We start from the raw sequence: 282,930 nt of genomic DNA on the forward strand, positions 1-282,930 counted from the left end.
TGCACGGATGCCACCAGCAAGCACTAAGCAAGCAAGCATGCGGAGGCCAGCGAACTTGCCAGCATCCCAGCACCGGCCCAGGGGGATGTCTAGGCTGGTTGGACATCCTGGCTGACCCCACGGGCAACCACGGGGATAGGTGGTACCCTCCACGGGGGATCAGGATGTCACAGTGGTGGGGACCGATCCCCTGCTCAGCCCTCGGCATCCCATCCCTGGCTGCGTGGCAGGTGCGTGTCCCTGTGGGGCTGCCAGCCCCCAGTACAAGGGTCCCCCAAGGCCTTGTGTCCCCCTCCAAAGCCCCTGCCAGCTGTAGTAATGCATTTTGCCACAGGGTGCCACTATGGCAAAGCTGTAAGGCCGGCCAGGCCCTGCAGCCCTGTTGTGTAAGGATACCTGGTGTTACCCAGTAAGTCGTGTTTTCCTTTTTACCCTCCACTCTCAACTCCCCCCATGCCTCCCCGCAAGGCAACTGCAGTAAAAGCACCCCAGATATTCATCGAAAGAGGATGGCCAGGTGACCCCTGCACTGCATGGCAGAGGAGAGGGTGCTGTGGTCCCCTGTGGGGTGTCCTGAGAGTGACACAGGGGATGGTGGGGACCAGCATGCCACTGGTACGATGGCATCACTCTGTCTCTGCCAGACCTGGCAGGGAGGAGAGATCCTGGGGGCTCTGCAGGACCACGTGCCATGCCGGCGAGCGAGGGGGATGCTGCATAACCCAGGCGTCCATGAACAATGTGCCAACCCCGCTCCTCTCCTGCATTTGGGGTGCCAGGCTTTGGGCACACAGCTCCCCAATAAAGGGGGTCTGCTTCCACTGCTGGGGGGCAAGCAAGGGTGCGGTGATGCTGTGATCAGGGCCTTGCAGGTGGCACCCGTAGCTGTTAGCTTGATCCAGCCTTTCCCCAAGGGTGGATCTGGCCAGCCCTGTCCTCCCACCTCTGGGCCCACAATCTGCCTGCAGGAAAGGGGATGCTGCAGCTGGGGCACCACATCCCATCCTGTCCCATCCCGGGGAGACGGCACCGTAGGAGCAAGTAGGCTGTGTCCCACACCCTGAGTTTCTCATCGCCCTATACCCTCCAGCCCCTTCCCAGCCTCTTTCCAAAGGGGTGGAGGTGCCCTGGGGTGGCTCAGCCCTGTGCCCGCAGCAGCACCCATGTAAGGGTGACAGCACAGCTCAGCCTAGGAAGCCAAATGAACAAGAGCTACACAGGATCAGGCCTCATAAACATGAGATATTTTAGGGTGAAAAAAGTGCTCTGCAAATGGCAGGTGGTGGGATCCTGTGTGCTGCATCCGCTGCAGGCGGAGAGAGAAAGAAGATTCGCTTCTTCCCTCGCTAATAAAGTCTGGCTGAAATGACACAGTATAATCAGTGTTTACCTGGGAGTTTACATACGGTTTGTTGTAATTATAGTTTCAATTCCTGCTTTTGCATTTTTTTTTTTATTTTTTTTTTCCCAACATCTATTTTTCAATCAGTAAAAGTAAATACTATTTTCAGCCCAATGTAATTCTTCCACTCCCGTGGCCACAAACACAGTGAGGAGAGCGATTCCATTTGTGCACTGTGCAATTGAGCAGAGAGAAGAGCCCGGCGGCTGCAGGGCATCAGCAAAGCCACGGCCAGGTGGGGACCTGGGGACACAAGGACAAGCCTCCCCTTCCCACCACAAATTCCCTGGGACTTCCACCCCACCCGGCAGAGCTACCTTTGCCGGTAAAAATCAGCATCAGGCCCAGACACTGCTTCCCATTGCATCAGCATCGTTAAAACCCTAAAGCTGCCTGGTCGGAGGCAGTGGGGAAGGGATAAGAACCATTCGGTGCAGCATCATTTATCTCAGGGCTGGCAAAGCTTTGTTCTAGCTTGGGGATTGAGTTGGCACTAAAAGCACTGCGATCCCCTGGATTTAATATTTCCCCCCCCCCCCCGTTTTTACGGGTGTGATTTATAACAAATCAAGGATGCCAATGTCAGGTCCCCTTCTTCACCCAACTATTGTCACACACACACAAACACACATGCTGATTAAAACCACCCGGCCCCCACCGGTTCCTCCTCGTCCATCCATCAGCTGCTCCGGGGACAAACTTGGACATCCCGCTTCCAGCCCACACTTCCATTCATTTGTGTTCTGGTGCTGTGGGTTTTAAGCCAATATTGGGTATTAATTTGATATGCAAATACACACAATAAATATAAATATATATATATGCATATTTGTTTATGTCGTGCCCCTAAATCCTTGTAAAAATAATAATTGGGAGCTCTGTCTCAAGGAGGAATCGGTCATTATTGGGATGCAGAATAAAAATGTTGCCCTAGAGACATGCAGAGGGTTTCCACCTCGGCTACTCTGGCTGAACATTTGCCGGTTACGGCCCCAAATCAGGCACCGTTTGAACCCAGTGCCAAGGCAGAGCCGCTGCCTGAGGCCAGCGGGCAGGCACAGGATGGGAGGCTGGGTGATGCTGTTGAGAAGGGGACCCTTCTGCCCAGAGGTTCTCAGCCCCTCAGGGAATCAAGCACCTGCCAGCCTGCCAGCGGCGCCCCACCACACCCCAGCATCCTCACCATCCTTATTTTGGGGTTAAAAAATAGGTGATAAGCATGTTTCTCCCAGAGCCGTGTCCTCGGCCTCCACTCACTGACATGCCCAGCTCCCCACAAGGAACATTTTTTTTTTTACCATCACCACACCCCAAAAGGGATGCTTTCTCCCCGAGTGCACACATCACCCCTCTGAGTATCTTGGGGACCAAAGGGGAAAAATTCAGTGAGGGATTTTGGAGGGCCCCCTCGCCCCCAAGGCCCCGGCGCGGCAGGCGGGGGAGCTGGGGCTGTGGCCGGTGCCGGGAGTGGAGCAGCCCCGCAGCAGTCGGGGCTCCCCGGGCATTTGAAGTTTGGCTGCACTGATAAATGCCTGTCCCGAAGCACAGGCGGCTTCGGCTGATGCATCCCAGGGGGGTGAGTTTGGGTTTTCCTAAGGTGGGATGAAGGAGGGTGAATATTGGCCAGGTGGGGAGAAGCATCCTTCTCCCACTGCTGCCTGGCACTGAAGAGAAAATTAAAAACCAAGCAGTTTTTAAAAAAATAAAATAAAATAAAATAAAATTGTTTTCTCTCTCGCTTTCACATGAAAAAACTCTTCTCACCAATCCCAAGCATGACTATATTTTCCTACTATATTTCTTCAAAGCCTCCCCCACTCAGCCTTTTTCCCCCCAAATGAAGAATTAGCTGGTTTAAACTCTCACCCAAAATATTTATCGCGAGGAACAAAGATATTGGAATCGTCTCCGGGGTTGGATTTCAATTCTCCCTTTCAGGCTTTTATCTTTTCAATCCAAATTTCAGTGACAATAATCCAATTTTGATTGACATTAAAATTATTTATTGTCACATTGTAGCTGTTTAATAAATTGTGCCTGCTTTATTTTTTGGCTTATAAATGCTGTATCTTTACTACCTTGGTGCTTAATTCAAGGGAAGGAGCCACTTCTGAAGGCAGGCAGCAATAGTCTTAGCCCAGACAAGATGTAAAAATGCTTTTTTACACATACGACCCTGAGGAAAGAGCCAGTTCCACCTTTTAATAATTTTTATATTTTAAATCACTCTGTTTTATAAAATTTTGCTTTATTTTCTAATGGCAAAATATGCTCCTGCAAGCTGCATGTAAGACAAAGAGGATTTTAATCTCCATCTTGATATAGAACAATTAATTTGTCAGGAGTATTTAAAAAATCAGGAAAACAATTCAGGACATTTCATGGTCCAGATTTGAGAGATTTTTCACCATTTGGGGAGTGAGACCATTAAAAAAAAAAAAAAAAACCAAAACAAAAAAAAACCCCAAAGCCCAGAGACATCCATTTCAGAGTGCCATTAAAATCTGGGTCGCGTTGCAAATTATTTTCTTTAGTTTTTTTTTAATTTCTACAATTTACTGAAAGTTAAAAGAACCATCAGCCCATTTTACTATTTTAAAAAAGGAGAAAAATTAAACAATAACATAGAAAAATGTAGCCCATTTTAGAATAAACCAAAAGCAGTCCCTCCATGCCTCGGCAGAAATATTTTCCTGGGTGGAAAATTTCAAGTCTGGGTCCCACAGATGCCTTTTGCTGGGGGGCCCTGCCTTTTCGCCCTGGGTACTGGAGGGGTGCTGGGGGATGCCAGTGTTCCAGGAATGGTCTGGGGCTGCAGCGTCTCACCCACCTGCCTGCAATGGGCAGAGGACAGTGTTTGTAGGATGCCCTTAAAATTCTTTTTTGGGGGAGCCTGGGGTGGGAGATACTTTTTCCGTTGGCAGACAAAGGAGATTTCTGCTGCGGAAAAGCAGGTTTGATCCCCGTGCCCGCAGTTGCACAAGCCAGGGTGGACGTGCTAGGGCCCCGGGTGGGCTCGTGGGACATGGGGGGATGCAGGGCAAGGCGGAGAGCAAGGATGCTCTGGCAGGGCTCAACCCCAGGCACCCCTTGCACCCACTCCCCCATGCACAGCCCTGCTGCCCCCTTTACCCTGCCGCACATGCCCCGCAAAACTGCGCCAAAACCCAGACTGCATCTTACATCTACACAGGTTCGTCCCTGGTTCCTTTGTTGGTGCCACTATTTGGGGGGTGGCGTTATGGTCCCATGGGAGAGCCCCCAGGTATTTGGGGCAAGGCCTCTCCCGCAGGGACATGGGGTTGCTGTGGGGACGCGGATCCTCGGCCAGTGCCAGGAGGGATAATGGGGCTGCCCTGGGTCTCCCTGTTAATCTCCTGCGCTACCTCTCCCAGCACTGGGCAGCCACAACGGCTCTGGCAGCCACGTTTACTTACGGACTGAATTTGTATTAAAACGGTTCATTATTTTCCTGACTGGCAGGTTTCCAGTGTCCGTGCTAGTTAATAATTGCAGCCAATTAAACCTTCACAAAATATGCATTGCAGGGACAGGGCGCGGGGAATACAACACACAAGGATTTCTCACAAGCCCACGGGTGGCTCGTGCCGCCGCGGAGGAGCCCCACGGTGGGCTTGAGGACGTGGCGTGGCATCACTGCCAGCTGCGGGGACTTCACGGGGGTAGGGTGGCTCAGCCCCTGGGGATGGGGAAGCTTGCGGGGCTGTCACTGCAAAGGGGGTTTGGCCCTCTACGGGGGCAAAATTTGAAGTTGGTGGGTGAAACATCAGCAGGATCCATCCCAGCCCTGTGGATTTGCTGCCCCCTTGACCTTGCGGGTGCCAATACTGCCCACCCCAAGCCCCATCTGCCTGCAGATGGATGTCCACAGGGTGGGCAGGCAGGACTTGGGCTTAGCCAGGGCATCGCCCTGACACCGGGCATCCCACCACAGCTGCGAGGAGGTTTCTTTTCAAAGCGCAGCTCCCTCTTTTCCTGCCTTTCTGCTCATTCCCTTCCTCCGCTGGAACACCCTCTGCCTCCACAGGCCAGCAGAGCATTGCCTCCGAATCCCACTCTGATCCCCCTCCAACCAAGGCACGGCCTGGGAATAAAACATCTCTCAGGGCCAAAAACCAAGCACACCTCCACGGTCCAAAACCCAGCCAGGGCTGAGACTGCCCAGCTCCTTCCACCTGTGACCTCGAGTGCCTTTTTCAAGTTGTAATGCTGCAAGCACGTTTCTCAACCACCACTTGAAAAGCAGCCAAAGGACAGGAATAAAGAGACATTATTTAGCGAACGCTCGCCCCACTCTTTGAAGCTGGGAAGCTCAGCAGAAAGGCTGGGTGTTCAGGCAGGCTGTGGGTACGGGAAGGCTGGGGGGGATGTTTCTCAGATGCTAAAATCGCTCAGAGAGATGCGGGAGCAGGAGCGTGTTCGTGGGGAGGACGGCTGATGGGGAACTGCCGTCTTTCAGAAAGGCAAATAATCGCAGCCTAGGTTAGCTTTCTGTCGAGAGAATAATTGTGCTTCTAAAGGCCCTGATATGATGAGCAGCACTGCTTTGAAATCGAAATAAATACATAAATAAATCAGGGATCTTGGACTGATTAAGGCAATTGCTTCCCTTGCTTTTGCAACCCCTTTGGGTCCTGGTTCCCAGAGCCAATTACATATTTAAAAAGTTTCTCTCTGAAAAAAAAAAGGACTTGCAACTCTAAAATAAAGTTTCTTTGTGGTTGCCTAATGAACAGGGAGGGCTGGGGCAGTTTACAGCTTATTAATTGGTTTTAAATGGCTCCAGCTCTGTCTTAGAGCATCTTTATGAGCTGGCCACAATGTGGCTGTGCCCTCCCGGCTGCCCCACGCAGGGTCAGGGCACGACAGGCACTGCTGGCCCGGGCCCCTTTGTGCAGGCAAGCGGCCAGCTCACCTTCCCCGTGGCCTCTCCTCCTCCTCCACCCCATGGTCAGCCCTTCAAAAGCCCCCTGGGACACGCCAAGCTCCTGCCGCCTCGGCTGGGGTATGGATGCAGCCAGTGGGGAGAGGAGCTGGGGAGATGCTGAGGATGCTCAGCCATTAATTTTCCAAATATATTAACAATTTCTCCAGCTTTCTGCTCCCTTCTGTATGACTATAGGAGAGATTTGCTTTGCCGCCCACTCCCCACTTTGCCCCCACCTTGGCACACTGCAAAAACCTCCTTGCCACCCAAACCTTGGCTTATTTTTAGGCTCCACATGGTCACGACACACGGGAGCTCGGCAGCCAGCACCAGCGCAGGGGCTGCCTGAGCATCACTGGGCACATCACAACTAACACCACCGTGCACCTCAAGGCACCCAGCAGGCAGAGAAAACCTCCACTCCTCACCCAAAAAACACCAGGAGGGATTAATTCAGCAGTTTCCTTGCCATGAGGGTGGAGGCAAACATATCTCTCTCCCAACCCAGGGCAGTGCAGAAACCTCACCCCTATGGGAAGGCAGGGCTTGAGGCATGGGCCTCCTCGTATGTCTTCTCCCCATAAATGTGCATTATTGACAGCAGAAATTATGTCAAATTGGGTTTGGGATGTAAGGAAATGCTGGTGATTATCGATATTTTCCAGAGTTGCTTCCAAACCTATTCTTGGGCTTGAACATGTGTGTGTCATCTCCAATGAACGGTTTTAAGCTTTAATTCAAAAAATAGCATTCTGTTTAGAATACTATATAAGGTTTTCTACTGACTGTATGCACGGGATTATATATGTATCTGCGTGTGGGTGTGTGTGCAGGGATGCAATGAGACAAACAACTCAGTCTGGAGCTGGTGGGGAGGAATAGCCGCACATGCAGCCCTGAGAAGCGGCTGGTTCCCTTTGGTACCAGTTCAGTTTCTTTTTCACCAGCCAGTGGAGTTGTCTGAATAAACATGTTATAGTTTGGACCGATCTATAGATAAACAGGCGGTGATGTTGTAGGTGCAGGTATACATCTGGGGGTGCATAGAGGGGTGTATTCACCAGCTGTTGAATGGTGGAGAAGGGCTGGTGCGTGACAAGATGCCAGACTCTTTTCAGCACATCAAATCTGTATCTCAGTACTTCTCATGGCATGGAAAGGAAACCGTAATTAAGCAACAGGAGTTACACTGCTTCTGCGCCGGAGTCACGCTGCATCCCTTTCAGCCCTGCGCACGTGTGTGCCTGCACACCCCACCACGCCAAGGGGAGCCTCACCCCTTTTTAAACAGAATCCTAATTTTTTTTTTAATGGTAAAATGGATAAATTATTCAGCAGAAAGAGTGTTTCCTCCATTCTGGGAGTTTCCCGGTAACACCTTACTGGTCATTTCTGTTGGTCTTTGCCCAGCTCTGCTGGTTTTATAGACTAAACCAGAATAATACTGGGAATAGCAGCGTGTGGGAAGGATGAGGAAGGTTTTAACTGCATGGGGTCTTCCATCTCCAGCTCTGTTTCTATGGATATCTGAATGGAGTTTATATTTATCCCTCCCGTTTGAGCCATGTGTGCAACTTTGGAGGAGGAGGAGGAGGCCACGAGCAATGCAGTTCTGTCAGAACTGCTGGCTCTGCTGAGCCCTGACCCCTTTGGGTCAGCAGTGAGAGCATCAACCCGATGGGCAACATCAGCCTCCTCGTCCTTTCTCCCAAGCAAAATGTCACTGCAAGGGGGGAAAACAGCAGAAATACTTGGGCTAGAGCTTAACACAGCAGCAAGTGCCATGTCCAGCAGGGAAATGGTTCTGTCTGCAACCCCCAGCTGCCATCCAGAAATGTCAGGGCAGAAGCTTCACTCCTGGTCCACGGTCCACAGTCCCTCATGCAGCTTCCCTGTAAACTGCCAAATTTCCTGGGAGCAAAGGATTTTCCATCCGTCACATTGTCCTTTGCTGTCAGGAGAGGAGTCTGAGCAGCCCCGGTGCCGGGGGGAGCGTGCTGGGGCGCCGGAGCAGGTAGGAGTGGGAAGGCGAGCGCGTGACTCGGCCTGGCCCTGGCGCACCGGCTGCCGGAGCATTACAGTGATGGCTCCATCATTAATTGATCAATCACAGGATGACAGTTAATTAAGTAGAAAATAAAGCTACTCTGCCCAGCCTGGCATTAGTAGGCAGCAGCATTAAGATTTCTGGAGTACAAGGGGGGAAATTAAAAAACAAAGGCACAGCTGGAGGAATAACCCCATCACCGGTGGCTGGGGGTGGCAGCCTGGCACAATGGTCCCCAGGCTGGGATGTGCGGGCAGCCCCTGCACAGTGGTGATGGCCAGTTCCTGGCTTGTCCCCTTCCTGAGAAGCCAGATCCCACCCATTGCCTTCCAGGAATATCCCCTGTTATCTGTGTGGCCCCTTCCCTGCCGGCCACGGCACCCTCGCCAGCCTCCAGATCCGCAAAGGGGTTTTTCCCTTCAACCCCATTTTCCCAGCTCCCAGTCCTGCCCTGCGGGCTAACCTGCAGCCAGGGTGGGGAAAGAGAGAAAGCCAGAAAGAAAGCGTCCTTCTCCCCCACACCTCGTGTGCCAGGGATTGTCTTGATATGAAAAATTATGGGTTTTGTTAAAAACTATTACTAATGAGGCGTCTTTCCTGCCCTTAATTGTTGCCAAGGCGATGACCCCAGCCAGCCATCTTTAATTAACTTAGACTAGATCTCCTGAAATGAGTTCCTCGGGTAAATTGCTCACCACAGCTTTCAGGCACGGAGCCGTGTTTGCCAAGCCCACCCACTCCAGCGTGCCACCACAGCCACCAGCAGAGGTGATGGCACAGGCTGGCATTCCCCCCTCCGCCTCCCCCTGCCACAGCCAGGCCAGGTAACCCTGAAGCCAACGGGTAGACACTCAGAGCAATACAGGGGTAAGGATGAAGGAACGACCGATACCTGACCGCAGGGAATGGGACAAATGTGAATTTCGCTGTAAAAAGGGAGTTCACCCTGGCTGCCGGCTTCTCCCAGGACCAGAGCATGACAGGGGCCATGGGACCGGCCACGCAGCGGCTGGCGCCTCTCCAAGCGAAAATCACATTTCCTGCCTGACAGATAACACCGGTCAAGAGAATGCCAGGACGATTCCTGAAAATGCCATAATTGTTTTAATCTGATGGCGGATAAAAGATAATGATGCTAACAATATTTAAACGTAATTATAGTTTCCTGTGGCTGTTGGGCTCTCTGAATCCTCTCCACTCAAGTGGCTTTGTTTACGAGCAGCTTCAGTAAGGCAGGGCCCGTTTTCCTCTTCTATCACCTTCACACCTGCACCTCCATCGAGGCAGGGGGGTGGACACGTGCCAAGGGGATGGCTCTCCTCAGGGATTGGAGCTGGCTGGCTTTGTGGTCCCCTGGGCTCTTCTGCCCTTGTCCCACCATTGCCCATCCTCTGCCTTCTGGGATGTGATGCCTGCATTAGGAGAGGGGCTGGGATGTGGTGCTTGGACCCTGGCAGCACCCAAATAGTAGGAATCTGTTTAGGGACAGGTGGTAGGGGTAAATCCCCTGCATTGGGATGGAGTAGGCATAAGGTGGCTGATTTATACTGGCCACCTGCGTCAGAGCTGTGACCCTCCCTATAGTCCCCAAATCCCATCCTCAGCTCCCCTCCAAGGTGAACTCGTTGACATCGATATAAAACAGCAAAGTAGCATGAAGGGATTTTTCAGGAATGATTTGCTAATGGCAAACAAATAAAAAGCCCTGGAGGTGGATGTCTGGGGGCTCAGCATCCGCAGGAGAAGAAAATGGAGGAACGAGAAAATGGGATGAAACCCTGCATTGGAGACTGCTAGCATGATCTTAAAGATATTCCCCCAAAAGCAGCTTTCTTTCTGGGGGGCTGGATGCAGTGATGGCCCAGGTAACGGTAGGAAAGGTTGCAAAACAGCCCAGTTGAGTGCGCAGAAACAAATAGTGAGAAAAGACGGGATTTAGGCAAGGCTTTTAGAAGAACTTAAATATGAAATGGCTATTTCAGTAGCTGGAGTTTAGCCTCCTGTGTGAATCAGTCTTTGTAAATAGGAATGGAGGATAGCCAACTTCCCCAAAAGGGCTCTACAGGGGGTCCGGAAAATCACAACGTCCTGAGTTTAATGGGGAAAACAGATAGAAATGGTAACAAAGAATGGGGAGAAACAGCAATAAACCTGATTGTTTGGTAAATAAGGCCAAGCCTGTTGCTGAGAAGTGAGGTTTGAAAAGCAGCTGGGGAATGAATAACCGGTGAAAAGTTAGGAGACAGAGTGGCATAACAAACCCGGGGGGTTCCCAGCGCGGAGGGGTCAGTGCCGGAGCCCCCACAGCAGGCGGGAGCGTGGGCCTTCAGAAGTGCCAGGGAGGAGGGAGGAAGCAGCAACAGGACAGTATCCACTGCTGCTCCAACAGGATAAAATCTGACTCTGTATAGAGGGGAATGGAAGGTTCTCACTGTGCTGATGAACTTGGCCTTAAAATGAGGGAGGAATTGTGTTGAGCACAGAGAAAGCAAATCCGTTGCCTACACGGACATGAAACTGCTACATACAGTGAGGAAGAGTGCTCTGAGCCATGGATATGACTCTGGAAAGATTGTCTTGGTCACTGGCAGGGGGCAAAAGGTGCATAGCAAGTCAGGAATGACTCAGGACAGACCAGAGGAGAGGGCAGGCATGGGCTCACTCAGTGCTCCCTGCCTCACCAGGGGGATCTCACAGGGCCAGGGAGGCAGCGGGGAAGGACAAGGTGGGTTGGAGATGTGTGATAGCTGCCATCCAAGGAGGGATTAAATAGAGTAGGCCTGCAGCCTGCAGAAATAGGAGACTAAGGAGGAGAAGAGAGAGGACTGTGGAAGCATGAATGGCAGGGAGAAGGTGAATGGGCGCTTACTACTCACTGCTTGTCTCAGCAAAAGATGCAGAGGGCATCAGATGCGCCAGCTGAATGCCCAGCACAGGGAGCTGCTTTGGCAGTCACCTGGGGGGCTGCAGGGACCAAAAGTTTGGAGAGGCTGGAAAAGTAATTGGGAAATCGAGAGCAGAGAAGTACCAGGCTGCTGGAAGGGCTGGGAGCCAGCTGGGGCTAGGGGCCCTACAGGACGCTGGGCAGGAGAGTGCGCCCCTCCCTGCCACCATCCCGTGCCCTGCCCTGGGTTGGGATGCTCTGGGGAGGGGGTGGCTCATCCCTGGAGCTGCCATGAGCTTGAGGGTGGCCCAGGGTCCTCTGCTCATCCCCGGAGCATCTCTGACCCCCAGAACCAGGGATGCTCCTCAGGAGGGGACCTCTTTCCTAAAGCACTGGGCAGGACCCACTCCTCCCTCCCAAAATGTGCCTCCAGGTTTCCCGGCAGCTTGCCCCCAAGCCGCCGGGAGGGGGGATCTCACCAATTACCCCGTGTCTCTGGGGAAATCCACGAGACGCTCAGGGACAGCTCTTTACACAACACACATCCACAACCGTGCTCGCCCACCTTGCTCGCCCACGCAGGGTCAAGAAGCGGGTGGGGGAGCAGAGGCTTTACCGGGGAAGCCCGGCCCCTGCCCTCCCCGGCCCCACAGCCCACGGTCCCAGCTAGCGGCCCACGGCCACGCGTGGCCGGCGCGGCACATCTCCACGGGCTCGGCGCAGCCCCGACGGGGCGCGCTGACATCTGTAACCAACACGGCGGCTCCGGCAAAGGCAGGGCTGCCCGGCCAGGCGGAAAATTAACACTGACATTGAGTTTAATTAAACAAAACAACCAGGCTGCGAGCTGGAGCGGGGACGTGGCGGCAGCTGGAGAAGCCGGGCTGGCCGCGGTTTGGGGGCGACACCCGTGGGACAAGCCCACCCCGGCCGGCTGGAGTCACGCCGGCCCGGGAGGCCGAAGCCGGTCGGGGGTCCCGGCTTCCCTCCCACCCCGCCGCCCAGGGCCGGGAAACGCCTTTTCCCCTCCCCTTTTGTCCCGTCTCTTTAAAAACAAAACAAAACAAAACAAAAACAAACGCGCGGGGTGCAGCACGGCGGGGGAGGCTCACGCGTGTCCGTGCCCTGGCGTGAAGCGGGGGGGCTGCCCGGCGGGGGGCGGTGCGGGAGGGGGGAGGTCGGGGGCGCTCCCGGGGGCGGATTTCGTTGAAGGGGGTTTGGGGAGTTGCTGCTCCGGCGAGCCTGGGCAGGGTCCGGCGCACACCCTCCCCTCCCACCGTCACCGGCTGCGGCCCCGCTCCCACCCCGGCCCCAAATAAAAGAGGTGGGACGGGCCCGATCCGGGCTGGGAAACCCCAGCAGAGCATCTCCCGGCCGACTGCTGACCGCCGGGCACCAGTAGCACCAGTAGCACCAGTGGCGCTTGCACTTGCCCAGTGCGCGGGAAGCGGAGCGCAGACAGCGCGGGCAGAGGGGGAGCCCTGCCCGCACGGGAACCGCCCGGCTCCGCCGTCCTGCGGGCGAGGCAGAGCTGCCCGCTGCCTTCTGCCTGCTGCCCGCTGCCCGCTGCCCGCTGTCCCTGCCCGCTGCCCGCTGTTCCTGCCCGCTGCCCGCTGTTCCTGCCCGATGCCAGATGCCCGATGCCAGATGTCCGATACCCGATGCCCCTGCCCGATGACCCTGCCACTGCCGGCTGCCCCTGTCCGCCGCTCGCACAGCAATTCCTCTGCGGAAGAGCTGAAAATAGCGCGCAGCCCCGCGCAATCCGAGCGGGAGCAGCCCGCGGGCAGCCGCAGCGCGGGTGTCCGGCCTTCGGGGCCGGGCGATCGCCGCTGCTTCTGCCTGACCCCCGCGCCCAGCCCCATGGCCCCACCCCGGGGCCTCCATCCAGCATCAAGGACCCCTCTCTTCCACCCAGCCCCCCTGCGCCCGGCTCCTGGAGGCGAGGGTGATCCCTCCACCGCCAGGTTCACCAACCTCCTCCCAGTCCATGGCTTTGGGGCTTTTAGTCTGGTCGTTTTATTTTATTTTATTTTATTTCATGTCTTCCTTTTTTTTTTGGGGGGGGGGGGGGCACGTGAAATGTCGGCTTTGAAGGATATTTGTAATAACATAACCAGCAAAATGAATGTCATATTTTTGCTCCAATGAATTGGATTTCCTGAAATATTGTCTCCGTAATGATGCCTTTAGGCTCCTCTGGATTAGATAACTCTCCAACCACATCAAGTAGGCTAATTATCCCAAAGCCACTTTCCCCGCATTTCCACATTGGTTTCGCGTACACCTGGGTGTGCACACGCACGATATTGTTGCGACATAGCGGGGCTGCCGCGCGGCGGGGACACGCACCAGGAGGGGAATAGAGGGCCCATCACCGTGGTGACCCCCGCCCGGGCCGGCGGAGCAGCGCGGGGTGGGGGGAGGGGGTGGGGGGAGGGGGGGATGGGGGGCCCCGTCGAGCTGCCATGACGCCATCAAGCCCGACTCCCCTGCCAGCCAATCAACAAGGTCCAGCCGTATGTCGTCAGACCACGCTGCCCAATGAGGGGCGAGCGGCGCGGCCCCGGCGGGATCCCCTCGAGGGCTCGAGTCGCACGTGGGGAGGTTGGGGACCCCCCCCCCGCCCCCTGGGGACCCCCGGGGCCGCTACACCCGGCATGGGGGTGGGGGTGGAGAGGGCTGGGACAGCGCCGGGGGTGGCAGGGGGCTTGAGCCACACTGCCCCCGAGGTCACGCGTGGTGGGAGGGGGTGAGGCCCTCGCAGGGGTGTGTGGGGGTGCTCAGAGCTGAGCCCCAACCAAGAGTGAAGGGGCTGCCCTGGCCCCACCAAAACCCCAACTGGGCGGGGTGTGGGCAAGGCCACCCCTGCACATGCGTGGGCGGGGCCATGATGGCCCACGCGTGGGTGCCCCTGCCGCTCCCCCTCCCCCCCAGCGCGGCCTTCTGTCCCGGCCCTTTGCCTGGGCCGGGGAGTTCGTACTTGGGGATTATTCATCTCCTGCGAGCTTTTTGTTAGACGGCCCTGAAAGGCCTCAAAGGCTGGGAACACCATTCTAATTACGGGGAAGCACAGCTTATTTAGGAGATAAAAAGAGACTTGTAGTCTCATAACAGCTTCTTATATCCGTCAAATAAGGATCTCTAATGACGGGGTGAGAGCCAGTGAATGCCTAAAACAAACTAAAAAAAAGGGAGCGAAAATAAAGCAGCCAGGGGCTTAAGATATATTAAATTACCCTGATTAGGAATTTAGGCCGTGGCTCGAGTCTGCTGGAGAGGCTGGCGAGGGGGGGGACGGGGACGGAAAGTGCTGCTATTCATTTCTGGGGAGAGGGGTCAGTAGGTCGGAGGAGTTCACAGGGCCTGGCTCTATTCTTATGCTAACAGAGAATACGAGCGCTGGCCTGGAAAATAGAAATGAATTTGCAATAATCCGAGCCCCTCTGTTTGCAAGGCGAGCGGCTCTATAGCTAATTGCAGCCCGGCCTCCCCCGCCTCATCGCGGGCCGCTGTAACGATGCATGGGAGATTAGAGTCCAAGGGGCTGGGGGCGGGGGGACGGGGGGAGACGGGGGTGATTTCAGCTGTCTCACCCCCTAGTTCCCGACCCTTCCCTCGGCCCGACGGTGAAATATTCCGGGGCGGGCGCTGGTGTTTGGGTGTCTCCGCTCGCAGCGAGCGGGGCCAGCCAACTTCCTGAACTCCCCTGGAGCCGCGCAGGGGAGCGGGGCGGCGTGCCGGGGGAAGTGGGGCCGGGGGGAGGCAGAGTAGGTCCCGGAGAAGGGGGGGGGGAGGACGGACGGACACGGGGACCCCCACTGAGCTGCCGGTGACAGGCAGTAAATCGAGGAAGAATAGCGCCTGGAAACGCGCCGTCGGGGCGGCTCGCCGGCCCTACAGCTGCCGCCCCGTCTCGCCGCCATCCCGGCTGCCCGGCGGGATGCCTGGCTCCCTCCCGGCACCCGAAGGGTTCCTCCCCGCTCCCGAGGGTCCCTCCCAGCCCCCGAGGGGTGACCCCCCGCCCCCCGCGGGGTCCCACCGCCCCCCGCCCGGTCCTGGTCCCTCCCCCTCGGCGGCCGCGGGCGGTTTCAGGACCCTGGACAGGGGCGGGACCCCGCGCGTCCCCCGCCACGTCCCGTCGCCCCGAGAGGGGTCCCTCCCCGGTCGGGACCCGTCCCGACCCTTCTCCCCCTTTTCCCTACGCTACCCGGCTGGGATCAATACCCGCAGGGGGCCGCCGAGCCCCGGTGCCGTGCCGTGGGCGCGGGCCAAGGTTTGGCAGTGGGTCCGAGCCCAGCCCAAGCCAAACGCACCCGTCTGTGCGGGGAAACCGCGTACAGGGAACGAAAAATGCAGCTGCGGAGCTGTTCGAATGACTATGGAGCGACTCGGCCAGCCTGCGCTGCCCTCGCCGGCATGCGGGGCTGCTGCGGTGCTGGGGACGGTGCGGACGCCCCGCCGTGCCCCGACGGCGGACCGGGGTGGCAAAACCCCGGGGTCGCCCTGCCCGGTCCCGGCGACAAAAAGCCGGACCTGCTGCCAGAAATACAGCCCTCTTTCGTTAACGGCCGCTTCCCCCTCCTCCTCCTCGCCTGCCGCTGGCCCCAAAGCCGGAGCCGGAGCCGCTCGGGGTGAGGGCTGTGCCTGGGGCCGAGGGACAAGGCTGTACCAGCCCCGGAGCCAGAGCCCGGCACCGGCTCCGCAGAGCCGGGCCGAACCCCGCGTCCCACATCGCCCTTGCAGTAATTCTGCCGAGCGCTGTAAACTTTGCCCGGCACCCCAGGGCTGTCCCCGCCGCCCCGATCCCACCGGCCGCCCGGGGGAACCGGGCACAGGGGGACGGGGAGCAGCACCGGGCACTGGTGCGGGGCCGCTGCGGTGGCCGAGGGTCTCAGGGTCTCCGTAAACCTCTTTTTCCGACACTATGAATTTTCTCACTCGAGACTGAAATTAAAAGGACGGTTCCCGTAAGTGGCACACGCCGGACAGATTCCTCCCCGCTCGGCTTTGTCCGTACCACGGCGCTTCTCCCGGAGCCTTCACCACACACTTTTGTCGTTTGAAAAGGCAGAACCCCCGGATTTTTCCCCAGAGGGCTGTTCTGAAGGGCTGCCTAAGCTTAAGAAAATTATATTTCAGGTACATTAAAAAATCCCAACCAACTAACAACAACAACAAAAAAAACCCCAAACACACAGACGTTAAAAAATCCCAACAAAACAACGGTGTTTCTAATTTCCAATCGTCTATCGAGTCGCTGAGAAAAGAGGCGGCATTATTTGTAATAACAATCTATGAACTGGATTTAGGAGGAATTTTCAGCAGAAAACAAAAAATTCATTACTGGGCTGCTCTGTGAATTTTCGCTCTCCCGAGGAAATACGGGAAAAGAAAAAAAAAAAAAGAGAGAGAGAGAACAACAAAAAAAAGACATACGGGAGCTTTTAAAATTTGTTTTGGAAAACAAATTCGCCGGCGCTTTTATCTCCCCCGCGGTGGGACACAGAGATGAGCCGCTGCGAGTTTATTTCTTAACGCTCGCCGGGGTCTGGGTTTCCCCCTCCCCAAAATAACGCCCGGCCCGGCCCCGGCGCCTCTCCCCGCCCTGTCCTTCCCGACCAGAATTAAACCGCCGAGGCGCAGAAAAGCGGGTTTCTTTACTGGAATAAAATCGGGTTTATTTGCAAGAAAAAAAAGGGGGGAAATCGTGTTTATTTGCAAGAATGAAAAGTGTATTTCATTGCAAGAATAAAAACCGGGTTTATTTGCGAGACTAAAAGCCGGTTTCCTTGCAAGAGCGGGGACCTGCTGCTTTGGGAGCTGTGGGACGGAGCGGGGTACTGCGGCCCGAGGGAGGCAGGGAAAGGGGGTGATTTCCCCGCTGAGAGCCCCCCGACGGGGGCTGGGGTTTGTCCCCCTGCGGGTGCCCCCGAGCTGCGGAGCGGCCGCTGCGGGGGACGCCGGGGGCCGGCACCCAGCCCCGCACCCGGGCGCTTCCCCCCCCTCCCCCCCCCCCCGCGTCCCAACGCAGCCGTGCGGGGATTTGGGGGGGGGGTGGCAGGTGCCCGGGGGAAGTGTCCACCCCACATACCCCCACCCGCGGAGGGTGGGTTCCCCTGCGGATGCTTTCCCCGCGGCCCGTTGCGGGCTGCCCCGCCTGCCTTCCTCGCAGGGACGGGAGAGCGGTTCCCCCTTCAACGAAAACGCGGTGGGGTGAGGGCAGGCCCCGCTGCGGGGCCCCCCCCGCCGCACGGCGGCCGGCGCGGAGGGGAAGCCCGGCCGGAGGGGGGTCCCTGGCCTCGGCTGCGAGCGGGGGGCGGCGGCCTTCCCCGCACCCCCCAGCCGTGGTTGCGGTGCTCGCGCCCGCGGTGGGATGCACCCTACGGGTGCCCGGGGAGAGGGTGCACCCGGTGTGTGCGGGCACACCCAGCTCATGCACACACACGCGTGTGCGGGGGGACACACACAGATCCACCCACACACACCTCCCAGGTCGGATACCCGCCGGTGTGACACACCCACCCGAGTGGGTACGGGGCGGGAGGGATGCCACACGCGTGTGCGGACACGCACGGGTCGGCACATGCGGAGGTCGCGGACACACTCGTGTCTACACACGGACACCAGATACACCCCCGCCGTCTGCAAACGCCCCCCACGCTGGCTGCGCCCCTGCTGCCACCCAGCTTCACGGGGACCTCCCGGGCCAGGCCGTGCTCCCCCCGCCCACAACTTCCCTCCCCAGAATCACCAGCTTCCTCGCCCCCTTTCCCCACTCCACCACCCCACGCAATTAAGGGAGGTGGCGGAGCGGGGCTGCAAGAGGCGGCGACTCAACGGTAAAGCCCCCCCCCCGGCCCGCTCCCTTGCCTTGCACGAGGTGAAAGAATACAGAAATAGGTGAAAACACAGAAATAGCCCCAAAATAGCGCTGCACGAGGTTTTGCTTTATTTATTCCTGCAGCCCCGGGCCGGGCGGGACGAGCCGGGTACCTGGCGGGGCAGCCCCGCCGGCGGCTCGGCGGGCCCGGGTGATGCGGGGAAGGGGCGATGGGGGTCCCACCGCCCGCAGCGGGGGGCCCGGGGAGCCGCAGGTGCCGTGGCGGGAGACACCAGCAATGGCTGTTTGGGTGTTGCATTAAAGCACGCTGCAGTGCGCACACAGGCGGCCCCTCCCCCCGCAATCTGCCTGTATGCTAATGACATGCAAAGCGACTCATTTGCATGTTTATCTCTGTCAATGGGCGAGCGTGGAAGGCGAGGTAATACGTTTCCCACCGTGGCATGGAGGCCTCTCTCCACCCCCCCCTCCGCGCCCCTCACCGCCCCGCCGGGCCGGGGAGGGCAGGGCGCACCTCCGCCCCCCCCCCCCGCCCAGCCCTGGCACGACGGCAGGCACTGCCACAAAATGGCTGCCGGGGGGGGCCCTGCCAGCGCCCACCTCTGCCCCCAGCAGTCCCGGGCCCACCCGCGCCCCCTCCTCTCAAACCTAGCGCCGGATTTTGTGCTTAAGCAGCCAATCGGGGGGGGGCGGCACCCTTCCCCCTCCCTCCCTCCTTCTCCCCCACCATCCCTTCTCTTCCACCCTCCAACCCTCTTTATCCCACCTCCATCCCTCCTTTCCTACCCTTCATGCCTCCTTTTCCAACCCATATCCTTCTTTCTCCCCCTCCACCCTTCCTTCTCCCACCTCCATCCCTCCTTTTCTCCCCTTCCAACCCTCCATCCTCTCCCCCAAGTCTCCTTCCCCCGCTTCCATCCCTTTCTCACCCAAATCCCTCCTTTTCCACCGTCCATCCCGCCTTCCCCACGCCCAGAGCCAAGTCCTCTCTGTTTCCACGCGTGGGGGGATTCCTGGTTTCCCACCGCCCGGGGGGAAAAGTCCCTTCCCTCCTTCTGAGGGCTCCGACCCCGGCGTCGCCGCTGAGACCCCGGCAACTCGTGACCGCTGTGGGTCTGCCAGCACTGTCTGTGGCCCCCGGTGGGCGCGGACACGCGAGTGGGCGGCCCGGGAGGGGGCCGGCGGTCAGTTCCTCTGCTGAGGGGTATCCACGGGCACTAGTGGAGAGGAGCCGTGTGTACACTCACGCGTGTGGGCCCACGGATGGGACGGGCATTGGAGGCTCCTGGGCCGATGTGGGTTTCCTAAATAGTCACCAAAGTAATAGTAGTACTAGTAGTAATAATATTAATAAATCCTGAAGAAGCCGCTCCCGCCGCCCCGAGGTGCGCCCACACTGCTGCTTTCAAAGAGGCCCGTTGGAGGGCAGGGGTCTGGTTTTGGGGAGCGGGGGAGGGGATCCCCGCCTGCGTGGGGATGCGGCGACCCCCATGGACTCTCGGCGGAGGCACGGCACGGCGCAACCCCCACCCGCACCACGGGGCGTGGGGGCCAGCGGGACCCCCCGGGGTCGGCGCACGGCTGTAACAGTGTTACGTACCCTCCGTACTCCATATATACATAAACCACGTATATGATGTGTTAGGCTGCCCTTCAGGAGGCTGCGATGTGGCAGCAGGGCACCCGCGGCACGGCCCCCCCGAGGTCCCCGGGCCGGCAGCACACACCCGGCACGGCACTGCCCCGCCCCGAGGCGCCGGTGACGGGCGCCCGCCTCGGTGCGCTGGGCTTGGGGACGGTTTTCGGGGGAGCCCCTCCTGCCTCCCCACCCGCTGTCCCACCCCTTCCTCGGCCCCTCTCAGCCTCTTACACCCCTCCTTTTTTCCCCGCCAAGTCTTGCTCCTCTTCCCCTGTCAAGGTGGTTTCGCTCCCTCCGTCCCTCAGCTCTACATTAACCGCGGGGGAAAGGTTTATTCTCCCTCCTTCACCCGAAAATGTCTTAGAAAAGAATAAAATAACCTAAAAACCCCAAATCTGCCAGTCTGTGCCCGAAGCCTCCGAGCAGGCGCGGCCCCCCGACCCGCCCTGTCCCGACCAGTTTATCCCAGCAGCGCCCAGAGGCAGGTACCGGGAGGAGATTTATGTGGGGCATCAGCCAGCCCCCGCCGCCCCCCCCGGACACCCTATTACCACACCACCCCCATTATCGCACCTATGGCGAGGGACGTGTGCCTCCAGCAGGCATGCTGCCGCTGACCCCCCCCGGGGGTGGGGTTTGCCCCCCAGCCGCGGGGGGCAGCGGGTCTCGGGGTGCCGGTGCCCGGGAGCCCCGGGGGTGCCGGCCTGCCGGGGTCCACCCCAGCCCCCCGGCCTGCTGCCGGGTGGGTGTTCCCCTCCCGCGGGGGGCGGAGAGAAGCAGGCCGGGGCAGAGGCAGGTTTGGGAAGGCCCCCTTCCCTGGCTTTCCGGCTGCCCCCGCCAGGCAGTGCCGTCCCCCCCGCACCCCCGCCGGGGGGGGGTCCCGCACCCCCGGGGCAGGCCGGCCCGGGGCTCCGCATCACTGTACCGGGGGCAGGGCTGGTTTTGAGGGACCCACTGCAGACAGACACCTCCCCTCCATCACCCCCCAACACCTGCCGTGCCATCGCGCCCCGCAGCAGAGGCAGCCTCCCAAAAGCGAATGGGTGGGGTTCTTCCCTTACCTGAGCGCTGGCCCGGGGGAGCCCCGGGGAGGGGGGGGTGCTGGATCCGGCTCGTTTTCTCCCGCCGTGTCCCGCAGCAGAAACTTCCTGCGGCCGGGGCCGGGGCCGGGGCCGAGGCGGGGGAGCCGGGCTGCGCCGGGGGGACCCCGCGGCCGGGGAGAGCCGCACACCCCGGGCTGTGTTTATATGTAGAAAGAAGGGTAATTTGAGTGCTTATACCAAGAACGGGGGTTGTTAAGTTTGCAGGCAGGCAGCTAAACGGTGCCAAGTGCGGGCAGGGAGGGGGGGGGGTGCGGGGGGGAGGCTGGGGGTGTGTAAGAAATAAAGAGCAATTGTCAGAGGCGAACAAAAGGCGGAGGATGGAAAGGAGCTGGGAATCCCGGGGCAGAGCCCCTCGGCGTGGACTTGAACTTGGGCTTTGACACCGTCTGCGAGGCGGAGAGCGGCTCCGGGCCGGGCGAGGCGGGCTGCGGGGGGGGACAACAGCCTCGGTGGCGGAGAGAGGGGGCTTTACCCCTTTCCCCTCCCCAAACACCCGCCTTTGCGGGAGGGGTCGGTGCACTTTGCTTCACGATGCGAGTGATCCGGGGAATAACCCAGACGGGCTGAGACCCGACGGGCTCAGCGTACCTCCCGGGGTGGAGAGGGGCGGCGGCGGGGGGACCCCGTCGGGGCTGGCCGGGGCCAGACGGCCGGGGGGGCCACTCGGTTCTCACAGTCTGCGCCCTAGCCTGGATTCTCTGCACGTCCCGGCCGGTCCCCCCTTTGCTGCTATTCAGCACTTAATTGAACATTAATGGCAGCTGGGGATGAGGTCATTGGAGCCGGCTTTTCTCACACATTTTTCATGCAAATCCGCTAAACTCTAAACAAATTTGAATAAAACCCCCTTTGTGCGGGCCCTCCATGGTGTTTTTCCACGGGCCGCTCCGCCTGTCTCCGCACACTTCATCCAGGAAGGGGGGAGATGTGCTGTGCCGGGGGAGAGAAGCGGGAAGACGAGGGGGTGTGAGGGGGTGCCCGGGCTTGGAGCACAGGGCAGAGACATGTGTAACACCCAGAGAGGCTGCATCCTCTGCGGGGCTCCTAAACCCAGACACCGCCCACCCCCAGATGCACATTGCACAAGTGGGGCCCCAGCACTGTGCCATCACCTCCCATTGCATCTCCCCATGGCACCGGTTCCCCCAGTAATATCCACCAGTAACACCAGTTCCCCCATAACACCTCACTAGCACCAATCCACCCCAACACCATCAGTCCTCCTGCAAGTAACAACAATCCCCACAGTAACACTAGCTGCCCTAATAGCATCAGTCCCCCCAGCAACCCAAATCCCTCCCAGTACCACCAGTGCCCGCAGCACCCCTTGCTGCATTGGGCAGTCAAGCCTCGTCGCCTATCCATAAGGTGGTTTTTGAGTGCTCATGGCCGCACAGGATAATGGCACGCAGAGCCCCAGACACCCCTGCTCCGTGCCTCCGCAGCCCCTGCGCAGCCCCCATTAGCATCCCTGTGCACCCGGCCCCCTGCCCAGCCTTGAACTTGGCCATGCCGGACTGCGCTCCTTCTGCCTGCCTGGGCTTGCACAATGCCGGCCTTGACCCATTGTTTGGTTTTTCGGGTTTCAGCTGGGAAAGCGGCCACCTCGCGCAGCCTGCCCCAAGCACGCCGGGAACCGGGCACAATGGGGAACCCTGCTCTGCAGGCAGAAGGGCTCCAAATCATTTGAGAGACATATTCATTATATTCTTTCACGGGGGTCTGTTTGCATTGGATTTAGCGGTTACTTCCCACACAGGGTTCAGACCAAATAAAGATCATTTAGCGGCGAGGGATTCACTTGGGCTTTCAGGGAAATGTGCCTGATGTGGGGCATGGCGCAGCCCGGCTGCTTGGCTTTCAGCTGCTCCCTCTTCCCTGCTGATTTGCCTGGGTTTATTTTGTGCCCATTGCCTCCTCCATCCCGAGACGGCACCAAATCACACGGCTCACTTTTGCAAAAGGGAGAGTTTATTTTCAACAGTGCATGGGGTGGGGGTTGGGGATTTTAATGGGAGAGAATTACAGCCAGTACATTTCTCTTACAGGAACAGAGAGGGTGAAATAAAACAGCAGCAGGGCCGCCTGGCCCAGACAGACTCACAGTTCTTTGGGCCTTGAGCACAACGCTGTTGGGACGGTTGTGTTCCACACACCCAGGGATGAAAAGCAGCAAGGGCCGAGCTCTGCTCCATGAGCAAAGCCCGGTGCTAAAAGCTCCCTCCAATGTTCACGCACCCAGTGTTTTGCCAGGTGAGGCAGTGGCTTGCTCAGATCCCTCTGCCTAAGCACCGTGGTCCTGCTCTGGGGTATTTAGGGCACCAAAGACAACGTACAGGAGTGATGTGGGATGGTCCCCTGGCTCCCTGTGTTGCCCTGGTTCACTCCCCATGGCTGGACCAGCGTGATTCGAAGCGATGCAGAAACCCTCTGTGTTCATGAGCCAAAGCTGCCTCCTCTCTGGTGCCATCGGAGAAGCAGGTTGAGACGCTCCTGCAGAAACCTGGAGACATCAGATGGCAAGTCTGGACAGGTGGTAGCCAACTGCAAAAGGGAACTCACAGGCTTGAAATGTCCCTTCTCCACTCACTGGGATCTAGGAAGCAAAGGAAAAAATGGAGCAGTTATGATCTCCGGCAGGGAAATGGTCCAGCAGTTCTTGGCTGAGAACAGACCAACTCAGCTCACTGATGGAGTGAAACTCCAACCCTCTTTCCCTCCTCACCACACGTTTCCCACAGCTCCAGGTCACTTTACCGCCTTCCCAACTGGAAAAGCTGTGGTCGCCAAGACATGGAGCTCTCCCTGTGCCTGCCTCAATCCCCTACCTCCGCCTGCCCCACACACCACCAGCCAGGGGAGGGCTTGCCGCTTGTCCTTCCTCCCTAGGCTTTGGGGCATGGGATTACTCTGCATGTCAGAGCCACTAAAGGCACAGCCCTCTGATGTTTTAATCTTCGTGTTAACTTTCCCTGCCCTCGGAGCCCTTGCCTGGCTGGAGAAAGTGATACTGAGCCACGGAGCTGGAGCCAAAGCTGTGACACTCAGGGAAAGTCCCCTCCTCGGCTTTTTCTGCACCTCCTGGGTTTGCCACACACATCCTGCACCTTGCATCAGGTTCTCCTCCCTTTTTCCCCAATTTTTTTCTCTATTTCCTTTGCACTTTCCCCACGGCGAGTGTGGATCCCCTAGCACAGCCTCCAAACCCAGTCTCATCCCTTTGCTGTCCTCCCTTTGCTTTGCCTATAAATTGTTGTGCTGGAAGAAGTAGACTCGTGTAACTAATTCTTGAATACACTTGGATCCAGAGTGCAAAAGGAACCATCAGCTGGCTAATTTATTCTTTTTATTACACCAAATTGTAATTTTATAAAATATTGCAAATTTTATAAAATATTTGCAAGCCCATTTTAAGAGATAAATCTTCTGTGTGGCTCTCTAATGAGCCGCCCTGGGAGTAGCTGGCATGTGATCTGCTGTAGGTCGCACCGCGACGTTGCTGGGCTGCGACTGGATGAACCACCGTAACTCTTTGAACTGTGCAAATACTCTGTACTCTGGGGTCCAGGCTGCAATTTTCATGGGTATTTTTTCTCTCTCTTAAAAATAGATCTTCTGTAACCCCTTTATTGCAATATTCATAAAGCACTTGATGGAAATCCGAGGAAAATCCCTTCCCGTCCGCAACTTTGAAGCAAGCCTAAAACTTAAGAGAGGCAGAAGGAAAACCCACCCTACGTGCATGGATTTGGGGAAGGACCACAGCCTGTCTCTGGAGGATGAGGGTGCCGAGAGGACAGACCCCTTGCTGGGGTGTGTGTTTAGGGAGACTCGGGCTGCAAGAAGGCAAGGCTCAGCACTGCTTTATCCTATGTGACATTAGAAGCCACCTGCAATGCTTCCCCAAGGCTGTTGAGCTTATGGCAGATGAGATCTGAAGGGTGGTGGGTACTTTCCCTAGCCCAGGAGAGGAAGAGGAGGCTGAGCCCTTGTGCTCACCAGAGAAAAACCCTTGCAGGGAAAAACCCCCTGCCCTGGGCAGTGACAGCCCCTGCCCTCCACCTGGGCAGGCTGAGCTTGCTGCGACCTACAGAGAAACTCACCTATGGTGCAGATAGAGAGGATGCTTGTTGGCACAAGACATCAACCCACCCTGGAAATGATGCCCTGCCTCCCTGGTGGGTTTGCACCTTCCAGCATTTAGTAACTGGGGGCAGAAGGGGCTGGACCGAGCCAGATGATCGGACATAAGCTTCAGGAAAACCCAAACCTCCTACACATACTTTGCCCATAGGCAGAGTTCAGTCTAGCATTGTGGGTGCCTGCAAACATAGGGCTGCACCAGGACCTGATCCCAGCCCAATGCTGCCTTCCCTCCCCAGTGCCCTGCACAGGGAAAGCATCCTGCAAAGTAGCATGTGGATTCATTATCCCTCTCATTTTTTTTAAAAACGATGCATAAATAATTGCAATTACAGCTCATCCTCTACGCCAGTGCTTGCTCCCATGCCTCCCCATGCCCTTACAAAGGCAGCGCTGAGGTTTGTACGCTGACAAACTCCCCTGCCACGGCTATTCTGGGCAGTGGGAAGGGCAAAAAAAACCCGCTCAAATAATGGCAAATAGATGCAGGACGCTCTGCCTAATCAGATTCCTATCCCCTATTGAGGCTGGGAAGGAGGGACCCTGCTCCTCCCCTGCCCTCAGCCCAGCCTCCGCTTCACCGGCTCAAACGGAGAAACTTTCTGGACAATTTAATCTCGCCAGGGTGTTACTTAGAAAAACCTTTTTCACTGTCAATTTTTTTCCCTCCCTTGCTTCGCTCACCCCCCCACTATTTTTTTTCTTCCCTCCCAGCCTTGATTGAATTTTGCAAGCCCCTGATATCTTTCTTTTTTGTAGGGATGCACGCTGCTTATGCAAATACCAGCCTTTCATACCGCCTCCCTGGCTCAAGCCCTCCAACTTGAATGTGACCAAAAGCTGTGCTCTCCCCTGCTAACTCCTTAGCACAATTACACCTCCATTCTGCTCCAGGGGCCCAGCAAGGGGGGGGAAAAAATCATTTTAAACTAATAACACGTGCTGTTTGCTTTGGATAATTACAAGGGAGCTTCGGCTTCTAAAAGCTATGAAATATTCTGTTCAGTGGGGCGGGAGGGAGGCTCTGTGTTACGCCTACGCTGCAAGTTTTATCTCCTTTTGGAGATGCTCGCATGGCCTCTCGAGGCCCCCTCCATCTCGTGCTCGTCCTGTGCACCTGGGCAAGCATTTACATTTCTTACGTAGGAACTTCTCGGTGCTTTGGGCTACGGGAGAGAGGAGAAGGCGGCTGACATTTTTCTTATCTCAAGTTACAATTTCCTGCAAGCATCAAGATAATAAAACATCAGCGATGGGCAAGACGAGTGAAATGAATGCGTCGGCTGGCTCTCCCGTGGCAGCACGGGGAAGACCGGGGAGAAAGGACACCCGAGGGATGCGGCTGCTCCACTGGCTCTCGTTTGCATCGTGCCCTGCTGTTATTGTCCTCCTGCCTTGTCTGATGGGGAAGTTTATGTAGAGGGCTTTTGCCGGGGCGAGGAGGAGGAGGGGAGTTTTCCCCAAAAGCACCCAGGAATCTGTCAAAAGAGGGACAGAAAAGAGAAGAAGAAGAAGAAGGGAGACAGAGAGTGGGAACGTCAAGGACCCCTGACTAATGAATAGCAAGTTTGCCCTTGAACCTCCCTGGGCTTTGCCATTCCCAGGCTCCAAACAAGGGCTGATGCATGCTTGGGCCCAGCTGCAGGGGGACCGGGCTATGGTTCATCTCAGACACTTTGACAGCCCGGGCCCTTTCCCCCGCATAGCTCAGACTCGCCTAACTACTCCCCTGGCAACAGCTCAGTGCAGGAACCTGCACTGAGGCCCTGCCTGCTGCATACAGAAGTGCGAGGAGGAGGGGAGCCGCTGGGAGAAATTAGCTGGAGACCGGCTTAACCCATCAAATGCTGGGCAGGCATCGCCAGCCCCGGCACCCTTCGCTCCATCCCCAACTCGGCTGGCTGGGTGCTCGTGAGCCAGTATCTACAGTGGAGCAGGAGAGAGGCAGTGATGGGTTAGATGTGCTGAGTCGCTGTGTATTGCAAATCCCATGACCTGCTGCTTCATCAAGACCCAGTGCCTTAGACCTGGTGGGGCTGAAGGTCCTTATGGTGCCAGGGATGTAGGAGGGGGCTGAAATAGATGGCTGGAAAAGGCTAGTGGGCACTGAGCGGGAAGGGCATGGTCTCTCCCCAGTGTGGCAGGGACAGGGCATCCCTCTCTGCCAGCGAAACGAGGGCCCAGGCTGGTTGAGAGAGGCACAAACTTGCCCTGGCCACTCTGCATTGCAGATCAAAGGCAGAGGAGAAGCTGGCCTTAGGGGTCTGCACTGAATGGCTGGAGAAAACAGGCACGAGCACCCAGCAGCTCCAAAGCGCGACCCAGAAATGTTCCCACATCCCAGCCCCATATAAATCAAGGGGGAAAAAGGAGGGGCTCTGTCCCAGCCTCTGTTTTTACAGAGCATCTTTCATGTGCAGCCCCTGAGAGAGAGGGCTTTGCTGAGCTTGTTAAGGACGGCTCCTGCGCCAGGCAGAGAGGGGGACGCACCATATGGAGAGGAGAAAAAGAAAAGGGGACACTGAAAATGGAAAATTATGCAAAGCAGGAGGAGAGCGCTGGGGGAAAGGGGGGAGGGAGGCAGCGAGGTGGTGGGGGATGGGAAGAGGGTAGGCTGGGAAGGGAGCCCTGAAGTGGGGGACACCAGTGAGCTGGCATGGGGGCAGCAGGAGAGACAGAAGTTTCTCATCACCAGGTGCAGGACAGCCCTTGGCACCCTTGGGTGTCATCACTGGAGGGCAGCTCTCCAGCCAGACCTTCCCCAAGCATGTCTGGGCACGGGGCAATGCCTGGCTGGACCGCAGTGGGTGCACCCTGCATCTGGAGCCGTGCTACGCTGGGAGATGCAGTAAAACGGGGCACGCAGTGACCTACTTCAGAGGTGTCCTCAGGACCTCTGTTACTATGGCAATGAGGTTGAGAGCAAACATTATGGGGTTTTTGGTCAAGGTTTTTGCTTTTAATCAATCACAAAACCCAGACTCATGTACCAAGGTGGCAGGGGCCTTGTAAGAAATAGCCCTGAAAAACAGCAATGACAGTAAGGGCCTGAACCACCCCCAGGTCTCAGCCGCCTGTGCAGTGATGGTGGACACTTGGGTGAGTTAAGGAGAAACCAAATGCAGCTGCCAGAGCTCTTCCCTTCCTCTTGGTCCCCAGAGGGTCCCAGTGCCACAGGGCAGGCTGCAGCCCCAGAATGGTGCAGGGATGCTGGGGATGCTGTGCAGGCACAGGAGGGAAAAAGAACTTTCCAGTCCCTTGTGTGTGTTATTGCCCAGCTGGTGCTCAACCTCCAGCATCTGGCCTAATGCAGCCTTTGGAGAAATGACTCAGCCCTTCCCAACCCAACAGCAGATCACCTTCTCCCTCTCCTGGAAACCTTGGCCACGTCTCAGCTTCTAGGATCAGCTCACCTTTGGGAAACCACCCACCCTGGCACCATGACTGCTCCTCCATCCCAAAGCCACCCTGCGCCTCTAGCCTGTGGGACTCTGTGCTGGCTCACTGTCCATGGGCCAGGACCACCTTGCACATAATTACCGGGTACCAGCCCCCTTCTCCAGCCTACCTTTCACCCCAGAATGGATAGCCATCCACTTGCTCCCCCCAAAATCCCCAAGCTTGGTTCTTGTTACTCTGCCTCCCCTGCTTGGTCCCCTCCATCCTGCTCCTGTTTCCCTCCAGCACTCCTCTTGATGGCTTTCGTTCAGAGCAGTCAGTGCTTTTCCTTCACTCTCCTTGTCATTGCCCAACACCCAGGAACACAAACTGCTCCTGGCTGCCACCTTCCCTCCCTCTTGGACCAAGCATGGCCCTTGCTCTCATACCTGTCTCAACTACACCACTCCCTTTTTTAGCTCCTTCTCCTGTGTGTTGCATCAGGAAACCTTTCCTCACCGCATCCCAAACGGATTGTTCCATTAAACCCTTCTACCTTGCTTCCCTCCATCTACTATTGGTAAATTTACCATCAGACCTCGTGGCCACCCTACACCCCCAAACCCACGTTTCAGGCAGGTATGGGGCAGATTCACATGGCACAAGTACATGCAGATGGGCTGGTACATGGGCAGGCGTGGGACAGTGTTTGCAGAGATGGGCATGCTTGCCCCAGCATGCACGTGTTCCTGCCTGCACATGCCAATCCCTGCATGTTCCTGCCCACGTTCCTGCTGCTGGATCCAAGGCTGCAGGGTCTCAAGGGGAGCTTTTGTTCTCCCCCAGGACATGGGTGTTATCTGTGCAACATGGCCGTGGGCTGCAATTTGGTTACTGTTCGGTCTTATGGTCACTAGACAAAAAAGATGCTGTGTCCATCTTCTAGTTTCTTCAAAAGCCATGCCCTGGAGTAAGGCCACATGTGTTGGCCAGATCCTCAGTAAAGCCCTGGAATAAGGTGTAGGCACTGAAAAGGATTCATCTAAGCAGCACACAAAGAAAAACAGCAAAAAATAAAGTTCATGGGGGCACAAGGAAAACAGAGCTTCCACCCACAGAGCAGCTATGTGGGGCTCTGGGGACAGGCAGGCAACATGGGAGATGTTTCAGAGCTTGCTCTCAAGGTGATTGATGCATTTGCAGCCACTTCCCTTCTGCAGCCAGTGGAGGTAAACTGAGCCTCCTGCCCATCACACACACATCTTAATGCATGTACCTTTGGGTACAGGTACATGTCCTGCGCTGCTTTAAGGCTGGCAAGCCACCATGGCAGAATGAGACAAAAAAAAGATGCCTTCATGGCAGAGGAAGAAGAGGGATCTTTTCTATCCTGACACAGGCAAGCAACTGCCCCTCCACAAACGAACTCCGGTGAAGGGGCTGCTTGGTGTTCTCACTGCAAATTCCCACTTGTGAAAAATGGCTGGTGTGGGATGTGGGGGGGAGCACATGGCATTCAGGGTGTCCTTTGGATCAAGCTGGCCTCAGTTGCCACTCTAGAAGCTGAACCATTTCCAAGGACGATATGGCAAGAACAGTGAGTCCTGCCCAAGTGACAGTCCAAAGTGTTGGCACTTTGTCCTGATTCAGCCTCGCCCCAGATTCCTGCCCCTGGCATGCATCCAGGTTTCTTTCTCCTTGACCCATCTCCATCAAAAGAAGTGCCATTATGAGCCTCTGCTCTGAGTTTTTAGTCTACAAATAGAAGCAAAGCTGCCCCTGCTCCAGAGTTTAACATTTCCACTAAATCCTATTTTGATGCCTGTCCCGGCAAAAGAAACCCTTGGGGACCGTGCCCCTTGTATGAGATGTTAAATATTTCAGCCTCCAGCAATACAAGACACCGATACGATATTAAACTATACAATTGCTGTGTGTCCCTGCATTCCTGCCCTGGCTGCTGAGCGGCACTGTGAAGGTGCTCCAGTAAACCTTCCTCTGGACGGGGCCAGGGAGCTGGCTGCCTCAAGTGCTGGGGCACAATGTGCTGATCGGGCAGCAGAGCTGGCTCTGTCACCCCACAGGGAGAAGTTGTGCCATGAGAGCTGCTAAAAGAGCATTTCATTTCCAAACAGGGCCCTGGAGACCTCTTGTGTGAGTGCCTCGATGGAATGAGCTGGGGGAGTGCAGAACAAGGAGACACAACCCCAGGCTAAAGACAAGCTGGACCCCAGGGTTGTTGGACCTTATTGCTCTACACCAGGGTTCAGGCTGGCCTGTCTCCTTGAATCAGTGCATCTCTCCTATGCCACCACTGATGGGGAAACAGAGAATTGGGATTTTTTTTGCCTCCCTCTTCCTCCCATTTCCTTCCCCTAACTCCTTTTCCGCATCATAAGCAAAGTCCTAATAAAGCTCCCATCCCCACTGCCAGCCCTGCACCATGCTCCCAGCAGAAAAGAGATGCAAAGCCACGCTTGGAATCTGATTCCCCGGCTTTAAACGCTGCTCTGCCAGCAAAGTGCGACTTGAAAGCTCCCCTGTCACAGTTACAAAGCTCCGAACAGCCCTTCCTCGGATAATCACGCTTATCTCCAGATTAAGAAAGAGAGACCTGCAGCTGAGGCTGGTCACATGGGCTGGGATGTGGGCAAATCTCTTTTAAACAATCCCCATATAGCTGTGACCTCCACCACAGCCCAAATACACCATCCCTTGGTCCCACTCAAAAACCAGCTCTGGAGACATGACGGAGCATGAGAAAGGAGACCACGCTGGAGAGTGTGGGCAGGAGGGAAACCGGGGGGAAGAGTGAGAAAGCAATGGAGAAGACGAGGATGAGAAAGACGGAAGAAGAAATAAGCAAAGGGAGGATATGTGAGAGGAATAGAACATAGTGGAGAGGGAGGAAGAGTGCGTGGATGGAGGGGGAGGATGATGGACAGGGAGGTCTCTTACTGCTGGGGATTATTTGTCCCTGCACTTTCCCCAGGTTAACTCTTCCAGCTCTGTCCCCGGCTGGCAGCCTAGCCCGATTACGTGACTCCAGCTGTGCCAAGCAGCCTTGGCAGTGTGAGCACATTACCTACTTGCTGCCACGGATTCATTAAGAGGCTTTGCTTGTGTGGGAATAGTCATCCCAACAGGGAGAGAAAAAAAAAAACCCTTCTGCACATCAACCTGGCAAGGAGCTCTGACAAAGCGGTTTCCATGGCCCTGCCTGGAGCTTGGGAGCAGAATTAAGGAGAAGCAGGGATGTGCAAATGGGAGAGGAGGGCAGAGGAGGAAGATTGGTGGGAAGGGGTCCCCAGCAAGGCTTCTGCTTGGGTATGAGGCACCAGCCAGGGAGGAAATTGCCAGCCCTTTGCAGGATGCTGGTCCCTGGTTCTTCTTCATGATCAAAGGCCACCTTGCATCTGGGTCAGGCCTGGATGACACATTCACCCCGTGAGCAAACGAAAGGTCTGAGCAACCGCAGAGTGATTTTTTCCAATGGCAGGTTTCCCTCTTACATCCATGAGGGATTAGCACAATTATTTTGCAATGGAGGAGCCCAAATGGCTCCAAAAAGGTCACAGATGCAGAACACTGGGGCTGGACCTCTCTGAGGATGCCCACGATCTGTTGGCACTGACTTGGGGTTTCCAGACGCGGGGCTTGGCCACCAGCTGCAGCTCGCTGGGAGGGACTGCAGTGCTGCCTCCCCGGCTGCTCATTATTCACCCTGCGCAATTAGGCACTGCTGATAAGTCACATGAAATTGCCTTTGTTCTCCAACTGGATGACCTGCATTTCACAGGAGTCCCTTTTTCCTACACATTACTCATGAGTTGCCCGCCGTACCTACTGCTGGAATGGCAGTGAGGATTTTGGGGCGCTCTTTGGGCTGGCCACAAGTGCTCCCTCACAGATGCCCCGTGTAGGTCAATGGGGAGATGCAGCCTCACCCTGCCTCTGTGCCTGGGCTTCTCTTAGCACAAAGGAGAGCTGTTCCTCCTGCAGCCCACCCTGCCTTGCCAGGGACATGTCAACTCTCCTCCAGGCAGGTGGCTTTGCCACTCCCTGGCTACTCTACCATCTCTTCGTGTCACCTCCCAGCTCCCCTCCCAGGACCAAAGCCCAGTGCAGCTGCAGAGCCATTGGTGAAGATGTGTCAGCCCTTGCTCAGCCCAAACCCCGCTGATGCCAATGGCCATCTCACCCTGTTCATCATGATCTTCCCTCTCCTCCCTGGCCAGCCCACCAGAAGGCATCTATCCCATGCTCTCTGGCTCCAGCCAAGCCATCTCCCACGTAGGCTCCTTGCAGGACCAGCCCTGCACCACGGTGTGTCTGCTCCTGCTTTCCATCCCTTCGCCACAACACCAGGACCCAAGTATGGAAGAGAAGGCAAAGCAGATGGGAGCCAGCATGAAGCTGGGTGCCACCAAACCCCACAGCAGACAAGCCATGCTGCAGCAAAAGTTCCCAAAATGACCTCCGCTTCAGAGCACCCTTGCACCATGTAATTCCCTGCTCTTTTGGCACCCAACAGCTCCTCAGAAGCAGATAGGAGCACAGGGTGAAAAGACATCTTGGCCCATTCTAGAGCTTCTTCCCAGTCTGCTCAAGAAATGTATGTGGGCTCTTAAATCTTGTTGATTTAAGGGAAAGGATGCAAAATTAATTTAGATGGGAAATTAATTAGATGTGAACTGGTGTTTACATCCTACACATACAACAAATTCTTGTGTGAACCTGCGGAATGCAGATGGATAGATGGATGGATGGATGGATGGATGGATGGATGGATGGATGGATGGATGGATGGATGGATGGATGGATGATAACATGCTTGGAACGACTTTATGTACGGCTGGGCCGTACACTGGGGATGTAGAAAGGCCTTTCTCTGCATTGGTAATTAGTAACTCCATCCTGAGCAAATGTTGATAAATCCTTTATAACAAATTATCTCTGAATCTGCAACTCCTGTCCTGCATTTCCATTTCCCTGTTTCTACTGCTCCACCCCTGACACCCACACGCTTCACTTCCCTCCCGTATTTTGTAACTGGCAGCAGATTGGACTCCCTTTCTGGAGAAGCAGGAGGAGGTTTTGTTGCTGGGGCTTTGTGTGAACGATTGCATGGGCATGTGTATATACAAAGATGGATGCAAGTCCATTGGAAATAAACACCTTTTAAGGGACTTGAGAGAGAGACATAGGGCAGAAGAGAAGAAAGAGCCTACAGACCCTCAGCCAGACACAGACAATCAGCAAAGACGAAGAGAAAGACCCAGTGAAACAAAAAAAGCCTCAGTTCTCTTTTAAACTCTCCATGATTTGCAATGAAAGCAGCAGATCCCATCACTGGGAAACCCAGCTCTGCCAATGCACCAGAAGTCGCAGCAACCTTCACCCCTTCTTCTCCCAGCTCCCCACAGCTCAATTACCCCAGGCTGCCAGGCTGCAGTGAGCACACCCCCACCGCCCTGCATCTCCCCCGCCGCCGAGACAGCTTTCGCCAATGGAAGGAGTACAAATATATTCATTGGCACCTTATCAGACATGCATGCAAAACTAATTAACATGGGGAGACATGCAAGCTGCCACCCAGCCACAAATACACACCCACAAGCATGCACACACACACGCACGCATGCACAAGGCAACCCTTGTCTAGGGGGGACATTCAAAAGGCTTTGTCACTAATTTAGGCATCTGTCTCAGTCTGGTCTGGTCCTCCTGGCTAGGCTGGAGTTGTGTTTTTTTTCCCACTCTGTTTGACAATGCTGGGAACATGCCCGGAGACCCCTCATTCAAATCACCCCTTGACAATGGTCTCATTGTGTGAGCATATAGAAAAGGGAAAGGATGGGGGAGAAGATGGGGAAGGGGGGTGAGGAATTTAAATGTGAGCCCAAGGAAGTGTTTACTAACACAAGCCTCGCAGCTGCCCTGTCTCTCCTCCACCCCCTTCTTCCGCCCCGGCCGCTCCAATGACCCAGCTTGTCCCCAGTGCAAGGTGGGCAGCAGGATGGCGGGGCAGCAGAGCGGGTGCAGGAGCAGGGCTGCACAGAGGTGCATGGAGAGATTGCGGACTGGAGGGATGATGTCTCAGGGCATTCAAGTCTTCAGCAGCAGCGGGGCAGGTATGGGTTTGAGGAGAGAAGATGGAGTCAGAGATGCATTGGAGAGGATTAGTGACGTAAAATGTCCTGGAAAGGACATCTTCATGGAGGAGCAAGGGATTTATTGGTACAACCACTCCAAGGCTTTCCAGGCAGGGACAAAAAGTGTTTAAATCTGGCTTCATGGATTAAAGCAAGGGAGCAGACTTGTGGTGCAGTTTGGACTGCTCTCTTTGGTGCTGCTGCCAGATACGCCACAGCATAAGAAAGGGAGGGAGCAGTGGTGTGCTGGAGCTGGGGGCTCAAGGAATAGACCATACTCCCTTCAGGACCCAACTGTCTGCCTATCACTAGTTATTAAATATCAGGAGACAAAAAATAGGAAAAAATGCTCCCAATGCCCTGACCACCCCCCAGCCATGCCTGGGGAAGTAAATAGCAACAGTGCAGATGGGGGTGTTAGCCTCCAGCCCCTCCGCGCTTGGCTGGCCTTGGCAGACACCATTCAGCTGGAAATGCTTGTAAGTCGGCAGAGCAAAGGGATTAGGAACTGGGGAGGGGGAGAGGATGATGACAATGTTTTCCATACATGCAAATGCATCCACACAAGGTACCCAGAGGGAGACAAAACAAAGAGACCTCAAAGAGGCTGGGTCCGAGACCTGCACTAAGCCAGATACCTCTGTACACCTACAGTGCTTGCATGTGAAGACCTGCACAATGCAAGATGCAATGCTGCCCAGAGGTTCCCCCATCTGAGCAGATATCAACCCAAAGAAAGCCCAGCAAAAGCTGCAAACACAAATGCCACAATCCCACGTCCTCCTACACAAACAGATGCACCTTAGAAACTATTCCTGTCCATCAGCTTAGTCAGAGAAGAGAAAAGCTGTGATGTAAACCCAAAAGAGCCCTGCCTCGATGTGGCAGAGGTAGCCAGCTCCCCTGACATCGCCCCTGCAGCCGGATCCACCACTTGGACCTTTGTTTGGTTTCTGTAAGATGAAAGCTAAGAGATTTCTGGACATCGCTATAAACAAGGCAGGGCAAAACGTCACAGAAATCCAAGAACATGTATGACAGCGAAACATTTCCTTCCCACAACCAATGCGACAAAACAAAAGTCACTTGTGTAAACATTTGTGCTTAAAAATGGGAAGCTACTGCCAAGTAAGCAAATCTGTGCTTTTTATCCAAACAAGTGGTTATGAGCAGTTTTATTGCCACATTCCTCTGCCCCAATACACAGGGATAAGCACTCGACATACAGTGACACGTAGGGACTCAGGGACAGAGCTGTGGTTTTAATAGGGCAATGCAGACACCGAATGAAATAAAACCCTACAGAGATCAGCTTGCTAGGTCTCAAGGCTGAGAAAAGCTATTTGACGGTAAAGAGAAACAAGGACACTCACGATTCTGCTCTCATTTCCATGCTGTAAATGTGGGCAGCTTTTACTGAACGCAATTAAATACTCACTTAGGATTTAACCCAGTGAAGCTGAGAGCAGACCTCGGTACAAGACCCACCTCTGGGCTCTTCCCCTTGACTTGCTCTGCAGAGGTCAGCAAGAGTTCTGAAAAAGTTGAGTGAAAAAGCAGGGGGATTCATAGCTCCCAGCCAACGTGGCCATTTTAAAGCCCCCCCCCCCCCCAGCTTCGTCTCGGCTGTTCTTTCCTTCATTGGTGATGTGCCACTTTGTTCAGGGAGCCGTGGCTGCAGGGGAAAGTGAGTACCAGCTTCATAAGCACAAAGACTCAAGGGTATTTGGGCATCTCCTTCCCTTTACCACTAACGGGAGCTGAAAACCTCAGCAATCCTTCCACACATCTATTACCTGCCTCTGGGGGCTGATCCTTCCTTTCCAATACCCCAAGGGTTCCAGTGTAGATTCTATACAAGACCCCTGCAAGAAACCAAGCAAGACCCTCTGTTATTAACACCATTTTGACTCTTCTTTAAATTTTACCTTATTCTAAGACAATGCATTTCAAAGGCTCTTCTGCTCACCAGCGCAGTTTAACACTCTGGGTTTCGCAAGCAACAAGTGATAAAACTCCTCACCGACTTGCACCACATAGGTAAGATCACCCCTGGACTGTGACCTTAAATCTATACATGCTTTTCCCCTCAGAAGCTGAGAGGTGTAAATCTCAACATCTCATTAAACAGCTCTGCAGATCACTCAGAACAGATTGCCTCACGACATAACTTCTCGGCTGGTCACTACCCACGAGCAGATGATTTTACATGACATTTATTCATGCAAATTGCAGAGGCTGTAGTCTGGTTACCCAGCAAGAACGTAAAAGATTACAGTTTGGATGCATAAATGCTGGCACCACCATAGAAGGCATGATGAGGCTGGAAACACATCCCTGGGTTTCAAATGCAGTGCAACAAAACTTAGGGTGAGTCCTTGTCAGATGGGGGTTTATCAGGAATGACCCCCTCGAAATGACCCAGGGGACGCAGAGGAGAGCACATGCAAGGCTGCAGGGGCTACGAGAAATGAACTTCTCCCGCTGCATGTGCAGAAACCTGCCATGGGGAGAGCACACGCGACATTTTACGTCACTCACAAAGCCTACTCTGTCCAATAAAGTGGGGAAGTAAAACAAAGCATGAAATCCAGGCATAAATTAGCATCCCTCTAGTCTAGCTTTATTTGTGCTGCTGCTGCTGTGGATTAGCATCTAGCTGGCTGACAGGCTGATAGGCAGACAGAAACAGGGAGAAATAAAAAAAAAATTCAGTGGGTGTCTTTTTTTCCCTATGGTTCCTGGGATGTCTGCCGTCAAAGAGCAGACAGTGTTCATCCCCTTAGGACCAGAATTTTTCCTTCTTTCTGGGAGAGCAATAGGCTCTGCAGGAAAACAAATCCCCCTGAGACATTTGTGCCTGTGCCCTGCAAAGCTGGCACCCGTCGTCTGACTGCAAGCCCAGTGCAAACCCGTCACATCCACAGCCGACATCCCTCCAGCATCCTCAGCATCACTCCAGCAGTGTTTCCAGAGAGCCCCAGAGCCCCAGGAGCAGTTACGGTGCAGGGCTGGGAGACTTGAGGATGGCACCTTGCTGCAGGCACGTGGGGGAGCAGGCACCCAGGATTAGCTCTGGATCATGTTCACCAGCGCTCAGGGCAGCTGCTTCCTTTACTGCTCACAGCCATGGACGGGTTTGGTACCTGATCCCAGATGACATGGCTGGGATCTCATGCTGGCATCTCCTCTCAGTACGTGTCAGAAATATGTCACTGCCAGCTCCCCGGGCAGGGGGACCTGCAGAAAGCATCCGTCGGGCTGTCACACAGCCTCCTACTCCTCAGGGCTGCATGGCAAAATGAGTGGCCATCACTGGAGATGTCTCCTTTCCTCAGGCTCAGTGGTCTCGCACCCACCCACCCTTTCCAAGCATAGCCGTGAAGGGACAATGCTGAAGATGTGCCAGTCCTAATGGCCACCACCCCAGTACTTCCCAAACCAGACAGCCCTGCAAATGGACATGTTGCTGCCCTAGCATCTTCAGGCAGCAGAGGTGAGCTGGAATGCTCAGGGAAGACAATATCAACATGGCACTCTCGCCCATACTGGGGGAACAACAACAGCAACCTTGACTGTGTTCAAGAAACACTGCAAAACCCATTTCCACCTTCACTGTGCCATTCACAGCCTGGCTGGGTTCTCAAGTCACAGGAGATCTCTAGTCCCTGCCTGTCACTTAAGGAGCCAAACAGAAAGCTCAGTTTTCAGGCTATGGAAAGCAAATTTTCAGTCATTTTCAAAGGTGGCCTAGAAAACACAGACTAATTCTGCATAGCCATAAAGCAAGTCTCTCAGGAGCGCAGCGCGCAGTTCAAACACCCCAGTGTCCCTCTGCCTGCCAGCATGACGCTTACTGAGTGGGTCTGATCAGAGGATGCAGGTGTGAAAATTCCCCAGGATGTAGTGAATCCCTCCTTGGCAGAGCCCACACAGTTCCTGGCCCCACAGCCAGGTGTGCTGGCCCCATTGAGCACTGGTGCCTGCAATCTCAGGCAGACCCCAGCAGCTAAGCTCTGCCTTTGCAGTGGGGAGCTGGCAAAGCCTTGCATGCAACAGGCGTCCATGGCTCGCTCTGCATGCCCCATGCCCAAATGAGTCAGCACAAGCAGCTCTTCCCCAAAGGAGGCACAAGGGCATGCTGCAGGGCTTGGGAGACAGCCACTGCTGGGAATAGCCCAAGCAGAGGGGATGTATCCCTGTTCCTCCAGCCATGCCTCCCACAGCGTGCGTGGCCCAAGGCTGGAATAAGACACATTATCACCATCCTCTTCCCACCGCACACAGCAAGACAGTCCCCTCCACACCCACACACCCACAGAGGACATCTGTGCTGATACCACATCCCATGGTATCAGCAGAGCAGCTTCTTCTAGGGGCTAGGAAGGAAGGGGAGAAGGATGAAGACAGTGCAGAAACCTGAGCCTTTGTTCCCCAGCACTCAGCCACGTTGCATGCTGTAGATTAGGTACTGGAGACCAGCCACTTCCTACCATATCCTCAAGCTCTTGCAGCAATAGCAGGCACTCCTTTAACCTCTGGTGTTTCGGGATAGAAGGAGGCAGAAGTCAGAGACTACAGAAATGGAAAGAGCTGCATGAAAGATCTCCCCTTTGCAAGGAAACAGTCCCCTAATGGGCTCCCCAGCCAGAACTTATCTACGTGAACCATGTGTTCCCCCCCAAACTCTCAGCTTGCTCTACCCCATCATCCATCCACCTGATCGTGTGCAAAATGAGTCTGATGAGCCTAGCACCCTCCCATATGCCCTCTGTATTTCTACTCTGCTCCTCAGTGCCACAGTATCAGGAAGCCCAGCCTGGGGATGGTGCAGGACCACAACTGCTTTAAATGCTTGTGCAAGTCCAGACTTGTGCATGCAGTTTGCCGTTCATTTTGGAGAGTTCCAGTACACTTCTGCATAAGATATATTAAAACTTATATTGGTTACAGCGCATTCAGGCAAGTGGCCCCCGTGGGGGGGGGCCACTGGGGGCGTTGCCTATGAAATGCATCACAAATGGACAGAAAGAGCATATTCCCCTGAAACAGCGGTCCGAGTGGCAAGTTGGGTCATGTCTGCAGCAGCCTGGGGAAATCCTGCATGGTCCCATGAGGACACCACAAACACAGCAACAGTTAAAGCAAGAACTAAATAAATTTCAAAAGGTATTTTTTTCCCCAAGTCCTGGCAGTGGGAAAGTCAAATGCTGTTTTGTGAGCTGTTCCCAGAGTGAGACAAACCTGTACATGTCCATAGGCACAGCCAGCCTGCATTCATACAGCCTTGTCTGCACCACCTCCACAAGCATGTACACAGATGTGGATCCCTCACTTGGTGTCTTACAGAATAGGGCACCAGCGACCGACATCACCAATTATTACCTTCCAGAGGCTGAAGCACACAACACAGACCTTTGCTTCGAAGTTTCTCTGTGCCCAGGACCATATGACAGTGGCTGAGACTACACCTGAGAGTCATCTCAGGTGTACATCTACTAGATGTACTAGTACATCTAGTGGCTTCAGTGGGACCCAAGCCAGCCACCATCCAACCCAATGTAATACATGATACTTTGAATTGTCAGGCTCTCTTTCACTCCCTGCTCAGTGTTACACAGCACCCTAGACTGTCAGCCTTGAGCTTTGAGTACCAGAAGTCTGGATCCCCAAAATTGCTATGCTTGACTCCAAAAAAACAAGTATTTGGAGGGATATTTTTCAGACCAGTAATGCCTAAACCCTATGAGATCTCTGACTTGTTTCCAGAGTTTTCCCCACAATCATGATGTCCCTAAATACATTCCTTGTAAGCATCATTTAATTACTTTTAAGTGAGAATCACCAAGACTTTCAAACAGCCCTTGATTACAGTTGCTGGGGGTTTGCAACAGACACTCCAAATCCCAAGCTTTGCACTAAAACCCCTGTGAGTCATTATGGTCCAGCCTTGCCAGCTGCTGTTCTACCCATAAGACACCTGCCCTTGAGAGCAGCATAGTAGAAGAAGGGAGGAAAGCTGGAAAACAGCCATTTCTGGGGCTATGAATTAAATCAGGAGGAATAGTCCCAAAGCCTCCCCTAGCCTTGGCCACCAGCAGCAGGTACTTGTGGAGCTCCCACTGAATTTGTCCAAATGAGATTCAGAAGAAAAGACACATTGCTCCTGCTTTGCTAAATTTTCTGCCAACCTTGCCAGCAAGGCATGTTCAGCTGTGGCTGCCCAGCATATGCAAACCTGGCCTGACACCCTCTCCTTTGCATGGCTTTCTGGACACCTACCTCTGCTTTTCGCTGCCCTCCCTGAACCACAAAGCCAGCAGCACTGCTTGCAAGGTGCGCCCCATGCCAGAGGCAGTGAAGGCGTGCTCATCACAGCCTCCTGGCCCCAGGCCTTCTGCCAACACCGTTCCAACATGGGGCACGCAGGCAAAAGAGCTGCCGAAGGAGTCCGCAGCAAGCGGCACTGAGCACGACCTTTCTGCTTTACAATGGTAACCTGAATCCTAACTACTGGATTTCTAGGCATGCATTAAAGCCATGAGACAATGGGGATGGTGAGGCTGGGGCTGGCTGCAAGCCAGCTCCGTGCTGGCCCCAGCAGCACCTGATGTCTCCCATTTCCCTCTTTTTTTGCCCTGGCAGATAAGCAAAGTCCCCATAAGCCAGGAGGTACATGCACAAGCTCACCCGTGACTTGGGGACTGTCCATGACTCACTACCCACAGAAGGTGGATGCCTGAGAAGACTCAGAGGGGTGGTTGTCTTCCTGTCTCACGCGTTCTCTCGTACGAGCATTGCTTCTCCTTTAATTGGTTTCATTCATGGCGGCCCTTTGCTAAATGTAATTATGCCAGGCTCTCTCCATCTGTCTGTGTTTAGAAAAAGCCATTGCTCTCAGTGTTTTTATTTTCAGCCTTTATTTCTGCATTAATCCCCCCTCTGTGGCTCACATGCACAACAATGTCCAGGACCTCCTGAGCACATACAGGCATCAAATGAAGAGCAGGATTTCTCCCTGGGTGTCTCCTGGCTGGAGGACATTTTGTCACATGGGAAGTTCCCTACCTCAGCTGCTCTCTGCAACCACCTCCATCTCTCAATACCTGCACAAGCCAGTCTTTTTGCAGAAACTCAAGAGCTGTCTGGGAGCCCAGGCAAGAGGAGATAGCTTGATTTTGTCACACCCACAGATGCAGAGGTATCTCTGCCCTGTCTTCCCAAGCCCAGTACATAAAGGTAGCAAGGAGATGTCTGCTCAAGCTGACATGGACCACTTTTCACATGAAGACAGCATTCAATCCTACACAAACTAATGTGCTAATTTTCCTACCCAGGAATGCAGACAAGGTGAACATGGCTGAGCACAGGGATTAAAAAACCTCAGCTTTGCAAGGGCAGCTCATACCTGCATGGCTGAGGCTGCAAAGCACCCAATGCACCCAGAAGCTTTTCATCCCTTGGGGTACGTCACCCAAGGTTCTTACGCCTTCCTCAGCCAGAGTAGGTAGATCTTAGGGGCAAAGACAATGCTAAAGGAGTTGTTAGTTTACCGAGAGACCAAAGCCAGCGACACAGACCCTGGGCAACCAAGCACCATCTGGTGACCGCCGGGTCTCAACACAATAGCCCACGTTGGCATGTTTATGATAGAGACCAGAGGCAGATTCCCATTATCCCCATCAGATCCTGTGATGTGGTTTCAGAAGAAGGACCATGAGAAGCAGATGGGATGGCTGGAAAGAACACAGTGAGACAGACAGACAGGAGAGATTTCTATGAAGCTAAAGCACATACCCATAAACATGGGATAAGTAAATAGCATGTAAGTATGAAATTAAATGCGGGGAATCCATGGCATCCAATAATCAGTCAAGTATCTCCTTCACCTTTTTTTCAGTTTATCATTGGCATTTTAAAATGAGATATTTATGCCAATAAGTAACCCAGTTGTATATTGTAACCCTGCAAATATTGGCGGGGATCTCAGAGATTCATCCCGACAGACAATTCATTTTACAGTTATTTTTGGACTCCCAGCTTTTGTGGAACACCGGCTCTCTGTGTTGGATTTTATGCCCCTGAAATGTATTTACAATGCATGGCATCTGTATTGTGCATTACACACTTAAATCATTGCTTTTCATTCATTGCTTATAAAAAAAAAAACCTGCAATATCCTGAAGCTCCAAATACTCAAATTCAAAATATTACTGCTGCATTTTCAGAGTAATACTATAAAATAATGTTATGTTTTTAGATAAAGGAGGGAAAACTGATCACAAGGAACAAGGATTCCCGAGATCTGGGAAGGAGGGGAGTTTGGATTTCACACCACAGTAAATCAAAAAAATAAAAATAAAAGCTGAAAAAACCCACAAAGGTTTATTTTCTAAACAAGAACATAGAAACATTTTGTCACTTAAACAAAGGGAGGAGGGCGGGGGAGGCTCCACATCCCTGGCTTGCTCTCTGCAACGGACAAATACTATCAGAAACAAAAAGCATGGCATAGTTAGCAGAAGCAGAGCTCAGCGCTTTAGATTTAATGATATGTATTTAAGTTCCTTTTAGGGGAAGCCTTCTGCAATTGTTGGGGGGAAAAATAACCCCATGGTTTTAAAGGCTTCTGTCATTGTTGCCTATGAGCCGAAGGGAAAGGCGCTTTCTTTGTCATCCGGGGGTTTATGGAAACACCTTAATGTGTCCTTTTCATAGGTGAAGCAAGGCGCACAAAGCAGCCGCGTGCCAATGCGTTCCCCCGCCACCAGCAAAATAAATAAATGGAGGAACGCGGGGACCGCGGCTGTTGTAATCCCCCGGCAAAGCGGCAGCAAGGATGGTCTGGCGGGGTAAATATCGCACGTCTCCTGCCAAACCCTGCATGGGCTATTGTCCCACCACCCCTTTTAGATGTCATTAAGAATTTTTCGCATACAACCAAACAAGCGGAGGGGACGAACATGCTTGCTCCTTCCCCACCAGTTGGAGAAGCCATGACGAGGCGGCTGGGAGCCAGTGCGGGTAAAAAGCAGGGCAAATTAGGAAGTATGTTAATTCAATTAATATCACAGAGGGGCTGGCGGGCGGGGGGGGGATGTGTGCGCGCCGATTTTCCGCCCGAGGAGGGAGGTGGCAGAGAAAGAACTGGGGCATGCCAGCTCCCGTTATTGTTCTGCCTTCATCGGTAATTAGCAAGATAAGGAGGGGATGGCGTGAGGGAGGCAGCGTGGTGAGGACGAGGCAGCGCTGCACCCCACCTCATGCCCATGCGGCCATCTTACAGGCGGTGCTCGCCTCCCGCAAAATGGCCGCCAGGGCCTACGCTGCCTCGGGCCCGCGGCTGGCATGCCCCAGCGGGCTCCCCTCTGCCCAGCCTGAGGTGGCTGGGAGCAGCAGCTGCCATCCCACAGACCCATGGGGAAAGGGGGGCCCTGGGAGCAAGGCACTTGCCATGGCGGGCCCAAGTGCATTCCTGAGGCCTGGCGAGCAGCCATCTTAGCCCGGGCCCTGCTCACGGTGCCAAGGTACTGGGCATGCAGCACTTCTACAGCTTTTACCCCAGCCCTCCTGACTGGAAAAAACATAATACACTTCTCTTTCACGAGGCAGCACACATTGCCTGGGGCCTGCTCGTGGCCATGGAGGTGGCGGCGCCCTTGCCATGGCTTCCCTCTCAGATGAGAATGGTGCAGGAGCAAAGGCAGGATTAGCCACTTTTGGGGCACAGCTACCTGCCTGAATGTGCCCCGATGAGTCCTGTAAGCTGCCAGGTTCTGGGCTGGCATCCTGACCAGGGTCTGACCCTGGAAGACATGGTCTGACCAGGTACAGTAATACAGGTTGGCAATCTGAGAGCTATGAGGGAAAACATGACCTGCCCGGCCACCAGAGAGCAAATTATGGGCAAATTCTGCCTTTCTCCTGACCAAAACAAAATAAATCCCAAACCAAAACTGCAGAGATACCAATAAAGAAGATGCAAGCTTCCTAAATCTTAATTTAACACACCTTTAAAACAAGATCAGTTAGAAAAGGAAAAGGCACGCTTACACAGACAACATGACAAAGCTACACCTGCATTTCCCACTCCACGAGAGCTTTACAGTGGAAACATCAGTGTCATTCAGTTCTGCAAATGTGCAGTACCAAACACCAACCAAGGAACCCTGATCCTTGGTCCTGGGCTATCCTGAGGACAGTTACAGCAATAACTGACATGAAAGCAATATTTGGGAAGCATTTCGCATGTCTTTAGCCACAACGGGGCTATTTCACATGGTGTGATAGGCACACAATGCACAGTGAAAATTCGGCATCTGCTCCAGTACTCTGCAGAGAACCAGAGCACGAGGGTGACTGCAACTGCACGCAGACAGGGCTGTGTTATACATCTTGGTTAGACAGTGAAACATAAGGCATGGCAGACTAGCTGCTCCACTCCAGGGTTGTCTACACAGAAAACCACACCATTATAATGACAGCACTATAGGTCAACCGCTACTGCTCCTCACCACACTGGTGCATATCTCCACTCTTAAACTGGCTTTCTCCAGTTTAGCTTAAACTGCTTCCAGCATGACATAACTGGTATACAGGGGAGTTCTGCCTTCTGCTAAAGTAAATATCCAGAGAGGTTGTACACATACAGCTCCTTGCTTTAAAATCTGCCCCCCAACCGTACGTCTGTAGACAGACCTGCCCTTCAGCTAACCTTTCTGTACTCCACACACTTCTGGGCTGTTCACAGTGCCCGTGAAACACTATTACACCCTGCTTCCCTTGGGTGCTAATCCTGCTTGTCAACCCAAAGGCAGAAGCAGACGGTGGCTTGGCATTTTGATTACGTTGTGATCTGTTTGAACCTTCCAGACTCTTTTGATGTCTGTGCAAATTTGAAAGGGGGAGCCTTCATCCTCCACAATGAAACTCCGCTATCGCACAGTAAAACATCTCGGGACTCCTATGTCCATAGCCATCACTAGATTTGAAGCAGGGAGGGGAGTTATGGCTCCTCCAGGAAGAGTCTGAATTTCAGACTAACCAGTTCTGGCCCTGAGCAGAGAACACTATGGGGACAGTGTGTTGCTCTTCAAACAAATGCATGCATAGGGGAGTGTGCGCATGCACAGAGACACCATATTTATACAAATAGACACGTTCATAGGAAAATGCAAATAGCATCCTCTCCCGTCCCAGGCTCCCTTCGAGCTCCTGACATCCCAAGGTTTCAGAGGAGTACAACTGAGCTTCAGATCAAACATTAGCCCTGCGGGGGTTCCCTCAGGGAAGCAGTCGTGCACCAGGGTCTTTTCCCCGCTTCCATGCAAGGTTTCCCGACCCGGCCTTCCTTGGGTGCTCTGTTCTGACACGCATACGACACACGCGTGCGCACGCAGAGCCTTGCTAAAAGGCGCTCTGGGAATTGAGCTCCGCTTCCTCCTTCTTCTAAATCAATTGTCATAAACCAGCTTTTGTTTTATTTTTAACAAAGCGACAGAAATAATCTCCATGCACAGTCCTTACCACTCCCACTGCCCCATCCTTTGGCACAACAAGCTGCCTAGGGCCCCCCCGAGGACACAGGCACAGGAGGACAGTGGGTAAGAAAGACTGGGAGAGGCTGCTTTCTGGTGCACAGAAATCTGCTCCTCCTCTCTTGAGCCCATTACTTGGCAGGCAGCAAGGCAGCGGGATGGGAAGGGAGCTGGATAGCAGGTAAGGCACTCCCAACCTTCCCAACCCAATCTCCAGCTGGTCTGTTCATCCCTAGCCCAGTGAGGTGCCCGCTTTCGACCTGCATTTTACCTTGTGCTCTGCAAATCACTGTTTCTCTCGCTCTTTGGTACCAGCAAGAGGTGACCTCCACAGCACCATTGCGGCAATCAGTGGGCTGACATGCAACTTGCGACAGCCTGAGCTCTGCCTGCCTGTGGCACGTCCCTCTCTCCAGCCTAGCCAAGGACCCGTCCCTCCTCCTCCTCCTCCCATCCCACTCGCCCAGGTCCAGGACTCAGATATATGGAGACATTTCTTGATGAAACCTATCAGTGAGTGAGTGGCAGCTGAGCAGGTACCGAGCAAGACATGGGGCCAGACAGCAGCCAGGGGGGAAGGCAGCGGGTGGAGGGAACGTGCCTCGGGAGGAATACTCACAAAGGGCTGCTTTCATTAATAAAACATTCCCCCCTCGGTCGCCTTTTGATTTGGGTGTAAGAATTAACCCCATCTGCCCAGCAGCATGCTACCTACCAAGTCATCTCTGCTGAGGAAGGCCGTCTGACGTGTCTGCTCAATTGCTACACTTCCCCCTGCCCATACTCCTCAGCTCTCCAGCCCCCCTCCAAACAGCTCACCAGCCTTGCTGGGTCTGCCCTATTGAAGAGATCCTCTTCTCACAACATAGATTAGACCCAGTGAAAATAGGCTTAGTGAAAATACCATTTCACTATTAATACCCTCCCCCCCCCCCCGCCTTCACACTCTCTCACACCCAGAAAGATTATAACAAATCCCGGTCACCTTTTGCCCCTGCTAACTACTGCTCCAGTCTTACCACTGCATGCCTTCTACTGTGAGTAGAGAGCCGGGCACAGGGTAGCACTTATATATATACACACATATATCTAGTCAGCATTGGAGATATTCAGCCGCAGAACACAGAACTCCCTGCACAGCATCTCGCCTTGTCACGACACACCAACCAGTCCCTCTCTGCTGTAATTGCAACGCCTGGTCCTTGGGCATCAGCAGAAAGTTGCAGCAAAACCTGCGTTGGTTTAAGCACGATCTGTCCATTCAAAACTGGTGGGGGCTTGCTTTTATGTCACTGAGATATTTCTATTCTCTTTCTGTTTCAAGTAAAAACGAGATGCAGAGATGCCTTCGAACAAACAGCCCCTTCATTTTTCCAGAGGTGTGTTTTAATGAGTGATTCGCCTTCCAAAAAGGGGCCAGCGGAGGGGAAGGACGGCAGATTCTCCACACAAATTCAATAGCTGGTAGGTTGCCATGGGCTAAAGCATTTCTTTGCACACATGAAGGGAAGGGACTCCAGAGCGCTAAGGGTTTTGCCTCCCATGAGTTATAGCTCTACCCTTCAAGAGCGGAATAAATGCTTTATCCCATTGCAGCCTGCGATGTATTCTACATAGATGGATTGATTTCCCCTATTGTTCTTAATAAATCCTGGCGCATGAAGAAACTCACTGCACAGCCATTTTTCCTGCCTTGTTCTACCTTGCAGAAGTAATAAGGGTCAGATGTGACTGCAGTGGGAAGCAAGGGCCATACGCGAGGTGGTACTTTGTTGGATGCAGTGGGTGTTCTTGCAGGGGTCCGGTGGGTGTAGACAAGCAACACCTTTTGCGTGGTTTATTCCCCCTTCTAGTCTAAGCTGAGGAAAAGGGGAACCATGGCTGGGTACCACAGCATTGGCGTGGCTCTGAGGGGAGTAACTGCTCTACAAGCTGAGCCTGCATGAGCTCCCCTGCTCTGCACAGGGACAGGCAAGGCTCCAGCCCTCTCTGACCGAAGCCCTCACAATGGTTGATAAATACAGGGCTGAGCCCTGCCCCTCCGTCAAGTCTCCCCAAGCACACCCTGCTCCCTGCTGTGCCCTCTCCATCAGACGTGCCCCTGCCTGTGTGCCAGCTGAGAGGAGCCTCCACCGCCAGCCAGGTTTCTAAAAAAAAACATAAATCCCAAAACAACAAACCAGCTCCCCTCTCAATGACCCCCAGCTGCACAATTCAGACCCCAGTTTGTTGTTGAAAGGCTCTCTCCCTCCCTACTGCCTTTTCTACTCCCAAGGTTGACATCCATCCTCTTTCCCTGCTCACAGGAGGGTCTTTGCTGGCCACAGCTTCATTGGTGCCCAGCAAGGAGGCACTGCTGGGCTCTGGGAAGCAGGTGGCTTTGCATGGACCTGCCTTGGCCACCTGCCTCCAGCTCCGTCCAGACTCCCCGGATTATCGCTGCTGGCCTCCTCTAGCAGAAGCTAACAACTGGCCCCCTTTCAAAAGCCTGGCTGAGAAATTTGGCTGCAGGAGGGAGGGAGGGATCAGGTACAAGGGCTGGTCACCCATGCATGAGTTGGACTTGATCCTTCAGCAAGACTCCCAGGGGGACTCACCTCTCCTTGCTCAGGTGGAGACGTCCCAGCCCTTCCCAAGGCATCCCACTCTGCGAACTCACAGTCGTGTCTGATTAAGGAAAAGAGAATTTGTCTCAATTAGAAAGAGGCTCCCATATACACGGATGGATGTTAAGTAGTTATCAAATGTTACTCACTGCTGGAAAAGAGACCTTAAATTTGGGACTGTGCAAACTTGGACACACAATTGCGAGTGAGTTACGGACCTTGGCATGCTTCAGAGCATACCTTGTGTGGATGCTTTCAAGACCGTCCCCTCGTCTAAAATACACACAGCCACGTAAAATACAGCGAGACACAATGCCATTCTAAACAAGGAAATAAAGCCGAGTGGACCTGTGTTGCCAGAGCCCAGAGAGCAACACTGTCTCTTTAATTTTCTCCCTGGCTATCTCATCCTTTGCACAAACTCTTTCCTCCCCGTGGCTTCTTCCAGCCTGGTGGGCAAAGTGGGAAAACATCATTAGGGAGGAAAAATAATTTAGTTTGTTAATCAGTATCCAGTGGTGGGAAACAAGAAAGACAGAGAGCAGGGCTGGCGGTTAGGGCTTAGGAAGGCCCAGCACAAAGCCCACCATTCATGACATCTGGGGCTGGGATTCTCATTGAATTAAACAGACACAAAGAGCAGAGGCATTTCATGCTCTCTTCACAAGAATTATCATATCTCCCTGGCACTAGGAAACCTTCAGCACGGGAGAGGGGGGGAGAGAGAGAGAGGGGAAAGCGGGCAGGCTGGGTAGAAATATGGGGCAGGGTAGAGGAGGCTTTGTTCCAGGGTTGGATTTATGGATGGGATGTGGCGCGTTGCTTTGCGGGGAGAGACAGGGCCCTGGCGCGCTGGGTCTAATAAGAATCAGCAAATGTGAAACAGGGGGCCCCTGTGTACCATGAAGCAGGGAAACCCGCATTTGACAAGCCAACAGAATAACCGCTCGCGTCTCAAGGCTGTGGAAGGATGCTGACGTTCGTACGAGATGTGTCGTCTTGCGTGTGTGTCAGTGAGGAGGGGGGAGAAGGGGAGCGCCGAGGAGTATAAACAAGAGACCAGGCAGCATCGTTCAGTCATGAAAATTAATTAGTTAATGTGCAAACCATGGCTGCCTCTTCCCACTGCCCTGCAAGCATTTCCCATAAAGCTATGGTGTGTGCGGAGCCTGTGACTGGGAATGACAGGGGCAGATTAGGCAGCATCTTGGGACACAAGCCTGGCAGCAAGAAACCCACAGCCCGTGCAAAAAAAGTGAGAAGGGGACAATTAGGGTCCCTGGGGAAGGAGCAGAGTGCAGGGCCAGGAGAAAGAGAAACGGGAGAGGCTGGGCACCAAGCTGAGACTGGGCATCATGTTGCTGCAGCAGCAGAAATTGGGGCGGATCTGAAAGACCAGCCATTAACAGGGTCTGGCGGAGAGCAAAATCATTTAGGGTTTAGACCGCATGCTCTCTGGGGCAGGACCTGTCATCTCCTGCAGGCTCACACCACAGAGGCCTGTCCTACTTGGTTTCTGGGCATCACCAGAAGATCTGCTTTAAATACTAATTGCTCCATGACCAAGACCTGTGAGCTGCTCGGAGCCTCCCTACAGCATCACCTGCGGGAAGAGGGGACAGATCTCTGACCTCACGTCCCCAGGGTAATTTGACCCCGTGCACTGGTGCCACAAGCGAATATTCCTACCTGGTGACAAAGATGAGAAACTCCTGACCGACTTCATGTGCCCCATCCCTCAGCTTTTGGATCCCACTACAATATCGTGTTTATTCTTTGCTGGGAGCAACCACAAGAGAATGAGGGTGCAGGTGTCAATTACCCAGGGGAAAAGGGCACAAAAAGGGAATGAGGAGATGCAGAAAGCGGTTGGCAGGGAGAAAATAAAGAGAGAAGCCTCTTCGACATGGGATGTGTGCAGAGAACAAGGAACACACTGGAAACAAAGGCATGCAAGGAAAGAGGAGAGGCTGGGATGGGCATCTCGGCAGACATGTAGGTAAAAGTTGAAAAGGAAGCACTAATTAGCACCCAGACCATCACTTTCCATTAATAGCTTGTCACCGTTTCCTTGATGTTGCTGAGAGCAGGAAAGTTGGTATGTGTGATGCTTACCTGTCTCTATCTCATTAACAGAAGTCAGAGTGAGAACAGACGTTTATTGCCTGCATCCAGATAGACAGGCCCTTTGCTGAACTGAGATGTGGGAGAGAGGGGGGAAATTATGAAAAAGATGCTCATGAAACACAAGCCTATACCCACACGATGGAAACCCAAACATAGGACACTCAGATACCTGTGCCAGTGCAGGAACAGACCCAGGCAGGCATCAGGCTCCAGGAATCCACAAGGCAAAAACGGCCAGGTCAAATAATTATAATCCAGGCAAACACACTGCTGGTCAGGGGAAAACGCTTGGGTATCAGCACAAGGTATGTGCAAGGGGCCATGGCTGCATTACACCCAAGAAAGTAAAACAAAAGACTGCTTACTTCCCCAGACAGATTTGCTCAACCAGAGTCCACTCAGCTAGAAAACACACAGCCGAATGTCTTATCACAAGCCAGAATGGAGAACCTCCCCAGTAAACAAAGAAAAAAGAAAACAAACAAAAAAAAGGCTACGTTTCAAGCAAAGATAAATCTGCATTGCATGTAATCACCTCCAAAGTAATTCTTTCAGCAGTTAAAAAAAGAGATTAGATCTCCCGTGTAATACACAAAGGCCTCTCTTTTCCCTCCAACATGCGCAACGGCTCCTGTTAGTGACCCTGGAAAGAGGGAGTGTGCAAGGCAAGGCAAGGCAAGGACGCCAAGCAGTAAGTATCTGTGAGCTGGTAGCACATGCCTGCTGGTGCGATGACAGGAGCGTGCGTGCGCGTGCACCTTCCCAGATACACCCTCGCTTTCACAAGTGCACAAATTCACTACGCAAGCCAAAGGTTCCTCAGGAGCAGGAGCCCAAACCTCCCCAGGAGTGAACGAGGCAAAACCAAAGGCAAAGAAAACATCAAGGCTGGGGCTGGAGAAACAAAGGCTCCCCCCTCTCAGCTTGGAGGCATCTTCTTGGCCATTTAGCTCAGATCAAGTGTAGGATCTGTTGACTCCCCCATCTATTCAAACGAGCACTTTCAATAATCTGCTAGGTCTTTTCTGCTCTACGGCTTCTCTACCCCTGTATTTGCCATCCCTGACCAATGCAGTTAATGCCACATGCAGAAATACTGCCCTGAAGAGCCCTTGTTTAGACTGTGTGGTCAAGCACTTCAAAGTTAGGAAGTGTCCAATTTATGGCTATCCATGCAACCTTAATTCCACCTCACTGTGCAGCCACCCTGGCCAGGGAAAGAGGGAGCGAGCTAAAAATAGGCTGTGACCGTGTCATTACAGCCTCGTAAGGGCACGGGCAGGGAGAGACTGAATTAACATCTCATGGTCAAACGGAAATCGGGTACCCCCTGACTTGCCAGCACTTGCTTTGGTGCCTTCAACCATGTACATTTTTAATATACAGAAATCACATGCATTCTAAACATACAGAAAAATGTATTATTTATAGCTAATAAATAATAGATTGTTTATATAAGCAAAAAGAAAAACAATTGTAGGCAAGTGTAACAAATTCCCCTCCCTCCACCCCGCACCCATCCCTGCCTTCGTCCTGCGTGGGCAGAGCGATTTCAAGCCCCAAGCCTCGGCACAGATTTCTGCCACTATGAAATACAGGACTAATGTTATCTGGCAGCGGCAGAAGGCTGCTCTCCCGGGGCCGGTGGGGAAGGGGAACCGCTAGGGCTGGCAGTGCCCAGGCCAGCGCACCCACACCCCCCTACACTTTTTCCTCCCAGCGCCAGGACCCCGAGGAGTTTTCTCCCAGGAGATGGATCCATGCTGGAAGAATATGAGCTAGAGGTGGAAGGGGGTCATGGAGTTGACCGCAACTGTCCTCCCACCTTCCCCAGCTGGTCCAGAGCTCTGCAATAGAGTGGTGGGAGTCCAGGGCTTCACCCTGCTCATGGTCTGTTATTATTATTCCAGGGAAACAATAAATTTTTTTTTTCCCCGCTGCAAGAGGCAACTGAAGGGAAATCGTGATTCCGAACAATTCATAATTCAGCTAAACCTGAAAGGAATTTAAGGGACAAAGAATAGGCATTTCTTAAGCCGAAGAGCTTCCCCCCGACCGAATTTCAAGGGCCTGCAGCAAACAATGGGAGTGTCAGGGGTGCTCAAAAAGAAAAAAAAAGTTCAAGAATCTTTACAATAAAAAGTGTTAGGCAACACAGAGGTCAGAGCCAGCTCCTCCTATAATAAATAGCCGACTATCCTACATTAGCTATAGGAGACATTTTAATGCAGTGCCTTGGCTTCATGCTAATTATACTTTTTCACCATATTTTGAACCTAAGAAAAAATGTCATCAGTTAATTATAACAGATGAGGGAGTGTGAAGACTTCCTCAATAAATAATGCCTTGATATCTCATATCCAACAAGCTGCGCATACTGCTCTGAAGGTGCCCAGAAATATGTCCTCTCAGGAAATATATCAAGAAATGATGGTCCCATAAGCTGGCTTTGTTTCCAAGCCTTGATTTTCGGCCCAATAATTAGGTGATTTTTATGGATTGGGTAGAGTAAAGGTCGTGGGATTGCTGGAACCGTGCCAGAGAGAGTCAATGTTTAAAAATAAATAAATTCCCAAATCCAAATGAGATACAAAAGACCTCAGCAAATTCCTCCCACAGCCGCACATGCAAACACACCGAAGCGATTTGGTATCTGGACCTGGGTCCCATCCTTCCTTCGCTCCTGGCATCTCCATGGCAGTCTGGCGTGCACAGAAAATGCCTGGTTTTAATGAAACCAGGCCATGGCCACCAGCGTGCCACTGGGAGCCAGCCACTGCCATCCACTTGGCCCTGTGAGGAGGGACCCCGTCCCCCTGCCACCGGGCCACCCTGGGCGCAGCCTGCCACTGCACCCATCCCTGCCGAGGCCAGTGGGCGCCTGTGTCCTTATGAAGGTTCCTCCACTAAACCATCTTTCTTTCAGCTCCCTTCCCCACCCGGCACCCCTCACTTCCCCCTCTGAAGAGCCAGGATTTGGCGTGGGAAAGATGTCTTTGGGCTTTTCACAAATCCAGTATCCCCTTGAACCAAAACCAATTAGCCTGGCCCAAGGTCCTGCCATTGAAGGACTGTCCCTTCTTTTCAAACCCCCGCGGGCTCAATTGCTCTAAGGAGCCTGGATGTGAATGAGCAAAGCCCACTTAAAGTGGTACTTAAGGCCAGACCAGGGTGAAGGAAAAGAGAAAGCCTCTATAGGAACAGCAAGCTGAGTTTCCAAGAGACAGCTAACTGCCGGAGATTGTGTTCTTTTGCTCCCCTCCATTTTCTTTTTTGTACCCCCACTCCTGAGCTTTCGAGGCAAACGTTCCTAACCAAACCTGAGCCCCTGAATAAATATTAGATGGCACCTGAAAACGTGAAAGCCATAGCCCCATCCTGACTCTCTGAGGATGCCGGGAGCCTGGCCGCAGGCAGCGTGATGCCTCAGCCTTGTACCAGCACAAGCTTTGGTCCCGAGCACGCGTGCCTGGAGGGATGGAGGATGAGCGGGCCGAGAGGATGCTTTTGCAGCTGGGCTCTTGGCAAACACATTCCCCAGGTGACGGGACTTGTGGGCACAAAACTCAGAACTCCCTGACCTGGAAAGGCAACTCCCAGCACCATGTGCTGGGGAAGCCAGCGCGGGCAGCCATGCAGCCATCTTACGCTCACTGCCCCTGAGGATTTCTGGAAGCTCAGGGTGACCGAGGGGCCGCGATGTGGCAGCACCGCTGGCAGGGGTGACATGTGGTACCCACGCCACAAATGGGGCGCATGCACTGCCACATGCCAGGTGCCAGCACCTCAGCGCTTACAGCTGGGAGAAAATCCCAACACCTGCAGATGCCACATTAGCACCCTCCCTCCACCGAGACATGAGAAAGCATGTTTCTGGCATTCGGCCGCGCTCCCTCCCCAGTGCATGAGCAGCACCCATCTGCAGCCGCAGGCGGGATGGACCCTCCAAGCCCCTGAGCTCTGCCCATTCTCCAGCAGCATGGACAATGCCAGGGCAGAGCAGCAGGTAAAGGGAAGCACCGTCCGCCTGCATCAAGGGTGCGGGGAAGGGGTGGGAGCCGAGAGAGAGACAAAAGAAATGGCCGAGCCTGGCTTCAGGCATCGAACCCGCCATTGCCAGGCGATCCAGCAAAAATACCCATTGATGGATTTTCATCCATAACCAAGCAGGAGGGCTCGCATGGCCCAGGTCCCAAGGCGGCTCCTTCGGATGGCAGGGATGAACAGCCCCTTCTCCATCTACCCCTGAGCCCGGGTGGGTTTGGCTTCCCCGGGTACCTGGTACAAACTGCCTTCACCTCCTGCCTCAAGCCAAACCCACTGCACAGCGGCCAAGTTTTAGGAAAAGATGGGAAATAACGTGTTGAAGCACACAGTGTCCCAGGGCATCATTTCCCTGGGGTGAAACCCACAAATTATATTTTCCATTTATCCCCCAATGGCACACGCCGATTCTTCCGTTTCTGGCTTCCTCTGCCCATCCCCAGCTCTGCCTCAAGAACAAAGACATCACGGCCCAGCTCCAGAAACCTCACCCACGTCTGGCCTACGCTGCATCCTATCGCTCCCACCGAGAAGAGGAACCCACCAGCAAGGACCATGAACACCAGGACTTGGGTTTTTCTCCCTGCACAGCCAAAAAAAGACACCTTCCCTTCTGGATTTGGGCTGTGCCGGGGAAAAGATCTGGCTGAAGCCAACTGCTATGCAAACAGGGCAAAAGGCTAAGCCGCAAAGAGACCCGCATGTAGCCAAAATCCATCCCTAGCCCAAAGACGGACCCTTGGGGACCCTCCTTCCACTGCGGCGCTTAAAAAAAAAAATGAGCAGAGGCAGTGGGCTGCTGGGGACTCTCTAAATGCAGCAGGTATTTCAGGAGCAGGGATGTACCGGGGGGGTTATCTGCCTCCTTGCCCCCCACCCATGCACACATGAGCTGGGGATGCTCGTGCCACCCATCCCTCATCACTGCCTGCCACCTCCCTGGTTAATGGGGGGGTGCCTCCAGGCTTCCCCCAGACATCCACAGGTTCAGGCTGACAACAGGGGCGAAAATTAAGAAATTAAGTGCCAGTAAAAATTCAAGCGTGGTTTCTCTCTCCTGGAAACTAAAGGCTAAATTGCTCAGTCCCTGTCAATCCCCTTTGGGGGAACCGCTCTGGGACAAGCGAGCCAAGTCCACAGCCTGAAAAATTGCCTGAAAAATCAGCTCAGAACAGGCAATTTTGGGGAGAAAAAAATTTAGGAGTCAAGGGTGGTTTCTGACCAGCTGATCGAATAGCAAGGTGAAAAAGCTTGCATCGATCCTTTGTAAGAGTTCACATGTAGACATAGACTTCCACACTTCCATTTTATTTCATAAAATTATATATATATGTATTTATATACACACACACAAAGACATTTATTATATGTGTGTATATATTTTTTTTCCTCAGATCCCCTTTTTCTATTTTCACCTTTTGCAATTACAAAAGCCAGGGACAGAAATACCTCCTGGGTTCTGCCAGTGCAGAAACACTCCCACCAAACAGATTTTCTCTAACATGCTGGTCGAATGATTCCTCCTGAATTATATTCATTAGGAATTTGAATGTTTCTTTCCTCCATCCCCCATCAAATCAGTACTCCGGAATAAATGCATTCATCAACCACCTTGCTCAGCTCCCTCCTGCTTTGTTCAGTCTAGTTTTAAAGCATCTCCACTGAAACCGTTTGCACCTGACTGGATGCTAGCGTGCAGAAGGGGGGAAAAAAAATTAATCAGTGAAGAATTGAGTGCCACTCACAATATTGTGGAAATAATTGGAAAATTATTTTTTAAAAATAGCCAACACAATAAAGGAGGGCAAGGACTACATTCCCTCCTCCCCACCTCCAATCTCTTCCACAATTTCTGGGATTGCATCGAGCATACATATTCCAGATGGGCTGGAGAGAAGGAGGTTGGATCTTAATGACACGTCTTTCGCTGCCTTTGGAATGAATGATTCATTCGGATCTCGCCGACACTTGGTGCCACAGTTGAGTTACATTTCTAGAAAATCCGTATCTTTAATTCTGGCGCTGCGTGTGGGACCCAGCAAATCATGGAATTACTGCTGTAACTTCAGATTAGTAACGCTTTCTAAATGATAGTCTAATTCCAGGCCTTCATGCTTTTCAGCGTTCACACTCACACAGCCTTTTCCCTGGGAGGCTTCCTGCGGAATTAGTGCTGGCGTCTTCGTCTTTCTCTGCCCTTTTTAATTTCTCCAATGACTTCTCATTAGAATATATAACAACAACAGCTCCCCAGAACTTTTCTTTCTCCTGGTATAGCAAAATTCAGGCTGAGATCCTTTTTCCTTACTGTGGTTATGGCGGTGCTTTGCTGGCCCTGGAAGGGTCCACAGGCATATTTAGCTTTGCGGGCCTACGTGGTGTCTGACGCCATTACCCCATGCAAGGGAAGGTGGAAAACCTGCCTCCAAGGTGCGCAGAGCTCCCACCTCTCGCCATCCCCACACACCAGTGGGCACGGGCGTCTCAGCCCTGCGATGCTACCCTCTCCCCTCCGCGAGGGGTGCCCAGCCACAGTGAAAACGATGGGGCAGGGTACCCACGCTCCACCTCTCTGAGCAGCGGGAGAGCGGCACCATCCTTCGCCCCCTGCTCCCCATCTCCCGCAGCATCTCCCGGGGGACAGAGAGCCAGCACACAGCCCACTCGCAACCCCAGCCACGGGAATCTTTTTTGCTGCAGCCTCCCCGGAGCTGTCACGGCCAGCGTGGGTTTGTGACAGTGCGGGGATCATCCCTGCGGGGTGGAAACGGCCAGCGGCGGGCGGAGGGCTGGCGGCGATGCCCCACGCCCTGCTGCAGGGCGCCGGGGGGGCCCGGGGGACCCCGGCCCCGGCCAGGGGCGCTCGCCCCACGCCAGCTGGGGAAACGTGCCGGGGAGGCTCGGCGGAGAGCGCGGTGCTTTGTGTCGCCATGGGAACGGAATGCAGATTTGCCAATTGCTTTTTCTTTCTTTTCTTTCTTTCTTTCTTTCTTTCTTTCTTTCTTTCTTTCTTTCTTTCTTTCTTTCTTTCTTTCTTTCTTTCTTTCTTTCTTTCTTTCTTTCTTTCTTTCTTTCTTTCTTTCTTTCTTTCTTTCTTTCTTTCTTCTTCCTTCCTTCCTTCCTTCCTTCCTTTTTTTCTTTTTTTCATTATTTGCCAGACATCGTAATACATTTTATCTTTCAACTTCTGGGGCTTGCGGCAGAAGCGAGGGAGGCTTTGTGCTCCCAAAGAAGCCCCGGGGCCGGCGGCTGCACGCCGGAGGGGTGCATCCAGCAGCAGGACCCCTTTCCCGGGCATCCCCCTCCCCGGAGAACACCCTCCCTCCAGCTACGGACAAAAGCAACAGCCACCGCACAAGAAAAGTGATCACGTTATCGCCAACTTGACCTTCCAAAGGGAGGCCAGGATGAAACCCAAAGCCGAAAAAATAAAAAGAGAGGAGAAAAAGGAAAACAGCCAAAAGCGGGGGTTTTTCGAGGTCTGACCCGCAGGCTGGGGCGGGGAAGGTTTATCGGGGGAGGGCACTCGCCCCCTCCATCTCCCACAAGCCGCGACCCCTCGCAGCCTGGGAGTGCATTTCGAGGTGCGTTTAACCGAGAGTTAGACCCCGGATTTCTTCGGCAATGGACGCATTCGCGTGGGGCTCGCCTCCCCCTCGCCGGTCCCCCCGCCCGCCCCCGCGAAGCCCCGGGCTGCCGGTGCCGGAGCGGCCCGACGGGGGGAGCGCGGAGCCGCGGCCCATTACCTGGAGCACCGAGGGCGGAGGGTCGGGTGGGCTCCTCACCGCCGGTCCCGCTGCGGCCGCTTCCCCCGGGCGAGCAGGTCTGGAAGTCATTTCTACTTTCGGTTATCTAGCTTTATGATGGCTCCACAACACTCATACAGCTAGATAACCAAAGACAGAAACATCCCTCCGTCGGGGATGCCGGCCATCCGTCCGTCTGTCCGTCCGCTCAGGGTGCGGGCACGGCCGGGGCAGGGCGGCTGGGAGCTGCCACCGGGAACACACACAGACAGACATAAAAAAAAAAAAAAAAAAAAAAAAAAAAAAAAAAAGGAAATAAAGAGAAGAAGATAAATAGGAGATGGAGGGGACGAGCTGCGGGCGGCACCGCCGGCTGCGGGCTGCGCCGGGGCTCGGGACGGGCTGCGGGAAGCCGGGGGGAGCCGCACCGGGCGTGCCGTGTTGTGCCGTGCCGTGCCGAGGGGCGCTGCCCCGGGCCGGTCCCGCCGCCGTCCCCTCCCGTCCCGGCCCGCCCGAGCGACACCCGCGCTCCCGCCCGCCGCCCAACTTCTGCTCCCCTCGCGGGGCGATCGCCCCCTTTGGGAAGTGACGTCACGCCGGCGCACAGCCAATCCCCGACACCGCATTTAAATCAGCGCCCCCTTTCCCGCGCTTTCCCAGCCCCGGCCCGACCGGCAAAGAGCGGCGGGTCGCGCCGCGCCCCCGCGCCTGGACGGGGCGGGCCGGCCGGCTCGGCTCGGCACGGCACGGCGCGACACCGGGCAGGACAGCGCACACCCCCGCGCCCCGCCACCGGCCTCCCTCCGCCCGCCGTGCCTGCTCTCCGGCCTGCGCGGAGGTGGCTCTGCCCCCCGCCCCCTCGCCGTGTTCTGCTGGGCCGGCAGCGGGGGGGGAGGGGGGAAGCATGCCGGCACGGCATGGCCTGGCACGGCGCGGGGGGACCCACCTGCCGCTAACTTCCCTCTCCCTGTCCTCGGCACTCCCTCCTCTCCCTTTCTTTTCTCCCCTTCCCCGGCCTTTCTTTTTCCCCTCCTTTTCCCTTTCCGTCCATTTTCTTCCCTTTTCCCGACCTTCCCTTCCGCCTTTCCCCGGTCCCCACCACGCCGTACCCCCCCCAAGCCAGCGCACCCCTCACACACCCTCTCCCCCCCAGCAGCGCCCGCCCCGTCCGGCCTCGGCCCCCGGGGGCAGCCGCAAGGGCCTCCCCACAGCCAGGCGCGGGGCCCGCCCGGTCCGAGGCGCAGCCGGGGCCGGGACGCACCCGCGATCCGGCACCCTTCCTCTCTGCTCCCCTTTCCCTCCTCATTTTAATTATTTCCTCTCCAGGTTTTGCTATTTCCCGTGCAGGTTCTTAACGCGATGTGCGTGTAAGCGACGAATCCGGCATGTACAAAAAATAAAAACAAAAATAATAATAAAATGCCAGAAGGTAAATATCTGGGTGCTTCTCTGACCTTCTCCGCATAAAATAAAATAAAATAAAATAAAATAAAATAAAATAAAATAAAATAAAATAAATAAAATAAAATAAAATGTAATCCCACGCCCCTTCCAAACATCGCCTTCTTTAAATCCGAGGCGAAGGTAAATGTGACCTGCTGCAAAACGAGGGATCCGCGAAACGGATCGATCGCGGCGGGAGCAGCCGCGGCTGAGCAATGCCCGCCGCTCCCGCCGGCTCCGGCTCCCGGCGAGCTCCGCTCGAGTATTTTTTCCTTCCTCTCCTCGCCTCCCCCTTCCCCTCCATCCCCTTAAAAAAAAAAAAAAAAAAAAAAAAAAAAGAGTAAGTTTAAAATGAAGTAAATAAATTCTACCACCTCAATTAGGCTAAAAGCTAAAGGCTGAGCGCTGCCAGCCCCGCTGCTCCCGGCGCTGCTCCTGCGAGCCCGGACGCCCTACCCGGCTCCCGGTAACCGTCGGCTCCTTTCTGCCTCCCCCCTAACGAGAAACGGGCCCGGGGGTACCCCGGCCGCCCCGACGGGGCTGCGGACTGTGGGGAGAAATCTTTGCTCCCTCCCCAGCCCCGCGGTGCCCTCCCCGGGGCCCGGAGCCGCTCGGGAGGGGGCTCGGCTGGGCTTTATTTTAATCTGCCCCGGAGAGAGGAGGGTGGGCTGGGCGGGGGAAATTGCCGTGAATCGGATCTCCTTAATTTCCGGCCCTGGATTTTTCTCCTAATTTACCGCTGTCGCTTTTTGGGTGATGGGTGCCGGTACGTTCCCCGTGCTGGGCCGGAGGAAGGCGCCCGCCCGCCCCGCCGCCTCCCAGGGGCAGCGGAAACGGGGGCACGGGGGGCTTGCCTGGGCCGCGGCCCGGCCTCAGTTTCCCCCCAGGAGGGGGGAGTCCCCGTTACTCACCACGGGGCCGGGGCGGCGGGGAGCAGCGTGGGGCGCCGCCGGCAGCTTCCCCCGCTCCCGGGGCCGTTCCGGCGGCGATGCGTCCCCGTTCCGGCCCCGCGGCAGCGGCGAGGGGGACCCGGGCGGGCAGAGCCGGGCCCGACAAGGCGCAGCTTTGCCCGGCTGCCGCCGTGCGAGGTCTCCCGCCCGCCGTGCCGAGCCCAAGGGCCGCCGTGTCGCTCGGGCAAGGATGCTGCGGGTGAGGCACCGCGCCTCGCCTGGCTGCTCGGGGCTGGGGACGGGGTCCCCCCTCCCCGCCGGGCAAAGAAGGCGATTTTCTTGGCAGAAATATATATAATACTATTACACCACCAACCCCACCCCGCTCCTTCAATGCCTCGCTCTGGTCGGAGCCCTCGCCTCAATCCACTCCGTGCGGGCAGAACCCCAGCACCTGGGAGAAAATTGCACCTTGCGCTTGGAGCATTTTGTGGTTTATTTTTTTAAGGCTTCGGGGTGGTTTTTTTTGTTGTTGTTGTTATTTTGTATTTTTTGGGGGGTTAGAGTTGGTTTGGTTTTTTGGCGCAATTTTAGCAGCATCCGTACAAAATGGCTCCTTGGCACGGCGCAAAGCGTCGGCGAGCAGCCTGGGAGGGACCGGCGGGGGCTGCCCGGGCTCCGGAGGTCCTGCCTCACCTGGGCCGCCCACGGGGGCCGTGGGAGCCTCCTTCCCCTGCACGCACCCACGAGAGAAACCGACCGGCGGCTGCGGGCGGCCCGACGGGACGGGGAGGGGCGCGAGTGCCGGCGCGGCTCTGGCCATGGTGCTGCACCGCCCGCCGGCCCCGCCGCTGCCGCTCCGCGCTCACGCGTGGGTGGCGCGGCCCCACCGGCCGCTCCCTCCCCGGGTCACCCGGCGGCGGGCGGCCCCCCCGGCCGCGCCTCGGGAGAGCCCCGCTGCCCAGCGCCCGCCCGGCCGCTCCGCGATGGTTTAACGTGGTCGCCCTGTAACGAGTCCGCTGCCTTCCCCTCTTCTACGTCCTGCACGTCTGACGTCACTTTTCTTTAATTAGGAGAAGTTATTTTTAGCCAACCTGGAGTAACCCCCAGTACCTCGCCGCCTTGAGCTGCATCTTCTCTTAACTGGTTTTCTTTTTTTTATTTTTTGTTTCTTGTTTTGGTTGGGGGTTTTTTGGGTTTGGTGGGTTTTAAAAATTTTTTTATTATTATCTTTTGCTTTTCGTCTCGCAATCGGGGCTTCGCACAGAAGCGGCAGCTCCCGACGGGCGTGAAGGAAACGCGTTTGCTTTGTTTAGCAATTAAAAGCCACCTCTGAGCAAGCCCCGGCGCTGAAAAGGCAAAGCAGCGGCGTCCCAGCCCCCGGCTGCTCTTTTTTCTCTCCTGCCGCCGGGACCCGGGGCCCGGAGCCTCCTGGCTCGGCGTAGCGAGATGCTGCCCGGCCCGGGGCCGGGGATGGCGGCACGTCGAGGGGATCCAGGCTCTCAGGCCACCTGCAGTGCTAGGATTCGGGTTTCCTTAAGGCTGAGGCCTAAAATGCATTTCACTTCCAGGTAGACACGGGGGGAAAAAACCAAAAAAACAAGCAAACCACAAAGAAATAAGCGTTCGCAGGAAGAGAAGGGCAGAAGGGAAGAATGAATGGGAGAATAAAGATGGGAAAAAAAAAACCCAAACAAAAAATGAAAGAAAACAAAAAAGAAAAATAGAAAAAAAGAAAAATAATTTTAAAAAAGGCAAAGAAAAGAGATACAGCAAATAAGAAAAAAGAAATAAATCCTCCAGCACCAGAAGCTGGTGGTGGATCGGGGCACGGGTAGCGGCGGCCCCGCTGCTGCGCCTCGGCGGTAAATCCGAGCAGGGGAGCGGGGCACCCCGGCCCCCTCCCCCCCACCCCACCGCGATAAACGAAGCCCCGCAGCAGCCCCCCGCTGCACCGGGAATAAGAACTTCCCCGGGCGGCAGGGATTTCTCCCGCGGCCTAAAGCCTGGGTGCCCCCGAGAGGCTCGGCCTCGTCGCGGCGTTCCGTCCGGTGCCGCCCCTCCGGCCGGCGAGCGGGGACGTGCGGGGGCGGCTCGGCAGCCTCCCGGCAGCGTCCGACCCCGGCTCCCGCCGCCCCGTCGGGGCACGGCACTCCCCAGGTCCCGCTGCCGAGCCGCAACGTCCCGGGCAGCTGGGGGGAGGCTGCCGGAGCAAAGGCGTCCCCGGCACCAAAAGGTCCCCCGTGCCTCCCGCTCGTCCCCCGCCACGGGTGGGCCGGGGAGCGGCGCGGGGCGGTCCCGGTCCCGGTCCCGGTCCCGGTCCCGGTCCCGGTCCCGCGTGGTGCCGGCACCTGCAGGCGCCCAGCTTCCCGACGGGACTGGCCCAACTTCGCCTCCTCCCTCCCTCCCTGCATCCCTCCTCCCCCCCGGCCGCGGTGTGCCCCCCGCCCCCCCCAGGGGAGAAGTCCCCCCGTGCCCTCCCGCCGCCCCGGGGCCGCCCCGCCAAGCGGCGTTGCCCGGCCGCGACACTCACTCTTGCAGCCGTGCCGAGGGCAGGACGCCGGTCCACGGGCGAAACGGGCGGCGGGGGCTGCTCCCCCCCGCCACTCGAGCCCCGGGCGAGCGGGCGGGGGGGGGGCGGGCAGGCCCCCCCCAACCCCGGCCGAGCAGCGGCCCCCGCGGCCCCCAGCCCAGGGCGCGGGCCGGCGGGGGCGGCTCTGCCCGGGCTCCTCGCGTCTTCCCGGCCGCTGCTGCTGCCGGTGCCGCTCTGGTCGGTGGCCGGGAGCTGCCGCCGGCGGCAGGCTCTGCCCGCACTGACGTCAGCCCGGCAGCCTCCGATTCACTCCAACCATGGCGGAGAGGAGGAGAAGGAGGGAGAGGGGGAGGGGAAGAGGCGGGGGGAGGGAGGGGGAGAGGAGGAGGACGGGAGGAAGGCGGCGGTGGCGGCGGGGGTTGGTGGCTGGCAGGCTCCGCCAAGCAGAAAGCGCAGCCCCTCCGCCTCACCCCTTAATTACCCCCCGAGGACGGGGCTGCGCGGGGAAGAGGGGCCGTGTGTGTCCCCTGTCGTCCCCCCCCCCGCGGCGAGACCCGCCGCCCCCCGCGCCCGCGGGGCCGCCGCCGCTCCCCCGGGCGCCCCGTCGCACCGCCGGACGCCCCACTCTGCCCGCCGGCCCCGGGGAGCGCTTCTCCGGGGGCAGACCCGGAGCCGGGCCCCCCACCCACCCCGCATCCCGGGAGCCCCCTCAGCGGGGTCCCCGTTCCCTCGAGGAAACCCCCCGCCACGACGAGCAGGGAAAGGGCTGCAGCCGTCCCCTGCTCCCCGCCGCCCCCGGCCCGCCGCCGCACCACTGTCCAAATGCTGAACGTTCCCGCGGCTCCCGAGCACGGCCCGGCCCGGTACGGCCCGGCCCGGCCCGGCCCGGCTCGGCCGCAGCCGTCGGCAGAGCCGGGGCACCGACCGCCCCCGGCGCCGGAGGTGGGGTCCCTCCGCTCCGGGCAGGGCCGGCCCCGCCCCGAGGGTCAGGCCGAGCCCCGGGGACCGCTTCGGCTGCGGCGAGCCGGGACCGGGGCGCAGGCACGGCAGGTACCGCCTGCGCTTCTCTCCTCCGCTCCCATTTCTCCATTCCTCTCTTCATCTTCTTTCTAGAACCGCACACACGCTGCAGCCTCTGCGGCCAGGCAAAAAATGCCCCTCAAACGCCCCCCGAGCCCCTCCTGGCACACCTTGCCTCCGCTTCCGACCTCTCCTCCTCTTCCTTCCTGCGTTTAACCTGGCTCCTATTTTTTTATCTCGGATCCACTCCACCGCTGCCCGGAGCGGCTCTGGGGAGCCTCTCGCCGCCCCGATGAATACACAGGGATCCCCGGGCGGGTTTTCTATGTAGGAAAAAATAAACCGATCGAGCCCGAGAGATCTGCAACAGCCGAACGCGCCGCCTCGCCTTTACATGCGTGTTTTTAAATTCCCCCGTTATTTTTCTTTTTGCATCTGTGACTTGCCACGGAAGGAAATACAACCCCAAATGCCACCGCCAGCAGAAACCGGAGCTCGTTGCCAAATTCCGTAGTATTTTATTTTAAAAGCAATTAAGTAATACCGTTTAAAAAAAAAAAAAAAAAGCATCTTCTCGTCTTCCCGGGGAGTGTAAGAAATCCTTTTGCTCACCCAGAGTCGAAAACCTAATGGCATTGTCGTTAAACACGAAAAGGAGAATATTAAGAAATTGCAACACTCCCTCCGAGCGCTTCCCCCCCTTCCTCCCCAGTTTATTTGCCCTAATAATTAATTCACAAGAGCTTAACTTCGGTGTAACCCTGGCGGTCTTTTCATTAAAAAATCCCCGCGTTTCCTATTGAATTAGCTCTGCTCCATTGTCGCTGAAATGAAGACGCCAAACCAACTTTTACCCTGAGCATTTTCTCACCAGCCCAAAGAAAAGTCTCTCTCCTTTTCTTTTCTCCGTTTTTTTCCCTTTTTTCTTTCTTTTTTCTTTCTTTTTCTTTCTTTTTCTTTTTTTTTTTTTTTTTTTAAATTCAAGCACCCAGGCGAAGGACGTGTCCTGCAATTTAACTACTTTCAAATTCTTTGTTCGGGTCCCACCGGGGCTCTATTGTCACCCTATTGAGAGAGCTTATTGCCAAGTCAAGCCTGAGCGAATTGAGACACGCACGGGAGGAGCCCCGGGGGCTGGGAGAGGGCTCCGTGGGCTGCCCCGCCCGGGGGGACCCGGCCCAGCCCGGGGGAGCGGGCAGGTCGCGGGGCAGGGACTGCCCGCACTCTCGGCCGGGATTACCGGCACCCGGTTCTCCGGGAGCCGCAGCCGCCGAAGCAGCCCCGGCCCCGCAGCGCCCGAAGGAGCCCGACGCGGGGGTGGGGATGGGGCAGCCCCGGGCCTGGGTACCCCCAAAATCGGGCTACTTTGCACCCCCAAAGTCCCCCCCGACCCGTGCCGGCAGCTCCCGGGCTCCAGTCCTACCGCTGCGGGCAGGAGAGGGACTTACCTCTGGTGCCCGCGGTGCCGCCAGCCTCCCTCCCTCTGCGGTTCTCCCTTAAACCCGAAAAGGAGGGTCCTCCCCACCCCAATCCCACCCCCGACCCCTCCACCCCCGAGCCGGCTCCCGCCTGCCTCCCCTCGCCCTCTCCAGCGCTCACTTTCGAGCTCCGGGGCTCGTCTCCCGAGCAGGAAGATAGGATGTAGGGGGGCTGCTTTTCTTTTTCTTCCTAACTCCCCCCACCCAGCTTGAAAACGGGGTGCGAGATGGAAAAGGGGGGTACGAGCTGCAGGGAAGTGTTATTTCAGGGGGAAAAAGAAAAAAGCTGAAAGAGTGGTGCTGGGTACGGATTCCACGTAAGCTCGTACGTCACCTATAAAAATCGCCCGTTTCTCCCGTTTTCCCGTTTTCCCGTTTTTTTGCTCCCGGGGTCCCGGGGGGGGGGGGGCGGGGGGGAGCTGAGATACCTCTGCCTGCGGAGGGGGGGGGTAAAAACCTCGTTAAAATGGGAACTCCGTTAAAACAGGCTTCCTCTAGCCAGGAGGGAAGGCAGAGCCGAGGGATGCTGGAGGGCAGGGGCCGCTTCTCGGCATCCCCTCCCCGTCGTCCCGGCGTGATGTTTAGGTGCCCCCTGCTCCCCCAAAACACCCACCCGGGGCCATCCCCAGCGCCCCGGTGCCTGGAGGCGATGAAGGTTTATGGGGGCTCACGCCGGTCGCACCGAGAGGACCGCGGCGGGGAGCGGGGGGCCGGCGGCCTCTCCGTCGTGTCCCGGGGGAAGAGGAAGCCCTTGACCCCTGGCCCCGGGGGCAACGGGGTTAAACAAAGTCCCACCGTCCCATTATCCGACCGACAGCATCGAGCCCCCGGCAGCGAGCGGGGTCTCCAAGGCGGGGGTGAGGGGGGGGAAAGTCGTGTCTTCCACCGTCCGTACCCGGCCCCGACGGGGCGCACCGGGATGGGGACGCTTCCCCGACAGACAGACAGACAGACAAAGAGCCTAGGGGGGAAAAAAAAGAGAAAGAACCTACACACCCCATCCCGACTTATGCATTGCAACAAGCCCTGCTGAAACTGCGGGTTTTGGGGTTTCTTTTCGTTTTTTTTCTCCTTTTTAAAAATTTTATACTTTACGTTGGTGATATTTTTTTTTATAGTGGTGCCGCGTCTCGTCCAACCTCTCGCCCGCAATCGAGTGAGGTACCGGCGGTCCGGGCCCGGTCCTTGTTCTCATCAACCCTCCCCACAGCGTTGCCGCCCGGGAGGGCTTCAGAAATCAATAATTTCGAGGAGGAATTCTTTTTTTCTGCTTGCGGGGAGAGGGATTTTTCTTGGTTGGATTTTTTTTTTACATTTATATTTTTGCAACCACGATAAAAATAAGTACGTAACGCAACCTCCGTGGAGCCAGATCATGCCAGGCGAAGGCACCCTGTGCCCTCCGCTGCTGGGTGACACAGGGTGAAGCTCTGCCGCCCCCCCGTCAGGTCGCACGCTGAGGGGGGGGGGCAGCAGGTATTTTGGGTGCGCCAGGGAGGTGAATCCATGTGAAATGCATTCAAAGCCGTAGAAAACAACATCGGGGGGGGGGGGGGGGGGGGGGCCTGTGCGTTCCTCACCCCTCCCATGCTAGCGCAGCAGTTTTGCACATGAGGGGGTATAGCTGCCAACCCCCTCCCAATCCTGCACCCAAGAGGGGAGGGAGCTGTCCGGCCGCACAGCTCCCTCCCCTCGTGGGTGCAGGATTTGGGGGGGTGGCACCCCGGTGCTCCGCAGGAGTCGGGGGAAGCAGCGAGGAGGGGTTCACATCGCCTGGTGCCCCGGCGGGAGCGCAGAACGGGACGGCCCCGCAGCGATACCCACGCCCCGTGGGAACCGTCCCGGCGCGATCGGTAGAGGCGGGAACGCAGCGCCACCTGGCGGTGCGGTACGGCACGGCACGGATCTGGCGTGGGTCGGCGCGGACACAGCACCCCACGGTGTCAAGGCCGGGTGGGCTCTGCAAGGAGCCACCCTGCCGGCCGAGGAGCCCGCACCCACCCGCACCTCCTCACCCCCATCCCTGCACCCTACGCCCCCTTCCCCTGCACCCTCCGGCCACCTTCGGTCTTCTAGCCACTGCTCCGTCCCCACTTGCCAAGCTGTCCCCACCCATGTCACACACCCAACAGCAGTGGGGGCTACTGGAGCCCCCCACATGCACCCCATGCCCAGCTCCCACCCGTGCAGTCACACGCCACCCACCCCAGCTGGTCTTGGGGACCCCGGACCCCACCGCTCGTTCCAAACTGCCCTCGAGGCCTTGGAGCTTTAAGGCGCGAGGTTTTGGAGCACGGGTGGGTGCCCTGGCTCCTGGTGAGCTCTGCTGGTGCGCTGTAAGGAGCCCCACAGACCACTGACGCGGGTGGCTGGGGGGAGCAGGGTGGCAGGGAGAGGGTTGGTGGCTGCTGGCCATGCCGCCTGTCCCCCCCCCCGCCCCGGGACCCCGGGAGGGGCATGGAGCGCGTGCACCCGCGGGGCCGGGGTGACACCGTGCCGGCCCCAACGCTGCCGCGCGGCTGGTCTCATGGCTGCGCCCCGGGGCTGGGACCGCCCTACCCCATTCGTGTTACAGATGCAGTCGGTCTCCGGCTGCGCTCACGCAGGTTTTTTTCGCTTCTCCGTTGATTAAAAACACGAGTAAAAACAACCCCGTGCGTTCGGTGACTCCGGCGCGGGCAGTGTCCGCCGCCCCACGGACACGGCACGAACGAGAAAAAGCGGGAGCGCTTACGAGCTACCCCCACCGACCGCGGCAGGACTCGAACCTGCAATCTTCTGATCCGAAGTCAGACGCCTTATCCATTAGGCCACGCGGCCGCCGATACCATCGTCACCCCGCCCGCCCTACTGAGTCCGCCGCCGGAGGACCGTACCATGTGCGCGGGGGGGGGGGGGGGGACGCGGGCACACGGGACGGGACGTCAGCGCGGCCGGAAGCTCCCGCGGGCGCCCCGGTTTGGGTCCGCCCTCCGGCCCAGGCCCGGGCGGCGCGCGCCGGGAGCCGCGGTGTGCGGCTGGCTAAGGGGGTGCACGGCGAGGTGAGGGGGTGCACGGCTGCCTAAGGGGGCACGTGCCGGCGAGCGGCGTGCAGGGCTGGGGGTGCACGCTGCGGGGGTCCATGCTCATGGGAGCTGTGCATGGCTGCGGGGGGGTGCATTCCTGCGGGGGGGTGTGTGTGTGTGCACAGCTGAGGGTGGGGTTGCACAGCTGCGGGGGGTGCAGCGCAGCCCGTCCTTCCCCGGCCGTGGGGTGCCGTGGGCGTCTCCGGCCGTGCGTGCCCGTAGCGGCGGTCAGGGCTGCCCCGCAGCGGGGCTGAGTGGGTGGTGCCGAGCTCGCCCCAAGCTGTTGCTCCCTCCCTGCAGCTCCGGCCGCTCGGGGAGAGCAGCCCGTGCTGGAGGTGCCTATGCAGAGGAGAGGGAGATGAGGTGCTTGCTCTGGAGGAGATCGGTGAGGGGCTGCACTGCAGCCCGCGGTGCCAAGACCCAGCGATGCACCTCCAGCTCCTCCACCAGCTGCCCGCTGCCGGAGGACCCGAGCCAGGAGCCTGCCAAGGGCCAGCGGCGCATGAACCCCCTCAACATCCAGATGCTGTCCAGGACCCTCCACGAGCAGATCTTCCGGGGGGCCCAGGTACACTACTCGGCAGCAGAGATCCAGAGGAGTGTGGAGCACCTGCAACGCCATGACCTGTGGGGCAAGGAGACTTCCACGCTCCCTGACGTGGACCTGCAGCTGCCCCGCATGTACGGGGACAATATTGACGAGCACTTTCGCCTCCTGGCACAGAAACAGAGCTTGCCTTACCTGGAGGCAGCCAACGAGCTGCTGCGGTGTGAGCTGCCCCCCATGCCTGCGCAGTGGGCATGGCAGTGTGGCTGGACCCACTATGGTCCCGATGGGCAAGTAGAAGCTGTCGACTTCCCCAAGGACCGGGCAGTGGTGTTGGACGTGGAGGTGTGCGTGGCTGATGGCCACTGCCCAACGCTGGCCGTGGCGGTCTCCCCGCATGCCTGGTGAGATGCCTGGTGGTGATGGGGTGTGGGGGGACAGCTTTGGGAAGGATGGGGGTGCTCCCAGGTGGAGCCTTTTCCTGCAAACCACTGCAGGCTTGTGGGGAAAACACAGCAAAGCCCTGAAGCGCAGCTCTGGGATGTGGGATGTATGTCCTGGTTAGCAAGCACAGCGCTCCTTGGGGTTGGCCGCCTCCCTCCCATGGATGGGATCCTGCTCAGCACCCCATGGCACAGCAGGTGCTTTTGGTCCCAGGAGCCCCTACTTTATTTTTTACAGCTGTGGGATGCCGTGTGTTGTCTGCAGGTACTCGTGGTGCAGCAAGCGGCTGCTGGAGCAGCGGTACTCCTGGTCCAGCCACCTCACCCTGGCTGACCTCATTCCCCTGGAGAGCCCAGCGGGCACCTGCTGTGCCGGAAAGCAGGACTGGCCAGAGAGAGTGGTTGTGGGGCACAATGTGGCTTTTGACCGTGCATTCATCAAGGAGCAGTACCTCATCCAGGTAATCCACAGTGCTGTTGCTTTGCACTGGCAGCTGTGGTTTTTTAACTGGATAGTCATTTGCGCTGGCTTTTCAGGGTTATTTTGCTAGGTGTCGTTCTGCACAGACACCACAGGGTTGTGGTTGCCTTGTCCTGCAGAACAGGTTGAGGTTGCATTGCTTTAGAGGGAGATATTCCTGCACCCCATAAGGTTGCTGGAGGCTGCAGGGTTACAGCTGGGGATGTGGCAGGAGCCTCTGAGCAGCTCACAGCCTGTGCTGGGCATGCTCTTGGCTCACAGAAGAGGGGTTCCGGGAGGCAAAGCTTTGCCTTGACAAAAGCAGCCTGAGCAGAGGACTTGGAGCTCTGTAGCACAGGGCAGTGCTTGCTGGCAGCTACAGGGCATTTGGGAGCACATTTCTCCTCCAGCACGTCCCAAAACACTTCTCCACTCTCCCCTGATGTGTCTCAGGGCTCCCGGGTGCGTTTCCTGGACACCATGAGCATGCACATGGCCATCTCAGGGCTAACGGGCTTCCAGCGCAGCCTCTGGATGGCTGCCAGGCACGGCAAGAGGAAGGGACTGCAGCAGGTCAAGGAACACATGAAGAAAACGCAGAGGAAAATGGAGGGGCCAGCTGTGAGTAAGGGAGCGGAGCTGCTGGCAGTGGCGTGGGTGGCAGGGGACCTTTTGCTCCTGTAGTGGGACCATCTGCTCCTGTACTGGCAGGGAGTAGGAGCTGTTGGAGCAGCCCTGCTGGGTGAAGCTCTCCCAGCACCTTCCAGTTGAGGTGGCCTCGGTTTAAAATAGAGGAGCGGCATTGTTTACCCCTCCTGATCACAGCCAATTCTTGTCCCACACTGTCTGACCCGCCGCCCCCACCGTGCTCGCAGGTCACTTCGTGGGACTGGGTGGATGTCAGCAGCATCAACAACCTGGTGGATGTGCACGCGCTGTACGTCGGGGGGGAGCCGCTGGAGAAGGAGGCGCGGGAGCTCTTTGTGAAAGGGACCATGGCCGACATCAGGAGTCACTTCCAGGTGCGGGTGGCGATCACAACATCCCAACGGGCAGCAGGAGCTGGAAATGGGAACGGGATGGGAGTGGCTGCTGGGGTTGTTTCCATTTTGCCACCCTTTCTTGCAAGGGCTTTGGGTGCATGTGGGACTGTGATGTCCCCCATCCTTGATGGGGTGATGCCTTGCCCTGTGCTGGCAGAGGGCTTTGCCTCTGCCACCTGCCTTGCCTGCGCTGCTTTGCCTGCACTCACCTGCCTCTGCCCCCAGGATCTGATGTCATACTGTGCCCGCGATGTCCAGGCGACCCATGAGGTGTTTCAGGAGCAGCTGCCGCTCTTCATGGAGAGGTGAGAGCTGCTGGTGGCCGAGGGGCTGTGGTCTTGGCCAGCAGTGGGGAGGATTGCGGTCCCTCTGGGGATGGGATGTGGCTTCTCTTGTCCTTGGGGTGGTGGCAGGAGGTTGGGGGGCCCTGAACTCCATTTCAGGAGGGACTTTATATTGCCCCTTCACATGTGAGAAGGAATAAATGGCAACACAGCGTGGCTGGTGGAGGCAAGCAGACTTAATGAGGCAGATTGGAGTGATACAGCTTTGGGGTTAGTGCACAGGGTTGCTTTTCGAGCAGTGATTTATGTGCAGGGCAGGCAGAAGATAAGGATTCCTTATGGGTTGAGGGGAAGCGCATTGAGGGCTGTGTGGGGCTGGGAAACTCTAGGTGAAGACGTGATACTGCAAGGCACGTTAATGTCCAGCATAGTCTGGTGCTTCCAGGGCTAATCCTCTCCAGCAGGCGTCTAATTCGTTGCTGCTTCGGGCTCTAGGTGCCCCCACCCTGTGACGTTTGCAGGGATGCTGGAGATGGGGGTGTCCTACCTGCCGGTCAATGGGAACTGGAAGAGGTACCTGGATGATGCTCAGGGCATCTATGAGGAGCTGCAGAAGGAGATGAAAAAGTCCCTGATGAACCTGGCCAACGATGCCTGCCAGCTGCTGCATGAGGACAGGTGCCTGTGGGCTGGGGGTGCTGGTCCTGCTGCTCACGGGACAGAGACCAGACAGCGGGTGGTCCATGGGGGCTGCAGGTGGGTGCTGGGGACAGGAGCAAAGCTGTGGTGTGAAAATGGTGTGTTGGCAGGTACAAGGATGACCCCTGGCTCTGGGATCTTGAGTGGGACATACAGGAGTTTAAGCAGAAGAAGAATCCGGGGAAGAAGAAGAAGAAGAAGGATCAGGATGGGAACAGCAAAGCCCCTGTGGAGGTGGTGGGCTCAGATGGGTCTGCACGGGAGTGGCAGGAAGGTGAGTGCAGGTGGTCCCTGGGGACGAGGGATGCTCGAGGGATGCCTTCCCACGGGTGCCCAGATGAAGGGATGTAGTTGTTTGGTGCCAGCAGGGTGAAGCATTGCTGGCCTGCCTCCCTATGCTGGGGCGAGTGTGGGGGGCTGGCTTGAGGTTCCCATCAGCGTGGCAGCATGGAGGGCTCTTTGCCAGCCAGTCCTCCTTGCCCCACCAGACCCTGGCCCCCCCAGTGAGGATGAGGACCTGAAAGCCCCCGTGAGCCGGGTCCGCCTGGAGCATCTGAAGGAGACGGTTGCGCTGCAACCCAAGAGGCTCCAGCACCTGCCGGGCCACCCAGGGTGAGTTGGGTACCCTGGGTGTCCCCTGGGGTTGCCCTGCCCTCTCTGAGCCACGCCTGCTGCTCTCTAGCTGGTACCGCAAGCTGTGCCCGCGCCTGGAGGAGGCAGGGTGGGTGCCAGGACCCAGCCTCATCAGCCTGCAGATGAGGGTGACCCCGAAGCTGATGCGCCTGGCCTGGGACGGCTTCCCACTCCATTACTCAGAGAAGCGCGGCTGGGGCTACCTGGTGCCAGGGCGGCAGGACAATTTGCCAGCAGGCGCCTCGGAGGTGGATGGCCCCCACTGCCCGCACAGGTGAGGGGGTTGTAGTGGGGTGCTGAGCTGGGGGCTGCCCCACAGAGGGGTTTGGGAGCTCCCTGGGACTCTGCCCAGGTGTTGCCCTGGAGCCTCAGTCCCCGTTGTGGGTGCGTGAACCCTGCCCTCTCTCCTGCCAGGGTGATCGAGTACCTGTACAGGCAGCACTGCCTGGAGAAAGGGAAGGAGCAGCCCCCAGGACTGGAGGCCGCCATGGAGGACGAACTGCTGGTGATGGATAGCAGCACAATGTGGGAGAAGGTGAAGGAAGGGATAGAGGGTCCCTCGGTGGGAGGGAGATGTGGGGCTGGGCTTATTCCCCACGTGTATGTGAAAACCACCCTGGTGTGTGGCTCTGGGGGCTGGAAGTAAGAAATTTCCTTTAAGTGTTAAATCACTGGAGAAGTGGTGTTAGACCCAGCTGCCCTGCGGTCCCTCTGTGCTGCAGGTGGAAGAGCTGAGCCAGCTGGAGGAGGATGTGGAGGGGAAAATGGGCAGAGCAGACCAAAGCCTGGCACAGGTAAAAAGGGTTTCCTGTGGGATGGGATGGTGGATTTGTCCCTATTTCCTTGATTTTCCCCCTCTCGCTGTGCTGGGGCGGGGGCTCCTGGCATCACCTTGTGCATCACTGGTCGCAGGAGGAGATGGATGAGCTGTGCGAGCTGGCGGAGGCGAAGAGCCAACCCTCGTATCACCACGGCAACGGTCCCTATAATGACGTCAACATCCCGGGGTGCTGGTTCTTCAAGCTGCCCCACAAGGCAAGTTGGGTGCTCCTGGGGCTCTTCCTGGGGGCTTCCTGGTTACCCTGCGTCCCGGCTCCCTTGGTCATGCTGCACAGCTGGGTCACCTTGCCTGTCGTCCTGGTGCTGCAGCACTCCTGGGACCCCTGTGATCTTGCCCCATGGGATAGGGTGGTGGAAAGGCATCTTTCTAGCTAGGGCAGGAGGATGCACAGAGCTTTACTGATGTTGAGCTATGGCACGCTGAGCCCTGGTGCCTCTTTTGCTACTAAAGGACGGGAATGATAACAATGTGGGAAGCCCTTTTGCCAAGGATTTCCTTCCCCGGATGGAGGATGGCACCCTGCGGGCTGCTGTGGGCCGCACCCATGGGACCAGAGCCCTTGAGATTAACAAAATGATCTCGTTTTGGAGGAATGCTCACAAGCGCATCAGGTGAGCAGCTGCTTTCAGCTGAATCACAACAGGCCTGCGGGTGGGCGGAGGCTGTGTTGCAGCCAGGGGAGCTCGTGCAGATGTGGGGGCTCAGTGTCTGATGTCCCCCCAGTACCCAGATGGTGGTGTGGCTGAAGAAAGGGGAGCTGCCTCGTGTGGTGACCAGGTATGGGGAGGAATGGCCCCAGCTGGGACCGTGATCCTTTCTACGCTGCTCTGGGAGGGCTCTCGCAGGATGATGCTCACCCTCACCTCTGTCCCAGGCACCCTGACTATAACGAGGAGGATGATTATGGAGCCATCCTGCCGCAGGTGGTGACCGCAGGCACCATCACCCGCCGGGCGGTGGAGCCCACGTGGCTGACGGCCAGCAATGCCCGGGTATGGCCATGGTTGGGTCCTTGTTAGGGGTGTTCTGGGGCACCCTCTGTGTATTTTGGACTGGTGGGAGCAGCCTGGGTTGGAAATAGGAGTTGGGGCTGGATGCTGGGGTTTGAGGTGGCAGGGCTGGTGCTGGGGCCCTTCCCTTGCTGATGTGCGTTGACTTTGGGAGAGGGGAGGGAGTCAGCAGAGGTTCCTGAGCTTCAAAATTTGGTGAAAGGAGAAGAAAACACGAAGCATTGGTTTATTTTCTCCTCCAAGCTCCTCCTCTTCCATGTTGGAAGACCCTGGGGGAGTAACCAAGTAGGCAACGCCCCACGTGTATTAAACCTGGTTTTGACTTTCAGAGCAAAATTTAGCGATATGGGGAGCACTGTGCTGGCACGCGTGGCTGCGGGAGGGAGGCTGTTCCTGTGCTGCAGGGCTTGCTCTGAGCTGGGCATCGTGTCCCGCAGGCCGACCGGGTGGGCAGTGAGCTGAAAGCCATGGTCCAGGTGCCACCTGGCTACTCCTTGGTGGGCGCAGACGTGGATTCCCAGGAGCTCTGGATAGCTGCTGTCCTTGGCGAGGCGCACTTTGCTGGCATGCATGGTGAGCTGGGCCTGTGCCGCGGGGAATGGCCTCGCTGGGTGGTGGGGTGACCCTCCCAATCCCTTTTGGAGTCCAACCCTTGCTCCCCTACTGGCAGGCTGCACGGCCTTTGGCTGGATGACTCTGCAGGGGAAGAAGAGCAACGCAACAGACCTGCACAGCAAGACGGCTGCCACAGTGGGCATCAGCCGGGAACACGCCAAGGTCTTCAACTATGGGCGCATCTACGGGGCTGGGCAGCCCTTCGCTGAGCGGCTGCTGATGCAGTTCAACCATCGGCTGACGCAGCAGCAGGCACGTGAGAAGGCTCAGCAGATGTACGCAGTCACCAAGGGTGTCCGGAGGTGGGTGCTGCCTGGGGAGGTGGAGGGTGAGCAGGGACAGGGATGGGCGGTGGTGTCCCACGGGACACAGGCATGGGTCACTCTCCCCTCCAGGTTTCATCTCTCCGAGGAGGGGGAGTGGCTGGTGAGGGAGCTGGACCTGGCTGTGGACAGGGCAGAGGATGGATCAGTGTCAGCCCAGGATGTCCAGCGGCTCCAGAGAGAAGCCATGAAAAGGTGAGATGCTTCGACCCCACGCGGCTCTGGTGGCATCAGGGTGTGAGGTGGAGGGAGCTGCAGCCCCTCAGGCAGCAGGCAGAGAAGGGAGAGGGGGCTAGACGGTCCCGATTCTCCCTCCCTGCTGTCACAGGGCTGATCCGTTTGATCTGGGGGCTCCCAGTCTCTCCCAGTGAGCAGTTAGCAGCAGGAGGCTGCAGGGGCTCATTCGGCTGCCCCAAACTGGGAGGGAGCATTTGAGGCTCTCAAATGGGGCCTTGCAGCCTTGTCCCACGCTTCCAGCAACTCTCCCCTCTGCCCCGCCAGGTCTCGGAGGAGGAAGAAGTGGGATGTGGTGGAGCACCGAGTGTGGGATGGAGGCACTGAGTCAGAAATGTTCAACAAGCTGGAGAGCATTGCCTTATCCCCGTCCCCGCAGACCCCGGTGCTGGGCTGTCACATCAGCAGGGCCCTGGAGCCCGCCGTGGCCAAGGGGGAGGTAAGGATGTGGCGCTGTACTGCTGAGCTCTGGGCTTTGCTGCTCTTTGAAACAGTGACCCCAGCTTCAGCCCTTCTTCAGTGCTGGAGACCCAGGAGGCTCTTGGAGCCAAGTCACAAACCTATTGCTTCTTTATCTGCATGCCGTCAAGAAAACCCAACAACCCTGAACTTAACAGGCTTCTCCCAGGAACTGTCCTGTGTCAGGACCAGGCTTGGGACCTGGATGCTCCCCTAGCATCCATCTGTGTTTCCTTCCACCAGTTTCTGACCAGCAGAGTGAACTGGGTGGTGCAGAGCTCGGCCGTTGACTACCTCCACCTCATGCTGGTTGCCATGAAGTGGCTCTTCGAGGAGTTTGACATCAATGGGCGCTTCTGCATCAGTATCCACGATGAGGTGCGCTACCTGGTCCAGCAGCAGGATCGCTACCGGGCAGCCCTGGCCCTGCAGATCACCAACCTTCTCACGCGGTGAGATGTGATGGCAGTGGGGTCTCTTGGGAACACCCCTGGGGTGGGTTGGGATGGGGCAAGCCCAAGGGACTGGGGTGACAGCAAAGGGGTTAGCTTTACCCTCAGCAAGCCGACGCAGGGCAGCTTTCTTACGCTCAAGGGAAGTTGGCAGCAAGCACTGGGGTGTTGCTGTTCCTTCACGTGTGACTCGGGTGGCTATAGACGAAGCTGAGCTTCAGGGCTGCTCTGCAGGCAAGTGGGGGGATAGCATCAGCTTTTGGGTCCTGCAGATATGGGGCCAATCGTTCCACTGTAGTGTGGGATGCGAGCGTGTCGCCTCCTGCTCCCTTTAGGGCTGTGGCCACGGCATGGCAGCAGCCCTTGGGCTTGGTTGAGCAGCCAGGAGCATGAAATTGTCCCTGTCCCTCATCTCCCCCTGCCTTCAGGGGACAGTGAGGGGCATGGCTTGTTGTCTCTGCTGCAAGCACCAGCGCTGTTGCCCCTTCTGCAGCATGAGGTGTTCCTGCTGCCTCCCTTCCCTGGGCAAGGTTAAGCTCAGCCTGGAAAGCTCCTGGACCTCCAAGGGCTCCTTTCAATCCGGCTCTGGCATGGCCAGCTTTGCCAAGTCCCCTTCCTGGCGCTGTCGGATATTTGGTTATATGGGAGCCAGCCAAAGCTGAGCTGTTTCCTGCCGCGCTGAGGCAGGGATACAGCAAACAGCCACTCTGTGCCGGTGCGGCAGGCACAGCGGGGGCAGTCGCCCCGACGCTTGTGCCTTTGTGCCGGCTGCTGCGTGCAGAGCATCCTGCTGGGAAAATCCAGCGTCTGCTCTGCCTGGGAGGATTAGCCAGCAGCGAAGGGCTGAGCTCTTCCTTTCTTCCAAGGAGGCTCAGCGTACCATTCCTCTGTTCCTCCCACAACCACTTTGGCAACACTTGACCCTCCTGCTACCATGTACTTAAAAAGCACCTTCTCTTCCAGCCACTGAGTGACATGGGTGCAAAATAACCTGTTAGTGGTGGCTGGCCCATGTTTTGCGAAGCAGTGGCTGATGGAAGGCAGGTGTGACAAGGTGTGATGTGTGGCACGACCTGACCTCTCTTGTTCTTCCAGGTGCATGTTTGCCTACAAACTGGGCCTCCAGGACCTGCCGCAGTCAGTGGCTTTCTTCAGCGCCGTGGATGTTGACCAGTGCTTAAGGAAAGAGGTGACTATGGACTGTGTGACGCCATCAAATCCAACCGGGATGGCGAAGAAATATGGCATCCCTCAAGGTGAGTGGTGTCCGGGGGCTGTGCCCTCACTGTAGTCCCCCCTGCCCAGGCCTCCCCAGTTTAGGCAGAGCGAGTAGCCTGAGCAGCCATTCCCTGAGGGCTCCTCTGTCCAGCAGAGGCACCTCCCCAGCCCCCTGCTTCTGGCCCCAGCAGCTGCCCTGCAGGGCATCAGTCCCACTGAGGGCAGAGGGGTAGAGCGGGGCTGGCACCAGATTTGTTTTCTCAGTTGTTGAATACATCAGACACTTGACCCTTAAGTAACCTTTATTAGGATCGCATCAGGGTCAGCAAAAACATCACAACCATCCTGGACAGAGGAAGATATCACCTCTCTGCAGTCAGGAGCTGTACCCAGTAACGAGCCTCAACTCTGAGGCAGAACGGCTGGTGGTTCCGGCTTCCTGCTCTGCTGGTTGCTGCGTTCACACCACCACACAAAACACAAGTTGGAATAAATTTAGGGCTTCTTGTGCTACACACTGAACCAAAGCGAATCGTGACCGTCATTCTTTTGCATGACACAGTCTCTGCGTGTACTGCAGAATGCAGGGCGCTGATTGTCCTGTTCTCTTCCAGGAGAAGCACTGGATATCTATCAGCTAATTGAAATAACCAAAGGTTCTCTGGAGAAGAAATGATGACGCTAGAGTACCAGAACGACAACTGTCCGGAGAGCGTGCTAGATTCCGGCTGTCCTCTCAGGAGGAGATCTTTTGGCAGGGACTGATCCTGGTCACTCCGTTTGCTTTTCGCTCTAACAAGGGGATGTTCCTGGGGAAGATGATTTTGACAGCAGCACATTCAAATAGCAGAGGCACTTCCGAGGGCAGCAGCCAGCTGCAAAACCTGAGACAGTAGCCCGACTTGCTGCTGGCACACCCATGGGCACAAAGAAAGAAGTCATAAGTGTTTGGCAAGAGAAACAACAAACCATTGTCTCCATACACGTAGGTCTCCAAGGCAAAGGCAAGTCTGCCACGAACAGGAGCTGTGGGAGGAGGTGGCAGCAGCAGCAGCACCCCCAGCTTTATTTTTCTCGCCGTCTCTTCTTTTTGGGTTCCTGGTTCTCATCTGTCTGCTCTGCTGTGCTGCTCTGGAGAGGGGTGGGAGAGAATAACGGTACAGAGTCTGATTCTGTTTGTGTGACTAGTGTGAGGAATGTTTATCTAAAGCGAGAAACCAGATGTGCAGAACAGGATTTAGCTTTTTTCCTCCCTAACAAAATGACCTGAATCTAGGCCGCCTCTCACCCACTGAGACATTCCCCGTTCCCACCCCGCCCAAGTTCATGCTGGAGCTTAGACCACAGGTTATCGGTGGCACAGGACAGGGGCTGCTTGTGCTGGGTTTTGGCTTGTTGAAGCACTCAGGAAACTATGGACAGAAGCACCAATAAAAATCTGGACAATCAGCAGGTAAATTGCCTTTTTTTTTTTTTTTTTTTACCCAGCACAGGTTGCGCTACCTTCACCAGCATTATCTAGTAGAGGAGATGGGTCTGAGGGGAGTGATGCCTTGCAGAGTGTGCCGTGCTGGCTGTTGATCTACAAAAGTTAACCTGGATGCAAAATCACTTTGCATCATGCTGCAAAGGTTTGATCCTGGCCAGCCGGTAGGTCCTCAGAGGTAATGCTGATAGACCTCTCTGCTTGCTGAGGCAAAGAACAAGGCCTTAAGAGCAGTCTCACTTCCCTAAGACCACAGATAGACAATTGGTGCACAGAAATAAAGGTCACTCAGGGCAGGGGGCTGGAGCGTAGGGGATGGTAGCCAGGCTAACTGTTCACTCCTTTGTATCAGCTGAGTATTAAGGCGAGAGGTAACTCAGGGAAGACAGACGGTCCTAATTTCACATACACCTGCACAGCTCAGAAATACAGATGGCCTCAAAAGAAGGGGAAACATATCGGAAAAAAGCAGCTAAATGAGTTCTGACCTGGTCATCATCTGGCTCGTTTTCAGCATCCTCTGTGTTACGCTCCTGCAGCACACTGTCTAGCATGGATGCGTTGATGCGGAAGTCTCGGGAAGTGCTTAGCTTCATATATTGCATCAAGTTCACCTGCAGCAACCAAGGTGAAACAAGGGGGAGAGGACATGCCATTAGCGTCTTCCTTTAGTTTCCTACCCCGCCTAGTCCTTTGCACAGCTCTGGGACCGAGTCCATCACAATAATAAATCAGGACTGAAGCAAAAGGCAGCTGAAAAAGCACCTGCCCCCATGCAACCCAGTGGCCCATTTATCTTCCTAAAAGTCAAGTGATTACCAGGTACTCAGGTAGCACCTCATGATACATTTCTTTCCTACTTACGAAACAGACTGGGGGAGAGGGGTGAGGAAAGCTGGCATTAGGTGCGTGGGTTTCTGCTCGATCAGAAACCAAATGTTAGGTCACAGGTGGAGCTGCCATTGATACCTGCTGGTATCAGTGTGACAGCAGTTCAGTAGGGTTGGGCCAGGAGCTTGGGCAACAGCCCCAGAGAAAGAGGTGCAAGGTCCTTACACCTTCCTAATTTGAGCATTACTAGAGACTTTGAAAGGGAGACCAGCAATAGCTCTCCACCATGCCATTGAGACCACTGTTCCACTGAGTTCAGGTCATGGAAGAGTCCTGCTTTACATTACCTTTGATTTCTTGGAGAGATGGATAAGGAACTTCTCATATTGCTCTATTGCAAAAATCAGGTTTGGGATCGGCTTGGTCTCCCGAAGCACCTTAGCCTGAAATGCAGAGAGGAGCGTGATAGGTCAGATTTGGAAGTGAACCACAACACTGTGCATGACACAGAGACTGCTGTGTTCCCCGTTTAGCTAAGTGTCTTTAGTAGCCTTACTCTGTACCAGTGCTGCCCCAGCAACCCTCACCGGCTTTGTTACTGGTTTTAAGTTGACTCCCATGACAGTTCCGCAGCAAGGCTCTCCCATGTACTGTGTTGTACTCTGCCTGCAGTCCACATCCCTGATGTGCCTGACAACCATCAGAGCAAAGCTTCCTCTGCTCCAGCTCTGCAAAGGCCTCACAAGCTTAGGCCTTCCAGGCAATGAGTACATTGCTGTTTCACCACGTTTTTCCCCTATTTGTTTACTGCCACTGAAGTTTGCTCCCCATGGTGACAGGCAAACATTTCAGCCCATTTCCATACACTCGGGGAACAGCTAGGAAGATAATGCTTGTGGCTTTTAAACCCTAAACATCACAGGCATATCTGGGACAACTGATGAGACAGGAAATGCTGGCTGGGAGCACAGAGGATGTAAAAGACCAGGAACCTGCCAGCCTGCTCACTTGCTCCCAACCAAATCATCCAGTCATTCTCAACTGCCTTACTTTAGTGGAATCCAGTACTTAATTTTTAAACACACTACTGATAAAATTAAGAAACGCTTAAACAGAGCGCAGTACTGGTTCCAATAAATTAGCCCAGTTCTGTAATTTAACAGCTTACCCTAAATGATAAAATATCAGACAAGACAGACTATCCAGACTTGACCTTTGTTTCATGTCTGTGAGCTTTTAGGCTGCCTTTAGTGAAGGTGGCTTTTTTTGGTTGTTTTTTCATAGAGTCATAGATTCATTAAGGTTGGAAAAGACCTCTAGGATCATCAAGTCCAACCGTCAACTCAGCACTAGCATGTCTCCTAAACCATGCCCTGAAGCGCCACGTCTACACGTCTTAAATACCTCCAGGGATAGTGACTCCACCACCTCTCTGGGCAGCCTGTTCCAATGCCTGACCACTCTTTCAGTGAAGAAATGTCTTGTCCTGTCACTAGTAACTTGGGAGAAGAGACCAATATCCACCTTGCTACAACTTCCTTTCAGGTAGCTGTAGAGAGCGATAAGGTCTCCCCTCAGCCTCTTCTTCTCCAGACTAAACAACCCCAGTTCCCTCAACCTCTCCTTACAAGACTTGCTTTCCAGACCCTTCATCTGTTTGGGCTTTTTAGACTTTTCTCTGAAGTTAAGGTAGATTAAATTTGATTTTTACTTAAAAACCCAAATGACAATTTGTTATTGGTGATCTTTAAGAAGCCACCAGGTAACACAAGTCTTGAGGTATGATCCCAAGTTGAAATACAGCCCATGTTCTGATAGAGAGTGAATCAGTCTTACCATGACCGTGGAGACTGCCGCAGCTTCATCCTCTTTCTTCTTCTTTTTCTTCTCTTCTGCAAAGCTTAAGCTCTCACTGTGGATGTTCTGAAGGAGGATGCCAAAAGATGTGGCATTAGAGGGTAAGGAGGGAAGAAAGGCCAGAGAAGTCTCTGCTCTGGCCAGCTAACAGCATTACCAGCTAGATGACAGAAAGGCAGTGATACAAGAACAATGGAATGGGGGGTAATCTCAAAAAAAAGAAGGAAAGAAAACCTAATTTCATAATTAATACATTCAGAAATATGTATGAGCGAGAAGTCCCCAGGAGTGGTAGCTCTGCACACAGCTACACTTTCCCCAATATGCCACGTCTGTTGTACAATTCCTGTGGTCCTCACTCAAGCACCCAATTCCTCTCCAAGCAGCTAAATCCCATCTTTGGCACCCACATTACTTTACACTGTGATGACTGCATGTTGTTGACCTTTATTTGCCACTGTGGTTAACAGCAGTATTAATCTCATCCAAAAAAAGAAACCTGCACATGAACAGAGGGGAAAAAAACAGACAACTCCCCAAACACTCATCCTTCCCTGCTCAAGCAGAAATCAGCATGCTCGGTCCCAATTGTGCTGAAATTTCTTATACTACTATTTGGCATAGTAGAGCTTGAACTATAAGAAACTCAAGTCATGTCAAGAAGATAAATAATCCCCAATGGTGCCCATGTATGGCAGCTGATACACCACTCAGCATCAGATAGACTGACTGGGATTTTGGCAGTTAATTTAGGCCTTACCTGTACGTAAGTAATGAATGAGTAACACTGTGGGGTCAAATGAGAACCCGAGAGCTTCACCTGCAAAGCAGCAGAGAGGTTGGTGTTACTCCTAAGTCAAGGCAACAAGCATTTCCTCCAGCAATTCGCTCACACTCACCAACTTTTCTAGCCTTCCTGGGATTGTATTTGAGGTGCTGCGGCAAGCTTGGATATACTGCAAGGAAAACATGAGAGAGTTTCTTCTAGGTATGCTGTTCCCATCCTGCAACCTATACTTCCAGGCAGGACTCAAAGCAGTTCATCCAATGGCACAGTGGGGAGGGCAGGATTTGCAAGAACTTTCCTCCCCTGTGGCTTGCTATATGCCAAATGCCATGTCTGCATTACAGAGCTGTGAGAGAGCTCTGGGGTATTCACCACCCTGTCCCAAACTAGCTCCACTGGCCAGTTTCCACAGCCCAGTTCCCCCAGGTCTGATGCTTCCAGCCTTAGATGGCTATGAGTGCCAAGGGCAGGAACACCGCTAGTGAGAACACTGCTAGTGCTGCTCACGGTGGCACACAGCTGTGTACAGGGGAACCTACAAGGTGCGCTGGAAAGAGACGCTCCAAGCCACACAGCCAAATTCAGCTGGAGTGCAGCTTTCCTTTATCTCCACTGGTACAACTATCACTGCTTAGAAAGGCCATGAAATTGAGGGCATAAAAGCCAACAGAATAAGAACTCAACTCTTACAGAGGATCAACAGTCCGGTCCTGAGCATAGCTGCTGCCAGGGGTCACTGTGAGCTTGCTGTAGCAGATGGGGAAAAAGTTTTTAGATCCTAACCAGCCCACTGTCAGCAGAGCAGCACTCACATGTTTGATGAGGGAAGTGAGAATTGCATATGTCTTGCTGAGGCTTCTCAGCAGCGTGTCCACACAGCTCCCTGCAGGGAGTGCTGTCTGTACCAGCTCATGATAAACTGTCAGCAGAGTTCCCAGCTGCAGAATTACACCTTTTTCCAGAGCCTGGGTTTGATATGATGCCTGAGAAGAGTCTTCTAGAATAAAGAGATGGATACCTGGTGAACGTGTGTCTAATGAAGCCAATTATGCAGGTGGGAGGCACGAAAGACTACCTTTGTGTCTGGTGCACAAAGCACCAGTATGGCACAGGGAAAATAATCCTGGCCAGGAATTTTGTGAGAACACTCTATCTTACATTGTTCATGTGGACCCAGCGCAAGGGAGAGTTTAACCTGCCCTCAGATGTTGCTACCTCAAAATCCCCAAGTACCTTTCTACTCTCTCTCTTCACCTGTTTTTGACAAAGGTGTAACAGTAAGAAGCGGAATGCTTATTACCTGATGTGTCTGATCCCAGACTGGCGAGTTTCTTGATAAGCCAATCCACCTCTTCAAGGACTTTATCTGCCTGACCCAGAACCAGCAGCTAAAACAGAAACACCAATAACAAAACAGGTTCTTGGAGGAGTTTGACACAACAGGAATCTATAAGCCACTTGTAGCAGAGTAACCCTGGACACTACAGGTTGTTCCACACACACTATTTTGACTCACACAGACAGTAGGGGCTGCAGTCTTGGCATTCACTATGGCAAAATGGGACCGACTCTCCACTTCCACATCCTGGTCGGAGGAGAGAAAACAAATTCTGGTGAATAAAACTTCAGCTGCTGTCACATAGTTTGCACCAGAGATGCACTCAATTCTGCCCTGACAGCATGAAGTGATGAAGAGTTAAACTGCTTCTGCATCATACCTGATCTATGTCTCCCAGGCAAGCGTGGATGTCTTGAGCAAGTTCACGCAGCAGACTGACAGGACTCTTGTACAGAACATGGACACTGAAGAGCAGAGACAGCAAACCTTTGCAGCAAGCGATATCCTCTGTGGGGAAGGGAAAAGAAAACACATTACTAGGTGCAGAGCTTCACTAGCTATTTAGGAATACCAGACATCCAGTAAGGGAAAGTCTCAGATTCAGTATGGATTTAACACTCTGCATTCCCAGAAATGATACACAGTAGGTAAAAATCCTATCAAAATACCACTGTTACAAAACAAGAGTTTACAACATTGGGCATCACATAGACGTCACATATAATACTGTGAGGGTAAGTACGGCACACTGGAGCCCTCAGCTCATAGGAAAATGATGACCAGAAGCACTGAGGAAGCACAATACAAACTCTGGCTGTTTCCTTCCAGAGTATAAAACCTGTTTTGAGCAACAAATCTGCTAAAAACCAAGGGAGATAATCCAAGTAAGCGGCTTCTTTTTCTTCAGCAATGCTAATATTTAGAGAGACAGAGTTTCTTCCCTGATACTTGTGCTAATAACCACAATGTCATGGCAATCTGCCACAGAACGGGACCTGAATGTATCTGTAACAAAGAGGCAATAACAGGACAGACAACAGCAGAGTATCTAAGGGTCTAATACCAGACCTGACTGCATCACACTTAAACATGCTCCCCAAAGCTTACTTACCAAGAGGATTTTCTTTGCAAATTTTGACTGTCCAAGTCAGGAATTGGAGGAACTGCATAAGGGGAGAAAAGATATAGTTTTGAAACAGAATTCAAAGCAAAAAATTAATAAACATTTAAAAAAACAAACAAACAAACAAACAAACAAACAGCAAAGGGAGACTAGCACAGTCCCCTTCTGGCAGAAAGGTACCCAGCCGTACTCTGTGAACCTCCACAAGAGACACTTAACTGACTAACAAGTGAAAAGCTTAGATCCAGGACAGTGGAATGGATGTACTTTCCCTTGGACAGAGCAACAACTCCATTTAATTTAAAGTAAATGATGACTCCAGACTTCTGGCACGCTTGGAGTGCAGGCCCTAGCTTGTAAAAATGGGGCACCTCTAGTCCACTTTAGAAAATGTCTCCTTGCGTGGAAGGGATTAGGCACTGAGCCAGATCATATTGATCATAAGTCTGCTGGCCTTTTTTGGCTCTATCCCCATGTGGAAGCCATCCCACATCTAGGCTGTCAGGAGTCCCTGCTCAGGTGAACAAATCATTCAGACTCCAGGTGCCCAAAGGCAAGATCAGAATGTGCAGTGGTGGGGTGGGAAGGCAACTTGTTCTTAACTGTACCTGACAGAAGCGTGCTTGATAATGTAACAAAACTGACAGTTTGACATGGTGTGGTCTGCAGCAGAAGGCAGAACACGCACACGTGTCAAAGCCCTCAGATGTCAACCCAGTCTGATAATCATCTTCCCACACCTATGGCTACCACACACATCCCTGTCACCCTACGAAGGTTGTGAAGTACCTGCTGAGAGCCTGGATCCAGGAGTTTGGACAAAGTGGAGAGAACTGTGATGAGTGACTGCGTTTCCTTGGAGTTGAAGTCATCTTCAGCACTGCTGAACTGGTTCACCAGGGACCTCTGATCATGGGAAGGAAAGAGTGTGCATGCTTGTTGCAGGGACGTTTTAAGAAGCAAATAACCAGAAGTTGCAGCAGATAAACGAATCAGCAACAAGAAGAATGACAAAGGATAAAAGAAGAGGACTCTTGTAAAGAGCGAGTGCTGGTTTTTGTTCTGAGTGCTTAGATAGAGGCCCACATACAATTCAGTGTGACTTTTACAATACTCAGATAAGTTTATGCTGCACTGAAGGACCTTACAGCTCTGTAAATACATGTGCACTTCCATCCAGCTCCGCACAACACCCTGAAGAAGCTTTCCTTATGGATCAGAAACTTTTCTGAGCTGACAGTGAATCAGTGTCACAGTGGCTATCGCATACTCTGGTCAAGTAACAGAGAGCTAGCAGGGTTTTCTGCCAGAATTACCACTGCTTTGGAACACTTGCAGCACACAGTGGTACTTACCTGAAACTGTCGGATCTGGAAGGCAGCTTTCTCTGTGACATTAATATCCGTTTCTTCTGCGTCACCATCAGTAATATCTGGCAGAGAGAGGTGCAGAAAAAAGGTAAATGCCAAGAGCAGAATACAGGATTTATTTCCAAAAGTGGGAAAGACTGCAACTGCTCACAGCTAGAGAAGGAATACAGACTGCAAAACCATGGTGAGAACAAAAATGTGTTAAAGGCAGACTTCAAATAGACGAATGCTATATCAGACCCCAACTATCCTCTGCTGACAGACGGAGAGCTCTATAAAAGCAGGTAAAGGTTTCTCTGGAACTTGCCTCTGGCATGAAAATCAATGCTACTAAGCCCACCTTGCTACTGAGATACACAGACCAGACCCCTCTCTCTACTTATGGATAAAGGGCAGTGGGTCCTTAACTGCCCACACATGGGCTGGAACACAAAGCCTGGAAATCAGAGCAGGATTGTACCATGTGCCTTACCCAGGGCTTGCAGAAACTGGGGTATCCTGGCAGTGTACAGCTGCTGCACCGTGTTGAAGATCCGCAGCAAACCTTCCAAGCAAAGAAGTGAAATGCTTTTGCCTTTCTTCTTCCCTGACTCTTCAATGACAGTGGGAATTGAAGTGTACCTCCAAAGCAGAACCCTAGGGGATGGGAGATGAGTTAACATCACATGCTCCAGTAAAGCTAGCTGCACAGCGCAAGAACTAGAACAGGGCTAATCAGAGATTCTGCTCTTAGGATCGTATTTTTAATATAACTACATTGGAAAGTCTTTTTCCTATAGGAAAGTGGAGGGAGAAGGGATCCATTTTTAAGACGACCTTGTTTCAATGTCAGCAAAACAGCTACTGCATTCTTCCTGCACAGCTAAATAATTTAATTCTTTCCAGGTGCCAAGGGACCTTCCAGTCCCATTTCTTTTCCTTCTGTCTCAGACTACCCAAACACTGACCACTGGTGTCAAATCTGTTAGTGACAAAAAGAGCTTTTCTCTTGGCACTTTGAACCTGTGAAACGCCAGATACCTCTGTAGGGCTCTATATAAATAAAATCAGAAAGGTAAAGGCAGGCAAAGCGAAGTGAAAAGCTTTGAGGAAAGCAAAATTGTTTGGCCCAAAGGAAACATTTCTATTTGTAGGCAAACATCTTTTTCCTGCTCCTCTAAGCCCACTTCTTCCCTTTCTTGTCCCTCTCCTTTCTTCTCATTAGTTCTGTTGCCTGCACAGATGATCTTATTCTATTTCAATGTCCAATCACACAAAACATGTAGCTCACATGTATTCCTAATGACTGCAACAAAAATAGCCTCTATTATTTGGGGTGAGACACAAACCAGGCATTATTCATGGCAGGGGTAATTTGCATTTTGTGCTCTCTGCTGACTGGGATCTGAAAAGACCCCATGCAGATATGGCCTAGATCCCAAAGAAGTTTAGATGCTTAACATTCTTGGATTTCCAAAGGATTAGATGCACGAATGTCTTCAAGCATCTTGCAAAAGTCCTAAACAAATGTTTTCTAAAGCTTGTGTTCCTCTTACCTCTGTTTCATACTGTAGCTAGAAGGGAATTTTAACATCATTGCATCCCAGAGGCCTCAAGAATCCAGCCTGTAACCATGCTACCTCCTCTGTGACAATGAGTGATGAGCCAAAAGTCAGAAAGGGGCTGAAAATGAGAGTTTGATGGTATTTGGTTCTGCCAGGCCAAGTACCATTATTAAAGCTGTATCACTCAGTCTGGCACAGAAACTGTAGTGCCTCCATTTGATTTCTCAGGAGCAAAGGCAATGATCTCAACCCAGTAATAATAACTGTTTGAAACAGTTATAGTCTGCATTCTTCTTTCAAAACCCTACCTGAGAATCAAAAATCCCCCAAATGCTTTGCTGTTTTTTAGGGCTCATATCTTCACGTGCCACAGTGACTCACCGTGTGATTTTGCAGAGGTTCTGAAACATCTTCTCAGGATTTTGTCCATCTGGTCCATCAGTTTGTCCTGTCTCCTCCAGCTGCTGCACCTTCTGCAGAGCTACACTGACAGCGTAGCGCAGGAACTCTGTGCTGGAGCGCAGAACTGCTAGGCTCTCCTCATGGCTTTGGGCATTGTCCCTGAAGAAAGAGAGCACTGTCAGAGAATTGAGGATGCACTGGAAAAGCATGCAGATGGCCTACAAGATCTGAAATCTCAATATGCACTTACAAATAAAATCACTAGCTGAATTTGGGGTGGCAAAGACCCTTTGTTTTGGTGGCTTATAGTGAACACTTGGAGAATAGAGTTCCACCAGCCTTTCCAAACACACTAACAGACATGATTTAAATTGATGTCTGGCTCTGTTCCATAGAGGACTGGAGCTCAAACACTGGAGTTTGTTGTCTGGGGAATGGCCCAGGACTGGAAGAGCGGAGACCCTCTGAGGTCTCGTAAGTCATAAGCAAGGCCCAGGAATGCTCATTTCAATACCAGGAGTTGCACAGCTGTGGTTCCTGCCTGAACTATGATGCTCGCCAGACAACAAGTGCTGTTACCACACATGCTTTGTACAGAAATGAAAATGCCTGTCTTGTGTATGCAGTGCACAAAACTGAGCATGCAGACACCACAAAAACAGCTTAAAGCTTCTCCAGATATGACAGCTTCTCACCTGAACAGAGCTGTGAGCAGAGTAGATACAAAACCCATGGACAGGAAGCTCCGTGCAGTTTTGTTGCCCAATGTAGATTTGTTCTTTCCAGCTTTCTCCTTCAGGATTTCAGAGAGTTTGTTGTAACATGTAAACAAGCCTAGGACATCCTCAAACTTGTTCTTACTGCAATAAAGTAGTAGAAAGCATTAATGGAGAAAATCTAGTTTCCCATTTGGAGCTTCAGTTGCCAAATTACAAAATGACACTTTCTATATGATAAAACCAGGACATATGACAACTCCCCACCTCCCTAGCAGTGTATACCTCCTCCATTCCTCCTTGACCTGCTCTTCTACAAAATGTCATATCCCATCTCCCACAACACAAGATATTCAAAAAGGAAGACACTCCTCAAGGTTCTGTGAACATCTGTGCCACGAGGCACACACACTCAGAAAGCATCATTCTGATTCTGTACTGGCACTATTATCCTGTGCTTGCAATGAGTCTATGTCCTGTACTCCGAAGAGCTAGGCACAGCATAGCACATCTAGTGCTGGAGGGTAAGAGTTGATGTTTTACCTGAAATTCCCTATGTTGAAATTGTACTCAATCAGGACCTCACAAATTCCCATCACCTGAATGGCATAGATGTTATTCTTGACACCAACACCAGAAGACAGAGAAAAATCTGCTGATTTATCCTAAGAGGTAAAGGAAAAAAGTGAAAAATCTTTTCAAAACCTGACAAGAACTCAGCGTCTTCTCCCACTGAGTCAAACTGAAAATCTGATTTACCAGTTCAAAGTCTTCCAACTCGCTCTTGATCATGCGTCGTGTGACAGATTCTAGCATTTCTTCAAAGTTTTGCTCAAAACCCACATCCTCCTCCTCCTCTTCTTCATCGTCATCTTCAGCTCCCTGGCATAGACGCACAGTGCTCTTATACCAGGCGAGACAGTGTTGGATACAGCAGAGCAGATGTGCCTGAAGGAAGCAGCCAAAGTCACACTCAGCCTTCTAGTCGGAGGTCATGGACATAAGTGACACAGGCCAGGCCAGGCTATTATTGTTAGATGCAAAGAGCCATAGCTGCCTTCAGAGGTTCATGTGAGTCTCAAAACTATACCTCATTCCCAGAATAAGGGGTTCTGTAATCCTACACAAAGCTACCCAGTTCCAGCTTCAGAGTGTTGCCTGCCTGAGCTGGCCTATACAGGATGTAAAGACTTAACTCCCACAGCTCCCTCAACCCAGCTACCTGAACTGCTAAAGGAAGTGGAAAGGGAATTTCCAAAAAGACTCTCATGCTAGCTGAGGTGTCTGCTCCCTTCCTGGGTGCGCTACTACAGCACAGCATGGGAACCTCCTTAAGGGAAAACAGAATGATTAATTTGAATTTGTTCCCTTGGAAATCCAGTGAATCATTGAGGTCTCATCTCCAACAGTTTCAAAGCAGCAAAACCAAAGGGCAGATTCTTCCCCCTGCTACACACAGACTGCAAGACTATTTTATGTGGAATTAAGTTGAAGGAGGGGAAAAAAAAACCAAACAGGGTGAGCTCAATAGAGGATAACAGAACTAAGCTGTTCCTAGAGCATTTTTCACACAGGTCCCCAAACCACTTTGCTAGGGAGCTCTAATAGATAGCCTGAGGCAGGGCTGAGATGCCCAGCTCTATTGTCATTAAAAGAATTGCTCCAGGCTAGAAGAGGCTGAAGAAACACAAGGTATTCAGCTCATGTATCAGCACAACTAAAATGCTAAGGAACAGGCATGCTTGCAGCTGTGGCCAGCCAGTATAGCTCTTACCAGTGGTTCCTGCAGAAAGATTTGTTCTCCTTGAGCCATAATACATCCTTCAAGTTTCAGTGGAGGCAGGAGGTCTGGCTGGGGCAAGTAATATTGCTTTATCTGTCATAGAAAACAAGAAATAAAAATAACCAGCTACTTGGTAACTGAGCCTCTTAGGTTGTTTGAAAACAGAATACGATAATCTTTGTACTCCATTCTACAAGGCGAAAACTAGCATAGGATAATAGGACCGTACATGCACATGAGCCACAACACCTGTTCTACTAATAATTAAAATCCCCTTGTGCATTGTTCACGTACCTCTCAGCGAGGATGCGTCACTGACCTAAAACATGCAACACTCACACTTCACCTGCAGTGCTACCACTCCTTTAAACAGTGAGGAAAAGTAACTGCTTCTGCTGCCCACCACCTGTACCGAATGCCTGTTCCTCTTATGGCATCTGGCTGCCTGGTCTAAGGGTGCAGGCTGTTATGGAGGCTACACTTGGCACTGAAACAAATCCATGAGACACCATGCTTCCACCAATTCCTGGCTGTTTGGCACACCACAGGAAGGATATATGCCTTGAGTACTGATTTAGGATCAGAACCGAATAGGGAAAGTTATATATATAATGATGCTATAAAATTTTATACATTTACACCAAGTTCCCATTAAGTGCCCTCTGCTACACAAAAGCTGCCTTGGCTCTGTTCGTGTTCCCGCCTCAGACCCTATACTGTCATGGGAAAGCTGGAATTAGTCAGCATGAACTCTACAGATGATTAAAGGGAAGAAAATTACTTGTCTCAAAGAAAGCACAGCCTGTCCAATGGATTGAGGAAATGTGATTGTCTTGTTGCCATGAGCAACACTGTTGGGGGATGAGTTAATCCTCCTAGATCCTACATGGACTTGGGTATTCTCCCGATGGGAGGACAGCAGTAATAATTACTTTGTCAGCACACATCCTTGGGGAAGTATGGGAGGGTAACTGCTGCACACTGCTAAGGAACAGGGAGCACACAAAGCACTTCTTTGGGCATCACACTTCTCTCAGCATCTCAGAACTGAAGGGTTGGAAAGGGCTCCAAGAGATCCTTTCTCTTCCACCCTGTGACAGGATATGAACCAGTCTCCAGATGTTTACCCAGTCTGCTCTCTCAGTATAGCTGGGATTTGAAGGCATCTTTAGAGAAGTGCTGCAGCACTTAAACATGTTTCCAGTGTAAGGGAGAACTATTTTCCCAATATTTCACCCGAATTGCTTGATATGCTGGTTGCAGTGCAGAATTCTTAGGGTCTCTGCAGCCATGCCACAGAGCAGTACTTTACCTGGGACAAAAGCGTTTCCATTATAGAGCTGGCTAGCTGGGAGTTCCTGCGAAGGACATCATAAAACCCCTGAAGACAGGAAGGAAGGACAAGTTGGCTTACACAACAAAGAAAATGAACCACACGCATAATAAGTTGGTGTCTTACGACAGCAATGTCCCTTTGGCACCACAAGGAACTGTGAGGAAGTAACAATGTGCTCACTGTAAAACCCCATACCTGGCAAAGCAAAGGCACCACAGAAAGAAGGTATGAATCAGAAAGAGTATGAATTTCCTCACGGGGGCCCTCTCACAAGCTGTATCTTCCCAGCAGTAGTGGCACCAAGCCCAGAGTGACTTTCACCGCTATTTAACACTAGCACTAGATCCAACCTCAAACTGTGAAATCCTGCTTCAAAGGCAAAACAAGCCGGTGGGGAAACTGTAGGAGGCAAAAAAAATCCTTCATAGAAAACTCAGTGGATGCATAAAGCAGGCACAAGTCTTAGAGCAACACTGACGAACACACCCAAAGCTTGCAGCTCCCCAAAGGTCAGTCCAAGTCAAGAAGGAAACAAAATCTCTGACCTGAAGAGTTTTCCTTTTCTCAAGCTAGTACCCCATGGTTAGGTCAGGAGCTAAGATATGCACCCAGGAATGGTTCTCTATATTAGGCCATTTGTCAAAACAAACCTAAGGGGCGGACAAGCCTTTACAGAAAGTTGCAAGAGGAAGAGAAAAGACAGATCCCTGATGCAGAGTCTCCAAGGAAGTTTCCCCACACTCTCCAGTCAGGGTTTTATTTGGAGTCCATGATTAATTCCCAGCAACGCTGCTTCTACCCAATGCCTGTTCTAACACTACACCCTACTGGGCATCAAACATGCTTCCCATTTCCTAGGTCACACCACAGGAAGAGCCACTGATGCATTTTTGCTTTTAAGCAATGTATGATATAAGAAAGATACATTAATCTGTCTTTGGGCTTATAATGGTCCAAAATAAAAAGCTGCAGAAGGATTTAAAAAAAATATAGTCCTTGGTACACGTGTCCCATGAAGAACATAACCAAGATGACGAGTTGTTTTCCACAATAACATGATCATTATTTACCTGGAGTTACAGGAGAACCAGACTACAGAAGAGCTAGTGGCTGTTTAAAAGGAGATTGAAGAAACCGTGTTTACCTCATATAACATGAGTCGAACATCTGCTTGCTGGCTCAAGCATCGCCTCAGGCTGCCCAGGATTTCAAGGCAGAAGGCCTCATTAGCTGCAGAATTATAGCAGGCATGAACATCTGCCTGGACCTGAGAGGGAATATTAGTCACGTTATACTGGTTACAATTCTCAAACATCACAACACAGAAGCAAGGTGATAAGGGGTCTGGCCCCTAAACAATCACTGAAGTAGTAGCGTGCTGCCAGGCTCTTTATCACCATCATGGAGCTGTGTAAATGCTCCCCAGAATACTGGTGCTGTTAAGAGAGAATGACTTTGAAAAGCAACATTCCTAGGCCAGCTTCTCTTCACACATTGCATTTCCCAAAGCTTTCCTTCCAGGGCTAATCCTTACTGAAGTTATATTTCCATTTTGGGGAAACACTCCATTCTTGAGTTGTTTCAAACAGTGCATATTAGACATGAGACGGTCTCATATGTCCACACTGGGGACTGCAGAACAGCACTTACCTGAGTGGCACCAATGGCCTGGCTGCACTGGGAAGAGGACAAGCTGCCCAGAACCTTAAAATTTCTTAACAGAAGCAAAAAGCCAGCAACTGCAGCTTTACGAGCATCGAGCTGCCTGTGAGTCAGAGGGAGATAAGAGAAGCATAAGGAAAAACAGAAGCAAGAAGCTCAGAAGTAAATACGAGATCAATTCAGCAATGAAAAAAGGTCCACAAATACAGAGTGATGGGACCCAGTGGAACTATATTCCCCAAGAGAGCAGCACAGTCCGAAGTAGTTAAGAACTTGGCAGTTTGCTGTGAGCTCCCTTGCTCTACACTCTCACAACATTCAACTTCCTTTCTGGGCTTGCGATGCTCACACTGAAGGTAAGCCCCAGGCCAGGACCCAGACATTAAATATCCCCTGGAAACTGGAATGGGAGAGTCTCACAGAGCTCAGAGTTGGAAAATTCTTTATGAAAGGCTGGTGGTGGGTTTTGCTTTGCTCACCAAAACCCAGGTCTTTTCCAAGACGTTGAATAATAATCCTAAATTATGAATTCTGTATTCATAACCAGGCAGCCATTGCCCAACAAAATCCAGTCTATGATCACAGCATTATGAAAGACAGCAGGATGGTTTGCTAAAAGCATTACCAAGACAACAAGCCTGCTTCTCTACCACCTTGAAAGGGATCAGAGGGAAGGTGGCAGCTCAGCATTCTGATCAGTGGTTCCTTCCAGACTCTCCCTAGCATCTGGATGTACTCAGCTGCGTAGACACAAGTTGCAATTTGTTTTAATTTTGCCTAGTTATTTTGGAGTTCCCAACAGCTTTCTGAATTTCCAAAGCCCATTCAGCTGGGGTTGTGCTCAGTTCAGTAGAGCTATGACTCTATTACAGCCCTAGGCAAAAGGGGTAGGAGATGTCACCACCTAGTTATGGGAACACCACAGTAAGATAACACTTAGCCAAAACAAACAAAAATACTTCTGCTCCAAAAACATAAATGAGTTGTAGAAATCTTTTCAAAGAATCCCCTTCCGAGCTTACCTGGAAAATATAGCTTTTTGGAGAACAAGTATCAGGGAGTCCCTCGCTGACATGCTGACTTTGAGCAGAGGCTGGAAAGGAAGATATACCTTGGAGAGAAAAGCACTAAGGCATGCCAAGCCCTTAGGGCATATGAGCTCATCTTCCTCAGGCCCATCTGGCCCTGCATTTCCAATATTTTCATCAGTACAGTAGGAGAACCAGAACATTTTAAAACAATATAAAATAAAACCCAGAGAGCTGTAGCAGTGAGACACCTTAGCAGGTTAGTGAGGACACAGTGCAAGGGTTTGGGAAAAGAACTATTTTCCCCAGATTGGATGAAGCAGGTGAAAGTTTAATGCCAGGGCAAAATCTCAGCCCAGGCAAAAAGAAATACTGATATGGAGCTTGGAAGGAGAAAAATCAACGTGACAGCTACAGCTGTTCAGCAAAACACTGTACACTTAGTTTTCTACAGTGTGCAGCATCTGGGCATCTTCCAGACGAAAGGTCAGCACAGAGCAGTTTTCGGTACCATGCCAGACCACACCATATGCTTTTTGCTGGAGGGCACATGCAAAGCCATGCTTGAAGAACAGTTCCATGCTGCACTGAACAACCTACAGCAGAGCATGAAGGTTTATTTTATGAGGAGGGTTATTAGATCATGCATATAATTGTGGCCTAGAGCTGTCACTGGAACTCAACTAGCAAGGATATTCATGAAGAAATGCAAAGATTTACCTGTACTGCCCGGAGCAGCCCCTGCACTGTGTCGATGGGCAGAAAGGACAAATTGTCAAAGGTCTCTGTAACTTTGGAGGAGGAAGTCTGAAGAACAAGAGGAGCAGACACAACGATATTGGACAGCAAGTCTGAAAAATAAAAGGACAAAAGGAGGAGCTGCTGCCAAGGGGTCAGAAAAGTCTGAGCAAGACATGTCTATAGAGTTAACAATTACAGAATAATCAAAAGTGTTCCATTATATGGAGAGGTCATGATAGGACAACCATCGAAAATCTGAGCTCTGCTGCAGGCAGGCACAAAGTGTAAAACATTCACAAACTGGCTGCAAGGCCTCACCCCACCAGAGGGCACTGAGGTGTAAGAGAAAAGGCTGCAGCATAGGCACCTCAGCAGCCCTAGCAACTCCCAAGCACAAGGAGGAAGGCAAGGCTGGGAATGTGTAACAAGTTACTGACTGATGGGTACCAAATTTCTGTGTGTCAGCTGTTCCACAGCAACTGCCTGCAAACATGTTTTCACCTGTGACAAATACAAGGTAATCTGATGCAGCTGACTCCTCAGTAAGAGGGGAAGGAACAACTGAGTTTCTTGGCTTCAGATCACTTCAGCACAAACTTGTTCTGAAAAGCTACATTCTGAGTGTCCACAGAGCCGGACACATTTCTCCGTCTTTCCTGTTACCTATGAAGTGGCCGACAGGAGACGCTGCTTTTGTGAGGACTCTGTTCAAGACCTGCTCAAGAATATCACTTCTGATGGGCTCATGAACCTGAAATGAGAAAGAACAATAAATAAAAATAAAGCCCTACCTAAATTTAAGATATTCCTGTACATCAGAGCACAGGCATTGTGCAGTACAAAGCAAATCCAGTGCTGAAAGGTAAGCTGGGACTGGTTGCTAGAAGTCCCCTTTCAACTAAAGTCACACAGACTGATTCAGATTTCATCCCAGTCCAATCAGAACCGGCACATCAGAGACACACAGACACAGAGTACACTCAGAACACAACGCGTCAAATGGTCTGTGGGATGCAAATTTACCACTTCAGTCAGGATGCTGATTTCAACCCCACCTCTGTCAGATTTTTTTTTTTTGTACCTCTGAATTTCTCTACTTTCTCTGCAATTTATTGGAACCTGAAAGAGGGATTACACAAGTATTGTGGTAGCTGGTACAGATTAGGCAGAAGACTTTATGAAGAGGACCTCTTGCAGCTGGACAGGGGGAAATAGGAGACTAAATGTAGTATTGTTTGTAAAACACTCATAAGGGATACAGCAGGCAATGTTTTGACACATTTACCATGAGAGAACTCGAACAGAGTGCCCTTCCCCCCCCAAAAAAAACCCTCTCCAAACCATAGACTACCTTAAATGTTTCCAGCAGGATACTTGCTCCCAGTCTGCAGGCCTGCTGGGCTGGCATTTTTGAAAGGCCATAACTGGTATCAGCAGCTTTTCCTCCAAAGGGCTTTTTTGGTTCATATGATTCCATTAGGCTGAAGCCAAGATCCACCAAGCCCTGAGTAACGTGGTCCCAGCCAAATGCACTGAAGAAAACATTAAACAGACCAGGGAAGAAACAAGTTAGTCACAGAGAAGGTTTAGATTAGAGCAGTCGAAAGTAAAATCTTCTAGTCATTCCAGGGTTCAAAGCAGCAGTGAGAGATGCTTGATCACACCAGGGAAGATACATCCCTCAGACCTCATAACTGTCTTTAGGCTGAGGGGCAGATGCTCAGCACAACACATCTTGCAGTCTTGGTTTTTAACCATCAGACTTCCTTTCCAGCCCAAAGGTTTTCTCACTATGGGGAAATGATGTGCACTCAGGTCTGATCTGAACATGACAGTAGGCTACAGTCGGGATGCACAAATATCCTACTGATCATAAGATCTTCAAGTCAGAGAGGAAGACAGACAAGGAATGCCTCGCATCAAACTAAAGGACAACTGGTGACAGATCACAGAGCTCTCCCACAGGATGTTTAAAGGACTAAGCATGTGAGGGAAGAAAACACGGAACCTATCACTCATCCCTTGATAAGAACAGAAACTACAGCCGGCAGCATGACTCATACCATCAGCTGCTTTACCAGTAAGAAACAGTTAGGGTTCTGATCAGTTCAGTCCTTTGTACCACCAGATGCCAAGATTTGAGGTAGGGATTTATATGGCTGCATTTTGTTGCCTTTTTTTTTTTTTTTTTTTAAAATTCACCAATATAAAACTGGGATAAAAACTTTGGATTTTGACACTGTTCCCTGCTGGCACCTGGTCAGCAGTATTTAGCACCCCTGAGCGTTCTAGCAAGGCTGAAACTCTCCCCCTCCCAAAGCCCATTGAGCTTTCTGCAGCACGTGACAACAACTCACCTATTTTTCACCACTTCCAGAATTACAGCAGTTACATCATACTGTTGGGGAAACAAATCCTGCAGAAACCTGGAGGTCTGAAGGAGCTGCAGGTCCTTGCAGCTTCTCATGATTGATGCTTTCAAGAAATCAAATATCTGGAACATAAAAGCATTGAGTGTGAGGAAATGATCTCTGAAATGGGACCTGTATAGTCTTGGGTATGTTCCAGTAAGAGCACCAGCCAGAGCACAAGTTCCAGTACAGCCTGCCAAAAATCTTAACTCACTTCTTTCTTAGGACAAATACACCAACCTCATTAAGTGCCTTAAGGAGGGTAACATGCTGCCAGATCCTCTTCGGCTGGCTATCACAGAGCCAAAACATTAAAAAAAGAAGACAAGGCTTTTCTTCTCATCCTACAATACCAAGCCACAGAATCACAACTCTGGAAAAACCTGACATTGCTCTGGGGTCTTTTATACTGTTCAGTAAACTACAGCGTAGCAATGATCTAACTGCCTCCCCACAAGCATCCTGAAACCATTTCAAGCCTAATTCTGATGGGACTATGACCTAACCATGCTTCCTTTCCCTTACAAGGAGTGCAGTGTAGATCCCCATGGAAGTTCTCTACAAGATTATCACCCACATACCTGCTCTTGCAACCTGTGTTTTACTGCAACTGATAGCAAAAGAGCCACGCTGAAGGGACACAGGGCTTTACCAGGGTCCTTCTGTTGCTCAGTCTAGAAAACAGCAAGCAATAGTCAGAAAGCTTGTTATCTTCAACCACAAGTTCAAGGAAGCTATCAGGCCCATAACGCACTGCTGTTGCTGTGCAGAAAGGGACACGTCTCTTCAAACATATCATAGCACTTGTTAAAGTGAACATAACTGCAATAATAAAAATTACTAAATCCCTTCTACAGATAACCAATTAAGTTTTTAAAACCCTGCTTCAACATCTTCAAGAACAGTGCCTGCTCCACCTTTGTCATACCTTTAGATGCCTGATTAGTTCCTCGCCTAGGTCCTGATCCAGGTTGATAACAGAAACAATATGGAGGATAACAGTGCCTTCCACATGGCGGAGCTGGTCTAGGGGCATTGTGGCTACCTCAAGGTCCACTGCTCTGTAAATTTTATCAGAAAAAAAAAAAAAACCATGTCATCCAAAGCCATAGATAATTTCTTATGTATTAAGGAGAATGTATTTGTACAAGGCTTAACAATTCAAATTCAAGGAGCCCTGGGCAGTACTAGGGTGACTACAAATACCCAGGCAGTAAAGAAAGGGGACAACACAAAGAACTTACTGTGGAACCCTCTGTTCTTCCTTTTGTCTCTTATCCAATTGATTGAAAAAACTGATGATTCCTTCTAAAACAGTCTTCTTACTGCCCTGCAAGGCAGGACATTACATTAAGCCACTGCAGGGTCTGCAGTATCCCAGAGAATTTTACTCTATTGCCACACTAGTTACAAATGTCATGGTATCCTTCATTTCCCTTCATAAACCACTGAGGTGGGGGAGGGCTGCTGTGCAGCTCCTTTCCAGATGAAACAGTTTTTGTATTTCCTTTCACTGCACTTATTGAAGAGCTGGAAGAAGCTGAAGCTCTCAGACTTTTTTTTTTTTAAAGTTATTATTAATTAGAAGGGATCCTTTATGTTATAATCAATTAGGGAGACTTTCAAATTCCTAACCTGAAACCTAACATTACATTTTGGCCAGACGACCCAAATGACCTCCTGTAACATACATGTAATTTGTTGACTGGATCATTTTGGCATTGACTTGGTCACTAATGGAGCAAGCAAAAGAGCCAGATTACCCTGTCAGACAGCAGAGACATCATTGGCAGCCTCATCTTGCAGGAAGAGCACAAGAGATGAGACATCCCCAGTACAAGCCAGATTACAACCCAGAAGACAGTCATACTGCACAAGCTATTATTATTGCACGCAGACCACAGAGTGAGCAAAACCACACTTAAGAACACTGAGAAAACCCAATCCTTTCTGCTGTCTGCTAGGTCTGTGCTTATCCCTTATTTCTCAAAGGTTTCTGTCTTTCCCCACAAGGAAGTCCAAGAGTGTATCTTTCTCTGAGCAGTCAGCTTCTTCAGGCTAGGAGAGAAAAAACCTACTGATGTCCTGCTCCCCACAGCACAGTTTGTGAACAACCACAACCCCTACCAAAATCCAGCCTATAGCTCAGCCTGTACATATTTTTTGTCGTGGTGTGCACTTAGGGGGAGGCCAGCTCCCATGAGCTTTTACCTTTGCAGAAAGCAGCAGCAGCTGATAAACCAGAGGGGGAATTTCCTGCAGGTCTAATGTGGAGAACATCCTAAGGACCTTTTCCACCACAAACTGCAGCTCCTCTCCTGAGAGTGGAATATCTCTGTTGAAGCAAAGATACAACCTAATCATTTTCACTAGTTTCCTTCAGAATCCACAGCAGTCAACCCATAACTACACAAAGGGTCCCAATGTACAGACAGGCAGTAAATGCTCACAAAGTCCTCACCAGGAGCAGTTGCCACAGATCCCTCAGTACCCTACCATGGTCCCAGAATATTTTTCAGCCTTCGGTGCTTAGATCTCCCTCACACTATGCTTGTTCATTAATGTATGGTGGCCTCATGCGATGGCAACCAGGAGACCAACCACCTCAAAGGTTTGCATAGCTGTAGTGGGTCCTCGTACACCCCTCTGGGAAACCTGTGTGCTCAAGCACCTTTCTGAAATGCCTGTACCCCAATACACGCAGCATGGGAAATAAACAGGAGGAACCAGAGGTCTGTGTGCAGTTGCAGGGCCATGATCTTGTTGCAGTCACAAAGACATGATGGGATAGCTCACATGACTGGAATGTGGTCATGGTTGGCTACAGGCTTTTCAGGAAAGACAGACCAGCAAGGCAAGGTGGGGGAGTTGCTCTTTATGCGAGGGAGCAATTGGAATGCATTGAGCTCTGCCTCGGAGTGGAAGGAGAACATGTTGAGAGCTTGTGGGTAAAAATTAAGGGACAGCCAAATATGGGTGACACTGTTGTGGGCGTTTGCTACAGGCCACCTGATCAAGAAAAGGAAGTTGATGAAGCCTTCTACAGAGAGCTGGAAGTAGCCTCGCAATCGCAGGCCCTGGTCCTCATGGGGGACTTCAACCACCCTGATATTTTCTGGAAAAGCAACACAGCGAGCCACGCACAATCCAGAAGGTTCCTGCAGAGCATCAAGGACAACTTTTTGATGCAAGTGGTGGAGAGATGTGCTGCTCGACCTTATCCTAACAAACAAGGAAGGGCTGGTTGAGGATGTGAGAGTTGGGGGTAGCCCTGACTGCAGTGACCATGACATGGTTGAGTTTAGGACACTGCGAGGTAGAAGCAGGGCTATGAGTCAGGTTACAACCTTGGACTTCAGGAGGGCCAACTTTGGCCTCTTCAAAGACCTCTTAGAAGGAATCTCATGGGCTAGGGCTCTGGAAGGCAGGGGGGCCCAAGAAAGCTGGGCTGGACAGTATTCAAGGACCACTTCCTCTGAGCTCAAGATCGGTGCATCCCCGGGAGGAAGAAGTCAGGCAGAGGATCCAGGAGACCCACATGGATGAGCAAAGAGCTTCTAGAGAAACTCAAACGGAAGAAGAAGAAGTTCACAGTATGTGGAAAAAGGGACTGGCCACTTGGGAGGAATATAGTGATGTTGTCAGGGTATGCAGAGATGTGACATGGGCCCCGATGGGATGCACCCACAAGTGCTGAGGGAGCTGGTGGATGTTCTTGCTGAGTCACTCTCCATCATCTTTGAAAGGTTGTGGAGGACAGGAGAGGTGCCCGAGGACTGGAGGAAAGCAAATGTCACTCCAATCTTCAAAAAGGGCAAGAAGGAGGACCTGGGGAACTACAGGCCAGTCAGTCTCACCTCCATCCCTGGAAAGGTGATGGAGCAGTTCATCTTGGAGGTCATCTCCAGGCATGTAGAGGAAAAGAAGGTTATCAGATGTAGTCAACATGGATTCACCAAGGGAAGATCATGCTTGACCAACCTGATAGCCTTCTACGATGGTGTGACTGGCTGGGTCAACGAAGGGAAAGTAGTGGATGTTGTCTATCTTGACTTCAGTAAGGCATTCGACACTGTCTCCCATAGCATCCTCACAGGCAAGCTAAGGAAGTATGGGCTGGATGAGTGGACAGTGAGGTGGATTGAGAACTGGCTGAATGGCAGAGCTCAGAGGGTCGTGATCAATGGAGCAGAGTCTGGATGGCGGCCTGTCACTAGTGGTGTTCCCCAGGGGTCTGTGCTGGGTCCAGTCCTGTTCAACGTATTCATCAATGACCTGGATGATGGGATAGAGTGCACCCTCAGCAAGTCTGCTGACGATACCAAGCTGGGAGGAGTGGCTGATACACCAGAAGGCTGTGCTGCCATCCAGCGAGATCTGGACAGGCTGGAGAGCTGGGCCGAGGGGAACCCGATGAAATTCAACAAGAGCAAGTGCAAGGTCCTGCACCTGGGGAGGAACAACCCCATGCAGTGGTACAGGCTGGGGGCTGAAGTACTGGAAAGCAGCTCTGTTGAGAAGAACCTGGGAGTGCTGGTGAACAACAAGCTGACCATGAGCCAACAATGTGTCCTTGTGGCCAAGAAGGCCAATGGTACCCTGGAATATATTAAAAGGAGTGTGGCCAGCAGATTGAGAGAGGTTATCCTCCTCCTCTACTCTGCCCTAGTGAGACCATGTTTGGAGTACTGTGTCCAGTTTTGGGCCCCGCAGTTTAAGAAGGATGTGGAACTGCTTGAGCAAGTCCAGTGGAGAGCTACCAAGATGATCAGGGGGCTGGAACATCTCCTTTATGAGGAAAGACTGAGAGGCTTGGGTTTGTTTAGCCTGGAGAAGACTGAGGGGGGATTTCATAAATACCTATAAATATCTAAAGGGTAGGTGTCAGGATGATGGGACTAGGCTCTTTCCAGTAGTGCCCAATGACAGGACAAGGGGCAATGGGCACAAGCTGGAACATAGGAAGTTCCACCTCAATATGAGAAAAAACTTCTTTCCTGTGAGGGTGCCAAAGCAGTGGAACAGGCTGCCCAGGGAGGTTGTGGAGTCCCTTCCCTGGAGACATTCAAAACCCGCCTGGATGCGTTCCTGTGCCCTCTGGTCTAGGTGTACCTGCTCAAGGAGGGGGTTGGACAAGATGATCTCCAGAGGTCCCTTCCAACCCCTGCCATTCTGTGATTCTGTACTGTTAATTTGCCAAGGTTCACTCACACATGGAATAAAACCCACAATGCCATGCCCAGTCTCTGAAGCATGCCTGCCAGCTGCTTTTTATATCCAAAGGGATCTGATGTGGATATTCATCGACTCAACCATCCACAGGGCTGTGCTTGGTATGGTCTGACCTACTATTTGTACTTGCCCCAAACTACGTGTGAATATATGTGGCCATGACTGCAGCACAAGAAAGTATTGATGTTGAAGGTAGAAGGAATTACCTGAACATGTTGGCAAGATGTATTACACTCCGAGGATCCCACCTGGTAAAAAAAAAAGTTGGAAAAATGAGAGCAAGCAGAATTATCATTTTCCCCTTCCCTCCTCATACACAATTACTCAATGTCAATATTCCCCTGTCACATTCTGATATTAAAATCAAAAGCCAAATTTCCACCAGAAGTCACCACCACCCCCTTACCACCCAGACACAGGATGCTCCAAACTGTCCCAGTCCCCATGATAACAAATGACCAAGAAAGGAATAAAAACAAGTGCTTCCTGAGACAAGTTAACGAAACGCTACTACAAGATCTGGGAACCGGGTGATCCCTTGCCTTCCCAGCCAGAGAAGACATTGTCACAGAGGGCACATATTCAAAGATGATAGAACAGGACACAGACAGTGACGTCCAGCTCATCACAATGTGTTTTTCAAAGCACATGAAACACACTGTTTTGCCATGCCACTAAGAGGATGTTGAGGCTACAGACACTTAGCAACTGCAGGTTTAGCTCCCACTGTACTTGTAGGGTATCAGAGGGAATTTTGTAAAAGGCCCAAATAGGACTAGGCACTGACTGATCTTTAAATGGTCTAAAGATGGCAGAGATGAACTTACTTGCTGGAGCAGAGGGTATTTATCAGCTGCTTCTTAAACTCTTCCCCATGCAGTTCACCTGAAAAAGCAAATGTCTTTCAGGAGCCAATTCCAGAGAATGGGAGGACAGGCTGGGAAGGAGCAGCTGAGAGGGGTTACCTTTCCCATAAGCCAGGCTCTCCTTCGAACTGGCCAATGCAGTGAGAACAGTGGAAAACAACTCCAAGGATTTCCCGTTAGACAGGGTGCCGCCTTTAATAACATCAACAAACAGGGTGGCAAGCTCAGCCAATGCATGGCCTGGCAGCTGGCGAGCCTGGGAGAAGAAACAACAACATGAAAGATCCTGAGGCAGCACACAGAATTCCACATACATGCCCAAACCATCACCAGAAACCAGCAAAGGACAACGTTTCTTACAGTGAAATGTTCCCCTAAAAGGGGAATTCACCCCCAAGACTGTCATACCATCATTTATAGAACTGAGCAGTAAAGCAAGTTGATGTAATTATATGTTTGGAGTTTTGAGTCTAAGTATAATTATCCAAAGATAACCACATTTGCGCACAGAGCAAATTCCAACGCCACCTAACTTAGTCCAGGGCAGATCCATGGAAAATACACAGCTCATTTTCCTCAATGGCCTAGTGAAGTATCACAATCTACATACGAAATGATACCCAGCAGACCCCAGGAAAGTCAGCCCAAAGGAGCTTCTACCTCCAGCATCAGCAGTCCTATGATTTCAGACACCTTGCCCAAATGCAGGTCCCCTGACTCCACTAGCGGGACACAGTGCTTGTAAACCTGAAGCCTCCTGAGCACACCGCTTCGCTGGGAACAAGGGGAGCCTTATAATGATAAAATAAAGAAAAAGAAGAGTGGAAAAAAAGTTATGCGAGTAACAACATGTTGCTAAACAAGAGGAAATTAGCATGGTTAAACTGTCACCTGACGGCAACTCTCCATTTTGTCTATCTGACAAAACAGATAAAAAAACAGAGCATAGGAAATGAGAATCTCTTGCACAAAACAGCTGAAGCACTCAACCCTGCTATCACGCCCTGTGGTTCACTCAACCTGCAGCCTGAGATAAGGAAGCATCAAAATGTTGAGAAGAATCAGCTTGGCAATTAAGCTTCAGCTGGCCAGCTCAGTTCTGCTCCAAGGTATCTAAGGGCTCCCAAAAGTAAATCCCACTTACAGCAGGTTCACTACAAATGATTAGTCCGGTTTCTGATTTGCTGTACGTATTTTGAGATGCCCCGTTTCCCTGTGACAGCCCTGACTGGCTGGTTCTTACCGAAAGTGACACTTCCCTGTGCTGCTGACCACTTACTTCGCCCAGCCAGCCCGTGACCCACCGGCTCTCAGCAGGGCCGGGGCCGGGGCCGGAGCCCCCTCCCCACTCACCCCCAAAGCGCAGCTCAGAGATCACCCACCTTTGAAGATCCCTCTTAGCAAAGCTGCCGTCTCCCTCCCCTTCAGGGCCTGCCTCGTCACCATATCGCCCAGCTGCAAAGAAAAGGGGACGCTGTGACCTGCACCTCACCCAAGGCCTCCCGTGGAGAAGCCGCCGCCGCCCCACCCCGCCGTCCACGGAGGGCCCGGCCCGCTGGACACCCGTGCACCTCGCCCTCCCCCAGGCTCTCCAGGGCCTCCTGGAGCTTCTCGGGGTCCTCGCCGGCCGCCAGCGACAGGATGCGCTGGGCCATGGGGCCACGGAAGGGCCGGGCCCGGCCCAGCCCGTCAGGGGACTCGCTGCCGACGGCCGCCGCGCCTCAGCGCCGCCGCCACGAAATTCCCGCCCGGAAGTGCCCGCCTGTCACCCGGGCAACAGCTCCCGCCCCCAGCGCGCGCTTCCCTTCCGCGCCACCGGCCGCTCCCGCCTCCACCGGAGGCTCGGGGTTCGAGTCCCGTGGGGTGTGGGCAGCGCGGGGCGCAGGCAGCCAGGGCTGCGGGGCACTACGCAGTGCGTGGCAGCATAGGGTGCAGAGCCGCGTGGGTTGTAGGCACGCGGCGCGCAGGACGGTGTGGGGTGCAGGCATATGGGGCTGCAGGTGCAGGGGTTGCAGGCCAATGTGGGGTGCAGGCACGTGGGGTGGGCAGCCGAGGGGAGCACTGGGGTGCCCGGCACAAAGTGCCCATTCAGGGCAGCGCCCAGCCCCTGCGGGTGCCACCCACATGGAGCACGAATCCCTTTGAGTAAACCCCTTAATTCCAGGGGGCACGAGGGGTGGCCTTGGGCACACGAGGAGGTTTAGCCTGCCTTTAAGTAGCGGGGTTTAGCCAGAGGATCTGGTGCCAGCACCGCATGGGAGCTTCTGCAAGCCCTGTGCTCACGAGGAGCAAGTGCTGACACTGCCAAGTGAGGGCAGGGGCCGTGGGGAGGGGGATAACTGGACGAGAGCTTCCGTAAGAGATCCAGCCACAGCACCTTGGGGTGGGTCCCTCTTGGAGGTGCCACCCCTTCTGGACACCCCTATTCCTAGGACTACACCCGCTTGGTCATGCCAGGGATTGTGCATGAGTCTGCAAAACTATTTTATCTGCGGTGAGCATGATGGCCAGGATGCCCAGGTGGCCAGGAGAGCACAGGTCCCCTATGCCACCCCGTGCAGGGCTGTTGGGTCTGTCTGGGAGCCCCCAGGCTGATGATGTCCCCCCATCACACACCGTCTTACTCGCTGGGCTGCAGACAAATGTCCAAAAAGCTCTAGGAGGGAGCTGAGACTTGCGCCGGGGCTGCCGTGGGAAGAGGACAGGAAGATTGGGAGGTCTCCGGTGGAGAGCAGCATGTGGTGCCCCAGCCCACAGCAGCATTTCTCAGTGTTTTGGCACAGGTCTGGATTTTCCCTCCCCACTCCCCCCTGCCCTTCATCTGGAGTCTTGTGCCTTCCTCGTCCTCGCTCCGTTGCAGCGGATCTCAGCTCTCTTTGCAGGGCAGCCCCGTGGAAACCAAATCCTTAAATCCCAGTAGCATTACAAAACATGCCTTGTGTAAGCCCCTTCAGTCCCGCTCCTGTGCTTAACCTGGCCCTGCCACCTCCCCAGAATCCCCATTCATGGTAAGAACCCAGCTGAGCTCCTCTCATGGGCTTGGGGAAAGGGCTGTGCACAGCCCCATCCTCACCATGTCCCCACCCAGCTCCTGTAACCCTGGGCCCAAAAAGAGTTAAGGCTGCGAGGGCTCCGTGCTCCATGCAGCTTCAGCATGCTGGGATGTCCCAAAAAAACTAATTTTGCCATCCCACTGCACCCACATGTGGTCTCAGCACAGTCCCTGCTGCATCCTGGGGCTCCCTTCCCTCACAGGTTTGTGGCATCACCTGGGGGTGGACTGGATTCCAGTTCTCAAAGCTCCAAGCAGACAACCATCACCTGGGGGCATTGTAAAAGAAAACATCTGGCTGTGGTTTTTTTATTTTAAAAGCCGAAAGTGGCCCTGTATGGATGCTGGTTTGGGTGGCCTTGTTGGGGAGGAGTAGGAGAGCCCCGAGGAGGGACCAGCCCTGGGAGCATGCTCTGCTGCGGACCTGTCCCCGCAGCTGCACCCTGCCCACATGGCCAAATTTGCAGTGGGACCTTGCCAGGCTTTTTGGGGCATAAGTCTGGCCTGCTTGTCCTGGGGGATTGGGCCGGGGTGGCAGGCTGCCCATCGCCTCCTCTGCCCCTGCCCCGCGCTAATGAGTGAGTTACACAACGAGAAGCTTTTATACTTCGTTAATCGGGCCCGGCATCCCATCCCGCCCCTCCATGCACATTCCGGCTGGCCAGCAGAGCACCAGCTCCCTCCTTCCCTCCCCTCAGCTGCCTTTTGTAATGTTTTAATGGGGTTTCTTGCCTGGGTTGTGCTGATTTAATTACAAAGCTGCAGTGAGTTGATGCCTTGTGACGGTCTAATCCCAACCTGGTGACTCTACAAAGCTTTCGCCCGGCTTTCTTCCTGCTCCACTCCGGCCTCACCATCCGTGCTTCCGTCTCTGCTCTGTGCACTGACCCTCTACAGACGGTTCAGCTTTTCCTTTCCCTGGTGAGTACCCGGGACTTTTTCCACCCCAAATAACTTTGCATCAGAGACCTTAATCCAGCCTTCCCTTAACCTGGCACCTCTGAGGCTGGGATTGCTTTTAGAGCCTGGAAAAGGGGATGCCTGTCCCTTGCCTGGGAGCTGGCATGGAAGAGGATGCCCCTGGGAAGTGGCTGAACTGGAGCCAAGCATCCCTCACACAGCCTGGGCTTGGAGCTGGTGCTATGGCCTGGCAGGGGCAGGGTCAGGTGCTGGAGGGAGGACGAAGGTAGGCTTCCTCCTCCTCATGGATGGGAACAAGGTGTTTCACCCAGACAGTGTCAGAAAGATGCTGACAGGCTTGTGGTCCAACGTTGCAGATGGCAGCGGGCTGTGGGATGCAGCAGCAGGGGCTCAAGTATTTGGGAAACACCTAGGGGATAATGGAGCAGTGGAAATAAAAGGCAGAAAAAGCATTAGCCGGCTGCCCATCTGGCCAAAGCTGGGTGCTTGCCCCTGCCCGTAAGAGGATGGTCTGACATGAAAAGGTGTTGGGTAAGGTCATGGGGGTCCCCATGAGCTGCCCCCAACCTCCAGCAGAAAGGCAGAGCCAGAAAAAAGTACGAAGGTGTCAGATGATCAATACCCACATTCTTAATCTGCTTTTGCAAACATCCCTGTTATTTCTCAAAGCTGCCCAGCCTCTGGCAGGCAGGCAGAGATGCAGGCAGTATGTGATGGAACTGAGGACAGCTGGGGTGTCCCCACCTGAGCAAGAGGGGCGGGGATGGGGCACAGGGGGGCTGCAGAGGCTGTTGAGATCCCCACCGTTGCTGATTCCTCCTTACCTCTCCCAGTGTCCTGCAGCCAACAGAGGACAGACGACAACATGTCTGCGGTTGTGAGTACTGCCCCCACACTGCCCTGTCCCCTGCGCTCTGAGCATCCCCTCCCCACAGCGCCAGGATGGGATGCACCCCATGTACCCCTTGCCCCCCACCTGCTCTCATCCCATGGCAGGGAGCCTGGGTGGCATGCAGCCCATTCCCATCCCATTGCATCCCCTCAGCTGCAGGCATGGAGGCTCTGCCCTTCCCCATGGCCCCCCATCTTAGGAGACCCATGGTGGGGCAGGGAGTTGCGGGGCTGGCTGGGGAGACCCTACATCCTCTCTTTGCCCCTAGACGGGCACCTTCCGCATCGTCTCAGAGGAGGAGCAGGCCCTGCGCACCAAGCTGGAGCGCCTCACCACCAAGGACCATGGCCCCGTCTTCGGGAGGTGCGAGAAGATCCCCTCGCACACCCTGCAGAAGGTGAGGGTGGCCGTGAGGAGCAGGGGGCAGACACAGCCTGGGGCACCTGCTCCTTCCTGGGGGCCAGAGGGAGACCCTCAACGGGCCTTTGCCTTTGGAGGTGGGATGTGCTTACACCAAAGGGTCTCAGAGAAGGGGACCTGGGTGACCCTGCCCTCCCTGTGCTGGGATGCTACAAGGAGCATCACTGCATCCCTCCAGCTTTTGGGTGCCTAAACGACCCCTGGGGTGTTTTGGGGTACATAGAGAACATCACTGAGCTGTGCCCCCTCCCTGCTTCCCCCACAGGCAAAGGATGAGCTGAACGAGACAGAGGAACAGAGGGAGGTGGCGGTGAAGGCACTGAGGGAGCTGGTGCAGGAGCGGGCAAGTGGCGAGGACGTGTGCAAGGCAGTGGCTGAGAAGGTGCAGGGGAAGGATGACTCCTTCTTCCTCCGCTTCATCCGTGCCCGCAAGTTCGATGTCCACAGGGCCTATGACCTTCTGAAAGGTGGGGAGGGGTCCCAGGCTGCGATGCTGGGTGAGAAGGGGGGTGTGCATCCACCAGCAGGTCCCAGTCCTGTGCTGGTTCCTCCCTGGTCTGGGCTGCGCTGGCAGAGCAGGACCCTGGCATGGGAAGGAATGAGGAAAGAGGATAAATAGAAAAAAGGCAGGGCTGGGGGGCTCAGGATGCAGGGGAAAATGTTGGGATGGGGAAGGAAATAAATAAGAGTGGTGCCAGGGCATCCCATAATGCCAGGACAATCCCATTCCTTGCTTATTTACCAGACAAAATGGAAAAAACCCATGCGTTTGGCGGTGGTAGGCTGTTTAATTTGTGCAGCAAATCCAGCTGGTTTGGACTACATCCCTTCAAGACTCCCCCCACCCTATACATGCCATATATACGCCCTATATATGCCCTGTACATACCCCTACCTACCCGTGTAAGAAGCATACACCCTGATGCTTTTGTGCATAGTGCCTGGTGGGCTCAGCACCCCTGGGACCCCTCGAGGGCTGGGGGCAGGTTGGGGGGCTTGTGGCATCCTCTCCCCACACCAGGGGTGACCTGTAGGGATGGAAGGGGAGAGGAAGAGCAGTCTGGGGAGGGGTGGCTGCTGGCTGGGACCTGCCCAGCTCCAGCTCCACTCTTCTTTGTGTTGGCCTGGGGATAATGAGTTGTAATTATCAGCACTAGCTCCCAGACGAGCTGTTTTGTTTGCCTGCATTTTCCCAGGATGAGATTCCTTATTTTGTGCCCACAGGGTGCCAAGGGAGGGGAGCTGGGAGTTGTCAGCCAAATGGGGAGGAAGGGGAGAAGGGAAATGAGGGGAAAAATTACTTCATCTGCTTATTGAGGTGCTGGAGAGAAGGCAGGTGTGGGAAGACCCCAGCATGGGGAGAGTAACACTGAGCACGCAGGGGACGGGGCTGAGCTCCTCTCGCCCCTTTGCTGGAGAAGTCCTGACCCACATGGACCCCAGGCACAGCCGGTCTGCAGCTCTTGGGCTCAGGACCAGTGTCTCGCCATCACCAGCCCGCCCTGTCTCTGGCAGCTTCGCCAGCACTGCCCTGGCTTCCCAAGGCTGGGTGAGCAGCTGTTGTCTCCCTGATTTCTGCCTCTCTACAGGCTACGTGAACTTCCGCCAGCAGTACCCTGAGCTCTTTGACAACCTGACCCCTGAGGCTGTGCGCAGCACGATCGAAGCTGGCTACCCGGGCATCCTGGCCAGCAGAGACAAGTATGGCCGGGTGGTGATGCTCTTCAACATTGAGAACTGGGATTACGAGGAGATCACCTTTGATGAGGTGAGCCTAGCCCAGCCATTGTTGCCAGAGCAGAGCGGTCCCACTCCCAGCCTTGTCCCACTCGGCACGTCCGAGTGCAGCATCCCTTACACACACATATACATATATTCACACACAGCCTCCAACCATCCAAGTTGAAGCAAATCTGTAGCCCTTTGAATTTATCCTTCCAGGGAGTGTGGGAGAGCATGGTCCATCCCAAAGGGTTCCTCTTCCTTCCCTCTGATGTTGTGCAAGGTACAGGCCAAATTCTGGGTGTGCATTCCCCAGCCCCAGGGGTGAAGAAAGGCACCATGCCATTAAATCAAGGCGCTTTGGAATGGAGGGTCCTGCAGGGCAGAGTAGGAAACTGAGGCACGGGGCATGGAAAGGGCTTGCTTGGCAAAGAGGTCTCCAGGCATGTAGCTCACAACTTCTCCCAGGTCCGTTTTCTGCTCAGCTCTGAAGTTGGTCACAACATATCATTGATCCAGATCTGAGACGCACCCAGCTTGAAAGGGGAACGTGGTGGTTGTTGAGAATCCCCCGAAATGCCCTCCCTCCTCTGAAGTCCTGGGGCTGACTGCCACAAGTAGGCTGGAGTCAAGCAGACCCTGGCTAATGCTCCATGGGACTCTTCCTGGGAACAACCTGGGGTCTATGGGAGGTGAGACCTAAAATCACACCTGCTGTCTCTCCTCTTCATCAGGTCCTTCGTGCCTATTGCGTTATCTTGGAGAAGCTTCTGGAAAATGAAGAGACCCAGATCAATGGGTTCTGCATCATTGAGAACTTCAAGGGCTTCACCATGCAGCAGGCATCAGGGATCAAACCCTCCGAGCTTAAGAAGATGGTGGACATGCTGCAGGTGAGATGGCAAAGTCTGCACCCGGTGGTGGCAGAGCGGGTCCTGGGAGAGCAGAGAGCTCAGGGAAAGGAGCAGGCAGGGCTAGCAAGGACTGTGATTTCCACCACACTGACACCAGAAGAAAACACTGTGGAGAGGCTGTTCCCTGTCACACGCTCCTTCCCATGCCAGCTAATTGGCTTAATCCTGCAAGATGGATCCTATTTTTCTGGCCCCAGGTCCCTGTCCTCTCAAAAGCCCAACCAGAAGCAGTCCCACCACTCCTTGCAGCGTCCTATGGCATGGCCTGGAGGCCTTTCCTCTGCACCCTCTCAGCCCAGCCTGGTCCAGGCTGGACAGAGACTAAGAGGCACTCCAGGATTTCCACCCTTGGACCAGAGGCCAAAGACACTTGGCTCTTTCCAGGGAAGGAGGACAGCAGAGATGCAGTCCTTCTTGTGGAGCGGGAGCAATGAACCATCTGCGTAGCTCTTCAGCTTCCCTGGTACTCTCAGGGCTGGGATGGCCGATCCTCTGGGTCAGAGCAAAACATGGGCCATCAAAGAGAGAAAGGGAGATTGGGCAAGGGGAGCCACGGCAGGGGTGTCCATTGCTGCCCGCCCGGCTCCGTGTGGCCAGCACCCTCTGTAACCATCTGTGTCTGGGTTTGGGATTCTAGGACTCGTTCCCAGCACGGTTCAAGGCCGTCCACTTCATCCACCAGCCTTGGTACTTCACCACCACCTACAACGTGGTCAAACCATTCCTGAAAAGCAAACTGCTGGAGAGGGTGAGTGTGGGAAAGAGACCCGGGCACAGAGGCTCATCCCTGGGTGAACCAGAGCAGCCAGGAAGAGTCACCCTGGTCCTCTGCTGAGCGTTGGTCCCATCTCCCTCTAGGTCTTTGTGCACGGGGAGGAGCTGGAGTCCTTCTACCAGGAGATTGATGCTGACATCTTGCCAGCAGACTTTGGTGGCAACCTGCCCAAGTATGATGGCAAAGCAACTGCAGAGAAGCTCTTTGGGCCCCGCATTGAGGCTGAAGACACAGCTCTCTAAACCAGGGTCCGTTCCTCCTCCCCTGTGCAACAGGATCAGAGGTGGCCCTCTAACCCCAACCACCTCCTTACCGTAGCTTTGGTTGAATGACTGCTTGTGATGAGGCACTCTGGGCGTGTTGCTCCACGCTTGCCCCTCCCCTCCCCAAACCTGGCAGTGGGCTGCCTGGCAGCTCTGTCCCTTCCAGGCAAAGCATTCTTCCCTCAGGAGCCAGCAGAGAAAGGATGTCACCAGCCCTCTCCTGCAGCATGCCCTGGAGCTGTGGTGGGAGGACAGGACAGCGTCTGCTCTGGGAAGGGAGGGCTACAGCGAGGGAGAAATAAAGTGTTTAACAGCAGAGCTCTGGGGTCCCTTGTGGCATGTGGCAAGGAACAGAGGTGCAGCTTTTTGGGCACAGGCACTGGCTGCACTGCTGGTTATAATGAGGCCAGGAGTGTCAGTGCTTGATAGGAGACCCCTGTGCCCCCATTGACTGCCCTTTGGCACAGGGGCCAAGGAACTGGCTGTCGCCGTCCTCCCTGCATCCTAGAACGAGCCCCACCCCTGCCTGAGCAAAGACCCCCAATGGTCAGTCATCTGCTCGAACCAGGAAAGAGGAAACAGCCCAAAAGATGGAAACAAGAACCCAAACAGGGGCCCCCAGGGGAGATGGCACTGCCCAATTCCTGCTCAGGCAGGCAGGGAGGAGGAACAGATGCTGCAGGGGCCACTAAGAGTGGGAGATGGATTTTAGCCACAGGACGGTGAAAGACAAGAATACAACCTCCTAAATCCTTCAAAAGTCCCAGCATAGCTGTTCCTCCTACCACTGCACTGTTGAGAGGGAGCTCAGTCAGAGAAGCCCCACCAAAAGCAACCACAGAGGGCAGAGGAGGGTCCCTGCCCAGCAAACAAGCTGTGCATCATGCTAATTGGCCCTTGCTAATATGGAGTCAGCAGGACCAGGGCAGGGAGGAGGGAGGCAGATGTAGCTGTGACCCAAAGGTGGTCTGTTCTGGTTCATGATCCAGGCATCTCTTCCAAGGAGCTGATCAGATACCTGTTTCTAGACCATCTTCTCCCTTGGCAAGCAGTAGGGCTCAGAGAGGAGCAAGGCACTGGCCTTTGCCCAGGTTACCTTCTCTGTCAAGCTGGTCCCACAGGGTGCCCCACATCCCCTCCCTGCTCTGCAGCTACACATCAGCCTTGCCTTTCATCAGCCAAGCAGAGGACCAGACCCCCACCCAAAGCCAGCCGAGGTGCAGGGTGCTGACAAGAGCTGCATTCATCAGGGCACTGGCTCAGGCTCAAACCAAACAGGACGTTGGCTCCGAAGCTACAGAGGGAGGATGGGGTCTGTCTGGGCAGAGGTGACTGGGGTTAAATCTGTTTCCTCCAGCCTCAGCAGCATGATGGCTGGGACTTGCATGGCAAGTCCCAGCCTGAGGCTGTGCCAACCTTGTGCAGAAGCCCAGAGGGAGAGCAAAAAGCATTTCTCTGCTGTGTTTGGCTCCTTCCTTACTGTACAGTGCTCTTCACGAGGCCGGGAAGCATCTGGAGCTGTCCCAAGGAAACCATGTGTGACAACCCTCAACCATCAGGCCGGCACAAACACAACAGCACAGCTTGCTTGGGATACAGAGCAATTGCAGCTCACTTGTAAAAACAGAATACAACCCCCCTCTTCCCTCCTATATGAACAGATAGGAGCACCACACTGCTGCCTCTGGGATTTGGACTGGGACAGCTGTAGCTCTTGGGAGGTCTCAGTGACTGCTCACCACTGCTGGGACAAATTGTCAGCTAGTAGTTTGCTTTGATGACGAGGCAGAGAACAGCACAGCAAACAGAGCAGAGAGCACAATCCATGCTAGCCTCAGCTTCCCCCCAGAGTGACTCTAACCAAGCCAGGAAGGAATTTTGAAGTAGATCTTTTGAAGTAGATTTAACAGCTAAATCACAATGGCCAATAAACTAGAGATGGAGCCCAAAACACTGCCTCCCATAGAGGAATTCTCATTATAGTAGAACAGCAGCAACAGTCCTGGCCCAGCCATCCCAACAGCTCACCAGTCCCAGTTACCCTCCACATCTGTTTCACTTGGTCTGTAGGTAAAACACCACACACCAGTGAGCTTTTAGTGTCGGTCAAATAGCACTTTTGGCAGAGCTCTTCTATCCTCAGGCTCCAGCAAGTGGTTAACTCCTCAGATGGTGAAGTGTCCCAGCCAGAGATGCTGTTGTGGTTTTTTTTTTTCTGCTAGCTACTGAAAGACTAGGAACTCCACTCACTCTGATGGTTTCTGCAGAGGTACAGGAGCCAAAAGCTTTACCGCACGCTGCAGGAAAGCTGTAGTCCCAGAGGAGAGTCCTACACACTGCAGGAAGGACTACAGCTAAGCCCTGCACCCTGCTTCAGGTCTCAGTCCTGGCACAGCCATAGACAGACTCTGGAGGAGTCCCCCAGCCAGCAACCTAGTGATCCTGGGAGAGGCTAGGGGCTGAGACAGAACTGTCACAATCCACTCTCATCCACCAGCAAAAATAGCCCTTCTTCAGCATTTTCAGGTCAGGCATTAATTTTTTTTAAGCTGATGTCATCTCCATTCTCCACCAGAGAGGCATCAAGGACCTCTCTTGGCCATAACACAAAAAGCAACTAAGAAAGGCTTGAGCTTTACTAGGGCTTGTGTCACATGCTGCAAGGGAGAAAGCAGGGGAAGAGAAAATGAAGTCGTCCACCCAGCTAGCTTCCCAAGCTGAGCCACTAGCCCCTGTCAACTGCCAAGAAAGCCACATGCTGCTTCGCTCAAGAGCCTGTTAAGACACGCCACACTTAGCCACCAAGCCCAGCCCAGCAGATGTGAGAGCCAGGGCAACTGTTAGATGCTCCTATATATAGAGCAGGAATTGTTAAGTCTGAGTTCTCCCCAGAGGCTTTCTGTACCAGCTCTGTCCTTGTTCTGCTCTCTGGAACACAACAGAAGCAGAGGAAACTCCAGCTGGAGATGACAGTGGTGGCAGGGACTGGCACACCATCCACGTGTTGTTACATACAGCCCTGTGCACTCTTCCCATTTATCTACTGAACACTCACTTCAGCTTTCAGCAGGAGGCAGATCCAGGCCTTTGAGAGGTGGGTACAGACACTGCAACTGCTGGAAAGAGTGAAAAGTGGAAACAACACCCCTAACACTGCCACCCCTCTTGTCTTCCCCACCCCAGAAGTATGGAAGGAGGAGCGCAAGCTTGAGATTTCTCTCTCAAAAGGAAAGGGTCATTCACATTTACTAGAACAAATCAGAGCCCTTGCATTTACCACAGGAATAGCCAGCAGGTCAAAACACAGAGGCAACACCAGAGTTCATGAAACAGGAGTTACTGACAAAGGCTGTCCAGTCTGGAAGGGAGGAAGCAACAAGCCAGCTCCTGCCTTGGTATATAGCACAGGGATATAAGGACAGCCCTGGCCCAAGGCAGTCTTGGTTTAGAGAGCACTAGTGAACATGTAAGGACTGGGCTCAAGGATTCCTCTTCCTCCTTCAGCTAATCTCAGTCTCATAACTGAGGGAACATACTCAGATACCCAGCTGCATTTTAACCGATACTACCTTGTTGGCCCAATATATTCCCACATCAGATGACCCTCTCCCCACTGCAGAGGAAGTGTGTAAGAAAGCATGGCTGCTTTGCCTATCAAGATTGACAGCTGGACTCCCATCACCCAGTAACATTGCACACAGTCACTACATGTAGCACTGACTTCAATAAGTCCTTTATTTTTAAATAAAGAAATCCCACTAAACCAAAGATAACAAAATTACATTGTTTTGCAATGACCTCCATTTTACACCACACAACAAAAAAGAAAAATCAAAGACAGTTTTATATATATTTATATATAATTTTAAAGGTAAACATCAGCAGATATAGAAAAATTGCATTGCTAGTTGCAAATCATCTCCCCTGCAGCTGTCAGCTCCAGAGAATCTGACTCAGAACATGGCAGCAGGGACGGTGTCTCAGTATACAAGCTTTTTCAGGGCAGCATTTAAACATTATTCTAGAGTATAATTTTGCCAATTTGAAAAATATTTTCATAGTAAACTGCTCACCAAGAACATTAGAAGTCACTCAGCCTGTTCTAACACACCTGCATGGGCAAAACGAGAAGGGCAGAGGTCTGTTCTTCCTGAGATCTCCACACACCTCTTGGAGTTGGGGTTTTTAGAAAAAGTAGTTGTTTTCTCAAGAAAAATGTCTAGTGATCTGTCAGTGGGAATTATGGTCAAGCTGTCTAGTAACACAATGAGAAAACATGCTCCTTTGGAAAGATGCTGACTTGAGCTGAGCAGTAGAGTTTGATTGTATCTAATATAAGTGGGTTTTGTTTGGCTTTTTTTTTTTTTAAAGACTTCCCAGTTGGCAGAAACCATGAGAAGGGTCAACACCCCGGTAGAGCTACAGTGGAGATCCTAGGAGAAAGTGCTGTATCTAATCAAAGCTCTTGAATGACCAGAGATAGACAATGCAAGCTTGTAATTCAGACAAAAGCAGAAAGGCTTTGTGTGGAGCCACCTTGTGGGATTGGGCTCCTTACTGGCATTAAAACTACCTGGGTTAGGCAAGGCCATTGGGTGAGAAGGAAAGAAAAGCCTTTATCATCCACAAGTGATGCAGGGTTGGAGCTTTTGGGAAGTGTTATCAAATAAGACTTGAAAAAGGCTGTTCAATACCAGCAGAGCCAACCTGATAAATGCTGCCCTGGATTGCAGTGTTTGTGTCTATTGACTAGCCAGCAAAACAAAGCACACAGATGTTCAGAATGCAACAGTTCAGGATAACCCTAGAAACTCTTCCACCACAGCACGGAAAGCTTGCAACTCCTTTCACTCATTGATGGCACTTAAGCCTAAGCTCCAACAACAACTTAGAAGGTCCAGACTGGTGTAACAGACACTCTCAGCAATAAACAGGGTACAGTTACAAGGCACCCCTTCCTTGGGCCAGTGTTGCTGAGGCATTCTAAGCTGAGGAAAACTCAGCAAGTCCTCACACTAAGAGGAGCTGTTTGCTTTTCACCCAGAAGTCATAAAGGAGACAGTGCTTTGAGTCACTGTGGCTCCAGGACCTGCGCAACCAACAGACCCACCAAAGGAATAAGGACAGGTGGAGTAAGACTCAAGCCAGAGACATGTTCTTCACAACAAATGACTTACACATGCAGCACAAGGCTAGGGCCTTTTCTGGTCTCCTTGAAAAAGGCTGTGAAGAATTTCAATAAGCTCCAGAAAGGCAAAATACTTCTAGAAAAACTCAGAAGCAATTCCAGTGACTAAACTTTTGGCAATTAAATCCTGTAGTTGCTACTCTGCTTTTTCTTTTGAGATGTAGTCACTTAGGCAATCTACCTCCAGCTACGCTGCTGGAGAGTTAGAGATAAGAACTCTGGGATTGTAAGATAACAAGTCACATATTAAGCAAAGCAAACTCTCCTACAACTCAATCCCTACTGCTAGAGGAGTAGAGAGCTGAAAATGATCCACTGCTTATATTATTTTATGCCTTAAAATAGACTGTAGCTAGTTGTAGGCTGCCCAGAAAGGTCCTTTAAGTCACTGCGCTTGTACAGTGTACATTGCCAGAGTTGTCTCACTACTAGTGTCTGAAAATTGATTTACTAAAAAGCAAAGGCCCAAAAGCTCTGACAGAGCTGTTACTGAAGTCTCTAGATATGCTGATGTCAAGGGAGGAGGAGAAAAACGGCAAGGCACCACGTGTCAAAGGGCTGTGGGTCTAGGAACTTGTGACAGACCCAGGGCAGATGACACAAAGGTAGCTTGGCTAGATTCAATACTGGAGCTAATAGTTCCCAACATCTTTGCTTAGTGCCCTGTCTTTGTAACCTATATCTTCATAATCAGGAACCACAGAAAAACACTTGGGAAGAGACTGCAGGGAAGTTCAAGTGTCTGTCTTTGCTGTGCAACTACATGGTCAGACCCATCTGAAAACACCTTCAGTGTAGAAGCTAACCAAGCGATCATTAGAAATGTTGGCAGACCTGATGCAGAAGAAGCTGCAAGTTCCTTGTGTTCAGTCCCAGCTGCTCACCTACAAGCTTCAGATCTCTCCAGACACTGACAAAGGAGATGGTTGGACCAGCCTAACCAAACAGTAACAGTTCTGCAACTTGCTATATGAGTAGGAGAGTCCTCATGGATTATGCTCCAGTGCTACTTACATCCAGTGATGGAGGGGTGTGTATATCACATGAGACTGCCTGTGGAAGAGCTCTGCTAGAGCTTTTTTTTAATCCTGGTTTGAAACTAAACAGAGCACAACAGATTTGTCAAGCTGTAATCTTGAACTGCACTATCAGACTACACTGTAATGATATAGAAGTGCACACTTCAAGAACCTCACGCATCTTGACATGAGGTGAAAAAGACAACTTTACCTCTAAGACTTAAAAATTCAGATTGCATTTAAGGTTGAGTTCACGGGGCAAATGAAGACTACTGGCCCATATCACAAGACTAGTATTGCCTTATTTTGGGAGAGAAAAGTATTTCAGATTAGGACTGGACAAAGTCCTATGCATCTTGGGGCACTGGCACTAGGTATCAGCTGCCAGTCACTGTCAGCAGCACGATTTAATACAGGATTCTCTTTAGGTAAGATGTATTGCAGCTTAACTTTCTCTTCTCCCACTTCCAAGATCTAAGTTACTGCTGCAAGTCTGACACCATGAGCCTTGCTTTGAAGCAAGTTGGGTGGGATGGGGAGAATGGATTTTTCACTGCTTCCACCTACAGCAAGCTTAGTAAGCTGAACCTCAGGCTTCAGAAGCATTTTGTGCAAACAAGCCGTGACAAAAGCACTTCTTTCCCAAACAGGCTAGAATTAGTTGGCCATGTCACAACCGGTTTGAACAGGCGTAGATGCAAGTGCAAAATGCAAGAACAGGTCAAAGGAGCAGGACAGAGACCCATATTACTTCTGTAGCTGAGTTTCAGAAACTCCACAGCATCGTCACTTCTGATGTATGAAGGCTTGGGTTGTGGGGCAGAAAGGAATATTCCTTGAAGAGGCCCTGCAACTTTCAAGCAAAATCTCAATTTGATTAGACAAAGCTACAGCTCCTCCTGCTTTGAGAATTGCCCAGTTGCTCACCTCATTTTGGGACACCTGCTTAAAAACAGGTCATTGACTGGGAACCTGCTTTAGTGAAATCAGTTTGAAACATAGGTACATTTGATAAGGTAGCTTGCTCATACCTCAGAAACAGAAAATACTCATTTGAAAGCCTGGTCTGTCAGGAATGATCTTTACAAAACAGAGGGAGGAAATTTTTTTCCAAGGAAAAGCCTCCCAGAACAATGCTCTGCTTTCAGAGGGACTGGCATGACTTGGCCAAAAAAAACAGAGACAAAACACTTGTGTTGCCTCAGCATTAACCTTCTCAAACAGCACCAAGCCACTTCTCACCCTCCTGACTTCCACATGCTGGGCCAGTCAACAACTGACTTGTTCAGCCAGTGTTGGGTCCCTGGGAAAGAAGGCAGTGCTTCAGCCACTTGGGGAGCTGGGCAGAGAGCCCCTGCTTTTGATAAGGCTCTCAAGTTGAAGGCGGCAGATATTTTACTCTCAAAGTCAGACACACACTGACCTTTCATAGGTATCCACGCGTTGGATCGTATGATGGGCTCTTCACTTCAACAGCAGTATCAGTACCAGGACAACTGCTGTTCTTCTAGAGCAGTCTCAAGATGATACTCATCTCAGCACAGTAAAGCTGGATTGAGGAAGGACCCAACACACAGGAAGGGCAGCTTTGTTTCCTCAAGGCAGACAGCCATGACCTGTGTAAGCTACAGCTGTAGTATACTATGAGAGTTGAAACACTTTATAAAGTTTAACCCACTGGAGATAAAAACCATATCCCTCTACACACCTGAATTTATACTGTAGCTATTTGATGCATACAAGTGTTGTTTACACTCCACTTCTGTTGAAGTGAGAAGATATTTAAGTCATATCCACTGAATATTACATGAACTTAAGCAAAAATTCTGAAATGTCTTTTATGACATATTTTAGTGATATACAGATGCCATATAATGAGAGGGTAACAACACAGAGACAAGATATCCATCAGCTAAGAATTTCCTTGCTAACTGATGCCCTAAAACAGTTCTTAAGGAACAGCCACAAGCATGGCCAAGTCTTGCTATTGCCTTACTTGGTCACATCTTTTGATGAAGAAAGGAAACCTGGATTTACTAACAAGGAGAATGTGCAGATATCCACAGTTCATTGTAACAGGCCAAGGTGTCTGGCCTAAGGCAAATTAAAGGAATTTCCTGATATGATAATGCACCTTTGCTACAATAGTTAATTATTGCTGTATTAAAACAAAAACCCACCAGTCCAACCTACTGAAGTTCAGGGACAGGGCAGTCCAGAAGGCTTGTTCCCCTATATTACCAGACTGAAGTCTTGCAGCTTGTTTCACCCTTAAGCTATACACTAAAGTGCCTGGAACACAGACCAGGGCTGAAGCAATAAAGTGCTAATTGATGTGGGAAGTGTGACAGGAAAAGAACTTCACTGACACTGTGATAAAGAAGTTTTAAGGATGGATTAATGAAACTACAACATTGACAGAACAACCAGTAAAAAAAAAAGACTTTGACCACAAAGGTCCAGTCTCCAGATTGTCATGGGACAACTTTCCTTCCAGGGGATAGACTAGAGTCTTTAATAACAACCTTGGCAGATACAGTAACATCCACTTGAGGGAAAGCACAAGTGAGTAGGCATCTTTCCTGCAAACAGCTTTCACACTTTGCACGTCAAAAGCAGAAACGGATGTCTGGGTGTGGAAAAGGAATTCAAGTGAGGAAGAGCCCAGTGTCTCTCTAGAGCCAGTAATCTTACAGCATTTACATAGATGTGGAAGCAGTTAGCCACACAAAAATATCATTTTAGTTGCACAGGGCTAGACACATCCAGTTCCCCATCAACTGTAAGGCAAGTCATGTGTCTGAAAACCATTTGATGCTTTGAAAGCTAAGGAGAATAATTTTGGTATGATTTATCCTGACATCAGGGGAGTAAATCTAAATAGATACCTTCTCCCCTCAACAAATTAATCCCTATGAGAGTATGTAATTCTCTATGAAATATTCTTAAAAACAGACTGAGCTTACAGAAAGATCCTGCAGATTCTTCATCACTGGCTTCCATTTGGAAGCCAGAGCCAGCTCTAAAAAGCCCTGGGTCAAACAAAAAATCCAGTACTAAAGATGACTACATTTAAAAAAAGAGGCAAAAATGACAAGAAGGTGACCGATCTGGTCATGGTGTGAACATGTTCACATGGAAACATTAACTGGTATTACCAGCCTGCAGCATAAAGACACCCTAAACCACAGATAGCTGAAGCATGGAAAAGTATTTTAAAAAATTGATTTGCTTGTGCAGGTGCATTCCTAGGAACTAAAACACTTCCCTTGAGATGGTGCCAGGCTGGAACTCCACTTGCACTCAAGCATCTGTTTTTCTAAGCCACATTTGAGTGGCTTACAGACCGAGTCACTTACTGACTTGTGGCTTGGTACAGGGTTTTTCCAGCACCAGGACAGAGGAGGACAGTCACACTTACCCTGTCATCTACACCTAAACAAATGCTGCCGATCAAGTTTTTGACCAGTATGTGAAGAGATTGACATCTGAAATTTCTGCTACATTAAAGCAGGCAGTCTTCAGCTCAATGACCCTGTAACAAGTCACAATCAGCAACTTAAATCTTCAAGCAGAGCAGTAAATTAAAAACCCAAGTGACTATTATGCAAAGATGCTCTGACCAAATATTAACCTCTACTTTAACTCCACTTCGGAAGAAAACATTGTGATCAAACTGCAGCCACAGGATATCAAGGAGAATGGAAACCTGAAGCAGCAGGTGGGGGAACAAGGTGTTCCCAAAGGGGGAGATATACTGAAGTGATCCAGAGTCTTTGGGTCAATTACTCCTGGCCAGATACCGCCTGCTCTGTGTCTGAGCAGTGAGACTTTGTCTTCTCCCACTGGCAGATGGCATTGGCATACTGTACCACAAGCTTATCCATCCAGGTAAGAGGTTCTGGGAATAGTACAGACCCCTCAAAAAATCCCAGGTGGCCTCCATGAAGGGGCAGCACATGCATGACATTTTCCCGTTTCTCTGTAAAACAAAAGGAGGCACAAAAGTTCCAGAAAGTTAACATCTTGGAGCTGAGAATGAAACAATCTTGAGTTGTGGTGGTAATCAACTCTATCCTTGGCATAGCATCTGAACTAAAGGAGCAATCGTGCAGAAAGGCACTGACAAAGGCCACAGCTACTTTGAAGTCCAAAGCACATAAGCGTACTGCTTTACCAAACAAGACAGTCTGCAGGAACCAATCCCAGCCAGTACAAAAAGGTTGCCCAAGAAATGCTGCTGGCTGGGTGCTTACAGCAATACCTGTATTGCTGTAAGAATGCTCATTCTTTAATGAATTAAGAACACACATACTAATAGTCCTAGTTCCAGTGTATCACGTCAAGCTGCACCAAAGCTCTGGCAGTACATCAGCCACCTTGTTCCATGTACAGTGAGAAAACCCCTGTGCTTCCTTCTGTTTGGAAGGAGCTATGGATAAATTCTTTGCTCACAGCTTTCAACCAGGAAAATAACGAGCTCTGCTTCCCTCCCTGTGCACCCACTATTTGTGTGACAAAGCAGCAGCTGCCAGCTACCTCTTCTGAGCTTCTAAATGTAATTTGCCTTTTCTTTCCCTGGCTGAAGATAGACAGCTCAAATTTCCTTTCAAGGGAGAAATCCTAGTTCAGTATCAAATAACACAGCTATGCATGTACCCCACTGCCCCCTGCTTCTTCACCAGCAGAGGGGGCTGTTTATCTGTATTTAGGACTACCTCTATAACAACCCACCTTTCTACTAAATCCCAGTAAGGAATGAAGACTTGAGGAATATTTTTTTCCATTGGAGAATGCAACCTGAATGTAACTTACTGGCTATCAACACAAGCCAAAACAGCAGAAGATATCTGCAAGGACTCAAGTTCTTCCTGCTCAAGGTTAGCCTTATTAGTTCTAGTAACCGGTGATTTAAAAGAGGCTTAATACACCTCCCACAGGATTACAGGTGTAAGGAGGCAAGTCAAGCTGCTTTGAAATCATGGATCATGATGTGATAAGGAAGCTGCAGGCACACAAATATGCGTAGATGGAGCAGAATGCTTCAACATACCTGAAAGAGCTCTTGGAATTGATAGAAGACTCTCATGCACAAGAGGGTCATCAGCAGCATTAACCAACAGAAGAGGAACATAGATCTGCATCAAGAAATATGACAGGAAAGGAAAAAACCCAGTAAAGCACTGGTATTTAAATTTCAGTCTATCAACTGTAAAAGCATCTTAACTCAAGACATCTTATTTCAGAATCGCCCTATACCTGGAGAAGCATCAGAAAAGGAAAAAAGGAAAAAGAGTTGAAATTTAAGACTGGTGGCTTTTCACTAATGGAGTACTTTGCAGCACTCTTTTTTTCTCCCCAACTCAATTGTATGAAAGGGGCAGGGGTGCATCAGAGCAAACACATACTGAATCACAGATTTTCTCCATTCTCAGAATTCAAATAGCTACACCCTTTTTTGCTCTGTATTGATTTGCACATGAGGCAGCTAGTGCCAGCTCTGTTATGGACACCTTGGTTAAAGTCCAGGAAACTCCCTTGGAACACCTCCATCCTCTGGCTCAGCAGATCAAGGAGGGATTAATCTTCCAGTCCCAATTCTGCAAAGCTTTGGTCTGCTAAGCATCCGCCTGCCAGATAGCATCCTGAGTCTCTTCCTCAGTATCTAATAAACTTTCTTCCTTGAGACTGCAGGCTCTATGCCACCACCCATTTCCCACCTTATCCTCATATACTCAGAGCAGCTCAGCTCAATGCATGGCTTTATCTAGATCACTTGGGTGCGACTACCTGTCAGAGTTATAAGCTCTTCAGAGCCTAGAGCATTTAGCCCTAGCATTAGATGTAGCAAGAACTAAAATCCCACTCCAATAAACTATGTCTGATTATTTCTGAAAATCCCAGCTAAGACAGCTGTGCCTAGCTATCAACAACAGAAACGACAGCACATCTTCTTCCTGTAGGAAAATAAAGGTACAAGAGCAGTTTCTACTGCAAGAGCTTACCCTGTGCAAATATTGCAGGCAACTTTCTTCTTCGTAGTATTCCTTCAGGGAACTGTAGCCATGGAACTTCCTGAAATAAAGAAGATTGTCATTGCAATCATCTACTTCTAATACCCACATGACACTTATTTTCAAGTGAGGAGATATATGCAGAAGTAGAAATGATGCATCAATTTTCATGGACAATGCTTTTTTTCTCTACCCAGTGTCTCTGCAAAACTCACCTTTAGCAGCATGTGCCATTGTGCTTTACTCAACCATTGTGATAGCACAGGCAAGTTATATACGCAAGTTGAAGTCTAGAAGCCTTCAGCATATTTCTTTTGAAAGTATCCCATTTCACTTAAGTAATTGTACACATGCAAGAAAGTAAGCTATGATCTTGTTCATCTTTACCTGAAAGCCTTTTCAAATACAAAACCATGACAGTTTGTGAACCTCATATATACTAGATGATAGAGCCTGCCTACAAGTCACCCAGAATCCACTGTGGTTCCAGTTCTTTGCCAAATCCTTAGCTCTCCATCCCAAACCAAGAATTCATTAAACCTACACTAAGGTGCCTTTTTTTTTTTGACATGGGCAAAAACATAGCTGTTGGCCCAAACTAGAAAGGCCTCAGGGTTGAAGGACAAGTAGGGAGATTTCCCTAGCAATGGCTTTTAAAAAGCAGCCAGCAATACTCCCAGTCTGCCAAAAGTGTTGTATCTGTATAGTCAACAGTTTACAGCTTTATTTTGGAAAAGTGTCAATGCGTAATACAGAACATGCCATGGTACGAACACTGCCACTGAAGAAAGTGCTAGGTTGTTTTCAAGGACATGGGCAGTAACAGGCTACTGCTTACCACAGAGAGCTTAATTTAGGTGTTAATATGACAAGTAAAAAAGGTTGTATCATCTCAGCCAACCCTGATGTTTGAGAAGACAGGAGTGGGGGGGGGGGGGGGGGGGGAGGAAAGGTTTGTTTCAAAATTCAAGCAGAGCTAAGGACATTCATGAGCAGTTCTGAGCTGCTTTCCACATTCTGCACTGTTTCTTGCTAGAGCTTGCAGCAGAGCTACATTCTTCCTGTGTTACTGAAGGCTGCAGGTTCAGATTTACTGATAAATGCCTCATGGATGATTTTACAGAAGCTGTAACTGTCAATAGTAAGTTGGGGCTTTTTTTCTGGTAAGTTTTATTCAATGTGAAGGCAAGGAAGAATTTCTGAGATTGTCAGCACTGTACTTCTGCAGAGTCCTCCAGGCACAGCAAAAGGCATGCAAGAGCAACACTTGAAAGAGAAGGTAGTTTCAGAGGTCTACATAGGATCAGAGAATAGCCCTTCATACCTCATAACGTTATCATCAATCTGCATAAGGGATGTTGCTGTATACAGTTTGCTCAGATCAGCATCTGACAGGCTCTGTGGCTTCTTCATGTTATCTCCAAAAAGAACTTGCCTGAAAGAGTAACATCAAGAAAAACATCCAAATAACATAACAAGGGAGAAGTCATGACCTGTTCAAGGACAACTAAGTTTACCAAGTCTGACAAGATAAGAAGTGGGCTAAATATACATGAGACTTTGAGAACAAGCGCAGCTTTTGTCCACCTCCCTTTGCAGCAAGACATAACAGAAACCCTAGCAGCCTCTTTATTAAAAAAAGTGCTTTCTTGCTATACTGAAAAACTGCATGAGGGGCCTTTAAAAAGAATCTTCCCAGAACAGACAACACTAAGGGTATTTGGAACAGAGACTGGGTTAGAGGGAGGGTCCTCTGGCTTCAGACCAAACCTGTGGGTGGCTCGGGTGAGAGCACTAGCAGTCCTGGGCATAGCATCTCCTTCACCATCTGGTCCTAAAGTCTCCCCAGCACAGATATTAGATTAGCTCACATAGCAGAAATTACTTGGGGCATTACCTTAGCAGAAAGCTATTTACTATAGACATTTGTCATAATTAGTTATTACTCTCAGGAGAGGATGTGTTTCTTTACCAGAACAAACTGCTCCCCTAACAAATAGAACAAAAGCCACAAGCTGGAAAGGGTTTTTATTCCGTTTCAGAGGCAGTGCAGGGCAGAGTAGGAGGTAGGCTAAATTTGATTTGGGGGAGCTGCCTTAGAGCACAAGTGATTATGGAAAAAAGTTTACTTAATAGACATGCCTTCAAGCCAGCACTGGCTTTTTTTGGGTACCATTTAATGGGGGCTTATCTAACCTCACTTGTTCAATTTGGTCGAGTTGTCTAAATATTTGTTAATCTGGAATGAATTATGTGGATCATCCCACATGTCAGCTGTCCTAATTCCTTCTACAAGTGTTTCATACTGCACAGGAGTGTAAACAATGGACCAAGAGTTCACAAGTGACACATGCTCGTAACTGGAACAGGTCTTAGATATTCCCCTCCTTTTCCCTCGAGTCAGGCAACTTCAAATATACACAGATGAGGTACTTGCACATTTATTGCCTATTGAAAGAAGTACTCAAAGCACTTCTGGAGAACACCATCACTGAGCATGTCACCTGTTTAACAAAAATTTCTTTGATATGTGAGAACCACAGATCACAACAACAGCACAGGGATCCTACAAGTACACCTGCACTCCAGGAAGAGCAACAGCAAGTTGCTACATGCTCTTTCTAGAGGAACAGCCAGAAGCCAGAGCTACAGTTTGACTATTTGCTTATTTGATAAGCAGCAGCCCCATACAGATGATCTTGAAAATTAATCCTGCCTCAGGTAGGTGGCAGACCAAGAGGCTCCTTGAATAGGGAATTCTTTGGCTAGAAATGAAACAGATGCAGAATACTCCACGTTGAAATCTAACTGCAATGTTTTCCTGTGCACATCTTGTTTATTCATTAAGTCTCCTCAGAAGGCAAGATGACAACAAAGCCGGCATTCTTCTAACAAGATAACCAAAGCTTATTTGCACATTTTTACAGTATATGAATGAGATTAGATGAACCAGCATAGAAGGGGAGCCCGTGTCAAAGACCACCAAGCAAGGAACTGGTGCATAATCTTTCACAAGCCCTATTTTAAAGGTCCAAGATGACAATTGCTATATTGAATCAATATAGCAATTGACCCAATCAATACTATCACTGTAAGCCATGTACTACAGTACCTGTGAGAAAGAATGATCTTCTTCATGTTGTCTGCCATGAGGAAGTTATAAAATCTTCTACATTGATCCCATTGCATGAAGGTTTCCTGTGCCCTAGAAAAAACACAGTGCAGAACAATCAAAGCTGTTAATGGAGATCTTGAAAGATTAGATTAACACACTAACATCTTATGGCAGCCTAGAGGCTACGTAAACAGAACTCCAGGCTTTCCCTGCCACAGCTTAACTTTTTCCAGGAAATTACTTCCACTTTGAAGAAGTTTGGTAGTATAAGAAAACAGATCTACAGTCTCATTTTGCACTAAGCAATTAGCTATTTTGATCAGAGCATTTAAGAGCCATCAATCAAGATCTGCAACACTGACAAGATGATTTTCGTTTCCCTTTGCATAAGTTGAGCTTAATTTACCTAATGGGACTACCAAGGAAAGAACTAAAACCTGTTACTGAACAAAGCGTTGTCTATTGTGTCTATTAGCTCTGCAGAATAATTTGTGCAGATGTTTCCAATATGTACAGGCACTATTATTGTTTTAGCTTCATTTGCAGGAGCTGTAGAAATAAAATACCACTTGCAGCTGCAAGTGGCATCCGAGTTGAAGTCTTTACCTATTCTCAAAGCAGAATAGCACTTCACAGCTTATCTGTTGTTAAGAGCATTAAAGTAATCCAGACTTCTGTGAGCGCTGCCAGATACCAGCACTCCTTTGCTATGCAGGGTCATGGGCAGGTTATAGCTTTACTCTTAACAGGGTTTGCTGTTACTGAGGAAACACACTATCATTTGCTCCCAGCATTCTTAGGTTGCTCAGTGGTTTCAGCTACTGAAGTACTCCTACCATTTAAACATTAACATACCATGAGAACTACAGCAGATTTATAGCATAACCTCCCAGGCCACAACCTGCAAATCCCCTACCAGAGCAAAAGCAAGCTATGTTTTCTTGTAGTAAACCATGATGGAGCATAGAATTAAAAAAAGAAAAAACAACTTATCTTTTTGTACAGCCAGACTATACCTACCAGGTTTATGCCAGGGCAGGGGAACGAAGACACATTTTCTTCACAGAAGATTTTCCAAGCAAACTAAGTTATTACAAGACATTCAAAGTTAAAGCTACTACACATTCCCCTGCAGTTCCTGTGGCGTACAGTAGTACTCCTAACACAAAGAGCTGCAAGCACTGAAAAAAGGCAGCTTCTGGTATTTTGAGAACTGCACAGGTTTCAAGGCTGAGGACTCTCCCCACAGCCTGTAGCTATGGTGAAGATGCATTCCACAAGATCAAGAAGCAGAATCAAGCCTGTGCAAGCCACAGATTAATGAATAAGGAGACATGTCCCCATATAGCCTTGGGGAACAAATTCCCCAGACTCTGTGTAATTCATTAAACTAAGAGCCTCATATTCTCTGGGAGATCCTAGTACTGCTGCTACTTATGATGCCCATCTACAGGACTCAGGCTTAATCCTCTGGAAAGGCTTTCATGTTTCAGATCCCTGGTTCGCCTTGCTCCCCACCACTTTTTTCCCCTCACTTCCTAAAGTTATTTGGGGGATAAAGGCTGTACAAGCTATTAAAAGAAAATGGAATTGTAAACTAACTGGTCACATCTACCTGGATATTCCACTTATGTAGCCCATGATAAGGCCAGTTATTTTAACCTGCCAGACCAAGCCCAGGAAGGCTAAGGCTTAACCATTCTACATGGAGCTGTTTTGTACCTCTTCCCTCCCACTCCTATAGGGAGGGCCTTGTGCCCCTGGTTATTCTGTCTTTTGCTTATAGATATTTACTGATGTTGCTTTCTCCTAGGCGCTTCAGCTAATTAGCATTTAAAGCAGAAGTAGATATTAGTTAGGGAGACAATATCTGAAAAGCCTTCCTGTTGATTGCCCAGTAATGCATAGCAGATGTTTTGTGACTTTTGTGGAGACTTGCTAGTAGATGTTTACCCAGCAGGTGGAGTCAAGAGCTCAATAAGCCACACAACACACTGAAGATATGCATTAAAGTCAGACAAGTGGCTGTTATTTTTCCACACAAATATCAAGTCCAGTACTGTTAAACATGTTGTCCTTGCCCTGCTATTCTACCAGCACATCGTGACATACTACTGCAGAAGTGGGCTTAAGGAACAGCATTAATTTCAACACCCTTTTGGAGACCAGAAATACAATATTGCATAATGGCAGAAGATGAACCAAGCGGACCACAGGCAGATATGATCCTTGCAAACCCTGCCTGAAGGCTGCAATTGAGGAACTAGCTTCAAAAGGATGCTCTGTGCTCCATGCCAGAACCCCAAGACAACTAAGAACATTAAACAGAACAGAAAAACTGTTTCTGAAACATCTGTTCAGATTTCAAGGGTGGGAACTCATGGGGACCTAGCAGTAGATTATGCACTTTCAGCAGTACTTATATCTGATCTCAAAAGGGATTAGGTATGCTAGAATATTACTGAAGTGCATATCAAGCTCTTAGTCACATCTTAATGCTTCCAGAAAAGCTTCTTACTCTCACCTGTAAGAGTTTAACTCATAAAAGGTGTCTTCAGACTGCTGACTACTAAACTGGTCCCTGTACGGGCAAAGCATCAGCAGCATCAAGAGAGTTCCAGCTACCCTGACCAGGCTGGGAGGCCAAATTCCACAGCAAGCCCCTCACAGGGCTGTCAGTTTCATCATTTTTATCTGCCCAAAAGATATTTACCCAAATACCCTAGCCTCAACAGCTCCTTTTGCCTTTCAAATAGTCTCAGGGCTCAAAAGTGCAGTTAAATTACTGTAAAGTCAGCTACACCTTAGTAGTTGTCGATATGTACAGACAGTAAAAACTGAAAGCAGCTTAGCCAGTTACACTGTTTTAATGTTCATTAACTGTGCATGCACGGAAAATTACTGCACATTAGTTGAGCCACTTGTTTGCAAGCAGCTGTGCTGTACCCAGATCCTCCATCAGTAAATGAAGATGTTAGCAGTATGTGGAGCTGTTACAGCTCTTGAAGTGCTACAGCCTTGGCTTCCAGGTGGGGAACCACAGGTTAACATTTTATGCAGACTTTAGGGTTATAAGCCTTCTCCTCCTCACCTTCCAAATCATATCACATAATTGCAAGTGCCTCTCCATCTCCTCCTCAGCCCACAGCACTATTTCAGTAACACAGACTAAGAGGGGAGCATGGACTGACGGTGTAAGAGCTGTGCATCTTTCCAGTCTCCCCAGGTAAGAGCTGCCAGATGAAACTGCACACTGAAGCCAGAAAAGGTATTATGAACCAAGAAATCCTTCTCAGAGTGATGAGGAAGTGTAAACTATTGCTTGCAAAGCTGGCATTATCTCAGCAGTTTGCCATGCTGCCCAGTCTGCCTGGTTAATTATACCAGGACTGACGAGGAATGCCTCTTCTGACACTGTAGCAATTCTGCCATGACACTGAGTTAGGCCACCTCACACATACAGACCAGAAACTGCCGGCATGTACCTGGCCAGGTAAGAAAACTTATTTGCATTGTTGACAGAAAGCTTATTTGTGCTGCCAAATCAAAGCTTTGTTGCTCCTTCAGGAGGGCAGCATCCCACACATTGCAGTCTGTCAGACCAGTTCGATGCAAAAAAAGCAACACACTCTTCCCCTGCCCTTCCACACACACCCTGCTAAAGACCTGGGAGCACAGGAGGGGACAGAAGAGACAAGCATGGAGAAGTCTCTAGACCTACCTCAGTGCACTGTACCCCTGGCACACGCTGACGCAGCACAGGACTCGCTCCTGGTTGGCTTGGCTCTCTCCCAGGTATTTGCACACAATGTTTCCACCCAGGCTGAAGCCCACAACAACCAGCTGGGTCTGTGGGTAGGTCTTCTTCATGTAATTAACCATGGCACCAAATTCCCACGTGCAGCCTAAAGACAAGGACAAAGTCAAGAATCATCTAACAGATTCCCACTTCAAGCTTCAGCTGTGTCCTTTAAGTTCAGCTTCTTACCCTTTCTGACTTTTCAATAACCTTAATGTTTTAAGAGCTATGATTCACACATGTGTTCAGTATCTGTTTTATGATTCCTGTGGACCTTAGCTCATGACTAGTTCTGACAGCATGCCAAAGAAAGATTAAATTAACTTGCTTAAAAATCATGACAACAGATAATCTGACAATCCAAACTCTGCTTTAGAAAGAAAAGTCCAACAACTCTGGCCTTGACATTACTGTCTAAGAACAGCACACATCATTACATTCCTGAGGCAGTTTTCCACTTCTGAACTTAAGTGGGGTCCCTGGAAAGCAGCTTACTCCTCTGCTTTTAGCAAGACTGCCATGGATCCTTAAATCCATGCTAACGCAGGGAGGCGATGAGAACGCAGAGTTGACTTGTCAGGACAGAGCACTCAGTGGACTGCTGCAGAGCATGACTAAGCAAGTGTTAAGAGAATAGAGGGAAGGGTTTAAGCAGAGGCAGCTAGCATTTTTTAACCTTTCAACCTTTTTTAAACCACTGTAAAGATACTGCAGCTTCCTAGAAGATGCATGGGTATCCCCTCTTCAAGAGAAAAGGTAAGTGTCTCTATACAGATCTCTTCTGCTCTCAGCTAAACACCCACTTGCATCCCACAGGCTGCAGGCACCAAGGGATCCCCCTTCTGGCAGTACTGGGGTCCTCAGATTGTTTGACAGACTTGAAGGCATCTACACATGCAACATCTGAGTACCTACAGCTGCCTTTGAGTTTGGGCAAAGGAAGCATGAAGGGAAGCAGCTGCAAAACCAATGGCATTAGTACACCAATATCAACTGCCTATGCACTTGGTTAACCTTCCCGTTGGATTTAAGACTGCAAACCACACAGGAGACCCTGCATGAACAACAGAAACAAAACTCCAGCTGTTTATTCCCGTCTGGAGTCAGAATCTCAATTCTGTGCTGTGGAATTATCTACGGGATTAAATCCCAAGAGCTGGGATCCTGCTCTGTGCCAGCCTTATAGCGCTACACTGTGTCCCCACCCCAACAGTAGCAGCCTTGCTGGACAGACTCAGGTTTTGGCTAGCTCTGGAGCAGACTGAGCACCAGAGTTGGTATTTACTTCAGTGAAATAGCTGGCTTCTGGCTGAGCATTTCAGCAGGACTTGGGCATCTCCTTGTGAACATTCTTAATGAGCAATTTTCCTCAAGATGACAAATGCTGCATTGCTGCAGTTTCCTCTGGAAAAAGCCAGCAGTCAAAATACTTTAATGTTTGACCTTCATGATCTGAGGGCAGCTGGCAACTATTTCAGAAATCCCAAACTAGAATAGCAACAGATCAAGCTTGATGTAAAGGCTGAAGGATTCAGCTAATCCTGAGTTCAGGCTATTTGCTTCTCAACAAATATGTCAGGAATCCAGCAAAAGCTGGAAGGGCACTAGGATATTTGGGTTGGAGGCAGAGTAAAGCCTGCTCATGGTCTTGCTGGCGCTGTTTAACAAGTGACTCCAAGTAATTTACTGTTTTACTCCAAGGAAGTGCTAGGCATTCCTTGCCCTTTCCAAGGCTATAAATGGCTCAGAAAGGTATGTCTCAAGAGCTGTACTACAGAATAACTCCCCAAGGTCTAAAGCAAAGCTCCATGGAAGAAAGCTCTTGATTTTTATCAAAAGAGCAAATGTTTTAAGGAGGCCAATGGCAGGCCTGAAGCCATTAGCCTGGGACCTCAACACGAATTGATGTACTTGGTATTCCTGAAGTGTTCTTCGCTGAGGAGTAGATTTAATAACTGTAAAACAAGCAACAAAGCATTATGGCTTATTTGTCTGCCAGTCCTAGAATCTCAAAGCACAACATTTCTATTTTGGCAATTCAGCTGCTTGATATAAACATTGTTAATCCAAACTCTTAGTAGGTATCTTATCTTTAAAAAAAGATAAGAAACCTAACCCCAATCTGCTAAAACCACAATTGACTCATGACATAACGTACCTATAGCTGTTTGCAGTAAAGAGGAACATGAAGGCTCAAGAGAACTCAGGAACATCCAGATCTGGTCACAGGCACAGTGGCCACGTTCTACCAAGATCATGTTACTTAACTTCCCTGCTAGCGAGAATAGCTGGAGCCACCCTTAACAGTTCCAAATCCTCTATTCCTTTTAATTCCTAGGTTAGGAAAGATTTCCTTATACTCAAGGTGAAAGCTCAAAATCATGGCAGTTAAACAACAACACTTCTGTAGCTTTACTGTCATACTATAGAATTGCTGCTGTTCCTTGACATTTGTGTTACATCTAGGGACCCATCCTCCTGTGTTCCTCCTAGGACAGAAATGTACTTTCTGAATAGGCTGGTACAAACTTGTCTCCTATTACATTTTGCAAAACCTCAGAAGTAATGTTTACCTTTCAGGGCCAGGTTCGTTTCACATTCCGCTAAACTGACACTTCATCCCTGAAATAATTTGAGCAGGCTCTGTAACCACAGGAGCTTTTTTCAAAAGTTTTATTTCAAAAAAAATCCTGCCTCCTTGATTAAGATACATGTGTAAGAGCTGGGGGAAGAGACAAGGAAAATGAACCCCAGCATTAGCCTCGCCTCTTCCTCACACACAAGTTCAATTTAGTTCTTAAGAAACAGTATAGTTGTTATCCTCACTCAGATACGGCAGTTGTGTTATGCTGAAGGAGGCTGATCAAGCCCTAGAAATTCCACAAGCTTGAAAATAAGTCCCCAGCTGCCATAAAGTACCTACCGTATGTGAACATTCGTGGAGAAGTGAGCTCAATATTTGGTAAGGCTCCCAAGTGATTCAGGACAGCACATCTGTACCCATTTTTTTGCGCATAGTCAACAAAAGTGCGGATATACTGCTTTTCACTGTGGTTAGCAATCCCAGGGCAGATTACCATTGTGACATCCTCTGTGCACAGAAAGAAAGGGAAGTTAAGTAAATTTCACTCCATGCAAATTAGGATATTCAAAAGGTTTCCATCTCAGATCCGTGGGAAACCATCTACCAGAAGCAAGCTAAAAGTCCTACTACGCTGCCAAAAATCCAGTGTGGGACAGGGGACTAGTGCTACAGATGTGAAAACGTGATTCATGTTACAGGAGATGAACAGTTTTCTAACTTCAGGGAAAGCTGCCCAAGCAGTTCTACAGGCACTGCCTAGAGACCAAGAGTAAATTCTTCCCTTTGGAAGAATGTTTTTGACATTACACATGTTCTGCCTTCTGACAGCCTGTTGTGACTGCTAAGTGTGTGGAAGCTCTGGAGGCCACTCCTCGTTCACACACGAAATAGACTGGCTATGCTGTTTTTCCCTCATTTCCCTTCCCGAGTTGGGTGTAACACAGATCTTCAAAATGAAACTTCGCTAAGCACAGACATTCTGATCGGCTGACATGAGCCATCATCTGCTTTGTGGCTAATCTAATGATATTTGATCTGCTGACACTGTTCTAGTTTAACAAGATATCATTTCATCAACTAAGAAAGTGATTGTTGTAATTCAAGTAAGTACAGTAAATTACATTCAGGATTAGCATATGTGCTTTGAATTAGCTATCAGACTCTTATGTGCAAAGCTCCAATGCTTAGCAGCTCTAGCCACTGAATTTCTGCCTCATTAGGAAAGCACTGCTCAAATTCTCTTCAGTAATAAAGAGAACAGTAACTGTTCCCAGGGAAGTATTATACCACAAGGATCTCACTGACACTTAAGAAGTCTGCTTTTTCTGAAGGCCAAATGGGAGTCATGGACTTACAATGAAGTCAGCTACTGCAGGGGTAAACTAATTCTGAAGTCAAGCCACAGTAACTCACTTTTAAGTGTTGCTGTTAATTCTAGTAACAGTGAGTTTGAAAGCTGACATTCACTCTAAATATACATAGATAACATTGTAAGGAATCACCATGATTTTTTTTTCATGGAGTTCTCTTCATGTCTGACTCCTTCATATCTTGTGCACAATAAATTTGTTTTCATGCAGATCTTGAAGCACCTGTTAGTAAAGACTACCAAGAATCTGTAAGGGAAAGATGAAATCTAGTTTCTTTTCCATACACACCAGGCTATGAAGAGCCTCATACAGCTAGCCTCTGTTCCATGATATGACAGCCTTAACAGGCAAAGAGCACTCCAAACAGGGTTTACCAGACTCTCTTTGCCAGCCTTTCACTTGAGGCACAGGTTATGGAACATTTCTTCTGTTCCTTAGCTCCCCACCTCTTGCCACAAACAGTTCATTAGTCTAGTAGGGTCTTTCCTGCTGTCCAAGATACAGGTACGCAGCAAGATGGCCTCATAGCCTTCAGACATCGGTTAGTATTGCTTAGCAGCCCCCTTCCACCACCAGAATTCACAGCTATCCTTCCTGCTCACTCAAGTAGCAGCATCCTCATCCATCCCCCTGTACACAGAATCCAGGTTAGCAGCTATAGGCAGCCAGGAGCTGTTTGACTGACCTCCGATGCAGTGCTCAGACTGTGGCTCAAAGAGATCAAAGGTGGCTGTTGCTCCATCGGGCATCATGAGGTACTTGCGAAGTCCGTACGGATGTGGAGATCTCACTCTTCCCATTTTTCCATAAAGGGCAGTCTGGATATGTCCGCTCTTTCCCCAGATTAGGGGTGGAATGTACCTGAAAAAGGCAGTAATTTAATTGCTTATCCCTGCTGTGTTAACGAGCCTTTGAGAACAGATAAGCACACCCATAAATCTTCCCCTCCCTACCAAATATAGTAACAAATATGAAATTGTTTTTGCTACAACTGAACTGGCAGCACTGACCTTGCAGCATTATGCAAGAGGAGACACTGATATGCTCTCAAAGCTGACAAATCAGCACTGATAGCAGGAGCAGAAGCCAAAATCCAGACACTCCTCTATATTGAAATGTTACATGCACAAATACTTCTCAAATATGCAGAGGCCTCGTGCCTCAGTGAGATTGGGACAGCATGTTGCTAGCCAACCAAGTTGACTTCCAAAACCTGTAAAATGTAAATCCGTTTTAACTGAAACACTGAAGCCTGCTGGGTTGAACCACATGAACTTGTATAAGCACTTGACTGTACAAGCCAGTGGCAGAGATGACAGGATTGACAGCAAGTTCTAGATGACCAAAAGCCACAAGACTTGATGGTTGGGATGATTTTACACAGAACTGCTGTCTCAATTAAGTGAGGGGCATGGTACAGGGGGATTTTGCCTCAAGCAGAGTCAGGTAAAGCTGGGACAGTTTTATAAGGACCTGCAAGAACTGGCCAACCAAGCTCCACTGAATAGTAAATCCCTTTCAACATGAAATGGGGCTCTACCAATTACCAATTTGCTTATCAAAGGTATATTAAAGCTAGATGACACAGTAGATTGTCTTTCTTTTCCTGGCTTACTGGCCCTCAAAAAAGACATGGGGGAAACAGCTTTAACTGGAAAGGGTTAAAGGCTTAGTTGTCAGTTTTGTTAGTAGAAGCAGAGCTGGAAGTGGTTTAACAGGAGACACTGTTGTCTACATGATGGGGCAGTCACCTGGCCACTCTGCAAAGGACAGACTAGGCCAATGCCTTGAAAAAGATAGCTACATCAGTTCTCAACAGGAAAGCATGAATGATTTATTGTTTAGGAGAACAGCAGTCCCAGAGGGCACACTTCCAGTTAAGGAGCTGTGGTCTCTGCTGCACAGAGCAGGGTATCCAGAAGAAACTTGAAAGTTGCTGACACCTCCGTGGATCCTGAGAGATGAGCAACTTCCTCCCCATTTTGGTTTTTTTTGTGGCTTCCTGCAATTATTCCCTTTACTGCTTGAGACCACATGAAGCAGAGTCTGTTCCTTCATGTTTTCCCCTGTTCACAGAAAACTAGGCAGCTTGGAGCTCAGATTTACTACTTAAGACCATAATCCCCTAGAATGTGATAGAAATCTTGCCTCTGCCCTCTGACACTTCCTACTCATACAGCTGGACCTTCTTCTCCATGCCACCTCTTACATGTTGTATCCACAACTCCCTGTTCCCCCTACACACTCTAAAAAGACTTCCTATAAAAATAAAATCTAGGCTTATTTAGCAAGGCAAGAGCAGCAGTGCACACTTTCTTCCTGTTGTTCTCTTCCCTCATCCATGAGGGAGACTTCTTACAGTCAATGCAACACAGTAGCTCATTGTACAGTTTCACTCAGTTTGTGAAAGTGGACTTCCCAAAGAGATCCAAAATATTCCCACAGAAGTAGGTACCACTTCAGTAAAAGCTACAAAAGCTGCCAACTGATGCCTGTAACCTTGTAAACTGCCCCTCAGCGCACCTTGAATTTGATCACTCCCCTATAAAGCTTTTAGAAGAATCTGCATGAGGCTAGTAGCACTATGTATCTTATCAGCCCAGCATCTCTGCACTGGGATATATCCACTGCAAGCGAGTCTTGCCAGGCACCATGTGCAGCACACTAGCCATGCAGATTCCCAGCAGTGATGGGGACTGTACAAGCTCATCCTCTGCAATTACTGGTAGAGGGGGAAGTAGTCAGTGGATACATTCTCATGATTCAAACTAGATATCCATTGGGATAGTGCAGGCAAGGTAAACAAGGCTGCACAAGAACTACAGGTGGCTCTGCTCAAGTCACATACAGCTCACTGCAGAGGGTTTTGAACAACAACTATTATGCCAGATGGAAGAGACACTGCTCTTCTAGCATAAGAAGCAACAGCTAAATTCACCCCAGTCATTTACTTTATGACCAGTTCAGGTCAATAGCCATAACCCAGACTAGACAGTGCTTGACTGGCTTTTTGTCTTCTTTCACAGAAGTCCTTTACAGATGGATTTTGCTATCAGCTTTTTTTTTTTTTTTTTTTAAGAGCACCATCAAATACAGCCTATAAGAATTTGCAGCTCTTTTAGAAGAGATTCTGACATCAACACTGTTGCATGGTTTCTAATCTTAGGTTAAGCACACGCATTGTAAAGTTTTGGTGATTCTGCTTCTATACACCACTTTTTCAAATTAAAGATTATCCCAGGTAAAACTCTAAGTCTTACCCCATAGGACTAACAAGAAAGCCATTTCTCCAGCTACAACTGACAAGTTATACAGCTGTGACTGATTACTACTACCACCTTGATTAAAAAAAATACCAAGGATCTCTGCAAGCACCAATCCTTTCCTCATGTTTGCCTACAGTTCAGTTTCCAGCTATAAGTTAGTCCTCCAGTGGAACAGATGCAGCAGCACATACCACAGGGTGTTGTCAGAGAGGAAGTGAGAAGAGTCTTCAAAGCCTTGCTGCTGCTGGAGTTGAAATGAAGACAAATGGCTTCAAGTATACTGCTTTACCAAGAGTGTACTGCTTACCACTCAGGTAACCTGCCTCCTCAGGTCACAGCTTGTTTCTCTGGAGGGGGGAACCGCAAACCTGCCTTTGAATAACCCAACTAAAGGTTACCCAGAGTACTGATCTTCAGTAAGTCAAACCTTTACACTGCTTTTACACAGGAATGTATAAAAGTGCAAATGAAAACGTGCTGTTGCACATTCAGTTTCATTGAGATGTTCTTCATTAAAGGAAAGACTAAAACCAAGGCAGGAACCCCTGTGACTCCGTCCAGGATAATGGAAGGATGCCACATTTCCATTTAAAGGCTAAACCTGTGTGAAGTCCTGTGGACAAAGGTGCATTCACCGCTTGCTCCATTCAGGGTGCACAAGCTAGTGTTTCTCCACATCCTAGGAAGTAAAATGCTCAGCTTATCTTTTATGTGAACTCCATTCAGTTAAGCACCACACTGCCTGCAGCAAAGACATGCTTGTGTTAGTCATTCTGCATGTAACGACACTCTTCTAGATAAATATTCAAAGGTCAATTTCCAGCATAAGTAATGTGTATAGGACAATACTCTGATGCAGAGATTTGTTACTCCCACTTAGTCATACTTAAGCATGTTAAGTATATTTCTGTAGTTGGCACTTAAAAATAAAGCAGTTAAAGCTCTGAAATACATGCAAGTGTTATAGCAAGCTGCTGCTCTCTCACCTGTCTTTTTACCACTACTGCCCATCAGCCTTAAAGCAATAGGCTTATGGTGAGATAGATATCCTAAAATCCCTTAAGTGTTCGGTCTTCTGGAGCCTGGGTATCATAAGGCTTCAACAGGGAAGAGGGAAGAAGTTGCCCAGATTGTATATATCTTGCATAATCAGTGAAAAACTACGAGATTAAAACTCACCTTACCAAACTGATGCAAAAGCATGCAGCTATTAAGAATATTAATACTTTAATTTACCATGACAAGTTGCCAATCTAATCTACTACAAAGCCCTATAAAGCCTTGACAGCAAAGTGATGCCTCTGTATCACTGCATTCCATTAAAAGCTATCCTCAGCTGACAGACATGTTTGACTTTGCAAAGCATCCTCATAATCTAGAGAGGAATCGAGCATACAGTCTGTCTGACTATTTCTGTTGACCCTCTATTTTGGCAGGGGACAAATCTGTTTTTGAAAGTCTTCCTGAGTGATTTCTGTCTACATTTGAGACAAAGCCTACAAGAACTTCCAAGACCAAATACCAAGCATAATAGGGTACAGCTGTACAGGACTGAAGGACAAGATGTCTTTTTCTCCAGGGTTTGTGTGGACTTTCAGCTTGTTTTTACTAAAACCATACAAAGAGGAGGGGATAGAGAGAACTCTTCAGTCATGAAGGTGTATGATATCACAGTGGTGAGGCAAAAAAGCCAGCCAGGAGTTATGCTGAAGTCCTCACCCTCTGGAAGTGCAGATCAGAAACTAAGTTTTATTTAAGCCATATTATGTGAAACAGTTCCAGAGACATTTCATACTCAACCCAGCTGAAAAAGTTAACTATCCAATGCTGATAGCAATAGCTAGCCCAGATTGTTCTGCAACGAAGCCAACATTCCTCACGGCAAACAGCTGAGAAGAGATGCTCCTCTGAAACAATCACCCTATAGGCAGAAGAACACGTACTCAGGCTATTTTTCTTATGGCTTACCTTAACAAAACAAGCTGAGGAGTGTGACACATGGAAACACGAGAGATATCATGCAGACTGAGCAATTTAGTAGCACCCAGTTTAGGAAGCATTCAAGCATTGCCCTTTACATTTTATGCCCAAAGTATCTCTACTGCTAAATTTAATCATGTCTTCCAAACAAGGGCCCTTCACTCATAAAAGCAGATGGCTTTCCTCCATCATTAGTATTAAGCAGGAACAGAGAAAGTGTTCAATAATATGACAGACTTCAACTTCTCTATAGTGCCTGCTATAAACCAAACTGGTTTTGAAAAGCAGTGTGCTGTAGAGATTACCCCAGTACAGCAAGTTTCACTGTATGGAGATGATTCACTGTGCTTGGTGTGCTCTGTTCCAAAGCTGCTCACACATGTATGAGTGTCCAGGCACAGACACTGTGTCTACAAGCAGAGTTTCCAGTGTTCTGCAATAGTGGTTTAGAGATGACAGAGGCTGAGCAGCCATCTGGGTGGTGAAAAGCAGTCAGGAAGACCTCTTGCCAAAGAGGTATATGCGTGCCTACACAAGGACAAGGATGGCATACCACAATAGCACGGGCAAGCAAGCACTGATAACATAGGACATCCAGAGGCAAAGTTGTGTTGTACTGGAAACAAAAACCTCAGTTTCTGTGAAACAAAAATGGCTTCCTAGTTTGCTCCAGACCCAGAGACTTTCAACTGACTCATTTCCCTGTTTTGATTTGGTCAGCTGCAATAGATAACCGCCTCAAATATTTGTCTTTACTCAGAGTGCCTGGTATGTTATGGCTTCCAGTAGCCAGCCTGGTAACTACCAGTAAGAGGATTCTGCAAGAGAAGGCAGACACAAGAACAGGTCTGGGGATGCCAGTTACTTATTAGGGAAGCTGACTTATATGGCACAACAAGTACAGAGTTCAGTCTTAACTGGCTAAGTGAATTCACAGCCAGTTACGTAAATATGCTCACAAATGCTAGTGTTAGCTCCAAATGCTATGTTTCAGCTGTGCAGCACAGCCCCACATCTTGATAGGTGACTGTCCAAAACAGTGCCCTAGAGCAAGAGAATTCTTAAGTGTTTCACAAACACGTTTCTGGTATTTTAATATTAAAAAATCCAACATGTGATTGTAGATTAACTTTTAGTGGTTCTCAGGCAGCAGATTGATTTTAGAGCACGTACATCACCCAGTATGCAGGAATTTAGGAAAGAAGCAGCTGTATAAGCAGCTCACACAAAGCACATAAAAGCTGTGCTATTTTTATTAGCAAGCATCAGTATTCAGGTCCTCAAAGATCTGAAGTGGAAGTTCAGCAACAGGCTTATTTCTGGAGCATTACTTCATTTCTTCTGAGGAGATTAGTACTCTAAACATTAACTCTTACATCAGCTCTGATATGCTGTAGTACATTGGATACTGATGGCAAGAAAGCAGAGCCTACAATTTGTCCATGTCAGTAGACACCCCAAGAACTGCTACCTGCATCACAACAGGTAACAGCTTATTTTTGTCCCCTTTACAGAGCAGTTTTGAGGTATTTAAAGGATTCTTTACAAATCAAACCTTGTTTGAAGCTAGGGAATGCAATTCGAATTCCAGTCAAGAAAGCTCATCTAGAAGTCCATGGGGTTCAAGCACCTCACCCCCAAATATGTAGAAAGCAGCTTTTTCTGTGTCAGCTCAGCTAGTCTGTTCAATGTGATGAAGACACAGCAAATAACTAACAGCAAAATTTTAAAGCAGCTTTTAAAGCTTCATGTCCCCTGAGCTTCTGAAAGAGAACCTAACATAAGTGGAATAAAAGTGTTTGCTGCCCACAGAAACTGCATGAAGTCAGAACTATTTAAAAGCACAGACTGCCCTCCTTGGTTAAACCACCTCCTTCCCAATTTAGGCAGCTTTTTAGTGAAGTGCCCATCACACCCCTCCTCAATCTTCAGTGACTACAATAAGTATTCTAGTCCAAACACGCATGAGTATTACAGCACTTCTTCCTTGCTGATGAGAGCTGAAGAACGCAAGCCTACTGCCAATGCCACCGCAGAGTGCTTCTTGCAAGGACTCAGACTCCCCGGGGCTGCTTCTCTCCCTAAGGTCAATGCTTCAACTTACCACTAGGGAGCTGACATTCTTCTCTACTCTCAACATGTTTACCTACCAAAGCCTCAGGAGTAACACTGTTCTAGCTTATTATTCTCCTGGAAGTGTTCCTCAGAGTAAAACACTAAGGAGTTGACAGGAATCAAACACTGTTTGCTATTAGATGGAGGAAAGAACATTGAAAAGCTTGAAGCCAGCTTTTCTGACTACTTGTCTCCTTGCGTCTAGAAGAAAAGTAGTGACAGTGCAAAAGAGTCTTCTGGTACCAGGCAGCCTGCTTACCCAGTACAGGTTACTGTGCAAACAAAGGATAAGAAGCATCTAGTTTGGATCTTTGACAGTGTTTACTAACAGGCTTGACAGTCATTTGCCCATATCTTTGAGGAGCTTGCCTTTATTAATGATAAAGTGTGCAGACAGCAAGGATAATTATTTTCAATAAGGATGACACTTGTGCCAGGCTTCTACAGGAATAAAGATACACACACACTTGATGGTAGAAGAAATTGGGAACAGGCAAAAAAAGTCTCTAGCTCAGTACAGCAAGCACTGGCCAAATTTGTCCTCACGAATCAAAGAGCTAATGCTGCATTTCTAGAGGAATGCATGAGCAGATGGCAGACTTTCTGTATCCGTTTAGAAGACAGGAAAAGGAGACAACTGCAGCCAGGGGTTAGACACGAGTGCTCAAGGGCGCTGATAGCTGTGCTGATGTGCAAGAGCTTCCAAGCAAGAACAGTTCTTTGAATCAAAAAGGGTCTGATTACGCTACTCCACTTGATAAGCCACAGAGCTGGACGGGGCAGAGGAAAGGAAATAGAAGTAAAACCATGAGTTCTAGGAAGACAGTCTATGGCCTACCAGTGTTCAATCAATTTGTAGAAAGCTTCTAGCAGTTTAGAGAATCGTAAGAAGCAGTACCAACATCTGCAGGGTACCTGGCACACAGCCATCTCAGGCAGTTTTACTGTCCAGAGCTCTCAAATTATTCATCGACCACCACTTACTGAGTAACTTACTGAGTAACACTACAGTTACGATGTATTGAGTAAGTCCATAGGTGAGGATAGTACCATGAACAGGAAGTAAAATCCAAAAGTGTTTTTCCCAAGTATTTTTGCATAATGGCACAGATAGAATAACTTTGCTTATTTCTGTGTTCTCCCTGCCACCCTGTTTTTTCCAGCAGTACCCTCACCTCTTCCTCCCTTAAGCATAAGGGAGCTGAACAAAGTCTGAAAACCAGTTAACATCTATACAGAATTGGTCTTAAAACAGATCTTACAACAACCCAATACTGAAGGGATGGCTGGGCTACTTATTTTGCTTTCATGGTAGAATCTGAAAAGAGCTGCTTAATCAGCTTTCCTAACACTCTGAATAATTAGCAAGTAATCAAAGCCTTACAAGATTTTACTGGAGTATGGCACAAGCTGTTTTCACATAGTTTGTAGGACTAATTAGCAAAAAGCTATTTCATGCATAATTGGAGAAATTTAAATATATTTGTTCTCCTTTAGTCTCCAGGTGACTTTCATGCCTGAAGACAGGATTTGATTTTTTCTAAGTTTCTGTATTTAAAAGAAGTCTCATAACATCAACAGAATAACAAAAATCACATATACTTCTTAGAGTTGTCTTTCCTGTGAACCCTTTCAATCCCCAACAGCAATTCTATTCCTGTCTCCCTTAACATAAGTATACAGATAAAAAGACTGAACAATTACCTATTCATACATTTTGTTCTAGTTTGTTGCAGCTGAGTTTGTTTCCTGGGGTCACACAAGCCTTTGAGGCAATGTTCTGCCCAAGAACTATATGCTGGAAACAACTGCTATAGTTTTCAGAGAAACTGGCAAGCCTGAGCTAATCCAGAGAAAGCAAACAACCTGAGACTGCACACTTAACACTAGGCTTTCTGCAAGAAGCTCTCTACTCCTGCAACTAATGCACAACAGATGTACTGGAGTTTTTTGACATGTTCTGCATTTTCACTCCTTTCGGAATACTTTGTTCTCTGTGCGGAAGTCCAAAACAAGTTTCTAATATAGTAGTGCTAGGATCTTGTACCATGAAAGCAGAGCTGAAATAGGAGTAAAATGGACTCTGAATCAGCTTACAATCTGTTTCCAAAGATTAGCCTGATACTAATACGCCTTCAAGGCTGGTAATCAGCACAGCTTCATGCTTGCTGTTTCAGTGACTACAGACATGTCAATCTGGGGTTCCAACACTGAGGTGACAAGTGTCTAAGATACCAGGTAACTAGAACCTCCTTAGTGTATTTTTTAGGGAAGCAACTGCTTTGCAGTTAAGACACTAGCCATAATCAAGAACCCAATTTCAATGCTCAGCTTCAAAACACACTTATGTTACTACTGAACTCAGAGTGCATCAGGGAACCCTCTTTGGGCTCTAATTTAAAACCGATAATGCTTTGTTTCCTCTAAGAGTTTACAGATCCTATGGCCTAAGATCTTACACCTTATGTAATCAAGGCACCTAACACAGCACTGCTAAAAGCCTCTCACCTCCCGTAGAATGACTATCATTAAGTCAGCTTGACTTTTGAGATCCAAAAGGAAGGTTCATGCAGCTGCACTCACTGCTTACTAGATAATTGATGTATTTAGGGCTTCTAAATAGGACTTGCAAGCTTTCAAAGTGATTGCAGAAGATAAATACTGTAATCAAAGTCCTTGTACCTCCAAAGCCTCATGAAATTGTAGTAAATGCTTCATATTATTGGTGAAGGTAAGGGCAGCTGGACAGATTCTGGAGGTCCTAGAATGGAAAGTCAAGGATCAGCCTGCTCAAATGCACAGTTGACATAAGGTCAATGTGAAAGTGAATTTAACAGGCTTAGATCTGGCCAGTATATCATTACTTTATTAAATTAGTTAAGAGTATGTGCTCTAACCAGTAATAATTTTCATTAGTCTTCAATCAACTTACGGCACTTCAAATAAGAGCAGGCACTTCAAAACTAATAGCCATCCCTGTGTTCATTATAATTGCACAGATATGCCATGAAAACATTTCCTTCCTGTAAGCCCCGACAGAATTCTTTCAGAACAGAAAGGAGAGTACATGAACAGGAACAAGTGCTGACTGCACCCATCCCTCCCTCATTCCCACAGACAGTGGGCTATATAGTGCTGGTATAGTACAATACCAGCATGCAGCTGATACAGAGGGGGAGGGATGACTTTTTCCATACATGCATAGAGTGCCCTGCATTATAAGGCTTGGTCCTACACCCAGGTACCTGGGACACTAACAGTAATGAAATGCTTGACTTTGAACACGTTTATTTTATCAAGAGAATATCCTGACGTTCATTTGCACACAGGTTTAAGGAACATACTAGGCAGAATGGTTAGAGTGCACCTCTTCTACCTATAACACAGGTCCACATGAAAAAAAAAATATACTACTTACTCTTTGGTCAAAAGTGGGCAGGATTTGAGTAGAAAGCGGGCCAAAGCAGAGTCCTGGTAAATGAGTTCAGGAGGGGCAGTTGGGCTTTTTAAATTCAAGCAGCGAACAATAACATACAAAACAGCAGCAACCGCAGCTAGCTTCACCCCATCAAACACCGCTGGCAGCTCAGGGGTTTCCAACATTGCACTCATTTTGAGCCTGGAGATAAAAAACAATATTAAAATTTTGCAACATGCTTTTAGATATGAGCATCAATTGCCACGTTAATTGTAAGACAGCTGACAAATTTAGTTGGTAAACAAACACTGCTACAAAAATCCTAGCGTATCAATTCAGACTAGCAACTTTTAAGATGAAATGAAGTTTGTTTTGTACTGCTCTAAACACCCTGACCACCACAGGAAATAAACCGGATAATCAGTTGGGAAGGAGATTTATTCCTAATCAGTGCTGTACTAGAATTGCAAGAGTGTCAAACCCTACAGTCTGCAGCCAATAAATACTTCCAGGATCTTGGCCAAGACTATCTGGTTCAAATAGAAGCCAAGTGAAAAGCCCAGCTATAAAGGCACATCAGCATCTCTGGATGCGCGTTTCTTCCTAGATGTACAAGTCAGGCTTGAAAAGGAGAACTTGAAATAACTACTGTGTTAGCTCCTCAGCCTGAATTTTGCAGCTCCATGAGACTACTGGTACTAACTCCTGCATATATTTAAGATGGTCACTTTATGTACCAGTGAGTTCAGCATTTCTTTTAATTTACTGTAGTTCTGTAGCTGAAGGAGGACTAGATTAATATCTAGACTTTCAAGGGCTTCAGAGTAAAGGAAGTGGGGCAGGGGAGAGAATTAAAAACTCCACAACATAACAATACCCTTCCAGCTTGAAGTAAAATTCTTAACTGATCCAGCTTCTTTTGAACATACAGTTCAAACAGCTGGCTGCAGTTATTACAGGGACATTTCAGCCATGTTGAAGGGGCAGGTTTTTCCCCTGTGTCTTTCTTCAGCCACATGGGTATCCCAAGCAGGATAGCAACTGATAAGTCAAATCTTACCAATATCACTTTTTCTTCAAACTGGAAAAAATTGCTAGTCCTCAGTAGAATTGTCACCGTCTGGATCCACGTATTACCAGAGTTACCCTGTGAGGGGAGGAAAAGCAGATTCGTTACTACTGATAACACTGCATCTCAGCTGGAAAGGAAGAACCCAAGTTTATACAGACGTCCCATCACAGACATTGCAATTGATTTGTGTATTCAGTCATAACCGCTTCAACTCTGATCTATCTGCATCAAACCTTTTGCCTACGGACAGATTCCAGACCAGATCAGTTGCCTTTAGCATATTAATTCATCTGCAGTATGCAAACACACCTTCATGAGCCGAGGTAGACAGAAAGCAATAATGAAAACCAGTGCAACTTCAGAGGAAAGCCAAGCCGTGGACTTCCAGAAGACTACAGTCACTGTCTTAACAAGATGATGACATTGTCCCCAGTTACAGAAGTTACCCAAATCCCTTCGTATTTACAAAGACTAGAAGTAACAGGCTACTGTTCTTCCCAACTTTGTGCAGTATCTACACTTACTGAAGTGCAAAGCCAGTCTGAAGGAATTTTCCTGCTACTTTTACTGATGGAAGTCAGCTCACTCCTACAGATGGAAGCTGGTAAACTACTTCTGCTTGTTCCCACACTCACTTTTTTGAGAAGTTACAACTTACCACAGTAACAAGACAACGAGAGCCACCAGGAGGCTCAGATACAGCCACCCAATTAACACTAGTGCACACACCCCAAAGCTTGTTACAAGAACTTGATGATGCCAACAAAAGAGTTTTCAGCCTGTAACCATAAAAATTTAAGCAATTTTTACAATTAGAACTGGATTCCCTACAGACACAAACCTATGAGGAACTGGAGCTTCCAGGAAAGAGCTCCAGAACCATCTGTTCTCTACCACAGCTGCTGCTTCCAACTCTGAAAATGCACCAACAGGACAGGCCCTAACAAAACCTAACTCTTCTTCCTAGCACAAAGACAAAACCTCAAAAGTACTTTCTGTACTCAATACAGCTACACCAAAATCCCTTGGAAGAAAACAGGTGTGACATCAGCTACTGATTAACAGCATGCTGGAAAGCTGCAAGTTTCTGCCACCGTAACAGTCTGTGTTGTAGACCAGAGGGTGAGGAAAGTGGCAACATTTAATATTGGACAACTCTGAAGCTTTTATTTTCCAATTCTGAGCTTCATAGTAGAAGGGAGAGAGGAGTGGGCTACAAAAACCCATTTATTCTTCTAATCAGAAGATTACATTGGGATCACATGTCTCAATGAAAAGTTCAAGTACTATGTTCAGCTGTAGTGCATTACCTGACTTCCATACTTAATAGATTTTCACCAACACTACTGCCAACTGTGTAGGAGACAACAGGCAAACTACATCAATGGCTTCTCCAGGGAATGTACAAACAGCAAAGTGGATAGAGTTCCTGAACAATCACTGACTCAAGGCCAACCAGGTGATTGAGCAAGGCTTCCTCAGCTAAAACTCCCAGAAGTTCTGTTGGTATCTCCCCTTCATTTTTTTATTTAGCAAATTAATACACTAATAAAGAAGTTACCTAAGACTTTCCTGCAACCTGGATTTTAAGCTAGTCTGTTTACAGCTTTCAGAGCATTAGTGAATTTGACAAAAATAAAACTGGGCAGTTAGTATTTAGCATTTTGTACTAGTGACTCAGTATAACTGATCCAACCTGTGTCTTCCTGAGAGTCTTCTCTCCCACAATCTTCAGATTACAAACATACCACATATCTTTTTGATAATTCTATATCCAGTTTTTGCCTGTCACTACCTAAAAAAACCAGCTTGGAGTTACTTTCAGGAAGATCAGCTGTTGGTAGGCAGAATTATGCTTTGACACTTGTGAACTAGTATTTTTTCCTTTTAGACAGTCTAAATACACATTCACTGAGCATATACACCTCAAACGTGTGCTAGATGTTCATGTATGTGTCAGGATCTTTACGGAAAAGCTCAGATCAGTCTGGGTACAGCTAACACAGTTGGCACTGCTGCTGCAGTTGCACAGCTGTCTGCAGTGATTAAGTAGGCAATGGATCTAGCGCAGGATGACTAGATTGGTAGGCGTCACGCCCTATGGATCCAGCTATGGCACTTCAGGTACTTTCGAGAGTCTGGTATTTCTGAAGACCTAAACTGACCTGTCTCAGCCAGGGCAGGTTTGCAGGGGCTGAGCCAGAACACTTTGCTTTAAAATTTTAGGGGTTTAGCTTACTGAAATGGATTTGAGAGCTCTGCCTCTAATCACATAGGGCAAATGCCTTGCTATTTACAAGCAGGGATGAGGTCACCTTGCTTCTGTTTTGTTAAACCCTTTCTGCACTGACCCAATATACTTGTCTGTTTACTAAAAAGGACAGATAGCCAGTGTTGAGCCAGTCACATTTTAATCTCCTTTAAATGGGTTAGAATATAAACAAACATTCACCCTTTTCTGTGTACAGGACACTAGATTCACTTGTAGCAGGCTATACAAAGGTCACAAGAGGCAGTTATTTATCACTGGAAGCAATCAAGACTGCCTTTTTATCCCACAGTGTCAGAGATCCACACTGAGGAACACAAAGAAGTTGAAGCTCTTGGAGCCAAGAATGTTATTTTGAAGCACCTTAAATATACAATTCCTTTATAAAAAAAAATTCACCTAAGGAAGGCATGGAAGCCCCAAAGACTGACAGTCTGTTCAAGTAATATTCTTAAGTCCCATTTGTGACTGAGGACTAACTTTAAAGATCAATCACTGGAAAACAACTGCTGGATTTATGGAGTCTTTTCATTTGCCCTTTGACCACAGAATAAGAAGCTGAAAAATCATGTTACAGGAAGCACTTCATCATTACTGTTAACTGTGCACCTCACCTGTACAAGTATAATGAGAAAATCCCCTTGCCTCTCCTTTCCAGACAGGAACAGAAACAAGTACCACGAAAACAAGTACAGCTAAAGCAAATTCCTCATGTGTCCTCTCAAAGACACTGGGTTTTGGGAATCCCATTGCCAATATATTTACTTGCACAGCAAGCAAAGTAATGGCTAACAACAAATCTGAGACTCACATACTTCTGTTCCAGGTTTCTTGGGGAGAAGACACTCTTCCCAGGACAGAAGCCACTTCACCTTGTGAGTCAACAGGGCACATACAGGATTTGGTAGCTACCAAGCATTACAGCTCCTCCACCCATGCGGAAGCTAAGCCTGACTCTGCATACTGGAAAGCCAACATTAAAAAAAGCAAAGACATTAAGGGAAGCCACTCCCATAGGGTCCTTCCCTCAGGCCTTTTAATAAGCAACTGAAAGCCTGTCAGAGTCATTTCACCCAAGCATTAGAAATGCTTTGGGCCAGAGCAATAATGCAGCTGTATGAAACTGCCCACAGACAAGAGTAGAGGCAGCCTCTTTAAAAGGGGCTCCACTAGCAAGGTGTTTTATGCTTTGTTACATTCACTGAAGAATCTTGAAGGAATCCCATTTCCAGAAATGGCAGTTTGCTACAAAAGCCTCCTAGATGCATTCCCACCAGTCAGCATTCTGGCTCACTAGTGCTTTCAGAAATCAGCTGGACACCAAAACACTGGAGCATACCTGGCCAACACTGAAAGCATTTTAAGAAAATCCCCTTTCCTATCCTTTTTCAGCTTCTACCAAGTAGTGTAATATCCTCTCTTCCCCACTAAGATATGGAAGAGCCAAAGAGGCTGCTTCTAGACAGATTAAGCAGACAGACTTTGTTAACTAACTTAGACATTACTTGGACTGGTTTCATATTTGCAGTGCCTGTTTGCAGAAGAAAACTCTGAAAGCAAATCTGCTAGACAAGAGGAAAGCAAACCACCCTATACTTTAAGGAGCTGTGCCTAGGCAGATTCAGACAAGAAGTAAGTTTTTTTCACCCTCTTGGAAGGGGGAAGAAGGAAGGCTGTTTCACTGAAGTTAGTTCTTCAGAGACTATTTCCAGGAAATTAATAATCTTTAATATCAGCCAAAGCTAACGTACCTTCTGAAACATACATCACAAAACCAGAAGTTACAGGCCTGACACTACCAGTTAAAGTATTTAGAACCACATTATAGAGAAGGGAACTTTATTATGGAAAGGGTGGAAAAATCGGAGCGCTACAAAGGTTTTTAAACAAAGCCAAATTTTATGTCAGCATACGATTCAAATCTCACTCCAGGAAGCGTACAGAAGTGTGTCACACTGCCGAGCTTTAAATGGTTTAAATGCAGAGGAAGATGTTTAGACACCATCCACATGAAAACATACTTAGGGAACGTATACACCTGGGAAAGGCTCTGAAGCAATGCATCTTGACAGGAAAGGTCAGATTAAGTTTTTGTAAAGCACTGAGGTCACACAAGATACACGAGTACAGGAATCTGTACAAGAGGAATCATGAAAAACCTCCAGCTTAATTGCACAGTCCTGTATCCTGCCTTTTACCCAGCACTTTTTGTATAAAAGATGCTTTCATTTTTACAGAAAAAAGTGTTAAGCCTAAACTGCCACTTTAAGGTCTCCAAATACTTCCATAGATGCAGGTATTGTAGGGCCACACCAGTGCTATGCCTCACTGGTTTAAGCACACAAAGTAAGGCATTACACTGCTTATTTTGAGACTGGCATCTAACCAACACAAGCCCACCCCATGCAGAACCTTCTATTATCTCCAGTGGTAGCTCAGAAGAGAACACATCAGAAGCAAACACCGAGATCATCGTGATATGCTACTTGGTACTTCTGGCCATTTAAAACAGCCAGCTAAGCCTCAAAGCATAGAGGGTATAACAAAGAATTAGCTGAGTGCCACAAGCACTTAAGCTTAAGTTTTCAGGAGATGGGGCCACGAGAAATGAAGTGTAGTCTTCAGGGGTCTGGCAAAGCCTACCACAGTTTTATTGTCAAACATCTGACACATTATCTCCAAATAAAGGTGGCACACCAAAACATCCCATCACAAGGATGCTTAAAAGAACATTACTTGGAGAGCACATGGAAGTCCTTGGTGCAAATCTCTGCCTTGTGCCAGAGCCAGCAGCCAGGCCAGGATTTGGCTGGTTGGCAAGTATACAAAGCAGCAGGTACTGTTTACACCATGCGCCAACAAGAATTTCTTGGCTGGTACCTTCACTGGAATTTGACATTTTAATCAGATACAATACTTGGCTCACATACTAAATTTAGAGGTACTGTGAGGTTACAGGGACAAAGTTCATAGCACAAGGCACCATCAGCACAGCCAGAACAACAGGTGCCTTTAACTAGAGCTTTTTTTTGCCTTTTTTGACTTTAAGAAGTCCTACACCTTCAGAGCAGAAGCCAAGCACCTAAGAGGGCTGGGTGTACTTGTGAAGGCAGCTTGCTTAAGAAAGCACCTGAGAATAATTCTATAGCCAACAGGGCCAGACACTCATTAGGTCTTTCACTTCCCCAAGAAGGCTAATTTACAGGCAATTAAGCCTTGGATTTCACTCCCTTTCAACTACAGGAACTGCTTTTGTTTCTTCAGAATATAATTTTAACTGATCAAAATGGTTCCACTGCATGACAGACAGCTTTCGCATATTATCTGAGAAGGCTGCTTTGTACATTCCCTCTATGTCACCTTATCTGGTTCCTGCTTGTCACAGATGGATTGACAAACACTGCATTAGCTTTTACTGCACACACCTGATGTACAAGATTAAACTAAGACAGGGCTCTGATTACTCCACAGAAGTTAATTGCATCGTGTCTTAAATAACATGAGCCCTTCCTTTATGATAACAATTATTTGATTACTGCAGAGACTTAGGACTTTGTCACACCCTAACTGCTGCCTTGTGGAACTACACGGCAGAGCTTCAGTTCCTTGTAGAAGAGGTCAAGCTTACTTTTAGGTACTGAGGGAAAAGAAATACCAGCTAACACCTTTCCAGTCTTGCAGCATTAGCAGGTGTCACTTACAAACCACCTAACCCCATGTCAGCAGGCAGCATTAAGCTCAATGAAAGTGGAATAAATACTTTGCAGAGAACCCAACAATTCATGCTCGACAGTTGAGGGAATGCTACTGGCATCAGGCCACAGATAGCTAAGTGAGCTAATACAAACTGCATTACAGATGAACCCACCCCAGGAGTCTGCTGTTTTCCTTCACTGTATTTTGAAATGCAGCATCATACTGTTAAAGCCTTATTTACCCTCAGACTCCAGACTGTCACAGAGCTCAGATGTACATATCAGAGGAGCAGCCCAAAGTCCAAGCACATAACAGCTGTTTGCTCAGCTACAAGGTGCACAGCTGAGTAAGTGGGAAGCATGCTCCACACCAGACTAGCTGCACAGCAGGGACATCTATCACCAAAGTACAAGTTAAGACAGCTAAGTCAACTTTATTCAAGACTAGTCCAGTTCAAGCAGTCAGAAAATACCTATATCTGAACATGATCAAAAGCTGAGGTGCACTTTGAGCTCGTCAAACACCCTGCTTATTTCCCCCCCTCCCCCGACGAGCAGCTCTGCTCCACAGCAGTACAGAATATTTGCAGAGTCATCTCTCAGAGTCTGTCCATGACAGACAGAAGGCTCACACTAGAGAAGTTTAATTCACATCATTACATTAAAAATTAAGTACCACCACCGCAGGACGAAAGAACCAAATATAAAGAGACAGGACATGACTAAGACACAGCTACCACTACTGCAGAATACTCAGGTTTTGTCCAAACACTGATTAAAACAAACAGAGCTTTTGGAGCAAAACAGCAGTCACCAGCAACTCAAAGTCTGAAAAGCTACATTGCCCACTTTCCTGCTGAATCTGGGTGGGAGCTCAGGAGTATGACAGGCATACATCTTAGGACATTTTCTCCTTACCCCTTACAAGGATGTTCACTGTAAGTGACTGTGCACCTGCTTATTCACTTAGTACAATCTTTCATATTCACATATGCTCAACCAACACTTCACAGAACAGGGTGTTCCAGTTAAGGGACAGCCAGGCTTGAACACCCTCAGCATAATCTTTCTGGAACCTGCATCTCTATGCAAAAGCATCTTTGAAGGTGTAAGTTTAGAAGTGGGACAAGTTGTTGAACGGTTAACACATCACTAGCAGTCAGTCACTTGTCCTAGCTGGCCCTTTCCTGTTTGAATACTCAGTGCTCTAAACAGGGCTGTAGTGCAGTTATGAGCCACTAGTATATCAGAAGTTTCAGGAGGGTTTGGTGTTTGCAGGAGCTCAGTCCATATTAGCAGAGGAAGTTGCCCTTTGCCATTTGTTTTAGTCAAACTGAACCCATAATGAGAAACTCAAGTATTTCTTAACAGTAGAGTAAGTGCTAGGCAACTGCACTTCTTGGTCAATCTAGAGATACAAATGAAAATCTTGTATACACTGCAAAGTACTTCCTTCCACTGCTGTTATCTCTAACGGAGCACAGGCACAAAGATGTTTCAAGCAGCTGATTTGTACAGAACTGCTTTGCAAAGCATTTTCAATTACTGCTGCCTGATGCTGGCAGTTGGAGATGCTCTTTATTAAGTCAACTGATATAACTGGAGAAAAGAGAAACCCTTGGGCACTTGAGCCTTCCTAGAACTAAAAAGAGGCTAAAACAGCTGCCTGACTAAGCTAGCATCATTGTCACCCACACGTGTTGGGCAAGCGGGACTTTGCTTCTCCCCAGGAAGGACAGACTGCCCTTGCACACTAAAGTTAAATCAAATGTTTGTACTAAAAATCAATTGGCTGAATTTGATCAGATTGTTTTAACTGCATACGCTTGGATCTTCACAAGCTATTTAGCCTTAAGAAGGACAAATATTTGCACAGAATTTCAGTTCATCCATAGTACATGCTAGGAATAGCAACTCAAAGCTGTAACACATCATGAAATACAACCTTCCAGAGAAACTCAAAAGTGTAGATGAAGATTCCAATAAGGTAGCAGAACTATGCAGATTTAGGCTTTTGCTGAAGAGTCCAAAACACGAGCTTCAGGCTAGTATCTGCACCTTTCAACAGGAATTACATGTACCAGAGACCGGAGCACATACACCCTTACTAGAAACTCCGCTAAATCCTGTCCTTTGTTAGCTTAATCCAAGTTCTGGGACTGCCAGAGCTGGCAGAGCATGAAAGTAAGGACGAAGAGGCCAGGGATAGAGAGCAAGAAAGGGGAGCAACAGGGCAGTGTGAATCCAGCAGCATTCAGGACACTTCCATTATTGGGTGAGGTTCAACTACAACTATAGAAGGTTTGAATGTGTGCTCTAAAGTCACTATTTTCTACAGTACATCAAATTACATCTAAAAGTACAGTTGGAACTTAGTAGATTTGGATAACCTCTCCATATGCCTATCAAGGACAAGTGATGTTATTCTGCTGTCCTTCCTTCCCAATACCACAGCCCAGAACAGTGAGTATTTGAGTGTGTTAGTCTCTGGCTTTTCACACAAGAAGTTTAATAATGCAACTTTCTGAAACACAAAGAGCCTAAGCTGCTATTCATTCCCTGAACAGGAAAATACAGTATTTACAAGAAGAGTAGAACAAATTAATTTTTAAGTTTAATTTCTTCAAACACTTTTGCCAGATGGAGGATTTTATCTCCAACCTCCATGCCTTTTCCACTCCTAGATAAGCCAGTCTGGCACAATCTTAGGTCAGCCTTACCCTCTACCCAGCTAATTCACTCAGTAACACAGAGGACCTCTCATGTAAAAAGCTGAAATACAAGTATTTTTAATATGAAGGCAGGAGAGTACAAGAAGCCAAACATTAGCCCTTAGTTTCTTTTGATATCCTTCCTGTTCTTACTCTTGATTTTGAGACCGAAATAAACAATGGCTAGAATAATAAGAAAGGCTACATGTCCACTGTTCTAAGAAGGGACACAAGAATTTATTCAAACTTGTGATATGAGAACTAAGGAAACATCTAGGAAAGAAGGTAGAGTAGATGAACCAAGAAAAGATAACAGAACAACCAAAGGCTAGTTGTCAATAACAAAAAACCCTGCAGAGGAATTAAATATTATCCAAGAATGTCTGAAAATGAGATATCACAAATGCAAACAGCTGAACTGCATGTCCTATGAAGACCGTACCAGTGAGGACTAGAACACACCAACCTAAGCAATGTTATGAACACAGCTGAGCATGATAACCATTGATAAACAAGGCTTGCAAGATGAACACCCTGTACCAGTTAGCTGATTAATAAGCCACAAACATTTGTTACAGGAGGCACCAGTGATGCAGAAGCCAAACAGTAATCTGTAAGATGCAGAGAGGAATCTTTAGTACTTACCACACCAGTGACAACTGTACACCAACAATAAGAGGAAGCTATTATGAATTCTCTGAAGAGACCTGCACAAGAATGCAGCTACAGAATGCCATCCCTCCAGCCGTAACTGTGGTAATAAAGCTGCTGCTAACATACCTTTTTAAGAGAGTTACTGTCAGGTGAGGGATTTCACCAGCTGTAATACATCAACCACAACAGACATACATACACATCCTGTGCTGGAGTAAATCACCAGCTATGCATGAAGTTGTAGAACGGAGCAGACAGAATCTTGTCACGCAGGCTAAGGAGCTGGTATATGGTACGCATCAACAAAAGGAAGTTAAAATTGTTGCAAAATACTAGTAGCAATACCAGGAGCTCGGAGCATAACAGAGAAGAGCCTTGTTTAGGGGGAGCACCGTGACCTGACCGACACCAGCCAGAACTCGGCTGCTCGCACCCGCACCGTTCTCCCACCCCCAGCAGCCCCCGTTCCCTGCCAGCGCGGGCGGCCCGCGCCACCGCTCTTCTCGCCCTGCAGAACCTCACGCCTCCGCGGAGCCTCGGGAAGGCCGCCGCCACCCCACGGGCCTCACCGACCTCCCGACCCCGGCCGGGGCCCAGGGGGAAGGCGCCGGGTCAGGCCGAGCCCCACTGCAGGGCCACCTCCGCGCCAGCAAACCACCACATGAGGCAAGCCCTGCTGCAGAAAATAAGTAGCGAGAATGCAGCCGGACGGGCGGCCGAGGCGAGGGGAGCACCGCTACCGCCCGGCGCCTGACAGACCCGGCACCGCTGGGAGGCAAGTGGGAACCGGGCCCGACCACCGCCCGCTCAGCCCTGCAGGAAGACGCTGCCCCTGCCACCACCTTACCTGTAGGCCCCGCAAAACCTCCCTCCTGTCTGCGCCGGGCCCGCTACGCGCGGCCCCTTAGCAACCGCCCTTGCCCTCCCATTGGCTGCGCCGCCGTGCCGCCCCCGCCCAAACACCCGCGCGGATTGGCCAGAAGGCGAGGTGAGGGTGGGAGCGTGGCCCACTCTGGCTGTACGGGCGCCATTGGCTGGCGGAGCGGCAGCGGGGCGGGACGCTGCGGTTCCGTTGGCTTGGGAGACTCTCAGTCAGGCGGAAGGGGGGTGATTGGCGTCTTTGGGCGGGGCGGGGTTGCCGGCGCCTGTGGGGAGCCGGGGCTGGTGCCGCCATGACAGCGGGAGGGTTGTGGTGGCGGCGGGGAGCGGTGGGATAGGCAGTGAGGTGGGGCTGAAGCACCGGCCTCGCCTCTGGCCGCTTCCTGCTGCCGGAGCCAACGCCCCTGCCGCCGGAGGGGAAGCAGCCTGGCCACCGCTTCAGCTGAGGTGTTCACCTCTCAGCAAGATGGGGCTTGGTGGACTTGAGTGCTGGATGGGCCAAAAGCCTCTCTAAACCTCTGATGATCCACCTCAGTGTGCCCAGGTGCTGAATACTGGTCATGTAATGCTGTGCTGCAATCAAAAGTAATTTGGGAACAATGATTTAGGGCTTTCAAAACAGTGGCTGGGCCTTAACATGCTGGTTTTGTTTGCCATGGGCCCCCAGGCCCCCACTGTGGCACACCTGGCGCAGGGGTGCAAGCTGGGATCACCTCTGGGGCCTCACCAGCAGGAGTGGAGGGGTCCTCCTCCAGCCCCTCAGAGGCACACGAGTGCCTGCTTGGTTCTTCCCACCAAGCAGGGTGTGTGATAGGGACAGCAAAATCTGTCCAGAGGTTGACAGAGCCTGCCACATCTGGAAGGCACTGGAGGAAAATAAATAAAAAATGTCAATAGTGCGATGTTTATGACCTTGCTTTTCTGGTAGCCTCCCAGAAGAGCCACATGTTACGTTGATACTAACATCAACTGTTCCTAGCTATGTTAATGGTTGCTTTATATAACTGAATGGAAAAATCCTTTCCCTGACTTAAGACATTTTGCTTCCTCTGTTTACTGAGAGTTGGAGCTTCCTACGTAGAGAAAGCTCTCAAGGAGCAAGTCACATTTTCCAGAGAGTTATGTATCTGGAGAGATGACTAACTGCTGTAGACTGAGTCACGGTGAAGAAGGGAGGTCCGAGGAAGGGTAGACAGGGGACTGCTGCAATGGTGGTGGCGGAACAGAAACAGCAGCAGCCCCGCAGTGAGCACCTCTCCTTGCTTGCTACACATGTGATCCCATACCATTCAGTCCAATGAGAGCCGGATTCCTTATCTTCAGCTTTTAATTAACCTTGTGAAAATACCCAGGGTTTGTGGTGGTTGCTAAATTTGTCATTGACTCGGCTGGGCTGAGGTTTGGTATGTCTGAAAAGGAGGCTGAGTTATGTTTGTGATCAAGCTACGAGATAGGCTTAGTAGATAAACTTCCGGCATTAGCCTCTTAACTAAGTATTTGAAGAATGTGTTTGAATTTGATTACAGAAAATTGCAGTCCAATTGATTCCAGGTGTACTTTGGCTCTTCACCATCGATCCAGGCAGGAAAACACAGACCCAAGGAGGAAAACTCACTATGAACTGGAGCTGAGCCTCCAGGCAAGGCTTTTATTTTAAATCCTTAAGGCTGTTGGAGATTTCTCTGACCTGAGAGAAGCTCGGCTATGAGAAGAGAGCTTTCTTAAGCACACCCTCACAAAGGAAAGCAAACCAAACTTTAGCTTCCCACTTCTTGCTGAGGAGAAGTGAAAATAAGGTGGTCTTTTATACCAGGGATGCTCAGATACATCAGTGAGAAACAAGAGCTGAGAACTGGAGGGGACTAATGCTGAAGAGGTGGCAGCACAAACTCACAGGCAGCTGTGGCAGTGGGAGCCAAATGCCTGAACTGTGCTTATTGCAACGAGAAGGAATGTGGTAGCAAAGGTGCTGTGTCTCCACAAAGGGAAGGAGGAACCGGTGCAAGTCAGCTGGCATTTTGCTTTGCACAACATCAGGGGGGTTCCAGCCATACCTGGTGTGGGAGCAGAGATGGCTGGGAGGGAGCAAGCGTGTTTTGTGAGTATGAATGCGGCTTTGGGCTACTAAGACAGCCTGCAAGCTGTGGCTTGTAAAGGAAGCTGCCCTCCCTCTGAGAGTGCGGCGAGCTGACGTTTCTACGGCCGAACCCCTGTTGTGGTGAGCACCGCAGGGCTGGTTGGTGTTGGGAGCAGTGGTGGGTGCAGGAGGTGGAGTGCTCAGGCCCGGAGCCAGGAGCAAGGCTGTACCATTCACAGCGAACAGCTCACACTCAGGAAATGCCATCTGAGCAGTAGCCCAAACCATCCCTTAAAGAAAGGGCGCTGGGAAGAGCCGAGCTTCATTCCCAGCCTCATTCCTCATTGTCAGGGATATGGCAGCTCCAGCCCAGCAGATGCTTCTGTCTGGTGTTCCTGCAGAGAGGTGGGGTGGGGTGTGCAGGAACACCCTAATGCTTTGGAGTCTGGAGGGTCTCTCTTTGAGTGGTGTGGCTACTGCAAAAGAGGCCAAATGTTTGTGCTGGGAGATGTAGGCACAGGAAAAAACACACAGCTTCGCCTTGTGCTTTGGGCAGGCACTTACCTCTGTACAATGAGGCCAAAAAAAGGCTGATGATAATTTTACCTTTTAAAACCCAGCAATTGGGAAGGTACCAGGCAGAGAGAACTTGATGCAGTGCTGAGCCAGCCTGAGACACCCCCATGCAACACTTGTGGTGACAGTCACCTTTTGTTCTTCACATCCCTCTCACTTTTGGCTGTTGCTGCCACAAGGAACTTGAACTCTTTTTCTGCTTTATTTCCCCTGGCCCAGCTTTTCTCCTGCTCAGCAAACTTGCTGTGCACTGAAGGACTCCCAGGGACTTTGCACCTCTGAGGAAACCTTTTTTTTGCTGGAGGAAATACCGGGGTGTTGATCTCTGCCAGTGTAGCAGGAGCAAAAAGGAAAACATCTCTTATGGCAGGGTTTGATTGCCAGCTGAAAATAAGCAAAGTGCCTGTCAGTGACATGTGAGCACAAAAAAGCTTTGCAGATGGAAATAAAGGCAATGCTTTTTCCTCTTTGCCTGCTCTGCCTTCCCTGCAGTGCCAGTGAGGCATTGGTTTGCAGGCTGCAGAGCCGTGCCGCTTGAAAGCCCGTTGGATCTGGATGCACAGCGCTCTTTGGACTCTTACGTATTTTCTGAAAATGGTGTCTAAAAGCGTAATGGGTACTTTGCAGATCTCTAAATAGATCAGCCTCTGTCCTGAGGAGCTGACAATGTAAGGAGACAAGTGCCAGGGATGGGAGAACGGCTGCATCATACAAACGGAGCTGGGGAGGTGGCATGTGGCCCACCTGCTCGGTATTTTTCCATCACATTCTCATTCAGCTGCTCCTTGCCAACTTCCAGCTCTGTCACCCTCCTCAAAAGCTTCTGCTCTGGGTTTATTTAGCATGCTATTCATTTCCTAATTATAGAACTTAACTGACTAACCTCAGCCCTACTGGGTTACTGCTGTCCACCTTTTTGTCCCCTGTAGACCAGAGGCTCTGGTCTCTTCTTATGCTGAAGGCATTTCTTTTGCTGCTGTATTGCTAGAGTCTTTCAGACTCCTTTTTTTTTGCTGTTTTTCTACCAAACTAAGAGCGCTCTGCCTGCTAATACAGGGAGCTTCACTGATCATTTCAGAGCAGATAAGCTATTGCATTCCCAAATTCTTTAGGCCAAAAGAGAAATGCCACTGAGCTGAGCACTTTACCAGGCTGTGCTCCGCCGCTTTTGTCCACGAATTCCCAACAGCCAGCTCACTCCTTTTGCCCCACGTCTAGCCATAGCTGCTGGCTGGAGGAAGAGGTTTTGAAAACCACTCCCCTGCATCAGCAGTGCCCCTGGGTCCTGCTTCTGGAAGCTGCAAGGCACTACGACACTGGCTGGCTCCACAAGCGGCCTCGGAGCTCTGGAGGAAGGATCTGTCCATATCTCCCTGAGATGAATCTGTGCCACAACACTCCTGAATTTTCCAGGGAGTCCAGTTAGGTGAAATTCCTACCTCCTGCACTGAAAGTTGCCAGACTGAGCAGACCGGTTCCCTGCAGCCACCTCCAATGCCACCTCTTGTTCGCTCGCAGTCATTTCTGCCCCTTTATCACACATTTTGGTAAATCAAGACACAGCTGTGGGAGCCAAGCGGCACTTCGGTGTGGCACCTGTCCCTAAAGCCATCTGCACAAGCAGGGGGGTTACATGTGGGGGGGTCACATGAGAGCAGCAGGTATCTGGCAGGCAGCGAGAGCAGGGAGAGGAGGTGTACCTCTGGTGGAAAGCAGGATGGATGGGAACAAATGAATGTAGTAAAGCCAGAAGGATGTATGAGCTTCTCCTGGAGTGTTTCCAAGATGTCATACTGAATAAAGGAAACTGTCTTCTATTTAATTCTGAGTGGTCTGTCTGACATTTGCCATTATACTGTGTTCCTGAGGTTGGAGTTTGGAAAGACTATGATTATCCAGCCTCATAAAGCCAGCAAGGGAGACTGCTAAAGCCACGTATTTTTTTCAGTGGCTGCTTGTGAAATACTTCTCTGGAAAAGTTGCCATAGTAGTGGTGCATGAGGAGAAAGAAAGGTTGCAGTCCTACAAACTGAAATGCTTCATGAACAAAACAGTGGGATTACCAGCCCCCTGTAAAAATCCAAATTTTACTATTGCCTAAGGACTGGAAAAGAGCCTCTTCCTACAGAGCAATATTTATGGAAATGAAGTGAGCGGAGGCAAAAGCTACTACCTCATGCCAAAATAGTGGGAATCAGGATAGGTCTGGGGGGCGGGGAGCTCACAGCTGTGTTTGGATGAGGGTGAGTATGAAGGAAACAGTTACAGTTGCGATTTGGGGGAAAGGGTGGTGGTGTTAGGGTACAGAAAGCCAGAGCTCTGTTTCCTGGAGGTGTAGAAGGGTGAGAAGAAACAGGCTTGATGCTGGTGCAGTGACTTGGGTTGTGCGTAAGGCTGGCGGGAAGCACAGGAGTATGGTTTGGGGGGTTGGCGTATGGGGAGGAGGCAGCAAGGAGCAGTGGGGTGGCTGGGATGGAGGGACAATCCGGAGTATTCCCACCTGCTGGATGGTTTCCTGGAGATGCACTAGCAGTCACAGCCAGGAGGGGAAGCTCTGCTGCCTTGTCCAGAGGGGCACTGGGAGTCACCACCCTCTTCCATGCACAAGGACCTGGCAAGCTGCAGATCAGCCTCCCAGGAAAACAGCAACTGCAGAGCTGTAGCTGTCACTGACCCTGTGCCACTCCTCCAGCTGACCTCATCTGGCTTTGCTGGAGCAGCACTACCCTTTTGAAAACCCTGCCTGTACTGCCATCGAGTTAAATTATTGCATGGGCTGGAGGAGATAAACAGTGCTGCTGACGCCATGTAATGATCACTTCTCTCGGCTGACACCACCTTGGCTCACTGCGGGCTCCACCTTGCAAAGCTGGTGTCTCAGCCTTTTGGAAATGGCACCTGATATACCACACGTCTGCTTGGAACAGACCAGCTTCAAGATTCTGATCCGCAAAAGTCCCATGAAATCCATCCTTGGATTTGGCAGTAATGCTGCAGGAGGATTTTACTGGAGTTACGCAGGGCAGGGCACATAGGGAGTGTTGCAGGACCGGGAGGATGTACGGCTGAGTGATGGTGGTGGAGGTCCTCCTTCCCAATCAGCAAAGAGCTGCTGCCCAGTGGAGGCTAGAGGGTGCTGTGCTGCCGGGAATGGGTGTCCTCCTCCCTTCCTGCTCAGCATCCCTTCAAGGGCAGGTAAAACTTTACAGGAAATGCTGCCTGTGAGGTGAGGTGAAGACCAAGGAGCTGGCTGTAGGTACTAACAATCTCCAAGGCTTTTTAAGACTAAAATATCAGCCCTGTCTAGCTCATTAGTTAGTACCCAGGAGGTGACGTACAGAAAGGGTCGCTTTCCTCAGATGGGTGAAAAAGCAAAAAGGAGGGGACAGAGATAGGAATGGGGAAAAGGAGTGAGAAAATGAGGAACAGATTGGAAGATAAGGAAGCTGAGAAGAGCAAAACCAGAGAATAGAAGAATAAAGAAAGGAAATAGAAGATGAAACCAATGCAGAGGATCGCATCAGCTGCTGTGTCCAATTAAGGGCTGCAGACCTGCTCAGTGATGAAAAGGGAGATTTGTTTGGGAGAAGAAACAAGGAGCTGAGGCTGAAAAGCCCTCGGCTGATGGGGTAGGATTAGCTCCTGTTTATCCAGCTGAGGTGTGGCTAATCCTGAGCCCAGCAAAGAGCAGAGCTGACGAGGGACAGAACAGGCAAGGGGGGCATGGGAGACAGGGCTGTGTTTGTATAGCGGCTGACAGGCAGCTGCAAGACCAGGCAAAAACACGACCTGCTCCCAAACAAGCAGCTCTCTGAGCAGATCACTGCTCCCTGGAAAGCCTGCCAGCTAACCACTGGCAGCCAGAGCAAATGTGCCTCCTGCGTGGGGCTGCACGTGCTCTGCAAACACAGCCCTGCCACTCTGAAGCTGTGGTTGTGGTGTCACTGCCCCCACTGCTGACAAATCCGCTCTGTTTGGCTGCCTGCAGCAGGCGAGGCAAATGTGTAGGCAAAGCTAGAAGAGGAGGAAGCACAGGTAGATGTTTACTTACATTCCTAGGTCTTGCAGAAGACAACCTGCCAAAAGTGAGAAGATGTGGCCATGAGAAAGGAGGAGGAAGATTACAAAGGAGCCCCATTTCACAGCTACCCTAAAAGGACTGCACCTACCTCTAGCTCATGGGGAAGTTCTGGTATTCTATTAGGTGAGCAGCGTCTGTACAGTGTGGTGTGCCCATGAAGCCAGCCCTGCTCGTGGAAATGAGCCACCTCGGGTCTTGATGTAGGTGACCTCCCTCCTGTTTTCCACCTCGAGCCTGAGGTGGGATAGCAAGGACTAGGACTAGAAGGGAGCATCCTAAACTGGACATGGGTTACCACACAAGCCCCTAATAACTGCCATGGCCCCACCACGTGCGCTGAAGGGAGGTACTGGGGCTGAATCTATAGGTCCTCAGGAAACTTCTCCAGGAGGCACAAAAGAACACGGCCCAGGACATGGACTGAAGGGAATGCTCCAGGGGGATGCAAAGCCGTGTTAGGAGCTAAGAGGGGTTGTGAAATCTGCATGTTTTCATTCACTGTATCTACTCTGGATGTCTCCAGTGAAAGCCACTGGTTTTACTGCTGGGGTTATCAGAGCAGCAGCCCATTGCCAGGTAGGGACAAGTGAGGACTCAGCACTGGAGCTGGGGCCGTTGTAACTCCTCCAAGAGCCACTGGGACGATGTAGAATAGCTCGGATTTGCGTCCAGTATCAACTGGGCTGTGGGGCAGCACAAAGAGGTGAGAGGGAACAGTAACATTAAAATGCCTGGAGGGGTTTTGATGGCAGAAGGTAAATCAGTTCATGCTGTAATAAAGGCTCTGGCAGAAGGTGAACAAGGTAATCGGTGTGGTGGGACATCCCACTGAGAAGGAGGGGTGATTGCAGAGGACATACGGGGTATGACTAACAGAAGTCTTAAAAAGACGTTAGTACAAATTTTCTGGCAGGGAGGGAGAAATGCTTGGGAGACTTTACAAGGATCTGATACAAAACCAAGCTCTAGGAGATCTTCTTTGGAGGAAATTTGGGAAGCAGCCAGGGGCTGGGTGGATACCCCTACCCCTCATGACACTCTTGTTCCTGCTAAGGAGGTCTTCATCAACTCCAAACAATGTGTATGGAAACTGTATGGAGATATCTGTGGATGTGCAGAGATATCAGCTGGGTTCTTGCCCAGGAGCTGTTGTTGCTGCTGCGACAGGAGGTAGCACAGCCCCAGCAGAGCGCTCGGGGAGGATGCAGCCGCCTTGGCAGTCCCTTAGCGTCCCCTACTCTGGCCTCGTGTCCCCTTGGGTGCATGCTGTCCCCCGGGGCTGGCTACGTGCACTCCTCCATGAAGGGTCTGGATACTCTGACCACGCAACAGCCCTGGTCAGACCATGGCTGTGGCTCTCACAGATGGGTTTCACTAAGGACACATTTCTGTCTTGGAGCTTGTTTTCATTTCCTTTTGAGGAAAGGAGGAGTCATGGGAGACGAGTAACTGAGTGGCTGAGCTGTCTCTCCTGGACACAGACCATGGTGCCAAACGAGCTCCTGCTGCGGTTTCTGCTGTGGCTCTTAGAGGCTGCAGCAGCCCAAGGGGCAGGAAGCAGTGGAGAAGGAAATTCAACTGGTGTGTCAGTGGTGCAGGATCTGTCCAGGACAGGAGAGCAGCTTGCAATTACAGGCGAAGGCTCTGAAGGGTCTTGGGGCAAGGGGGCTCCTGCAGCAGCTCCAGGTGAAGGCACCGGGTGCCAGGAGCATGCTCCCAGAGCAGAGGTCCTGCAGGAGCCAATATCCTGCATCGACAGCCACCAGCCACCCCACACAGGAGCACAAGTGGCTCTAGGTGGCCTCTGAGAGCCACTTTGGGATGCGGGAACCAAGGGAATAAGGAGCTGTGTTTGAGGTGCGATCACCCCAGATGCCCCCATGGGGTTGGGTGTCTGTGCAAGAGAGAGGGAGGTGTGCAGGGACCTGCGCTTTCCTGCTACAACCAGCCATAGATGTGGCTACTGAAATGTATCTTAAAAGGCCCCAAATATGCTTCTCTTTAGGAAGAAATGAATCCCAGAGCTGTGGCAAATCTCCCCTTGCCTGCCAGGCTCTGGGGTAGCAGAACAAGTAGGAGGCACAAAGCACAGGAGGGACAGGCAGAGTTCAAACCTTCTCATTATGATCTAAGATACAGAGATCAAAAGGCAACTTCACAAATTAATGAGGCCCCGGCCTGGGCAGAGCCTCTCCCCAGCGTGGATGGGCGGGAGGGGAATGTGCTGTAATGAGCAAACTGCCTCTTCCTCACCAGCCGGTAAGACAGGTTCTGGGCTCCTTGCACACCCCCTGGCCCAGCTTGTTAGAGTTCATTAGTGTTGTTACATATTCATATAGCATTAGTACCATCAGGCCCCTGATGTTTAATCAGACTGCAAGCTTGCCTTGAGCCCTACAAGTCTTGGAGGACCTTCCATCAAGCATATGCCAGAAGCACATACACCAAATTGATGGCCTGAGTAAGGAAGGGTCTTATGAGCACAATAACAAGATGAGGATCTGTCCCTTGCCACAGAAACCTGGGTTATCAGAGGAACCTTGATGATAAAATTATCAACTACACAATTTAGTGCATTGTGTCAAGGCAGGAGCTTGCCAAGAGCTTCCTGAAAAAGAACAAAAGAGCCATGGCTTATCTGCCTGCGGCATCTGCTTGATACTCAGGCAACGTCAGGCCGCTTGCTGCTGCTAATCTATAAGCGGTTTCGATTGTGCATCACAGTGTACCACGGAGTGTCAGTTTGTGTTACCCAGTGGGTGCCTTCAACCAACAGGCTAGAGATGGGCAAGGCGAGTCTGGGATGTGGGCTCTGCTCCAACCTTCCTGGGCAGTTCCCTGAGATGGGCATCACAGGGAACAGCTGCCGCCATGTACGGTTTAGTCCTGGCCAGTGGTCAATGGCGATCTATTGTCAGTGGGGAAAGAACTATTTCCCAGAGTGATTCCTCCTGTAGCAGATCCAAATGACCTTTGGAAATACTGCTGTTACCACTGGCTGCAGAGGAGGTATGTGTAACAGGCTAGGCCACATGCCTACCTTTTAGATGGAAAAAATAAAGGGAGACATGTCCTTCCCTGGAGCCCCTCCAGCCCTTCATTTCCCATCTGAGAAATGAAGATGAAGGCAACACCTTTTCCGTTGGAGATACACATGGATAAATCCTTAAAGACTGCAAAGCACTCCAATTCAGAGAAGGGAGTTATATATATAAAGGTGCTTATATTAAGCACCTTAGACACACCAGCTCTAAGCTGGATATAATCTTGTTTATTGAGGTTAGAGCAAAGGACTTGAAGACAAACTGGCTGGGATCTCATCTGAGGTCTGACACGATCAGCAGTGGGAATGGAGCAAAACTGGGAGATGGTGCTGCCCTTTGCCTTCTTCCTTTTAAACCACAAGGTTTTATGGGCCCTGGAGGGCACTCAGTAGCTGTACAGAGCTTTCCATGCCCTGAGGATACTCAGTATCTAGGTTTCTTCAAATAGTCCTGAAATTCCTGGTACCTAAACATTAACATCCTTAAATGTAAAGCCTGAGCTGAAAGAAACTCTTGCCCTTTTGGTGGAAAGGGCAGAGAGTGTGGAAAGCTTTTTTTCTCTGGAAAATAAACAGAGAAGTCCAGCCACATGCAAGGATTGTCCTGGCCAGTGGATGTATTCTGCAGCCATTGGAAACCACGCACTGGCATGCCAGCGGGTGCTGACGCCTGGCCAGGGCTGCAGGAGGTTAGAGATGCTGGCACCGAGTGCTTGTTTATCCCGTTAAAGGCGTTAGGAGCAGACTGGGGCTTAATCCTCTGCAACGATGCAGAGGATTCTTCTGCACAATGATCACTTCTGCTTCCCGCTTGGAGTGGCAACCACGTATGGCAGGACGGAGGTGCTTGATCCCACAGAAACCTTCCCAGGACCTGTGCTGTGGCCTGAACCACAACTTTGGGCTCTAGGAAAGAGCAGTGTCCATGTCCATGAGGGACAGGGCTGGCTTCCTCTGCCAGGGTTTTCTTTGGAGCAGAGAGCCCTCAGTGCTGGGCCAAGGGAGCAAAAGCATGTTGCAGGGAGGGTTGTGGGAGTGTTTCGGGTGGGGAATCCCTCCAGGCTGTAACGTCTGCATTTCTTTTGCAATAAACCTAAGCCAGTGAACTTTTTTATAGAACAGATAGCTGAAACAATAGGGGCTGCCACCCAAAAAAAGATCCATACAAGGGCCGAATGGGACTTTGCTGGGAGTAGGGGGGGATGTCATTGCTATCTGATGGTGGGGGGAGAGGTCCTGTTGGCCAGAGATGAGTGTCAGAGAGGGAGTGGAGAGGAGGAACACGAAACCAGGGTGATACCAGAGACATCAATGGAAATACATTGGCTGTGAGATGCATGTTGGTTGGTTTTATGGTGGATGGGGGCTTTATGCTTGAGCAAGGGGCAGGTTGTGTATTGTTCATCTCTGTTGTTCATGGGAAAACACCTTTGTATAAGCTTGGAAATAAAGAGGATTGCATCAGAGAAACACACAGCCCCATCACCTATTTTCCTTTTTATCACCCCAGCTACGGGAACCGGGATATCAGCTATCTGCATGGCTCAGAAAGGGTTACAGCACAGCAAAGCCTGGCAGATCTCCATGTAGAAGAAACCAAACCCAGTGGTAAATCCTGCTATAACAAGGTCTAAGTAGTCCCTGCAGAAGGGAGTGAAATTATGCCTGACCTTCGACCTGCCCAGCTCTTTCAAGTAGAGCCATCCCTTGTGAAAACTTGGCGGCTGTATGAACCAGGGGTGTGGTTTTCGCTTGTGGGGGCTGCCTCCATTCCTTGCTGCTTCCCTGTCCTTGACAGGTTGCTCCTCTCTCTGTCTCGCATAGCCAGAGCTTCCCTCTTCCAGCTGGAACATCACAGGCTCTTCCCAACCCCTGTTTCTCCTTGGGATCCCCTGCTCCATTGCAGGTCTCCATTCAGAGAGCCACTGGTGCCTCCAGGAAGCACCGTCCCTACGGAGAGCGTAGCTCTGCCCGCCTTCCACCACTTGCTTTTTAATATCCTTTCCCATGCATGTTCCTCACGACATCAGCATTTGTGCCTCCAGGGACAGAAGGAAAACAGTTTGCTTTCTGTTTTTAGAGAGGCTGCTGATTTTTCTGCAGCTCCCTCTGGGTCTTGCATCCTCTCCGAGGCCAAACCAGGCAGTAGCCCCTCAAGAGGCCAAACACCCTTGTCCTAGTTGCTTGTGCACAGGCCTGGGAATCTTGCCCTGCTCTCTCCTCCTCCTGTCCTTGTTTTCCTCTGAACACCACAGCAGTAATTACCCTGAGGTTGAAGGGTTATTCGAAAGCAAGTACTGTGTCCGCTCTCTCCTTTACATCCACTGTTTCTCTGTATGCTGGAGTTAAACTGCCTGGGGTTTCCTTTGTGTCACTATTAATTGAAGGAAACACCCCCAGCGAGGATGGTGGGTCTGGGGGGGAATACGTGTCCAGCTCCCTGTATTCCTCATGACATGGTGCTCTGGCAACGCCACCAACAGCCAAGTCACCGGCACACTGGGGCAGCCGGGCCTGCCGGCAGGTCTGTCCCAGGGGTGTCGCTCCCTGTTGGTGCTCTCATAGGCACCAGTTCACTGCTTCCAGGAAAACTAGCAGCTGGACGCTGGAGTGAAGATGGAAAAGGAGGTGGAAAGACTGGTCAAAGTGCCTGGCGCGTGGCTGGGCAGCCCCGCTCGCTGCCAGCTGAGGTGGCTGCGTTGCCAAAGCCAGAAACGTAGCAATGCTCGGGCAGAGTCAACATGTAAATACGAGCAGCCTGTCTGAGGTGGGTTACTTAATGCTTAAATGGAGGGTTTTGCAAGAAGAGATAAAATCAGCTTCATGTTTAGGAGGAGGGCTTGGTGTGGATTTCCAGTGCACGGGAAAATGATCCAGCGTTCCTGTACTGTGCGGTTCTCTTTTCCAAAGCATTTGCAACTGAGTATGAATTTAGCCTGAATGTGCTTTAGCCCAACAGTTGCTGCCTTCCAGGGCAGAGCTCCCCACATGGCACCAGCTCCCTCAGGGGCTGGGCACAGCTCAAAGAGGAGCTTGTTTGCAGCTGAACCAACAGATCTGTGGCATGGTGCTTTGGGCAGAGAGCTGTTGTCCCCCCGGTCCCTTTACCATGCACCCCTGACCTGGCTGCAAGCCGTTTACCTTGATGCTGGTTAGGAGGAGCTTGGGAAAACCCCATGTTGCTGGCATGTGGGGTGCTGAGGGTGGCGCAGGGCACTCATGCAGGCCCTGTCCTGGCGGAGGGGAAGCCCTCTCCAGCTCTTACCCCACCCAGGGAGAGAAAAGTGGGGTTTGTGCTGCAAAACAGTTCTTCCTCCTGCCCAGTGCTGGCAGCCCCCAGCGCATCCCGGTCCAGCTCTGCACCCCTCTGCCAGCCGGCCCAGCCCGTGGGGTGCGCCAGCAGACCCCCCGCGCCCAGAGCATCATCAGCGCGCTGCTCTCGCTTCCAGGCCACTAATTAAGCATTTTCGTCTACCAGGCCAGCGTCCCAACCCTGTCTCTTGCCCTCCTGCCACCTGCCTGCACCCCAGGGTGGCCAGGGTACCCCCCTTGCTGCCGGCCCCGCCCCGCTGCCGCCTCCCCAGTCCGCAGCCCCCTCCCGCCCCCACGGGGGCTCTCGGGGGGGGACACCCTTGGGTCACCCCTGCCCGGTGCGGCGGGGCCGGTCCCGCCCCGGGGGCGGGCGCGGAGCACGTGGGGCCGCGCCGGGCCGGGCTGAGTCACTCCCCGCCCCGAGCCCCGCGGCGGAGCCGAGCGGGACGGCGCGCTCCGTGCGGCTCCGTGCGGCTCCGTGCGGCTCCGTGCGGCTCCGTGCGGCTCCGTGGCACGGCTCGGGACGCAGCATGGAGGCGGCGAGGCTGTGGCGGGCGCTGCTTTCCCTGGGGCTGGGGCTCTCGTTGCTGCTGGTCGTGTCCGGTAAGTGCCAGGGGTGCCGGGGAGCCAGGGGTGCCGGGGAACCGGGATGTCGGGGAGCCTGGGTGCGGGGGATACGGAGTGCAGGGGATCCAGGGTGCCAGGGAGCCCGGGGTGCTGGGGATCCGGAGTGCAAGGGATCCCGAGTGCAGGGAATCCATGGTGTCAGGGGATCCCGAGTGCAGGGAATCCAGTGTGCCAGGAAGCCCGGGGCTTTGGGGGTCCGGAGTGCAGGGGATCCAGCGTGCAGGGTTGTCCGGTGTGCAGGGGAGCCCGAGGTGCAGAGGATCTGGGCTGCAGGGGATCCAGGGTGCAGAGCTAGAGGATCTGGGATGCAGGGTGAGAGGGTCTGGGTGCTGTGTGCGGGGTGCAGAAGTGGCGAGTGAGAGGGTGTGCAGCCCCCAGGGCTGCCTTTGCAGCAGCAAAGGAGTTCAGGCCTGCAGTCCTGTCCTTGCTTCATTGCTCTGGAGCCAGGAATGGCTCAGCCGGGCTGCCCCATGCTTTCAGGCTTAGATAACCGTGCCTGCAATGTAAACAGCTTCCCTAGGACCGCCTGGTACAGTGGTCTGGCTGGCCTGATCGGGGAACCCCGGGGAGAAGCAGCTCCATCGGCACCCTGTGGGTCATGCCTGGGGTGGGTGACTCCAAAAGTGATGGGTGAGACTAGGGAAAAGGAGAGCAAAGCCCAGACACAGGCTCTGGGCCAGGGGGCAAAGGGCAGCAGGAAGGTGTGCTATGAGGAAGGGCCTGTTTGTGCTCACTCTCCCTGTGGAGAGGTGCCCCTTTTGCTGTCCCAAGACAGCCTTGACCTGACCTCCCCCAGCCCCTCCGGGATGAGCCGTCCCAGTTTTCGAAGGATGTTATTTTTGCCTTCCAGCCAGCCTGTGGGTTCATATAAGCAAACATTTCCAAAAGCGGTGGCTGATCTTTGTTGCCTTGGTTTCTGACTGTCCAGCCTGTGACAGCTCTGTCTCTGACTGGAGAAAAATGTGTGTGGGGAGGATGGAGATGCTGAACTGCTCTGAAACCAGGCCTGAAACAGCCAAGAAATAGGAGTATCCAAAACTACTTGCCACAGTGGAAAATGTGACCCCTGTGCTTTGCTGCTAGGCAGGGGGCTGGCTAGCAAGACCCACCATGTAAGGAATTATTCCTGGGAGGGGATAAAAGGGAGTCTAGTTACCTGGGATAATTGAAGTATAAAAGTGGGACTCCTGTCTCAAACCTGGGAGGAGCCCTTGCTCCTTCGGCACTGTGTCCCACCCAGAGACTCCTGCTTCGGAGGCAGCGTAGATGCCGGGGAGCACACGTTCCCTGGCGCTCTGTGCCTGGGGAAGCAGCTGGCTCCTGCTGCTGAACAGAAGCAGCTCTGTCCCCAGGGCCTTGGCCAGCTGCCGGGACAGATCCTTGGGATCCTTGGGCTGGATGTGCCCAAGACCTGCAGCGGGGCGTGGGCAAAGGCATCCTCACATATCAGCACGAGCTCTCTCCTCCCGTGCTGTAGCTCATGGCAGCGCATTGATGGAGCATGAGGTCATGCAGAACAGGCTGGGCAGCGCAGGCAGTGACTTGAACTGGTGCCCAAGTTTTTCTGCCTCCTGAGGCTGGGCTAAGGGAGCTACAGCATCTTTTTGGAAACCTTCACATAATGCTGTCCTGTCTGCCACCAGTGTGTACCCTACAGATGTGGAGTGTCAGGAAGAGTAGGATTAACTCAAAGGAGCCCTGCTACTAAAAGACTAATGAGTAGGTGCTCTCTGAGTAGTAGCTTAGGCTAATGAGAGCTCTGCTGTTCAGTGTGGATCTGGGCAGTGAGCCCACAGCTCATTAACTTCCACCTTCTCCAGGGCATGCAGGTAGTGGGGGTTATTCCTGGGTCTCCACCTGATTTCAGACCTTGCTCTGACTTCTGCAGTGTGGCAGAGAAAGAGTGTGGCATCAAGGGATGTGCCGTCCCAGTTTTGGCAAGGAGTTCTTGAGGCTTTCAGCCAGATCTGTGGGAATCTGGTCTAGGTTTATGGAGTGTTGAAGTCTTGCAGCTCTTGGGGCAGAATAAATAGGGGGCAGGAGGAATTTCAGCGCGGCTCTTGCAGTCTGATTCAGCACTGCAATGGGGAGCAGAAGGTTGATGGGTAGAGTGGACTGACCTTGGCTGGCTGCCAGGTCCCCAGCCAGCTGCTCCCCAGTCACTCCTCTTCCTCAGCAGGACAGGGCGGAGAAAAGAGGATGAAAACCTCCAGTATGGGTCCTTCCCTTGGGCTGAAGTTCTTCATGAACTGTTCCAGTGTGGCTCCTTTCCATGGGGTACAGTCCATCAGGAACAGTCTGCTCCGGTGTGCAGTCCTCCATGGAGGGAGACAACCTGCTTCACCATGGTCTTCTCCACGGGCTGAAGGGGAATCCCTTCTCTGGCGCCTGCAGTACCTCCTCCCCCTCCTTATTGCCTGCCTGGGGTGTCCGCAGGGCTGTTTCTCTCACATTTTTCTCACTCCTCTCCCACAGCTGCCGTGCTTCGTTTTTTACCTTATTTTACATATATTATCACAGAAGCAACACCAGTGTCGGTGGTAGTCTCAGCTGTGGGCAGCAGTGGGTCTGTTTTGGAGTTGGCTGGGACTGTGTGTCTCCAATGTGGGGGCAGCTCCTGGTCTCTTCTCGCTGAAGCCACCCTTGCAGCCTCGCCACATAAACCCAATACCATGGGAGATGCTGCAGGTGGATGAACAGGCAGGGAAGATGGTGCAGCCCTACCAGTTCCCTAGGGTACCTGCCTGTGGACTGGGGCTGCCTGGTGGGAGCTGCTCAGAGAGCGCTCGGAGTGAATGGATTTCCAGTAGGCATCATGCAGGGATGGATGCTGTGCTCCCTCCTCACATGTCTCCAGCATCTGGGAGCAGAGGCATGCAGGCTCTCTCTACAATGATTTTTTTTTGGTCTTATGGGTACTAACTTTCATTAGCAAAACTGAGCCATGGGACCAACCCCACTCCCTTGAATAATCCTGTCCTACTCATGCCTAAGCGAGCCCCAGCCTAGCCACCTCTGCTTCCCAGCTGAGCAGGGGAAGCACTTGATGGACCAAATACCTGGTTTTCCCCTGGCTTTGGTTTGATGTGCAAGCTCTGTTAAACCCCTTTTTTAATGTACCAGGTCAGGGCAGGGCATCTCCTAGCTGCTCTGTCATGCTCCTCGTCTCAGCCATCGCTCTTGAACACTGGCAGTCCTGTGCAGGATCCAGCATCCAGTCCTGCTGGCCCCTGCTGGGTGCTCCCCTCCCTGTGGCATCCGCAGGGGAGCAGTTCCTGCTGTCGAGCTGGGATGCCTCGGTGTGCATCTGCAGGACTGTGGCAGATGCCCACGACAGGGGCTTGCAGTGACATGTGGCTTTGCTTCCAGGTGATTTCTGCGATGTAAACCACTGTCAGAATGGGGGCACCTGCCTGACAGGGATTAACGAGGCCCCCTTCTTCTGCATCTGCCCGGAGGGCTATGTTGGGATTGACTGCAATGAGACGGAGAAAGGTGAGGTGCTGACTCCCTCATGGGGACCCTGTGAAGTCCAGGAGCCTTGCAGCATGGCAGCGTGCCCTCGTTGTGGCCCTGCACCGCTGGCCCTGGGATCAAGCCCTGGGGTCCAGCCCTGCTGATGGGCTCATAGAGTGGAGATCCAAGCAGGGATGTGGTGATCTCCATCACTTAGGGGGAATGTGATGTCTTTGGGGAGCAAGAGCCCACTGGATGCTCTTATTTTCCACCTGTGCCCATATTAAAGCCATTTCCCGCCCCTTTCCCCTTCCCCAGGCCCCTGCCACCCCAATCCTTGCCACAACAACGGTGAGTGCCAGCTGGTCCCAAACCGGGGGGATGTCTTCACTGACTACATCTGCAAGTGCCCTGCGGGGTATGACGGGGTGCACTGCCAGAACAGTAAGTACAGTGTACAGAGGTGGTGGTGGAGGCTGCTCTGCTGCTAAGGGCTTGGGGACCCCTGGGCAGCACCGGGGGGACAACTGGTGGGTGTGTGCAGCTGTGGCTGCATTGGGCACTAGGCTGTTTCAGGGACCATGGGCTGGTTTGGACCTTGCAGGGTGGAGGGAAAGACCATGGTGCAGGGACATGGCTGCATCTGAGTCTTGCTCTGCATCTCTGGAGGGACACCGGTGCCTTGAGTAATGGGACAAGGGGTGCCTTGAGGCTCAGCCTGCTCCGTGTGGGCTCCCAGCCTTGCTGTGGCTGTGTGTCCTGATGCACCCATGTGGCTGCAGTCAGTGGCAACAGCTTAGGCAGCTCTTTGCGTTAGAGCTTTAACCCATGCCACTGTATCAGGAGAGACCCTGCCATGGCCCTTGCTTAGGGGATCTCTTCCCACTGCACTGAATGAGGGGTCTCTTCCGTGGGATTGGCTCTGGGGTCACCTCCTGAGCCCCCACACTCTGTCTTCTAGACAAGAATGAGTGCTACTCCCAGCCTTGCAAAAACGGAGGCACCTGCCTAGACCTGGATGGCAACTATGCCTGCAAGTGTCCTTCTCCATTCTTGGGGAAGACCTGCCAAGTCCGTAAGTTCCTGGCACCAACCATACAGAATTCTCTTTCCCTCCCTGTTCCTTCCCCATGGCTCTGTCCCTCATTGCCAGCGTGCCCAGGTGAGATCTCACCAGTTTGTTTAGGAGATCTGGAGGGCAGCCATGGGTGCCTGTGTGCAGGCTGCCCTTGATGCCAGCAGGCATGGTCCTTGGGAAGGTGCTGTCTCCTCTCTGCGGGGGAGGGGGGCCAGAGCATCCCCTTCTTCCCCCAGACCTCTGTGCTGTGAGAGGGGCTGATGGATGGTGCCATTTTGGCTGAAGGTTGGGGATGGGAGGCACCCTGGGGACAGCCAGGTCCTAGGGCTGGTCTCCATCTCTTGCCCCTGTTCCCAGACAAGAGGCAAATGACCCCCCAGTTTTGCTCCCTGTTCACCATCTCTCTTTGCTGATGTCCCCACTGCTCCCAGGCTGTGCCGTTCTCCTGGGCATGGAAGGAGGAGCCATCTCTGACTCTCAGCTCTCGGCATCCTCTGTCCACTACGGCTTCCTCGGCCTCCAGCGCTGGGGGCCAGAGCTCGCCCGCCTCAACAACCATGGCATTGTCAACGCCTGGACCTCTGGCAACTATGACAAGAGCCCCTGGATCCAGGTACTTGCAGCAGGGCTGAAAGTGCTGGCATAGCACGCAGCACCAGTAGCCGCAGCTGGTCTTGCAGGGCTGCTCTCATGGGATTTCTCTGCTCCTGGTGGCAAATATGGGACTAAATTGCTGCAGCAAGGTGCCATCCAGGGGCATCTTCTGATGTGCCTAGAGAAGGCAAGGTCCCTGGGAGGAAGATGGGGACCTGGGGTGGCGATCCCCCTTTCTCTGCCCACCCTGGGATGCAAGGCTGGGATGCTTTCGCCCTGAGGGAGTTACAACACTCCTGGTCCTGATGTTGAGCGTGAGCCCACCCTCCCATCCAGGCTTGGCAGCACCGGCGGGCACAGGGACTGTGCACCCCATCCACACTGCGCCTCACTCGTGATCTTCTCCTCTCCCCAGGCCAACCTGCTGCGGAAGATGCGGCTGAGCGGGATCATCACGCAAGGTGCTCGCCGTGTGGGCCAGCAAGAGTACGTCCGTGCCTACAAAGTTGCCTACAGCCTGGATGGGCGTGAGTTCACCTTCTGCAAGGACGAGAAGCAGGATGCAGACAAGGTGGGTGGTGATGCTCCGTGCTGGGGCCATGCCATCTCTCCCCACCCAGCAGCGCTGCAGGTGCTGGGGTGGCTGTGAACTGCATCCCAAACTGTCCCCCGTGTTTGGAAAGTGTTTTTGACCTGGCATTGCTTGATCCAGGTCAAGACCACGTTAGGAACTGTCCTAGCAGTGGGACAGCACAGATGTTTTCAGCACCAGACAGCACTCTGGTTCTGTTTAATTGACCATAATAAGCGTTACCAAAGAAGCAGTGCTGAATTATTTAGGTCATTCAGATAACATCTTTATTGCTGACACACTGTGGGAGCCGGGCATGGTCTGGAAGTGCTAGCAAATGCTTACACAGCTCAGTGCTGTGTCTGCACCCAGCATGAACTGACAGTGTATCTCACTCTTGAAGCAGGAATAGTCACCGAATGCAGCACTCTCCACTCTGTTTTTTACAGCAAGTGTCTCGTGCTTGTTTTTTTGAGCATCCATGGAATGGCTGGGAATATCTGTCTTGCTTTAAAAAAACAGAGAAGTTTCTCTTGTTTCTGCAGTGGTGGAAATGAAAATAACAACCTGACTGTTTATTGTGTTAAAAAGAAAGAAGCAAGCCACCTCTCTGCTTGTTGCAATCTGGGGAGTGTTGCTGTAGTGGGAAGGATTTTATGCACGAGGCTGTGGGGGGGCTGGGGCACTCAACCCTGCTTGCTCTTGCAGGTTTTCCAGGGGAATGTGGACTACGGCACCATGCAGACCAACATGTTTAACCCTCCCATCACCGCCCAGTTCATCCGCATCTACCCCGTGATGTGCCGCCGTGCCTGCACGCTGCGCTTTGAACTCATTGGCTGTGAGATGAACGGTAAATGTCGGTGGTGGCTCTCCCCTCCCTGGGGACTGCAGGGCAGGAGGTGACACAGGGCAGGGCATCACCCCTTCTACTGGTTCTGATCCCCTGGGACAGGGAATTTGTGAGTGCTTGTTTTTCTCACGCTGGCTACGTGATGCCTGGAAATACCCACGGGTGCTTTTGGAGAGCACAAGCTGTTAATCCCACCAGCTCAGCCAGGCTTGAGCTGCATTCTCACGCTACTAACACCTTCCCAAGCCGGGGTTTTTTATTGTGTTCCCTCCATGTCTGAGCTGTGAACTGGCTGCTTTTCCTGCCGGAGAGCTTGAAAGGCACCCGAGGATCAAAGTCCTCTGGGAAACGTGAGGGATGATTAGCCTGAGCCCTTCCCCTGTGCCTCCCGCATTCCTGCCCTGTGGCAGGAGCGGGACCCGCATGCTGGGGTGCGAGTGGGATGCTGTGGGGACTTTGGTCATGTCCTGCTGCTGCGTGGGTGCAGTGCCAGCCATGCTTTTGGCTGGGGATGTCTTTTGTCTTTGCATTGCTCTCTTCACCCACGAAAGTATCCTCCTTTGCCAAAGCTGTCTGTATTCTAGGGTCGGGCTGTGCTGTGGGGACATCCGTGCATCCTTGCAGCAGGAGGCACTGTGAGCCAGGGAATAGCTGGGAGCTAAAAATCCTGGGAAGAGGCGAGCTGGCTGTGATCCTGCGCCTCTGCTGAGCCTTTCCCTGCCTGGCCCTGCCTGCCGGTCCAGGCAGTGGAAACGTGGGAGCATGGGGATGGTGCCTTTCAGGGCTGCGGGATTTTACTCGTGATGGTGCAGTGGGCTCTTTCCTTTTCACTGCCTGTATAAACCATTGTGTTACAGTGTATTTCAACACGGCAGGTTGCTCGGAGCCTCTGGGCATGAAATCCCGCCTGATCTCCGACCAGCAGATCACAGCCTCCAGCGTCTTCAAGACCTGGGGCATCGATGCTTTTACCTGGCACCCCCATTACGCTCGCCTGGACAAGACAGGCAAAACCAATGCCTGGACAGCACTCCACAATGGCCAGTCTGAGTGGCTGCAGGTGGGTCTTGCTGCCCTCCCTCTGTAACCTCATTCCTCCTCCCCAACTCCTCCAGCTGTGCCTGGGGCCACCTCCTGTGCCGGGGGGCTGGAAGCAGGACGGGCACAGTGGGAGAGGCTGGGATGGTGCAGCCAGAGGCTTGTGATGGGGCACGCAGCCCAGCTGTGCTCTCCCTGAACTGGGATTGCAGGGGCAGGTCAGGATGGGGCCACAGCCACCAGTATTAACAGCAATGCTGGAGCTCTGGGTCAGAAACATCAGTGCCTGTAGAGACAGGGACAGGGTGGTGCTGTCTCTGCAGACCTTCTTGTGGGGTGCACTGAACTCGCAGCACCCCAGCTCTGCATCACCCCCTTGGGAAGCACCATCCTGGCCTGAGGTGACCATCCCACAACCCTCCGGCTGCCTGGAACACTGCGTTTCTGTTTTGCAGGAAAAAATCAGGTTTGCTTTTCTCTTCCCAGTCTGGAATGGGAACAAATAGTTTTGAAATTTCCTTCTCAGTTTCCTTTCCTCCCCTGTTTTTTTTACTTTTCACATGATTTCATGACATAATGGGACAAAGCAGTTTAGATATTTGTCCCGCTTTTTATTTGGGAAATGATTAAAAGCAGCTGCTCCATGGCCCTAAATAAAACAGCTTATCAAGACGTCCGCTGATGGGGTCGGGATGACACGCTGAGTTGGGCTGTCACACTGCAGGCTGCCTGTTTGTGTACATGTATATAGTTTTACATGTATACTCATATATATACATATATACGTGTATATGTGTAGCTAGTACTGCCCTTGACGAGCCTAAAATAGGAACTGAATTAAGAAGACTTTGAGCTCATTTGCTGGGTTACCCTGGAGCATGCCAGCAGCAGTAGCTCACTGTGGCAAAGTGAAGAGAATAGAAACCATCTCACTTACAACCCAAATGTCAGACCGCGCTGAACTGCGTGTTTTCTCAGCCAGAACCACTTTCCAGTGGAAATGCATTTCTTTCGGGAAGCCTTTATTTTTTTTTTAATTGAGATTTTTTGCTGTCATTCTCACATTGACCTTTTCAGCAAAAAATGTTGAGGTGGCAGTGGTGGGGAAGGGAGCTGAGATGGTGGGGTTTGTGCCTGCTTTGGGTTACTTTGAGGGATGCTGCAAGTGTTAAAAGGGTCAAATATTTCACAGTAGTGTTTTATTAGTTGCTCTGGCATTGGGGAGGAGGTTGAGTGGTGTTTTCTCCATTCTTGACCTCTGAGGTCCAGCACGTCCTGGCCATATCTGGGACACACAGGAAGGTCCAGGGTGGGAGCACTACTCCTGCAAGGAGCCCTGATGAGCTTTGTCTCTGTGCCAGATTGACCTCCGGGACCAGAAGAAAGTGACGGGCATCATTACGCAAGGCGCCCGGGACTTTGGGCACATCCAATACGTGGCAGCCTACAAGGTGGCCTACAGTGACAATGGCACGTCCTGGACCCTCTACCAGGATGGCCAGACAAACAGCACCAAGGTGTGTGGGGCAGGGCAAGGTGGGCAGAGATCTCCTGGGGCTTGGGGATGCTGCTGTGGCGGGGGATGGGATGGTGGCAGGGAGGTCCTGGCAATGCTGACACCCACCTTTCCCTGCCTAGATCTTCCACGGTAACAGTGACAACTATTCACACAAGAAGAATGTGTTTGATGTGCCCTTCTACGCCCGCTTTGTCCGCATCCTGCCCGTGGCCTGGCACAACCGCATCACCCTGCGTGTGGAGCTGCTGGGCTGCGACGAGTAGGCGCCTGGGGAGGAAGGACGGGGCTGCTCTTCTCCACTGCCTGACCAGTGCCCTGCCTGCCCCTGCCCGCTCCTGCTCTGACCTCACACCCCCCTCTCCATGTCCCCAAACTTGGGAGGCAGCTGGGAGGGCTTCCCTGCCCCCCGTTGGTGCTGGGGCCACAGCACTGCACTTTACAGGGCCCTTCAGGTGGGAGGCAGGGACTGCTCCTGCCGTTTCCTCCCCCTAGACAGGGGTGAGATCCCCTCCTGCAACAAGGGTGTGGCTGGGGGACCCCATCCTGCAAATGGGTCTTGGCTGGGGGATCCCGTTCTGCAACCAGGGCTTGGCTGCATCCTCCCAACTAAGCCTGGAGACAAATTTTCTCTCCCTTTTTGCTTCTGCTTCCAGCAGAGAGGCTGCAGCCAGCGGCAGTCACCTGCCTGCACTGGAGCTCGGGGCTCAGCAGTTTTGGGGGGTTAGGGCAGGCACTCGGGCTTGCAGCCTCCCACGTTCCTCCTGCTCCCTCCACAGCTGCAAGCAGAGGCTCCAAAGAACCTATTTGGCTGTTGCTCCCTGCCCGTTTTGCCAGGCCCTGGGTCTCCCTGCCTGTGGTGTCAGCACCGCATAGTGCAAGGGGAGTGATGAGACGGCTCCTATCAAGAGGCACTGGCTCCCCATCACTGGTGGCTCTACCCGCTGTGTGATCCCGGCAGGCGCTGCAGCTGGTGTTTTGGCATGCACTGCCTGTTCCTCTTCCCGGGGTGCCAGCTCCAGTGCCCCTCAAGCCTCAGCATTGCCACCATCCCCACCTTACTGCAGTTTGGGGTGCCTGGAGGTCCCTTGTCCTCAGAGCCAAGTGGTGACCACCAGGGCTGCAAGCTGGTAGTGGGGGGTCGGATGGTTTGTAGCCACAAGGGTGCAGAGAAAAGATGGGAAAGGTGGTGGTTAATTCACCCAAATGCAGTAGGCAGAGAGCTGTGCCATGACCCTTTTAGTAACCTGATTTTTTCCCTTTCTGTGGGGTAGAGGGGAGCCTTTTGCAATGCTCAGTCCCTCAGGATTAGCAGTAGGAGGTGAGCGAGACCTGGCACCAGCAAGTGGGAGTGCGGGCAGGGTGTCCGGGCAGCGGTGCTGGCGGCGATGGTTCCCCCGCCTCCTGGGATATGAAGTGGCCGTGAGGCTGGGCTGGCGGTGGGTTCGCTTTGGCAAGTGCCGAGGGAGCCCGGAGGGGATGGCAGCGGTGGCCCTGCTCCTGGGTGTGTCTGACAGTATTAAAACCAGCTGAAACTTTGGGGCTGTTGGCTTGGCTGCTCTGTGCCTCCCCAAGAGTCACCTCCCAAAGCCCAGCAGATCTGGGGATCCCCCAGGATCCCCTCTGATCCCCTGACTCCTCTATCCCAAGGGGCTGCCAGCTGCCGTACTGACTCTGCACCTCTCCTGCTTTCTCAGACCCTCCCAGCTCCCTTCCCTGCCCAAAACCAGGGTACCAGGGCTTTGTGCATCTCTGCTGCCTCCGCCCTGTCGCAGCTGCCAGAGCCTGTGCTTGCAGCTGGCCAAGTGCAGCAGGATGGGACTTGGGGAGGGGAAGCCACTATCAGCACCCCACACCCTGTGTCTCCTCCTTTGGCTTTGATCCTGGAGCAAATCCCCCAGCTTGGAGCAAAACTGGCTCTTACACCCCAGCGTGCTCCCAGGGCTGGAGGGAGCTGTGGATTTTGCCGGGGCTGCCCGCAGGGATGCTCCCAGCAGAACCCCCCTGGGCAAGGTGGGAGGATGGGTGCTGCTGGAACAGGATCCCCCTGCACTAAGGAAGGGGTCCCTGGTAGGGAAGGAACACTGGAGTCAACAGGGCAGAGGGGCTTTGCTTCTCTCCAGAGTCTTTTGCCACACTGGGCAGGGACCCCCGAGGTTGGCACAAATGGCCCAGAGCCACCTGCATCCCACCACAGCTCTTGGTCCCTGCTGCTCTGGACAACATGCATGCACCTTCCCACTGCTGGGCATGCCCTGCTCGGCCATGCGTCCCCTCCCTTGGCCCTGCCCGTGGAAGGTGGGCTCCTGCCTGGCCCCATGGGTGCCAGCCCTGGGCACCAGAGGGGCTGGGAGACTGCTTGCAGAGACGGGGCTGAATTCATTGTGGCTGTGGCTGCTTGGTGACAAATAGCAGCCACAGCTAGAGCCAGGGATGGGGGGCACATTCAGTGCAGTTCACCTCCAGACATGCCACCCTTATCACCGGGAAGCTGGGGTAGAGATAAGAGCAGCTTGCTTCGAGTCCAGCCAAGACAGCCCGAGATGGGAGCACAGTAGAGGCCCCATGGGGAGGGTGATGGGAGCAGATGCTGTGTGTCAGAGCAGGGTATGCATCCTCAGCGCCCAACTGCTGCTTCCACCCCGCATTGCCACCCCCCCGGCGAGCCTCTCTGACGGATGCCGAGCCCCTTCCCAGCTCTGCAGTGTTTCCTTCCTTCTCCGGAGCCCCAGGATGGGGGGGCTGGCGAGGTCCAGGGCGCCCTCTACACCATGCACAGCCCCTCACAGCTTGTCCCTGTCCCTCGGATGCTCTTCCTGGATGTGGCTAGGTTGCTGGGGCAGCAGGAAGGCCGGGAGGGCCAGCACGCTGCGGCCACGGCACCCCACTGCCTGCTGACTTGGCTGCCGGTGCTGCCAGCTGCCCGCAAGCCGGTTCCTCAGGAAGCAGCCGTCGGGGACAGCATCCTCTTGCCTCCACCCGGAAAGCCCAGCACAGGTCACAGCCTCCTCCATCCCACCAGGAATGTGGATTTTCCTCCTCAGTTTGAGCCTTGGGCAACAGGTTCCCACTGGAATCATCCTTTGCAAGTGGCATTTCAGGGAGAAATATCTCTGGTGGAGACAGGCAAAGCTGTCAGTTGCTGGGTTTGAGGCGGGGAAGACAGGGATGACATTTTTATGGCTCCCATTCAACCAAAATCTCAGCCAGCCCTAAACACATGCCCTAAACACATGCTCCTGGGTCAGAGCTACCCTGACTCTGCGTGGCCTTGTTCACCCTGAAACCTGCGGTCCCACCCAGGGTCCCTCTTGGGGAGCAGAAAATAAACCTGGGATTATTCCTGAAGCTCCAAAAATAGGGTGAAATGCAGGAGGGAGTGAAGGGGATTCCTCTGTCCTCAGGGGGCTGCTAGTGGCTCAATCCTTACCCATGCCACCTGCTCCCCAGGCATCGGGAGGAGGGCATTGGTAGAGGGCGTTGGCCACATGCAGACAAAAGCCAAGGCAGAATGTGAGCCATGAGCTGTTGCTGAAAAGAGATGCACAGAAGCACCCCTCTCCCCCACTGCTGCTCCCCTCCTCAGGCTGGGCAGAGGATAGCTCCTGGCAGGCGCCACGGTGCAGGCGGCGCAGGCGGCACAGGGCACCATGTGGCTTGTTCCTCGGCTCTGAAACAATGGGGTGGCCATGCCAAGGAGCAGCATGCCCCAATGGGGCTGTTTGTCTGTCTGCACAGCTCGGGGGGGTGGAGGGAACCATCATGATCGCCAGTTCACTGGGACGCGGATAACTTAGGCAGGCAACTGCAGTGGGCACTGATGGCTGAAATGCAGCTGGGATGTAGCCGGGATGCCATCCCACCATGTCCTCTGGGCATGGGGCAGGGCTGCTGGATCAGGGACCCTCAGTGGGGATGCAAGCAGCACAGTGGCCCCGTGCCTCTGTGCCAGGAGATGTAATCGCCCCTCCATTGTGGGCTGCAGAGCAGCCTGCTCTGGGCAGGCAAGCAGGCAGTGTGCCCAGGCGTCACGCTCCCACATCCCCAGGCAGTCCAGCCCTGCTGTGTCCCTCCTCGGGGAGGGCTGGTGGGCCCCAATGGGTGGGAAAAGGAAAGCAAGGAAGAGCAGTGCCTCCAGACCCCAGATCCTGCAGCCATCTCTGGTCAGGGCTTCCTATGGGGGAGAGGGGCTGCTGGGCTGGCTCTGGCAGCAGATAACACTGTTTCCGTGCTGGCTGTTCCCTATCAGTGTGGTGGTGGCAGGCAGACAAGATTGCACCCCAAGCATGCTGTGCCGGAGGGCTGTCGGGAAGGGGTCCCGGCCCCCTTCACCCCACAGCGAGCCCCAGGGCAGTGTATTTTTGCATGAGTTGTTTTCTTTCCGGCTTGACACCATCCCACGCGGTGGCAAGAGCCATACCGGGGCCCCTGTGCCTCATTTCCTTGCCATAAAACAACAAAGTGGGGGGTGAAGCGGCACGCTGGGCCGGGGTGGCAGGTCGCTGGGTCAGGGCACATGCTGCTCTCTGGTTCTTCCATGTGCTTGGCACCACCAGCCGCTCCCAGACCGTCATCCCCTGGCTGTCCTGCTTCTGTGCTGCCCTTCCTGATCTGGGGCTCTTGGAGCTGGGGCTGCATGTCCGTGTGCTGGCGAGAGCTGGAGGGGAGGGCATCACCCAAGTCTTGGGATGGTGCACCCTCAAATGGGTGCAACCAGGCCACTCCAAAGCTTTTGCCCTGGTTTCTATGCCTCTACTTTGCCCCCACAGCCCCAAGTGGACCCTGAAGTGGCTGAGCCCTGTGGCTCAGCTGCCTCCCCTGGATCCCAGAGCAGACAGGTGCTGCCTGCACATCCTGGGCATGGACCATGTCCCACCACAGCCCACCCGTTCTGAGCTGCACGTGCCTGGCGTGCTCCTGCCACATGTGTGCTTGACACCACCATTGCCTGGGGACCACAGCCAGTCCCCCCGATGGGACTTGGGGCAAGGGATGGCTCTTCTCCCATGGCACCACAGCTTCACCAGGACTTTGCATCACGGGGTCCCACAAGGCCCAATGGGGCACCCTGCTCCCTGCTGCTCTCCCCTCCAAGCCAGAGGCAATGCTGGCATCTGGCACATCACAGATGAGGCATGTGGGCAGCGTGCGGGCAGCGTGCGGGCAGCGTGCAGGCGCATGGCGAGGCTGTTGCCCAGGCACGGCAGGCAGGTGGGGGGCCGGGGGCACCCACCCCAGCTCCGGGCTGCGAGCAAGGGGTTGGGAAAGGTGTGTGTTTCCCTTTAAGAGGCAGGCCCTGGAGCTGCTTCCTCCCAGCCCTGCAAGAGCCCTAAACACAGTGCATCTGCCTGCAGCTTGCCTGCACGCCTGCCTGCAGCCTGCCTGCAACCAGCGTGAGTAGGGCATGGTCCCGGTGCTGGGGCTGGGGAGGGCTGGCACCCCGGGGTGGTGGGCACCCTGCTTGCCGTGGAGGGCAGGGAGGGATGGCATCACCATGGAGGGTGCTGGGCATCACTGCAGAAGGTGCCAGGCATTGCTCCGGTGGGTACTACAGCACAATGCTCATTGGCATTGTGGCTGAGGATGCTGGACCCCCTGGCCTGTCACCGCAACGCTGGGCTCTGGTGGGTGGCTAGGCATCAGCAGCACAGGGGGGCCAGGGCTGGTGCCCCCCAAACCGAGGTACGAAGCTGCCGGTGCCTCGAGCCTGCCCTGCCACGCGTGGGCAGCACGTGGCGGCGTGCCTGCCGGGCTCCCATGCCTGCCGTGCCACGCGCCGCTGCCGCCACCCTCCTGGGGCTGTGCCGGCCGTCGAGCGGGTGCACCCTGTGCCCTCTGGCACTGGATCCGCAGACCTTGGTGGTGGCAAGCATGGGTTGCACCTCACGGGAAGGTGAGCAGCGGCACCAACCACGAAGAGCCTGGGTGTGAGAAACTCGTGGTGAGAGCAGCTGGTTGCACGCCCTGGTCCTCAGAGACCACCACTGTACCTTGTATCGGACCCTGCCGGGGGTAGAGCACCCGCTCTTCCACAGCCCCCTGGGCTGGGGGCACCTTTGCAGACACTCATAAACCTTATCTAAGCAGGGGACACAGATGTCAGATCCCTCCCAGTCTTGGAGGGGGGCTGCCAGAGCCTTGCTGGGTGCCGGGCCCCCTCTGCTGGCTCTGGAAAAGCTCGCAAGCCAGCAAATACTGCTGCGAGGCACCTTGGGTGAGCCCAAGGCAGGGCACCCTGGGGTGCCCGGGGCACTCAGAGCTTGGGGCAGCGCAGGTCTCTGGTGCCGTGGGGCAGCCAGGCTTCCTCCTCCCGCCCCCTCCCGAGGACGTGGTTTGGAAGCGATACATGTTGCATGGGGTGAGCACCAGCTGCGTCTGTGGCGCAAAGTGGCAGCCCTGGATCGGAGCTGGTGGTCCTTGGCCGGGCCAGCTGCGTGCCGCTGGGCTTTGTCCGGTGCTGGGGCAGTGGAGGCAGCTTGGAGCTCTCTCCTCCCCTCCTCGGCTGCGTTGCATGCTTGGCTGCCTCTGTAAACCAAGCTTGCAGCTTACAGCGGAGCTTGGTCACTTCTCTCCCCCCCCACACCCCATATGATGTTTTCCCAGTGCTCCCTGTTCAAAGGATGCCCTGGGATCCGGTTTCCCCTGGACTGCCCCCTCCCTAGCTTGGTCTCAGCTCCCCACTCTGGGTTGGCTGCTCCACAAGCCCCAATGGGCAGCAGTGGCGAATGCAGTGGTGTGCAGCATGACCCAGGCAGGAGGATGAGGATGGAGGGGACTGGGAACCCTGTCTGTGGACATGGCTCAGGTTGTCTGCACCCTCCCCTGCAGGCAGGCTAGCCTCTTTGCAGGCTATTCCCATCCCTCTCCTTGCATCCCTGTGATGGGGTTTGCCTGCCCTTTGTGCCAGGCAGTGCTGGGGCCCTCCTGGTTATTTTGGGGTGTTACCGCAGGCCTTTCCCCCTTGGCAGCTCTGGCTCAGGGTTTGGCCTCGCTCCCCAGCCATGCTGCTGCTCCTGCTGCTCCTGGAGGCCACCCTGCTGCGGTTGGCCAGTGGCTCCCACCACCCCTTCTACAATGGCTTCTACTACAACCACGTCATGAACGACAAGGGCGACGGGCAGGAGAAAGGTATATTGGGGAATAGTAGGGCTGGCAGGTCGGTGCAAGGGGTTGAAATCCCCCCTGCCTCTGGGATGGGGCTGACACCCATGTCTTGGGGGAAATATGGGACTCAGGGGAGCAGGGGGGTTGCTCCAGGGATGCTCAAGGGATCCTCATGGGATGCTCAGGCAGAAGAGGAGGTGGCTGGAGGAAGGGAGCGGAGCAGCTGCAGGGAGTTTTGGGGACACTGCCCAGCACTGGACTGTGACCCACACTTCGTGCCTTCCCTCCCTGTCCCCAGTGGTTTACTTCAACGGGGTCAAGCTTGTAGTGGAGACCACCAAAGACCCTGTCTACAGCTCCAATGGTGCCAATGTCACCCTGCCCTGCCACTATCATTATGAACCTGACCTGGAGGCCAAGCGCAAGATCCGCATCAAGTGGTCCAAGCTGCGGGACGACTACTCCAAGGAGCAGGACGTGCTGGTGGCTATTGGCAAGACCTCCGTGGCCTTTGGGGCCTTCCAGGGCCGTGTACACCTCCGCCAATCTGGCCAGCGTGAGGCCTCGCTGGTCATCAGCGATGTGCGCTTGCAGGATGATGGCAAATACCGCTGCGAGGTCATTGATGGGCTTGAGGATGAGAGTGATGTGGTGGACCTCCGGTTGCAAGGTGGGGACACAGTGGGGACTGTGCAACCCCCTGTGCTGAGCCAGTGAGCCTGGCCTTCCTGTGGCACCCCTTCCTTGGGGAGGTAGCGTGGCAGGGGGGTCAGGGAGCCCAATCGTTGTCAGAAAGTGGCTGGGATGCTCAGTGTGACAGGGTGGTAGCTTGCGGCTGTCTGACTGTGGGGTGTTAGCACTGAGTAAGCCCAGAGCAGTCTGCCCATCTGGGATGCTGGGGATGCTGCTGTGGAGTCAGAGTTGGGGGTAGCCCCGTGGCCACAGCGTTTCCTGCCTCTGCCCACACATCTTCCCACTGTGCTGCATCATTTGCATCCGCCCCTTCGCGTCCCAGCTCTGGGTATCCACATCATCTTGTGAGGAAGGTTGGTGATTGGTCCAACCCCTCTTGCTCACTTGTCATGAGGGACCTGACTCAGCCCTGGCTCCACTGCCAAGCTCAGAGCTGTGGAAATGTCCCCCTTGCTGTGCCCCTGCCCACGCCCTCGGCCCCCGGGTCCTCTCTCCCATCGTGGCTTGGCCCCACCAGTCCCTGTGACTGTGGTCCGTGGTGGTGGTGGCACACATGTTCCTGTGGTCGATCTGCCCCTCTGAAAGTGGTCCATCCATCCCCATGTTGGTGGTCGATGTGTCCCTGCAATCTGCCCCATATGCCCCTGTGATGCTGGGCCTTGTGCCCCCGTTCCTGTAGCCTGTACATCCCCATGCCAATGGTCTGTCCGTCCCCACAGGGGTGGTCCATACTTCCCTGTGTCCCCAGGACCGTGGTCCATAGATCCGTGTGGTGGTGGTCCCGGCATCCCTGTTATCATAGTCTGTTCCTCCCTGTATGTGCTGGTGCTGTCACCATGAAGGTGGTCCACGTGTCCCCAGGACCGAGCCCCTGTGTCCTTGTTCCACCAGATGTCGCTGGCATCTCGCCGCTGGCGGCTGCATGTCGGGAGCTGCCCCATCCCTGCATGCCTGAGTCTTGGGCTGTGCCACCCCGGGGTGGTCCCTGTCCCAGAACCGGAATTTGGGATGGGTTGGGGACCCCTGCAGTGCCAGATGGGGTGGGTGGTCTGCCCGCGGAGCTGGCTGAGTGCCCCATCTGCCCCCAGGTATCGTGTTCCCCTACCAGCCTCCCCGCGGGCAGTACAGGCTCAACTTCCATGAAGCCAAGCGAGTGTGCCAGGATCAGGGTGCCATCCTCGCCACCTTCAACCAGCTTTTCCAGGCCTGGAGCGAGGGGCTGGACTGGTGCAATGCAGGCTGGCTGGCTGACGGCACCGTGCAGTACCCCATCCGCCTGCCCCGCAAGCCCTGTGGTGGGCTGCACCTCGCCCCAGGCATCCGCAGCTACGGCCCACGCCACCGGCACCTGCACCGCTTTGATGCCTTCTGCTTCTCCTCTGCGCTCAGAGGTGGGTGCTGGGCCAGGGGCTGTGGGGTGGGATCCTGGGGAAGATGCTGTGCCTTAGCAGTGGCATCCCATGTCCTCCCTTAGGGCACAGGGTTTAGCCCAGGCAGGGATGCTCCGGTAGGGATGCTCCAGGCAGGGATGCTCCAGATGATGCTTAGCACTGATGCTCCCATCTCCCTCCTAGGAGACGTTTTCTACCTGGGCCATCCAGCCGGGATGACACTGGAGGAGGCCAAGCAGAGCTGCCAGGACATGGGGGCTGAGATCGCCCGGGTGGGGCAGCTCTACTCCGCCTGGAAGTTCCTGGGGCTGGACCGCTGCGATGCCGGCTGGCTGGCAGATGGCAGCGTCCGCTACCCCATCACCAAGCCCCGGGCCAACTGCGGCCCTGCGGAGCCTGGTGTCCGCAGCTTCGGCTTCCCCAGCAAGGGCAGGTTTGGGGTCTTCTGCTACAAGGAGAGATAAGGAGCTGGGAGGGCTCCTTGGCCGGGAGGATGTTTCCAGCCTGACGGTGCCTGGCGTCAGGTGTTTCCCAGGGCTGTTTTGGGGATGACTGGGGGGAGGTGGGGTGGGGGGGGAGGCTTCTTTTTGTTTATTTTGTTTCCTTTCTTGCTCAGCAGCCAGCAGATGCAGCTGCTCAGGGTGGCTGCCAGCTGGGGTAGCGCAGGATTGTCCACAGCATGGGGTGTGCACGAGGACGATCCCCATAGCTGCTGCCACACCGCTTTGCCTCTGCCGCCCTGTGGGTGGTGGCCCCTTCCTGCAGTGGCAGCATGTCACTGACACCCGCCTGCCCTTCCAGGCTGGTCCTGCCCCTGAGCTTGTGGGGTGGGAGTGAGGCGAGGCTGGATTCGGCCAGAGGCAGAGAGTGGGTGTCTCCGTTGCATCCCAGCCTCTCTTCCAGCCCCGTCCTTGTCCTGCTGAAGGTTGCCATCGTGCCTGTCCATGTGGGAGCACCAGTGCCTTATCTCCACATACTCCTCTCCCAGACTCCACTTGAACTCCGGTGCTGCCTTCTTCAAGCATTTGGTTATGAAAAGATGTATTTTCCTGGACCTCTTCTAATAAATCAGTGGAGAAAGCTCTGGAGTGACGTGGCTGTGTCCCCATGTCTGTCCCAGCACAAACGAGGGGTCTGCCATGTTGAGAAGATTTGGGGATCCCCAGCTGGACATCTAGGGGCTGTCTCCTCCTTGGCTGAGCAGCATCTCATTGCCACTGGCTCAGCCCTGTGCCCACCAGAGCTCCTGCAAGGGCTCGGTGCTTCCTCATTAATGAGTGTTAATTAACCCCCTGGGTGTCAGGCCTGGAAGTTGGAGGGTGAAGCATTTCCCACTGGTGATGAGTTTTAGGCATGTGGGTTAACCCCTGCCTGGGGCGAGAGCTGAACAGGGGTGGTAATGTCCTATCCTAGGGTCCTTCTTTGGCTGAGGCTTGGAAACCACCCTCCCCCACCTCTGTTGTCCCCAGGGCTGGGCCAGTCCCAGGTAGCCTGGAGGACCCTGCTCCAGTTTCTTCCCCGCTCCCTTGTCATGGGAGGCGCCCCCAAACCCAGCCCACACAGACACTACCCGTCCCCCAAAAAACCAACATTAACAAAGTGCCCATTCCAATTTCACTCTCTTTATTATTATTATTATTTATCATTCTTTCAAAATAGGCTATGTTCAAAAATATAAATAGGTGCAGGGAACACTGGTGCCCCGCACGGTCCCCTGGAAAGAGCACGTCGTCCCAGGACGGGCACTGTGCTGCAGGGAGGGTGGTGGGGAAGCAGAGAGGGGCTGCAGCCCCCAGCGCCTGGGTCTCAACATCCCCTCGCATCTCTCCTCCTGCAGCTCCTTCCACCACAACCCCCCAGCCCTCCCTACCCGCCCTGACGCACTGCAGCAGTAGGAGGGTTCTGGGAAAAAAAAATAAAACCTTGAAAGGTGCTGTTCACCCGGGAGATTAAATAACAGAAATAATTACATTGTTCATGGATAAAATCAGGAAAAAATAATCATCTTTATTATTTAACTTAACCCCCTGCCCTCTGCGAGCCCACCCCCCTCCCTGTCCCCGAAGGCACGAAGATAATTGGAACCGGACGGTTAGTAAAAATGCTGAGATCTAATTCGCTTTGCTTTGGTGCTTGGAAAAAACATTATTTTTTTTTTTATATATACACAAAGATGGGTTTGTCTTTAATATAATTTTTGTTTCCTTATATGACAAAAAAGCAACAACAAGAAGAAGAAATTGACTCTGTTAATATAATTGTTCCGTTAAAAATCTCTCTTTTTCTTTCTCTCTTTCCCCCTTGGTCTCTCTTGCCCCGCTCTAATGGGTGGGTCTGTGCATGTCTTTGCCGTTGGGTCTCAACCGGCTCCTGGCGCTCCTCTTATATAGCCTGCGCTGGTAGTTGGAGGCTGTGGAAGACGGAGGAGAAGAAAAAGCACCTTGTTAGCAGGAGCCAGGACAGAGAGGCTGCTTGTCCTGTGCTGGCCACCCCAGCCCCTGGCTCCCTGGATAAACACAGGCAGCCGCAGGCAGCGTTGCCCGGTGAGCGGCTGTGTGTGCCCCGGCGCCAGGCTTCTTGCCCGCACACAATCGGCCCTTCTTTCGCCCGCGCAGCTGAGGTTTGCTTTACCCAGGGGTGAAGGTGCCCAGGTGCCTCCCTGGAGCCTGGGCAGGAGCATCCTCTCTGCGGATGCTCATCCCATCCCTTCCCTGTGCCTAGCTAGGAGGGGCAGCTCTGCTAATGGGATGGGCACAGGGACGGCTTCCTGTCTCCCCCACCGCCAGTCCCTCCCTGACTGCTGGGACAGAGAGGGAAATCTCCATCAGCAGTGGGATGTGCTCAGGGCACAGGAGGGGAAACAGCCCTGCCTGGCTGGCAGGGACAAGGTTTCTGCCTGATGTTTGCTGCCAGTCTCCCTCAAAGTTGGCACTGTTCTGGTGCGCTAATTGCAGGAGGGTTTTGCTGGAAGCAGCAAAAGCTGATTTGGAACAGCCTAGGTCAATGACAGTCTGTGCTGGGAGCAGCCTGCAGCTCTCCAAGTCTGCGGCAGAGCCAAGGGAGTCAGTGGCTTGGTCCACACCACGCAGTCACCCTCAGACACCTCCTCCATCCCCTCCTTCCACCTCCTTCCTGGAGCGGAGGTTTGTCCCTTAAGCATGTATCGACTTTCCCTGGCTGTGGGACTGTTGCTTTAGCTGGAATTGCCCAGCTGGAATAGGACCTGGCAAGGAGGCCACTGGACAGATGTGATTTGGCTGAGGCTGACAAAATTATTGGGAAGCTGCAGGCGAGCAGGGATGGAACAGGGGCGTAGACAGGCCTGGGAGTGGGCTGGGACGCCAGTGGAAGAGGGCTGGCTGCCGTCAGCTGGAGGCCTGACAGGAGAAGGGTCAGGAGCCCAGCCCTGTCTCTTGGCCTTTGGCTCAGCAGGGCTCCTGCCCACTTCCAGGGCAGGGGAATGCCAGGGAGGACTAGGTGGGGGCATAGCTGCCTGCTCCTATTCTCTGCTGATGCAGGTAGTGCCAAAACTTACCCTTTCAGAGCTGTTTCTTTTTCTTTCCTTTCTTTAGCAAGCTGTTGCCCTTTCCTGGCTCCAGAGCTGCCCCTGCCCTGCCTAGGGGGAGCAACCTCCAGGGCAGGAATTGCCCAGGCTGTCCCTCCAGCCAGCCCCTGTGGTCCACACCTGCCCAGAAGATGCCACCTCCCACTGCCCCATCACAGGGGAGCTTTCAACAAGTCAGGGGGACCATGAGGTCCCCTTCTGCCTGGCTTGGAGCTAACCTGCACCCTAAGGCAACGCCCCCCTCATTCCCAGCTCCTTCTCCCAGCTGCAGGGACGCATCATCCTTATCCCGAAGGTGAAGGGGCCGAGACGTACGGTTTATGCAAGATATCCGTGGCTCCTCCCACTGCCCGTTGGGCTGGCACCGAATCGTGGGCACGTGGCGCTGGATGTAGCCTTGGTTGCACTGGTACCGCACCATGGAGTTTATTTCATAGCGGTCCTTCTTCCTACCAAAGGTCCTGGCATTATCCACCACGGGGGGGTCCCCGCAGGCCACTGCAGGAGATGGGCAGAGACATGGAGAGTGTAAGGAGTCCTGTCTGGCTGAGCAGGCAGCTCACACCCAGGCAGCTCCCGCCTGCCTATCACAGGCTGGGCACGCACAACCTCGTCACTCTGCTTCTCCTGCACCCTGTCCCATGGGGTCTCTTTGTGCTGGAGAGAGGGAATGTGCAGTGGCTGCTTGAAAGACAGCTACTTCTAGGGTAGAAAGAGGAAGCCATATCCACAGCCACCCCTTCCCAGCCCTGAGATGCAGTGGGAGCAATGCCCTCCCCTGTTATTCCCCTCTTGGAAAAACATCTGGAAGGTGCCTGGGTCCCATCTGGCCAGGTGCCATCACCTGAGTCTGCTGGACTTTTTTTGCTACATTCACAGAAGGATCATTCCTTTGTTTGGGGGAGCAGATGACACACACATGACAAAAGATGGGGGGACAGAGGCAATACAAAAAAGGGACAGTTGATTAAAAAGTTCATAAAACCTTAAATCCCTTTCAGATTGCCTCTGTCCACAAAATTTAGGGGTAGGAGAATATGGAAATTCTGTGATGGGCCTTGAAATTAAGCAGCGGTCTGTCTCAGGTTTCCATTCCTGCCTCTCGGATATTCAGTGAGAGCTGGGCATTACAACAGCCACTCATGTCCATGGGAGGGCATGGACCTGGTGTGTGTGGGTGGCGCTGCAGTCAGGGCACTGCTCTGCGTGGGGACATGAAACCCTGGCCATAGCTCCAGCCCCACAGCCGCTGCCTAAGCCCCCCATCCTTGCCAGCGCAGTGCAGGGTGCTGACCTGTTCCTTTCTTGCAGGTGAAGGGGAGATGATAGTTGCAGGGAACGTCGTTCCATTCGCCTTGCTCGTGCCAGATCATCACAACGCAGTCCTCACCCGCCGCAAAGAAGTTATCGGGTTGGTTGGGCCGCCAGTTCTCAAATTGCTGCCAAGAGGGGAAAGCCCTTTACCTAAGGCTGAGCCCTCTCTCCTAGTCCCTCCTTCATCCCTGCTGCTGCCTCCCCTATGCATGTCACCAGCAGAGAGCATGTGTTGCCAGCACTGCTACTACAGCGGTTATTTCTATCGTGATGGTGACCAGGAGCTGAACTGAACATCTTTACTTGGCTTGGAAAAACCATGAGCCCTACAAAGTATAGGGCTGCCTCTACTCAATGCCCAGCCCAAGCACTCAGTATGTAACTCATAGGGCTCCTCCCACCCAAGAGGAACCTCTTCCCCTCCACCAAAAGCCAGCGCCTGCCCACACCCCAGGCTGCAGGCTCACCAGGGAGTGCCCGTCGGACCAACGGAAGTCGTTCTCCACAGCTCTGTCGCTGAGGCCGATCCACTGGTAGTCCTGTGCGTGGCCTGGAAGAGGCAGAGGGGGAGAGAAGAGTGGGTCATAGTTCCTTTACACCTTGTTGGAAACATTTCTTTGCCACCTCAGCTGCCTCTGGCCCTGGAGCCTTTGGGTCATTTGGCTCCTTCCCAGTCACTACCCCCTGATGTCCTTTATTCCCTGCATCATGTTTGCCCATCTTACTCCACACTCAGCATGCCATGAGCATGGATCCACCCACATTGGCATGGGTCAGAGCACTTGTTGCAGCAAGTGAATAACTCGTGAACAAGCTACATCAGCAATGTGGTAAGAGCAAAGATCTGTCCTAGCTGAGAAAGGGCCCTCCTCTGTCTCATGGCTGCATGGTTCTTCCTCTTCCACATAAAGGTGAGACCTTATTAGGAAATATCTGAGTGCCAGTGGGGGAACCTGTGGTTATTACATCATTTTGGAGAAATCTGCCCATAGACTCAGAGTCCAATGGATCAACCCTTGCCCAGTTTCAGCCTGCCCCCAGCACTCACTGTTCACAAATTCTTGCTCTTCTGGGGTGATGATACTGCTCAGGTGGGCTTGATGTTGTCGGCATCTGGTCTCTGCATTCATCCAAGTCTCCCTCTCTTCAAAATGCCTGTAGCAGTGGCCCTGGAACTTGATCCAGCCTTCCTCACAGTTTTCCAGGTCTGAAACACACAAAGGAGGGATGAAAAAGAGTTGGTGCATGGGTCTGGAAGGGTTCCAACTCACCTTTTAGCAGCTCATGCTCTCATGACATGGAACAGCACGTAGTCACTTCCACTAAAAAGCAAACCTTGACACTGTTGCCTATGGGAAATCCCATGGAAAATGATCAGAAGGCATCCAAGACATACTCAGAGAGGAAAGCCTTTGTTGAATACCCTGTGTTTGCAGTAACGTGACCAGTGCTACTAGAAAGCTTGAGTGATACAAACTTACTCCTGAGCAATTCAATCCCTGTGTCAAGCTCCTGGACTCTGTTTTTGAGGAACTGACCAAGCAAGAACACCTCTCTTCCCACTTGTGCTGGCCTGCAGAGCCTTCTTGCTTTGGAAAGAAACTCCAAAACCTGAATCCAGATGCCCAGTATCAACACCTATGTGTTGAAAAGGAAAGAGGGGAGGAGAGCCCAGGTTCAGGTGGTTGCATCTCTTGGTGTGGTTCTGGGGCTCTGGGGCAAAAGCAAGACTACAGGGGTGGGAGAAAAGAGACAGGGGCAGGAACTTACCATGGTGGAGAGAAAAAAAGAAATCTAAAGGAAGAAACTTAGAAGCTGCTAGAAAAGTACAAAAATTTCTCACCTTTTCAGAACATCTTTTACCATCTGAGAAACACTGAAGAATTTAACATATTAATATAAAAAAAATGAAACCACAGACAGGGGAAAGCAGAGGCAAATGGAGAAACCATCAGAAAAGACCTTCAGCAGCTCCCATGCAATGCAACACCACACATCTGCTCCATGTGTCTGAAGGAAACAGAAATGTATTTAACCTCAGCCTTTCAAATGAATGATCTACCACCCTTTCTCAGGCACTTGCTGCTCTTGGAGTGGTAGGCTTTCTTGAGTCCTCATGGCTCTCTCCCTCTCTCTAGTGAGTTTTTCTGTACTCAGTTTTTTTCTTCTGTTGTTAAACTTGGCAGGTCAAAGCATTTGTCACCTTCAATCACACTAATTTCTCCTAATCCACCCATCTGGTGTTCTTCCAACTGGAGATTGCAGACTCTTCAGAGATGTTGGAAGGGTTGCTAGTTGAGGCATTAAAAACATTTTCTTCCTTCTTCAACAGCTCAAATGGATTATCTGAAGTAGCTGAAGCAGATCGCTTGCACAAGGTGAGCAGAGAACACACTCCATCTTTTGAGATTTAAGACTCTTTTCCAGCAGTTTGAACACCACTCCTTGTCATCACAGCCTGGGGTGGGACAGCGCATGGCACAGAACCTCGGCCAGGTATTTCCTAGGAGAAAAGGCACTCTTTCCTACATAACTGTTGCTTATGGGTCAATATGACAGCAATCGTCTTGGAAAAGAACAATGAAAATCTTGTTCTCTGGTAGGGACACTGTCGTGGTGTCAAGGACTGTCTGTGTGCACAGATGGCAGAGCTCACCTAAGGTGTCCTGCTATTCTTGGAGACCAATAGATGTTATAGAAAGGAAGGTTTCCTCACAGTAATAATGACGATTTACATTCACCACCAAATTTGGGCATTTGCTTTCTCTTGCATCTCCCAGGCTATGGTCCTCAGGCATCATGAACCCATAAATCACAGAAGAGCGGAAATTAAGCCTGGCTTGGACCAAACAAGATTGTAAGAAGCCACAGGGTAGAAAGTCTCTTGTTCTGTCACAGGGATCTTCAGCAAGAGGTAGCAGGGATGGGTAAATCAGGGGCTGATTAGGTTGCATTCGGGAAGTGATGTTAAGACAGATGGCCCAATGGTCCTGAGCCGCCTTCTTATGGTCTACTCCATATGTTCATATTGGAAGCAGAAAGAGAGATGCAAAGAAAGGGGAGGAGAAAATCTAATATACAGCACTTTTACTCATGCCAAGGTGAAGAAGAAACTGCAACATTATTCCTCTTTTGTTTGAGCAAGGCAAGAGAGCTTCCCCTCAGCTAAGCTGATAAAAGTTTGGACTTTCATCAGCTTCAAGAAAAAAAAATCCTTTTTCTTCTTTCCTTGTAGAAACAAAAAGAAGTATTAGTGTGGGTCATAGTACATAATTTTGATGGAAAAATAGGTCACCACATTTTTTCAAAGATATACATTCCCTGCTGATTTTGCCAGAGGAAGCCACGTTGAAGAGATGACAAAAATGTCGTGCTGTGTCAAATCGGTGGTGATTCCTGGAGTGAACGAGGCTTCTCTCAGCTGCATCTTCACAGAGAGAAACACAATCATTTTTCATGGCTCAGTTGAAGCATCCTTCCACGAAATTCCAGTCTAGCAGAGAAAGTTTGCCTGGGGTGAAGATGTACTCAGATATTTCCGTACTGTTACAGATGAACAGAAAGACCCTTGACCCAAAGAGGCAGTGACTTCTGTGATCAACACCATTACAATCTATATGGAGCTTCACTAGAGAAACTTAACAAAAAAGAGAAAGCTAAAGAAGACACCAGAAGCTCCTAATCAGGAATCTTAGAGGACATGGTGCTGTGATGAACAAAGTAATCAAAATACATCAGCAAAAGTCTCAAAGCTTTTCCCTAGTGTATTTTAAGCTGCTGTTAGATGTTAGATTACTGAGATGAGGGCAGGACTCATGGAAGCACTCGATATCAGCTTTTTTTGGGGATAGGGTGTGAATGAAGTAGTGCAGCAGTTAGTAGGATTAGCTGAAGCCAGGTAGGCCGTACCGATCTCACACAGGTCCCCTCCGTAGCTGGGAAGGCATAAGCATTTGAAAGAGTCGATGCCATCAACGCAGGTAGCTCCATTCAGACAGGGGCTTGAGTGGCACTCATCAGTGTCTGCAAGAAATCAAGGGCTTCCATTAGGGGTCTGAGCAGACAACTCCTCCAACAGGAGAACTTGTTTCCTTGTTTGTTTAGGAGGGAATATCAGTTGTTTTAGGGGAACCTGGGAGTTGCTAGGGTCTTATTGTAAAACATACTGTCACTGCTGCTGCTGGAAGAATGAAGGCAAGAGACCCAACCCACCCTACAAGGAAGGCATTGGTTTTCTTTCACTTGATGGTTGAACACCGCTCTGAAGATATCAGTACAAGCTCAACATGATGTATCCAATACACAGCACATAGTATCTCTGACAGCTGTGGTAATTCTTCCTTGTCCAGTGTCTCTGCCTGATGGATCAAACATGCAAACTTGTGCCTGTGTCTCCACCAGCTACGGGTCCACAAGGAAGAACGTGGGATTCTCATAAGTGATGGAAACATCCTGACATAGATCTCTAGCTCCTAACTGGCCTTCCTGGGGCCAGCACCTGCTACTAGTTTCTTCCTAACTATAATTCAGATGAAGTCTTGGAGCAAGAAATTTCTTCTCAGTGAAGATGAAGAAAGTGCAGCAAAGAAAATAAGTGGGTTCAAAGGTGATTTAGACACTCTCAATATTTTCCCTTTGAGGATCTTAGGCCTGGCTATGGGTGCCTCTTACTTGGTGAAGAATACTGGAATGCAGTGCCATTTTCTCCAGATCTGTCTGAACCCACTATGCTCTCTCTTGCTTGTGATGTGGATGGAAGAAGTTGTATGTCTTTTCCAGCTGTTGATTCCCTCTTGGTGGAGGAAACTACTCATAGTTTCCCACCTAGAGCAGCCCTTAAGATTCTTTCTGCTTTTCTGGAGGTGAAAAGAGAAGTCGGTATTGAAAGAGTTTGGCCCCCAACTCTCCAATGTTTTTCAACTTGCTAATTAGCACAAGCCTGGGTAGCACTTCCATCCCCTGTCATCTTGGGGCAGAAGGAAGGAAGCATGGAAGCTCTGAAGAAGGCCAGTAGATAGTCTGTATCTATATATTGTAAAATCTAACTTGTGCTGGAAGTAAAATCTCTTCTTCCAGTATCTCTTTAAACTGAGCCTTAATCCTTCTTATTGAGCTTTGGAATCAGAAGAAGAATCATTCAGAATGGAAAGGTTTCAGAGACGTTCAACTCAAGAAACAAGGAATAAGACTAAGGAAGAAAGTGGGAGCACGTCCATGCAGGTTAGGTTAAATGATGCCTGGTTAGATCCGCATGTGAAATGTTTCTCTCTTTCATGCTCAGAAGAAACGGAAGGTTTTAAAAGTGCTGACTAAGACTCCATGCTCTTCTTGTGGGTGAGAGGGGTTAGTGAGGAAACATTCAAATATGATAAAAATACTGGCTATGGAAATAGCAGAGCAGAGCAGAGCAGTGACTCCTCAAGGTCTGTTCTCATCTTCTGATTGGGGTATATTTGGTCAGACACTGTCTCCCTGCAGAACCGTGGCCCAGCTCATTGCCAATGTCTGATATGTCAACTAAAAGTCGACATGTTCTGTAACAAGCCTAAGTGATGGAAAAAAATCTTGCTGACCTTGGACAGTAAATCGGTTTGTGCTTTGGAGCATGAAGGTTGTTATCTTTATTTTAGGCTGTATCATTGCGAGCAATGCAATTGTTCCTCAGATGGCTGATAGACCCCTTACACCAGTTTTGCAGTTAGTTGTTCACTGATAGAAGGATTTTTTTTTCTTCTCTAAATCGCCCTTCTAAATACTTATTAACGCTTTCTGGATTTCTTTGTTCACTGCAACGTGAAAAGAATTGGAGTTCCTTTTTCCATGACACTAATAAATACTTTCCAGAACAAAATGGGGGTCATGGGCCTTACAGAAGTGAAGAGTTGAACTTGACTGGCTATTGCTTATTAGTCACACTTGGAGTTCCTAGAACATAGAGAGCGTAAGGGAAAATGAGGCATCCTGAGGGATGATTACAACTCTAGAGGTCCCTTGGGCTTCCCAAAAGCAGTAGCAGCAGAAGTTCTTGTTATTCCAGTGGGATCCAGCTGAACCAGTAAGGAAAGGCTCTTCTTTGTCTGCTAGGCTCCATGAAGGGGAAAGCATGCTGCAGAAGTGGGAACAAAGCACACATGAGAGCTAAAGCAGAATGTTTTGCAGGGAATAATGAGTCTTCAGCTATCTTCGGCCACATGGACTAAAACTTGGCACATCCAAGATCTCTTCTGAGACCCAGTGCGAGTTGCCATCCCTGGTCTTGGAGGAGGAGGGAGCAGGCACACATTCATCACCACAAATTTCCAGCTGGGGAATAACACTGGAACAGAATTTCTTTTACAGATATTGTATATAATATGATTGCAAATATTATATATGCTTTAAAAACAAATCTCTGCATATAACATATCCTTCTCTCCACACATATACATACATATTTTTATATATGACACATAGAAAAAGGTTGTGTGTAGTTGTAGGTAGTATTGGGAAAACAGACAACAAATACAAGCGAGGCACAGTCTGGTTCCCCCCAGCCCAGAAGTGTGCTGCAAATGGCTGGAAAGAAGATGTTTTAAGCACATGGTGATCATAAATACCAAACTCCCCTTTCAGTCCATTGGTCTGTTGGGGCAGTGACCCTGCCTCCATCTGGATGTAGAACCACCTCACCAAGTTGATATCAGGAAACTCAAAACATATCAGCTGGGTTAGAAGAAGCACTGCTGGTTCTGGTTCTCCCAGAAAATCTAGGTCCTGGAGGTCTTTTCAAAAAGTAAGCTGTAGATGGTAAAATTGGCAGTGATGTTGTCTCTGGAAACCCTGGCAAGCTGTTTTGTGGGTGTTTCTAGGATTTCACATCAAAGCCATAGGATTTACAGGAGGTGAGAACTCCTGTATAATAAACATCCCATCCATCCCATCATGAAATGCTTGGCTATTTTCTTCATAACCTTTTATATACCATAAATGTGTGCACTTCCACAGACTTCAGAGCTAGATGAGGATAGTAAATCACTGTATACGTCTTTAACCAGCTGAAAAGCCGCCAGCATGCGAGGTGTGCCAGCTCTGCTCAGCCGGAAGAGAGCCCCCACTTCCACAACACAGGATGCCGGGTACCTTGACATCCAAGGATCTTACCCAGACACGAGCTATTTATGTGCTTGGGTGAGAAGTCATTCAAAAAATCAGCTCTGCTTTGAGATGCAGCTCAAGTGCTTATCAACCGACAAGAAGACAAGACTACTGCTATTATTACCCAGTGCTAACAAAGGACAAGCAACGTGGCATGGGATGCAGAACAGAGGCAGCCCTTGCTTTCAAGAGCTTCAGCTCTGAAACAAAGATGGGAGAATATGCCCTGTGATGCCAAGAATAGGAAGCCCATTTAGAACATATTATTGACTCACTTCTTGAGGATAACACAAAATTAGCAGCTCTTTGGAAGACGTTTTGTACTGCAGTTAATTTCACCCAGAAGCTGCAAAAGATTATTCAAATCTATTGTCACAACAGTTTCTATTTTTTGCTACTAACAGGACCCAAGGTCTAACTGCTAGATTTAAAAGAACCAAACAAATAATTAAAACAAAATATCCAATGTAAACAGGGTCTTGCATCTGGAAGATGTAAACTGTTGGCTGGAGGAAGCAAGGGGAGTTACATAGCTACAATGCAAACTTCAAATTTGTTTCACCATTTTCTTCCTAAGAATCCTTTTACATTGCCAGATACATACTATATTTAGTCAGAACTATTTTCTTTTTGTGTAACTAAACGCAACGTAGGTATTCTCCCAATGACTTTGAAAGCAATTTGCTGTACTAGGTCATGGAAACTGGAAAGAGAAATCCTTTAGAAATGAAAGAGAAATAGATTGGTCCTGGTTTTGCTCAGAAGGCAAATGGCAGGCAAAAGTGAACACACAGTGTCAGTGGTGAGAAGGAAATGCTTTTAAAATCCTTCATCCCAAGCTAAGAAGACAATACTAGAAACAGTGCTAATACTTTTTAGAACAATAAAATCTATGCATTTCTTTCAATGGCAGCCTGTATAGAAGATGAGCAAGAATACCCATTAAACAAAATCAGCTTTGTGCTTAAAACATCTACTAAGGAGAAGCAGCTTGTGAACAGAGGGGGTGCTGTCACCTAAACCCTGGACAAACTGTATAGTTTTCCTGAAGCTGTAAGTAAGTGTTTTAGAAATGTACCCTAGGATTTAAACTCCTGTTTTTGTTCTGCAGAGAGGGAAAGGTAAGGCATTTTCAGGATGTCCAACAGTCCCTGTTGTGCCCCTCACCCTTTCTTTATAGGCCTCCTTGTAAGTGCAACTATTCAAACAGGGACTCAGAGACCAGCTAGATAATTATATTCTAGAGACTGAGGAAAAAAAAATCCAGGTACAAATTAAATTTGCTTTTCAGAGACTCCTGAACTGCCGATCTGTAGCTCAAACAGCAAAGAAAAACATTGGAGCAATTGTTGGGTGACTCCTACAAGAAAAGAACAGGAGGAGTTGTGGAAAACAGTTCTCTCACATATTAAGTAAAATGTTAGCATTGAACATCACATAGCCAGTTAGTGATTTACGACGAGTAATTAAAATAATTAACTACAATAATTAAATCAAAATGTCCATGGAGCAGAAGGGGCAGATATTGCTACAGCCTTAAAAAGCTATATTCATCTAGGGAACAGCAAATTTGCAGGAGAACCTGTTGATCTGCTGGGACCTTTGATTTGTCCAACACTGTCATGGAAGAGCTCAGGAAATTTGGACATCTCTGCCTCTAGAATAGTGTGTGTAGAAATCAACTGACATGTATATAACACTAGTCCAGGGCCGTAGGTTGCCTCTTCAGAGAAAGTTTTTAATTAAGCTAATAAACTTCTGATGCAAAATAGACAGTATATCTAGGAGACATCAGATCCTCTGGTCAGCCACAAATGGTCTGTGCTTTTCCTTGTCTCTCAGCCAGGACTGGTACCTCCATCTTGAGAGCATACTCTTAATTCCACATTAGGTAAAACATTATGAATCAAGTGAATGTTTTCTAGACTTGATCTTCTCTGGACCAATATAGCTCTATCCCTTGGACTTTCAAAGTGTGAAGAATGAGGAAAGCCCACCAAGATCTTTCCTCACTTGGATTCTAACCTTCTGCTGTGTTGGGCCCATACGCAGCAGAATTCCTCAACTTGTTTCACCAAAGGCAAGCAAAGCTTAACATAAATAGCTGCCATATTGGCACATTTATCTTTTTTCCCCCAACTTGAGTGATGTTTTTAAGTCATCAACTGGTCAGAGTGCTCCAAACCACAGCCTTTCACTGAAGCGCCGGCATGCTTTTTCAGCGAATAATTACTTGTCTTCAAATGTTACCAGAAGTAAAAAGACCCGCTGAGTTGGCAAAACTTTGGATGAAGAAGCCACGCCTATGGACAATTCTTCAAGCTTGTGGGGTGCCTGTCCTCACAGAGGAATCAAACTGCTGACTAAAGACATGTGCATGCATAGCCTTCAATTTGGTTAAATACTAAAAAATACTGGCACTCCAAGCGTTAATATTTGGTCTTCTGTGCTTCTGACTCTGGCTTTTAGACAGAAGTAGAGGCTACAGCAGAGCAGAAAAATATCATTCTTCTTAAATCACCCCACTAAAAAGACTTCTGTTTCTAACTGGAACCCTTCAACTACAGGACAAGAGGGCAACAGCCACATGCCTCTAAGCTCCTTCTGTAAGCTGAATTAACTTCACCTGTGCATTAAAGTTAGTCAAAATTAATTGCACTTAATGAACATCCATTACATCCTACGAAGTCTGAGCATGGCACAAGGCCGATCTTTTTGCAAGAGCTAAATCTCAAGATTGGGAATTTTCAGGTAAAAAGGCAACCACAACATGGGAAATGGCATTTTGGGTTCCAGCCTATGGTTCTTCTTTGTAGACTTTCCATGTTCACAATCCCCAGAGTACTGTAAAGAGTAACGACGCAAAACAGGAAATCTGCATTATTATTTCTCCTTTTTTTTTTCTTCTTTTGTCATCACTTTGCTCTAATTCTCTAGAAGTTCACCTCGTTGCGGGGGTGTTGTAAGTTCATAGTCAATACACTTGCTTGCCACCTGGATGAGCTTCCTTCAGACTCTGACCAGGACTGCATTTAACCCTATAGGGACACTGTAGTAAATAATCTTACCAGTAAAAAGAGAATTTTTACCCTAGAATATCTTCCTTGGTGGAAGCACCAGCCATGCACATGTACTGAAGCCCATGTAGCTTATAAAGAGCATACAATTAAACTTCATGCAGTCATCGCTTACCTTTCCCTGTCACCTGCTAAGAAACCCCAGCTGCTACATCGTCATCTCTGTGACTTGCAAATACACAACACATTCCAATTTCAGAACATTTTTCAAGCTTCTTCACACATGAGCTGCTGAACACATGGTTTTCTTTCAAAATACTTCACAAGAATGTTGGCTAACAAATGCTCCAAAGAATCTGGCAATCACCTTGTGGGTAATTTATAAAAAGAAAAAACCGTGAAATAAAACCATACTTTGGGGCCAATATTTATTTTAATTTTTTTTTTCAACTGAGCCTCACTGGCTAGTTTCCTTCCTTCCCCTCAACCCTGCCTTTGCTATCTTGTTTTTGTCTCCAGGCTTGGACATGGCAGTGGGCATGGCCCAAAAGCAGATCCCATTAGGTGCGCAAGGAGGGCTTTTGGGTGCGTAACCCCTGGAGCACCCTGCCAAGCCCTGGATGCTGTGCCAGGCTGGACCAGTGCTGTGGGAACAACTGCACTGACTTGTCCTCACCCACTCCTGCAGCACCTGCTGTGCAGCTGCTCAGCAGAGACAGACAGGACCTCACTGAACAAAGGTTTGTGATTACCTGTTTTCTCAGAGAGAGAGAAGTGACGCAGAGGGAAATGCAGTGACTCATTTGAAACACTTTGGGGATGGAAATGATGTTAGAAACCAGGCTGAGCTTCACAAAGCCCTGCACTTACAGACCCTTACTGAGTCAAAAGCTACCTACGTTGAATGGTGTAAATTAACCAAAAAGAAGCAGTTCAGGAGGTAATGTGGGAAGGGGGTGGAATTAATATTACTTTTGCTAGAAGGAACTCAGCAAATCTCTTTGCACATACATTTTGTACCATACTTAAGCAACATGTCCTACATGAATGTGTGGCCCATTGAGGACTGAGCATATGTATGACCTTCATAAAGCAGCACAAGCATTGATAGTTTTGCAATGGGACCTGTCCCCAGGAGCCACCAAAGTGAAACCAAGCCATGGCCAGGGATGTTGTGGAATATCCTATGTTAATGTGACTGGGCTCCTTCTTTGGCCAAGAAGCAGCCATGAGAAAGCACAACAGTGTCCCATTTCATTTTCTTTGCATTGCAGTATCCTAATGCCTCCATGGCAAGTGAATACTGCTCATCATAAAGCTAGCGAAGTGTCTTCACCATAAATGATTACTCAGATTTAAATATTGTATCTGTTACTGCTTGGCAGCAAGGGGTCCTACCAAAGGCAGAGAGGGAAAACACAACAAAAAGGGGCAGGGTGGAAGGAAGGGCATTTATCAGCAGAGCTGACAAAAGGTAGCAATGCTCTGAGCATCAGCTCACACATTTAGCCTGTTCTAGCTGCAGAGAGCAACATAAGACACAGACCAGAGGGCACCCACACCCTGTGCCAAAGGGATTGGAGCAATTTTCCCAATGCAAACATTGTGTTCAGCACAGATGATGCTGAGAGCAGAGATTTTTGTCCCCAGCTGGCTTGCTTTGCCTCTTACCCCTTGGCACTGCAAGGTCGCTGATGGCCAGCCTCCCACTGCAGAGCAAGTGCTATAAACACTCAGGGATATGGGCAGCAAGTCAACACATCATGGAAAGAGAAACAAAACAGGACAGACACTTGCAGCCTGTCTTATCCAGCTTCTCAGCTGCATCCACTAGCCAGGGTGGAAGTCTCTGGTGGGTGGAGATGTCTTTGCTCTTTTTTCCACAAGAGCAGAAAAAATTTGTTGTTTTCTTTAGGTTATAGCAATGGCTAAGAGCAATTTCAGAGTGGGGGTGAATGCCCTAGCACTTCCCCAGCTATGTCACACTCAGGAGCCTCATCACAGTGACTGTCAATGACCATTCACAAAATACTAATTTCTGAGTCCTCACCTCTGGCAGCACAGAGGGGAGAGCTCACCTATGACCCAGTGATCACTTGGGTACCCCAGGGGGCACAAGGGAGGCCCCCAACATGTTCCTGGCAGGTGCCAACTTCACCAGGCTGCTCACCATGGCTAGGGTGAGCCGTGTCCACCAGGAACAGCAATTCAGAAGAGTGAATGATGCATAGTGCTATGGTACAGCAGGGGAAGGTCAGATATGCATCTCCTGGTACTTCCCTTGAACTGGTCCTCTGCTGCTCTTCCCAGGGGCATGTAATTGCCATGGGCAGGCAGGAGGGAGGTCCAAGAGGCTCCTGGAGATATGGTTACGCCAGCTGGATAAGCATTACCTGCCCAAACGCAGACTATCAGTTGTTATGACAGAAGCTATTGAACACAACCTGTGGAAACCCCCACATATTTATGGCCTTCCACCACAGTAATATTTTGCTCAAGCCTGCTTCCGTGTTAATGTTCTCTGCTGTAGAAGCAGCAAAATGTGACAGCTATGCCTCCTCCCTCCCTTCCCCTCCATAACATGTTCCTTTCCGTATGAGAAGAAGACACGGTACCTTCTGTAGTGGGTCCTAATGTGTCTATTGCTTCTTGTGATGCTTGAGGCAGGACAGCAGTAGCGGTGGCCAGCAGATGGGGATTGTCTAGAACAACAGCTGTCTCTGTCTCTTGTCCTGACACCGCAGGCGGGGAAGACACTATTTCAAGCTGAGCCTCTTCAGGGTTCATGGGTCCCTGTGTTGGTTCAACATCTGGAGTACTGGTACTAATTACAACGTCTGGGACAGAGGTTTCCCCTGAAATGCCCGTGATCGAGTGTGTCACAGCTCCAGATGTTGTGTCAGGAACTTCCTTCTCATGAGCACCAGAGAGCTCACCACTGGCCAAAGATGTGGCAGCTGTTTCGATGTTACCAGCAGGCAAAGCGGATGCTTCTCCAATGGTTTTGGGGACTGTGGATGTTTCTATGCTAATCTCAGGAAATGCAGATGTTTCACCCCAGGTTTCTTGATTTGTGGATGTTTCTATTTTAATTTCAGGAAATGGAGAGGTTTCCCCACTTACTTCTTGAACTGTGGATGTTTCTATGCTAATTTCAGGATAGACAGATGTTTCACCCCTGGCTTCTTGCCTTGTTGGTGTTTCTATGCTAATCTCAGGGAATGCAGATGTTTCCCCACTGACTTCATGGACTGTAGAAGTTTCTATGCTAATCTCAGGAAAGGCAGAGATTTCACCTCGGGCTTCTTGACTTGTGGATGTTTCTATTCGAATTTCAGGAAATGCAGATGTTTCCCCATTGAGTTCGTGGACTGTCGAAGTTTCTATGTTGATTTCGGGAAATGCAGATGTTTCCCCACTGGTTTCATGGACTGTTGATGTTTCTATGCTAAGTTCAGGATAGCCAGATGTTTCACCCCTGGCTTCTTGATTTGTGGATGTTTCTATTCTAATTTCAGGAAATGCAGATGTTTCTCCACTGATTTCGTGGACTGTTGAAGTTTCTATGCTAATTTCAGGAAATGCAGATGTTTCCCCACTGATTTCGTGAACCGTTGAAGTTTCTATGCTAATTTCAGGAAAGGCAGAGGTTTCCCCACTGATTTCGTGGACCGTTGAAGTTTCTATGCTAATTTCAGGAAAGGCAGAGGTTTCCCCACTGATTTCGTGGACTGTTGAAGTTTCTATGCTAATTTCAGGAAAGGCAGATCCTTCCCCACTGATTTCGTGGACCGTTGAAGTTTCTATGCTGATTTCGGGAAATGTAGATCCTTCCCCACTGGTTTCATGGACTGTTGATGTTTCTATGCTAATTTCAGGATAGCCAGATGTTTCACCCCTAGCTTCTTGATTTGTGGATGTTTCTATTCTAATTTCAGGAAATGCAGAACTATCACCACTGATTTCGTGGACTGTTGAAGTTTCTATGCTAATTTCAGGAAATGCAGATGTTTCCCCACTGATTTCGTGAACCGTTGAAGTTTCTATGCTGATTTCCGGAAAGGCAGAGGCTTCCCCACTGGTTTCATGGACTGTTGATGTTTCTATGCTAAGTTCAGGATAGCCAGATGTTTCACCCCTGGCTTCCTGACTTGTGAACGTTTCTATTCTAATTTCAGGAAATGCAGATGTTTCCCCACTGATTTCTTGTGTTGTGGATGTTTCTGTGCTACTTTCAGGAAATGCAGAGGTTTCCCCGCTTACTTCTTGAACTGTGGATGTTCCTATGCTAAGTTCAGGAGAGCCAGATGTTTCACCCCTGGCTTCTTGACTTGTGGATGTTTCTCTGATAATTTCAGGAAATGCAGATGTTTCCCCACTGATTTCTTGAATTGTTGATGTTTCTGTGGTAAATTCAGGAAATGCAGATGTCTCTCCACTGATTTCATGAATAGTGGATGTTTCTACACTAGTTTCTGGAAATGTGGATGTTTCCCCACTAATTTCATAAGCTGTTGATGTTTCTATACCACTTTCTGGCAATGCAGGACTTTCCCCACTTAGTTCACCAGATGAAGAGGCCGCACCACTTGGCTCAAAACTGTAGGGAAATGTGACGGCTGTTTCCCCACCCAGTTCCTGCGATACTGTTGGTCTTGTCACAACTTCTACTAAATCAGAAGTAACTAAAGTGACTTCTGGAAGACCTGAGGCCTCCCCACTGATATCAGTCACTGCTGAAGATTGTCCACTTAGATCTGTGGCTCCAGAGATGTCTCCACTGATGTATGGGATCCCGGATGGCTGTCCACTGAAGTCTCCTGTCCCTGAAGGAAACCCACTAGTCCCCACAGCTCCAGATCCTTCTCCAGATAGTCCTCTGTCTCCAGAAGGAAATCCACTGATTTCTATCATCTCAGATGGCCCTTCTCCCACCTCTTGTGCAACCGACATCTGTGTTACAACTTCTACCAAAGTGGTATCCACAAGAGAGACTGTGGGAAAGCCAGAGGCAAGTCCACTTTCCTCTCCAGACAGTAGACCACTGGTGACATCGACTCCAGAGACTTCTCCACTGCTGTCAATCACTCCACTTGGGTGTCCGCTCATCTCGAGCACTCCAGAAACACTCCCACCAAAGTCTACATGCCCAGAAGGCTCACCACTGACATCTAAACTTCCAGACACTGTGCCTGATGAGTCTTCACCTCCTGAAGGCAATCCACTGATTTCCAAAATCTCTTTTGCTTCTGCTTCTGTAATTGAGGGGGTTGTAGTCACTTCCTCCAAACTGGCATCTACAAAGGTAATGCCTGAGGTCTCACCACTTCCATCGACACCAGAAGTAAGGCCACTTAGGTCCACCAGGCCACTGACCTCATGTGTTCCTGATGGTTCTCCACTGACATCCAGTCCTGAGGGCAACCCACTGAGCTCAGGCCCTCCAGAGGGCTCCCCACTGAGCTCGGGCACCCCAGAGGGCTCCCCACTGAGCTCAGACCCTCCAGAGGGCTCCCCACTGAGCTCGGGCACCCCAGAGGGCTCCCCACTGAGCTCAAGCCCTCCAGAGGGCTCCCCACTGAGCTCGGGCCCTCCAGAGGGCTCCCCACTGAGCTCGGGCACCCCAGAGGGCTCCCCACTGAGCTCAGGCCCTCCAGAGGGCTCCCCACTGAGCTCGGGCACCCCAGAGGGCTCTCCACTGAGCTCGGGCCCTCCAGAGGGCTCCCCACGGAGCTCAGGTCCTGAGGGTAACCCTTGGGCTCTGCCACTGGTGTCCCACTCAGTAGATGGGAACCCTGAAAGATCTCCTTCACCGCTGACACTGATTGATCCTTTTCCTTCCTCCTGCCATCCTGGCACGGTTGTGACAACTTCCACCAATGTGGTATCCACAAGAGAGACCGTAGGAAAACCAGAGGTGAGTCCACTTTCCTCTCCAGATGACACACCAGTGACTAGCTCAGTGCCAGAGATTTCTCCACTAAATCCAGAAGGCAGCCCACTGCTTTCCACTCCAGATGGCATTCCACTAATTTCTGGTATCCTCGAAGTAGACACCGATATATCTTCCTCTGCAGAAGTTAAGCCACTGATGTCAACAATGCCAGAAGGCACCCCACTCAGGTCCCCTGAGGGTAGCCCACTTTCTCCAGGTAGAAAGCCACTGGTATGCAGGTCTACTGATGGTAATCCACTTTCTCCAACCCCTGAGTGTTCTCCACTAAGTTCAAAAACTCCAGAAGTCAGTTCTTCACTTGTATCCGGGACTCCAGATATCCATCCGGATGCTGAAGATTCACCACTGACTTGATGTTCTCCAGATTCAGTCACGTACCCTGACACTTTGCTGATGGAAGCATCAGTACTTGTTTCCTCTGGTATTACAGTAACTGGAGGAAAAGCAGATGGACTCACTGGAAAAGAAAGGGCAAACAGAGAGAGAGAGAAAAATAATTTACTAAATTGTTTTAAAGAAGCTTTTAACAATTTCCTCATCGATCTTATCCCCAAACTGATATCCTTGGGATAAAGGCACAAAGTGCTTGCAGACATCATTTGGTTCCTTCAAATTTGCTAATGAACATTATATCTTAAACAACTGTAAATTATATATCTCTGGGAAACTGACAGAATATATACTCTTCTGACACGGGACAATGGCAACAGTGACTCCAATTGCCAAGTGTTAAAATCAAGCTACTGCTTCCTCTGAGCTAACGTGGAAGAGAAAAATGTTGGTGCTGCTCTGACCATGCTGCAACTCTGCCCTCCCTGGAAGACATGGTCTGAGATCTGTTTCTAGTGTTCCTTCCCCATGCTGAGTCCACAACATCTTTTGTAAGGTGCTATGGCAATGCTGTGTGTGCTGGTCTGCAGGATGGCTGGTCATTTAGTTCAGTCCAAAGCAAAAGTTTAATAATATACACGTGTAGCTCCTCCTGTGGTACCTGTATGCACAGCCTTAGACCTTGCTAATATGGTGATAATTGTCTGGATTTAGAGGGAACCTCTTTCAGCAAAGACACAACCCATTTATTCTGGGAGTGTCCCAGCCCTACAAGACCAGCCAAATGTGACCCAGGAGGTAGGGAAGCTCTGACACACCTGAAAGCAGCGTCATATCTGTTGGAAAGACCTCTGTCCCCCAGGCTGTCTGATTCTCAGGTTGAGTGGCAAACTCCGTCTCCACGGTTGCCTCCTCCCCAGAGGGTACCCCTTCCACTCCAGGAATCACTTGGGTTGCCAGCACATCTTCTTCAAAGAATGAGGTGAACCCCTCCTCCTCCACAGGTGGCAGAGCTGGAACAAAAAGGTATTGGAGCGAGTTTCCAAAAATTCACAGTCCAAGATGCCGATGAAGTGCTTCGCCCAAACTGGCACCCCGAAGTGCCCAACCTCCCTCGTGAAATCCCTTTCCCTGAGGAGATTGGTCTACACACCCTACAAGGGGTGGGAGGGTACCTCTGAAGCAGAAGGCGTGATGCCGGGACAGTGGGTCAGGAAAACCCGTCTGGTTGTAGTGCTGGTAGACGGTTCTCACACCAGGTGCGTCCCCCCCGCAGGCGGGACGGGGGGTCACGATGGGATAGCGGAGGCTGCCGTCTGCTAACCAGCCAGCATAGCATCTGTCCAGGCCCTGTTTCCAGGCAGCGTGGAGTTGGCCAACAGAAGCCAGTGTGGCATTTTGGCTCTTGCAGTACTGCTGAGCTTCTGGGAAGGTGAACTGTTCTGGCTGGGTTGCAAAGAACACCTCACCTGAGGGATGGGAGAGAAAACAGGTGTGAGTTCCTGCACCCCATCCACACACACACAGACGTGGAGGTCTGAAGCACATATTTGCTCCACAGCCATGCCAGAGGAAGGTGGAAATCATACCCTTGAGCCTATCAATGTAGCAATACACATCGTAGGTCTCTGAGGCCGGGCGCATGCCGTACGACCGCACACCTGGTGAGCCCTCTTTATCTCCTACGCAGTTACTTCGGGGATTCACAATGGGATACCTACCAAAAGAAGAAGAGAAGTAGTAACCCAAGGTCAGCCCTGGACTGAAGAACCTTGGAGTTATCCAGCTACTGTACTTGGGGGCAGGACATGAACTCTTCACCCTTAGAGGGGCTCAAATCCCCCAGCGTGACTTGGAAACAAATTTAATCTGCACTTACAACTAGGGGCAATGACTACAAACTTTCCTCCACTTTTCCTACATGTCAGTACTCTGTGGAGCTCACCGCTGCAGGATATATGCACAGGTTAGGAAAGAGGCAGGACAGGTTTATTGGCCACTAGATATCATGACCTGGAGACAACCTTAGGTCAGGAAAGCTCTAGATGCTGATGAGCAGAGCAGCAGGCCAGACCAGAGGTAAGCCCCAGTTTCATGGCTGAATAGTAATTTTGAGAGCTGTCTTCCCCAAGTCAATATAGTTTTACCTGACTGTCTGGTCCCGCAGCCAGCCTGCATCACACTGGTCAAAGCCAGCCTCGTAGGCAGCCTGGAGCTGTTCGGGAGTGGCGATAACTGCATTGTTCTCCAGGCAGGCATGCTGGGCTTCGACAAAGGAGAAGGCATATCTGCTGGTGGCAGCACGGTAGTGAAACACCACACCTGGGGGAAGAGAAGCCGTGGTGAGAGAGCAGATATGAGACCCCCCCCTCCACCAGCAAGGGTCTTCCCAACAACACTGCAAAGACTGGTGCCTGTCAAACCCACTTTGATGGAGACGACTGATTCATCGAGCTCCGCTGCCATCGAGGGTGATGTTCTGGGGACCTCTTTAGCCCTCCTCTAGGATTTTCCTACCTTGACTTTCCCCTTTGCTGGAGCCAGATGCGCAAGGAAGTGCAGAATGTGACCATGGCACAGCCAGCTGAGCCCTTTTCAGTACATGATGGGGTGGCCCACAGCCTCCTCCTCACCCCTTCTGTCCTACTGTAGTGGAGGCACTCAACATGTCCCTGACCCCAAACAGGCATGTACACCTCTAGGGTCCTGGATGCCCACTTCAATGTCAGAAGCTCAGCCTGTTTTCAGCTGAATGGTTACCTCTAGGAGAAACATCTTCAGGCTTCTCAGACTCCTGGTGACTTACCTGTGGGGGAGACGGGCTGCTTGGGGAGGAGACCAACATCGGGGGCTGCTGTCATTCGCACGAGCTGATCTTCCACTGTGAACACTGAAGTAGACTCTAGTCCTGGTGTGGTAGTCACCCCCATGGCCTCTTCCACTGAGCTCACCTCTGCCATTTCAGTGGTGATGGCAGTGCCTAAGGCTATGGTGGTGACTCCTTCAGGTACAGCCCACACCCTTGTGACATCCCCCCCGGTCACGTTCTTCTCCTCTGGGGCAGCTGTCTCTACTGTGACACCGGTGGCGAAGAGTTCGGGCAGGACGGTGAAGCCTTCATAGAGCTCAGTGACGGTGGGTGTGATCTCAATGGGCTCCAGGGTGGCAATGCTGCCGCGGGCCTCCTCCTCCGTGGCATTGCGTGGCAGAGGTAGCTCCACTTCGGTCTGGGTGACAGTCTGGACAGTGAAGGCGCTGCCCAGCTCGCTCCCCGTCTCATCGATGAACTGCCCTGGGACTAGAGTCTCAACGTCATCCCCTGCACCAGGAGACAAAGCAGCAATCAGAGAGGACATGGTCAGTCTAGCAAGGTTTACTGTGCTGGTGCTGCCTCTGAGAAGAAGCTGGATGTTTGCTGGCTCTGAAAGGAGCAGGGAAATCATGACGGTCTGGTAAAAGAAATGGTTTTCCTTCCTCTACAATGGCTCTCTACAACAGCCCAACATGGAGGGTACCACGGCTGGCAAATCAGAGAGGGCTTTCCCTGCTCTTCTCCCAGCTCTCCTTCACGGGAATACCTTGCCCATATCCAAGTCTGCACTGACCTCTAGTGCCTGCTATAAGGAATTTAAGGTGGCCGGAGGGAAATAGGGGAACTTAGATAACCTCCACAGCAGCTCTGAGCAGTGGGAGAAAGGCAACTGGATCCTCACACCCACTGCATGAAGTATCACCAGGATCACTATCTCCTTCTGCTCTGCCCAGGGGACAGCTTAAGAGCTCATCACCTATAAGCATGCTAACCCCATCACCCAGACAGCCAGGGCCACTTGCTGTACCAAATGCATTCAAACAACTCTGACCTTTCCCCTCCCAAATCACTTTTCTGCCAAAGTCACATCCCTGGGGTGTAGGAGAACATGCTTAACATGCATGCTCAGCCTACAGCAAGGATGGTGGTTTAAAGCGCAGCATAAAACAGAAATGGGCAGGTGTGGGAGGGCTGGGACATCTTGGATACGCAGGAAGGCAGGTCTCGGCTGGGGAGGGAGAGGCAATGAGACACTGTCAGGCTTTTCTCCTAATACTGCTGTCCCTGCTCTATTTATTTCCAATTGCATTTTCCTGCTAGTTCATTTCAGCCAGTAGCTCTCAAGCCTCAAGGGATTCAGAGAATTAGAGATGCTCAGACAAGGGCTGGCTGTACTCAGCAGTTTCAGATGCATACTCTGAGATAACCAGAAGGCTGGGCTTGGTGGACCATTTAGCTTGGCCATGTAGCTGGATAACTCCAAGAGGTATTACAGGGCCTCCTGACACACTGACCATGCATGCTATCTGGGAACAACAGGTCTGTATCAAAGGGATTTCAAAACATATTTTAAGATACTGTTATTATTTTTTTAGAGATGGCAATCCTATTTGAATGTTAGCCCCTGGTTGCCCTGAATCTTATCATACTTACAAATATCTGAAGAGTAGGTGTCAGGACGATGGGACTGGACTCTTTTCGGCGATGCCCAGCAACAGGACAAGGGGCAATGGGCACAATGTGGAACACAGGAAGTTCCACTCAAACATGAGAAAAAACTTCTTTCCTGTGCGGGTGCCAGAGCAGGGGCACAGGCTGCCCAGGGAGGGTATGGAGTCTCCTTCCCTGGAGACATTCAAAACCCACCTGGACGCGTTCCTGTGCCCCCTGCTCTGGGTGTGCCTGCTCAAGCAGGGGGTCGGAAAAGATGATCTCCAGAGGTCCCTTCCAACCCCTGCCATTCTGTGACTCTGTGATTCTGTGAATAGACCATATACTACTGTGCTTTGCCCCCTTCTTGCTGCAGGGAGAAGAGTACCATTAGAAGAAAGGGGGAGTAGCTGGGATGTTCTCCACCTCCTAGGTACAATTTTGCCCCATTTCTGATTGCTGGAGACTGCTGTAGTCTCTGATTTATGCCAGCATGGGAACTCAGGCATGCATCTGTACCACATCACATACACATCTTCAGGATGAGCTCTGTTATCTTTTTCATTCTTTTCCATTTGCAGCATTCAAAGTCTTGTACATGAAGCACCTGAGCTCTGCTCCATGTCTCCTGGAGAGCTACCAAAGCTGGAAGGTGTGGGAAGACCGGAGAGAGGAGGGCTGTGTAACACCCACCTCCTCAAAGCCCCCTGTAGAGGGCAGGCATCCGTGATCTTTCTGGACTCTGCTTCCTACCTGACTATGAATGAGGGACTAAGTCCTTTGCTAAACCCTCTAAACCCTCTTCCCCTGCCTGCTTTTTTTTTTTTTGTTTTAAAAAAGGTTAGCTCTGGCCAGTGAGCTCCTGCTTGCTGATATGTAGAGACGCATTGCTTAGTCCCACAGCCCTGGTGTACTCACCACTGTAGCAGATGGCATCGTAGTGAGAGTCAGGGTGAGGGTACCCTGTTTGGTTGACATACAGGTACACTGTCCGCACGCCCACCAGGTTTCCTCCGCAGTTGGGCCGTGCTCTGGAAATGGGGTAGCGGACACTGCGATCGGCCAGCCAGCCTGCACTGCACATGTCCATGCCATCCTTCCAGGCTAAGTACAGCTCTCCCGTGGTGGCCAAACGGGCTCCCAAACTGTGGCATTTTTCAAAAGCTTCTTGGAAGGTGAACTTCTCAGGGGCGGTGGCATAGAAGACTTTACCTGCAATCACACCATCCATTGTCACAGGAATTGGCTGTAGAATTTAATCCCAGTTCCCTTTTCTTTCCCTTCCCATTCCTCAGAGTCTGGCTAAGATGCAAAGTCCTGTGTATTACAGCTGAACTGCAACTCCATGTTCGTGACTGTCTATAAAGTTGTCTTACAGACCGAATACAGACTGGAGCAAAACATACCAAACTAGATGGAGCCACAGGGCAAGAAGAATATAAAAGACAATTTCAGTTCTGATGTGCTGAATATTTCAATGGATCCTTGTCATAAGCATAGGTAATGAACAACTCCAATTGTCACACCCTCAAAAAGATGACCAGAGACATGCAGGATGGCATGGCCTCTGGTGGACATTAGATGGACTCCACCCTCTCTACTGCACTAGTCATTTGACATTAAAATTAGCCAAGATCTAACCAAGAGACTGTTGAGAACTTCTGGCCTTGCTGGGGTAGGTACTTTTCCATCTTTAACCTGTCTTGCCTCTAGGCCCTTTGCCTCTGTATTTACTGTTGTCTGGTCTAGGCATGAGCAGAGCTTTGGTTGCTTCTGCATCTAGTAACAATAAAAGCCCCAAATCACCTTGCATTTGCTCTGCATAACAGTAAACATCATAGGTTTCATCTGGCTCTCGGACACCGTAGGTCCTCACTCCTGGAAATTCATCCTTGTCGCCATAGCAGCGCTCCCGGGGCCAGTGAATGGGGTACCTGGGGGAGAGAGGGTGCATAAGGAGTGAGGGGGCAGGATGCTGGCAGCTGCAGTGAGGCTGGGAAAGAGATACAGAGCACTGTGCATTGTGATTATTTATGGCTTTTCCTGGGTTATGGGAAAGGGGAAAGGTGATCTGTTATCCTGCCCTCCCTCTGATGGTCCTGAGCACAGCAGGTCCCTGGAAGCACTGGCCAAAGACATCAGGCCCAGGTGCGTCCTCAGTGGGGGATGCACAGCTAAGTACGGTTGAGCCACACTTGTACATCTTAGCATAGCATCTGTTTTGTTCACAGATGGTGAAGGGTCAGGATTAAGCCACTGCCCACTCAGCTGTCACCACCAGCTGAGGAGGACAGTGGTCACTCTGCTTTCCTACTACAGATTCTCTCCTGGCAGAGAATGGCTTGCAACCCACCACCTCCCTCTACACACCAGCAATTACAACAGCTGCTATTTAGCAACTGTTTCTCAATGTTTTCAGTTGGTGGCTTCATTACAGAAGTCCTAACAACCCTGCTGTGGCTTTCCTTTCCCCACGACTGTTCATTACCTGACAGTCTGATCAGCCAGCCAACCAGCATCACACTGCTCGTACCCATCCTCATAGGCAGCCTGCAGCTGCTCAGGAGTAGCAATGACAGCACTGTTCTGGATACAGGCCTGCTTTGCTTTTTCAAAGTTCAAGGTGTACCTTGTGGAGATTGCTCTGTAGTGGAATACGATGCCTGGAAAACACAATGGCCATCACTCACGCATCTGCTGGAGAGGAACCAGCTGCTTTCCTTCCAAAGAAGTTAAGGATTCAAAGAACAGATACTGCACGTCAACCAGAAACAATGAACTATTTATGTTGTCTGTATTTGAGCATCTCAAGCCAAGGGTGACTTGATGGGGTCCTTTCAAGGGACCTTGTGAAGCACATCAGTGACTCCTATTGCTCTCCCATGCTCTCCCATGGTACTGTAACAATGTCACAGTGCATTAAAAGTCAGTACCTGAATAATGGTGTGAACACTACGAGGAAACCCATCACCCAGAACACAGTGCTATATTGCTGTCAGAAGGACTCAATACTTTCCTGATACAGGTCTGTGCAGTGTTTTAAATGCATGGTTCAGAATGGTTCAGTGGGGCAGAGCAGGGACCATGCTGCTATGCAGGTTTGAAAGCTACAGCCCCTCAAAGTCCTACTCAGGACCAAGGGTGCGTAATGTCACCTAGTGTACAAACACCCAGGAAACAAGAGGAAAATCCACTTGAAATCTCCAGATCTGCTGCAAACATACCGAAGTTGTATTCTGTGATGAACAAGGATCTTTACAAAAGATGGCTAGCTGTACACTCCAGTCTGGCATGAGCAGACCATTAAGTGGAAAATTCACCAGGAGACAATGAGGGAGGTCCTAGCCTCTGCTGTAAGATATACACTCCAGTGTATGTGACCAGCAGAGACCCACTGATTAACTGTTGCAGTGGAAGCTGTCTCCCTGGCCTACACTGAAAGCAAAAATCATGATAAAGATAGGAAACTTAAAGTGGGAAACTTAACTTTTGTTATTTTAGCCACATATTACTAGGATGGTCTTTGCAAGACTATGGGGAAAGTTTTTCCAGAACAGACTGATTCTCCAGCTGAGGGCATCCCATCTCCTAAAATGTTTGGAAGAAATAAAAGGTCTTATGACAGCCCTGATCCAGCTTCACCCCTCTGAGCAACAGCCTGGTGTATCCAGTACCATCTCGTGCCAAGGATGTCGTCTTGCTGTCTCTGTAACCCACTTTCTGCCAGAAGAGTAATTTTATTGCCATATATTCTGCCATGAGTCATTTTACTTGTTTGTTTAGTCTGGTCCTAGCTTGCTGAAGTAAATGCCTGGCCCATGGCTTCTGCTCGTCTGCCCATGGCCTTATCTGTGACCTGACAGGAAGGGTTTATTTCTATGGGGAGAGCAGTACCTCCCTCTGCCTATATATTTCTTCCTCCCTTCTGCCCAGGCCAGGCAGCAAGGTTCTGAGAGGAAAGAGCAAAAACACGATCTCACCTTTCACTAGGACCTCTATTGTGTCTTGTCTGTCCTCAATACCGTACATCACTTCACAGCGGTAAATCCCAGTGTGGTTGGATCTCAGGGCCTTGATTTCCAAGGTGGCATCGGTGGGGATGGCAGGGTAATTGGGCAAAGAGATTGCCTCCCTGTACTCAGTGTTGAGACGGATTTTCCCACCAGTGGCCACTAGCAAGACAACTTCAGTCCCGTTTGAGAGTTTGCTCCATTTGATCCGTGGGGTCAGCAGAGCACTGGTGTCCTGTTCCTCTGGGATGTTGAAGTAACAGGGGATGTTCAGGGAGCTTCCCAGGACAACACGCAGGGGAGACTGCTCAGGTATCTTCACTTCCAGGCCATCACTACTGTCTGCCAGTTCCCAGAGAAAGCAATGGTTACATCCATAAGGCATTTAATCCAAAATACCCAGTGCTTCCATATGCTCCAATGTCTATATCTGCTTTGTAAGCCTGTACCCACATATTCAGACATATCCTTTTAGGTCTAGTCTGCTGAAAATAACTTGCAAAAGGGAAGTTACAACCATGACCCTTGTGCCATGGTTGCTTTTGGGATTTGGACCAGTGCTGGATGTGGGAATGAAGGCCACGAAGGGCTCTACTGCATTGCAGCTGCTGCCCATGATACAAGATCACACCTGACAGGGTTTAAGAAAGGGGAATGCTGAAACTCCCTTGGTTTTCCCATAAGTCTGCCTTTGCCTGGAGGTGTCTCCCTGGCTCCCCAAGCACAAGAACAGTGGCAAGCTATGGCATAGCAGCCATCCAAAGAGAAGAGCCCGTGTACACAGAGCAGATCTTGGGTACACTTATTTCTGGCAGCTGCCCACACTTGGGGATGGGACCAGAGTGCAGCACATTGCTCAGCCCCACTTTCCCACACCCCGGGACACGTACCTGAGAGTTCCACAGAGACGGCTGTGGTGATGACTCGCAAACACACAAACACTAATAGTAAAGTGGTCATAGTTTACCTGCAAGAAACAACACAGGGAGAGAGGATTTATGACAGCTCTATGTTCACAGGTAGCTGAGTGCTATGAATGCTTCTGCAGGGCATTGCAGTGCTTTCAGCCACCCCTTAAGCCTCCTACATGTGGCTGGCAGTGAAAGCCAGTCCTTGGGGAAGGATGCTGTCTCAAAGTGCCTCTTGCTTCAGGAAATGAGTCTGTGAGACAAATAAGATGCTCTGCTATGTATAACAGACTGAAGTGTTATTATATATCACTTATCATATTGGTCTCCCCTTCTCTCTCTTGTGATTCAATCTTCCCTGTGGAGCAGAAAGACAATTTTCCAACAGATCGTCACACTTATTATGGATTTACTCGAGAGGGATCGTCATGTCCACTAAGCCTTTGCCTCAGAACGGGAGCTGCCCCTCACCAGCATCCTCCATTCAAGCCAGCACTGGTTCTCAGGCCAGATGGTTGGATGCATTTTGTAGACTTTAAAATGCGCTGAAGGGAAACTTGCCTTCTATATGGTGGAAAAGCAGAAGGTCACAACACTTTGGTCCAATACTCTTGCATTGACAGCATACATAGACTTAATTGCAAATGGATCCTGAACTGATACAAGAAATCCACAGCATACAATTCTGGGCACTTTAACTCAGCTCTAAAAATATCCCCTTGGGATCCCTCAATTATCAGAGCAACCTGCTACTTCTGAAAGCTTTTACAAAGGAAAAGAGCATCCTCCTGACATTGAATGGCAGAAACAATATAGGGAGCCCAACTAAACTAATCCTAACTGGATTATCATCCAGTATAATATCATGGGATTTTAAATAGCCATAAATGCTCAAGTTGGTTTTAATATTTCAAATAAAAACCATGTCCTCTGGCAACACGCCATCGTTTGGCGTCACATTTCAGCACTGACTCAGATGGAAGGACCACACCTACTGAATCACTGGTGTTTCCTTTAAGGTCACCTGTCCAAATATTGGCTGTTTAACGCCTGTGAACTAGAAAGATCCCAGCTGACTTCAGCTGACAGGGAACATTCTGAGTATATGTCTATTGACCTCGCAGAAAAGACCATTAAATTTCTTCACTGGCACAAGAAAAGGCCAAAAATAAACCTCATACTGCACGGTCCAGCATCAGCCTTTTACTTATGAAAAATTTGACCTCCAGGCAATTATTCATTTCATCCTGACACATCACAAAATCTTATCTTTGTGAAATCCTTAGTTAATAGAGACAGGTATACTGGCAGAAAATGGGACAGAACAGGGCTGGAACATGTTGGCAGGGAAGCACGGAGGCTTGAGTTTGCAGCTGTAGGATTGAACGAGATCAAAAGGACATATCTCAATTTCTGCTGTGCCCGGGAATAAAATTTCAAGTAAGTGCAAACCTCAGGGTGAAGTTGTCGAGTTGTGTGTCTGTGTGGGTGTCTCTCTCATTAGGAATAGTATCTGCATAAACAATGTATTATGAACCTCTTCTGCATCATCACAGTTGACTTCACTATTTCCCTCTACTGATGGCCAGGACCAAGTCAACTGCCATGTTGCAGAAAGTGTCAAAGTATTTGGCAGTCAGTACCTGGACAATGGCAGGGGAACGTGCCTGTAGCATGGACTGTGGGGGGCAATGAAGTGTCTTCTGCTCATCAGTAAGCAAGGAGAATTGGAAACACCATCTGCTATGGATAAAGAGTCTGAAATCAGCTTGGCTAAACAGCTGTACCCAAGAGTCCTTAAAAAGCTGGCTGAGTAAATTGCTGGCCCACTGATATTCATTTATAATCTGTGCTGGAGCACTGGGGCAGGTCCCAAATACTGAAGCACTGGGCCAATAATCAGCCAAGATATACAACTATGAGCCTCATAAATACACGCTAGTTTGATTGACATAAATTCCAGGCAAAATAATGGAAAATCTGATACAGGCTTCAATTCATTAAGCACTGAAGAATAGGCATAATATTGATCTTAGTTGAGGCACTTGTATATAAAACAGGTGCTCCCAAACTTGATTTTATTAGCTGGCATGATTCTAAGTTTGTCCGATAAAGCTGCCTCCATGGTTGCAACATAATGTAATTAGATTTTGATAAGGTTTGACTTTCACAGGGTTCCATGATATGAAGATATGTAATATCAGTAGTACATACATTAAAATGGCTTAACAGAAGCCTAGCTGGCAGGTCTCTAAAAGGAGCCATCTGAGGGACACTGTCATTGAAGGAGACATTTCTAATGGGCATCTACAGGGATCACTATTAGATCCAATGTGTTTCAAAATATACTATATTTTAACAGAATCAAATATAATATTATACGAGGGATGGAGAACATGCCTGACAATGGGATGTTGTGTCCTAAAAAGAGTCACTCACAAGAGCTACTGCCATCATCTGACATAAAACCAAACAGGAATACCTCTCTGTGCACCAGTGGTAAGCAATGGGAATACTGTGCACACCTCTGTGTTGGCATAAGGATATCAGAAAAAGATGGTGCAGAATATATCCATCTGCAGAGATCTGAGAGGTGGAGGAAATGTCTTATGGGGGAAGGCTAGGAAGTCTGAATTTAATTATTGTAACAAGAACACACAAAAAAAGACTGAGAAGTTGACAACAGTGCACGAATACTGTTTCAAGCAGAAGCTGCTGATGCTAAAGGGCTCTTTGATCTAACAGAAAGTCATCACCAGAAAAAATAGCTGGGAGCCATATGCCAAGCAAGCTCAAATGGGAAACAAAGCCCACATTTTAAAGAGTGGGTGATGGATCATTGGAACTGGTACCAAGGGAAGCAATGGAGTTTCTATCCCTTGGTAGTTTCAAATCCAGACTTGAAGGCTTCTTTGGAAGATGTAGCTTAGGCAAACACAAGTTAGTGGGCTCAATACAGAGGTAACAGGATGAAGTTTAAGGGGCCTGCGTTCACAGGAGATCAGCCCAGAATGGTCCCTTCTGACATTAAAATTAATGAATATGAATGTATCACTGTTTCGATCTCTGCTCTTGTATTATTCATCTTGCCTGGCTCCAGGTAGTACAAAGAATCACGTTTATGAATATCACACACATTTTTTACCTGCCTTGTAGGATCTAAGACAAAAAAGATATCCTGTAAAATTAACCCCTTTCTCTGCTCAATCTCAGCCAGCCATGCCTGAAGTCCGCACAGGTGAGGTGACTCCCGGCTCTGTGTCAGTCAGGGAGAAAGGGATTCGGGGGTAAGCTGCCAGTGAAGGATAAGGATAAGGGCTTAACCTGTATTTTGGGGAACTTCTCCAGATTATACACCAGCTCCTGTTAACACATGAGGCACTGCAGAAAACTTGAAGAAACAACAGCTTCTGCACTTTGGCATATCTTTAAGATTTGGGTGAAACTGAAGTCCTCTCCCTGAAGCATATTTATTTTTAGTTAGGGGAATGCTTCCTACAAGAAAAAATGACTGTGGGACTGTGCATCTAGAGCCCTCCTGGAGTAGGTCACTGCTTTCACTATGGCCCAGCCTGACATCGACTGAGAACTGTCTCCCCGGAATGAACTGAGATTGTGATTATTTCTACTGGTACCATCCCAAACCTGCCACTCCAGTGGATATCATCCATTCTCATCCTCTGGATAAAAGAAGAAATAGGAAGGCAAAGGTCACATGGGTCCTGGGAGCAGGGATGGACCCTCCGGTGCAGAAGGCACTTGGAGAGGATTCAGGTAGAGGACACCTTCCTAGCCATTAGTAACTAAGGCTTTATTCATCATACTTGCTTAAGCATTAAATAAGAGCTTTTACTTCTCCAGGCTCCTTAAATCAGGTACCTTTCAGCAGGCTTTGCATTTTGCCACAATCAAAGCGAGCTAAACAGCCCTGGGTGTCATGTGATGTCACTCTCAGCCAAGAGAAGCAGGCAGCTTTAGACTGGATTGGCTGCTAAATCATAGAAACATCCTAAAACATGGAAACAGAGATGCTTAAATGAGATGGGAGCTGAGTGGCTGAAAAGACTTTTAGGGTCCATGTCTACAGAAAACTGGTATTGTTCTCAGTCCCACACAGTTGTTATTTCTGTGTACACTGGCAATGGGTAGGAGGAGAGCAGGTTCATCCGTGCATCAGTTAGACATCACAGAACAAAATGTCCTAAGTAGAGGAAAGTCACTTTGTCCCAAAAGCTAAGACAAGCCCATGCACTCCTAGTCTTATTCATGATTTATGCTGACCTTTCACAAGGAAAAGTAGCCTCATATGATAACAGCGGGGACCAGCAGTATCTTTGCAGTTTGGTTTAGCCATGGAGAAAAAAACCCAGCCTCCTCTTATCCCACAGAAGCCCAGAGGCAATGGCTTTTCCTTGTGAGCAGTGGTTAAACAAATCACAGTAACAATGTTTTGGGTGTATTCTGCGAAAGTGTTGACTCCCTGCCAATAAGAAACCCAACCTACTCCTCAGGGTGCTGTTTGCAATGTTGATCTTCATTTTTCATTCCCCTTAAGCATGCCAAAGAGATCCAGCCCTGTACACACAGGATTCACTATGCTGGGAATGCCTTTGATTAACATCCCATTGTTAAAGCAATGGTTCCATGCTGCAATACTTTCACTCCATGTTGTCTCTAGAGGGATATCCAAGCACATGATAATGAGCAAACAGCTGCTTGAAGGAGCAGTTGTGGAAGAAAGTAAAGACAGCAGTTTTTTTCTGAGCAGACATGGATAGCACAGATGATGGAGGCCTGGTCTGTTTAGCCAAGGGAACTGGGGAGGTCGTTCCTCTCATTCTAAAGCAACATCTAAAACAGATTATATAGCACATACCTCAAAACTGATGACCCCTCTCCGCTGACTGCTAGAGAAGAGGAGGGTGATTAACTCAAGTGTGGATGTCTCTATAGAGGTGTGAATTCAGATTAGATGATCTGTGCCCAAGGAGCACGAAGGTAGAGTTCAATGCATGGAAGAATCAACCTGGAGCAGTGTGTGCTTGCTAAGACAGTATCTGGCACAGAGGAAATATATTCAGGGATAAGGAAGTGCCTGCGCTACATGGCTGAGTAAAGACAGAGTAAAGCCTCGAGCAGGCTAAGCGGTGGCAGGAACGTCCTGTGCTCAGCATCTTACTGATGGCCCCCAACTATGGCTGAATGGCTAAGTAGAGAGCTGGACACCAACGTGTTGGGTATACGGTCAATATCCCTAACATATATGTCATAAACAACACAGACTTCTGGAGATAACTTAATTTGACTACTTTTTTGAAAATAATTGAGGTAGCTTGGCTACTAGAAAAAGGTGAGATACTGAACACATAGAAGCTGCTGGGTCACTGCCGACAAACTCCAATTCAGTTGCAGGGACCTTAACTTCTAGTAGAAAAAATAATGTTGAAAAGAAGTTCTGCAGACACTTTGGTGCAGTTCCTAGGGTGACTACTAAGAGAGGATTGTCCAAGCTCCTGCGGGGAGCACTGAGCCCTACACACAAGCAGCAATGATCATGATATGCTTTCTGCAAGGTCCATGCTACAAAAACACTTTCCAGCCCTGCAGATTACTTTCTTGCAAAAATCCATTTGCGCTTGCTGGGAGAACAGCTGGAGCAGGCAGCTTTTGTTGTGAGAAGAGAGGAGGAGGTAGGACAAGTTACGCAAGGTCATGGCTATGCCTCTGTATCAGAATAACTGTACCTGTGCAGAGTACCGAGCAGTCTGGAGGAACAAAAATCCAATCAGACTGCCACAAAAATCCCAGCCATCCTACCTTCTCTAACCAGTGACCGAGAGAGAAACAAGGCCCTCTCCAATTCAGCCTTGGCCAGGAAGATTTCAGGAAAAGCTCTTGCCTTTCCAAAAAAGACAGAGTCGGGAAATGCTGGTAGGCTCAGGAGCTCTCCACCCGAGAGAACAACTGTCCCTTTCACTGAAGTTTTTTGCCACTTTATTTTATGCCTAAAACCATGCTGCTGTATCAGGTTGTGTGCAGACTATCCTAAATTGGCTGTATATAAATGTATTTATTTGAGAATCTAAGTGTGTGTGGAGAGAAGTGTGTACATATGTGCAGACAGGTTTAATCCCTTGCTCTTCCAACCCTGTTCCCAGGTTTTCAAAGGACTGAAGAATCTGGAGAGAGCAAGAAAAGGAAAAGTCACTACACTCAAAGTCCAACAAAGTGCCTACACAGTAAGACTGTACAGTGGAAAATAGCCAGATGGCCCATTTGCAGCACAGTCTAACATTTTTGCTTGCTGGAAAGCATTTTCTGTTCTAGTCTATTTTAATTGAGTCCCATCTGCAGTTTCTTCTGTGGCCTTTGCTTCTCCCAGACCATGTTAATAACCCTTGTTGCAATTAAATTTATTTTCATCACCCTTAATCCTGCTGTTGTCTTTTTTTTTTTTTTTTTTGGATGGGAGCGGATGGGTCATTTTAAGCTTCCTTGTTTCTCAGTTTTGGAAGACCTTTACTACACTAACATATTGCTTCTGGCAGCTAATAAAATGCCACTCTACCTAGAAGATATGCCTGGGCATAAAGGTCTTTCCAAAGACAATATTTCCTTTAAAATTGTGGATATAAAGAGGCCTCTGAACAAGAGTCAAAATCAGCACTACTCATTTAGCCTTGGATTCTCTCTCTTCAACTGATTTTCCATCTTCTGTTTACTCCCCATCAGGGAACAGACCTTAGTTTATCTAGGACACATGGCAGCTTCCATCCCGCCTTATTTCAGCACTATTATTTTCAGACACCAGCACTGTGGACCACGGGTTGGTGAGGCCTGAGGAGACACTACCACCGAGCAGAACCATTGGGAAGGTTCTCATGTATGTTTGGACAGTATGTTCCACGTCGTTGTAGGCTTCAGTGTCAAATGGTGGTTTCTCCACCATGTAAAACTACAGAGCATTCCTCTATGATCTTTATGAACAAACACTTTATTGTCCCTCTGCATGTTCACAGCCTCTGTGCAGGACTAAGAGCTTTTCTGTTAAAAACCTCAGCCTTGTCCAGGAAATGGGAGGGAAGGAAGGGGAAAAAAAATGTTAGAGGGGTGGGCAAAACCAGTTTTATTTCTTCTTCTTCTTTTTTTAAAAAAGGCAAACTTTGGAACTGAAATATGGCAATAAATGCACTCCTGTGATTTTTTAAATTTTTTTTTTCAGCTGTAAAGAAAATAGGAGAAATATTCCATTTTGTCTGCCTTCCAGACCATTCTAAGAGCAAAGTCTTTATGTACTCAGCAGCTTGGATACTGCTCCTGCTTGTTCTGTTTCTGAAACCAGACCTCAAACAATAAAGTGGTGTTCCCCAGGGCTCAGTATTAGGGTCAGTTCTGTTTAATATCTTTATCAATGATCTGGATGAGGGGATTGAGTGCACCCTCAGGAAGTTTGCAGATGACACCAGATTGGGCGGGACTGTTGATCTGGTTGAGGGTAGGAAGGCTCTGCAGAGAGATCTGAACAGGCTGGATCGATGGGCTGAGGCCAATTGTATGAGGTTTAACAAGGCCAGGTGCCGGGTCCTGCACTTGGGTCACAACAACCCCATGCAATGCTACAGGCTTGGGGAAGAGTGGCTGGAGAGCTGCTGGCGGAGAAGGACCTGGGGGTGTTGGTTGACAGCCAGCTGAACATGAACCAGCAGTGTGCCCAGGGGGCCAAGAAGGCCAACAGCATCCTGGCTTGTATCAGGAATAGTGCGGCCAGCAGGAGCAGGGCAGTGATCGTGCCCCTATACTTGGCACTGGTGAGGCCACACCTCGAATCCTGTGTTCAGTTTTGGACCCCTCACTACAAGAAGGACATTGAGATGCTGGGAACATGTCCAGAGAAGGGCAACGAAGCTGGTTAAGGGTCTGGAGAGCAAATCTGATGAGGAGCAGCTGAGGGAGCTGAGGCTGTTTCATCTGGAGAAGAGGAGGCTGAGGGGAGACCTTATCGCTCTCTACAACTACCTGAAAGGGGGTTGTAGTGAGGTGGTTGTTGGTCTCTTCTCCCAAGTAAAAAGTGATAGGACAAGAGGAAATGGCTTCAAGTTGTGCCAGGGGAGGTTTAGATTGGATACTAGGAAAAATTCTTCACCAAAAGGGTTGTAAAGCACTGGAATGGGCTGCCCAGGGAAGTGGTTGAGTCACCAACCCTGGAGGTATTTCAAAGATGTGTAGACATGGTGCTTAGGGACATGGTTTAGTAGTGGATTTGGCAGTGCTAGGTTAATGGTTGGACTTGATGGTCTTAAAGGTCCTTTCCAACCAAGTCTATGATTCTAAGTCTTTTTTTCCCCAATCAGAAAGACATGCAGCAGTAACTGCTCAGATATTTTGTCATCGAGGGATGTAGTCCTCCACATGTTGACAGTCTTGCAGCACTGGCTGCCTGGATTGCTACAGGACATGGCAAACTGATGGCACCGAGGCGTTCTTAGTGTATAAGGCACAAACAGAGAACATTTGTTGAAGACTAGGAATAATGTCAGGTTTCACCTCAAGCCTCAGCTGGCCTTGGAGGTGGTATCGGTATCAGTGTGTACCTCAGCCATAATGTGTGGTCCAGACGTCTCTCTGTCCTCCTCCACAAAGAATCAAAGTTGCTTGGACCTGTAATTTTGGCTCTGTGCTATACCATTTTCAGTGTTGTTATGACTTTCCTCTCAATAAAAGAGTTGCAGTCTGTTATATTTTGACTCTTTATCACAGAAAAAGCCAAAATACCTGAGGACGTAGGGACATGATTTCAATAAGCATGATGCTACAGGAAATCTCAGCAAAACCTAAAGAGTCATATGCTAGGTTCAGTTAGTGATCCAGGCTCAGACATATGGCCTGGAACAAATGTCCTGCTGAACACAAAAAGCTTTATAAGTATTTATCTCTTTTCTGGTATCTACCACAGAATGGCTTTCATTCTCCTGTGATTTACATTCGTTTTACTTTACATCTCCATTAACTTCATCTCCATTAACTATCAGCTAGTAAGGGAGTCTAGAACACTATTAGACATCTAACTTTTAGAGATGGGAGAGTGATTATGCACTCCATAAAGCCCCCTTATACCCTATTTTTTATGCACAACAGTCGGATGTATTTGGGATGAATCCTCTTGTTTGCAAGAAAGAATTTAATCTATAAAGAAGCAATGGAATTTGGAAATCTCTTTCCTCCTGGATGTGCTGTCCTCTGGGAATGGCAATCAAGCATCACCCTTCTTCTTTGGTAGCAAAAGGCAGGTAAACAGGTATATCCCAGGGAAAGAGAGAAAAAAATCTATTTTCTGGAGCTGCTGTCAGCCTTGAGCAAAGCTCCCCTAGGCACAGGAAGGAAACCCACCAAAAAATAAGAGAAACCAGATCCTCCGTGGATGTCAGATGTGAAGATGGCAGCTTGGGCCATGATCCAAGGAAGTCAAGAATGAGTCCTTCAAGTGACTACTTTTTCTATTCAAATGCACTGACTCACTATTAAATCCACTGAGAAATAAGGAAGTTGTTCTTTCTGTGCACCCAGGATCCAAGCTACCTAAGCCCAGCACAGAGCAGGATTAAGGGAAGACTGAGGGAGCTGGAAAAATCTCCTTCCATTAAGTTGGTAAGGCTGCTACTGTTTACCCACTCTAAATCACCACATAACCACCTGCTCCAAGCAAGCATCAACTAAACAGGCAGATAGGTCCTTTGCAGATGCCGAGAGAGTTAGTGTGGCATAGGTAAAGCTCAGCTGACTGATAGCAGCTACTTGCCCCAGTTGGGGGATGGTCCATCACTCTGCTGGAGTGTGTGAATGATGCACAGGTTGTGCTGGAGATTTTCACTTGTGCAGAATTTGACATTTTACTTGTTTTATGAGTAGGCAGAAACCTCATTTGTGCAAAGAAGCATCCTTAAAAATGAGAAAACATCCCTCTCTGGCTACAGAACAATACACAAATGTGACTGCAGAAAAGCAAATCTCTGCAGTACTTCTAAGCTGGCAGAAGATTCATGGATATCTTCTGCCTTGCTTCCCTTTTGCTCTGACACAGCTCAGCCCTTCAGAAAGCTGGTTTTCCAGAAATCATAATGCCTTTGAAACCATGTTTTAATACAAATCCATAGGCACAGAGACCTAAGTCTTGACTGACTTTGCTAGTTACTGCCCAATACTGATATCTGTTAATACCCTGTTACCCAAAATTGTGTTGGATGTAACATATATGCTCCTAAGAAATGTGATGTGAAAGTTCACCAAACAAGGCACTGGGAAGGACTGGAAGGGACATCATGAAGCTGGTCCCTGTCAGCTTCACAATGGCAAAGATTTTTGCTCTTGCTGTTCTCCAGGTAGAGACGCTGTCTTGGAAAGTCAACAAACTTAGGAGGTTCAAGGTGAGAACGACCAGACTATGCGCATGGTTGCAAAGCCTCTCTACTAACTGCACATTTGGGTCATACTAATGACATGTAGTGCAACTGCATTTCTGGCTGGTACCATTTGTGTAATGTTGTGCATAGCCTTGGCTTGCATTAATGTCCCTTCATGTGAATAGACACCTCTTATAAGATGCACAGGCTGCAACAACCTCTTGCTAAGGACACATTTACTGATGTGCTACATGCATCATGCTGCACCATGATCTTTGGTGAGGCCATCCATGCTGGGAATACACACAGCTGGTAATACTAAACATCCTTACACTGTCACAGCTTGGACACAAAAGAGAGGTAAGCAATCGGATCCTATCTGGCCCTTGCATTACCAAGTATTGCATGCCGCTTGTGCTTAACAGCAGTAAATGCAACCTTCCATCCAACCTGGAGGAAGAGCTTCCAGCTTCATCGCAGTCTCAGTATCTCCCTCTTTTTGCTCCCCATTTTCTCATTCCAAAGTTGGCACCTGAAAGTTTTCTCTGCATTAATTCCAGACATTGTGTAAACACTGTGCTTAGATTTACTTAAACGAGGCTGTTTCAGCCCCAGCTTTCCTCCCAAGTAGATTTCCTGTCTCATAAATTCAAGACATGCACAGTTTAGTTTTGCTGGGAAGGTGGAATCTCAACTTGCTCCTCCTTTTGGGATGACCTGGAAGACAAAAGGGCAAATGGCATGGGGGAGGGCCTGGGGCTTTCTGGTTGGTGGCTGGAAAGCAGGGAGACATCCTGCCATGCACTGTTCAGGAGGCAGTGCCAGTGGTCCAAGCGAGTGTTACTACTTGCCATACAAAATCTTCAAGATTTGAAATCTTCTTGGCATTGTTTTCTTAATAAACCCAGATGAAGAATTGTCTTTTCCTACTGAGCAGATCACTGGCATTTTCAGTGGAGAAACAAGGGCTTACTATTTTCTCCTGTTTCCAGATGCTCAAACTCTTTGTGACTCTTTAGAAAGGCACATGCATATCAAATGTTCACGTGACTTGTGCAGGCAACCAGGAAAATTCTCCTAGGAGTGAAAGAGCCTTTCCTCTCTCATTCACAAGTCTCTGGACACTAGGATTTCAGATATTTTTTCTGACAGTAATGTGAACCTCCAACCATAACACAAGTGTGGGTTTGCTACTGCTGATGAAGGCTCTCACCCACCCCTGAGCCTGAAGAAGAGTTTACCAAAATGTTCGAGTAGGTTTTCATGAAAGTTGTCAGTTGTCTGGAACAGATATGAGGAACCTCAGTTTTGGAGGCACTGGGCTGGCTTTGGCTTCCAGTTATGGAGAGAGCAGTATAAATAGAGACCACAGTCTTCACATTCAGTCTATAATGAGGGTTTTGCTGCCTTGACTGTGTTGAGGAAGACTCTCCTACTTCTCAGTTTCCTCTGCCAGCAGACCTCTGAAAATTAGACTGAGCGCAAAATAGCCATGCCAGCTTGTACTAATCTATGAGATTGAATGGTACAGGAAGGATTAAGAAAGAGAAGCAGCTTTTCATTCCCATCTCTGGTTCTAGGAAAACTTAATCAATAGCTGGGCATTGCACGCCCTGAAACTGCCTCATGCATGAGAGCAGGAGAATGGATCGCTGTCTCTTCTCATTTCCTCCTAAAGCAGTCTCTGCAGCCCACTTTGTCCCCCTCTTGACAGTTTTAGCAGTGGTGGCAGATTATGTGGACCATGGACAATGCACTCCCCCTGGCCGCCCTTCCAGGGACCAAGTCACACAGCAGGTGGGTGCTGAGCAGGGGCAGTGTCCGTGGCTACCCTCTGGCTGTACAAACCAGGGGCTTTCTTGTAAGTGTGTGGAAGATTTAAGGCCCTGTTAAAATCTCACCAGACTATCTCCTCTTTCAGGTTTTTCCTTTATATTCACCCCCAGTCACTCCCCCTACCAGTGCCCTCTCATGGCACCTGGTAGCCCTGCATCCCTGTACAATTCCTTCCTTTTATGTGTGCTCAAACCGTCCACGTACCAGGAGACTGTTCTGGCATGCAGTGCCCTCTTCCCTCTTCGCCAAGACACACAGTGTGTATTTAACTCAATTTAACTGGCTCCATCAATAAGGTCCCTGTTTATTTCAAAGTTGCTCCATTCCTTTTGGGGGACGGAGGTACCTCAAAGTGCAGTTGTCTGCCCTGTCCTGCACCAGTTGTTCCAAGGGAATTTCACCATGTTGGGAACACTGAGGGACACTCAGGTCTCCTTACTAGGGCAGTCTCGTTGAGCATGGGCACTCATCCACCCCTCCTATTCACTTGTCAAGTCACTTTATCTGAACAGTAATCCCTGCATTTGTTTCAGCCTGTTCTTTTCTGTTCGGGCAGAAACCAACGGGGACTCCAGGCAGAAAATAAATCTTCCTCTTATTTTTTTCTACTCTAGTGATGCTTTTGAACCAAGCCAAATTGTACAGAGGAAAACAAAACACAACAAGAAGGAAGATAACGACAAAATAGTTCACAGCCAATCTTGTTTTGGGTTTGCCACAGAGAAGACCATCCATCAGAGAACTCAACAGCTTTAAGTCCTACTTTATGAGACTGGCAGGGAGTTGGAAGAGAAGGAGCAAGGTGATGGAAAAGATGCCTAAGAAATTGTCCTCTTCTAGCCACTGGACCCTCAATGAAGGTGGATTTCAGTCTCTGGGTGGTGTATTCATCCTCCCAGCAAAAAGATAATGGGACCCCTCAGCATGGGAGAGGGAATAATTTTCAAAAGGGTTTCAGTTCCCTGGCTGAGATTTCCACTTCATGTCAGTCCAAAACTTCCCTGAGAAAACCCTTCAAACAAACACTTTCTGAAAGTAGCAACAAATATAAGAAGGTAATTTTTTAATCATATGAGACCCATTGTTCAATCCAAAACTGAATCACAGCTTTTTCTTTTTTCCAAAGGAGACCTCAGTGTCTTCACAAAACTCTGCCCTCACTGAAAGGTGTGTTCCTTTCAAACACATGGTGAAACTACCCTGGAGAACTGAAACACTGCACTTTAAAAACAACAAAACTTTTTGACCTGAATGTATTTTATGTATATATATAGCTTTCTCTCTACATATACATGAATTTATAAATGGGCTTAGGTATGTTATTACTTAGGAAGGAAGTGATGATGTGACATTCTAAGAGAGAACAAGATGAAGATAATTATCCTCTCCCAAATTAGTTTCAGTCTAGGGTCAATGAATGCATATCAATAATCTTTTCATTACAGCTCAGATCTCAAGGCTCCACTGAATTACCCCAGCACAGGCAGACAACAGTCCCTGCCTTAAAGATCTTGCAATCTAGAAAGTGTGCTGCTGACCAAACCTAGAGAGCACAAATGTGAATTAGGGGAGGCCATGAGAATCCTGAATAAAAGCAAGGCCCTTATGTGAAAGATAAAATCATTCTGGGAGGTGTAGACTGCGATAGGAAAGAAATTAAACCTTAGCATAAGCCACAGATGTTTGGAGAGCCATTGCTGCTAAACCCAAATCTACAGTTTGCTGAGCAAAGTCCGTATGTCGTACCTTCAAAAGAGAAAGTGAGGTATGGAGGAAACCAAAACAGTAATTGGATAGGAATACAAAGTTTTCTGAGAGGCAAATAAATTCCTATGTATGAGATGCGGTTGAGGGAGAGAACCAAAACCTTGCCCAGAGTTTCGTGAAGCGTCCTGTAAGGGCAACAGAAAATGTTGTTTTTCCAGAGGTACCTGGAACAGCTTAAAACCAACAGTGCCCACATTTTGGGGAACAGAAAGGCATGAACACAGATCCCCTTGTAGGCAAAATAACTGCCTAGCAAAGTGCTTCTAACCAGCAAATACACTCTGGCATTGATGGAGGAGATGTGGGCTTTAAAATGGATCCTGGAGCATCCTACACTGGTATTTTAACTCAGACACAAAACACTAGCAAGAGAAACTGTAAAAAAGTAAAATTTGTTTTATTCTATTGGCATAAAAGGCCAATTCAAAGGCAAGTAATAATTATGATCTATTTTAACCAAACTATCTTGCAATTCTTCCAATAAGATGGGCAGTTATATTACCCCATGGCCAGATCCGGTTACCACTGGAATCAGTAAAAAAGATGCCATTTACCTCTGAGGTTAGGAACATTAAGCCTGTTCTGGTACTAAAACCTCGTCTAGACAAGTAACTGCTTGCAATTCCCAAACAGACAGCAGGGAGAGCTCCCAAAAGGAAGTCTAAATCCCCACAAGTTTGTACAGAGCACTCCGCTTTCGGATGGAAGAAGAATTAATTTTGTAAGACAATGTAACAAGGAAAATCCTGTTTGGTTTTTACCCACAATATGAGAACTGGATCTAATCATGCATGATATTTGGGCACTGTTGCGGTGCAGTGTGCAGTTTGTGGTAATTCCATAGCTGTGCCTGAAAAGCCATCACTGCATTAATGCACACTGATCCACACCATTTAAATAAACCACACAGTGGGAGCGATGTTCAGAACAAAAATATTCTCTAACACTTAGGATGAGCGTTCCTGCAAATATAGTTGAATGAGTGATACTTTAAGTTAATGATTTTTAATGGAAGTGTATTGGAAAGGTGAGAGGCTACCGCTGATATTTGTTCTGGCCCTCAAAGATCGGTCCATACAGACCCCAGGCCTGTCCATCCTTTGGGGTCTCTCGAGCCCCCTGTGCAGCACTGAGGATGTTCAAAAGCTGGGTTGGACAGCTTCTCCCCTTAGGCTATGCATTCTGTCTTTGCTCTCTGCAAGACTCATTGAAATCTCCTTCCTGCCATAAGAAGGTCACAATAGAGAATGGAAAGTATAAGCAAGTATTTTGGAGAGCAAGAGAAACAAGCCCCACTGGTTGTTAACAAAATTAGCAGATGGCTTCTAAACTGAGTTTTAAAAAGATCTTGAATACAGGTTTTGATACAGTGCACTCTCGCATGGATGCCGTGAGATTTCTGGGAACGTCAAAACTGTTTAGTAAAACTCTCATAGCCTGCCAAGTTGTCTATGGTCTTTCAGAATTTAAAGATGCAAATGGCTGAGCGCTGCACCTAATGGAATTTGCAGAAGTGCTTCTCTGTCTTCAGGCGCTTTGCTGCTACTGCAAAATGTGGCCTTGAATCCCTAAAGCAACTTCTGGAAAAGGACATAATTTTGTAAGGGAGGTAAATCCAATCAGCTATCTGAGTGTCTAATGACCCTGATTCCCAATCAGTTTCAAAATATTATTGTTTAATTACACCAACAGCACAGATGAGAGAGACATCTCTGACAGATAAGGCACTGCAGATCTACAGAAAAACAGCTGCATTTGTGGTTGCAGAATAGAGAGGAATCCGGCTGGAGAATAGAAGAAATTGGAAGTAAGCTGTGCCAGGATTGAAGAGAAGGTGCCAACCAACGTATTTAGGTGCCTTCACTTCCACCAATACACGGAAAGGAGGCACGAGTAAAGCTTCAGCATTACTCTGAGACTGCAGTACAAGAAAGATGTTACCATTTTAAGCATGAGCAAACTCAACCTTGCCTTTGATGTTAGACTATGATTCTGTTGCTGCCAAAACACACTCTCTCCAACAACACGTGAACAGATGAACTGCCACGGAGGATACAGGGTGAGTGGAGGACTTAGCACCTAGGCAAGAAAGGGCTGAGCATAATATTCATAAAGTATGTGGGTTTGTGTTGGTCTGCTGTGCTTGTTCAAAGTAGGAGGCCAGTGGCAATTCTATGAAACTGGCCAAAACAAGAGCGGAAGTGGGGTAGCCTGTGTGGATTGAAAAGCTGGAAAAAAGGCTTGTGTTAGCCAAAACACTCTCAGCTGCTCTTGGAGATATCACCTCTGCCTACACACCTTACCTTGATTAAAGGATAACATCTGGTGGCGCTAGCAGAAGGAAGGACAGAAGATTATTAATTCTTTGAAACAAGGTCTCTAGGGGAAAATACATAGTTTCCCTAATTGAGAATGTAGATGAAGACTGAGGGGCACTTGTCCTAATCTCTTCAAGGGGAATGCCACTACGTACTGTAGACAAGACTGACTGGCTACCACCTGGCTTAGTGCCATGCCATGGCAGTGTGATGCCCAGCAGTGGCCAGCTCACCTGAGAACTTATCTCACTCCTCAAGAAGGTTTTGTAGCCCACACTGAACACAGTCCTGTCTTGGCCAGAGTGGAGATGGTGCCTGGGCTAGCTACTTCAAGGTTACTTTGGGTATATTAGTGAGAGCTGGAAGCACAGCATTGAAGATGAACTGAAATGAAGATCTTGGTTGACTCTCAGATCTTTATGGCCATAACCCACCTGCCTGCCTGAATACAGCAAGACGATGGCCCAAAACAGCTTTCACATACTTCAGAAAGGTATAAAGGAAGGTACGCATGCTTATTGGTGTACTAATGCGGGAATAATATTGCAGATGAAATAGGTACAACACTGCACAGAGCTGTAGTCTCAGGGGCATGCTGGGGTTGGTCTGGAGCATTTCAAAATGCTGGACAGATTCAGAGCTGAACAATAAGAGCAGCTCTGCTCTTCTGCCCTCTGCTAAACATGACTCAACATTATTGGTGGAGCTGAATCATTTCATGCTGTCCTGTAACAGGCAGGAAACCGTACACTGAGTCTGGAAGGTGATCTCTCCTGTTAGGTAGCATCAGGGTTTTTTTTTTCTTTTTAGGAGGCAAACTGCAGGGAATCTGGGAATTGTGAAGAGACAAGGATTTTGCCCTGTCTCTGGCAAAATGGCTCGTGATCTTGAATGACACCAGGAAGAGTCACGATCCCATGGCTAAGCAAAAGGGTGACCCCCTTTCCCTGCTGATGTGCAGTGATGGTTGCAGGATAGCTCCAGCTCTGTGGCTGCTGACCACCCTGGTTTTTGAGAGAAGGCCCAAGTAACAGTGACGAAGGGCTGAGGTGGGAGCCCAGCTTCCCCCACTGCACAGCTCTGCTGTGTCATCTAATGCTGGTGTAGTAGGCAGTATTATCAGACTAGATACCCTGCAGTCTGACAGTATCACATATCAATTACTACAAGGCAGCAGGGTATTATTTATATAATAAATGCTATACAAAACAGCAGGGTAATATTTAGAGGGCAAATACTACAGAGACGAAGGCTGTAATTTGTTCTGCAGCAGCAGGATGTTCTGTGCACTCCAAAGTATGAAAGAGGATTAGGGTGACACTTACATGCCAACTTCTGTATGAGGACAGGGTATTATTTAAACCCCAGATACAATAATAGGGAAAGAGTATTATTTACTAACCAGACTGAATGCAGTATCAGCAGTGGCAGTAACTGCACAGTATAATTTACAACAGAGGAAAAGACATCATTTGCAGACCGGTTATTACAGAATGGGAGGGTATTTGTTATAGCACAGCAGTGAGGTATTACTTTGAAGCCGAGCGCTATAGAGGTACAGGGTATTATTTATACACCAAACAGCATAGAAACTATTTTTCTGGGGTAAGTAATAGTGACAGTTAATCATTTATACGAAAGCCATCCTGTAATTTCCAATATGTGAACTACGTGATTATTTCAACCTTGAAACTGTGGTACAGATGATGTAATGTTAATTGCACTTAGCTCTATGGCTGCTGTACCACAGGACTGCTAAGCTGGAGTAATATTCTGAAGTTAATAGATTTGTGCCAGCAAAAATACTGAATCTGCCCCTGTCCTGTGCAAAGCCTGCGGTGCTGAGGGATTTCCAGGGTTGTGGTAGGGTATTTATCCCTGACCCTGTGCAGGATCCCAGCAGGAGCAGCAGGTTTTGCTGTGGATTACAGGTTATTCAATTGCCAGCACAGCAGCTATTCTCCTGGTGGAGGTGTGAATGATAGATGGGGGCTCCAGCTGGAAGGGATCAGAACCATCATTTTCACCTGTTTATCAGCTGCTGACCTCTGCATTTTCTTTACACACCTTTTTTTCCTCCAGCCTGTGATCTAACCTCAGTCAGGAGATGTTCCTTGTTTATTTCTTGTTAGTTTCCCCTATGGATTCTTTTTTCCTGGCAAATTATTCCTATTTAAATTTCTCGCCTATTAAATCAAATCTTATCTCCTGCAGCCATCACAGATGATTTCTTCCGTCCTTCAGTGATTTTCTACACTACTGCTAATAAAGTGTCCAAGTCCTCTGCCCAGAGCTAACCAAGGGCATTGGAGAAGCCAAAGGCACAGACCAAATGAATCCAATGTTATGCCCAGGCCAGTATCCTGTCTTGGACAAGATCTATATCACCAGCTTCAGAGAAAAGTTCTCATCGAAAAATAGGGAATAAATTGCTGAGGAGGAAATTTCTTTTTAACACTAGGTATTTAGTGGTTACCTTATGCCTTGAAGCATGAGTATTTACGTTCCATATTCTCCCACTAATGTAAGCTAGGTTTATTGGGCATGGCTTAATAGGCAGTTTTACTCCTTTCAGGCTTAACCCATGAGCACTACCCAGCCAGAAGATATTTTCTGTCCTGATCACTTTGTCCCTACAATACAACCTGCTTGCTCTCACAGATGCCTTTCTGTCTCGCGTTGCCTGGTGTGACCTCTGTTGGAGCCAGTGCCTTTCCTCTGGGACCTGCCCTACCCATGGCTGGGCATACAGCAAGGCTGGATTCAGCTCCTTCCACCCCTGTGCAGCACCAAGGTGCACCAGAAGACCCCTGGATCCCAAGTATTTCCCTGGTAACATAGTGGCAGCCAGGACTATCCCCATGTTCAGAGTTCATGCGGTGCCTCACTACTGTCATAGCAAGTACAGCTGCCAGGTCAAACAGCACCGACCTGCCTTTTTCTGGGACCTGCCTTTTTCTGGGACCTGCCATCACCCAGGTTCTTCACAGCAATCACTGCTCCTTTCCATCATAAGCCTGCACACCCTCAGGACACCGTGACAACCTGGGGAGAACTGGGCAGTGAGGTAGGACCCCTCACCTGAGTTAATTCTGGGTCTTTCCCAAAGTTCCCTCTACTTCAACTGACCCAGGTGTCCTCTGGCTTGCACAAGAGCTTGAAGAAAAGCTATGAATTGCCATGCCTTGGTTGACGTAAAGAGCAACTACAAAGGTGAGGACTTAGACCATTACGTTTGTCAGAGGTATCCCATTCCCCCACTTTCATCTCTTGCTCTCTTCTCTCAGCAGAGCCCTTTTTGTGGCCTCTGCTCTGTCCTCCCCTCCAGCTCCCAACCACAACAAGGTTTCCTCCTCAGCCAGCCTCAGAGAAAGGCAGAGCCATGGAAACCTGCAGGCAAAGTCTGCTCCCAGGCTGGTTCCATGCAGCTCATACAGCCGTAACAGAGACCTGGTGGCTTCTGAACTTTGTTGTATGACCAACGTGCTCAAATAACATCATCTCCCTTATCCTTGCTTGGTTGTGGGAGCAGTGACACAGCTCCAGCTACCTCCGTCAATGGGCTGAAGCCTTTGGGAGTGTTAGATCACTAAAGCCAATTGCACAGCGGTTGGGCTTGTAAAGCAGGGGAAGGAAATCAGAGTGAGGCAGTCCATATGGCCGCTACTTAACACCTCAAGGCATTTCAACAGCTAAAGCACATGGAGGCTCTTGGGGTACCCAATTCAAATGATTCTGGTATTTCTTGTCATTCCCCCCACCCTTCTGCTCTCTAGTCTGTATGGAGCAATCACTGGGGCAGGGAGGGGGGAATTTCACACAAGGGAGAAATGGAAATTTTTATTAAAAAGGGAAAGCCTGATGAAAAGCACACGGAGGAAAAAAAATCTCCGTGTGAAGTGTCTCAAAAAAGGCTGCGTGGGTAGCACGACAAAACCCCCCGCCTATTCATCAGGCCAACAAAAAGCTTCTTTAGATTTATACTGTGAGTCCATTGAGAGGGAGGGAAGGGGAGGCAGCGCTCACACACCCGCCCTTGTGCACACAGGCAGAGCCCACAGACCTGCTCCGTGGACACAGGCTGAGCTGTTCTGCCCTCTCACAAGGAAGCACTGAGTTTTTAAAAGTAAACTGTAAGGTTTCCGTTGTTGCACTGGGCTCAAGTATTTTTTTTTAATATATAACAGCTCCCTCTCTTTGCTGTCTCTCTCTCTTTCACTCTTTAAACAGCCCTGGCTGCTCTGGGCTGCTCGGCAGCCGTCGCGCGCTGGCTCCATATGTGGTCCAGACCCGCTATGAACACGGCTTTTGTTGCTGCTGCTGGGAAGCTGCCTGAGAATGGCACACACAGCCCAGTTTGTTTCACACGTGGAGGCTGCAATGGGTTTGGGGAGGGGGGAGAGAAGGAGGAGGAAGACAGCAGCTTGGGAAAGGTTGTCTTGTGGTAGAGCAGCCATCCCACCACTGGTGAGGGAAAGGGGGAAGCGAGGAGACAGAGGGTGGTGGTGGAGGAAAAGATGTCTCAGGCAGCTAAGAAAGGTCCTGTTGATTTTTAAAATGGGACCAGCTGGCCCTTCACCAGCCCATGTTCCCACCGGGTGTAAGTCATCATGGGAAGGCAATGAAGTCACTGGCTCTGTGCAACTTACATTTGCAGTGGATCTGCCCAGAGAGAGAAGAGGAGAGAAAAGACCAATAATGGAGTAGATTTTGGAGTCCCAATGGGTTTCTGACCATTATGCGCATCCCTGGGTGATAGCAGCACACTGAAAAACAACCTGGTCTCTATTTTCATTTACACATTCATTTATTTCTTTCTGTCTTTTAAGTGATGCCATCCATCCTCTTCTCCTCTAAAACCCTTAATAGTCCTCTGTAATTAGGTAGTATTTTACAGTGATGAGCTGCTGTTTGCTCTGACAGTGCTAAGTATGCTGAATTTTATTTAATAGCTCCTTTTCCTTAGTAAGTTTTTCCCTCTCTTTCACTCCCTCAATTTCCTATCTCATAGGCTCTCTTCACCCATCCATCCTCCAGCCCTCGTGCTGCTGTCAAACCCTGCTACTATACATGGAGGTTATTACAGGAAACAATAAACAGCAGTTCAAGTGGAACAGATGGAGTTTTCCCCCAAAGACCATTCAGGCTGCTAAGAGCACTCAGCCAGCACAGGTACACCTCCAGTCCTCACCCTCTGCCCCGTCCAGCGATGGTAGGAGCGGATGCCTCTCCTTTCTGAACTCTGACAGCAACTCAAGACATCTCAGAAAGGGGCAACATCTCCCCTTTGACCTATCAGGTAGATACAGTCTCTTGAAGCCAGCAGGAAAATATAACATCAAACAACCAAAGCAAAGAAACAAATAGCTCAGCTTCCAAAAGTGCGAGGGATCACCCTCCTTTGCAGGATCTGAAACCCCACCAAACTCAGTTCCCAAATCGCTGGACCCTCTGCCCAGCCAACATGCTTTATTGGGAACTTATAGATGAAAACCAAAGTAGCAAGGAATGCTAAAAAATGCATTTCTCCCAACTATTTCGTTGTGGGATGTTCCCCCCTTTCCACATCTGGAAAAGTTATTTTGGAAAGCTAGGAAAGCTTTTCAAACTGAAGATTTTTGGCTAAACAACTCAAAAAGGAAAGGTTAAAATTCATGCTTTCTGCTACATGCAGAGAGTTACTTAGCACAATGTTTAAATGAAATGTCTTAAAAAGTAGAAAATGAATGAAAAGAAGAAATTTCTGAGAGACATTATGATCTCAGCTGCCTGCAAACTATTGCTAAAAATATGCTTCATCTGCAAATGGATTCGGAAAGAGGGCAGGTACTGAGTAACGCCTGAAGCAGCTAACTGGAAATAACCCAGGAGACTCTGCCAACTGCCGGTCCCTGCCATCCTCACGCAAGGGGACTGTGCTGTCAAACCCTCCAGCATCCAGGCTCTTTTCATTATCTTTCTGAACTTGTCAGCCCCTACAGAGCTTAACACCCCTCTAGCTCAGAGATCACCCTTTGCTTTCCCTGTAGCAAAGCAATGACACCAATGAAAGCAATAATCATGAGAAAACCTGCAGCCATTTAGGACACTTGCAAGAAATAAGCATGATGGCAGCGTCCTTCCCCAGTGCTCAGAAGTAGGATCAGACACATCACAAGGGCTTGAGCAGTAGCTGAAATCCATCACAAAGAAACACCCATGTGTTGGAGGGTGTTTTGTGGAGGGAGAATGGGTATAACTCTGCTCTCCCATGTCATGGTTTTGGCTATAGGATCTCTTAAGCTGGTGGCTTGCTTTCCCTCCCTTCCCCAAGCCAACTAACAAACTTGACACACAGCTGTTGCCTCTGGCTATAGGTTTGCTTCCCGTAACGGTTTGGTGGTTGGTGAGGACCATTGCACCGAGAGTCACGCCAGGCACAGGCTCCCCTCTCACAGCAGCGCTGCTTGCAGAAGGGAAACTCTGTGGAGAAGCTCGGGCTCAATCAGTTTACAACTTTTCTCACATTTCTCTGCTGGCTGCTCACCAGGGAAACAACCAATCCACTGATCGAGAGCCTACATCTTTAGAGCACTAAGGAAAGAAATAGGAAAGTTAAGGAAAAGATACCAAAGAGAGAGGAGGGAGGAAAGTGCAATACATTACCTTTAACAGTTCAGTGCAGTGCTTCCAGAAGTCCCATACACCTGGCAGATAAATGAGGTGTTTTTCAGCGTTCAAGAAGGAAAGAGCTTGCCACTTCTTGCTATTACTGTATGTCTTCTTCACAACCTCCAGATGAGTTTTCCTGCCTTTTTTTTTTTTTCCTTCCCTGGTTCCCCAGAAGAAATGAAAATTCCCTGTGTGGTATTTCAGGTCCTTTCAGGCAGTGGCAGCAGCAGCAGGCTTGAAGAGTAAGTACTGTGTGTGAATGGCAAAAAAGAGAGAGAGGGTTTCAGACCACATTAGCTGCCACTGGCTGCAAGAGAGACCATCAAACTCCTGTCAGCCTCCTTAGATACCTCTTGAAGAGCTGGCAAACTAAGTGTATTGGATCCTCCTCTGGATTTTAGAGTAAAGGTAGGCAGGCATCCAGGGGGCAGGGGGAAATAGGAGGGCTTACAGACAGAAAAGGAAGCCCAGCCTCTTGGAAAGAAGGGAAAAAAAAAAAAAAAACAACCCAGAAAAGAAAAGAAAGGGGAAAAAAAGCATGACCAAAAAAATACTGTAAATGGAGAAAGCTGAATGGGGAGTGGGGGATTAAATTTAGCCCTCTGGTTTGGAAGCAAACTGGCTGGAGTACCACAAGTGGTTGAGAGAGAAGAAATAGTTTATGTAATAAAAAGAGAACGTGGTTAATGAAAACTAAAATAAGATGAATCTAATTAAGGAACCTGAGCAAAGTATGTGTGTCTGCAATGCAGTCAATGTCACTGCAGTCTGAGTAGAAATGAGCAGATTTACTGGGAAGCCCAAAGAGAGCAGCAAACAGGAAAGTTTAGAGACTTCTCTTGCATGGCTCTACTGGCTGCTGTAGAGGAGGAGGCAGGTGATGGCAGTGGAACTTGGTGTGGAGGGAGGGAGGGGATGCTCAGCATTAGGAAATGGAAAGCACCGGGAGTATCAGTAACTGATAAGTGATACAAACGCAGAGAAAGGAGGCTGTTGGGAGTCAATTTGTCTAAAAGCTCTTTGGGACGAACTGTGGGGAAATACAGAGCCTGTAAGTACCTAGGAATCATGGAGACTGAAGAACCTACCCCAAAACATTGAGGAGGATCCCATAACTGAATCCTTGGCATTTCTGGTGCTGTGAGAAAGTGCTGAAGAGGCTGTGCTGCGTTCTGATTTTTTTTTCCTCTGTGGGAGATGCTGGTACTTTTGAGTAGGAGAAAAAGCTGTGCTCAGGGAAGAGGGAATGGGTCTGTTGCTGCAGGCCCACACCTTGGCTTGTGAAGGGGCCACATAGCAGTTGGGAGGAAGTGGGAAACTGCTGAGACTTTCACAGTTGAGGAAAACTCTTCTGGTTGAAAAATGTGTTGTACCTGAGTGGTGAAACCTGAGGGTGAATGGGGGTCCTGGGTTTGAAGTTCCTCAGGTTTGCAAGAAGGCTCCAGCTCAGGATAAGACTGTCCACAGTGTGACTTAGTCTTTTCATCTCCCTGTTCTCCCCTATTTCAGCTGCTCAGAGGCCTCCAAGAGATCAAGGTGGGATTGGCCATGAGTGCAGAAATGCAGCTGTACGATGTTGCCTGCACTACTCACAGCTCCTCAGCGAAGGTCCCTCTGCCAGCACATCTCCACCACAGGAGACTCAGTATCTCCACCCTGAAGGAAAGCCTTAATGCAGGCTGTGACTTGGGTTACCAGGGAGAGTAGAGCAGGAGGCACTGAGGTGAATAATTTTATAGGTCAAATTATATCAGGTCTCAACAACCTTTTTTCTGCATTGCTGTTATGCTGGGAAAGAGGGAAAAGTTTTTGAAGTCCTTAGGTTTTTTTTTTTAAAAGGCTTTTAAGAGGTGAGAAACCCTCTGGATTTAAGAAGGAGAAAACTGTTTCCCCTAATGTGGAAGAGAACATCTCCCGTCTAAAGGAAAGATAAAATTCAAAACTGAGTGGAGGGAGGTCCACGAACAGGATTTTTCTTCTCTGATGCACCTTTCCTCTGGTGTGCTTTGGAGTTTAAAGATCTGTGCTGGTTTTGGTGCCCTGACTGCCTGGAGCAGCTGAGGGATGCCAGGTCTGCTCTGTGCCCTCCTTGCACTAAAGCCACATGCTTGCTCTCAGCCTCTCTCTTTTAGCATGCTCTTTAATATCTGCACTTCCCTCTCTCTTCCCAACACCCTCCTTTGCTTTCTAGTTTATGATATAATAGTTTTTCCTCCCTCCGTGAATTATTTTGATCCCATGCCTCATTTCAAAGCTTGCTTCCTTGACTGTCTCACTTTTAAACCTGAGGCTCATAACCCTTTTGCAGCATTTGTGCCTTCTTGTGAGAGCTGTGCATCCATCATCTTGACAGGTAATGCTCCCAGATCACAGGGCACGGAGACACACTTCTTCCCATGAGTATCTTATTCCATCCTAGAGATTCACAAACAGATTTTGGCTGTGAATCTCTGCCTTTGGATCATCCCCCCTTTTTTCGGCAATGAAGTGCTAGGTGTTAACTGAAAAACTTCCCAGGTGTCCTTATGCTAAAAGTCAAAAGGGCAGTGAGGGAGAACTCCGCAACCATTAAAAAAAGACAGTACATTTACAGCCCCATCTGAAACTCATGAACTTCATTTCCCTGACTGCACATGTCTTTGAGTGTATGAGTGCTGCCTGTCCACATCAAATTTAATCCTCTATCTGTGGAGTTCAAGAGGGTACCTTGACACCAGCTCAAAGAACATCAGATCCATCCCAGGGGCTGCCACCACCCCAAGCTACTGGGTGGATTAGGACAGACAGAGCTGCGCAGGCTGCGCTGGAGGATCGCATGCCTCCCCTCCTTGCTGGCTGGGGTCTCTGGTCTCTGGTCTCTGCTCTGCACCCAGCAGCACGGTGCAGCTGTAGCAGTGAGAGGGGACAAGCAAAACACACCTCAGATGGGCCACGACAGTTCATGTTTTAGGCAGGACTCGGTACTTCCAGCTGGGGATAAAAAACATGTAGACAGGAGCTATAAAATATGACCTGACAGATTTTGTTCTGACTCATGTACGTGAAAGACTCTGAAATATCTCATGCCTGACCGCAGCCCTTTCTCCCCATAACATAAAGATCTTTTGGGAAATGTATGTGTTTAGTTATTTTGCTGTGGAATAACTGTGAGCCCCGTGTACCCTCTGCTGCCACTGTGGTTTGGCGAAGAAAACCCCATCTAAACCTTTGGTAAGCTTAAACCAGGGAACAGAGAAAATTCCACTTTGGAGCTGACCAGCTAGGAAAATGTGATGCCCCACACAAAGTGGTTTCATAGCAACTTCAAGAAAGGGGTAGAAACTACTCCCTACCTACTGGCTGTCCCAGTTTTTTGTCTGCATCAGGAACGATTGGAAAAACAGCTAAATATGTTCAGAGAAATTGTGATTCATAAATTGCCCTTGTGTGTGTTTTTTAAGCTAAGGAGAGGCCAGCTCAAAAAAAGACACATAGATGGCTTTTGTTTTTTGTTTAAAGCAGGGAAGCAACAATTCTGAGCTCTCTGAAATACAGGTAACACATTGTAAAAGTGCTTACAGTTAGGTAAGACTTTTACATGTTATTATAAAGTTCAAAGGAGGCTTATGTCTATTCCCAGTGAAGTTCAGCCTTCAGGGAGCGCAAATATTTGAACAGAGAACAAACCCTGTGGCTAAGGAAGAGTGAAAAATAGCTTTGCTGTGAAAACTATTGAATATCCAGAATTTGTATGGTGGAAGCAGTCGCTGAATGAAAATGGACAGGAAAGGAAAAATAATACCAGGCAGAAAAGTTTGTATCAGTTAAGGTGATAGTTGCTTGAAGTTTTCCAAAAGCAATGAAAGGCAGGCCTCGGTGGCTTTCCAGCCAAAAGGTGGAGGGGGGAAGGAATAGAAGAAACAGTAAAATAAGGAATAAAAACCTCAAACTGCTTTTAAAAATGGCATAAACTCAGCCACTCACTATTGTGAACTACTGCTCCTTCCCTGTAATTACTGATACAGCCATCTCATGGCCCTCAGCTCAAACCCTTGTCTTACTCTTGGGGTCAAAAGGAGAGTTTTGTGTCCCTAGGACACTGACCATTTCTAGAATTATTGTGTTCTATTAAAAGCTAATTAGGCATTTAAAAAAATAGCAGGGACATGAGAACAGGGTGTGGGATCCCAGCTACTCCATGCAAAGGTAGCTGAGTGGGGCGGTACATTATTTAAGTCTGCAACCTGTCTTCAGGAAAAGACACTGGAGATCTAGAGGCAACCCAGGAGCTTGTGCCCAGAAAGTACTGCGTATGCTTTGACAGTCAGTATCTGAGGAGTTCAACATACATTATAGCAGCTATTTCTTGATCAGCTATCACAGGTTCCTTTTGTTAACAGTATTTGAGATCTTGCTGCCATGTGGTTCTGCCGAAGCCCTGGCACTGCATAGAAATGAGGCATGCAGAGGCAAGATGACTTGCTCAAGGCTATGGGTAAAGCCAATGTCAGAATATCTCCATTCCCAGCTCTATTCCCTCATTTAAAACCAGCAAAGACCTTGATCTGCTGCAGCAGCTCAGGAGTGGGTATGCCTGCACTGCTAAGCTGTCTTTTCTGAAGCAGTGATGGGCAGTGATCCTCTGTGAGGTTAAGGCAGCTACTTAGCAAGCGTTGCTGTGCTTTCATCCAGGTGGGGAAAAAAGGCATCTCCCACCTACCTGCCAGTCCAGAGCTCACCTCCCAGGAGTGGTGGCTGGGAAATAGGAAGCTGAGGAAGTAGGCTGACAGCTTCCACACTTCCCACAGCGAGACAAGCATAATCAAAGTGAGCATGCTTTGTGTCCTGACTGATGAGAGAAGTAAGCTTCTAATTGGGAGGGTGGGGAGAGAGCTGAGATGGTGATGTCTGCTCAGGTGCTTGACACTTTCCATCCTTTCTGGCTTTCAGCTTGATTGTGCAAGCATGCATGGGAAAGAAATGTTGGGGTTTAGGCCCTGACACCTGCACTCACACACGTGCACACTCACACACACCTGTTTAGGCTGATTGGTACTGCTGACAGCCCAGACCATGCACACAGCCCTCACTACATGGGTGCTGTGGATTTCTCTCGCTTACCCAAGGGACAGCTTTGGGTGTCCTGGAGGTGAAACTCCTGCACCAGAAGGAAACCCCTCCAGAGCTGGTGCTGAGGCACTGCTGTGTGCATCAGCAAGGATTGCCTCTAGTAAGTGATGGACAAAGCCTGAATAGCTGTTGTGCCAAGTGCTGCTCTCAGGGTGCCTCAACATCAGCTTTGACCCTCATGTTTGGGTCCTGCTCTTCTCCAAACAAAGATCCCAGGATGGCAAAAGCATAGTGTGGTGTAGGAGTGTCCATGTCCTTGCATAGCCCATGTCACTGTATTGTGGAGGGGACCCATGCCAGGATGAGCCACACAGGCATTGGAGGGATGGGAAGAGACAGTGCCGAAACCCCTTTAGCTAAAAATTAGGACGGGTCTAAAAACTCCCAGGAGAGGCTTTACCTGCTGAGATGTTATCCTGAGAGCATGGAAGGGAACTGAAAAGAAACGAGTCAATATCTGGGGGTAAAAAGGGCACAGAGTAGCCTGCCCCCCAGACACAACACCTGTGCCCCTTTATTCCAGAGTGAATATCAGCCTTGTTGGTGTGGGTGGAAAACTCACCCCATATTTAAAAAGCAAATGCCATACACACACACATGACTTCTCCCAGCCTTGTTTGCATCCTGGATTGGAAACGGTGCCCTTCCTGAACCTCCTGTGCCGGACAATGTACCTATTCAACCTGCAGCGACCGGGACTCTCCGGCTCCTGCTGAATGAGCTGCCTTCTGCTTGCAGCGGCTGTCCCTGTGCCGGCAGACGTAAACAGCGGGGCTTGCCCCCACCCCGATATTGTGGCTTGTTCATCACCTGATAAAAATAGAAGCCCAGGCCGGTGGGTGGGATGGTGCGTACAGACTGGCGTTTGTTTGGCAGTGGAATTTTTAAAAAAGATTTTCTTCTTTTTGCTTCTATCCTGTCCTCTTGGTGTCTTTCCGATTGCTCAACAGGGCCGTACAGAGGGAATGGAGATGGACACCCACAGTCACAGATTCAGTGCTGGGATGTGCAGGCTTGCCCAGATGGGACCTCTCGTGCTTGTCCTAGCTGCCCAGCATCTTATCTCCATCTTTGGATGGCCACAGGCAGGGTGTGAAGGGAGGGACTGGGGTGGAATTTGCTCCACTAGCTTAAGCACCTATGGTGTTAGGGCTTACACTGCCATTTGGGCTGGGGCTTGGCACATGGTGGGGATGGCTGGTGCCCTGGGGCTGCTCATCTCTCTGTGCTCACAGAGGACACTCCTGGGGAACTCCCTCCTGCCTCTGGCTGGGGCTTTTGGGGTGCAGGGAAAGCTTGACACCTCCTGGGTGAAGGTAGTGGGCAGTGGTGAGGCTGCAGCCCGGGGTGGCAGGGCTGTGCAGGGCTGTTAATTGGCCGAGACGTGACTGCAGAGCCCGTCAAGCTCCATCCACGGTGTTCCCACCGCACAAGGGACCTGCTGTCCCTCCTGCTGCACAGCTCCATGCTTGGAGTGTGCAGTACGTGTCTGGCCTTCCTGCCCATCCCCAGGTGATGGTGAAATAGCTTTTGCCCAGGAGGCACAGTGTGGACTGCTCCCTTGGCCAGGGCGATGCTGTGCACGCCTCCCTACCCGTGCACACTCCACTTGCGTACTGGTTGCCTTCGAATGCAACCCCCGCTTCTCTCTTTCTCCTTTTTTTCCCCTTTTGCACACATGCATGCCCTCACCTCACCTTGTTAATCAGCTGCTTGGACTGAACCTAACTTTGCCCCCCTCCCAGCCTCTCTGATGGAGACCTGTAGGCTTCAGCAAGCAAACATGGGGGTGGGTACCTCGCAGAATATTTATACAATGAATGAATGAAAACAGTGCTAATTTTATGTTCTTCCCAGCCTGGGATGGAGCAACACGGGAATACAGCACCTTTTGTATGGGCATAGGACATCTCCTCTGTTTGTTTTTCTCCCAGAATGCCTCTTCTCACCCCGTGCAGTATAAACAGGTCACTGTTGACCTTGGAAGCTGGTGGAGAGATTACGTCAAGCCCGGCAGGTTTGCTGGGCTGGATATTTACGGTCTTGCACCGTTTTGCTTTGGCTGCAGAGGTGACGTACGCTGCGCGCGCTCAGCCGCGTGCTGGGCTCCGAAGCGGGGTCGGCCACCTCTCCCTGTGTGCTGGCGCGGCAGCGGGCAAGCCCGGAGGTCTTCCTGAACCCCGTGGAAACTGGCTCCTTGGGGGAAATTCTGCAGGGTTTCTCCTTTTGCTTTATTTTACTTTTTTGTTGAATGAGATTTTGTGGTGTTTGTTTTGTTCTGATGAAAGATGTTTTCTTGCCTGGTCTCAGTGAGGAAGAAGCAGGGAGGGGTGCATGAGTGCAAAAAGCAGACAGCAAATAGGGTCTGGCAGCAGGTGTAGCTCTGCCTTCTTCAGAGAACTTCTCTGACCAGAGTGGGCTCTGTTGGGCTCTTTGGCCACTTTGGAGGTGGGAGAGGTCACTGGAGAGGCTTTTGATACAAACATACGAATGCTGCTTCACGAAGAAATATTTTAGCTTGTTCATTGGCTGTGAAAAGGAAGCTTAACAGAAACAGCGATAGCCTGCTACTGTGGAAGGAGCTGCTTGACAGGTCTGGGTACAGCTTGTCCTGTGGCCAGTCTTGCTGAGAAACAGGAGGAATGAACCTGTGCATCTCAGTGATGAGGGGTGAATGAGGGGCTCCTCACCCAGAGACATTGATCTCTGGAGGAGGAAAGGCTTCCTCCTAGGAGTTAGAAGGAATATTTTATGTATCTCCCACTCAGAAGGTCATGGCCATTGTGCCAGCAGCTTCAAAGTCCCTGCAGAGGCCGAGGCCGATGCACACGGTTGCAAAGAGGTCTCTGCTTTCCAGGAATCCTCCGGGCTGAGCAGCTTCAGCTGATAAATAAGGGGATCTCAGACAGGCTTGGTTTCATTGGTATACAACAGCGCAGAGGTCATTTTTTAAGCAGAAAGTCCAAGAAGATTCACAGCAGGCAGTGGGCTTTTCTTACTGTAGTTAAATGGGTTTTCAGTCCTTCAGCAAGAGGTGTACGCTCTGTCTTTTGGTCAGCCTTTTCTGTCATCCCATTAACACAAGAATCCCCTTGAGCCTTTTAACCCTCTCAGTCCTGCCCCAGAGTATTCAATTTCCCTTCCTCATTTATATCTGTTTCTAATTTGCAAGTGAAGCATGTTTCATGTTCGTAAACAAGAGAACACTGTAAAAAAGTCAATCTCAAAACCAAAATCACACTGAAAGCTCCACAATTTGACAGTAATATTTATTCAGACCCACATATAACAGTTGTGGACGTTGCTATCTGCCACTGGCCCTTTTCTTGCTGGAGTGGTCAGCACTCAGCAGCAGACTTGCACTAGAAGAGCGTAGGGGGCTTCGGCAGGCATGACACATGGCAACCTTGATATATTATCGAACCCCAGGGTTGACAGTGAGTTGGCAGCTTGTTCCTTCCACTTCTCTTACATTTATTATTAGTCTTTCTCTTTCTTGGTTTATTTACCCATGAAACCTCATCCTCTGGTTTCAGCATTTAACTCTGTGTTTTTCAGATTGTAGGGTGGGTAGGTGGAGCTGGAGTTTTAATTCAGAAGGCCCAGAAATATCCTCAGGGTTACTCCTAATAGCACACCCCATCTTTTTTTTTCTGCCAGTGGAAGATATAACCTGCCTGAGTACTCAGGGGGACAGATCAAATCTTCCATTAAAAACCAATGGCTGGAGAGCAGGTTGTGACCCTCCCATCCTTCCCCCAACACTGGAGTGGTTCTCTGAGGAGCATCTAGAGTTAGATAGTCATATGGTTCTCCATTACCAAACACACCTCCAGGTAACCTTCTCCTTTGCCTTAGCTCCTTGTAGCTGAGCCCTTTGCCACATGTCGATGTCTCTCTGTGCCCTCTGCTGAGTTCAAAGCCTGAGTTTCTAGGATGATGAGATGAACATTAGGTATTTTAGCCTGTGTTGAGGCATACGCGGTGTGGCTGGTAAGAAAAACTTGCCTTGGTTTGTGCTTGTGTTAGGTGAGAACATCTTGAACCGCCCTAGGTTTTTGCACCTGTGCTGGGGTTAGATCCACACTCACTGCCAGATACCAGACCAAGTATGGATGCAGGAGAGAAGTCCTCAGGACACCTTCCCAGCAGTCTGTATGCTTCTACTTTACTGATTGCTGTTTCTTTCTTAAAAACCCAGCTGGGACTGTGCTCAGAGCTCTTAACAGGTCTCTCTTTGACAACTGCTTCCTGGCATCTGTATTTTTCTGTGAAACATCCCTCATTGGCCTGCTAAGCAGGGGCTGCACCTCCAGGAGGTGTTTCTGTGAGTTCTCCAGAGGTTCCTAGTGCCTGAAGTTGGGTCAGGGTTGGACAGGTCCACCTGAGGCGTTGCTACAATGGAGAGGAAAGCAAATGACTAAAATTCACATCCCCCCTGTTAAATGGAGAAGCTGTGCAGATCAAGGGCTCCCTGAAAATGTTATTCCTCAGCTGGGATGCAGAGTTCTCAGTGTCAATATTTGTGAAATAGGAAGGGCCCTGCCAGCTGCAGCATTTCCAGAAACAAGCCTCTGTGTGCAGGGCTGGGGCAGCCTCTCTGGGCTCAGCCTGGAACACCTGGGGCTGGGGCTGCTGCAGGAGCCCCCAACCAGATCTGCCCTGCAAGTCTGGGGGAGGCAAAGGTGGAATGGCTCTACTCACAACCCTAATCTGCCCCTCTGAGGTATGGGTGAGATTTATACTGTTCTTCAGAGAAGCAGAGAGCAAGCATTGCTTTGATGCGGTGATGTTTCTGCCTCAGTGAAATGCATGAGTGAATTGGCTTTGATATGGTGGCACAGTTGCCTGAGGGCATGGGGGAAGAGCCTTGACGTCTGCAAAGGAATAATGCTGCTCCTGTGCGGTCACCATGTCAAACACTGTTTCCTCAGAGGGAAGAGTTAATGGTGATGTGAATCTCACAGCCCTGAAACAGGTGAGAGGAGGCAAGAAGCTGAGCCTTGACGTAATGATGTTGATGGCAGGCTGCAAGAGTAATGTCACTGTCCCCAGGGAGGGGCCAGCCACCTCAGAAAGAATGATCTAGGAGCCTGAACCTGACATAATGCCAGGATCCTTCAGATGAGCAAGATGGTATAGTTACAAGCTCAGGACTAGCTATTCCCATTGCATATAAGCTTGACCTCCTTCCCTTCTTTCTTCTTTGTGGTGTTTCAAAGAAGTCCTAAATATGGGGATAATATTCCCTTAAGTGGTAAGTACTTGGTATTGGTTTTGGAAAAAAAGGTGTAAGAATACTTCCCTGTGTGGAAGGAGTGACAGCCATGCTTCGTTTTGAAGGTCATTCGCTTTCTGGACGCTTTTCCCAAGCACTATTAGAAAAGGCTGGTTATGTGGCCCAGATGGCAAGCAAAAGCAAGAGCCACTGCAAGGGAAAGTAGAACTAAGCAGCAACTGAGGGTTGCAAAGAAGGCAAGCGATAAAACAGAGCAGAATTAAGCAGAACAAGGAAATCCCTGCATGAGGTAATGAGGGCTCTGGGGACTCTGGAGTGCTGGTGATGCAGCCCTGAGGAAAGCTGGGCTGGAGCAGGACTGCTGAAGGGGAAGGATGGAGGTGCAAGAAGAGAGCTTCATGCTGCCGGCAGAGGAGCGCTGGGAGGGAAGCAGTGTCCGTAAGTTATGACCAAGGTCCATAATCAGGGCTGTGTGCACACCTGGATGCTTTCCAGGGATGGAGCAGCAAGGTCTTGAGACACACTGGTGTGGGGAGGAGATTAAATGGTCCCTTGCTTTCAGAAACCACAGTAAATTCCCTTTCTCTTCCTGCATACCATGACTGCATCTTGGCCTTTCTGAGAATAAAGGACTGACTGACCCACCCCTGCCTTTAAAGGATCCCTCATTGCTGCCACCCTACCCCATATCCCTCCTTCCTTCAGAAAGAGCTCTGGCATGGAGTACACACATTCTGCCCCTCGGCAGACAGCCTGTCCTTTGGCTTGGAACTATTCAGGTGGGAAAATAGCCTTTCAGGGCTTTGTGATTTGTTTTACCTTTTCCTTTGTTGGGTCCTTTTACAGGAACCCAAAAGTAGCTGTTGTGAAAAGACAGCAGAGACTGTGTGGACCTTGGGTAACTTTTTTGAAGGCCGTGAGACCTGCCAAACAGCCCGAGAGAAAGGATCTTACTGTGTTGATTTGTTTTCTTTGGTTTATGGGGGAAAAAAATATTTCACACATAATTAGAGCAGCCACAGAGAGATTGTATTAAAGGCGCTTTACTGGAAATTTCAAGGGACAGAACAAGGGAAACCTGTGTTAACACTAGCAACCAGGAGAAGGACTTTGCCTGCAAAATGGTGGGGAAGGACCATGTGGAGTGTTCAAGCTGCAAGAAAGAAACTGTTCAGGAGGGTAGCATGTGCATCAGGGTCTGGGATTAAACTACGCTACTGAGGGCCATGATGCTCCCTGCTTCCCTACCCCAGACCCCTGAGTGCTGCAGACTGCCAACCTGGGTGGTCAGGTGTACAGCGCAGGGGTAAAACACCACTCCTACAAGGGAGGAGAGCAAGGACCAAAAGCCCAACTTAATCCTCTGGTATCAAGAACCTTGGTGTCTCCTTCAGCTAAATCCACCTAATTTCTGCCCTGTGTCAGTGAGTAAAACCAACCAGTCCTTCTGCCTTGAAGACCTCTCCAACGTACTATAAGAACTCTTGCCTTCTTCTTCCATCTACTGATCCCACTCCACAGAGAACAGTTCTTTTAATACAAAACCTCCCAGAACAGATTCAAGTTGCTCAGCCTTGTCCATGCTCTAGTGACAAGCCCACCATAGACACCTCTCTCTCTCTGAATGTTTCCATGAAACCCAACACTGTAGGCTCTACACCCCCAAGAGTTTTGTGTTCCTTGGTAGACCTTGTTGTATCTGTGCATGCGTTTCCCTCCAAAGGCAGAGTTATGTGAGTGAGGTATGACCTTATTTAGGTGGTGTTTTTTGCTGTTGTTGGGATTTTTGGATCCCTTGGACTCAATGAAATCCCTGAAAAAGAAGATATTGAGTTTCTGTTTTACTCTAGTTTGAGGGAAACCAATATGGGGAGTAGGGGACTGATGTGACCATGAGACCCATGTTGTTACCTTACTGCATGGCACCTATTGTTGATCTGCCTGAGCTCTCCACCCATGCTGAGGTGTCACTTTAACTTGTGATGCACAAAAGTATCATTATTCCTGCTTTAAAAGTAGAGATGTGATGTGCACAGCGTTGCCCAGGGCCATATTAAAAATCTTTGCTTTACACGTATTTAGCTGCCTACAACTAGCCCTACACTGGCCTGGTACATTTGTTCCCAGGCACGGGAAGCAGCATTTAGACTCTCCTGCTTGCAAACCCTGCTCTTCCCAATGAAAATGAAGTGCTCGCTGCTGGCCTGTTTGTATTCCTTATTGTTGCTGCTTGCTTCATTTTTAAAGCTTACATCATTCTGTGGCCAGTGATGTCTTGGGTGTCTCACAAGAGCCACTCTTTCCCAGGTTACCTGAGGGCAACGCCAGGACAGAACAGCAGCTCTACAGAAGGCACGAATATACTGTGGCCGTTTATTTCCTACTGTGCTTAGGAGATGAGTGAAGCATATTTGTGGTGGTTGCTATTGGACATTAGGGAGGAGCATTGCCTGGTGGTTAGCATAGGGACTGGCTGTCATGGCTCCGGAGTTACATTCACAGCAATGCCACTGACTTTGAAGGCAAAGTGACATGACCTGGTCTCCTCATCCTTGACAGGGACATCAGTATATTTAACCACTCCACAAGTGGGCTAGAGGATTCAGTAATTCAAGAGCTGCTCAAATTTTTATGCATTGCCTCAGCTGCCATACCTTGTTGCTCTGACTGTATGGTGGTGCTTGGCTAGAGGACACATAAAGTCAGCATTGTTGAGCACCCGCAGCCCATGGAGCACTATGGGGGTGAAGCAAAGCACACAAGTCACTCAGCACTGCTTTCAAGTTGTGCCCATCCCTTTTTCTTTCATCTTCTTCCTTCTCATCTTGTACTTTGTAACTTTCCCTGCTGGAATATCCCTCTGGCTCCCCTGAAGTGTCTGTCCTGTCTCTGTGCCAGAAGGCCATTTCTCTGTGCACATCCCTGACTCCCAGCCTGTGTCCCCTCTGTCTTTACATGTACTATGTGGCAAGAGGCTGCCAAATGTCCTCCTTTGGTGCTGGCTGCTTATTGTACGGAGGAGCTGAGGAGGCTGAGTTTGAAGGTAGTGTCCAAATCAGCTGCTGGAGACAAGGAAGTCAAGGGGAAGGGAAGAAGGCAGAGGAGCAAAACCCAGACAAAATCTATATTGTGACAAGGACAAAAGTGAGTGGAAAGATACTTGAGCTTAGGCATGCAGGATATGCTTGGTGAACCCCATCTGTCACAGGTGAAAGAGTGGTGCACTAGTGCTGCTGGGCCTGAGAACAGACCCAAGGAGCGCAGCACACCTCTAACCTCTGCTGGCCAAGGAGCACCTGGGCATTGGGAATTAGATTAAGCAGGTGAGTATTTCTGCCCATTACTAAACTATTGCCTGAAACTCAGGATACGGATTAACTGGGAAACCATATCAGGAGGCAGGGAAGGCTCTGGGACAGTGTTTACAGCACTCCTCCTTGGTACAGGAGAAGGGTGGCCAAGAATAATCCTCTGTTAGCCGTTAGCAAGATGAGCTGGTTGGATTTTTCCATTTGCCCTGCATATGGCTCTCATCTTTGTCCCCTGACACATGCCAGCCTGGAAAAGCCTCTGCCCTGGTTGTCCCCAAACAGGCTTCTCTATTCAACATGCTCAGCTTGTGGGGAGGAGGCTGGGGTGCCAGGAAGGACTGCATGCATCCCCGGCAGCTCATGAGACTCTTAGGCGGCATCAGTCTCTTCGTGGCCACTCTTCCTTCATTTAAAGCCACACTGTTTACCTTCCAGTCTGGATGCAGAGGTGGAGGGCTGGCAGGCACTCTCTGGCTCATGGTACCCTCAGGGTAGGAGACAAAAGATGGAGGAGGGAAGCAGGGCTGATGGCAGAGCCAGCCAGGTCGGCAGGGATTTTCCTTTGATGTGTGTCTCTGTGCAGCACTGTTCCATGCTCCCTCGGCAGCTGCAGTTATGCCTTTCTCTTCCCTGCCAATTTTCCATGTGTGTTAGTGCTGAGGTTGGTTTATGACATTAATTCTTTCTCTGCTGTGTTGGGCGAATAGGCTACTGGCATGTCTTCAGTTTGAGAAAACCAGTGGTCCAGCACCTTTGCCACAGCCATGTAGCATGTGGCACACCACAACCAGAAGAAAGCACACACCAGAGCAAAACAGAGGAGCACAAGTGGTAGGAAAGGGAGATCTGGAGACAAAGTGGCCCAAAGCAGGCTTCCTTCCCACAGCCTGGGCTTGGTGTTTTTCCACACCTCGGGGGTCCTCCCCACAGACCCCAAAAACCATCGTACCAGTCTCAGGTGGCATCCCTGCCTCCACAAATACCTAGACCAGGTATGTGATCACTGCACCAGCAAAAAGGGGATAGTCCCTAGCTGCAAGCACATGCAGGGTGAGTCCATCACACTCCCTTCTTTCCCCCTGCTGAGAGCATCGCCTCCCCGTTCCTGACCTGCCAAGTTCTCTCACTCTTGTCCTCTCTGACAGTCTCAAAACAAACTAAGGCACTTTAGTTTTATCTTGGCTGCATAACTTGAACCAGAAAGACAGCTAAGCGCAGGAGGAAGACTGCTGCCTTGCTACGTGACAAGGAGTTACTCAAGGACCGCTTTGGAAACCCAGCTTTGAACAGGAAGCTCATTTGAAAAACCCTTAGCAAGCAAATATAAGCATACTATGTGAGATAACAAATCAGTTATTTTGAGTTCCCTCGAAGCAGCAAGCCTGCAGAGGGTTGATGTAAAACTTCTGCCCCAAGATCAATGTCAGAGCGCCAGGATTAGAAGCCATTTGAGAGGGATCAGCAGGATTGAGAATAAAAGGTTGCTTTTCAATATGGCAAAAGAGAGATGACACAACACATTTATGAGACTGGATGAAGAAGGGACTGGTCTGGTATGACAGCTTCTGGCTCTCTGGACAGCAGTACTTTTGCCTCCCCCACACGGTTCTGACCACATTGCGAAGCCTCAGTCTGTGCTGCAGGGAGCTCCTGCCGAGGGAACTTCAGGAGGTAAAGATGGAGAAAGAGGTTTTCTTTCTAGGCATGACCATGAGCTGCAGGGGAATGAAGGAACTGGTTAATAAGAGCTGAGACCTCAACGGGATGCTCAAGACACAGCTCAGAGCAGGCTGACCTCAAACATGCTCAGACATAATTTTCTGTGCTGGGGTGAGTGCTAGTGCGGTCTTCTGAGAAGCTGCCAGCCTGCTACCATTGGAGACTCACAGATCCAACTGCAGGGCCTGCGGCCATCTCCGTATTTCATTTCACACATCAGAGACCTCTGCATAAGCAACATCACCCAGCGGGACCAAAAACTCCAGCAGAGAGAGAGCAGGAGTGAGAAAAAAAGAGATTTTAAGATTTGATCAGAGATGCATTTCCCCTCTCTGTGTCAGCTGGAGAAGTACCTGCCTGGCTAGGTGTATGCCTTGGGTGAGGGACTGGAGGTGCAGTAGGCAGCAGAGCTTGAGCATGTCTGTATTACTGCACTCACACGTTACATTAAGGTGGCCCTTATTTGACCAGAGCACAGAGCAGGGCAAAAACCCAGACTGCAGGGGTGCAAATCTGTGGGCTGAGTGGTGTGGTGGGACATCTCTTCCAGTGACACCCGGGTGCATTTGGAGCCTCCTGGTCCCCCCTGCCCCAGCTTTCTGGGGTGCTGTGGAGGAGTGGGCTGAACCTGTAGCACAGAAAACCAGATATCTAGGGCTAGGCTCCTTCGAGCACTTGTGCTAACTCATTTAAATCTACCTGGGATAACTGCACTTTTCTGTGCTGCTGGCAGTGCAGACGTGCCCAAGAGCAGTCCCTTTATAGGAACTCATGAAAAACTAACTCAACAGCTTTAAAGGATGGGGCTGAAGCTGCACACAGCCTCCGGGCTGAAAAGCAGAAATCTTGTTCCCAGTCCAGTGCTTAATTCACTAACCAAGCCACTTCAAGCTATTGAAATGACTCTCTTTGAGGCCAAGGATCATGTTAGTATCTCAGTAGAGGAGCCTGCTGAGATCTAATCAGGTGTAGAGAGGGATTTTATGGAGGATGTCTTTTCTCTGGACCCTGCTCCAGCCACTAGGCATTTGTTCTAGCAACTGGTGGTGAATCTTCCTAAAAATATTGGTGGGCCTGATATAATAGGTATCTTGAGCTGTTCTGGATGGAGAGGGGGATCACCCCCCATCTTCAGAAAAGTTAGGAACAGAAATTAAAGCAATAGGGTCCACTTCAGGGATCTTGTGTGAAAATATCCAAAGCTTCTGATGTTCTTAACCAGATCTCTACAGGGGTCTTAGGGCAGTATCCTTAAACAGTGCCTGTGTGTAGGGAAGGGAGCAGAGATATCATGGGAATGCAAGAAGTGGCCCTAACACAGCACTCGTGCTTAGGCTTTGAAGGTACCAAGGAAGACGGAAACCCAGGGTGCCTGCCGATGACAGCAGGAGGAAGTTCTTTGGGAGAAGGTTAAGGTTCATCAGCAAAACAGGACAGGAGTGCATGGAGCTGGGTTTCTGGGTACTAAACATAAACACTGGTGATTGTGTGGGCCTGGGGTACAAGCTGGATTAGTGAGGATGTTCTGTCTGTTGGCCATGATTTTCTTTCAGGCCATGGGTAAAGAGGGCAGGAATTTAACATATACTCTTGGTCTTAGTGGTAGCACAGAAGGCATTGCAACATTCAGGTAAAAAAGAAACCTGTGTTTAATTTAAAACAGTTTGTTAAGCCAGTGAGCAATTTGCATAAGTCTGTGATTTGAGGAGAGAAGAGGCAGCTCTGGTCATCTTGTCCTGGCTGCCAGTGCCCTGGAGCTGATGACCACAGGCATCTGGCAGGGAGCAGCAAATCAAGACCTGGACTTCTGGAAGAACTGGAAGTCCTGCAGCATTCTGTGCACAGAGGGTCCTTGTTTAGCAAGGCTTAGAGAGGGCCCTGCACTTTGCTGCATGCTCCAAGCTTGGTTGGACGGCTGTTTTCTTCCTGTCACCTTCCCTAAAGCCACAGGCTCTTGTGCCTGCTGCTTTTGTATTTTTCCCAGTCGAACTCAACAGATATGTGTTGCTAAATCCTTTAACTGAATTAAGAAGGAGTTAAACTGTTATCTGGAGTTAAACTGTTATCTGTGTGATCTCTGCATAGCCTTGCATTTGTCTAGTGCAGAGAATTGGGCTACAGATACCCACCACATCTCACAGAGACACCGCTTGTCCTCTTAAGTCAGCAGAGCTGAAAGCTCTGGGAGGTGGCTGGAGGTGTGACGAGTGCTGCTTTCTAATTCCCTCCCCTCCCATGTTACCAAGCTGTGGTGCACACTCTGCGATCTTCAGAGTCAAGGGCAGGCTCACTGATGGGATCGGGAGATGCTGCCACTCCTGACCATTCTCAGTACCCTCCCCAGCTTGGCCCTGAATGACTGTACCCCTCTACCTATAAGTTTCCATGCTGGAAAACAACACCAGGAACTTGACTGACACCAAATGGCAAATCATCCATAAATGATGCCAAGGATTGGTATGAGTCAGATTGCAAGTTGCATTAAGTGCATGGTACTTGGTGAGAGATATAAATTGTAGTACTGTCCCTCCATGGGTTACCGACACCCTGGTAGGAGGAAGGATGCTCTGTGTATTACAGTGTTGACCTGTAACAGTTTCCTTCAGTTCCTGCATTGCTTCTAAGGTTACGTTGTGACCTCTGGCAAGCCTCGTCCTTTCTGTAACTTGATTTCCTATTACAAAAGAGAAGTGGCAGGGCTTCCTTAGCACAGATATGTGATGATAATGCCCTTGAAGAGTGGAGCACTCAGATAGTCTGGTGGTGGTAGCCACAGGAGTAATGAAAATCAAGGAATGAATGGAGCACTGACTACCTACTGCCTAGTAAAGCCTAAAAGGGAAACAAGTATATTCATTTATCACTTATGCAGTAAGGCAACATGTTACCTTTCCCCTCCCCTTTCTCAGACAGAGGGGACACGCTTTACACAGTGTTTTCCTGCATCAGAGCAGGGTGACTTGCACAGGTCCCAGGACTCCTTGGTAGCTGCAGAGGCAAGGAAGGGATGGTTATGACATTAACTGACAGGAAATAAAGAAGCTAAATATTCTGGACGACAATGTTTTTGATAGAGGACAGTGACACTTCCAGAAACTCCTTTGGAAGTAGGTGGTCTTTCATCCCACTTACCAAAGAGCTTGTGAGACTTGTTTCAGGTTGGGAGAAATGGCCACAAATAATGAACCGAGAGAGGTGATCCAGATCGGGAGCATTACAAATCTGAAGACCCCCTCTAAGGATGTTAAAAAGCAAGGAGCTAGTGTGGCTGCATTCACTACTGTGATTACCTGCAAATGAAGGCAGCAGCTCTGACTCATGTGATTATGGAGGAGAATTATAAAGAGATCTGTATTCCCAATTACTCCCTGGGCTGCAGGGCAGGAGCTGGGAGATAATGGGCAAATCAGATTCAGAGGCGCAGGAAAGCTGTTTCTCTTCCTCTGCATGGCTGCATGAAGCCTGCAGACATGGGATCTGAATTTTCTTATCTCTTACGTAGTATCAGCTTCAGAAAATATGGGCATGCATCCATTGCCGATATTGATGCACATGTGCTGTCTTGGCATGCTTTTTGACACCAAAACTTTGTTTTAACTTGGGCATTGATCCATGCCATGCTGCAAATAGGGCTTAAGGTACTTGCTGCCGCTGGCTCAGGGGACACGCTCTGAGCCCTGATCCTGAAAACCATCCCAAGGCTGCTCGGCCGGTGAGCTGGGGAAACGTTTTATGAATCCAGGCAAATGAAATTTGGTTTCACATAATTTCCTCCAGTTTCTCTCCTGCTGGTTGACAGAGAGGAAATGCTTTTCACATGCCAGCTGGTGACACTGCTTCATTATAAATTGATCACCTCCCTTTTTTAAGGTATGAGTGCAAAATATACAGACAGCTCTCAGATCAGCCAGTCTGTCATCTCTGGGGCATCTGTCGGTGTTTGGGCTTGGAGTTTGGTAAGAGTTGCTTATAGATTTAACTCCTTCACCTGGACAGGCTTGGAAGTCTTGGGACTGACCAAGCAATCCCTCCATTGTCCTCCTTGGATACCAGACCAACTATGGGAATAGGGCCAGCTGGAGACCCCTTTCTAATGCTACCTCTGAAAGGGCCAGGTCACTTGGTCTTGTCTCCCCTGCACTCTTCCCTCTCCCACTGCAGCGTCTGTGACCCTCCGAGGCCCATGCCCTCTGAAAGCATCACGCTCCCCGCAGCCCCGTGTTAAATACCGCAGCACGGGAGTGTGTGTGTGGGGTGTCTGCAAAACTCTCCCCAAGAGGAGGGCTGGGAGTGAGCACTCGCTGGTACTTTTCCATCCTCCTCCTCACAGGCTGCTGGCTGCCTTAGTGGGAGCTGTTTCTAGGGCTGAAGCCAAGAAGAGTCCCATGAAGTGGCAAACCCTCCTTTGTTAGGAACCATCTTTGCAGCAGCGGCAGAAGCATGTTTTCTCCAGCCTTATAGTCATCTTTATTTTCATTTCTCTCTTCCCACTAGGCAGGGGAGGGAAGGCAGCCAGCAAGCTGGTGGGATGGAGATGTCAACTGCATGGGGAGAGTCAGGAATTTAGCAGCCCCATGGCAAACCCAGCACTTCTGAGGGGCTGGCTGCCATTTGCACACCTTTGTGGATTCCAGCCTCTATACCAGAGTTTAACTCCTCCAGTGCCAGGCTACCACAGCTGCAGATAACTGTGGTATTCTCCCTCTCAAAAGACCTCTGCTTTCTTGATGTGCATGATGCAAGATTTTGCTTCTGACACAAGATTTTGAAAGATGGTGAGCAAAGGAGAAGGTTGGGAAGTTCCCCAAGAGCAGGGTAAGCTAATTTCTGAGCTTTTCCTGGGTGATCTAGATGGTTTTGGTCTGTGTTTGGGCAGTGTCCTCAAGCAATGTGTGTCTTTGCTTGGTGATGTTTTATTGCAGAATGGGGATCTTCAGTGCTGTAAAAATAATAGAGGTAAATCATAAATTACCTGGCAAAACAGAATTGAAAAGAGATCCTGAGAAACCACTTTAACCATGAGACAGGAAGATTTTTAGCCAAGTCCTAAGGCCATTGGTGACATTATAGGTGGGTGTACCAATGTTTGTGAAGATCAGTATAAAATCCTGCGTGACAAAGTTGGCAACATCATGTAGTAGACATTTTATAAGGCAATAAGCAGCTCGAGAAGAAAAGAGCGAGGGTGTTTTCTAGCTCTTCAGCTAACTTCTATGCACCTGTTAATTGCAATTGAGTCTTGAGGCTTCACGCAGCCCAGCTACAGTGTGTGGTGCAGAGCATAGCGTATGGATGGCCACCACGTCAAGGCTTTACCCCTTTGAAGTTCCCTCACTGACTTGCATGGCCGAGATAGTTTCTTGTCCTTGAGTGAGGACAGAGACTGCCTGAGACAAAGAGGTGGACTCTTGTGCCCAGCTTCATCCTGATCCTCTGTATTGTCTTGGGTAGATTCCTTATGCCTAGTTTTGTAATGGCTTTTAGCACAGAAACCATCACAACCTCTGCATTTACATGACGAGGCAGGAGAGAGAGCCAGGTTGCCACAAGTGAGCCACATTTCCTGGAGAAGAGCAAACAAACCGAAGAACCAATGTCTCATTTCACCAGAGCATGCCAACACTAGCTTACGCACGCACCACAAGTGGCAATAAACAACAGTGCCTTTTTCTCCTTGCAGGAAAAAAACAGTCAAAACCTGTCCCAGATTAAAACTCCACCACGAACAACATGGCATTTTGTATTCTGTCTGGCAGTTGTGATTTGGTGGGGTTTTTAAAAAACATGGTGTTCCTTCGAATGGACAACAATAAGCCAGCTGAGGAAAGCAGAGCTCAGCCCAGGTCTGCGATCCCCTCGGGCCAGCATCCCCATGAACCAGTCCCCTCCACTCACCATATCCTGTGTGCGCAGTCACTTCTTCTCCGTTTCCATTTTCCCCCTCTTTGCAGCTCCGAACACTGCACAGTCTATGGCTCCAGCTAGGGAACAAGTAAGGACCTGTGTGTGCTCTGACCAGAGCCAATTGCTGTGTGTAAAGTGATTGAATACAAAAATTAGAAATGAAAGGGAGGTAGGGGAGAGACGGCCAAAGCAAACACATGTAGCAAACACAGGGAGAGAAGAAAGGCTTGAAAGATCCCTAAATTGGGTAGCTCCTACAGTGTTGTGATGGACGTCAGGGAGAGAAACATAGTCTGGTTTTGGTCTAGGGGGCTGTTATGCCAAGCTCACCAGGACAATGTCTGGTTACAGCACGACAAGTAGCTGGGCTCTTTGCTCCAGAGATGTTTTTGAGAGTGAAGCAGGGCTGGGGTGGGGTTTATGAGCAGTCATCAGAGGATGGTTTACCTCTGAGTGGTGCTGTGGGAGCAGAGCATTGTGCCCTTCCCACAGGTTGGTTTACTGCAGGGCTGCCCCTCACAGTTTGCCATTACTCCCTGTCTGCCAGACAAGAGCTTGCCCATCCCTAGCGCAGCCCTTGGCTTCTCCCCAGCTTCTTCATCTCAGCCTGCCCGGAAAGGAGATGCCACTTGGGATGGAGTTGATGTAAGCACCTGTTCAGCACCCTGCCACCACCACCACAAACCCTGGCAGGGGAGCAGGTCCCCAGCGTGCTTGCCTACATGTTTGTAGGGAATTTTTGAGTCATCCCAGCCAGCCTGTGGGTTACCCGTGTGCCATGTCCTTCATTTACTTGGCATCTACATTCAGTGATTGGTCACCAAAGCCCAGCTCCCTGACTGTATGAGGCATGTTTTCAAAAACAGGACAATAATAATGATTATAATAATAATGTGTTTCTCCTCAGACATTTCCTTCACAGGTAGATCTTTGTGCTACCATGTATACTGTCATCAGACTTGCAAATATTTTTGCAAGCTCCCAGTGGCTGGAGAAGTGTTTGTGTACAGCAAACATGATCCTAAATCCCAGAAAATGGACCTTGGTGCTTTTTGGGGGGAACAGCTGCCTACTGCACAACCAGTGTAAGTACTGAGAGAGGGAGACAACTTTTCTCTAGAGCAGTGGTCCCTCTCTGCTTTCATACCAACTATGTCCAAAAGCCATTACAGTTTGGTAGTGTTTTTGGCTGCGTGAGTTGGGGTATCCCAGTTTTGATCCCAGTGATACTGTGCTTAAAGACTGAGCAGCTTTGGCGTTTGGCATTGCTTGGCTTGGTTATTTGGCAAAAGGATCAGGTCGCACTATGTGCTCCAGAGTTTTCCATGTGCTTCTACCACCATGTTCACCTTACCTTTGAGCACACTGATCAGCAAGAAGTTTCTGTCCCAATTCTGTCCAGACTGTACTTGCACTGATGAGCGGAGACTATCTAATCCATGTTTATCAATACAGCTCTTCCACTGGAGCTAAAAGTGCCTTCAGTGATTTGAAATAAAGTGAAGAGATTTCAAATTTCCTCTGAAAATCAGCATCACAGCAATTATGGAGACACTGCAAGTGTGTTCATACATGCCTACAGTTCACTGGAAGTGAGGTGTGAAACAGTTGTGAAATGCAAATCAGCCACTCTCCAGTGACTAAGTGGAGCCACACTGGTTTCTCCCAGCTGCAGATCTGATCACTTGGACATGTTTAGTATATTATAGAAAGCAAGAAATTCAGCTTCCAACAAGAAAAAAACCCAAAGAAATTTTATGCTCAAATCTGAAGAAAATGGAGCTGGTGCTGGCTTGGGCTTATTTTAGGAAGAAGGTGATGTTCGTCAAGCTATGGTGAGAAACAAGCACCCTCCTGTGTAAATATCCATCAGGTAAAATAATGTGGACTCCAGCATTACTTGGGAAGAAATGAAATTGTTAGAATAAAAGATCAGCGTGGGATTCAAGCCCTTCCTCAAAAGTAAACATGCTGGCTCCCCTGGGGAATTTCTTTAGCAGATGGAAATCCTTATCCTTCAAGATAAAGATTGTGCCTCTAAAAGAGGGTAAAATACCTTTTTTGTTTGTTTTTGGCTTTCAGCTGTATTACTCTTGGTAAAACCTGATGATACTACTTCTTTACTTGTGGCTCTCTCCTCTTTCACTGTACTCCTGGCTCAGCTTGTCCTATTATCTAAATAGACAGAGGGAATATATCTAATCAGAAAAAGACAGTGATGAGATTAAGCAGAAAGGATGTTATTTTTTGTTTAAGATTTGATAGACATAACAATAAAATCCAGGATGGTAGTAGGAGTGATTAGCACTGATCTTTCTGCAAGGTCTGAGAGGAAACTGCCCCTTCCTCCCAGCCCCGGCTGTTGCTGTGGGGCTGTCAGGTGTTCCTGGAAATATGTTGCAATTTTGGAGATCTACAGCACAGCAAGCAGCTATTTACGTTTCATTTTTGTAATTTAGGAAAAAGACAAAAAGAAAAGACGATTTTACTGTTGGCATATTTGCCAACCCCAACAAAAAAATTCTAACATTACAAAGTTGGGTAACATGCATGTGGTTTGTTGCATGGCAAGAGATTTAAATGGTTACTCATCCAGCTTACAGAAGGCAAGAAGCATTTTGCTTATGCCCACTGCATGTCATTGAAAACTGCTGGTGAATATATATTTTCCCATCTAATCACTGAAGGAAGAAAAGACCTATCTGATCCACTATAGGGAAACCCACATTCATGTTTATTTTCCATTTTGCACTTATTGATAGTGAACCAGGTGCATATGTATTTCAGGAGGAGAAACCAAGGGCTGTCTATGTCTGTTTAGTGTTTTCACAGAAATGGGGTCATGGGAAGAAAGCACCACTTCCCAGGCTTATGTGGATATACAGAATTCACCTGGATTTTACACAGGCTGCAGCTTTGCTGCCTGGTTGCTGCTATGGTCTCTATTGCAACAATTAGCACCAAAAGAGGAAAGGAGAAAAAAGAGAAGCCCAGGGGAACTTGGTCTAAGTGTAAGAAGTGAAAATGTTAATACAGGGCAAGAAAGATTTTTCTCCTGCTAAAAATCTGTTGTGCTCACTCTGGAGCAAGCAGCTGGCAGAAGGGCTGGAGCTGCATCCGCATCAGCGAGCATCCCTGAATAGCCCTTTTCAGCCTGCAGTTCGTGAAGAAAAGTGGGAAGGAGCCAAAGCCGGGTGGAGGAACGTACAAATACTATGTGTAAGCAATGATATTTTTTATTTGGAAGCAGATCCATATAGTTGAGACTCACCTTGGATAACTCGCAGCGGGGGTGGGAGAGCTCCTCCCATCTCCACCCACTACTGAAAAGTGAGTTTTAGGAGATTTTGGGTATTTGCTGGGCTTTGGAAACTGCCTGTACAACTGAGAAACACTGCCAGCATCTCCCAGGTGCTAGGGTGGGTTTTGCCATCTCTAGATGTGGCAAACACACTCCTGACTTCCACACAAGTGAAGCTTCCAGGGAGTATTAATGAAATACATGATGTTCACTCACATGCAGGATAGCAAGAGCATCCAGCCAGGGAACTGACACTCTATTACAGAAATACTGTTGTGCTGAGCATGGCTTTGCTGCGGGTCTGTGTTGGGGACCTGATCTAGTCTTGCAAGGGGGGCAGCTTAATCTGATGTCACACACAGAGAATATGACTTGGGTAGACAGAAAGAAAAAAGGGTGAACCTTCAACCCCCACGGCACCTCTGCTATTCTCTAATCATTTCATCCCAGAAAAATTAAGAACAGAGTGCTTAATTAGAAAAGATTTTGGTTTATGTATTTATGCAGGATTTTCATTCTTAAACTAAGTGCTCCACAGATAATTACAGGGAAGTGCGCAGAAACAGGGCAAACACAGTAAGTGTCCTATGCTCAGCTGTAGCTGCCACGCAACAGTGGCGTTGTGTGGTGGAGAAGCTGTGAAAGTGAGCTGTGGTGTTTCTCTGCTGCCTCCCAGCCCCAGAATCCCCCAGGGCTTTGCAGTGTCTGGTGCAGGGCTGCTCTGCACACAACTGTGCGGCTGTCCCACACAGCAGAGTAGGACTGGAAGGGAATGAGAAAAACCAGCAAAGCAGGGATATTCACAAGAATTAGGGTCTTTTTAACTTTTCCCCAGTGAAAGGTCCATTATTAATTCACTGGGGGCGACAGGTATAATTTAAAAAAAAATCTTGGAAGGGAAGAATAGAAGAGACATTTTTCACATGAAGTCAACATTTTGGGCTTGTCTTCCTATGACAAATATCCAAAGCTGGTAAAGGCAAATGAAAGACTTTGTTTGTTTCTGAATTTTGTTGTTTGGACCAAAGGCCATGTCTCTGTGCTGCAGGAGGATGCCCGCAGTGGGGCAGTGCAGCTGTCTGTCCCTGGCCTCAATGGAGACAGACTCTTTAGGCAAGGCAATAAAGGGAAAGAAGGGTAAAAATGTTAGAGTGGGCTCATAATATGCACTACCAGATGGAGGAAAAGGGATAAACAGAACTGTTTGCTTTCCCTTGCTATGAGAGACTCACTAAGAGGGCAGGCAGGAAGGAGGGGACAGGCAGGAAGGCTGGCAGATGGTCAGTCTTGTGGACTGGAGCTGGTGGCTTGTGCAAAGGCAGCTGGAGGGGCTATGTCAGGCACAGGATGGAGTTCCCAGTTTGCTCAGGAAGTCTGTGATGTGTCCTCTTGCCATCTTTCTGCACTTAATGTCACATCCTGTTCACGATGCCAGCAGCTAAGGGATTTCACTCATCCTCCTGAAGCTGCTCCTTGCCTCACTGAGGGGCAAAGGTTCTGAGAGGGGAAGGCAGAGCACTGGCATTTCTTGCTACAGAAAAGGGAGAAAGAGCTCTGGTCACTGGGTCCTGCTGTGTTTGCTGTGAGTTGCTGTCTTGCTTACACAGTGGTCCAAACTGACCTCACCTACCCCATTAAAGAAATCCTTTCCTCCCTCCAAAAGCACCATGTAGTTTTATGGAGACTTTGTTGCTCCTCATCTGCTTTTCCATCTGTTGTGGACCATGGGTCTTCCAGAAGATGATGCTTGCTGTGCTCCTCCATCCCCTACTTTGAGAAGACCCTTGCGCTCCTCCAGTCCTCAGTCCCACCCCTCGCTGCCCCAGCACATCCATGATGGACCTGCTGGCAGGCGACCACCCCACGTGCTCCTGAGATGGGTGGCTGAACCTGCACAGCAAGGAAATCAGATGACCTCTCATCAAAACAAGGTTTGAGAGCTGTAGTCAGAGTAAAACCATTCATTTGCATCTTCTGCCCCATTGCCCTCTCGTGTGATCACCAGGGATGGTTAACAGGGGTTTTCTCACCCAGGACAGCAGGACAGTGCCAGCAGGCAGGAGGAGGCTCGATTGCTTTCCTTTGGCTTTTCCTAGTGGATGTTACTGCTGTGTGAAAGTGTGTAAAGCTGCTTCACCCAAAAGAGCTGGAGGATTTGGATCTTCTTGCCATTAACATCTATGCAAAAAGTATTAGCGTGTCACAGAGGGAAATACTGACTCCTGGCGCCAAGTGGATGGAGCAAGGATAAAAGCTATAGAAACATCTGTACTGGCATGGAGTCTTACTAGTAAAAACATTTCAATCCAGTAATACCCACATTTCCCTCAGGTCTTTCAGAAGGAGAGGGACCATTGCATACTGGGATCTGTAGTTCCTTTGAGTTGCAAGTGTCCAAACTGCAGAGGGAGGAACCTGTGGAGTTTCATCTGAAGAGCTGTCTCCCCATGATGCTGTAATTATGAGAAAGGAGTACATTTAATTCACTGCATCTGAATGGTTGCATCGTTTTTCCTGTTGAAAACAGAAGGCTTTCCTTGCCCTCTCCTTCCCCCTTGCCTTTGCCTTGGGAAGATGCTGTGCTAGCCTATGTCACCACGTGAGAACCTCCCAGTGTAGGACCATCCCTGGTTCAGCTTCCTTCCATGTATCTCATGCTCCTGGCTGCAGGGGGTGGATCATGGAGCACCCTGGTGCACCAGCAGTCCTGGCAGTGTCATGGTGGATACTGCAGCTGGATGCAAGTGGGAGCAGCCAAGAGCCACCAGCAGACTCTCATTAACCCCCAGGCATGGCTGGAGCACGCAACAGTGACAGAGAGTGTCATGCCCAGCTGGGTTATGCAGGCAGGTCCAGGGCTGTTACCCACTTAAGTATTCCACGTCGGGCTGGTCAGATCACCTCAGTGTGAAAATTATTCAGGGGGTTTTATAGCATTTCTCAAATAAACATGCAGTGCAGATTATTTTCATTACTTTTCCAGCCTCCTGTAAAATTTGTCAACAGAGTGCTTGGAGAACAAATTAACCCTGTGTGCCTGGGGTGGAGAGCTCTGCAACAAGAGAAGGTCTTCTGCCCCTCACTGCTGGCAGAGCTCTGGGACATATGGAGACCCCATGCCCCTTTGTCAAAGCAGAAGCCAAGAGGAGGATTAGCTTTAAGCAATATGCTAAGACAGGCATCAATGGCCTGCATGAGCCCCCAGCCAGCCACCTATGTTAAAATATACCAATACCAGTGAGGCTAAGAGGGCTAGATACATCTGCGGGTGATTGGAATCAGACAACCCTTCCCATAGGGAACTCTGCTGGGATGGAGGTGAAACTGTCCCAGGAAGAAAATTCAGTCCTGTCACCTCCTCCCGGCCTTCAAAGAGAACATTTCATCTTGGTGTGTGTCCCGCTGAGTGCGCGGTTGAGCAGCTGGGTTTATGGAGGGTGAAATCATTAACACGCCGGGAGCATGAATGCCCCGCTTCTGCAGGAGCAGCCGGGCGGGCTCAACGGGGCCGAGGTGTGAGCGAGCCAGTTGAGACCTGAAAGGGTTCAAACATCCCCTGGCACATCAGGGCAGCTCTTGTTCAAATGAGACTTTAAAACAGTTTACATAATGTTGAAAAACACCCATTAATTAGAAATACCTATTTCTCTTTGTCCCTTAGGTGACAGAGACAGTTTCAGGCTCTTCCCTTTCATTTCTCCCCGTTTCCTCTCCCTAGAATCCCTTCTTTTTTATGTGCTTTCATTGTTGCCAAAACCGCCAATAGCGTTTCTTTACAGGGGCTAAATGTGGCAATAAAAGCTGTGTAGTGCCTGCCATCCCTGGCACATAAGTTGATGCTCCAGAAGCCTGCTTGGTGCACTGGGACCGGTGCTAATTTCACTAGCTGCCTTTTCAGTCACCCAAAAGGATGGTCCCTGACTCCTCCACTGCACAGCTCCCAGGATCTGCAGGTCTAACACAGTGATGGCAATGGAAGAGGAGTCCAATCCCATGGCCATTTGCAGCTGGGATCAGATCCCCACTGCACCCTTTTTCACACCAGGCAGCAGAATCCCCCCAGAGCCATAGACCCTCAGGCTCTCCTTTAGCTGGAAAGTTTTGTTTCATTTTTCATCAAACCCAACCACATTTCTAAAGATGTTAGTCCTTAGTGAGAGCCTCAGAAGAGCTCTAGCAGGAACAAGGCAGACTGAAAGGAGAATGGCCTCAAAAACTCTTCTGTTGCATATATGCTTTTTTTTTTCTGCTCTGAGTCAGCATTTGGCCTTACACTTTTGCTTCTCCCAGCCCAGCTAGGAGAGTGGAAGAATTGGAGTTCCCAAGTATTTAGTAACTAATGTGACTAAAGAATAAAAACAGTGATTCATGCATTTATTTGTGAGCTCAAGCCCTCTGTTTGAATTGCTGCTATTTACAGGTGGTGGAATGTTGTCTCTGGGTGAAACTATTTCCAAACCTCCATATTCTTTAAGCCTTACTGATCACCTGTTCATAAGTGCTTACCATACTGGTGCTATTTTTTGTTGCTGCTCTTTTAAACTGATTTCCTGTTCTCCATTCAGAAAGGAAAAACCAAAACCAACACCCTCAAGAACAAAAACAATCCCAAACCAAAATCAAAAGTTGGTGCAGTTCAGCTCCTGAATGGCAGAGTATAAGGAGGAAACTGGACATAGCCATCAGAGACTTCTTATCCTAAAAATTTTTGAAGAGAGTTTCGTTGGTAGGTGCTTTGGAGTAGCAGATGTTCTCAAAGAAGTTGGGTCACTCCACCGGCAAAGTGAAGAAAAGGCTGTGCCCTGACAAATAACAACTGGAAGAGGAGACGGCTGCTCTTGTGGGAATTCCCAGCAAATCAGACTCCAAACTTTTCCAATAGTGAGATACTCCAATGAACAAATCTGGTATTTGCCTCATGACTGACATAATTTTCTTCTGCATAAGCACCTAACCGTCACCTCTGGTGTAACCCCGAGCACCTGATCCCCACCTCTGGTGTAACCCAGTCATTGCGCTTTTTGGTTTACCAGGCTTAAAAAAAAAAAAGAAATATTGAACTGTGGCAACTTCAAATGTTTTTTCCATTAAAGCAGCTTGGCACAGCGATTTCCCTTCTGTCTCACCCTTTGGAACGCTGCCTCACACTTTATCCACGTTTAGGTTCAGGACGTCAAGATGTCTGAGCCCAAGTGGTTTGGGAGTAAACAGGGCTAATAGAAATACCTCTGGACAATGCCTCTATATTTAAAAAGTAACTATATATACTATGTGTACAGACTATTAATGGGGTCTTTGGCCACACAAAATAAGTCAGTCACCAAGCTTGAGAACACACTCAGTTATTAGTCGTCATCTTGACATCTCTGAGACAAATCCCGCTAGGAAGGGCTGTATGGGAGCTACAGCTTGTGTCAAAGAGGGCATAGACCTTTGCCAGATTAACCACAAACCCACTGGGATGGGTGGCTTAGACACAGACACATTCAGGAAGAGCAGATTTGTTCCGAGTTCTTCTGACGTCACCAAATTATTCTTGTCATCAGTTGACATGGATGCTACAGTCTGGGTGGGAAAAAAAATTCATATTTATTGAATCCTTTTGTCTCCTCTGATTTTACAGTTGTGCTTTTGTTCCTGTCTCTCTCATTGGTATTTCCTTGGCAGCTCATGACGGATTTCTTTTTTTGAATGATCGAGCTCATTTTGCGCCAAAAGAGAAAGGAGAGACAACCATTCTCCAAAGCTCAGGAAATGTGACATCACCCAAAATGCAGACCCAGCTTTTTGGCGGCCAGGTGGTAAAATGAAATATTCTCAGCCGTCTCAGCATCTCCATTGCAAGGAAATTAGAAGCAGAAACTTGGGATGACAGCCCTTGGCAGCTCTATTCATCTTCGGTTTGGGACGCTAAAAATGCCAGCTTGGTAAGGCTGCTAGAGAGAATAATAAAAAGGCCTAAATTTTGCCAGAATTGTGGATTTCTGCTTCACCACTGAGCAGAAGCTGTGAGTGGTGACTCACACATCGCTTGACACAGTCTGGCACTTCTGGTAGATCAGCGGCCTGGGGAATCACAGAGCTGCCGTTAACCCAGCCAACCCACCGCCTCATCTCGGCAGCTCTGGCATGGGAATGGCAGCACTCGCACACAGAGGGGCAGGGGAAGCTGGCAGAAAAATGGGCATTTTACTCCGCATCCAGACAGGCTACAGAGCATGAGAGCTAACACACATCTAACAGCGAGGGCCACGGTTAGGCTAATTTTTGGAAGATTGTGTTTCTGTTTCAGTGGCAGGCACCGGCACTGCGTTTTTTGACAGAGCTTAACACTCTGGGAAAGCAAAATGTGACCAGAAGTCTCGCAGTGGGACAGCCAGCTGCTGGAGTTTTTGAAATCAGAGCTTCATCTCCTAAAAGTACACCTCTCCTCATTGATAGGAAGAACTATTTCTGCCACTGCCGGATTTGCCAGTTGGCATTTTATGCCCTGGGTTCATGCAGGGAGGTCTCATAGAAAAGACACCACTTCTGGTCTTAAAGCCTTGGCCTCTGTGCATTTCTCATGTCTTCATGCTTTGATCAGCTTGACACAAGCTCTCTATCTCAGGAGGGAATTTGACAGTTTTATACTACTGTTTGGTACCTGCCATGTGCAGAACAGGCAGGCAGCTTCCCAAGCTGAAGTGTGACAGCAGAGAGTCCTGCAGTCTGAAATTTGTTCCAGATAGACACCAAAGGCCACCCAAGTAACACCACATACATGGTCCTCCACAAGGCCAGAACAGATGGCCAAACACAGTAGTCACACATCCCATATACATGGTATAATTCTGTCATAACCTCTGAGTATTATGAACCCATCTCCTGGGAGCCATTCCCAGGGGAGATTTCAGCTGTAATGTTTAAAATAACCTTCATTACCTCCTAGCAGAGATATTAATAGATCGCCTTGCAGTACAACAGGGTAATCTTCAGCTGGGAACCCACATCGTCACAGAAATAAGAAATGAACCATACCTGCCTTAAGTGGGTTGAAATCATCCAACCTGTTCTCGAGGCTGCACGCCATCTGGAAAGAGCAGTCTTAGGAGGGAGGAGTGGACTCAAGCAGCCCTGACTGCAGTATCATAACCTACCGCATGCAGCACAGCAAAAGCGCCATAGATCCCCTACAGCATCGCACCTGTACAGCCGAGTAAATGCTCTTTGCTGCAGCAGCATGACAGACAAAAGGAGAATACTGAAAGCCAGGTGTGTGGCTGGAGCAAGGCAGCTGGATTAGCCGCTAATGCTAAAGACTCCTTTCCACTCATGGCTGGATGCAAGTGGAAAAAGTGTCTCAAGGCCATTCAGAGCTTGCTGGGTACTAGACTCTGCCAAGCTGTGGCAGCATGTAGTCCTGCAGGCTAGTGTACCTGCTGCAGGACTAAGCCACACTGCAAAGGGCTCATCTTGAGCTCCACAGCTGCTTTTTGAGATGGGGCTGGCTTGGCTATTGCTACGCTGCACTCTGTTGGGCTGTTTTGCTGTGTCCTGAGAATCTGCCTGCATGTGAGATTAAAGGAAAGGTGGAAGGAGCAGCCCCTGGTCCTCGACAGTGAGCTTCACCCCATGGCTATCCTGCAGCCACAACTACTACATTCTGCTGGTGCTGTCATGGCTGCTTGGTAGAGATGCCAGAGATGTTAGACATGGTGAACAGACATCATCTCTGTCCTGCCCAGGCATGGTCCCCTCAGCCCTTCTAGTCTTTTTTGGTTATTTTTACTAGATCTGCAGAGTTGGTTGTATATCTCCTTTTTTTTTCCAGGTGTATCTGTGATGGCTTTCTTTAGAGCAAACCTGGGGGGTGACTTCCTGTCTAGTTTTAGAGGAAAGCCTATATGGAAATGTTCTCCTCCTCCAACCCAGGGCTGGGTTCAGCGATGGAGGAGAGCATTGAGAAAGGCAAAAAGAATGTGAAAATAAAAAGCCTGGCTCTTAGCTCCCACACACATGAGGAGACCCGAGAACCAGGTAGAGCCTTCTTGTGTTAAGTCCTTAAAAGCTTCATTGTGATGCCTTTGCAAGAACATATTTATTTTGTTTCCTGAGCTGTATGAGCAGGGCATTGTATTTGCTGGATTAAGGCAGCTCTGTGCTGCTCAGAGAACTATGAAATCCCTCCTCTGTCAGGCTGATGTGAAAGGATCCCATTCATCTGGGCACTCCTGCCCGGTGGGGTCTGCTTAGCATTCATCCCGAAGTGCGACAGAGCTCCTACTGCTGTCTCTGCCTCACACTGCTCCTTCCCTCCTCTTCCACATCCCTGCTGCCCCACATGTGCTGTCAGCCAAGAAAAGAGAATAGGGAACCTTTGCTCTATGACTGCTCACGGGCTGTTTTCCGCTCATTGGTATGCAGTGGACATTTGCCCCAGTACCCTACTTCACGCCAGTAAATGCTCCTGGCCCCGCTATGTGCCAGCGACGTGCGGCGCAGCAGATCCGAAGGGATGGGGCACTGTGGGAGGGCAGCCACCAGTGACGACATGTGAATCAGCAGCATCCATGCCATGGCAGCTGGGGCACTGACCCAAGTGAGTGGTGTGAGCTGGGGTGGACAGGAGGAAAGGGTGCTTGTGAGTATGAGTGTGTGTGAGTGCGCCTATGTACGCATGGAGGTCAACATGTGAAGGGGGATGTGATACATGGGAGCTCGGAGAGACAGGAGGGGTTGTAAATCAGTGAAGCAGCTTGGCATTTCAGATGTGCAGGAGAGATCAAGGGCTTGGCCAGTTTCCGCTTTCTTCTCCTATGTTTGCTTTAATGGTGATCAGCCGCTGGGTTTTGTTCATAATTTGGATTCCTGATATGAAGCCAGATACTATTTTTTTGCTCTAATTTTTCTTTTCTAACATCTGTCTAGGGTCTGACCTTTTTTATTTTTTTGGCAACTACTGGTTAGAGACAGTGTTGGGTGAAAACTGTGAGGACAGCTCTTCAGAATTAAGCATTGTCCAAGCCAGACACTAAGCAATATTTCCTTCCTTGCTTAGACCTTGTCCAGATGAGATTGGGCCTGTGCCCGAGTGTCTGTGCTCAACAAAGCTCCCAAATCACTTGTAGCTGAGAGATAAGGATGGCCTAAATCAGCCCAGACCATGCAGTATGTGGGACTGAAAGAGCAGCCATTGCTCAGAGTTTTATCTCCGAGGATGGTCATTTCTGCATGCACACAAATTTACAGCCTTGTCAGTTGAAACTTAGTGTTGAGAAATGGATTGGTCTGCTCGGACTGGACCTTGAGGCTTCAGGTAGGCTCTGTTCTTGCAGGTCAGCAGTGACAGAAGGAGTTGGAGGCACAGATTACGGTCAGGGGCCAGTGTCTCATCCTCCTGGGTCCCTCTGCACCTCCCAGGTCCTGGATGTGACCAGATGGCATATACAGGATCTTCCGATGGGTTGTTCTGTCTATATGTGTGGCCCCTGAAGCAGAAGGAAGTATCCAAAGTCTCCCTGGGAAACGGAGAGTGTAGCGACAGCAGAGGAAGCCAGCCAAACCTCAGTGTGTGGCCACATTGGACCTCAGCTTTGCCCATCAATAACACCATTTATTGTTTTTAAAGGGAAAAATATACGTTTGTGAAAACAAGATTTCCCAAGCTGACTTCTTCGGCGAGGGGGAGAAAGGGGTCTCTGGCTGCTTTGCTGCCTTCTGGGCCCCTCCGGAGGCATCGCATTTCACTCGAGTTGTCATTTCTGGTTACACTTCCAGCCCTTTCGTTTAACGGTAGGCAAGAAACAAGCACCCCTTTCTTCCCACTACAGGACTTGCATGGGCGTGCGGGGGGAAGCCAGTCCCCGAAGAAAGGACTACTGACGAGGGACAATCCCATTGCACCCTCCTGGTGATGGTGTGGCCGCATCCTGCACAGGCGAGAGCGTGCCTGCAAGCCTGGGAGCAACTGAAACTCCATCTCGATAGCTGAGCGCTGACCTCACTGGAGACATGACGTAATCACAGAGCTTGTGAGAGAAAGCCCTGGGGACCGGCAGCTTAAAACACTGCTGCCTTATGCCTGGAACAACACTTTCAGTCTTTAAGCCTTAAGAAGCTCCGGTCTGTTGGCAGGACCCTGCTCAGGGCTCGCTGGAGGCTGTGGGGACTTGGGGAAGCTAAGTGTTGGCTCCGGTGGGAGCCCCAGGCTCCACTGATGCCTCAGGGGACCTCTCCCCGGTGTCACCCTGAAGCAGTGAGCAGGCAGTGTTTTCTGCTAAGGGGCCCCTGCTGTCAACATCTTTGCCATTTCAGTGGTGTGTTTTACAGGACCAGCTGTTGAATGCAGCAGAAGCAATATCTGCCACTTCCACATGGCAGATGGCAACTGGGACATTGCGTCCCTCTCCTATGGGTCTGCTTTGCTCCCCTATCCCTCGCACCTCCCCTTGTGGTCAATGGAGTCACAACCAAGTAACCAAGAGCAATTCATGGGTATTTGAGCACATGTGTTATACACTGACAAGTGACTTCAGATCCCACTGCTGGCTGTCACCATATCATCCAGGGCCAGCACACAACTACCAAGCACAGTGCCACCAGCCCCCTTGCACCCATTCACTCAGCTCCTCATCATACTGTTTTCTGGTGACACTCGCGGGGTTCATACTAGTGGGAGTAGGCTCGCTGGCAGGCATGTCCAGCCCTCTGGGAAGGAGAATATAACTGCAGATACAAAGATGGTGATTTTTTTTTTTTGAGCGGGGAGCAGATAAAGTCTGTACATCCAAGAAGACTCCTTCAAGAAAGAAAAGGTCTTCATCATGCTGTAGGAGACAGCAGTCTCATGACAGCTCGTTTCATGTGGCGGTTGCTAAATAGAAGCCAGCTCTCTCTAAGAATGGGTTTTCCTGAGAAATTCCTACACTAATGTATGCAATCTGCTTGTGGAAGGGGTGTTACGCGTCCTCTTGGGGCCTCATCCAGCAGGGGTGTGAATCTGTCACAGTTCCCTGGGGCTCAGCCAGGCTCATCAGCTCCAGAAGGAAAGGTTCAGGCTTCTGCATGCTCTGCGTATCAGCCAGGACGTGCCGGCCAAGCCTTCATACATGTATGGCAGGGGGCTAAGCATGCAAACCACACTAGCTATACTTCCTGAGTGTAATTTGTGCCTAAAATGCCAGCAACCCTGCTTCTAAACATTGCCAGGCTCCTGTTCCTCTGGCCGCACACATGTGATGCAGCTAGAAAAGAGGATTTAATGGTACCAGGTGCAGAAGCCACGCTTAGTCCAGCAGGACAAGCTCAGAGCTGAAGGTCCTGATGTGGTCCTAGTTTTCATGTTTGTATCTTTGGGATGCAGGCTGGGAGGATCAAAGAGAGTTTCTAGAGAACTTATGGGTCTGTTAGCCAGCTCCAAGTCTACTGAATGATCAACTGCTTTAGCGGGCAGGGTGAGCCCCAGCAGGATCACCATGGCCAGGACTGACCACCCAGCCAGGATCAGGTGTAATGCAAATGCTGACTGGCATTCAGAGGAGCAGACTCCAGCGGAGTTTCTTTAGTCATTGTATGATTCACACATTGGCAAGTGTGAATCTGTCCTACCTTGTGTGATCTGAGGCTGTCTGTTGTCCCTTGTCATCGCAAGAAGGCTGGGCTGGGAGACAGACCAGCTCAGAAGGGGACTTAGAGACAGAAAGTCTTTGATGAGAAAAAAGAAGCATCCAAATGACTCTTTTCTCAGTAATTTTTGCTAATTATAAAGCCATTGACTGCTATTCCCAAAGCCTCCCTGCGTGAGGGAGCTTAATCACCGATGACATTTTTTTGGCATTTTCAGAGTTGTCACTGACAAGAACACACACCAGACACCTCCACCCAACAGCAACATCTGCCTTGACAAAATGAAGCCTCCACATTACTCTCAGCTCCATCACTTGCTCTGTCAAATCCTCTATGTTTGCCCCTCTAGCCACACCATGATGTTAGCTTAAGGTAGCTGTGGATGTCTCAGTTGTTTACAGAGCATCCTCTAACAAACAATTCAAACATCATCTCCTTTCAAAAGCCACTTTATGGGCTGCAGTGTCCAAGAGAGGAACAGACAAGAGCCCATTTGTGGGCTGTGTTAGACTGACTGGAGATTTGGATTTATAAACTCCTTGATTTTGTTCATGGAGCCTCCTGAACATCTTTGACACTCCTGGTTTGGATGTGGAGACTCTGCAGAAAACTTTGAGCTCCAAGATAAAAACCAGGCAAGAAACAGCATTGTCAACAGGGAAAAAGAAGGAACTTCTTGCCCAGGGCTGGGCCACAGGAGCCTGGGGCGAGCTGTGCTTCACCTAGTCAGACCTAGGCCCAGTTTAAAACTTCACCTAAGCATCACAACCAGCCAGCCCTTCCAGCCAGACGTGACAGCGGTCTCAGCTGTGAGCCAAGATTCCTGCACTGAACATCCAAAGGCGCTGGCTAAGCCCCTTCCCTCTCCAGACATAATCCTAATTGCCAATGCTTGGCAGCCACTCCATCATAAGCAATAAGGGAAATTCATATTTTGTGTTTTAAATGTGTTTATTAGCCAAGAAGTTATCACCTGAAAGTGGACGCTAGGGCATGTCCAGAAACCTCTTTCCCTAAGGTTCCCACCAACAATGTAGGTACTGTAATGTCTCATGGCAGCTTGGTACCAGCTTCACGGCTTCTAAAGCTGTGTACTAGTCTAACGAAATCCAAGGGTCTTTTTTAACATCGCAGAGCAACTTTTTGAATTACTAACTCAGAAATGAAGTTTTTTATGAAGGTTTATGGTCACTGGAGGAAATTTGTGAGTTGCAATATGTGGCTATTTGATGATGGAGAACATGTAAAACAATCTCTTGGGACGAAGCTGGCACGCCTGCTCTCTTTATGCTTGTGACCTGGTGCAAATTCACGCTCTGGTCTTGCAGTGTGAATATCCCACTCATCTGACTTCTCCACACCCCCAGTTAATTACAACTCTGTGTTTCCTTAAAGAACCCCAGGTGCAAACATACAGATTAGAGGCGGTTACAGGAATAGGTTAGTTGGCTTGCAGAGCTAAAAGGTTATTGTTGTTTCCATGGAGGTTTTATACAGTGTGCGTGTGTGTGTGCATACATATGTTTATGTTTCAATTATATTTATGTTATTACTTCAATTACAACCATCCATCTCTTCATAATGCCTGATTTCATTCTGCAGTGGATTAAGGCCTGGTCGAATGCCAGGTCTGAAATGGCATGAATGAGTCCTCACAGCATGGGGAACCTTTCATCATGAAGATCTTGAAATAAATGTCACTGCTGCTCTCATCTCTTTCTCTGAAACCCTCTTTTGCCCCATCCCTCCTTCCTGCTCACTGAGGACACTATGGCAGTGTATTGACTTGTGAAGAAAGAGACTTTTCTTAGGTATCATACGTGCCCTTCAGTTGGAGGGAGGCTGGGAGCCATGGACAATTTGTGTTTGACTGTCCCTTGAGATGCTGTGACAAGGGTCTTGTCTTTGCTGTCCAAATAAAAGTAACTGAAACCCATTATGCTCTTCAGCTCAGATGCAGAATTGAAGAGGAGGCGTTATGGTTTTTTTGCAATGCACATTTACCTGAGCCAACCCTTGGCACCATTCACATGTCCTACTTGCCCTAGAATAAACACATGCCTTTATTGTTAGAAAAGGCAAGATCAGAGACTGGCAGGTTCACCCCTTCTCCATCACACTGTCCAACTAGAGCGAAGACTCATAAAATAT

General features: G+C 50.3%; 7 protein-coding genes, 1 long non-coding RNA gene and 1 other non-coding gene across 16 annotated transcripts; 4 read left to right on the forward strand and 5 right to left on the reverse strand.

Annotated features, from left to right (window-relative positions):
* Window positions 1-22,830: 22,830 nt before the first annotated feature.
* LOC142060409 (uncharacterized) lies at window positions 22,831-59,293 on the reverse strand. 2 transcript variants are annotated; one of them, XR_012661724.1, is made up of 4 exons: window positions 58,604-59,293; window positions 48,678-48,747; window positions 36,340-36,408; window positions 22,831-23,463 (listed from the first exon to the last, which is right to left on the reverse strand). It is a non-coding gene; the product is annotated as an uncharacterized LOC142060409 (long non-coding RNA). The 2 variants fall into 2 exon arrangements; XR_012661723.1 differs by lacking the exon at window positions 36,340-36,408 and having other exon boundaries at window positions 58,604-59,276.
* Window positions 59,294-68,714: 9,421 nt separating this feature from the next.
* TRNAR-UCG (transfer RNA arginine (anticodon UCG)) lies at window positions 68,715-68,787 on the reverse strand. Its single transcript has one exon. It is a non-coding gene; the product is annotated as a tRNA-Arg (tRNA).
* A 91-nt stretch (window positions 68,788-68,878) lies between these two features.
* Window positions 68,879-79,751, forward strand: POLG (DNA polymerase gamma, catalytic subunit). Its single transcript, XM_075100578.1, has 23 exons — window positions 68,879-69,008; window positions 69,333-69,983; window positions 70,288-70,483; window positions 70,936-71,103; window positions 71,358-71,504; window positions 71,751-71,830; window positions 72,305-72,487; window positions 72,619-72,782; window positions 72,997-73,120; window positions 73,191-73,415; window positions 73,556-73,676; window positions 73,864-73,935; window positions 74,054-74,176; window positions 74,433-74,593; window positions 74,706-74,759; window positions 74,857-74,974; window positions 75,430-75,565; window positions 75,663-75,909; window positions 76,003-76,125; window positions 76,432-76,603; window positions 76,867-77,075; window positions 78,171-78,331; window positions 78,908-79,751. Exons 2-23 carry the CDS (start codon window positions 69,391-69,393, stop codon window positions 78,967-78,969), a joined length of 3,639 nt encoding a protein of 1,212 aa, XP_074956679.1. The 5' UTR covers window positions 68,879-69,008; window positions 69,333-69,390; the 3' UTR covers window positions 78,970-79,751.
* FANCI (FA complementation group I) lies at window positions 78,578-106,541 on the reverse strand. 4 transcript variants are annotated; one of them, XM_075100576.1, is made up of 37 exons: window positions 106,379-106,541; window positions 106,190-106,262; window positions 105,468-105,598; window positions 104,907-105,063; window positions 104,769-104,826; window positions 104,148-104,189; window positions 100,921-101,044; window positions 99,954-100,039; window positions 99,638-99,770; window positions 99,291-99,383; window positions 98,656-98,792; window positions 97,650-97,830; window positions 96,962-97,049; window positions 96,278-96,408; window positions 95,552-95,622; window positions 94,518-94,632; window positions 94,012-94,134; window positions 92,844-92,912; window positions 91,523-91,624; window positions 90,508-90,696; window positions 90,292-90,413; window positions 89,728-89,892; window positions 89,012-89,191; window positions 87,559-87,722; window positions 87,072-87,148; window positions 86,506-86,622; window positions 85,705-85,756; window positions 84,973-85,100; window positions 84,771-84,839; window positions 84,555-84,642; window positions 84,067-84,248; window positions 83,367-83,423; window positions 83,228-83,287; window positions 82,447-82,533; window positions 80,958-81,053; window positions 80,268-80,393; window positions 78,578-79,424 (listed from the first exon to the last, which is right to left on the reverse strand). In XM_075100576.1, the coding sequence occupies exons 1-37, from the start codon at window positions 106,460-106,462 to the stop codon at window positions 79,359-79,361; spliced, it is 4,023 nt and encodes a 1,340-aa protein (XP_074956677.1). In that variant the 5' UTR covers window positions 106,463-106,541; the 3' UTR covers window positions 78,578-79,358. The 4 variants fall into 4 exon arrangements, 3 of the variants coding, with proteins under 3 accessions (XP_074956677.1, XP_074956676.1, XP_074956678.1); XM_075100575.1 differs by having other exon boundaries at window positions 84,067-84,251; XR_012661725.1 differs by lacking the exon at window positions 84,067-84,248.
* A 3,104-nt stretch (window positions 106,542-109,645) lies between these two features.
* Window positions 109,646-113,894, forward strand: RLBP1 (retinaldehyde binding protein 1). The gene is given in 7 exon segments (XM_075100957.1): window positions 109,646-109,657; window positions 109,872-110,069; window positions 110,358-110,559; window positions 111,682-111,860; window positions 112,549-112,707; window positions 113,366-113,476; window positions 113,587-113,894. Coding segments are annotated over 7 exon segments (1,020 nt in total). The 3' UTR covers window positions 113,746-113,894.
* Window positions 113,895-117,477: 3,583 nt separating this feature from the next.
* Window positions 117,478-158,932, reverse strand: ABHD2 (abhydrolase domain containing 2, acylglycerol lipase). The gene is made up of 11 exons (XM_075100579.1): window positions 158,883-158,932; window positions 148,695-148,781; window positions 147,635-147,835; window positions 137,541-137,716; window positions 135,825-135,992; window positions 132,824-133,007; window positions 129,100-129,192; window positions 127,312-127,422; window positions 125,979-126,048; window positions 125,027-125,111; window positions 117,478-123,955 (listed from the first exon to the last, which is right to left on the reverse strand). Exons 3-11 carry the CDS (start codon window positions 147,826-147,828, stop codon window positions 123,759-123,761), a joined length of 1,278 nt encoding a protein of 425 aa, XP_074956680.1. The 5' UTR covers window positions 147,829-147,835; window positions 148,695-148,781; window positions 158,883-158,932; the 3' UTR covers window positions 117,478-123,758.
* Window positions 158,933-172,401: 13,469 nt separating this feature from the next.
* MFGE8 (milk fat globule EGF and factor V/VIII domain containing) lies at window positions 172,402-183,275 on the forward strand. Of its 2 annotated transcripts, none has more exons than XM_075100582.1 (10): window positions 172,402-172,606; window positions 176,000-176,125; window positions 176,405-176,530; window positions 177,048-177,161; window positions 177,596-177,777; window positions 178,174-178,329; window positions 179,038-179,182; window positions 180,040-180,242; window positions 181,582-181,737; window positions 181,859-183,275. In XM_075100582.1, the coding sequence occupies exons 1-10, from the start codon at window positions 172,534-172,536 to the stop codon at window positions 182,000-182,002; spliced, it is 1,425 nt and encodes a 474-aa protein (XP_074956683.1). In that variant the 5' UTR covers window positions 172,402-172,533; the 3' UTR covers window positions 182,003-183,275. The 2 variants fall into 2 exon arrangements, with proteins under 2 accessions (XP_074956683.1, XP_074956681.1); XM_075100580.1 differs by having other exon boundaries at window positions 172,420-172,606; window positions 180,058-180,242.
* Window positions 183,276-187,040: 3,765 nt separating this feature from the next.
* On the forward strand, window positions 187,041-192,012 carry HAPLN3 (hyaluronan and proteoglycan link protein 3). Of its 3 annotated transcripts, none has more exons than XM_075100584.1 (5): window positions 187,041-187,129; window positions 188,705-188,864; window positions 189,139-189,510; window positions 190,622-190,924; window positions 191,108-192,012. In XM_075100584.1, exons 2-5 carry the CDS (start codon window positions 188,738-188,740, stop codon window positions 191,386-191,388), a joined length of 1,083 nt encoding a protein of 360 aa, XP_074956685.1. In that variant the 5' UTR covers window positions 187,041-187,129; window positions 188,705-188,737; the 3' UTR covers window positions 191,389-192,012. The 3 variants fall into 3 exon arrangements, with proteins under 3 accessions (XP_074956685.1, XP_074956684.1, XP_074956686.1); XM_075100583.1 differs by having other exon boundaries at window positions 187,044-187,129; window positions 188,736-188,864; XM_075100585.1 differs by having other exon boundaries at window positions 187,062-187,129; window positions 188,687-188,864.
* Window positions 192,013-192,959: 947 nt separating this feature from the next.
* On the reverse strand, window positions 192,960-221,672 carry ACAN (aggrecan). The gene is made up of 18 exons (XM_075100958.1): window positions 221,603-221,672; window positions 220,683-221,054; window positions 219,191-219,365; window positions 218,509-218,636; window positions 217,621-217,914; window positions 215,047-215,559; window positions 214,388-214,562; window positions 213,830-213,957; window positions 213,416-213,709; window positions 213,059-213,253; window positions 211,624-212,367; window positions 208,570-211,515; window positions 199,713-199,826; window positions 196,852-197,010; window positions 196,271-196,353; window positions 195,784-195,928; window positions 194,805-194,987; window positions 192,960-193,334 (listed from the first exon to the last, which is right to left on the reverse strand). Exons 1-18 carry the CDS (start codon window positions 221,670-221,672, stop codon window positions 193,246-193,248), a joined length of 6,807 nt encoding a protein of 2,268 aa, XP_074957059.1. The 3' UTR covers window positions 192,960-193,245.
* Window positions 221,673-282,930: the final 61,258 nt, after the last annotated feature.

Source organism: Phalacrocorax aristotelis, chromosome 7 (genome assembly GCF_949628215.1).
Source record: "Phalacrocorax aristotelis chromosome 7, bGulAri2.1, whole genome shotgun sequence".
NCBI lineage: Eukaryota > Metazoa > Chordata > Aves > Suliformes > Phalacrocoracidae > Phalacrocorax > Phalacrocorax aristotelis.

Coding starts and splice junctions, on each gene's coding strand:
- ABHD2 (XM_075100579.1), bottom strand. CDS start 147,828: ATGAGTGCAATGTTGGAAACCCCTGAGCTGCCAGCGGTGTTTGATGGG. Junction 133,008..135,824: donor TCCACGAATGTTCACATACG/GTAGGTACTTTA, acceptor CCTTGTCTTTAG/GCTGCACGTGGGAATTTGGT. Junction 129,193..132,823: donor CAGGGGTACAGTGCACTGAG/GTAGGTCTAGAG, acceptor TGTTTTTTCTAG/GGCACAGGAAACCTTCATGC.
- ACAN (XM_075100958.1), bottom strand. CDS start 221,672: ATGACCACTTTACTATTAGTGTTTGTGTGTTTGCGAGTCATCACCACA. Junction 217,915..218,508: donor TTATGCAGAGCAAATGCAAG/GTGATTTGGGGC, acceptor GTGTGATTGCAG/GTAAAGTCTTCTATGCCACC. Junction 213,254..213,415: donor TCACGCCTTCTGCTTCAGAG/GTACCCTCCCAC, acceptor TTTTTGTTCCAG/CTCTGCCACCTGTGGAGGAG.
- HAPLN3 (XM_075100584.1), top strand. CDS start 188,738: ATGCTGCTGCTCCTGCTGCTCCTGGAGGCCACCCTGCTGCGGTTGGCC. Junction 189,511..190,621: donor GGTGGACCTCCGGTTGCAAG/GTGGGGACACAG, acceptor ATCTGCCCCCAG/GTATCGTGTTCCCCTACCAG. Junction 190,925..191,107: donor CTTCTCCTCTGCGCTCAGAG/GTGGGTGCTGGG, acceptor TCTCCCTCCTAG/GAGACGTTTTCTACCTGGGC.
- FANCI (XM_075100575.1), bottom strand. CDS start 106,462: ATGGCCCAGCGCATCCTGTCGCTGGCGGCCGGCGAGGACCCCGAGAAG. Junction 87,149..87,558: donor CCAGTTTCTGCAAGCCCTGG/GTAAGGCACATG, acceptor TCTCTCTGCCAG/ATATTACTGATGGTGACGCA. Junction 82,534..83,227: donor CATTCATTACTTACGTACAG/GTAAGGCCTAAA, acceptor ATCCTCCTTCAG/AACATCCACAGTGAGAGCTT.
- MFGE8 (XM_075100582.1), top strand. CDS start 172,534: ATGGAGGCGGCGAGGCTGTGGCGGGCGCTGCTTTCCCTGGGGCTGGGG. Junction 176,531..177,047: donor CGGGGTGCACTGCCAGAACA/GTAAGTACAGTG, acceptor TCTGTCTTCTAG/ACAAGAATGAGTGCTACTCC. Junction 181,738..181,858: donor GCCAGACAAACAGCACCAAG/GTGTGTGGGGCA, acceptor TTCCCTGCCTAG/ATCTTCCACGGTAACAGTGA.
- POLG (XM_075100578.1), top strand. CDS start 69,391: ATGAGGTGCTTGCTCTGGAGGAGATCGGTGAGGGGCTGCACTGCAGCC. Junction 73,121..73,190: donor CACCTGCCGGGCCACCCAGG/GTGAGTTGGGTA, acceptor GCTGCTCTCTAG/CTGGTACCGCAAGCTGTGCC. Junction 74,975..75,429: donor TGACGGCCAGCAATGCCCGG/GTATGGCCATGG, acceptor CGTGTCCCGCAG/GCCGACCGGGTGGGCAGTGA.